Source organism: Papio anubis, chromosome 6 (genome assembly GCF_008728515.1).
Source record: "Papio anubis isolate 15944 chromosome 6, Panubis1.0, whole genome shotgun sequence".
NCBI classification, from domain to species: Eukaryota; Metazoa; Chordata; class Mammalia; order Primates; family Cercopithecidae; genus Papio; species Papio anubis.
In genome coordinates this window covers 70,385,374-70,662,627 of record NC_044981.1, presented here as the reverse complement: position 1 = coordinate 70,662,627, position 277,254 = coordinate 70,385,374, and the positions used below count along the sequence as shown (strand labels likewise).

Here is a 277,254-nt window from a genome sequence, read left to right as displayed (position 1 = left end):
ACCCAGGAGGCGGAGCTTGCAGTGAGCTGAGATCCGGCCACTGCACTCCAGCCTGGGCGACAGAGCGAGACTCCGTCTCAAAAAAAAAAAAAACAATTACAATAGCCTCTCCTGAGCAAAGTGCTATGTAGAAAGTTTTAAAAGTTAAAAAAAAAAAAAACTTAAAAAAAATTACCCTGACATGCTTTTGACACTTTCATCAGCACCACTGGGATATGTCACCAAACTTTCACGTTTTAGATAAGAATTCACTAAGAGACCTTTGACTCTCACTTAATTTTCACACCACTTTATGTTTTAAAATACTTTTTCATGGAATCAGTTATACTTGAGTGCTTAAATCTTTTTTTTTTTTTTTTTTTTCTGTCAACGTTTTATCTTAGCTCAACACTCTGACCACCAGTGCACACGCCGTGGGCACTCTCTGACAGACACTTTATTCTAAATTAAACATCCCTAGTAGGACCTGATTGATAACTTAAGTTGGCATCTCTGAATTTCTCTGCGTTCTGAGGCGTCCACCGTGACTTGCTTGCCAAGTTCCCGGGGCAGCGAAGTCTGGGATTTTTCAAAGGTCAAGCCTGGGATTCCTGCTACCCTTTGGAAACTGCCCCGCTAAATCTGCTTTGGGTTAAATCCTCTTTTTGAAGTAAGCGGTCATAATTAGATCTACTTATGAGAGCTGGCAGGAGGCTGACCCCGAGACTTTCTTTCCCGCGGGCCAAGTTGCCGGGGAGCCCCTCCCCAGCGCGTACCACGGACCACGGACCTCGCTCGGCCGGGTTGCCGCATCCCTGGGGCTCTGCCAGAGAGCCTCTCCAGGAGGCTCCCGCCGAGGCGCAACGCGGCCACAGCACCTGCAGGGGAAGCTGGACTGCAGCTAATAAGGAAACGGCATTTCTGAGAACAAGTGGGAGTCCTCGTGTCCTGTAGACTGTTCCAAGTCCTTTATTTGCTTTTTGTTTTGCACTCCCTTCCCCTTTTCCCGAAAAGTCCCTGTGAGCAAAAAGCAGAGCCAAGAACTTTGCTTCGGAAACACTTCCCTTTGTTTCTACAGTGAACATGAGTAAGGGAAGAAAGTGAAGTTTGAGATAAGCCTGAGTGGTTTTCTCCTAATAATCACTCACTCAGCTTCTCCCGCCGGTGGTGAGACTCTGCAGGCTGCCTCCATCCCAGGCGGCTTATTGATTTGGTGGTGGAGGGGTGAGGTTGGGGGCGGGGCAGAGCAGAGACTCTCCGGGTACCAGAACCTTTTCAGCTCCATTCTCCACATTTGTCCTGCTCTGTAAGGGTTTCTCACCTCTTCCAGAAAAATGGTTAAAGACAACAAAAAGGAACTCAGGCTCACAAGATCAGTAGTAGCTGTTGATAAGCCATCCAGATTCAGATGTTTGATGAAGCCAGGAGTCTGAGGCCCTGAATATTGCAAAAGATTTTGAGATCAGCCCTTTCAAATCCCTCATTGAGGCACTGAGGCCTAGAACAATTATGTAACTAAACCAAGATCACACAGTGCAGGCCACCACTCTAGCACTTGTGGGCAAGTGGATGCTTTGTGCAAAAAGTTTCATTTTTGTGTGTAGGTTCCCCACCCCCACCCTCTTTATCCAAACTGTGACACAAAATTTTAAAAGGCAGAATGACTGTTACCGTGAAGATATAAGCACAGAGATATTAGGACCAGGGTGTCTCTAGAATGTCAAGATAGAAGCTTTGGCACAGTGGTCTCTTGGGAGGAGCAGCCTGGGACTTGTTTTGAAGTTGAGTCTGAATAGCACACACAGTGTTTTACTTAGCTTACATTCTATTGGGGTAGTTATCATGGAAAGTTAATGAGGTTTATGGGGGCGCTTAATAAAGCCCTCCTCCAAATTAACTCCCTTGTTTTGCCACTGACCTATACCCTATACGTGTGAAAACTATACAAATTATTTTTCACTTTTCAGGAATTGTTTAATTCATCTTATATAAAAATTGCACAAATTAAGTACCTAAAATGGGCAATATATTGTTCTGGGCTTCCTTTATTCTAAGTCAACAAACTGTGATCATAATTTGTTGCCATCATTTACTGCATATTTGTTTTTACAAATTAAAATTAGAGTCCCAAATTAAAAAGAGAAAACACCATTTTAAAATGTTTTGGCTTAATTAGCACTGTTAATAAAGACAAAATACTTTTTATTGTATTAATTCAGGCTGCGTAAAGAAAGCCCCCTTGTCTAAATGCTATATTTAGTTTGGTCCATATTTCAAGTCAACTTGACTTTTAAAGGCATAATTCTGAGCACATGAGATCACCTTCAGAGTCTGTACTTTATTCTCTGCCTGAACTGTAAGACTTGTGATTTTAATCTTAAGCTTCACTAGGGCTGCTCCAAGAATGTCAAAATAGAGAGAACACAGTTACATTAAAAAGTGGTCTGGGACTTAAAGAAATATTTGAGGGAAATATATGTGTGTGTGTGTGTGTATAAATGATATGGAGGAGTGCTGTCTAGATCTATCACTGCAGATACAGATTTTAAAACTTTTGGATTTTATAGGCTCAGCTGGAACTACATAAATAATTACATCATCATATAATATTGCAGCAAGCCTTCCAAGTGTAAGTTAAGTTTTTTAAAGTACAAATCAGCATCTCAAGAGAAATCCCTTAACCTGTGAAGGAGAGTAAGAGCAGGGGCTTGAATGGAAGGGAAGCTTTCAAGCCCCATTTTGGTATTCTTCCTTTAAGTCAATGTGAACAGGGGGTTGGTCATGTATCTGGTGGATGATGGGACAGTCTGCACTCTTATACTTTCCTATGTGGGGGAATGACCAGTCAAAATCAACTGTTTTTGAAAACTTGCTCTAGTGGACTGGGATCTTTGGAAATATTCTTGATCCACTTTATAGAAAAAGATTCATGTCTGGTTCCCTGGAACATTATTCTTAAGTTTCTTAGGTTTAGTGGCCATATCTTAAAAGCATGTTAACAAAATGGACTTTTCTCACTGGTAGCTCAGAGAATCTAAATAAAGCACTATGTAGAAAAAGGTTGCTTATGCTTTGTAAATGCTCAAGTCTTAACAAGCAGAAAGTAATCCATATGTGTAACATAACAGCAGAAAACAACTGAGCCTTCTTCTTTGTGATTAGCACTCTGCTAGAAGCCGTTCAAAAGCAAAGTTAACTTTTATTGACCCCCGGATAAGCTAGACACATGTACCAACTTGTTTAATCCTTACAAAACTATAAGATGTGTAATTATTAGCCCCTTTTAGCAGATGAGGAAGCAGAGAAGTTAAATTCCTTCCCCCAAGGACACTTGCCAATAATTAATTGGCAGAATCAGGGTTTGAATTGAGTTTTTTTCAGTAAGAAAAAAATAACTTTTCCCACTCCTAACTTCTTACCTTCTGATAAAAGTGAAAGCCTTATTTCTTCAATGCACACAGGGAGAAAGGTGACTTGGAAAGTGGACCAGTGACTTGAACTGCATACCTATTCTGTTGCCTGTTTAGGATTCAAATTCACAGACCTTCTCTTGGTCATAAGACATACCGCCTAATATCAGTATCCCACCGATGAAGGAAATTGTTGGGAATAGACAGTTTTCAAGAAAGAAGAGGAATTAGAATTCAGAGGCCCAATGACCCAGCTGGAGTATGTTCTATAGTTTCTGAAATAATGCAGAATCAAACACCACCTTCCATTTCCTCTTACCCTTAAAATATGCAAATCCCACTTTCTACTGGAAAAATGTAATTAAAGTAAAGGAGGCTGAGGTGACGAGGTGTTACCCCAGGGCATAGCTAGAGTGTCTGTTTTGGGTGATAAGGTGGGTGCGAGGTGGTATAAAGAAAGTGAAGATACATCTTACTTGAAGGGACCAGGAAAGTAACTTAAAAAGGTAGCTTCCCAGGGTTGGAAAGTTTGGGGTTAGAAGAGTCACTTCTTTTAAAAGACCCAGGATAGTAACATACCTACTATCAGTGCTGTGGAACTAGTAGCATGTTGCTGATCTACCAGGCACACCCCTGGATTAAATATGAAGGAGCCCATTAAAAATGCTTTTGAGGTTCATTTCACCAGATTCCACCTATACAAAGATGCTGGGTCTTGGATGGATGTGAGCTTTTTCCCAAGCTTCATAGCACTGTCATTCTCAAAGTTAATGAGCTAACAGCCTCTGATTAAAGACTCTTTAAAGTCTTAGTATTATAATGTTAACAAGGATGCCTACGAAAATGGGTTATCTGACTCACAGAAATTTCTAATTAATCAAGGTTATGCCATGAATTAATTTACTTTTACTGCTATAGAAGATATTTCTCAAATACATTTTACTTTCTTTTAAAAAATTTAAAATATACCACAAAATCCAATTAAGTCATATTTGATGATTCAGGATCTTATAGTGCTACTACCTGGATGACTCTGTACCTTATAAACTCAGAGCCTATTAGATTATATTTAAATCTAAATATCTGTTCTGATCACGTTTTACTACAGATAAAAATGGTGAGGATTTTTTCTAGATTTTAGGGCTTAACTTGGTTTAACTGAGAATTTTAGTTAATTAGATTCAATATATTTAGGCTTTTATAACCACCACCACCACCACGATCATAGCAATAGAACTTGGACCAGAAAGAACCCTAATGACATTGTGGAGTGGCATTGCTGTCTGGTGTAAATATCCAGGGTTCCTCATCTTGCACCAAGTGGTTTAAGGACACGGACACATGTGAGTGGGTTAAGGAGTGGAAAGTTTAATAGGCAGAAGAAAGGAGAGAGGAGAGCAGCTGTCTCTCTCTTGTGAGAGAGAGGTGCCCAAAAAGGAAAAGACGGCTGACCACAGCAGATTTTATAGGCAGGCTTCAGGAGGCAGTGTCTGATTTACATAGGGCTCACAGATTGGTTTGACCAGGTGTGACGTTTACACACCCTAATCTTATTATGCAAATGTTTTTCCACTTGGCCAGCACCAGCTTGTCTGCTCCTTACTGTACATGAGGCTGGCAAAAAGATGACACTGCCATTTTGAACAGGCCTAGTCACAGGTAGTATATTCCTATGGGCACAACTGGGGACATTCACCTGTGCGAGCTTCCAGCTTGCTTGTTTATGTCTGCAGCTCGATTTTATGGGCTGCTCTTGGTTAGAAAAAAAAGAGCTGGGGGCTGTTTTTCATTAAAAAGAAAACCTTACCAAGGACTTCCGTACTCTCACTATCTGCCTAAGTAATTTCTTTGTAACTCCTATGTCAATTGTACAAAAGGATGAGATAATAATCAAAGAAAACTGACTACAAGAAAAAAAGTGTTGAAAGGGAGGGCTTGAGCGAAAATGGGCAAGAAATGTACTTTACTGTAAATGATTTCAACAAGCTGTGTAAGAATGCCTTAGTCCTGGTGTTTGATATGCCTTATTTTAGAAAAGTCCTAAGAAAAGCAACAGTGGAGGACAGTATTTGGCATTTAAATATGAGAAATAGTGGGAACCCAGTAAGGGTAGATGTTCGTGTTAGCAGACTTTCTCTAGATCTGAACCAGTCATTGAGAGAGTTTATCTTTTTAAATACATTTTTAAATTTTTTTATGTTTTAGAGTTGGTGTCTTGCTCTTTTGCTCAGGCTGCATTGCAGTGGTGTGATCAAAGCTCACTGCAACGTCCAGAGAGTTGATCTCTTTCAAAAAGTTTTCAGGATATCACCAGATAGTCCCTGAAACTCTTAAGTTCCTGATTTGCTGAAAAGGCCTCTACTGAGAGAAATGGAGGCAGCTCCTTTCACATTGCTGTCATTCTTTTTGTCATGTGGCCCTGTAAATTCTGGTCACAACCAGTTAGAGAAGTTGACAACTGTCCTGGACAAAGGTCACAGAGGTCTCCAATGCAAGTGCCTCCAGAGCCAGCTGACCCAACTCTTCAGCATACATGGCATGAGTGGTTGAAACTGCTAGACTGAAGAGACCATTCTCTGATTACTAGAGAAAGGTAAAGTTTCGCTCAGACTAATTGACCCCATTTTACTTTGTAGACCCAGTGTTGTCAATTCTTAAGTTTCAGAAAATGATAGAACTCTGATTTTAGTAAGATATTCCAGTTTTTCAATGTTGACTCAAATTGATAAAATAATGTGTGGTGAACAAAGCCGTCTCCTGGCCACTTTGTCTTTAAAGTGGCTGGTTTACAACCTTTGATGGCCTAGGCATTAGAGAGACTAAGGTGGATGAGGTGGCAGGGCATGTGCTGTCTGATGGTGGTCAGTTAATCCATTGAGACCCTCATGAGGCATACAAAACAGAAAGAAGAAAGGACAACAGTAGCCTAGAAAACCACCCAAAACCAAGCAACAAACAAACAGAAAACCACTCCAGAACATAGAAATTCTCAGAGTGAAGAAAGCCACGTCATATCTGGGGTTACAATGGATGCCTATTTCTGAAGGGATGACAAGCATTGGGCCATAAGCATTGCTGTTGGGTTATTGGAACTGCAGGTGTATGTTAAACAATGATGAACAATATTACAGTTCTCTTTGGGCCTGTTTGACTGTGGAGACAGTTTTCTGTATTTATTCACTTTTTAGGATGTTCTTTCTAAGAACTCCCATCATCTTAAGTAACCTGGGTGGCTCTGCTCTTACAACCTCAGAGACCAAGGGTTACAATAATGAAATTGTTATAGCTTTCACATTATCATTTGCTTATGCTCAATTATAAAAAATGTACTATAGCATGATAGTAATTGGATGTTTTCACCTAGTATTTTCTATTTCCTTGTGACCTGTGCCCATTTGAGTAGTCACCCAAGAGCAACCACTGCCTCAAGAGAAATTTGTCGCGACTAAAGGGGAGAACAGAAATCAATATCTGGTATATAGGATCAGAAGCAAGGTTCCAGGTATAGCATTAGACAGAATATGTAATCAAGTGGATCCAATTTTTATCACCCCTCTTCTTTCCCATTTAGATAAGATATTCTCTGAGAGGATAGAAACAAGGAAGCAAGAGAAGTTTATGCTGTAGGAAGGGGTAGTCCAAAATAAGAGGCTCTGTTTGGTGCTTTTTTGTGGAGAGTGGGTGGGGGACAAAGATGGACAGTAATATAAAACCCAAAGAGGGTTAGTGTGGAGAATTCTAGACTGAGGGGATTACCAGGTGGAATCCAAGAGAATCTTAGTTTGCTTGGTCTGCCATAACAAAATACTATAGACTGTAGCTTAAGCAATAGAAATGTATTTTCTCACAGTTCCAGAGGCTGAAAGTACAGGATGCCAGAATTGTTGGGTTCTGGTGAGACCTCTTCTGTTGGCTTGTAGATGGCTGCCTTCTCCCTTTGTGCTCACGTGGGCTTTTTCCAGTTCACATGTATGTAGAGAAAGCTCACTCTCTTCCAACTCTTATAAGGCCACCAATCCTATCAGATTAGAACTCCAACCTTATGACCTCATTTGACCTGAATCACCTCCTTAAAGTCCTGTCTCTAAATTAGAGCACATTGGGGATTAGGGGTTCAGCATATGAATTTTGAGAGGCACAAATTAGTCTTTGGTCCCTCCATGAATTCAGGAGAAAAAGAGTAAAAATGGTGTCCAATATGTTTAGTTGGAGAAATCTTGATACAGCCTCAGTTTCCTGCCACTCTAAAAGAATATCTAGATTTTTCCCTATGCCTTTGAAAGGCCATGGAAGTAGCTGAGGCAGGGCTTGTCAAGAGCGTGGAACTGCGACTGACTTGGATCAGCAACTTGGACAGATTGGCAACTGAGATCAGAGACCACAGTGTGCATTTAGAGGATGCCTGTGTGGAAGAATGATGAGCAGATGACCTCTCAGCCACCTTCCTGATGGTTCCAGAAGTTAGTCACACTCCAGAAATGAGGACTTGAAGCCCTAGAATGAACTCAGGAGATCATGACTTGACTGAAGTCTGAATTTACTAAAGGAAACTAGGCTTGGGTGAGCATACCCAGAATTAACTAAGATGAAGTTTCTGTCACCTGTGGAATGGGACCCCAAATAGAAATTATAAAAGATATAGAAAAATGAAGATCGTTGTATTTCTCGCACACATGAGTATGAGGCCTGCAATTAGTACCACTTCATGGGTAAAATAATCTGTATGTGTGCTGAGGAGAAATAATGCAGTATTGAGGCATTTCAGATTAGATATGATGTGCTTCTAAATATCTTGTGACCTTCAGAGGATCATCTGAACTAAGTTTTACCTCTTCAACTGCAGTCAATTTCTTCTCTAGGTTACTCTAGCTACACAGTGTGAGACCCTCATGAAATCTGTCACCTAGAGACAGTTATTTTCTTAGTCTCCTGCATTTCATTTAGAGACAGATAACTCTGAATTCAGTTACTAAGTCTATCACTTATGGTCTATGACTTTGGATAGGTTATTTAACCTCTCTGATTTTTGGTTTCCTCTTAAATAGAATGGGGATAACTAAGTACCTATCTCATAGCATTTTATGTTCATGAGATAATGAATATATAGCCCCATTCATAAGGCATAGCATGTAATACCTAAAGGGATAATTTCTTTTACTTATCTGTGTATTAAACTCTTGCAGGAAAACAATACAAATTTCACTAACTCATGATTTACAGTTTATCAAACTAAGACATTTTGAGAACAATGCAATGCGTAGCAAAAGTAAACTCTTCTATTGTTTGAGGGTAGTTGTTTTTGTATTTAATTACATGTAGACTCAGGAAAACTGAAAACCTACTGCAGTTAGAGACTTCAGTAAAGGGAAGTAGCAAAGTACAAAATTACATGGAATCAATAAGCAAAAAATCAATAGTTTTCATATTTCCAAATGACAAAATAATATAAACTATATTACATATAAACTATATTAAATATAAAACAAGACCTACATAAAGAAGAATCTTAAATGCTACATAGAGACATGAAAAAGACTGAGACCAATGGAAAGGATCATATTCTAGGACTGGAGGACTCAACATCATAAAGATGTCAAAGACCTGGCACAGTGGCTCACTCCTGTAATTCCAGCACTTTGGGAGTCTGAGGCAGGCAGATCACTTGATCCCAGGAGTTCAAGACCAGCCTGGGCAACATAGTGAAACCTCATCTTAAAAAAAAAAAAAAAAAGTAGCCAGGTGTTATGGCACACACCTGTAGTGCCAGCTGCTTGGGAGGCTGAAATGGGAGGATCACTTGAGCCTGGGAGGCAGAGGTTGCAGTGAACCAAGATTACACCACTGCACTCCAGCTTGGGTGACAGATTGAGACCTTGTCTCAAAAACAACAACAACAACAACAAAAAAACACAAAACAAAACCCCTCAAGTCTCCCAATATTAATTCACAAATTTAATGTAATCCTAATATCAAATTTTTAATGTAATTCTAAAAATACCTTTTTTTAAAGTATGGGAACTAAATTAAGGGATTCTAAAGTTCATATGAAAAATACATAAGCGGCTGGGTGGGCATGGTGGCTCATGCCTGTAATCCCAGTACTTTGGGAAGCCGGGGTGGGTGGATCACTTGAAGTCAAGAGTTCGAGATCAGCCTGGCCAACATGGCGAAATGCCATCTCTCCAAAAAAAAAAAAAAAAAATTTCCTGGGCATTGTGGTGTGTGCCTATAATCCCAGCTACTAGGAAGGCTGAGGTAGGAGAATCACTTGAACCCAGGAGGCAGAGGTTGCAGTGGGCCAAGATCATGCCACCACATTCCTGCCTGGGCGACAAAGTGAGACTCCACCTCGAAACAAACAAACAAACAAACAAAAAAACAAAAACCCATAAGGAAAAATAGTCAAATTTTGAAACCAAAAACAAGTAGAAACAAAAAATTTTCCAGCAAAAACAAAAACTCATTTTAAAGCTACAGTTCATAAAATAGCATGGTATTGGTACATGGACAGACCATTAGAGCTGATGGAACTTCTGGAGATAAGATTATATAGATATAAAAATGTAATATATTTTAAAGATGGCATTCCAAATCAGTTGGCACAAGTTGGGTCCCTTAGTAATGACCATTATTATAGTCATCTTTTTGTATGGCTCCTATACTTTATTTGTAAACATGGGGAACAACTGATCGTATTTTAGTGAGAGTATTTTCCCCTGACCTAATCTAATGTCTACCATTTCAGGAGAACCATCCATATAACAGTTGTGGTTTGTGTCAGAAGAAACTTTAGCATTTACATTTTAAGTTTCCAAAGAACAGATAAATTCTTTATAATAAAAAATTATATTTGAGGAATAAAATAAAACTATGAAATATATAGCTGGAAAATCATGGCTTACTTTCCATTTTAAAAAGCAATATTATGATTTTTAGCCATATAAAATCTTATGAGAAATAAAATATGTGGTAACTAGAAGCATCATTTGGAAGAGGAAGTGCTGGAGTTATTTTGCTAAGGTCATAAGTTTATTGCTGTATTTCTATAAATTTGTATATTTAAAAAATAAAAAGAAGTGACAGGACACACTTTGTGTGTGTGTATATGTGTGTGTGTATATATATGTGTGTGTATATATGTGTGTGTGTGTGTGTGTGTGTGTGTATATATTTATTTTTTAAGACAGACTCTTGCTCTGTCACCCAGGCTGGAGTGCAGTGGTGTGATCTCAGCTCACTGCAACCTCTGCCTCCCAAGTTCAAGCGATTATCCTGCCTCAGTCTCCTGAGTAGCTGGAACTACAGGCGCCCACCACTGTGCCTGGCTAAATTTTGTATTTTTAGTAGAGACTGGGTTTCGCCCTGTTGGCCAGGCTGGTCTCGAACTCCTGACCTCAAGTGATCCACCTGCCTTACACCTGCCTTGACCTTCCAAGTGTTGGGATTACAGGTGTGAGCCACTGCGCCTGGCCTCCTCACACTTTATATCTTGAAAGGATTAAACACAGCTTAAACTTACTTATTAGAATAATCTGTAGAATATTAATTTTCTTTTCCCAACAGCTGCATAAAACAAATTGCTTTAAATGAGAAAAAAAAGCGAATATGAAGAGCTGTGCCTAATAGTCTACCAAACTGAAGGATTTAAAAGCATGCATTTTTTTTTTTACAGAAGTTGTTGTGTGTTATTTAGCATCTACCAAACTGAAGGATTTAAAAGCATGCATTTTTTTTTAACAGAAGTTGTTGTGTGTTATTTAGCAGAGTCCAGATACAAATTTACTTATTTTGAAAGTCTAGCACAGATTTACCCTATAATTTCTAGATGAAAGTAGATTGTGAGTGATTCAGTTTATGTATATAGATGAAAATTCATGCCTATTTTTCAGAGAGATAAATAAGCATTAATTAATCAGATAGTCCTCAGGAACCAGAGTAGATGAGACATTTTAAGAAACACACAATGAAAATCATCAGGAAATAACAAACAATCCAGTCAGAACGGGACTTTAACAGACAAATTTTCCATCAGTAGTTACAGCCTCAGAGTCTAGCCACGTGACAAACATTTAGACAGTGAACAACTACTGCTTTGTCGTAACAGATTTTAAAAATGCTTTCTGACCTATCAATACACTGAAACTATCACTAATCCAGGCAACTGTAACGATTAACTGTAGATCAATTCTAACTTTAACAGACGTTCTTTAAGTCAGAAATGCAAAATCGAAGTCTCCTATGGATTTTTTTTCATGAATTGAAGCATCAGTGAGATGCATACATTTCAGAGAAAATAAATTAATCCAGGTTATAGAAGCAACTGTATTAAAAGTGAACACTTCCAACAACTGAGGGGAGTTTTTGTTCCCCGCATTCCAGACTGGTTGGTTTGAGTTTTTAATTGATCTAATCGCTTATTTCAGCCTCATGGACAAAATCGGGTATGGAAAAGTGATGTGAGATTATTCTTCTATAATAAAAAAACTCTGGGAATTCTGCTCTAAATTGGCAGAGATTTGTCATCACAATAAATAACAAGTAAATATTGTTTTTGCATAAACTTATACATCAAGAAAAAGTTAAGAAAGGAAAGTGCTGGAAAAATGTGTTGTCTTGTATCACTATAGTGAATAACTACATTGTTTTTGTATTTTTACTTCTTTTCTAGAGTGGAAGAAGGTAGTCAGATTAGCATTAGAAATCTGGGACTCCAGAGAGGAGGTTGAAACTTGGGAAGGTGGTGTTTTCAATGTTTGAAGATTGCTCCTCTTCTGGCTCTTTGACTGTGTGTGCACGCTTTTTCCAAGAATGCTTGTGTTTGGAAAGTGCTTCATGGTGGTGAAAAGTTTGAACAAAAAAGATTAATCAAAGTTTGGGTCTTTCATGCTCAGTGCATAACATATTCAGCTCTTGGATGTGAACTCTTAGCCAAGAAACTATTCAAATATTATTCAGGGGCTGAATGTGAGCTTTAACTGAAAAGAAGAGGTCAACTTTACTTAGTCTTAACTCATTCCTCTTAAGTTCAGAAATGCTGTGCCTTAAGGATTTTAAAAAATATTTTCTGCATAGCTCCTAATATCATATAAGAGGTCACTGAGAGTTCCTTTTATTTATTTTATTCTTAAATGCTTAAGGAAGCACATTCATTTGACCTGAAGTATGAAGGAAACAGGAAATGGTGGACTATGACTGCACTACATCCAGCATGCTCTTAGAGGGGAGGAATGCTCTAGTCTACCTAGTCTTTGTCATTTAGTACATTGTGACTAAATAACACACAACAACTTCTGTAAAAATCCTGTATTCAAATCAGGAAAGTGTTCTTATCTACACTACCATTCCTCCATCCAGTACTTTCTGATTTACTCAGCTTTCCAGTGCTCTCAGATTTTTCTCACTTCTCCTTGAATCTGTAACATACTGTAAGTTTTGGATTATGTTACTCCCAAGGAAGAAGGCGTAATTGTGGGAAGAACTGTTGTCCAGACTTGATACACCATTTCCAAGCTTCCAAGGTGGCATCCTGGAAGAATGCACCTCTGCCCCAACTGAGGAAGGCAAGTGCAGCGCTTCTATATATCCTATGATGTTCTTCTTCCTGCCTGCTCACTCCAGCCCTGCAGTGCCTCCATTTCTTGAAATTCTGGAGCACACCCTGCTCTGCTACAAAAAAAAAAAAAAAAGGTTCGTGAGATGAAAGCATATTGCATTGGCAAGCCCAGTGATTGCCCAAACACATTGAGAAACTTCCAACTTGCCATATGCTAAACTAGATCTTTTTCATAATTCAGGAATCATGTCCTCTTTACATCTCTTTTCTTTATCAATTTGAAAAAGAAGCAACTGAAAGAAGACTTGTTTTAAAGAGTCACTCGGTCAGGTCATAATGCTTAATGGCAACCAGTTACTTAAAGGATGATAGGAGCCTGGATACTCTATCTCTAGGATCCAGTGCTTTAAAAAGTTGTAATTGTTTTTAGAAGATTCCCACTCATAACTGGACTTAGGACTCGACCTAGGGAACAATAATCACAATAATACTTTCCACATGCACTATATTACATTGTAGTGTACATTTCAGTTAATAAGGAGTTGAAGAAAGGTTGTATATGATTCATAGAAAAACAATTAGGTACCAGTGTCTAAGACAATGTCTGGTCCTTGGTGGGCAACCAATTAAGTGTTTGTTGAATGAGTGAATACAAGATACTTCCTGAAAACAGAAAGACACAGAAAGAACCCTGCCCTTCAGAAGCTAATAGTGGGACGTTTCTTGTTACTGTAACTCTAGGGAGGGTTACAACACCATTTAAACGTCTCTGGGTTCCAAGAGGCTTCTAATAAACAATGTTATTTAGCCAAGGGAGTGTTAATTAATTTATAATAAATATAGCCATTTTGAGTGAATCTTTTAAATTAACTTTGAATATAATCACTTAGTGGTATTAAACAGGGAGGGAAAAAAACCTGTCTGTGATTAACGTTTGTGGTATTTTTTAAAAAGGTTTTTTAAAGGTAATAAAACATTTCCCCTTGCTATTATCATTTGTCTCTAAATATTGATTTAATATGGCTTGAACATGAGCAATACCTCCCCAGGACTATAATTCAAGTTTGAATCACTAGAAGCAAACTGAGTACAAGATGCCACTTGACTATATAATCAGTCCTGATCCCTTGATTCCCATTTTTTTTTTCACATGGGTTTATGTTGCTTGTCAAAATTAGACCACAAGATTATATTTTCACAAACTGCCTACCATGATCAAAATTAAACTGTGCAGAAACATATTATATATTGTGGGTCCACTACGCATCAGATTCTGTGGCCTTGACTTACATTACTATATTTAATTCTTATAACAACCCTGTAAGTTAAAACCCATATCCCTGTTATACAGCTGAGTTAACTGAAGCCACAGAGTTATAAAATATACCCCTTGGTTATCTTCCAAGTAGTTGCCAAGCCCAGATTAAGTCTATCAATCAATTGCCAAGATGCCTCTTCCCCCAGCACTAGTGCAGCCTTGCCAGGCAGTGGCAATAGTTTCTTGTTTTCTTCTTCAATGTCAGTTTCCCCACCCATATTAAAAAATAGCTAAAAAAACAAAACAATAACTAATTGGTTAGTATCTGTAATTTTACCTTAACAATGAACATTGCTTTATGTAACTTTTACAGAAAGCTACATTATTTGATTATAACTCTGTAATGAAAACACATTTATTTAGTACTACAACCTTTAAACATGCAATAATTATTATATTCAGTTCAGGCTATTAAGAAGTTAGACATATTCTTAAAGAAAAGGGCATGACTGAACATTAGGGATGTAAGAAAGCAACGATCTTGATGTTATTTTTTTCGTATTCTGTCATATGCCATATGCCATAACATAATGGCTTATACTTATGTAGTATAAAAGATATCTGAAGACTTAAAAATGCTCTGCAAACATTTAATTCTATTAACTTAAAGTTAATTTGACTAATTTATCTGGTATTGTGCTTTTATTCTGTAATTGAAGTGAAATTTCATAACATAAATGACATACATTTCTATGCATATGGCTTAGAAAAAATTATACTGGAATTTTTAATTTGCCTAATGGCTTTTTGACTAGATTTATCACTCATACACTCTCTCAGGAAGAAGGAAAAAAGGAATGAGGGGAAGGAGGGAGGGAGGAAGGAAGGGAGGAAAGAAACAATGGGAAAAAAAGAAAAGAAAAAACAGAGAAGAGGGACAACTGATTTGAAGATGATAGAAGCTTTTGAAAACATTTTATATAAATGATGATACAGATATTCTTCTAACTTTAGCTGCATGTATTCACCTACTTTTGTTTGTGCGGGTAGCAGTTTTTGCCATTTAAAAACACTTAGGGAAAAAAATTCAAGTAAAAATATTTTGTAAAGACAAAATGATTTTTAAAATGAAAAGTACTTGGCATTCTGTAGCCCATACTGTAGTGTTTTCATTTAGATACCATGTACATTAACTGGCATTTTAGTTGAAACATGAATTTTCTCCTGTTGGCTGAATCATAGATTAGGCTCTAGTGGGATCCCTATTTAAATTCCAATATGTGCTGAATAGAACTGTATAGAGTTTAGCTCGTTTGAAAAATCAGGAGTGAGGCCCATTTGACATTTTCTGCATATCTTTTCTTTATTTCATTCTTCCTCCCCAGCTGTATCCCTCTCCCAATGCATTTCCCTTAGCGTGGAGTGTAATTCCCGTTCACTTGCTTTGCTTCTTAAGAGCTGCCTTCCCTTCCAGTCTTGGGCAGCTCCACCCCTTCTCACAGACCAAAGTAAATCTGCACAATAATGAGCCATATAAGGGAGGAATGACATCATCAGTTAGTGGTCCCAAGCTGTTTTGCACAACATTCACCTTTCATTGTTCTGATGACAGGGCTGGAATGTGACGGTTAATTCCCTGTGGAGTAGGGGGCTGAGCAAGGCCTGCAGCTGTTGAACAAACTTCAGTACCCCCTTATAAAAAAACAAAAACAAAAACAAAGCTACTATGCTTCCTAGTATTAAGGTAAGGAAGTCAAGATCTGTTTTGATTTAAGCAATGTTAGTTACTCTTGTCCATGCGCATTTCATTTGTTAATAGGCTTACTTGGCAGTAAACTCATTTCTAAGTGTTACTGCAAAGAGCATCTTGGAAGCTGGGTTTGGATATTTGTAGAGCCCTGACTAATCTGACAAGGGCTGTAAGAACTCGACAACCTTTCAGTTTGCAGCTACAGGTTTTACTGAGTGTGGATGGTGACAAGCCTTGAAAATCACCAGCTTTTTGTGACTTTCCTTGATGCCTCAGAATCCTTGATTGGAACTGTCCAAGATGCACCTTGTTATGGTATGAAGAGTGCTCCTGGTTTTCTATGGTGGGGGAAGTAATCTCATCCTACAGAAACCTTGGGGAGTTTGTATCAGAACTGAAAAATCTCTTGTCTTACTACCAGCAGTCCTACTAATGTGTTCTGAAGGCTTTTAACAGGCAGCCTTTCTATATACTGTAAATGTATCTTCTAATGTATGATTTCTTGATGAGCAAGCAACTAATTTCAAGTAAAATATTCTTCCCAAAGGTTTGTTGTTATTGTTGTTGTTGTCATGTGGATTTTCTACAGCTCTCTCTTTGCATGTGTGGAAAAGGCTTGTAAAAGTTGGCAATGAATTAGAATGCACAGCGATCCAAAGAAAGCCGTGTTTGTTCTGAAACACTCAGTGTGGCAGTGATAACAAGAATAATAAAGTAAATAGGAGGTTTGATTTCAAAGTGGGAATGAGATTAAAGTTTGGATTATGTTGAACAAATGTGTAAAAAGTTGAACTTTAGTAATTTTTCAAAATGCCAAAAAACATTGTCTAAGTTCAGCAGAGTGTATAAAAATAAATAGCTTGATTTAGTGCTCAGTAGGGCTGAAAGATCTGTGAGTCTTTCACAAAAGAACTTCATTTGGCCAAAACCAAATTTTTATAGTGTGATTTTAGATTCACATGACCCGTTTTATAGAAATTTGAAATAGGGGCAGATGGTATGGTTTTCATTTGTGTAGATTTAATTTGTGTGACATTGGTTGTTAATACTGTTTTGTCTCTGTGTTTAAAGTGATGAATATCTTGAGTTCAACTATGATGAAAATCTTGGGTTCACTACATTGATCTTCCTGGATTCTTAATTCCATGTGACTAGATGAACTTCTGTTTACTTGTAAAATTAAGTATCCTTTCCACAACAGAATGATGCTCACATTTGTTTTTTTTCTAGATTAACGATAGTCAAGATCAATACAAAATTGAGTCTGAGGTTTTGGAGTTTTGTTTATTGTTTTGACATTTTATTTTTTGAATTAGTTTTAAAGTTGTTCCAAAACTGGGTGAGATAATTATTAAATAAATGTTAACGTAATACTTCAAAAACTTTAGCAAAATTTTACATAAGCTTATATTTAAAACTTTTTAAAAGACCTTTAAATGTCATGGCAATAAATTCAACTGCCATTTTAGAAAGAGACAGGTTTACTTTTCTGAGTAAGTAAATGAAAACACACCAATAAGTGATGTATATACTTAAATTAATTTGCTACCTAAGTACGACCATGTTATTTTAAACAATCTTATTTGTGAAAATGGATTTACCTGAGACAGATTAGTAGTATCTTAATTAAAAGTTTTACAATAAAATGTTTTTATGTTGTGAGGTCCCACACTATATAAGCTTAAAACCATGACTTTTGCCCAGCACTGTATAAATGTTTGTGTGGAGTAAAATGAGATGTATGGTAGCTTTATGGATTGTCTCCAACTTGTTTGACTAGTCTCAGAAAACCTCATTCATGCTGCCAGCTCCTCCTGTTATGTTCTGTGTGACCACAAGTGCATCCCATGGGGGAAAGGCTCCTCACACTGTGGGAGGTGTATGTGGGAGGAGACCCTCACACATTGGAGACCTTCATACTGCGAATTCAGGGACTGAAAAACCTACCTGCTTCTAATATCCTCCCTGCCCTCTGGCTTTCCCTAGGGAATCCCTCCATTTAACCTATTTCTGAGGGAGAGAATTTCCTATGGCAATACGCATTTCCTAAATATAGCATCCCATAATTGGGTGTGATGAACCTGGGCAACACATTCCTTAAGAATGGGATATGGAAGGCCTCTTTGAGTTGGGGAGAGAAGGTGAAGGGGCCACCTGGAAGGGAGAGCCCAAGGTCACACATTTAAGTGACAAACTTGTATGGTTCATGGCTTTGCCTGTTCCTAGTGAAAATTACTAGTTAAATTCATTCACCTAGCTGATTCTTTATACACATTATCAAAAATAAAGAATACTACCTGCTTTTTCTTGTTTTGAAAGTATTTCATCTGACCAATCTGAGTGGGTGTTTGAAAAGTACTTTGAACAACATAGAAAATAGGAAAGCACCATAAAAGGCATATTGTTGTCCTCTTTGGGGAAAGGACATAAGAACAGAAATCTGAAGGTTGAGAAAGAAGAGCCCATGAGACTACGGTGAACTGCTGTCTTGGTTCGTTCAGGCTGCTCTAACAAAGTACCATAGACTGGGTGGCTGATAAACAACAAAATTTTTTTTTCTCACAATTCTGGAGGCTGAAAGTTCGAGATCAGGGTGCCAGCACAGTCACGTTCTGGTGAGGGTCCCCTTCCTGGTTGCAGACTTCTGTCTTTTCCTTATATCCTCATGTGTGAGAGCTCTCTGGGTTCCCTTTTCTAAAGGTAGTGATCCCATTCATGAGGGCTCCACCCTTCTGACCTAATCACCTCTCCAAGGCCACATCTCCTAATACCATCACATTGGGGGTTAGGGTTTTAATATACAAATTTTGGAATGTGAGAGGATGTAAACCTTTAATTCATTGCAGTCGTGCAGGTTATAGCTTACAAGGGCGCCCGACCAGTGAAGGAATAGGAGCTGAAATAGAGTTGCAGCATGGCACTGATTCCACAGAGAGGAAGGAGATCTTTCCAGTTCTGACAAATGTGCCATATGAGTTATACCCCTGAGAGCAGGAGAAGGGTATTGGGAAGGCCGACAACTGCAAAAGCTCTGAACAACTACTTCCTCCATCCATGTCCCCATCCATGGAGTAGCCTATATTTAAAGGATAACTGGCATTTAACATAGCCTTGCAATATATATATATTTATTCCTATCCCCTAATGCACTGACAATGGAGAGGAGACATTCTGCCCATCTTTGTTGAATTATTGAGTTAATTAATGAATCATGGTTATATTCTATATGAGACAAGGAGCTTCATACTAGAGTGTGTGATCAGAGAGTTTCCTCTCAGTGATTCTCAAATATGGGCCTCCAGGATGGTCAGAAATTATCAGAAAATACCAGCCATTTCTATGGCTCATAGGAGCAAACAACTAACAATTCCCTAGACTTTAATTTTTATTATGACTAAGTGTTATTTACTAGTTACATATTGAGCAATTTATTTTACAACATATATAGCATTTATAAATTTAAATTACCATGTTACCAGATTTTCTTGAAGACTAAATCAGTATTTTACAATGCAGTCTAGCTGCCACCCAGTTTGCAAATACCTACAAGTTTCTGCTTACCTAGTAGTAGGAAATGTAATCATCTCCGAGATGTATAATTTGTTATTAGCCATCAACCTTTCATGGTTTTCAGTTCTCGCCATCTATGCATTTTAAAGGTAAATTACTATGGATTAAACGTCACAGTTTAGTTTGTTGTGGGTTGTTGGGCTAACCCACAGAGAGTCCATAATGCAGATTCTCAGTTTATAATTTTCAACAACTAGTTCCAAGGACCATCATCAATATGCCTATTCTAGAGCAGAATTATACATAATTCCCTCAAAATCTGATGAAAAATAAAACTTTATTTGTGATAATTTGCCTGAGCTTTGTGTGTTTGCTATGTAAATTACTTGAATTATACTAGCAAAGTAAATGTAATTAAATTACTGGATTTAAAAAAAAAATTATAGGATATATAATAGTTTTATAGCTTAAAATCGTAAATATAACTACAGGATCTTCTCTTATGAAGCAAAAGCAGTTCACAAAAGCTGCTAGCAACAGGTCTACTGATTTTTTTCTCTTCTCTTCCAATTTTTTATCACCAAGTTCTTTTTTAGAGTGGGACTATGTGAAATAGGCCTTCCTGCACTGGGCTAGGTCAAAAATTTGAGATCACATGCTCCAAAATGTTGCTGGTCTTTATAAGACAAGAGGAGAAAACAAGTGTACAAGGGCTTTTGTAAACTCATCTTCACTACTAAGAAATACAAAACAAAAACAAAGCTCAAAAGTTTTTGTCCTGATGGGAAGGATTCACTATTTCTTTATAAAAAATGATTCTCTAGCACTCAGAAATCAAAGCTGGAACCAGGGTGAGGCAAGTGAGGCTCTCGCTTTGGGTGCAAAATTTAAGGTGATGCCAAAAAACTCAGTAATCGAGATATATTATATTTTAATGAACTATTTTAAAAGTATCAAAATTAATGCAAAAAATTTACGATGAAGAAAATATCAAAATTTCAAGTGAAGACAGGCTCTGACTCTGCAGTTGTACAACCCAACCCTCATCCACTTCTCTCTCATCCCAGCCCTGCGTAGTATATGAAGGACACTGATTAATTTTGGATAACTATAATAATAATCACCATATTGAGGAACTGAGGTAATTTATTCAGAAGTAACATTCTATAATTGGATCATTTGTAACACAAAGGATATGCTTGAGGTTTTGGATACCTCATGTACCCTGATGTGATTACTACACATTGTATGACTGTATCAAAATATCCCATATACCCCATAAGTACATATACCTATTATGTACCCACAAAAATTAAAGATTAAAAATTTAAAAAATTAAAAGGTAATGCTCTTTCTGAGTTATTTGGTAAAACCATGCCGTATTATGTTAACAAGATGCTTAGCTCTGTACTGTACTCTAGCTGGGAAAAAACGCATTGTGACTAAAGACTTCAAACTACATGCAAGCTTGACTCTTTTGAGGTTCATTCATCTTTAATTACTATCATGCCCTTATGAGTTTTAACCTGCCCTCTGTCTTGGAAGACAGAGAAGCATACACAAGGGGAGAGTTGAAGAAAAGCAAAAATAGTGCTCTGAGAAGGAAATTAACATGGTCTGCCTAAGAAACAAGCTTAGGATGACTTTTTGGTGATATTTGTGTTGCAAAACAGAGTCCGATGGATTAAGATGGGGACAAGTGACAAAATCTTAAGGAATCAAAGAGACAATTGATGCTCTGGAGCTAATGCTGATAAATTTGGAAATGTGGTTGAAAAGTGGGAGTGTCAAGAATGTTGGTCAAAAGGAGCCCTGAAATCTTACACCACCTTGTTCCAAGGAAGAGAAGTAAGAATGAATACAGGCAGAATGTCCCCTTAAATATTTAGTAGCACAGATTGACAAGTGTTCCAAGGATGGTGGTTATCACAAGAATGGGTAATCAGGATAAGCTTTAAAAAAATTCTCACTTCCCATTTCCTTCTCCCAAACAGTTTGTCCTTAGACCATAAGAAGAAAGATAAATTAACAAGTATCTGTGGAGTAGGACAGAGTGAGAATACTTTCTCTAGCATAAGTTTGACTAAGTATCAGAAGGATTTCAATAAGGAAGAAAAGTAAAAGTCTCCAACAAACTAAATTACATAAACATGGAAGGGAATAAGAGAATCACCCACAGTCACAGACAAATGTGAAAGTTCCATGGCACTGTGAGGAAAGTAAAAATACAACCAAAGACCAAAGGAGCTGAGACTGGAGGTGAGAGAGGGGAGCTAAAGATTACAAAGGAGATTTTAAAAAAATGTTATTAACTGGGCATGGTGGCTCATGCCTGTAATCCCAGTACTTTGGGAGGCTGAGGTGGGCGGCTCGCTTGAGGCCAGAAGTTTGAGACCAGCCTGGCAAACATGTGAAACCCCGTCTCTACTAAAAATACAAAAATTAGCCAGGCATGGTGGCGCGTGCCTGTAATCCCAGGTATTTGGGAGTTGAGGCAGGAGAATTGCTTAAACCTGGGAGGCCGAAGTTACAGTAAGATCATGTCACTGCACTCCAGCCTGGGTGACAGAGTGAGACTCCATCTCAAAAGAAACAAACAAACAAACAAACAAAAACAATAATTTCTGTAAATTATTACAGAAAATTTCAAACATTTACAATGTAAAGAGAATAGTATAATGGACACCCATGTACCTATCACTAATCTTTAACAATTAATTAACTATGACCAGTCTGGTTTCATCTATTTTTCACTCCCCTGAATTATTTTGATATAAATTTCAGATATATAATTTCATTCACAAATATTTCAATGTGTACTTCTAAAAAATAAGGACTCCTAAAAATAAAGGACTCTTGCCATAATCCATTATCTAACCTAAACTTAATAATCATTTCTCAATAATACAATTTTTCCAATTATCTGATTTTAAAAAGTAGTTTGAATAAGAATCCAAAAGGTTACAATTGGTTGATATGTCTTCTAAATTTTTAAAAAATCCATAGGTTTCCCTTTCTGCTCCCATTTTATCTTGCAATTTATTGATTGAAGAAACTAGTTTGTTTATCCTATATAGTTGCCCACATTTTGGATTTTTCTGATTGCATCATCATGAGGTCATGTAGCAGTTTCTTGCTCCTATCTTTCCTTTAAACTAGTAATTAGTGGTTATAGGACCTTGATTTGATTCAGGTTCAGGGTTTTTTTGTTAAAAGAATCTTTCATGGGTGGAGGTTTGTATACAATGTCTGGCTGCCTCTTTTTGAGAAACACTGATGAGCATTACCTACATCCATTATTTCAAAATGGTGGTATTCCAGAGTTACCTCTTTATTTATGCCAATAGTGGCATATTTTCATTTATTAATTTATAAATAATAAGGAAAAACAAAGAGTTTTAAATTAAGAAGAAACATGTTAATATAGCTCTTTTAATGTTTATATAGGAAAAACAAACTAGTTTCTTATCTCATATATATATGAGGGAGGTCTGGAGAGTGTTTTGAAAGGCTCTGTGCATTGACCTTTTTATTTTATATTATTATATAATATATTTTATTATATATTATTATATAATATTTTATATATATACACACATATATGTGTATCTATATCTGTATATATATTCACACACAAAAAACCCTTACTGATCCTGCCCTACCTGTTTCCTGTGTTCACTTTCCTGTTTCTCCTTCCTTTTACAAGCAGAGTGACATGTTCTGATTTACCCTCTTTTAGGATCATTCCAGCTTCTGGGAAGAGAACAGACTGTGGGTGGACAAGAGTGGAAGCTGGGAGTCAGATTAGGTGGCTCTTGCAATAATCCAGATAAGAGATGATGGTGGCTTGCGCCAGGGGGATAGCAATGGAGGAAGTGAGAAGTAATTGGATTCAGGATATATTTTGAAGGTAGAATTGACAAGATTTGCTGAAGAATTGAATGTAGGGATGTGACTCAAGACGGCTCTAAATTTCAGTCCTAAGCATCTGGAAGAAGTGGTTGTAGGTGATTGATTTGAGGAAGATGTGGTTTGAACAGATTCATGGGGAAGATTGGGAGCTCAGAAGAGATAAAGAATGAACAGTTCAGTGGGCCCAGAGCTAATTGAATGACAATGTCCACGCCACTGAATGGATTGATGTCAGCAGGAGGGAGATCTGGAGAGTGCTTTGAAAGGTTCTGTGCATTGACCTGCCTATTTAATTAATAATTGGGGTCATCTCGCCATCGACACAATGCTAGGTATAAGCTGATATTCTGGGTGACAAAATAGAGTCCAAGGGGCATCTTGACAATTCTAAGATAAACTGAATCAAGCAAGATGAAGTTAACCTAAACAGAGTCTTGCAAACCTGAGCTGTCCAGGCAATATCCATTTGAGCAATAGCATTGTTATTAAAGCACAGTGTTTGTGCAAGCAGATCTGATTCAAAATCCCAACCTGCCTCTTCTTAGTCATGTTCTCTTGATTAAGTTAAACAATAATTTACTTTATTTAAAAAATGGTACAGTATTGCCTTGCTCAAAGGGAATGAAGATTCAATAATAAAGCTCTCACACTACCTAAGAGACCTTTCCTTTTATTTCATGTTTTCAAAATTAGGTATTAGCAAATATTGGAGTTGGGATGGGCTTTATTTAAACTTTATTTTATTTCAATAGTTTTTGGGGAACAGATGTTTTCTGGTTCAGGGATAAGTTCTTCAGGGATAGCTCTTTAGTGGTGATTTCTGAGATTTTGGTGCACCGATCACCCGAGCAGTGTACGCTGAACCCAGTGTGTAGTCTTTTATCTTTTACCCTCCTACCCTACTTCCCCGAGTCCCCAAAGTCCATTATATCATTCTTATGCCTTTGTATCCTCATAGCTTAGATCACACTTGTAAGTGAGAACATATATTTGCTTTTCTATTCCTGAGTTACTTCACTTAGAATAATGGTCTCCAACTCCATCCAGGTTGCTGCGAATGCCATTATTTTGTTCCTTTTTATGACTGAGTAGTATTTCATGGTGTGTGGGTCGGTCGGTCTGTCTATCTATCTATCTATCTATCTATCTATCTATCTATCTATCTATCTATCTGTATCTCAACTTTTCTTTATCCAGTCGTTGGTTAATGGGCATTTAGGCTGGTTTCATATTTTTGCAGTTGTGAGTTACACTGCTAAAATATGCATGTGCAAGTGTCTTTTTCATATAATGACTTCTTTTACTCTGGGTAGATACCCAATAGTGGAATTGCTGGATCAAATGGTGGTTCTACTTTTAGTTTTTTAAGGAATCTTCATAATGTTTTCCATAGTGGTTGTAACCAGTTTACATTCCCACCAGCAGTGTAAAAAAGTGTTTACACATGATGTGATCCCTTTTCACCACATCCATGCCAACATCTATTTTTTTTTATTTTTAAATTATGGTTATTCTTGCAGGAGCAAGATGGTATCTCATTGTGGTTTTGATTTTGCATTTTCCTGATAATTATGTTGAGCATTTTTCCCAAATGTTTGGAAATGTTGGCTGTTTGTATATCTTCTTTTGATAATTGTGTATTCATGTCCTTTGCACATTTTTTGATGGGATTATTTATTTATTTATTTGCTGATTTAAGTTCCTTTTAAATTCTGGATATTAGTCCTTTGTCAGATGCATAGTTTGCAAATATTTTCTCCCACTCTGTGGGCTGTCTGTTTACTCTGCTGTTTGTTTTGTTTTGTTTTGTTTTTTGAGAGTGCAGTGGCGCAATCTCAGCTTACTACAGCCTCCGCCTCCCGGGTTCAAGCAATTCTCCTGTCTCAGCTTCCAAAGTAGCTGGGGCTTACAGGTGTGCGCCACCAAACCCAGATAATTTTTATATTTTTAGTAGAGATAGGGCTTTACCATGTTGCCCGGGCTGGTCTCGAACTCCTGACCTCAGATGATCCAACTGCCTTGGCCTCGGCCTCAGCCTCCCAAAGTACTGGGATTACAGGCGTGTGCCACCGTGCCCAGTCTGATTATTTCTTTTGCTGTACAGAAGCTTTTTAGTTTAGTTAGGTTCCATCTATTTATCTTTGTTTTTATTGCATTTGCTGTTGGGTTCTTGATTATAAACTCTTTGCCTAAGCCAATGTCTAGAAGAGTTTTTCCGATGTTTCTTATAGAGGTTTTATGGTTTCAGGTCTTACATTTAAGTCGTTGATCCATCTTGAGTTGACTTTTGTATAAGGTGCAATGAGGATCCAGTTTCATTCTTCGACATGTGGCTTGCCAGTTATCCCAGCACTGTTTGTTGAATAGGGTATCCTTTCCCCACTTTATGTTTTTGTTCGCCTTGTCGAAGATCAGTTGACTGTAAGTACCTGGCTTTATTTCCAGGTTCTCTATTCTGTTCCATTGGTCTACGTGCTGATTTTTATACCAGTACCATGCTGTTTTGGTGAATATGGTCTTCTAGCATAGTTTGAAATCAGGTAATTGATGCCTCCAGATTTGTTCTTTTTGCTTAGTCTTGCTTTGGCTATATGGGCTCTTTTTTGGTTCCATATAAATTTTATGATTGTTTTTTCTAGTTCTGTGAAGAATGATGATGGTATTTTGATGGGAATTGCATTGAATCTGTAGGTTGCCTTTGGCAGTATGGTCATTTTCACAATATTGATTCTACCCATCCCTGAGCATGGGGTGTGCTTCCATTTGTTTGTACCATCTGTGATTTCTTTCAGCAGTGTTTTGTAGTTTTCCTTGTAGAGATCTTTTACCTCCTTGGTTAGGTGTATTTCTTTTTTTTGTTGTTGTTAGGTATATTTCTAAGTGCTTTATTATTATTATTATTTTTGCAGTTGTTATAAAAGGGATTGAGTTCTGATTTGATTCTCAGTTTGGTCATTGTTGGTGTATAGCAGTGCTACTGATTTGTGTATAGTGATTTTATATCCTGAGACTTTACTGAATTCATTAATCAGATCTAGAAGCTTTTTGGACGAGTCTTTACGATTTTCTAGGTATAGGATCATATCATTGGCAAACATTGACAGTTTGACTTCCTGTATTAGTCCATTTTCACACTGCTACAAAGACACTACCTAAGACTGAGTGATTTATAAATAAAAGAGGTTTAATTTATTCACAGTTCTGCAGGCTTGGGGAAGCCTCCGAAAACTTACAATCATGGTAAAAGGCAAAGGAGAAGTTAAGTACCTTCTTCACAAGGCAGCAGGAAAGAGAGTGCAGAGGAAACTGCCACTTTTAAAACCATCAGATCTCATGAAAACTCCCTCACTATTATGAGAACAGCATGGGGGGAACCACCCCTATCCAATCACCTATCAACAGGTCCCTCTCTTGACACATGGGGATTATAATTTGAGATGAGATTTGGGTGGGGACACAGAGCCAAACCATGTCTCTTCCTCTTTACCGGTTTGCATGCCCCTTATTTCTTTTTTTTGACTGATTGCTCTGGCAGGGTGGGCTTTTAAGAGCCTCTTGAAATAATATTAGGACTAGAAATTGTGTGAAGTAATGTCTGAAACATTACTTCCCCAGAAAAAGTTTTCTTGTCAGCCCTTCTAACACCACCTGAAATGTCAGCTCTCTTCTCTTTATCTTCTCCACCTGTGCTTCCACCTCTTTCTGCCTTAAGATTAATAACCAATTTTATGTTTTCTATCATATTTTAAGTCACTTGCTAGTAATATTTGTTTACAATCTTTCTCCCTTTATCTGACGCCTCGGAACCCTTTAAAATTTTTTTTTTCTGGTTTTTGAGACATAATTTATATACAATAAAATTCACCAATTTTAATTATACAATTTGATGAATCTTGACAAATGTATGCACCATCAACAATCATAGAACATTTGGGAATATAAAGTTGAGCTATTAAATTCTAAATTCACATTTGAAGCTCATAATGGAACTACTATGCCATTCATTTACCTGAGTTTTTATTCCAATTGCCATTATTTAATTAAATGTAAAAAACAATCACAAAGTGGGAGGCCGAGACAGGCAGATCACGAGGTCAGGAGATTGAGACCATCCTGGCTAATATGGTGAAACCCCATCTCTACTAAAAATACAAAAAAATTAGCCGGGTGTAGTTGCGGACGCCTGTAGTGCAGCTATTGGGGAGGCTGAGGCAGGAGAATGGCATGAACCCGGGAGGCGGAGCTTGCAGTGAGCTGAGATCCGGCCACTGCACTCCAGCCTGGGCAACACAGCCAGACTCCATCTCAAAAAAAAAAAAAAACAAAAAAACAAAAATAACCCACACACACAATCACATTAATAAACACTTTTCTAAATGGCAAAAAGAGAGAGAAAAACACCAAATTCTACACACTTCTAAAGTCTTCTAGTTGAAAATAATTAAATTTCTGAACATGCTAAGTGACCAATTGGCATGTTAAAAAGTGTAATTTTGGCTGGCCATGGTGGCTTATGTCTGTAGTCCCAGCACTTTGGGAGGCCGAGGTTGGTGGATCATCTGAGGTCAGGAGTTTTAGACCATCCTGGCCGAGATGGTAAAACCTGGCTCTCTACTGAAAAATACAGGCACCAGCCAGTATGTAGAAAGTACATGCCTGTAGTCCCAACTACTCCCCTCAGGAGGCTGAGGTGAGAGAATCACTTTAACTTGTGAGGCTGAGGTTACAGTGAGCCAAGATGGCACCACTGCACTTCAGCCTGAGTGACAGAGTGAGACTGTCTCAAGAAAAAGTTTAATTTTATTCGGTATGAAATAAGAAATTAAGAATATGTTTAAGAATAGTTATTAAGAAAGGCAATAAAAAATTTAAAATCTCTATTAATTCATTTAGCTGTCTTTGTTTTCTAAAGAGGACTAAATGCTTGCAGAAAATTTAAAATTTGACAAGAATAGGTTTGATTTTAGGATACTTAGGGCTCTACCTGTGACTGCTGATGGGAATCAGGGTACTAATTTATTATTTTAGTCTTAGTCTTCTGGTTTGTTTCCTTTTCATGCTAATATGTTTAGAATCAAGGCATAGTTGAAGAATGGGAAGGTGAGCAGAGAAGAGAATGGAGAGGAGGTGGTAAGACTAGTTGGCACAAGCAACACTTAAATCTCTTATTCTGCTTCTTAAATAGCGTAATTACATGGAAATGGTGCCCAGTAATGTAGAGCAACTTAGTTGTTTGAAGTGCAAAATGAAATTATAACTATTAGGAAATTGTTGGAAAAAAGAGATGTAATATGCCATAGGCATTATGTTTTGTGAATACATGCTATATTTCTGAATGCTGAATGCTTGTTTAATGTAAAATGAGGATTTCTAAATAGGAGGGAAGAGAAAAAAACATCTGCAAGTAGAATGCTGAATTGACTGGGGAAGTGGATAAAGTGAAACACAAGCCTGTTCCTGCCTTCCCAAAACCCTCTTCCTTGGGTCCTCCTGTGTTGCTCCATGGCTCCCTCTTTCTCTGTATCTCCTTTTCCTCTTCCCTCTCTGCACAGGCCTTCCATAGGTCCTCCTTATTCTTTTTATCTCTCATTTTTGGACATTTCCCAAAGTTTTTTCTCCATCCTGTCCTTTTTCTCTCTTTAGATATGTTCTACTTTGGAGATCACATTCATTTCTATGTCTAAGGAAATATCACCTCCATTATGGAAATAAAAATCTAACAATTACCAAGCGTTTTAGCACTGTGAAAATTTCTATGTAGGGTGGGATGGCTGACAAAATGGCCCCATGTTTCGCTCTGATTTTCTTTCCTCCTAGGAGTTCCCTCACCTTAATTATCACTGTTCTTCCCAATAGACCCAAGGGTGTACTGCTCCAACATTAGATTTTTGATCCAACTGTGTATGAAAATCCCTTTCCTTAAAAAAAAAAAAAAAAAAAAAAAAGAACTATAACAGACTGGGCACAATGACTCACATTTGTAATCCCAACACTTTCGGAGGCCAAGATGGGAGGATTGCTTGAGGTCAGGAGTTTGAGACCAGCCTGAACAACATAGTAAGATGCCACCTTGAAGAAGAAGAAGAAGAAGGAGAAGAAGAAGGAGGAAGTAGAAGAGGAAGAGGAGGAGAACGAGGAGGAGGAAAAAGAAGAACTAAGACAAACCAGTGACACAAAAACCTATGAGAGAAAAAAAAGCCTTAATTCAGCCTGTTCTAATAGTCCCATAGCTGTATTATAGGTTAAATAGAGGTTGTTCAGCCTCCAGTGCTACATACAGGTAGACAGATCGTAAGGGATGTCTTGCTCAGTCCATATAGAGAAAGCTCCCTCCCTCATCTGAGGCTTATCAGTTGAGAGACACATTTCTTTTCTAATAGGCTGACAACTAAAATGGACAGATTCTTCAAGGGAGGCCACTGCTCATTAGACAGAGACACTCATCTAATAGCCACTATTAATATAAAATTGCTGGCCTAATAACAACTGTGATATCTGTTTAACAAAAATGTATACTCACTCAGCATTGTGAAGAACTTTTGTTAATGCATTTCTATATAGGTAATTTCCAGATATATATTTCTTTTCTTTATTTTCTTTTTTTTGAGATAGGGTCTTGTTCTTTTACCCCGGATGGAGTGGAGTGACATGATCTCAGCTCACTGCAACTTCTGCCTCCCTGGCTCAAGTGATCCTCCTATCTCAACCTCCTGAGTAGCTGGAATTATAGGCACACGCCACCCATACCCAGCTAATTTTTTTTTTGTAGAGATGAGGTTTTGCCATGTTGCCCAGGCTGGTTTCTTAACTCCTGGACTCAAGCAATCTGCACGTCTCAGCCTCCCAAAGTGCTGGGATTACAGGCTTGAGCCACCGCTCCAAGCCTACAGATTTATATTTCTAATTCAAGTTTGTATCTTCATTCTTTCTCTTGTTTATACATTCAGTCAATATTTCTTGAGCACATCCTATGTGTCAGGCATTACACTAGGGGCCAAACAAGACAAACATGACAGCTACCGTCATGGAATTTGCATTAACAGAAGTAGGCAGACATTAAAAAAATTGTAAGTTGGGATAGTCATTGCAGTAATTGAGCTCCATAGAGACAGCGCCTGGGCAAGTGAGAGCCAGATGAGCACTGGGCGACTCTGCCTTGCTGAGGAAAAATAACTAAACATGGGGAAAGGAGATCCTAAGAAGCTGAGAGGCAAAATGTCATGATATGCATTTTTTTGTGCAAACTTGTCTGGAGGAGCATAAGATGAAACACCCAGATGCTTCAGTCAACTTCTCAATTTTTTTTTTTTTTTTTTGGAGATGGAGTCTGGTTCTATGGCCTAGGCTGGAGTGCAGTGGTGTGATCTTGGCTCACTGCAAGCTCCGCCTCCCGGGTTCACGCCATTCTCCTGCCTCAGCCTCCCGAGTAGCTGGGACTACAGGTGCCTGCCACCACGCCCGGCTAATTTTTTGTATTTTTAGTAGAGACGGGTTTTCACCGTGTTAGCCAGGATGGTCCTGATCTCCTGTCCTTGTGATCCGCCCGCCTCGGCCTCCCAAAGTGCTGGGATTACAGGCATGAGCCATCGAGCCGGCCTCAGAGTTTTCTAAGAAGTGTCCAGAGAGGTAGAAGACCATGCCTGCTAAAGATAAAGGAAAATTTGAAGATATGGGGGCAAAGGCGGACAAGGCCCATTATGAAAGAGAAATGAAAACCTATATCCCTCCTAAAGGGGAGACAAAAAAAGAAGTTCAAGGACTCCAATGCACCCAAGAGCTCTCCTTCGGCCTTTTTCTTGTTCTGCTTTGAGTATCGCCGGAAAATCAAAGGAGAACATCCTGGCCTGCCCATTGGTGATGTTGGAAGAAACTGGGAGAGATGTGGAATAACACTGCTGCAGATGACAAGCAGCCTTATGAAAAGAAGGCTGCGGTTCTGGGGTCGTGGCCTTGCTCCCGCTGTGCGGGAAAAGAATCCAGGCCCTTCCACGCGCGTGTGGGCGCGGGGGCCCCGAAATGCTCCTGGTTCCGCGCTAGGTCTCCGCTGGGGCAGGAACCGGAGCCATGGGTGGGACCACCAGCACCCACTGGGTCACCTTCGAGGGGGACGAGAATGAGAACATCACCGTGGTGAAGGGCATCCGGCTTTCGGAAAATGTGATTGATGGAATGAAGGAATCCTCTCCATCTGGTTCGAAGCCTCAGCGGTATTCTGGTGCTTATGGTGCCTCAGTTTCTGATGAAGAATTGAAAAGAAGAGTAGCTGAGGAGCGGGCATTGGAGCAAGCTGAGAAAGAATCTGAAGCTCAGAAACGACTAAAGCAAGCCAAAGAGCTGGACGGAGAGAGGGCTGCTGCCAATGAGCAGTTAACCAGAGCCATCCTTCAGGAGAGGATATCAAACGAGGAGGAAGGCGCTAAGGCAAAGCACCTGGCTAGGCAGCTGGAAGAGAAAGACCGAGTGCTAAAGAAGCAGGATGCATTCTACAAAGAACAGCTGGCTAGACTGGAGGAGAGGAGCTCAGAGTTCTACAAAGTCACCACTGAACAATATCAGAAAGCTGCTGAAGAGGTAGAAGCAAAGTTCAAGCGGTATGAGTCTCATCCAGTCTGTGCTGATCTACAGGCCAAAATTCTTCAGCGTTACTGTGAGAACATCCACCAGACCCTCAAATGCTCCTCTCTGGCCACCCAGTATATGCACTGTGTCAATCATGCCAAACAGAGCATGCTTGAGAAGGGAGGATAAAAACTTTCAGAACGAGCAAAACAGCAATAACGTTAATTCCAGAGATGGAACATTTTTTTTTTCCTAGTAAGAAAATAACCCATTTGAAGAGAAGACCACTAATGAGAAGACCTACTAAAGAGAGACATCAAGAATGGATTCAACAGAGTCATTTCACATTTTGAACAGCAGCAATTTGAAGGGCCAAAGCCTTGATCAGGGATCAGTCATTAAAGGACACACTTCAGTATTAGTAAACCCTCTTATGATGATTAAAAGAGAAAGGCAGCCCTCTCCACCGTTTGGTACTTTCTATTCAACTTCCACTGAACATAAAATGTTTTTCTTCAGAGCAAGCCCCATCATTTGGTGAACCTCCACCCTAACAAAGTAGGATGGGGTGGGGGGCTAAATTAATTGGAGTGGGGTGAGGAGAGAGCCAGAAAACACAGATCTGGGGCAGCAGTGCTGGGTGGAATTGTCTAGGCTATGGCATGCTGGCTTTCTCTTTCTTTCTTTTCTCCTTTGATTATGTAAGAGCTGTTTCATTTTAACTTATTATGGTGATTACACAGGCAAGAAGACAAAACGGAGAGAAAATGTACCTCTTCTACTGGAATAATGTTTATGATTACAAGTGAGAGACTGTATTTTTATCAATATGAAGGCAACCTTGGCTGATATAACCTCTATACTGAATACTCACATCTTTACTTCCCTCACTATCAATAATAAATATATTTTCTGACAAAAAAAAAAAAGAAAAGAAAAGAAGGCTGCGACGCTGAAGGAAAAATACGAAAAGGATATTGCTGCATATTGAGCTAAAGGAAAGCCTGATGCAGCAAAAAAGGAGTTGTCAAGGCTGAAGACAGCAAGAAAAAGAAGGAAGAGGAGGAAGATGAAGAGGATGAAGAGGAGGAAGGTGAAGAAGATGAAGATGAGGAAGAAGAAGAAGATGATGAATAAGTTGGTTCTAGCACGGTTTTTTTTCTTATCCATAAAGCATTTAATCCCCCGTACACAACTCACTCCTTTTAAAGCAAAAAAATTGAAATGTAAAGCATGTAAGATTTGTTTTTAAACTGTACAGTGTCTTTTCTTTTTGTATAGTTAACACACTACAGAGTGTGTTTTTAGATAGTCCTGTCCTGGTAGTATTTTCAATAGCCACTAACCTTGCCTGGGACAGTATGGAGGTTGTAAATTGGCATGGATTTAAAGCAGATTCTTGTTGGTGCACAGCACAAATTAATTATATATGGGGATGGTAGTTTTTTCTTCTTCAGTTGTCTCTGATGCAGCTTATATGAAATAATTGTTCTGTTAACTGAATACCGCTCTGTAATTGCAAAGAAAAAAGTCGCAGGTGTTTTGTTGACATTCTGAATGCTTCTAAGGAAATACAAGAAAAAATATATAAGTTGATTAAGTGTCATAAAAGAAAACTGGGCCAGGCATGATGGCTCCCACCTGTAATTCCAGCGTTTTGGGAGACTGAGGCAGGAGGATCACTTGACCCCAGTAGTTCAAGACCAGCCTAGGTGACATAGGGGCAACTCTGTCTCTACAAAAAAATAAAAATTTTAGCCAGGCATGGTGCTATGTGCCTGTAATCCCAGCCACCAGCCATTTGGGAGGCTGAGGTCGAAGGATAGTTCGAGCACAAAAGGTTGAGGCTGCAGTGAACTATAATCGTGCCACAGCACTTCAACTTGGGTGACAGAACAAGACCTTGTCTCTAAGAAAAAAAAAGACTGTAGGATATTGATATTACAGGAGTCTATAAGAAGTTCTGACTTAATTGGGTTTGAAGAAGTGACATTGAAGTGAAAGTTAGAGGATGAAAAACTAGCCAGGAACATTCAGGTGAGTGTGACAGAATGAAAAAAAGGAGCAGGGAGGAAATACTAAGCAGAGGACACAGCATTTGCAAGGAATGTTAGATAACAGGAGAGACTGACTGGAGATGAACTTATCAAGGAGGTCAGGTATTGAGTCCCATCATTCCCATCCCCAACGTCTTGCCTGTAAGAAGTTTGATTGCAGGTCTATTTGCACAGAAGGCTATTGGCAGGCCTTCCAAAATGAGCTGAGCAACTTTACCTTGATCCTGGATCTGACCCTCAGCTGTACCAACTGGGAAACTGGGTTTTGGGAGCACACAAAATGTAATACCAGAATGAGCCTGGTATTGCTGTTAGAGCCACTTTAACTATAAGATGGGCATGGTTTAAGATGTGGTGAAAGAGAACTGGAGGGAGACTAAGCTAATGGGATTAGAAAAACAGAAATAATCACAGCTAGGAGAACGTGAAAAATGTGGTTTCCTGGAAGCCAAATTCCTGCCGAGATCACAGTCTAGCTCATGGAATTTCCTACTGATCGGAATGCCTTCTGCTTTTCTCTGGCTGAAACATTAGTGCCCCAAGTTTTACTATCAAAGACAGGATAATGACAAAAATATTTATTGATTAAACACAGAAAGCACTGACAGTCTTTCCAGATGAAGCCAATAGCATATACTATAATTCTTATCTTTTTATGCTTTATTACATTCATGTATTGAGTCTATGTATCTGTCACTTTACTTCTACTATTTCAATTAATCTTCAGAACAATTCTATATGGTTGGTATTAGTGTTCCATTATTGGAACGCTAAGCTTGTGGGAGTTTTTATATCCTGCTGCTCAAGGTCATCACCGAGGTCTGATTTTTCACACAAAAAAATTTGCAACCTCCAGCATAAATGGGTTAATATCCCTCCCTCTTTCCTCCATTGGTGAAAAAATTGAGAATCAGAGAGTTTCAGTGATTGGTCAGAGATTACACAGTTAGAAAGTGAGAGTCAGAATTCAGATTTGGTTATGTCTGACTCCAAAACCTATGTTGTAGTCACTCCAACCCACTGCCTCTAACAGTATAGAGGCATAGTATTCCTAGAAATATATTTTTAGAAGTTTTCACATGTTAAGCTTAGAATTGGAAGCAGTGACGTTTTCAATAAATTAATCTCTAACAGTCCAGTTAAGGGCAAGGAATTTAAAAATGGCATTTTATGTTGAAAATATCCTGAAAAGTTTTCCCTAATCTATGGTTCTATGACATTATTTCAGTTGTTTCAATTTTTAGTAAAAGAGAGAACATGGTCAATAAAAATGCTCTTTACTACATGTAAGGACCACATTTAGTGATGCTGTTACAGTATCACTTGTGCAAATCAGTAGGACTTAAAGATCATATTTTCCTCCTATTTTAGGGATAAAGTCATAATGATTTTTGGAGGCTATGCATTAGTTTAGAGATGCTAAGACACAATCATGCTTTATAAAAGTTAATTCTGTGAAAAAATCTTAATGACATGATCAGAGCCATTTCTGTAATACTTATCTCACACTGTATTTAATTATTCATAGCTTCTGTTGTGCTTTACTAATGTATGTTTAAATATTTCTTATACACTAACTTTCAGTCAGTGACAAGTTAAAAAACCACACAAATATTTCTTGCACAATGCAATGTGAGATTATTAAATTCTATTTACTTTGCTAATAGCTAATCTAGTCATAAGTATGAAATTAATCAGTCAGAATAGTAAAGGAGCAAAATACACTGGAAAAAATAAAATCTATTATACTTAAATAAGTACATGTCATTGGTTGTTTATAACTTACTTCCTTTATAAACCTATTAATTACTAAAATGCATTCTTACAATAACATGGCAAATATGATTATAAATTTAATTGTTTTTATGGGTAAATAAAAAAACTATTATAATTAGTACAAGTTAACTGACCAACCCAAGAATGGTAAATAGTTACTTCAGCATGTTTATATTCCTACTTTTTACAGAGACGCATAAACACCGTAGAGAAAATGTATTTCACACATGTGAAACATAATAATTCCTGTGGCTGCCACATTTTCGTATTGATAGTAATACAGATTTCCTTCCTACCTAGTTCTTGAATTTAAAAAAATATTTAAATAAAAAACTCCTGTGCCAGTTCTGGTGTGAACTAAAAATCAATTTTTGTAAATCAGCTTTTGTATCAGAAAGCCAGTCCTACTTTGTCCCTTCCAGGAGACAGTTACATAGTTTATGTCAAGGGTTTAAAATAAGAAAACCCAAAGCTGCTTCTTTTCTGAACCTTTACTATCATTTAAAGTAAATTTATTTCCTGAAATCATATGATGTAGAGATGGAGAGCAAGAATTTTGGAGGCTTCCTGGCCAAGTTTGAAATCCAGGCCTACCACTTACTGACTCTGGGATCTGTGACAGGTTACAGAATTCCCCTGTATCTCATGTTTTTTCATGGTGATGATAGTAGCAATACATATCTCATAGAGTTACTCTGAGAATAAAGTAAATATTAACACCAAGGATACAGAAGACATAGTCATTATTATTGCACAACCTAAGTTTTACTTAATGGCCACTATATTAAAGTATAGTACACATGCAGAAAGATACTCAGAAGTGTTCAGCTTACTGAAATTTCATAAGATAAGCTAAACAATCCTGTATAGCAAGCACGCAAATTACAAAAAAGAAACTAGTTACACTCAAAGCCCTCCTCATGCCCCCTTCTAGCCACTACTCCTAAGGGTAACTAATATTTTGACTTCACATTAGTTTCATTAATGGCTATTTTTTAAACCTTGATATTATAACAATTGATAAGGGATTTATTGTAGTAGCATTTTGTTTTTTATTTAATATCAATGCTTAAATCTGTTTGCTGATTACTCTTTTAACATATAGGCATATTTTATTTTCTAGGTTAAAAAAGCTCCTTGAACAAGAAAAGGCTTATCAAGCCCGCAAAGAAAAGGAAAATACTAAACGGCTCAATAAACTAAGAGATGAACTTGTCAAACTCAAGTCCTTTGCACTCATGCTGGTGGATGAAAGACAAATGCACATTGAACAACTTGGCCTGCAAAGCCAGAAAGTACAGGATCTTACTCAGAAGCTGAGGGAAGAAGAAGAAAAGCTCAAAGCCATTACTTCCAAATCCAAAGAAGACAGACAGAAATTGCTCAAGTTAGAAGTAGACTTTGAACACAAGGCTTCAAGGTTTTCTCAAGAGCATGAAGAGATGAATGCTAAACTGGCTAATCAAGAGTCTCACAATAGGCAACTTAGACTCAAACTGGTTGGCTTAACCCAAAGAATCGAGGAGCTAGAAGAGACCAACAAAAATCTGCAGAAGGCAGAGGAAGAACTTCAGGAATTAAGAGATAAAATTGCCAAAGGAGAATGTGGAAATTCTAGCCTCATGGCAGAAGTGGAAAATCTTCGAAAGCGTGTGCTTGAAATGGAAGGTAAAGATGAGGAGATCACTAAAACTGAATCCCAGTGTAGGGAACTGAGGAAGAAGTTGCAAGAGGAAGAACACCATAGTAAGGAGCTCAAACTTGAAGTTGAGAAGCTACAGAAGAGAATGTCTGAACTGGAGAAATTGGAAGAGGCATTCAGCAAGAGTAAATCTGAGTGCACCCAGCTACATTTAAATCTGGAGAAAGAAAAGAACTTAACCAAAGACCTGCTAAATGAATTGGAGGTGGTCAAGAGTCGAGTTAAAGAATTGGAATGTTCTGAAAGTAGATTGGAAAAGGCTGAATTAAGCCTAAAAGATGATCTTACGAAGTTGAAGTCATTTACCGTGATGCTGGTTGATGAAAGGAAAAATATGATGGAAAAAATAAAGCAAGAAGAGAGAAAAGTGGATGGACTCAATAAAAATTTTAAGGTGGAACAAGGAAAAGTTATGGATGTAACTGAAAAACTAATTGAAGAAAGTAAGAAGCTTTTAAAATTAAAATCTGAAATGGAGGAAAAAGTATACAACTTGACAAGAGAAAGAGATGAGTTGATAGGCAAATTGAAAAGTGAAGAAGAAAAATCCTCTGAATTAAGCTGCAGTGTTGACTTACTAAAGAAGAGACTTGATGGTATAGAGGAAGTGGAAAGAGAAATAACAAGAGGAAGGTCACGAAAAGGGTCTGAGCTCACCTGCCCGGATGATAATAAGATTAAGGAACTAACACTTGAAATTGAGAGACTGAAGAAACGTCTCCAACAATTGGAAGTGGTTGAAGGGGATTTGATGAAGACAGAAGATGAGTATGATCAGCTGGAACAGAAATTTAGAACTGAGCAGGATAAGGCGAACTTCCTCTCTCAACAACTAGAGGAGATCAAGCACCAAATTGCCAAGAATAAAGCAATCGAGAAGGGTGAGGTTGTGAGCCAGGAAGCTGAACTGAGACACAGATTTCGGTTGGAAGAAGCTAAAAGTCGCGACTTAAAAGCTGAAGTACAAGCTCTTAAAGAGAAGATTCACGAATTAATGAACAAAGAAGATCAGCTTTCTCAGCTCCAGGTAGATTATTCTGTACTTCAACAAAGATTTATGGAAGAAGAAAATAAGAACAAAAACATGGGGCAGGAGGTCCTCAATCTGACTAAAGAGTTGGAGCTTTCCAAGCGCTACAGCAGAGCTCTTAGGCCCAGTGTGAATGGAAGAAGAATGGTGGATGTTCCTGTGACATCAACTGGAGTCCAGACTGATGCAGTCAGCAGTGAAGCAACAGAGGAAGAAACACCAGCTGTATTCATACGGAAATCCTTCCAGGAAGAAAATCATATTATGAGTAATCTTCGGCAGGTGGGATTGAAGAAACCCATGGAAAGATCCTCTGTTCTAGACAGGTATCCTCCAGCAGCAAATGAGCTCACTATGAGAAAGTCTTGGATTCCATGGATGAGAAAGAGGGAAAATGGCCCCTCAATCACTCAGGAGAAAGGGCCCCGAACAAATTCCAATCCAGGGCACCCAGGAGAGGTAGTCCTTTCACCAAAGCAGGGCCAGCCCCTGCATATTCGAGTGACACCAGACCACGAGAACAGTACTGCGACTTTGGAGATAACAAGCCCGACATCTGAAGAATTTTTTTCTAGTACCACTGTCATTCCTACCTTAGGGAATCAGAAACCAAGAATAACCATTATTCCATCACCAAATGTTATGCCTCAAAAACAAAAAAGTGGAGATACAACTCTTGGCCCAGAACGAGCCATGTCCCCAGTCACAATTACTACATTTTCCAGAGAGAAGACTCCAGAAAGTGGAAGAGGTGCATTTGCAGACAGGCCCACATCCCCTATTCAGATAATGACGGTGTCTACATCAGCAGCACCAGCTGAGATTGCAGTTTCTCCCGAATCCCAGGAAATGCCCATGGGACGGACAATCCTCAAAGTCACCCCAGAAAAACAGACTGTTCCAACTCCAGTACGGAAATACAACTCCAATGCCAATATCATAACCACAGAGGACAATAAAATTCACATTCACTTAGGGTCTCAGTTTAAACGGTCCCCTGGGACTTCAGGTGAAGGAGTCAGTCCAGTTATTACTGTCCGACCAGTAAACGTGACAGCCGAAAAGGAGGTTTCCACCGGCACTGTCCTTCGCTCTCCCAGGAACCACCTCTCCTCACGGCCTGGTGCGAGCAAGGTGACGAGCACTATCACCATAACACCAGTCACAACGTCATCTGCTCGAGGAACCCAGTCAGTGGTGAGTAGAAGAGGCTCCAAAGGGCAGGCCTGTGGAGGGAGGGAGATGTGAGTAGTGAGACTACCCCAGCACCCGCAGTAAAACCCAGCCACATGCTTCTCATGCTGCCTGAATCCAGATGCTTCACAGAGGACTATCCACACAGAACTGAATGTAAAAAGTGACCTAATAGTTTAATAAATTAGGCCAACTTTGAGGGAAAACTTCGCCTATTCATGTAAATTATGGACAGTGCCATAAAACACTTGCAAAGGTAGCCTCTTTGAAATGGTAGCATATAGTAATCAGAAGGTTTAACATTTGATTTTAATGTTTAAGATAGTTTTTAAAATGGAGATGGGGAAAATGGTCTATATGGAAGAAGAATTAAAATTGTTCCTAGGTTATGTTTCTATAAATTAAAGTATTCAATATGTGGTTATATATGGCCACAGGCATATTTTATTCCAAAATAAGATGAGAAGATTTTAATATCAAAAAGTTTTTTAAAAGTAAAAGAGAAGTGCGTTTACATGTATAAAAACTGTATTTTATTTAATCATATCTTGCAGAGAGCAGGTGCTTCAAAATATTTATTTAATAAATAGCTGGGGTTGGGTGCAGTGGCTCATGCCAGTAATCCCAGCACTTTGGGAGGCTGAGGCAGGTGGATTACCTGAGGTCGGAGTTCAAGACCAGCCTGGCCAATATGGTGAAACCCCATCTGTACTAAAAATACAAAAATTAGCCCAGCGTGGTGGCGGATACCTGTAATCCCAGCTACTCGGGAGGCTGAGGCAGGAGAATCGCTTGAGCCTGGGAGGCAGAGGTTGTGGTGAGCCGAGATTGCACCATTGCACTGCAGCCTGGGTGACAGAGCAAGACTCCATCACAAACAAACAAACAAAACTAGCTGGAAGGCTAAATGAATGATTATTGAAAAGCATGTGCAAAGCACAAAAGCCAGAACTTAAAAATAAATTCTACCAGCCTGGCCAACAGGGCAAAACATCTTCTCTACTAAAAATACAAAGGAAAAAAAAAATAAAAAAGTAGCTGGGCGTGGTGGCACACATCTGTAATCCCAGCTACTCTGGAGGCTGAGGCACAAGAATCACTTGAACCCAGGAGATGGAGGTTGCAGTGAGCCAGTATCATGCCACTGCACTGCAGCCTGGGTGACAGAGTGAGACCCTGTCTCAAAAAAGTAAATAAATAAATAAATTATAAATTATATTTTTCAAAATACTTCCAGTGATTGTCTTCATTTATTGGTGGCAACCTGGCAAATGTAATTATAGAAGAGCTTGTACTGTTTAGATGTTACCTTAAGCTAATAAACTAGAAATCATGATTTCTAGACTCTGAACAAGTTCTACAGCATAAATTGAAATCTCCTAAGAAAGACAGGAAGTTCATAATTTAAACAGAAACTGTGACTTATTTTCCTTTAATACTTCAATTAAAGTATGATTTACTTTAATTTTCTATGCACAAACATAGACTCAAGGCAGGCTCCAAAGTGTGAATTACTAATTGCTTTGCCAGTAAAGCTTTTACTGGTTGGCTCCTCATCAGCCAAATAGGATTCAGAATTATTCACTGTCCTCAGGTGATCCAATACTGCTTTTTAGGTAACGTGGAGCACAGCTTGGTTGTGTAGGGTCTTGCTTCTTTCTGCTGCATTTTATAAAAAGATATTTGAGGTATAAATCATTGTAACTTAGAGCACATTTTCTGCCATAACATTTTCTTACCATTTTTAAGGGTCAGATCAAGGTAGCCCTACCCTCTGTATCGACATTTTTGACTACTGATTAAACCTCACACATGAGTGGCATTTCAAAGCAACTGTCTACGATTTCTAAGTTCTCAATGGTCCACCTATTTTAAGTACATCAGATCTCATAAAATCAAGGACAACAAAAGGTTTGGAATACTCTTCTTAGAATTTGAACAGTGAGAGTAGTTCATTTGTACATTTATTCAGTCAACATTTGTTGAGTGTCAACTATACTTTAGGCATGGGCTAGGTGCTGGGATGCCAGGAAGACTGTAGAAGTTCTTGACTTAGTGGAATAGACAGGTTTGGAACCTACTTAGTGGTTCTATGATAGAGATATGTACACAGGAGTCAATGGAGAAGGCTTCACAGAAGTGGAGGTTTCACAGTTAAAGAGGGATTTTCAAGAAGGAAAAGGGAAGGAGTATGTAGACAGAACAGCATGTGCAAAGGCACGGCAGTGGGAAGGAGCCTGGCATGCTTGGGGATTTGTGAGCGTCCCATTGTGCTGCTACCAGTTGTGCATGGGGCAAAAAATGGAAGGGCAGAAAATAGGGAAGCAAACTGGGGTTGGATATTGAAGGGAGGCATATACATGTCTTATTATGAAATTGATATTAGGGAACCACTGAAAGGGTAATGATCATGAGAAAAACATTGTTTGTGTTTTAGAAAGATGTGTGTGGAAAACAGTTTAAAGGATAACTTGGAGGGACAGGGATGCTGTTGCAATTCTCTATCTTAATGATGGAGCAGGCTTGAACTAAGATAGTGAAAATGAGGACAGAGATATAGTGAAGATGATCAAAACTATTTCATGACAAATTGAGTAGAGAGTGTGGCTCTTGGGTTTATGATTTGGCTGTCTGGGAGAATAAGATGAGAAACTTTAGAGGGACTAGCTGTTTAGGAGAGAGGATAAGTAATGTTTGGGGCATGTTATATTTGAGATGTCTGGGGAACATCAGAAATGTCCAGTGAGTAGCTGGGAATAAGGATCTGCATTTCTAGAGGGCATCGAAGCCTAGGGGTCCCAGGGTTTGAATACATGAGGTAATAACTAAGGCAATTCTCAGGGTGAATGTTAAACATTAAAAGGAGGCTGAGAATGGAACATGGTGACACATTTAGAAGGCAGGCAAAGTAGAGAACAAGGAGCCAGCAAGAGATTGAAAAGGAGTCATCAGATATGAGAGGTGAATTGATGAGACTGTCCTAAGAAATCACAGCACTTTAAAAAGGAGGATGTGGTCAGCAGCGACAATAACATGTGAAGATTTTGAGGTCTTTAGGAGGTGAAAAGAGAGTAGCTTCATCTGAAATGGAAGAAAGGAGGGAGTGTAGAGGTAATTTAGGGAGCAGTAGGAGTAAAGTTGCCTGAGTTTTTGCCTGGTGGTCTATATTTCCTCTGTGAAACTGGAGTTAACGCCATCTTCAGTAAGGGCAGAGGAAGTGAGTTAGTGCTTCAGAAGAGAAGGAAGTTTCAAGCAAAGTTGTTTTAAGAGAAGGGAAGGAGAGATAATCAGAGTGGATTAGATACCAACTCCAAGTTTCTCACAATTATTTTATCTGGGGAAGGGTCATCTGTGGGTGTTCCTGTGTGGCAAGAGTCCCACTAATGTTCAGATTGATGGCATATCCAGAGGAAACTCACCAACATCTCCCTTGTATCTACGTATTTTCTCTCTTACAGTCAGGACAAGACGGGTCATCTCAGCGGCCTACACCCACCCGCATTCCTATGTCAAAAGGTATGAAAGCAGGAAAGCCAGTAGTGGCAGCCCCAGGAGCAGGAAATCTGACCAAATTCGAGCCTCGAGCTGAGACTCAGTCTATGAAAATAGAGCTGAAGAAATCTGCAGCCAGCAGCACCACCTCTCTCGGAGGGGGGAAGGGCTGAGGGCAGTGGCTAAGGGGGTATGTTGTGCAGATGCTACTGCTGCCGTGAAAGTGAACCTTCATCTGTTTGTGCCAGTTCTTTACATGTACTAATTTAAGTTTTAAATATTGTGTTTATAAAATAACCAACTAATAACCATGTGTCTTTCCTATTTTGTGCATTTGCTTTGATGCTGGGGAACAAAATTAGCAAAACTATTGCTTGCTGCCTAGAAGCCAGGGCTAGTTCCTGCGGTTTCTAGTTCCAGTTTTGCTTCTAGCAAGTGGACCCATCAGTAGACCCCTCTGAGCCTGTTTCCTCATCAGTTAGATGTGGGGACTCAGCCACATGCTCTTCAAGGCTGGCTCCCATATTTCCTAATTGCAAGCCAAATTTAATGTACCTTGTCCCACAATAATTTTTTATTAAAAAAATTCTATTATGAAATAAGACATACTTTAACAATTGTCATTTGCCTCTTTCACATCATGAATTTGCTTTATGTGCTGGAAAAAAACATCACATAGCTATCACAGGGCCTGGACCTCTAAAATTTTGCAAAAACAAAAGGTTCTAAGATGATTTCAGGAAATAATATGAATGTGTAATAAAATGGAAATGAAATATGGAATCCTAAGAACAGAGTTTTACTTATTTGTGTGTCTGTGTGTACTGTAGAAGTTTTAGCCCCTCCATAAGATTCCCACAATTTCTTAGGCAATAATTTTAAAATCATTAATGTCAGACTCGTGCTCTATTCAAGTGTGCAATTGATTTAAATTGTGGAATAGTTTGAAAAGAGCTGCCAAATGGCCTTTTATAGCTCAAAAGTGATTGTGATGGATAGAAACTAGCAGAAAGTAAATTCTGATACATTAATGCCAAGGGAAAAAATGACATCATACATATCTTAATTGAATTCAAATATTTTTCTCAATTAAGTATAGATTTGCAAGTGTAAAACCAGTTCATGATTTGGGTGTGTATGTGCGTGTGTGTGGTGTGGAGAAGTGGATTATTTCTCTCAGTTTTACTCTTGTTTGAATCAGTTTCTTTCATTTTTAGGCATGTTTTAATAAGCATGAAGCAGAGTGTGAATGCAAAATGCCAGGTGTATTTGTAGATTAACCATGTTAAGGTGGGCTTTGTGCTTCATAGCCACATAACCACAAATGAGTTCAAAGCTAGTAACCTACAGCTTAGCACACAAGATCTCATGTAGGCTGCACCTTTCCTGACAGTTTTGAGCCAACTGAGTGAACTTTACAAAAATACAATAGCAAAATGTCACAGATTTTTAGTTTTCCATTTTTGTATGTGAGTGTTCCAAAATTATATGGATAGCACCTGTTCTTGATATTTGGGAAAAAGCGTAATTCTTTATAAAAAAAGATGTATGATTAGATTTTTATCTCATGATTCAACATGTGTCATGATAATGAAGCTCTTCTCTGAGTTCCTTTCCACACCAGATTTTCTATCGCTTGCAGAACTTGGGCTTGAATTGTGTATAGTGGTGGTAGATGTAGATGCCTCATAGTATTCACATTCACTTTAATCAGATCGCTGTTGCCTACTGCTCATCAGTTCTCCACATTGTATTACAAAATGTTGAGTAGCCAGGCATGGTGGTTCACACCTGTAATCCCAGCACTTTGGGAGGCTGAGGTGGGTGGATCACTTGAGGCCAGGAGTTCGAGACCAGCCTGGCCAACATGGCAAAACCCCGTCTCTACTAAAAATACAAAAATTAGCCAAGTGTGGTGGTGGGCGCCTGTAATCCCAGCTACTCAGGAGGCTGAGGCAGGAGAATTACTTGATCCTGGGAGGCAGAGGTTGCAGTGAGCCAAGATGATGCCACTGCACTCCAGCCTGGGCGACAGAGCGAGACTCTGTCTCAAAAAATAAAATAGGAAAAAAAAGAAAATTGAGGAGCCATGTTAAAGACCTGCCATAGTAATGGGATTTCAAGGTCAAAGGAGAGAGAGAGAGAGACTGAGAAAGAACGCTTTATGATTTTGGATAAATTTGAACAAGAGAGATTGCCATTTGGAATACTGACTACATTTTTTTTAAAGATTTTTCCTCTTTCATAAAGTGAACATTCAACCCTTTCAAAAATGAAGACATTCACTGTTTTTACTAATGTGTACCTGACATTTGTGAAGTATTTAGTGTTACTGTACCATAACATATTGTATTTGAGCAAATAAGGGTGTCAGAAGAACAAAACACCACATTCCTTTTGACTCCACCTGCCATTCTTCAGTGACTTTTATCATAATCTTATTGCCACTTGCTGCTGTTTTTGCTTTTACCTTCTCACATCATGCTTATGGTGTTTCTTCCAGGAAGTCCATACCATCTACAGGAGAGTGCTCTGAAGGCTTAACAGTGCGTGTACAGGATGTTTATACATCTAGATATTGGAATAGAGCCACCCACAAAGTACAACTGCTACACAGATTTGCTTTTCAGAAATGATAAAGAACAACCACCATGACAGTTTTTCTTTGTAATTTTAGAGCCCACTCTATATTTATTGGATAGCTTTGCTTTAAGCCACACATTAGAAATAAAATCCACTGGGGATAGGAGGTGGAGGACTAAATGTATTACAAATCCAACTTCCATTTGTGAAGACAGTACTTTTAAGATGCAATTTAATGTGCTTTTGTAGGGGTGAATGGGATTAAAAGTTTGCAATATTTTCTCTGTCCTGAAACGTACCACATAGTAAAGTAAAAGGGGTCTCACTGTGGCTGATGTGTACAGCTGTTGCTCAGGCCCCACCCTGAAATCTTGGGATGGTGGGTGACTTGGGGGTGGGAAGGGTGGGTCATTTCCACAGACTTCAGTGCATTGGTACCCTCTAGGGATGTGCAGGACACGACCTACACAGCTACAGAGGAGACCCTGGTCTTCACTGCCTGAGAATAATTGTAAGGTGCTGACTATTTCAGCACACTATGGTGGTGTCCACCTTACATGCACGATTCCAGAAATGTTTCGATATGGGACATAGCCCCAAGAGTGTTTATTATTTTTTTTGCATGTGAGCTATATATCTAGGTCATCTGCTTAAGTTATTCAGTTTCTACTGGTGTTTCAATTGTATTTCCAGTGAGGACTGGTTGATGGGCGGCAATCGTGCTCTCTCTAGAGATTTTAGGGTATTCATTAAGGGTGTACCCAGAGCTCTTACTCAAATGTCTTCAAGAAAGAAGTGAAAAATAGCTTTCATGTGTAGTGTGGGAAGAGTATAATTTCGGAGACATGAAAACAAGTTTAAGAATATGAAATGTAAAAATATTTAAATTTCTTATTCCCCAGATTCAGAATACTGGGGGAAGGGTGAGACTTTCCTCGTTGGGAAAAACACAGGGTTATAGATATGAAGAGCACATTTATACTGGAGGCTGGAGGCAGAGAGAGAGAACGAGTAATGAAGAGATGGGCATAGAGAGGATTTCCCAAGAAATAGGAAGATATGATTCCAAAATTTCCCCAACCTAGATAATGTTTCCTTTCTGTCTCTTTTAGGGTCTCATCGTTGGTTATTTCTTTGTTCTCTGGTCTTTCCACTTCTCGTTTTCACTTGCTATCCTCTGACCTCTCTCATTTTAGCAAAATTCCTCCTTCATCTATGCAGTCCTCTATAGCTACTGCCCAGTCTCCTTCCATGCCCAGATGAGCTATTGAGAGAACACTCAACATTTCCTGCCTCCAGTCTCGCACTTCCCATTTATCATTAATCACTTTGTATTTTTAATAAAAAAATTCATATACATAGTTCAAATATAAGCCAGAGCTAAAAGACAATGAAAACAGATGTTCCTTACCATTTCCCTGAGGCCTCAGTTTTGTCCCCCGGAGAAAATCACTTCCAATTCTTAGCTGTTTCTTCTGGCATTTATCTCCATATTTCTAACTAAGGTGCTTATACTGTTACTTTTTATTTCTAGATTTTAGATCTCTTTTGTCTTCACATTATTGTTTTGATGGTTGAAGGTTTAACCTTCTCACTTATCCCTTCTCTTTCCTTTTTCTCATTTTCCCAATATGATTACATCCTCAACTTTTTGATAAATCAGCAGCCAACATTTATATATTTATGTGTTTTGCAGTGCAAATTTAAATTTAAATATAGCACGGTAGCTCACGCCTGTAATCCCAGCACTCTGGGAGGCTGAGGCAGCTGAATAACTTGAGCTCAGGAGTTTTGGACCAGCCTGGATGACATGGCAAAACTTAGACTGCAGCCTCAAAAATACAAAAAGTTAGCCAGGCATGTTGGTGCGTCCCTTTAATCTCAGCTACTCGGGAAGCCGAGGTGGGAGGATTGCTTGAGCTTGAGAGGCAGAGGTTGCAGTGAGAGATAGTGCCACTGCACTCCAACTTGGGTGACAAAGTAAGACCCTGTCTCAAAATAAATAAATAAAAATAAATATTACTATCTGCTGAGCCAAGTAGTATACTATGATTTTGCTCTCTTCCTGTTACCACATTTCCCCCTTCAAAAGAATAATTGTTTTAATTTTTCATCTGCTTGGTTTTCCATGTATGTATATATATATGTTTTCAAATGCTCCATTAGACTTGCCGAACACCTATCAGTAATTTTTCCAAACACTTAAACACAGCAGTTTCATATTTTTCCCTGGAAGCCTTCCTATTCAGCCTTCTGCTTCCATATTCAGTCTGGACTGGTTGTTTTCTAGGCCTGCTGCACAGTTGTTGCCCTTTTGCCTATGTTGAGTTATCTGTTTCCCTGATTTCTTATATTCAACTTCTTTTATCTATTGATCTATCGATCTGCCTATCATCTGTCTAATCTATCATCTATCTAATATATCTCTCTATCTATCTATCAGTCATCTATCTATCCTCTCTCTCTCTCACTCTCTCGCTTTCTCTCTCTTCCTCTTTACATCTTCTAATAGTTTTTAAAGGGAAAAGTCCTCCAGTAACCTTTCTGGGGCAGACTATCTGAATTCTGGGAACAGGTTAGGGGAGGTAAGATGAGAATCTCACAGCTCAAGGTATAAACTTTTTACTCCCCTGCAATCCGTCTGCTGCCCATTCTTGTGTCTGGGTCCAGAACTTCTTAGGTCAGTTTTTCCAGAAAACAAACCTCTGGTCTCTAGTAAGGGCAAGGCAGAGTTAGGCTGTGCTCTTTTCCCTCAATGACCAAGATATCTAATTTGCTTTGCTGCTTTTTTCACCTCTTTGCTCTGCTTCAGTTTCCCTTGTTGGCTCCTTATTTTATATATACACAATAAGGATTGATGTTTCCCACATCTCTATCAAAAGCCATGTTCTTGCTCTACAAGCTGGCTCTGGTTATTTCATCTACACCCAGATGCTGATGACTCCCAAACTTCTATCACCAACTGTGTATCCATCTTTATAGTGTGTATTTCCAAATCAGCTTGTCCAAAAACCATTTTCAATACTGCCCCGTCTTCCTCCAAATCTTCTCCTTCTCTTATTATTCTCCATCTCAACAGGGATATCCTGACCCATTCAATCTCTCAAGCTAGAAACCTGGTAGCCATCTATGCTTCTCCTTCTCCTTCTGCCCTCATTCAGCAAGTCCTGCTTATTCACTAACATCTCTAGCAGCTGATTCCTCCTCTCCATTTCCCCTACCATGGCCTAAATTGAGGGTTTTAACTACTTTTCATCTGGGTTACTCTGATACCCTCCTAATTGGTCTTGTAATCTCCAGTCTCAAAACTCTAGGATTCATTTTTCATTCTTGCAGTTTTCCAAAGTGCAAGTTGATCATATCATATCATATCAAATCATATCATATCATAATCATCTCTATTTGAAAACCCCCCAAAAGTTCCTCATTACTCACAGAATACAATGCTATGTACTTGAGGCACTCTGTGACTGGGCTCTACTTCTCCATTCTTCTGAGCACCTTTCCCTTCCCTTGGCAGGACCCCCACACTCCAGGCTTAAATAATTGCTTGACTGTCAGGCCATGCCACCCTTCCTTGACTTGCTCAATTTGTTCCTTCTCCCTGAATTGCCCTTTCTCCTATTTTTCTTTTGGCAGATGTGTCCTCTGTTCAAAGACTATTTTATGAACATTACCTCTTCTAGGAAGATAAACAATTATTTCAGAATCTATCCTGGGGTTTAAAGGCCTGTCCACTGCTGTAGAAAGCTTGGCACTCACTGTAGATAAACAAAACTAGCAGCTGAAAAATGGCAGAAAGTTGGGCAAGCAAGAGCTATTTCTGATTCCTCTCTTTGCAACACAAACCAGTGAGAATGACATGGAAGCAGCTAACAAGTCCTGTGTGAGAACATGCAGGTAATGAGGTGGCAGAATTACGGGAAGTCCAGGTACTGTCATTTTTGGGTGGTGAAAGTTACTTCTATTTCCCTCCAAAGGCACAACAGCAGGTGATGGATGCAAAACAGCCAGGAGTCCTGGACTGGGGAGTTCTCACCTCAGAAGCCACCATGCCTGCGAAGAAAGGGGCCTGAGAGCTTTCTGTGAAGTATAAACACACAGTACATGCATGAGTTACAAATGGCCCTTTCCTCACCCTTTCCGACTCCCCCAGCTGAACACAAAGGCACTTCAAGAACGAGGAGGTTTCAGGGGTTTGTCTCATGCTCTTCAAGTTCATGAAGGACCCTCAAAATAGGATTAGAGGCTCTCATTTTAAAGGACCAACCACCACCAAAAAGCAGGATTTAGATTTAGGATAGATATTAGGGTGAATATCCAGAGAAGAAGGGCTGCTGAAAAATGGACTCGATACCTGAGAGAACTGAAAACCATGAGACTGGAGCCACACTCTTTTCTACCACCAAAAGGTTGTGTAACCTTTGGCATATCACCCTACCTTGGCCTATGATTTAGCATGGAGCTATAATTTTTTATGGTTCTGGCATTCTCCCTTAGAGTCGTAATATAATATGCTTCACTATTGTTTAGCAAGCACCTTACAAGATCCTGCTACAATGCTTTTCCTAAGATCTAATGATTAATTACTTATCCGGTAAAAGTACTTTTGGCCTCTCTACTTCTGCTAATGCTACATATATGCAAAATCACAGAACTGGTTAGAACTGAAGTAGACCTTAGAGATCAAGAGGATAATTATCTATTACTAAAGAAGGCAAACAGCAACAAACCCTTTTAAAAAAAGCCCTGAGGCATACAGATGTCTAACCATCTTATTAATGATAAGACCAGGACCAAAAAATCAGTTCTTCAGTTTCTCCTAGTACGTTATTCATTATTTCATATGATGAAACTACTTCAAGTGAGTAAAGTGTACATGCATACATAGATTGAAACACTCATACTCGCTGGGTCAAAATAATACTGCTAAATGATTTTGAGCTACTAAGATATTTATATAGAAACTATGTGAAAAAGTTCTCATAATAATATTTTGAATATTGTTGTCCTCATTTAAAAAGTGCAGTGACCTCAGTTTTCACACATAATGTTATTTTGCATGCTATTCTGTGACTAGCCATAGACTTAGAACAACCTAGGTATTTACCATCTGTGTTTAAAAGAGTAGAACCCACTTACGGCATAGCCACGGCGGCTAACGCTACTACCAACCCATCACAGCTGCTGTCATTAGAGCTTATGGACAAATGTATAGGATCAAGAATTCACATTGTGATGAAGAGTGATAAGGAAATTGTTGGTACTCTTCTAGGATTTGATGACTTTGTCAATATGGTACTGGAAGATGTCACTGAGTTTGAAATCACACCATAAGGAAGAAGGATTACTAAATTAGACCAGATTTTGCTAAATGGAAATAATATAACAATGCTGGTTCCTGGAGGAGAAGGACCTGAAGTGTGAATGAGTTTCCTTGACTTATGCTAGATTCTGTTTTGTCTCTTAATGACAAGAAAATGGAATTTTTTTCCCCCCACCTTCTAATGTTTAAATCCCATAAAGCTAAGTTTCCCGTTAAAGGGAAGTGCTTTGAAGGTGTGTACCCATTTTTGTAAGTTAATCATGATTATCCTGGAAAAAGAAGAAAAGAGCTTCTTCTTTGAAGACAAGAATAAAGGTGTTTTTGGTAAAAAAAAAAAAAAAAAAAAAAAAAAGTAGAACCTCCGCATGCTTTGCTCAAATACTTTCCTATTTTTCCATTACTTAGTGTTTATTTATAGTTAACGTTACATATGGGAACTAATTCAAATTCGCTTGTATCTGTAAAACAGCAATCTATGCTGGAGATAAGAAATTAGCTTGCCAAAAAAGAATTTATCAGTTATGACTGTGATTATTGGTGACTTCTGCATCCTGGGGAGGTAAGGGGATAATTTGGGCTGATGGTAGAGTGGGAAATCTGCTGGAAGGAAGCAAACAAACTATTAGGTGGTTGAGAACTCCCAAGAGAGTTTGTATCATCTGGTTCAAAAGTTTCCTAGAGCAAATGACAGAACCTATTAGCGGAAGTATTTTTAATTAGCTGATCTGAATCCAAAAGAGGAATACAAGTCCAAATCAAGAGAGGAAGTTTCTTGAACTTCCTATTTAAAACAGATGTTTTAACAGAACTCTGATTAATTTCTGAATGTGATAATAACAGGATTGAACCCTGAAGCAGTTTATGAAAATGAGAAACTTAAGAGTAAATCATATCTAAGTACTTCTAAATGGTATATAGAATGCAGGGCATTTTTGCACTGGACAAGTTGTTCTGAGGCCAGTAGGTTCAAAGCTGATGTTTGGTAGTTGGTCGGGGGAGGGGAAGAATAGCAAGCCCTAACCTGGTACCTCTAGGCAGAGCCCCTGGTGGGTAGGGGGCCACAGAACATGGGAAGCAGGCTATATATAGGCAAACTGATGCAAAATCCAAGAGGACATGTTTTTGTTCTGTAACTTGGTGTACAGCTTCCTATGGATAAAGCAGTCCTCCTTTGCTGATGTAACATCTTGTTATAAGTTGAATTTCTGGTATGTTTTGTCTTTAGTATGTGAACTTAGAGGCTAGTTATTAAAGTGATGTGGCCTTATTTGCTAGAGAAGAATGTTTTGTTTGTTTGTTTTTAATTTAGAGCTCAAGTGTTCCTTTGCAGTGTTTGGCAGTGTATAAACATGAATTACTTGGGAGGGAGGTATTGGTTTTTTAGGGAATACATCTTTCCCACTCTACAGCCAAGGAGACCTCCTGGGAGGAAACAGAATTCTAATTTGTTGTGAGGTTGCCTCACTCTGCACTCAGGAGACATCCTCCCCCAAATGCCTCCCCAAATCCTCTCTCATGCATACAGCTTTGGATCTCAAGTCATATGACTGGCTAGTAGTTTTGGGATACCACCCAAGGAGGATAAATATTTAGTAAGCTCAGAAATCAAGTGTAATTAGGAATTGATAACATGTTGAACTTCCTTTCCAGGAAGTTATCCAATAGCTAGTGTACTAAAAGACTTAATAAAAACTATACCATTTCACAATAATGTCGTAATAACAAATAATGTATTTAATGTGTTACCTGAAGTTTTCTTAAAGAAAAAAACATCAGGGTAACACTAGAGAGAAACATATACGGGAAATTGTCTCTAAGTACACTTTATAAGCCACTAATGTCAAAAATATATAAAAACTCAGTGTCTCATATGTATATGTTCATTGAAATTTAGAGTTTTTTAAACTTTCAATTAGGAAAAAAAGGAAATTATGTTACTAAACATCTTCATATCAGAGGGCCCCAAATTTAAGTGCTTTGTTATTTTGAGTTTGCTGACAGAGGTGGTAAATACCTATGGTCTTTGGTTCCAATCTGCCTATAAAGTGCTCTCCAAATCACTATTGTCAGAAAAGTGGTATCTGTAAGAAGAAAAATTATGATACTTGTGCAAAATTATGATCTGTAAGAAGAAAAGTTATGAAAAATTATACCTGATTTTACTGAGGTTATTTTAGAGGCCCCAAATGACCTATATTTGAATCTTGTTCTGGGATGAAATGAAGACAGTAGGAGATGGAATAAAATTTGCTCATTGAATCTGTAACTTCATAAGATTTACAACATTATTTTATTGTACTATATATAAAAAGACAGGAAGAGACTTGGGAAATCAAGTGTCTCTTTTTTTTACATAAAGAATGGCATTAATCCCCAAAGCACTAATTTTTAAAAATGTATTTAATTTTTTTTTTTTGCTGGCAACATGGACTGCATGTACCTCAGACAATTTTACTGTATAATGAGTTACTTCAAAATGTAATGGCTGAAAGCAATATATTTTTTTTGAGACTGAGTCTTGCTCTGTCCCCTAGGCTGGAGTGCAGTGGTGCCATCTCGGCTCACTGCAACTTCTGCCTCCTGGATTCAAGCTATTCTCCCGCCGCAGCCTCCAGAGTAACTGGGATTACAGGTGCATGCCACCGTGCCCAACTAATTTCTTGTATTTTTAGTAGAGATGGGGTTTCACCATGTTGGCCAGTACTGGTCAGTTGAGACTGGGGAAAACATAGCTAATAAGCAACTATAGATTTAGTAAATCTGTTTAATAAGTTTCAATTAATACAGCCAATATCATATAGATTTTATTTCACTATCTCTAGAAATAAAATGAAGTATATCTCCATATAAACAACATAATTTGGGGCTTACTTTTATTAAAGTACAATTTATATAAGATAAACTCTTATTTAGCATTATCAAATATTTCTGAGATTTGATTTAATAACACAATCTGATTAATAGCATTAGCATACATAACATGCAAGGATTATGAGTTTGCTAATTTAAATACAGTAATTAAATGTTTTGGTCCACCAAGACATTGTTTCTTCTGTGTACGGACCCTTATTACTATGATGGAGATTTCGGAACGCTAGGATTAAGACAAGGCAACTAGCCGGGCGCGGTGGCTCACGCCTGTAATCCCAGCACTTTGGGAGGCCGAGGCGGGCGGATCACAAGGTCGGGAGATCGAGACCACGGTGAAACCCCGTCTCTACTAAAAATACAAAAAATTAGCCGGGCGCGGTGGCGGGCGCCTGTAGTCCCAGCTACTCAGGAGGCTGAGGCAGGAGAATGGCGTGAACCCGAGATCGCGCCACTGCACTCCAGCCTGGGCGACAGAGCGAGACTCCACTTCAAAAAAAAAAAAAAAAAAAAAAAAGACAAGGCAACTAAGTTGTGCAAAATGCTAGGATTAAGACAAGACAACTCTAAATTGCCTTAATCCTAGTATTTTGTAAATTTCCACTGCTGCACACTGAAGGAGAAAGAAGGTATTGTAGTAATACAAAATGTTAACCCTTAAAGGGATTTTTGAGATGCTCTCTAATACCCTTATTTTGTACCGTGGAAGCAAAGGCAAAAGATTTCTGAATTACATCCACAATAAGAACAATTCTGATTTCACTCTTTATCTATGCTTTCTTAAGGGAAGGAAATTGGAGATACTTTAATTTTACCAGGGAGATTTGAGACCTGGGTCTTTTTACTATTTGGAATCTACTGCAGAACTTTTTTTTTTTTTTTTAAAGTAGTGAGAAACATCATTTTTATTTTGGATGCTAATTTTTAACTACATATTATTTAATTAGTATTTAAATTTTTTTGCCTGAAGATTTTGATATATTTTTAGGCATTTAAAGAGGTTGAAGCTGGAACATTTTTTCAATGAAAAAAATGAGACGGTTTATTAGGGCTTCTGGCATAGTACAATATAGTATGTATGTCTTAAGAGCTTCAGAAAACCTTCATAGCTAAATATTCTTAGGTATATAAGACATTCTATATTTCATCCTACTTGGCTTTCTTATCTACCTCAAATTCAAGCCAAAAGGCTGAGGGACAAAATGGAAATAGCTCCACCTATTGGTCATCATGAGGTAAAGTTAACGACACCAAATTAAGAAAACATTTTCTTTTTGGCAGATAATCATGCACTGTGTGTAATTACTATGAACCTGCAAGTCTATGGCATAATATGATTTAATTAATGTTTACTTATATACTAACTACATAAGTAAAAATAAAACTTAAATACTAGGTACTTGAGATTAATGTGAAAATAATAGGTAGAAATTTCTTCATGTTATTGATAAACCCTGACATAAGTTTCTGTACTCACAACATATACCATATGTTGACAAGGAGGTATTAATAATAAATTTTTCAGGTGAAGAAACTATTTGAGGTTTGAAAATTTTCTTTCCTCTGCTGTGTATAATCTCAGTGATGTTAGGAATCTGTCTCATTTGGTCATACATGTAGTTCCATGCCTACCTAGCACCGTATACAGCCTCAATAAATGAATGAAGTGAGTCATACTGATACATGTTCATGAAGGCATAAAGGTTACTATAAAAGAAAAACCAGCTGAATATAAATATTAATTATCCATAATGTGCTGGACTATTGTAATTACTATCTCAATCTAGTTTAAATTTATTTTTATAAGAATAAATTTATATTTTAAAACATATAGGGGGGCCGAGGCAGGCAGATCACGAAGTCAGGAGATTAAGACCATCCTGACTAACACGGTGAAACCCCGTCTCTACTCTAATACAAAAAATTAGCTGGGCATGGTAGCGGACGCCTGTAGTCCCAGCTACTAGAGAGGCTGAGGCAGGAGAATGGTGTGAACCTGGGAGGCAGAGCTTGCAGAGAACCGAGACTGCGCCACTGCACTCCAGCCTGGGTGACAGAGCGAGACTCAATCTCAAAAAATAATAATAATAATAATAAACATATAGTTATGCAAAAAAGAAGCAGTCAGAGACAAAAGTAAGTCACCTATATTTATTGACTTCTTAGAAATAATATCTCCTTATTAAAACTCTAATTCCCCCCCCCACACACACACACAAAGAAATTGAAGGGCTATAAACATTGTTAAGAACAGAAAGTTTGGCTGGAAGATTAGTTACTTCTAGGAAATAGTCTGGTTTCTCATTATGGGGTTTGTATATAGTAATTACTATCTTTGTTTTCAGTTCTTACCTTGATTAAAACTGATCTACTATTGTCAGAACATTAGACGTAGTTTCTAAAGGGCTTTAAGAAATTTCGAGGTAAAGTACATATGCCAATATAAAGACATTGCCCAAGAACAGTAATGCAGGAGCGTCTATTAGCCTCATGTACCAGTTTTTGTTGGTTTTGTTATTTAACATTTATGATCTTTTAGTGAAATGATATAGCTTGATTCTCAGTTTCAGTTTAATTGAAAATGCCATGTCTTTTTTCTCTTTATAGAAAGCATCATCATTCACCAGTTACGAATGAACTCCAGATGAAATGGTAAACCAAGCACATACTGGGTGTGTGTATGACCTCTGAATCCCTATTGAATGGACAGCCCTCATTCATGACTAAGGTCCTCCATGCTACTGATCACTACTGGAAATATTTTACTACTTCCAGTGATTTTTTTTTTTTAAGGATATAATGTGAAAGCTGAAAATGGCCTTGCTGATAGTATGACAATATGTAGCAAGAAAGCAATTCAATCTATGTGCCAAAAGAAATTTCTTTTTGCAAAGCTTTCAGGTCTATGGGCACATGATGTATAACTTATTTTTTATAATACATTTTGTAATGTATTTTTTTTCCTAAAATGTTTCCCTTTTTCATAGTCTCTGGCACATATATCTACAGAATACACTGTCAGTTCTTCGAAGTGTTGGTATTGTTGCATTCAAAATAGTAACCTATAATTATTTTCTTTTTATCAATTTGTTAATTCTGAAAAAAAGAAAGTACAACTATATTTCCTGAGGTAAATTCAAGAGGTAAAACTTAGAAGCAGGAGATTCTGGAAGAGGTTTTACTATTGCTTGTACAATGCTATGGTTCTGATCATGGTTCAATACTAACAAATAATGCTCTGACTTAAAAGCTTAATTTTAAATACTAAAAATCAGTTTCTATAGTTGCTCTTTCTGGTGTTCTGGGCCAAAAACCTTGGATGAATTGATTTTTATATAGAACAAATTCATAAAAGGAGATGTACCAGTTTAACCAGTGAGGGTAATAAGAACAGCTTTGACTGACAGTTCAATTACACTTCTGATTGAATTATTTACTTGTATGTATACGACTTATAATAAGGACTGTGAAATAAAGCTAGTTCTCACAATCTAATCCAACCAAAACTTGAATATAAAAACAGACCTAAAATGTCAGTATCTTTTTAAAAAATAAGACTGGGCATGGTGGGTCATGCCTGTAATCCCAGCACTTTGGGAGGCCAAGGCGGGAGAATCGCTTAAGCCCAGGAGTTCAGGATCAGCCTGGGCAACACAGTGAGAGTTACTTAAAAAAAAAAAAAAAAAAAAGGGTAGCTGGGCCTGGTTGCTCCTGCCTGTAGTCCTAGCTATTTGGGAGGCTGAGGTGGGAGGATCACTTGAGCCCAGGAAATGGAGGCTGCAGTGAGCCATGATTGTGTCCCTGCACTCCAGCCTGGGTGACAAAGTGAGACTCTCAAAACAAAGACAAACCCATACACACACAAAAAAAAACTCCCAAATCCAGAAAGAAAAAGTAGTACAAGAAATCTCAGGATCGATAACTTTTTTCCCCTTGATTCTGAAAGACTTTCATAACTACAGGTAGGTTAGAGAATATATTCTTTGAAGATAAAAAGCACAACATGCATTACTGAAATCTCAATGTCAGAGCTACTGTTGAATTTAGGTTTATGTGAAAATGTGCATCTAAAGTCCCAACTTGAAACCCTGGTAATATACTTTTTTTTTTTAAAGACTGTTAATATGGACATGTTTTTATTAAGGTCTTTAAAGATAACTTTAAAGATAAATTAGAGTTGACACATCAGTTTCTGAATGTGGAAATCATTTATCATGTAACTTTACTGAAATTAAAGACAGCATGCTTCCGAGTGTCACAAGGATAACTAAAAGCCACACAAGGAGGACTGCTGGCCCATTTCTCTAGTCCACACGTTGTGCTCAGCTTTAGAAGCCCACACACGGGCATCCAAACTGAGTCTCTGGAATAGAAAAATTAATGCTGGATTTCCTCCCCTATCTAACCCTGGAAGGTTTTAAGGTACACCTTGGGAAATTGGCAAATCATTTTCAACATGTAAATTATATGACATGTTAAAATTATGTTTAATTTTTAAAAGTAAAAGAAATGTTACAGTAGGCTTGCCCTAGCTTGAATGATTGTGAAAACATCACATAATCTTCCAGAATTTTGGTTACTAAGAAAACTGGAGTGTGTATGTGTGAAGATTTTTAGAATTGTTACTGGGTTTTGTTTTCTGAAAATGTTGACTGTAATGACATTTTCAGTTAGAAAAGTGTTTTAGTTAGACTGTTATATTTTTTGACTCACAGTTAAGTATCCTATTTGCCAATGTTTGTACCTCTGATGGCAAAATTATTCTGATATATTAGATTCGTATTTGAAGCAAATAACTTTCTCAACTTGTGGGAATTTTATTATACTAATAGTGAAAATGTTAGAGGATAAGATTTTAAATACTTCTTGATTTAAATTAAAATACTATAAGAAATGTATGTATATTTGGATTTGAAGGGTTTTTTCCTCCCTGGATTTATAATGAACTTGGAACTTACAAGAACAATGAGGATGATGGTGCAATTAGAGTCATTTAGATAGATGCTGAGCTTTTTCTGTCCATGCTATGATTAAGTCCTCTGTTTAAACCCAAAAGCAATCTGGGCGACACACAAATAAAATTAATCAGATTAATTTTGAAATAAGAGAATATGCAAAATTAACAACAAAAAAACCCAGAAAACACTGATCATCTCCTTATCTAATGAATAAGAAAATAAGATCATAAATAGTCACATCTCAACATGCATATCCATTTGAAAAAACTGCCGTCACATGCAATCCTGGCACAATCCTAGGCTCATAAAATTTCTCTATCTTTCCTTGTAAATAAGTCTCCAATCATCAATCTAAATGAGAATCATTTTTAATGAAATAATTGTAACTGTTTTCTGAAATATAATCATAATCAGTGTTTCTAGTTCAATTGAAGTAATCCGTAATTTTACCCTTTTCTTTCTGATAAGAGAGTGTTTCATGAGGATATCTTTGGTAGAGAGCTTTTCTCAAGTATTTTATAAAATATTCGAGTTTGATGAAGATAGTAGATAAATACACCAGCTGTCAGATGCCTATGATTTTCACAAAATGTGAAGAATTCATTGTATCTTAGGATGACCATAAAAAAATTTATGGTGTGTAATCTCTAAGCATTAATAGAGACAACAACACTACTTCAGTAATACACAGCTACTAAAAATCAGTGGCAGAGCAAGAAAAAATGGTGTATCAGGCAATGTAAAGTTTTTGCCTTTTCTCCTAATGCTGTGGTTGAGTTTTCCTGGAAATGAATTTAAAAAAAAAAAAAAAAAAAAAAAGCAAAAGTAGGGTGTGTTCATGAATCTGATAAGCAACAAGTCTAAAAATAGCAAAAGTGCAAAATGGTAGTTAAAAAAACACAACTGGCACCTGAGGCATATTTCCTCTTCTTTATCTCCAGTGCTATGCCTCTGCTAAAAATATGAATCACAAAGCAAAGCAAAAAAAGAAAAAAAATGTTGTAATACAATAAAAATCACTATAATAAAAGTTTATAAAAATTGAGAGTTTTTTGGAATTGACTTTGGCCTAGTGACCATTAGTATTTTTTTCTTAATTTTTCAGCATTTATTTCATAATAATGTGATAACAACTGTGTGTGTTACCTAGGGAAAATGCTGTAGATCCATACATTTGAACAGAAATGTTTAAAGATGCCATAACATGATACATTTATTTTCTGGTGTCGTTTTTTGTTTATATTATTTAGGGAAATTTTACCTTACCATCATAGATTTTGTTATTTTAATAATGAAGAACTATATTTATTTAATCTAGATTTTGTTTTAAAATTATCAACTGTTTGCTTCTACAAATAAGGGGTTTATAATGTGGCCTGATATTCTTAGAATTCTTTTAGGTCTAAGGGTTTTCAAAAGCAAAAGTACACTGAAAACTTTAAGAAATACATTCTATTTTTGCACCATTAAAAATTTTGTTTCCTTTAAGTTTTATCAAGTACATGAGTTTATTTTTCATTGAATCCAAGTGAATTTATGGATATATACTTATCTTTTATATGAATGTAATAGCTTGCTTTCAGTTCCTCACAGGTCATTGAAATTATTTAACCAATGAAAACATTCTCTGTTACTTCCAAAGTCAATTATGTTTATCAAAATCTCACTAGTGTGAGAAAAATAACAAGTGTAATATTAAAGCATTGTGCAATATCTTGAGTTGGAACATAATATTCAGAAAATTAAAATCATTTAAAATGAGTACGCAACCTTCTTTTTATTTAAAATCATTTGCTCTAAAATAGTTTTCATCTCTGTATTTCATATTTTCTTAAAAATATGGTTTCTTTCACTATGGATAAGCAGATGTGGTATAGCAGGGCTGCCAGGATGAGGGATGCTCTTCCTCTGGATTATACCATGGTTTGATTCTTTAGTAAGATGAACACTTCAAGACACCAAGAAATGGAAACTGGTTAAAGGGTTTCCCTCCCTGCTTTATTCCCACAAACTGCATTGTCAATCAACATTCAGATGTTACTCCGCAGCTGCTGCTGTCAATCTAAAGGTAGATCACTCAGTAGAGCAAAGGCTCCTGAGGCTTCGCCTGCAGTCCACAGCCCAGTATCTACAGAGGCAGTTGGGTCATGGTTTTTGCAAAGTGGGATATGGGTGAGAGTGGGGTTGTGTTCTGACCTCCTTTATTTTTATCAGCCTGTGCCAGAAATAGTGATCTATAGCTACATCCAATCCTAACTTATCTTTGCCTTATTTGAAACAAGGGAATGGGTTTCTCTTATTAAATAATAAAAACATTAGTTTATTAATTCCTGCTAGGAAGTAGCCTTTTCCTATCCTTCCTTCAACTGCCCTGTCTCCCTTTCCCTGTTATTCAAGGACCTTTTCCATGACCACAGCCGCATTCTTTTTTGGCCGTTCTGGTTTTCAGTGCACAGTTCTTTTTTCTCCTTGATAGCAAAGCAGGTTTAGTCAAAATAACAGGGTGTTTTGTAGGCACCTAACGATTGACTCCTAACCCCAGAGAATTGCTCCTTTGGGAGCAATACCTCAGTCAGGGTATTCTGTGCCAAATCTGCCTCACCAAATTATTCTGGCTGCTGATGCTTTCCTTGCAGAAATTTCTGTGCCCATGGAAGGTTTCAGAGGCAGATCATCTGGATTACATAAGAAAAGACCTTCAGTAATCACTGATTCTAAGGGAAGGTATGCCTTTGAAAAGACAAGAGTTTTATCAGGCCTCAAGATGGTTTATACTGCTTTATTGAGAGAAATGCGCTCATTTTTGCTTCACAAAGGGGCATGTATTGGTGCCCACGTGGAGCATTGACATAAGCAGGTGGTTATCTCCCACCTGATTATCTCCCAGAAATGGAGGGCACCAGAGATGTCTGTTTGCATGGTCACCATAATCTGCTGAGATCCTGCTTCAGGAAAAGAACATGATCACCCAGAGTACACAGTCTTGCTTAGTATTTATAGTACATGTAATATTAGCATAAGGCTCTCTTTTCTCTATTCTCCTACGTGGAGAACCACAATGTAACTCTGACCTTATTTCCAATTTCCTCACAGTTTTTGACATTGTAAGGGGGACAACATGTGGTACCTCCTCAATGCTCCTATAACCCCTTGAACACACATCTTGTGTGGCACTGACTTCATTATATAATATTTCAGTTGTCAGCAAGTTGTCTCTCCTACTAAAATGTGGGTTCATTGAGAGTAGGTCAGGTCAGTTCAACAAGATTTATCAAGTACCTTTTATGGCCTAGGCACTTTGCCAGGTGTTGGAGATACAGAAATGCATAAAAACAGTCTCTGACCTTGAGGAACTCATTTATATCTGGTAACAAAGACAGATGTAAACAGATATTTTTCAATACTACACAGTAAGTGCAAGGACAGACGTCATATATACATTACCTTGAGCTCTGAAAGCAGCTCTTAACTCCACCAAAGGGGTCAAAGAAGTATTCCTCAAATTGGCTACTGACCTGAATCTTGAAGGATGAGTGGGGATTAGCTAGCAAAGCAGTTTCAGTGGAGGTGAGGTGTGAAGTCAGGGAGCAGTGGGTTGCTGAGTGACTGGGTTAAGGAAGCAAAGACAGCGAGTGCAGATTTCTCCTCCCAGAAGATTCAGTGACAATACAAATGATGTTGTGAAACAGTCTGTTGAACCTATCTTGTGCCTCATGGTGTGCTGGTCAGAGGGAAACCCTTGGTCTTCGCCTTTGTTGTCATAAATATTTAGTGCTATTGACAAAATATCCTTCCTGCCTGCCTGCCTTTGTTGTCATAAATATTTAGTGCTGACAAAATATCCTTTCCCCTTCCTTCCTCCCTCCCTCCTTTTTTTTGAGTGCAGGCTGGAGTGCAGTGGCGCGATCTCGGCTCACTGCAACCTCCGTCTCCTGGGTTCAAGTGATTCTCCTGCCTCAGCTTCCTGAGTAGCTGGGACTACAGGCGCCCGCCACCACACCCGGCTAATTTTTTGTATTTTTAGTAGAGACGGGGTTTCATCATTTTAGCCAGGATGGTCTCGATCTCCTGACCTCATGATCTGCCTGCCTCAGCCTCCCAAAATGTTGGGATGGATTACTGGCGTGAGCCACCAGGCCTGGCCCAATGTTTGATTTCTGAGGCTCAACAAAAGCCGACTTTCACATTTAAGTCCATTTTGTGAAGATACTTCATGAATATGTTGGACTTATTTTAATGACTCAAGTGTTTAAAAAAAAAAATCATGATGAAATGAAATCCCTCTCACGCTGGCTTTCTAAAACTTGGAGAAATAGAAAAGTATAAATTTAAATCAAGTCTAAAAATGATCCAAACATATAATTATAAAGAATTAACATTTTTAGGCTGGGTGCGGTGGCTCACGCCTGTAATTCCAGCACTTTGGAAGGCTGAGGTAGGCGGATCACCTGAGGTCAGGGGTTCGAGAGCAGCCTGGACAACATAGGGAAACCCCGTCTCTACTAAAAATACAAAAATTAGCTGGGCATGGTAGTGGGCACCTGTAATCCCAGCTACTTGGGAGGCTGAGGCAGGAGAATTGCTTGAACCCAGGAGGCAGAGGTAGCAATGAGCCGAGATCGTGCCATTGTACTCCAACCTGGGCGACAGAGCAAGACTCCGTCTCAAAAAAAAAAAAAAAAAGAATTAACATTTTAAAAATATCTACTTTGCTATATCTCTTGACGATTCTCTTGGCGTAAACTAAGCCTCTTTCCTCCTCTGTTCCCCTTTTTAAAGAAATTAACTGCTATACATGTAACAGATATCAGTTGGCTGTTAATCTAGAGATGGCAACATCATATTTGAAAAAAAGACCTTATCTATAATTGATGGCACCTAATGAAAAAATAGGTGCCATGGGGATGTAATCAACTGAGAGATTCTATGCAGTGGAAGTCATGAAGTCTGAAGTCTTGTGAGAATTACATTCTTTAATTTAAAGTATGTAATCGGCTGGGCACGCCTGTAATCCCAGCACTTTGGGAAGCCAAGGCGGGTGGAGCGCCTGAGCTCAGGAGTTCGAGACCAGCTTGGGCAACATGGCAAAACCATGTCTCTACCAAAAATACAAAAAATTAGTTGGCTGTGGTGCCACACACCTGTGGTCCCAGGTACTTGGCAGGCTGAGGTTGGAGAATCGCTTGAGCCTGGGAGGTGGAGGTTGCAGTGAGCCACTGCAGTCCCACCTGGGTGATAGAGTAAGACAGCGCCTCAAGAAAACAAAAAACCGGCCGGGCGCGGTGGCTCACGCCTGTAATCCCAGCACTTTGGGAGGCCGAGGCGGGCGGATCACAAGGTCAGGAGATCGAGACCACGGTGAAACCCCGTCTCTACTAAAAATACAAAAAATTAGCCGGGCGCGGTTGTGGGCGCCTGTAGTCCCAGCTACTCGGGAGGCTGAGGCAGGAGAATGGCGTGAACCCGGGAGGCGGAGCTTGCAGTGAGCCGAGATCGCGCCACTGCACTCCAGCCTGGGCGACAGAGCGAGACTCCGTCTCAAAAAAAAAAAAAAAAAAAAAAAAAAAAGAAAACAAAAAACCAAAATCAAAAAGTATGGAATTATGAGAAATGAAGCCTTATTTCCATCCAAAACAAAGTTCTTAGGCTGTCTACTAAAGTATTTTGGTGTAATTGCTCTTTCCTTTAATGACACTAATCGTTAAAATATCTCGTTTGACTCGTATTTCTGATTACTGACTGGCTATTCAAGAACTTGCAAAATTTTCTATCACAACACCAATGACCTCAGGCTAATCAGTCAATCTCTCAGTGTGAGAACAAAGGGAGTTTCTTAAATATCTAACTGAAAGTATTCCATAAGTACACTACATAAAAATCAGGAAAAGGTCAATTTTAAAAAGTAATTTTTAAAACCCAGTTTGAATCAATATCTGATGCAATAAATACAGGAAATGAAGTTTATTATACAATTTCTACATCACTCTTTCTCCTAAAAGTCCTCTGAGATAATTAAAAATGAACATTTTGCAGTTCCACTAAGCTGCCATGGTCAACTGAAAAGGAAAAGATATTTTTGTTGTTGTTGTTCCTGCAAAAATATGACCCAGCCACTGAAAATAATTCAAACCATTTCCAGTCACTAAGAACTTTCTCTGAAACTCATGATGGTAAAAACTATGACACATTTCTCTGCCCTCTTCAACTTTTTAAAATATCCTTGTTACAGATGTGAATGAAATGGTTGAATATGGTTAGAAGCTAGAGAGCTACAGTAGCACCAAACATAAAAGGAACCCAACAATCAAATTTGTGTGGCAAATCTACTTTGGTTAGGCAGTGAAAAGACCAGCTGCAGTTTCCTCTTCCTTGTTCCCAGAGATACCCAATAGTTACTCTTCTGTATTTTTTTCTTTTTTTTTTTTTTTTTTTTTTTGAGACGGAGTCTCACTCTGCTGCCCAGGCTGGAGTGCAGTGGCCGGATCTCAGCTCACTGCAAGCTCTGCCTCCCGGGTTCATGCCATTCTCCTGCCTCAGCCTCCCGAGTAGCTGGGACTACAGGCGCCCGCCACCTCGCCCGGCTAGTTTTTTGTATTTTTTAGTAGAGACGGGGTTTCACCGTGTCAGCCAGGATGGTCTCGATCTCCTGACCTTGTGATCCACCCGTCTCGGCCTCCCAAAGTGCTGGGATTACAGGCTTGAGCCACCGCGCCCGGCCTTCTGTATTTTTTTCTTAGCTGTTTCTGGTTACTGAATTCAGTGGCACAACACAGCAATTGAACTAAAAAATGAAAATTGTATAAAACTTCCCATCCAAAGGCTAAATATATCCACCTTTTCAGATTGTTGGGCTTGCATCTGTTCTATCATTTTGGATTCACTTTTGTATTGGGGCTCGTGCATTGACTGCATACTTAGAATGTTAATCTGATAGCATTAATAAATGTCATTTAGCCATACAAATTCCACTTTTACCAAGAATCAGCACATGAACAATCATTTGAACAATATAAGTGTAATCTAAATGTATCAACATACATACACACAAACACACACCAGTCGCTCCTAGCAATCAGTTTGAAAATGTGTAAATGGTAAACCATTGTGAGAACTATTCTCTTCTGTTGCCCTAGAAATGCTGAATGATGCTTTTTGAAAATTCCTACTTCAGCAGATTAAATGAAAAACCACCTAGTAAGGACTATCATAAAATAATGTGACCAAGAAAATCACAAAATTGTGAGTCCCCTGAGATAATAACGTGGAGCTGAAAAAAATGTTTCAGCTGGGTAAAGATGCATATTGTGGTGGCAGAATACAGTAGTAAAAAATGAAATGGAGGGATATCAAGACATCTGGAAAAGCAATTTCATCCATCTGGACCTCATCTGAAAATGTTAAGTTTTAGAGAAGAATCTCAGGAGGTTTCAGTTCTATAAATGTTTCAGTCAAAATGGAATTTCTAATAAAAAAAGAGACAAGGGATTAACTCATTTTCCTATGAACAAACAAAAATAAAGAAAAAGGAAGCAGATAAATACATCATAATCACTCAGCTCACTAGAACAAAACCAAAAAATGAAGGTAAAATGACCATTTATACAGAGTGCTGGAATAGCAAAATATTAAAAAATGATCAAATTTAGTGGGCATGATGATATAGGCAGAAATGGGGAGGAAAAACCTGCCTTATATGTACTTTTGCAATATGCCCATATTTTGGCATACATTTTTACTAACAGAACTTAGCAAAATAAAAGGATTCCATGCCTTCTCCATTAACTGTGATAGATTGTTTCCTATTTGAGCCTGGGGTTGAAGGTAAACTTAACAGATCAAAACAAAATATAGACCTAAGTATGTCAGCAGTGCAAAGAATTTGAGCATGAATGTCATGTAAGAGCAAACCCAAGCAAGTCGGTTATTAGAGGGCAACAAGTATTGTATCACTCTAAACTCTGCCTAGTAAATATGTGATTGGCTTACATTTTTTAGACTTGTGGTCATTTTGAAAAAAATTTAACTGTAAATTTTTTTTTTTTTGAGATGGCGTTTCACTCTTGTTGCCCAGGCTGGAGTGCAACGGCGGATCTTGGGCTCACTGCAACCTTCGCCTCCCGGGTTCAAGTGATTCTCCTGCCTCAGCCTCCCGAGTAGCTGGGATTACAGGCCCGGCCACCGCACCCAGCTAATTTTGTATTTTTAGTAAAGACGGGGTTTCATCATGTTGGCCAGGCTAGTCTCGAACTCCTGACCTCAGGTGATCCACCCGCCTCGGCCTTCCAAAGTGTTGGAATTACAGGCGTGACCCACGGTGCCCGGCCTAACTGTAAATTATGAGGACCAAGCACTCCTTATTTTCTCTTTCCTCAGTTTAACTTATTTAAGGCATTACTGCAGACTAAGCCTAAAAGTAATTTGTTTTCAAATGATGCGACTTACTCTCTGGCCTAGATTTCAAAGATGTCAGTATAATGTGGATTGTATATAATTGTTTAAATTTTACAAATAACATACGCCTATTATAGAAATTTTGGAAAATACAGAAAAGTGCAAAGAAACAGGAAAAAAAAAAAATCCTCCATCCGGTCAACAGAGTTACCATTATTCACTTTTTAGTTCCGCTCTATATTATACTTCTACAGTCGCTACACTACTCTAATATCCTGACTTAGTCACCTTTTACATCACGAGTATTTCCTTGGGTCATTAAATATCTGGCACTTTTAAAGTGTTTACGGGGTATCTTATTTTGTAGTACTGCTATATGTCCTGGTTTTTACAACAGTAAGAGAAAAAGCTACAGCCTATTACAAAACACTTCCTATATCAATGCGCAAAAGAGAAAGGTGGACATAGAAAAGGGGAAAAGTAACGTGAGAATCAGCAATAGAGAAAAAATAAGTGAGAATCGCTTAATTAGAGGCAAGATAATAGGGCTAAGTCACATTATTGATTCTTGACTTTAGGACAAAAGGGGTACATGTTACGCACCTGTGTTCCAAGTTTATACTTGCACCTTGAATAACGATTTATTTAATTAAACTCACGGTTTTACAACCTAAACAAATACTGCTAATTCTCCCCCGACTCAATCCCCCTTGAGGCCGCCTTTTAAATGCTCCGACTCCCTTCAGACTCCCTCCCTTCTTTTACCTCGAGGTAAAAAGAAAAACCTGTCTGGCAATCCAGACCTGCAGTCGCCACTATAACCAGAGTAGCAGGCAGGTGTGTGCTAACTAAAGCCACGGCCAACAGAGCAAAGATACGCCTACAGCGCAGGCGCGGAATCCCCTAGCTCTAGGGCCGCGCATGCGCCAACGTAGCTTCGCGATCGGGTGGTTGAGTCCGTCACAGGACAGATGATCAGGGTGCGTCCGCCTTTTCCTTCCCCCTTCTATCCTCCTCCCCTTTCCCCTCCCCTTGTCCCTCCTTCTTCTCCCTCCTCCCTCTCTCCCTCCCTCTGGCGTCTCCAGCCGACTTACGCTTCCTGTCCGCGGCCTTTGGCGGAAGAGTGTCCCGCCTCTTCCGCTCTACAGCGGAGGCGGCTGTGGCGGTGGCCCTGGTGGCGGCGGCGGCGGCGGCGGCAGCGGCGCTCGAGCGGTTCCTGTCAGGGTCAGCCGGCGGGCCCCCTGGGTGGTCCACCTGCAAGTGGCGGAGCGGTGCCCCGGGGATCGATGGCGATGAACTATAACGCGAAGGATGAAGTGGACGGTGGGCCCCCTTGTGCTCCGGGGGGCACCGCGAAGACTCGGAGACCGGATAACACGGCCTTCAAACAGCAACGGCTGCCAGCTTGGCAGCCCATCCTTACGGCTGGCACGGTGCTACCTATTTTCTTCATCATCGGCCTCATCTTCATTCCCATTGGCATTGGCATCTTTGTCACCTCCAACAACATCCGCGAGATCGAGGTGAGGGGAGGGAGCTGTGGTGGGAGTTGGCGTTGCTTGGGAGGACGGTCCTACGCGCCCGCCCCACTTTTTTCCCAGCGCCCTGAAGCCAGTTGACAGGCGGACCCCGCGCCGCCCCCCACCCGCTTCCCTCTGTTTTTTCTTTCTCTTTCTGCGGGTTTCCTGAATTTGCAGCTTTGTCCTAGCTTTGTCTTGCGATTTACGAAAGAGCAAATCGACGGGATGAGCTGAGACGGAATGAATGTTTAATGCAGAAGATGGGTCAGGTGGAGAACGCTTCTTCAGTAGGCGGTTTGTGTAGTTCCATGGGGGATTAGCGGGGGTTGTTCACGGAGGTAAAAAGAGAAGTGGGGGCGGGGGGCAATTGTAGCTAGGTAGATGCAACCCTGAGTGAATTGACAGAGTCAAAAGTGTCATTACCTTTGTGGGCGTTATCCGAAGACACAGAGATGAACACCTTGGCCATTGTTGGGAAAAGAACCAGAGTCGTAGAGGTATTGACGATTCTAATGTAAAGAAGCTGTCGCATGTTATCAGGTCACGTATGAGGACTTACGACAAATGTGCATAGTACTTTTCATTTTGAGCTAATTCGATATTTTCAGTTGTAGGGCAAGATACATAGGAAAGATAACCTGAAACTTCAATTCTGGTTTTGCTTTTAGGCTACGTTTATTAATGGGCCCTACATTTGCTGGTCTTTTTTTTTTTTTTTTTTTTTTTTTTTACAAAAAGAGCCAGTGACCACATTCAGGGAGTAAGTTGTCCACTGTCTACCAAACATTTTACTGATACTAACTTTGCTGAATATGTAAGACATGACAGGAAAACTTGGGGAAACATTTCTTTGTCAGAAGCACAGTATCTTTATCTGTAGGGGTGAAGATGGTTGATAGTACACTGTATTAATATATGCTGTATAGGTGTCCAGTATTAAGCATCTCTCATCTTTTCTTGCATATCTGAGAATGTTGTTGTTTTCTAAATCTATTTGAAAGGGCAGGAACTACTAAGAAGTTCTCTTGATTCCTTCTGTTCTATTTATACACACACACACACATTTTAATAAATATACTTACCTATGTGATATAATGGGACTTTGAGAGTAATTTTATTTTTAACTACTGAAATAGGGATGGGGTTCCAGTTTAATTTGCAGTGTTATCTCTAAAAGCAAGATTGATGTGTTTTGTAATTCTACAGTGCTTACTTCAGTGTTGATGACAGTAATAAGAATAGTATCTATAGCATAACTAGTTTTAAAATTTTTTACTAAAAATTTATTCTCAATTTAATAACTAAAGAGTTACAGTATTTTTTTTCAGCATGTATTTTAGTTTGTTTTATCACCTTAATCTCCCTAATAATCCTGCAAATGTAGTACTTCTTGTTCTAACCATACTAGGATCACACATTATATTAGTATATGGGCAAAGTGGTGTCATGCAAGGAACATGGGCATTGGCTGGGGTCAGGCAGAGCTGGTTTTAAATTCTAGCTCAGCTACTAACCAGCTCAGTTTCTTGGAAAATTTCCTTAATCTCTCTGAGCTTCAGTTTCCTGCAAAATAGGTAGAATAATTCATATCTTCTAAGGTGTGAGAATTAGAAGCAATGTAAATAAGATGTCTGGCAGTAGGGATCTGTCTCCTGATCCTTAATCAGGAGATGAGAAAGAGAGAGTTCGAGATTTGACAGTAAACTAGTTAAGAGTATTATAAAAAATGAGACAGAAACTCAGGTGTCTTGATTCCCAGCTTTAAGCTTTCACCCTACACTAAGATCCTTACTGCAATGTTAATAAAGTAGAAGAAAATAATTTAACATCTGAAATTTGAATGATTTTATTTAAACTTCTTAAGATAATAAGATGAAAATAGCAATAATTTGGAATTGTATATAAGTTAGTATTTTCAGAGCTCAACTTCCATTAATATTTACCATAGTAGAAAAATAAATGTTTAACTTTTCTTAAAATCTTTGGGTTTTGGAGTAAAATAAGGTTCTTCACACTAAGTAGTAGACAAAATAGAAATTTTTCAAATAGCTCTCATGTGTAATTCTGATTTCAAGTTGCCTGAAGAATCTGCTGCAGCTTAGCCTGGTTAAAAGGGCACTGAAGAGTCAGGGAATTAGGGTTGAAATCCCACCTCTGTCACTCTGTACTTTGTGATCTTAGGTATAATTTTGAGTCCAGTTTCTTTACTTGAAGAACCAAAAAATTCAGATTAAACTGCCTCTAAGAGGCTGTTCAACTCTAAAATTCTATGATTTCCAATTCAAATGTGATTTTTAAAAAACTGGATGTGTTTAAATTGTATTGCCTTTGGAGCAAGAGGAAATGAAAACTAATAATAATTGAGAATTTTTTACTGACAATGAACATACAGTTGTGCAGACAGAATCCACATATGTATTTTTAACGTTTGGATGCTGGATATATAGAGAAATGCTTCTGAATTGTGTCTGGAGTTATTAGAAAAACCTACGGAGATTCCCCAAACACACATACTTGTTTCCTTCTTGTTCTTTACTCTGTTAGCCACTAGTTGTAATTGGGTAATGAGAAGTTCTTACCAACATTCACTTTCATACTGTAAGTTACTCACACTTTATTTTTTATTTGAGAAAATCTTCATTGCTATATTAGTTCAAATTACTAGGGCAAAGGAGACTTGTCAAATCCAAATGCTTTTGTAATGTAGTTTAAAGTGCCAAAATCAAAAATTCAAACTTTTTCAAGTATAAAATCACTGGATTTTTCTCATTCCTGCAGAAATATTACACTAAAAATTACTACTTTTGAAAAGTGTCTTGGATACCCCTGGAAAAAGATATTTTCACATTTTAATGCTTACATTTGGTAGCAGATTTCCTCTACTTGTTAGATTTATGTATCTTATTTAGTTGGTTTTTAGATTTTCAATAATCTAAATAAAATGAGGCTAATAGAAAATCATAATTCATCATTCATGAGAAAATATTTTAAATATTTAATATCTTCATTTATTATTAGGAGCAAGGAATGAGGATTTCCTTTAATTTGGCCGTTGTGAGTCAGGCACATCTTTCAAAGGCATTGATTTTCTAGTCTAGGGCCCTTGTTGGTGAGACTGAGATGCAGAGGTTACTTGAAAAATAGTGAGGTTATTCTTAACTTTTGTAAAAGTATTTATCAGTGTGAAGTTACATAGTTTTAAATTTATGGTTAAAGTCAGATTAGGTTGTTATTCAGATGAAATTTAAAAACTAAACATTTACTTCAAGTTAGTGTTGCTAAAAGCATTCAAGGTACATTTTCATGAAACCTTAGGGAATTAACTCCCCATTCCCCACGTTTAATAAACTCAACTTTCTTCTCCACCTTATTATTTTATTTATTGCCCTTGATTATTTAATCCTGATTATTTGCTGTTGTCCTAGTTTCTGATAAAAATTTTTATGTATGTTCTTACTCCTAAATTGAATTATTAGGTTATAAGATTTTTAAGGAGATTAAATTTCTCATCTGTATTTAGTAATGTTTGTTATACTTAGCCTTTAGCTAAGAGGGAAGAATAAGTTTCTTTGTATAAATGATTGTTAAAGATTAGGCACTTTTATGTTAAAAAGTTTGAAGTTTTAATATTCAAGTTGATTTTAGTTACTTAGAAGCCAACTTTTGGAAATTAAGGTTTGTGGTGTTAGTGTTAACTTGTTTCTCAAGTAATGTTAGTACTAAGAGCAAGGAATGTGAAAGTAAATATGGCCAGCTGGAATATTTTACATGGCCCAGGAGCATTTTACAGATGAACATTTGTAATCGATTTGATGATAGGAGAGCACTAACTTTGAATCTCAATTATGAGAAATGTTTCCTCCAAAATTTCCATTCTTCGCATTAGTATTAGTAGACATATGTTACCAAAAAATTGTACATATTATTGATGCATTTTGAATTTTATCAATAAAAATTGTTGCAAATTTGTTTTCTCTCTTGTTGCATAAGAACCTACATACCTAATATCCTGGTCCATGCTTCTGGGTCCGCAAAGCCTGATGTATTTACTTTCTGGCCTCTTACGGAAAAAAATTGCCTGCCCCTGACTTGGAGTTTTAATAAATCATATCACCAAAGTTAGCATTTGCTACACAAATAGCTGTGTTTAATTTATGTGTTCTAGTCCTCAAAAATTGTTCAAGGTAGGTGTAATGATCCCTGGCAATTGCTTAGGTTCTGTCTTTGTACAGATTTAGTAGATATAAAATTTACCATTAATCTTGGCTTAGGAACATCATTCTTCATTTCTTTGTCACAGATAAAAATCAGGCAGCCTAAAGAAAGTTGCTTTTGAAAGTTTTATTTTAGTTACCTTTTGTGTTCATTAAGATCTCTCAAAAAGACTTCAGATGAATTTTTTAGTGTGGAATAATCAGTTCAAGGGGGAGTACTTAAAATACGATTTTTAACTTAATTTGACTAATACTTAAAATGATGTACCTTATTACTCAGCATTTTGTTGAATGACCTTTTTAGGTCTTATATTGATTTCTTTTTCCACAAATTTACATTCAAAATGGAAGTTTTCCAGTCCTTTTCCTAGATAGTGTGAAAAATGCACATCCTTCAAATTCTTCCTTTCCCACTGCATTAAATTCTGAGTCTGTTTCTTAGGAATAGGATGTATTTTTAGAATTACCAAGACGAAATGCCAGTTTGATTTGGGTGAACAATTACAGTGATAGCAAAACAAAGCTGAGAAATGTGATATCTCCTATCTGCTCATCTACATCTGTTCTATTTTGCCTCTGGTTCTTTGTCTTGGATTTTAGCTAATGGGCCAGTCTCCAGCTTATCATTGTATTTTGCACTGTGCCTTGTATGCTCTTGACATTAGTAAGCATTACTTTTTCAAAATGAGGGAACTGTAGCCCCTCTTCCACTTGGTAGCCTCTTTTGTTTCTAAAGATAGGAACTATGTGCTTTAGTGTGAACTTTATTTTTTGAATAAAGTTGTTACTCATAGTAACAACTTTTTTCAAAAAATAAAGGATTGTTAGGCCCAGAAGATTTTGTTAGGGTTTGGACATTATGTCTGGCTACCCTTGAATTTTAGCTGATAAAGGGTGTTGTGGTTTTATTTGATGGTGAAAACTCATAAGCTGAGTGAAATTTACAAAGGATTTTAATCAACACTGGACATTTTCTTCATACATTTTCTTCAAAGTGCGTGTCTGGGAATAGTAGGAGATAGGGAGAGTTTGGGAACAGGACTTCCCTCCCCCACCGCCATCTTTTTGGAGGAGAGGGCCTTCTTAAGGAGCTTGGCATCTTTTGGGGAAGATGAGACACAATAACAAGAAAACTACGCGTTGCTAGGTGAATGGTACAGTCAGAATATCCTTTGGTAGTTCAGAGGAGGATGCAATCACATCTATTTCTAATGACCATGGAGAGCTGTGTGGGAAGTGAGCTTTGAGCTGGTACTTGATAAATACCACTTCTTTAGGTGAGGTTCAGATGCATTCCAAGAAAGGTGATTAATATGAACAATGATCTAGTGGCAGGAAATCAAAAAGTGTATAGATAAAATAGGAGTAAGGGCAAATTAGCTGGTGCTAGATTGTGGATAGTCTTGAGTATTTGATAACGAATATATTAAACCGGGGAAGTGACATGATTGCTACACTATCAGGAGTGGGTTCAGCAATGAGTAATTTACGATTTTCATTCTCATGTAAAATGCCTTAGGAACATAGTATGAGGCAGCCGTGTAGGTTCTGTTTTACTGAGTCTTCACTTGATGGAATCATTTACTACCCAGCCATTCTTAGGAATTGGCTCTCATGTTCACAGTTTGGCATGGAGGCTAGGGTTCTTTTTTTTTTTTTTTTTTTTTTTTTTGAGACGGAGTCTCGCTCTGTCACCCAGGCTGGAGTGCAGTGGCCGGATCTCAGCTCACTGCAAGCTCCGCCTCCCGGGTTTACGCCATTCTCCTGCCTCAGCCTCCCGAGTAGCTGGGACTACAGGCGCCCGCCACCTCCCTGGCTAAGTTTTTGTATTTTTAGTAGAGACGGGGTTTCACTGTGTTAGCCAGGATGGTCTCGATCTCCTGACCTCGTGATCCGCCCGTCTCGGCCTCCCAAAGTGCTGGGATTACAGGCTTGAGCCACCGCGCCCGGCCGAGGCTAGGGTTCTAATTGCCTTTTCATGGAAGCATTATGGAAGAAGGGGTGAACAAAGGGATAAAGGCCTTTTAAAGAAGGTTCTTGAAAACTGCCATGTACCACCTCCACTTAGTAATAAGGCCACACAAGCTACAAGGGAGGCTGGAAAATGTTTTCATGCGGATAACAAGGTTCTCAGTAAGTGAGAGTTTTGTAGTGTGGAAGAAGGATAGCATAGAAATTGCGGTGAGGGGTTGCTGTTAGCAGTCTCTGCAACACAGGGTTAGAGGAAGATTTATCTGGTGGTGAAATGGTATGTCATCAGGATGAGAGCTCAAGCTCATATAGATGTGAGAGTAGTTTAGACGCTGGAATTAATGTTTGCGTTTTTATATTGATTATAATAATATTGAATCAAACTTGATTTCATAGTAAAAGGCATTAATGTGTTTTTTTATGTGAAAAGTGAGTTAGGCATGTGGCTTTGCTGATACTTAAAAAAAAAGTTACAGGAATATTGAATATCATCTTCCTTTTGTTTTCTTCAACCTCTTTTTTCCATCTCTGTTCAGCATACAAATGTGTTTTGGTTTCTCCGTAAAAAACAAAAATATCCTATCTTATTTTTTTAATTTTTAATTTTTATTTTATTTTTCTTTTTGAGAGACGAGGTCTTACTGTGTTGCCCAGGCTTCATTGCAGTGGTACAGTCATAGCACACTGCAACCTCGAACTGCTAGGCTTAAGCAGCCCTTCCACCTCAGCCTCTTGAGTAACTAGGACTATAGGCTCATGCCACCAGGACTGGCCAATTTTTAAACTTTTGGTAGAGATGGGGGTCTCGCTTGGTTGCCCAGGCTGGTGTTGACCTCCTGGCCTCAAGCAGTCCTCTTGCCATGTCCTCCCAGAGTTTTGGGATTACAGGCATTGCTAGCCATTGCACCCGGCTTTCTTTTAAAAAAAATAGGAGATGGGGTCTTGCTTTCGCCCAGGCTGGAGTGCAGTGGCATATTCATAGCTTACTGTAGCCTCAGACTCCTGTACTCAAGTGATCTTCTTGCCTTGGCCTCCTGGGTAGCTGGGATTACAGGCTCAAGCCACTGTTTCTGGCTTATCTTAATTGTATTTCATAATAAACTATTATTAATGACTAACATTTTTTTGAGAGTTTGCTAAGAGTTTTTACATACATCATATTGGTTGATATAGTGACACTTAGCAAGGGTAACATTATTCTCTCCGTGTTTTTTTTTTTTTTTTTGGATAAGGACATTGAATCTGAGATTAAGTCTTCTGTTTAGTCACACAGGTGGGATTCATACTTTAGCCATCTGACCTCTTGTTAATTTCCTGTATTCTCTTTCCACACAATCTGTTTAAAAAGAAGAGTCTGTGCTTATTGATAATGTCCATTCCCATCTCCCTTCAACTCCTTAATTTGCTGCATTTGAAGTATGTTGAATGGTAAAAAGTCCTATGAAGAAAAATGAAGGAAGGGTTGATGGTTTATAATTTTAAATAGGGAAGCCAGGGGAGGCTTCAGTAAAATGACATTTGAATAAAGAACCAAAAGAGGGAAGAGAGTGAACCATATTGATATGTGAGGGAAGAATGTTCCAAGCAGAAGAAATAGTAAGAGCATAGGTCCTGAGGAATGTGCTTAGTTAGGTGTTTGAGGAACGACAAAGAGGCCAGTATGGCTGAAGTAGAGTGGGGAGAATAGTAGAAGATGAGGGTATTGGGAAGTATTGGGGGGAATATCACATGAACCACTATAAGAACTTTTTCTTCTCTGCTCAGTTTAGTGGGAAGACATTGAAAAGTTTTGCACAGGTAGGTGATATTATTTCACTTATGGTTAAAAAGAGTCACTCTGGCCTTGATGTGGAGAATACTGCCTGGCGAATAAGAGTAAAGTAGGGTATTTCTGATAGGAAAAAACCAAAGCATATTTCCTAGTCTCACACACCATTCAACACATCTGATACCGTGTGTGTGGAGATTTTTCCCTACACACCATCCAGTTCTGACACCAGATTCTCCACCACACACTGTCATGCGCGTCCATGTGAAGAGACCACCAAACAGGCTTTGTGTGAGCAGTAAAGCTTTTTAATCACCTGGGTGCAGGCGGGCTGAGTCCGAAAGAGTCAGCGAAGGGAGATAAGGGTGGGGCCGTTTTATAGGATTTGGGTAGGTAAAGGAAAATTCCAGTCAAAGGGGTTGTTCTCTGGCAGGCAGGAGTGGGAGTCACAAGGTGCTCAGTGGGGGAGCATTTTGAGCCAGGATGAGCCAGGAAAAGGACTTTCACAAGGTAATGTCATCACTTAAGGCAAGGACTGGCCATTTTCACTTCTTTTGTGGTGGAATGTCATCAGTTAAGGCGGGGCAGGGCATTTTCACTTTTTTGTGATTCTTCAGTTACTTCAGACCATCTGGGCATATACATGCAAGTCACAGGAGATGCGATGGCTTGGCTTGGGCTCAGAGGCCTGACACACACCAACTGGGTGTCCTATAATTTCATTAAATTCTGGCACTATCTACTAGGAGATAGTATCAGATCCCACAGGGTAAGGGCTTAGTCCCACAAGACTGCCCTTCACTTCAGATGCCAATTGCAAGTCCCAGGCTGCAACCTGTACTTCTGGACAAATTGCTATAAACTGGTGTTCCCATGACCCCCTCCTTGAGTTTGCTTTATTTGCTAGAGCGGCTCATAGAACTCAGGTAAACACTTTACTTACGTTTACCCATTTATTATAAAGGATATTACACAAGATACAGAGTAAAAACCAGGTGGAAGAGATGTAAAGGGAGATGTTTGGAGAAGGGGGTCAGAGCTTCCGTGTGCTCACTTGTGTGCCACACTTCAGGCACCTGCATGTGTTCAACTCTCTGGAAGCTCTCTGAACCCTGTCTTTTTGAGTTTTCATGAAGGCTTTATTATGTATGCATGATTGATTCAATCATTGACCACTGGTGATCAACTCAAGTCTTCAGTCACTCTGCCCCCAGGGACTCAACCTTCAGTCCCTTTCTCCTTCCCACAAGTTCTATTCATGCCTTGGTCTTTCTAGTGACCAGCTTCCATCCTGAAGCTGTTTACGGGGCCCCAACCACCAACTGTCTCATTAGCATATGAAAGACACTGTTATCACTCAGAGACTGTAAGAGTTTTTTTTAGGAGCTCTGTACCAGGAAACTGGGAGCAAAGATTAAATATGTATTTCTTACTGTAAATCACAATATCACACAGGAAAACCAGTGAAGAGGCTGTTGGAAGTAATTCAAGCAGGAGATGATGATGGTCACAGTAGAACGGTTGCAGTGACAAGCAGTTAGATTTAGAATATATTTATAAAAGTAGAGCTAGTAAAATTTTCTTATGCAATTGATATATGGGGTGTAAGAGAAAGTAAAGAATCAAAGATGACCAAGATATTTTGGTTTGTAACTGAAGGGATCGAGTTGTCACTAGACTGCAGGAAAATGAGGTTTTAAGTAAGAGGATGTGGTGGGGGAAGTAGAATAAACAGTTCAATATTTGACTTGTTAGGATGAGATGCCATTAGACATCCAAGTTGGGAATAATGAGTAGGCAAACAAATATATGAATTTAGAGTTCAAGGGGAATGTTGAGACTAGAGTTACACATTTTGAGGGCTAATCAGCATAGATGATGTATAAAGGCCTAGTTAGCATAGATGATGTATAAAGGCCTAAGATAGGATGAAATCGTAAGAGTGATTTATAGGTCAAAGAAAAATGAGAAGATCCCTGAGTCACTCCAGTGTTTAGAGGTTGGGGAGATAAGGAGGAACTAGCAAAGGAGACTGAAAAGGAGCAGCCAGTGAGGTAGGACAAAAACATGGACACTGGTATCCTGGAATCAAAGGAAGAGCATGTGAACAACATGCCAAATGTTGTTGCTCATGGTTCACAGAAGAGCAGGACTGAGAACTGACTTTTGATTTAGTGACGTGAAAAGCAGTGGTGAACCTTACAGAGAGTGGCATCACCATCCACAGGGTTTTTCATGCCAGAAACCCTGGAAATCAACCTAAGGGTATTTGCCCTCATCCCATCTCTAGGCACTAAGTTCTGTAGATTCTGCCTTCTCTTTCTTTTGTGAAATCTGTCTTTTCTGTTCCTGCTGCCACTTTATTAGTTTAAGTTCTCAACATTTCTCACCTGGATTATTGCAGTGGCATTCTGTCTGGCATTTTCTTTAATCTCTCAGCACATTGCTGCCACAGTGATTCTTTTTAAGAGACTAGTCTTAATGTTTCCTTTTTTTTATTTAAAATTTCTCCTATGGCTCTTTCTGTCTAGCATTCAGGATACTGTTCAAACCCCTTTACATAGAGTGTAATTTTCTTCACAATAGACTACTTTCTTTTTTTCTAGTCTCATCTCCTACCACTCCCCTACTTTATGCTCTAGTCATGGCAAACTACTATAGTTTCTGGAATGTGGCATGCTAATAGTTTATCTGAAATGACCTTCCTTTTCTTATTCTATCACATTTTTAAATGTAGTTCCTATTAACATGGAAAGTCTTCCTTGATTCTCCTTTCTCCACCTGGTATATATGCTTCTCTCAGTTTCCAGAAGTACTAGCTTACAGCCTGCCTTAAAATTGTTATCCTGTAATTATTCATAAATGTGACTTTCTGTCCCATTTGTAAATTCTTTTGTAGCATGAACAATGTATTTTTCCATTTTGTATTCTCATCCTGTAGACAATGCCTAGCACCTAATAGGGACTCAGCTTTGAATGAGTGATGGAAACTCAGTACCATCAAAACATCTTAACACAGTTTGTTGAGAGTTTTTTGGTCATCTGAATGGTATTACGGGTCTGAAGGAGTTCTCGAAATTACCCAAGGAAAATATTATATACTATAAGTCAAACTTCTGTAACTGTGATATCCATCCATATCTAAAAGCAAAACAAATTTGCCTATTGAAGAGTAATCCAGGGAATGCTGAAAATTTAACAAACGGGTTAATTGGCAAATGTTGCAGCAAAGAGAGACAAATATCGAAACTATATCATGTTCCAAGCACCCAGTCAGGGATGTAGTCTTTCTTTGTACTGTCTCCCTGTAGAAAACATCTGCTCAGCAGCTCTCATGGAGAAATTTGCTGACTACTAGACTAGGTTGTATTTCCATACCACCTGTACTTTTTTTTTTTTTTTTAATCAAAATATCTATTCTACTTTAATATTGTTTTCTGTGTTAGATACTGAACTCCAGGAGGTCAGGTGCTAGGCTGAATCATCATTGCTGGGACCATAGAGGTACTCATAAATGTTAGGTGAATGAATGATTACATCATGATGGGCAGGCAGAAAGAAATTAAGGTCCCACTTCCTTTCTGTTTATATGCAAATATTTGATTATGTTATTCTCCTCAAAACTCTTCAGTTCCTTATTTCCTGCTGGACATTTTAACACGAAGGGTTACTTAGCTTTCTGAGGCTTTATTGTCAGCAGCAGTAACCAGCTCTGGCTAGCTTAGACAGGAAAACAAGTATTAAAGGAGGATTGGGTAACTCACACACAAAATGCATGGGACATATAGAGAATCAGGTTTGGAGACAAGTGGGAAGTAAGGGAGTTTTGAAAGTATAAACAGTCTGATCCAGATGCCACAGCTGCTGTTGAATTTTTCTTGCTGGACTACTGCTGTGACTGCTCATTTAATCACACCCACTCTTTGTTTCCCAGGATTCACTGCTTTATGTGGGAGTATCTGATTGCTGAGTGTAGCTCTTGTACCTTTACCCTGGCTACCATGGGTTTATGGAGAGGAAAAACCCATCTCTGCCTTTGGTTTCTGAAGTGGGAGGTGGAACCCTGCATCCTTCCAAAACTCACAGTGGACAATTCCACAAAACTTGGAAACAATTCCAATGACTGCCAGGGTAATTGTATTTTTAAAATGAGATGATTTGTGTTAGAAATAGATAATCGGTGCCATGAAGAGAAGTCAGCACAGCGACAGAGGACCTCTCAGCAATTCAGTCTTTACTTTCTGCAGAAAGGGTGCTACTGACAGATGGAACAGTGGCGAGAGCACACTTGAACAAGGGAAAAGCAACATATTTATCCCTTACGCATTTGGGTCGTCCTCACTGCTGTGTCCTGCATCCATTGACTGGAGCTGGACCTCACAGTCTTAAACTGGTACCCGATTTGCTAACAACCTAAAACTTTCCTAAGTAGGTAAGTGCAAGGGAGAACAAAGAAGGAGAGGAAGTTGCTTATGAAAGGTTTAATGAAGCAATAACAAATCCAAATAAGGAAGGGGCATAAGCTATGAGCTAGGACTTGCCTGGGCCTTTCCATTCATGCCTGAGTAAGCCAAAGCAACTAACTGGGCTAAAGTGTAAGAACTAATAGTTGATAGGAGGCTTTAGAGTAAGAAGCTATTATTTTTAGTGTCTATTATTTTGTTTTTAAACCAAGACAAGCTTTGAAGAGGAACTTTTCTACTTTCTGCATATGTATTAAGTACTTAAAATGCCTGGCACTTAGTATACATTCAATAAGCAGTAGTCAGTGAAATACAGTATATAGTTTTGGGTCCAGTTTACATTCTTAGCCGCCTCATTTCCTTCCAACATGAAAACGCTATAAATCCAAAATGTTTATGCTATTGTCCTTAAATATACCTTGTGCTTTCCACCTCTGTCTTCTCCGTATGCCACCTCTTTCTCTCTTTTCCGTCTTTCTTTTATGGCTCTGTTCAAATCTTTGCTGATTCTCAGTAAGAAAGAAGTACTGGCCCATCTATTTATTATTTCTCTATGCCATCCACTTTGGCACTTAGCATTTTATGATAGTTTTCTTGGTATTTATGTTATCTTTGATAAAGTAGTCTGCTAGGGGGCAAAGGGGACTGATTATTTCTGGGGGAAAAACAGTTTAGTAGAAGGAACGTGAAGCTTGGAGTCAGAAATCCTTGGTTCCAGCTTAGCAGTAGCTATTACTACGTATGTGACCTTGGACAAGTTTCTGAATGTGTTCTTTTTATATAAAATGGAGATAATGCTATAGGATTTTGGTGAGGGTCAGATGAAATATGTATGAGAAGGAAAAGGCTGTGTAAACTGTACACCGTATGATTGCTTTTGTATGTATCTTGTACCTAATGTCATGCCTTACATATAGGCTTAATATATTAATGATAATGATTTTTTTAAATAGTCGTATCAGATTTTCATGGCATCAAAAGACATGTAATTTTTTTTTTTGAGACGAAGTCTTGCTCTATCGCCCAGACTGGAGTGCAGTGATGTGATCTCGGCTCACTGCAAACTCCGCCTCCTGGGTTCACGCCATTCTCCTGCCTCAGCCTCCCTTGTAGGTGGGACTGCAGGCACCCGGCACCATGCTCGGCTAATTTTTTTTTTGTATTTTTAGTAAGACGGTTTTACCATGTTCGCCAGGATGGTCTCGATCTCCTGACCTCATGATCCGCCTGCCTCGGCCTCTCAAAAGTGCTGGGATTACAGGCGTGAGTCACCGCGCCCGGCAAGACATGTACTTGTAGATACATTTACAAAATTGTAATCAGATTGTGATGAAAATGTTATAGCTATCTTTTATTTTGTTCATGTATAATTTAATATTCAGTAATTACTCTTGGTTCCAATAAAATGTTATATTGTTATATTTTATACTGCAGCATAATTTATTAGATTTCAAATTCCATCAGATTATTTTTGTTCAGTTAAATAAAGAATATGATTTCTCTTGCAGATTTTGCCCCTAGAAACTAATTCTAGAGAGAGTGATTTGAGACGGTTCTGTTCAAAAGCGTACAATATGGGAATAAGTCCAGCTGGCAACTTTTTTTTTTAATGCTTAGATTAATCTTAAGAGGGAGAAAATGTACAGAGATTTTAAAATATAGTTTGTTTTTCTGAATGGTCTTTTCTTTCCTCTCTCCAACATCATAAAACTTGGTATTTAAATGGAATATTGTGCATGAAAAGGCCCCAGGTGCAAAGCTGTGGCCCAATAGGTCTAGTGAAAGATTACATAGGCTTTGCTTCTCTTCATTTAGGAGGCCTGTGTTTTTAGTTTGTTTTAGTTATATGACTAGCTCTTAGAGTTTTCAGTGAAAGAAAATTTTCTCTAAACAATTTCATCAGTAAACAAATAAGCTTTGATAGAAACCGTTTCTATAGGAGGTTATACTGGAATTTGACAAAACCAAGTTTTGTTAAGCAAATGTATGATTTTTTAAATGCAGCTAAATGTTACACCTTACCAAGGAGGACTACAGTGTCTTAATCAGCTGGGTGATACCTTCCAATGGGTGGGTTAAACAACCAACGTTTATATCTTGTAGGTCTGGAGGCTAGGAAGTCCAAGGTCAAGGTACTGGTAGATTCAGCTCCTAGTGAGGTCTCTTTACTGGGTTGTAGATAGCTGCCTTCTTTCTTTGTCCTCAGATAATGGAGATTGAGAGAGCTGTGGACTTTTTTCCCCGTCTTATAAGGACGCTAATCCCATCATAGGAGCTCCACCCTCATGACCTCACCTAAATCTGATTACCTCCCAAAGGTCCCTTCTCCAAATACCATCATACTGGGGGTTAGAGCTTCAACATAGGACATTTAGGGGGACACAAACATTAAGTTCATAACATTCAGGTGGCAAGTGAGCATATAAAAATGCTCAACATCATATGTCAATAGGGAATTACAAATTGCAACAACAATGACATATTACCACATACCTAGTAGGATGGTGAAAATCCAAAACTGACACCACCAAATGCTAAGGGAGAATGTGGAGCAACAGGAATTACGATGGAATGCAAAATGGTACAGCTCCTTTGGAAGTTAGTTTGGCAGTTTCTTATAAAAGTAAACATACTCGACTGGGCGCAGTGGCTCATGCCTGTAATCCCAGCACTTTGGGAGGCCAAGGCGGGCGGATCATGAGGTCAAGAGATAGACACCATCCTAGCCAGCATGGCGAAACCCTGTCTCTACTAAAAAATACAAAAATTAGCTGGGCATGGTGGTGCACTCCTGTAGTTTGGCTACTCGGGAGGCTGAGGCAGGAGAATCGCTTGAACCCAGGAGGCAGAGGTTGCAGTGAGCCGAGATTGCGCCACTGCACTCTGCCTGGCGACAGAGCGAGACTCTGTCTCAAAAAAAAAAAAAAAAAAAAAAAAAAAAGTAAGCATACTCTTACTGTATGACCCAGCAATTGCATACCTTGTATTTACCCAAGTGGGTTGAAAACTTAGGCCCACACAAAAACTTGCACGTGGATGTTTAACAGCTTTATTCGTAATTTCAATAACTTGGAAGCAACCAAGATGTCCTTCAGTAGGTGAACAAATCAATAAACTGTGGCACATCCAGACAGTGGATATTATTTATTGCTAAAAATAAATGAACTATGAACCCATGAAAAGACATATAAAATCTTAAATGAGTATAAGTGAAAGAAACCAATCTGAAAAGGGTACATAAGGTATGATTTCATATTCTGGAAAATACAAAGCTATGGAGACAGTAAAAAGATGAGTCCTTTCCAGGGATTAGCAGAGAGAGGGATCAATCGAGTACAGAGGTTTTTTAGGGCAGAGAGACTATTCCATATGATAACATAATGGTGGATACACATTATACGTTTGTCAAAACCCATAGAATATACACCAAGTGTGAACCCTAATGTGAACGGTGGGCTTTGGGTGATGGTAATGTGTCAATGTAGGTTCGTCGATTGTAGCGAATGTACCACTGTGATGTGAGATGTTGATAGTGGGGGAAGTTGTGTGTGTGTCAGAGGCAGAGGGTATATGGGAACTCTGTACTTTGTTCAGTTTTGCTGTGAACCTTAAACTATAAAAAATAGTCTATTTTTATGGCAGGAAAAAAAAAAGCTTTCAATTTAGCTATCAGGCCAGATCTTCTGACATCAACCAGTATACTGCAGTTCAATTCTGGAACTAACCACCCTGAATTAGTGTCAGACTCCACAAGTTTCAAGAGCATGGTCCCCAACAAGACTGCCCCCGCTTCAGACACCAGCTGCAAGTCAAGTTCTCCGGCCACTCATACTTGTCAACTGGCTACAAATCCAGGGGGTTCCCAAGACCCTTCTCACTACCTGGCCATAAGATTTCCCTGAATTCAGAAGCCATTTGCAAGTTCAGGGATCTCCAGGTCACCCATATTTCTGACCAACTGTCTATATATTCAGAGGGGATCCTAGAAGACACATATAGCAAGATCTCGAAGAGTCCTGAATGCAGAGCTTTTATGCCCTCTCCCTGTATACTTAGAACGTAGTTCCCTCCCGGCACATTAGTGGATTCACCAACCAGAAAACTGTTCTTCACTTCAGTGTCTAGAGTTTCTATTGGACTTCATGATGAAGACTTGATTGATTGAACACTAATTGATTGAACTAAATTTTTAGCTCCACTTTCCTCCTAAGAGGTTGGACTGGGCCAAAGGCCCCTAATCACACAATTAGTCTTTCTGGTGACTAGCTGCTATCGTGAGCCATCTTGTTAACATAAACCCTGGTGTGAATCAAGGGGCTTATGAATAACAAAGATACTTTTATCACCTGGGAAATTCCAAGCATAAAGCTCCTTGCCGGGAACCCAAAACAAAGACAAATTCAGCACCAGGTGTTGAAAAAACAGTAGCTCTTGATAACCTAATTTTTTTCAAAAGTATGTAATGGAAAGCTGGACTGAAAAGTATTTAAGATTGTAAGATTTAAGAGGATCTCTGTTAATCTAGTATTTTAATAGTTAGATGTTTTAGCTATGTAAATCTTTATCATGCAGTTTTGAATTTTGTATATATGATTTTATGCATAAATACATTTCTTTGATAAAAAGAAGAGAGGACTTTACTTGGAAAGATCAGCCAGTAGAACAACAGAGGACCCTTTCCAGTTTTTACCACTTCACACTGTCAAACAGATGACCTTAAAAACAGTTTTTGTCTGGGCTCTAGTTCATTTCATTGGACTTAATTTTCCTTTTATTAGCAAGTTATTTCAGAGTGTTTTAGGTATCCACTTTCTCTAAGGAAGTGCTTAGTTATATTTTTCTCTTGCAGATTGATTATACCGGAACAGAGCCTTCCAGTCCCTGCAATAAATGTTTATCTCCGGATGTGACACCTTGCATTTGTACCGTTAACTTCACACTAGAAAAGTCATTTGAGGTCTGTGTTTCCAAGTAATGTGCTAGAAAAGCCATGCTTTAAAAAATACTGATATTGTACTAAATGTCTTTTACTAGGTATTTTCCTTTTATAGAGAAGTCACTTAAATTTACTGGAATTTATAGGCTTTTGAGGAAGATCATTTTGTGTTTGGCTGTGGATTTTGCTGTCTGGTAATTAAATACATTTATTTGAATGGTTTATTTTAGTTCTTTGTAGACAAAATTTAAGACATTGTATTTTATCCTTTCACTAGATAATTTTATGACTGTACAAATCAATTTTTTATAAAGGTATATATACTTGTATTTTTAAAATTATTGCTCAAATTATTTTGCATACTTACAATACTAAAGCAAGCTTTACTTTAGAAAATAATAATTCTCCCATCACTTAATTGAATTATTTTTAAGACATATGAAGCATTGTAAAAAATGCAAACACTTATTAAAACCTTACTGATCATTTATGTTTTTTATAAGTAGTTAGAAATCCATCTGTTTGCATTTACACTGCCATTCTGAGCACATGCTAACGGACATAAAGATTCAGATAGGCATGTAAAGACCACTTTGTATTCTCCTGTGCCTGAAAATTGAGCTTAAAATAATTATTCTTAAGGGAGCAAAACTGCATTAATACATGCCAACTTTTTAGATTTTCTGCACTTAAGATTTTCTAAAGGTAGTGATGACTTTAATAGTCCCTAATAGTTGGTTGCCATCTAGTGGTTATAGATGCTCTTGCACTGAGATAAAGGACAGGATAGTGCTGTCTTTGAATAAAACATGAAAACAAATTTTGTAGAAGACAAATGTAATTATTTAACTTTGTTTCAGCAAAAACAAAATATACATTTAAAGCATCTTTATAAGTCCATGATTTTTCAATGCGATGAGCAGGCAATAAAGATGCAATAAGTTCTGCTTTTGTCAGAACAGGCACAATTGAAGAAATGAGAGACTAGTAGTGATACAGAAGCTCCATTATTTTTCTCTCCCATTCCAAAAATACTTCCGAACTTGTTGTTTGCAAAGGCAGTCAACCTCAGATTCATTCTCTTGTGGATTCTGTGTTTCTTCACAAGCTCAAACTTTGAATTGGACTAAACTCTTTTCAGGGAACTTCAAGTAGGTTATTTTGTCTCAGTGTTTATTCAAAGAATCTCTCAGTTTGCAAATTGAATTTACTGTACCGAATCTTGAGGTAATACTTCCTTTTAAAAAAGAATATTCATTGTCTTAATTTCTGTGATGCAATTTTGATATTCCCCCTCTTCCACAAGAAAGTTTCCATGTAAACATTTTCTTTATATAGAATGGGAAAATTTGCATGGTTTGACATTTGAAAGTCAAGCATTAAATAATTGATAGTGTATATGAAGATAGCAAATCAAGTGATGTATGCTTATAATGTTACTGAATTACTTTTAATTAAGGATAAGAATATAGAAAATAGAAGTAGCATCCAGAAATGAGAAAATAGCTTAATGTTTGCTACTTACAAAAATAATCATTTAAATGGCTTCTTAGCATCTTCTAAATAATTGTAATGTTTATAGGTTACCCTTCTTTCCCAGGTTATTTCAAAGTTTGCTCTATTAAATATATTAAAGTACTTTTCTTGATTATTATAAAGTGGCTTATTATCATAGAGACTCTAATTAGTAGTTTATTAACTCATATAGTATCCTCTTGAGGAATTTATTACATCCCAATTGAAGTTCAGAATTCACTTGGACAAGAAAAAAATGAATGTTTCAGCTGGACCTGGTGCTACAAACCTGTGGTGCATACCTCCCAGCATCTAGGGACAGAGGTGTGAGAATAGCTTGGGCCTAGGAATTAAGGGCCAGCCTGGGCAACATAGCAAGTCTGTAGTCTCTGGGATTAAAAAAAAGAAACAAGTTTGACCATTATCCCTGTGAAACGTTGATGCTAACTGGGTGAAGACCAGTTTGAATTAGAGAAAATTTTAAATTGAAAGTAGCTCAGAGTAGGCTAATAGATTCCTTGAAGATTCTTTTTTAATGTAAATAGTACTTCTTTGATGTCTTTAAGTATAGTTTTAAAGTTTACTTGTGCAATTTTGTAACGTACTTTCTTTAACCTTATTTACAGTTGCGCCATTTTAGATTGCTAAGTACTGGTGGAATTTACCCCACTACCTATTACAAATTGTAACCTAGTAAAGTCCAAATTACGTAGCTTTTATGTACACATGAAATAAGTTTATACAGAATAGTTTTTGTACGAAAATTTTTCCCTCTCTGTTTCTCTAGGGCAATGTGTTTATGTATTATGGACTGTCTAATTTCTATCAAAACCATCGTCGTTACGTGAAATCTCGAGATGATAGTCAACTAAATGGAGATTCTAGTGCTTTGCTTGTAAGTAAAATGATAAATATGAAAATATGATATCTGTAAAATAAGAATATGTGGTAACTGTTCAGTTAGAATTGTTAGGATGAAATTAAAGTGTTGTCATTTATAGTTTGTATAGTGAGGATTTTTTTTTTTCCCCCTGAGATGGAGTTTCACTTTGTCGCCCAGGCTGGAGTACAGTGGCACAGTATCGGCTAACTGCAACCTCTACCTCCCAGGTTCAAGCAATTCTGCCTTAGCCTCCCGAGTAGCTGGAATTACAGGCGCATATCACCACGCCCAGCTAATTTTTGTATTTTTAGTAGAGAGAGGGTTTTAACATGTTGGCCAGGCTGGTCTTGAACTCCTGACCTCATGATCCGCCCACCTCGGCCTCCTACAGTGCTGGGATTACAGGCATGAGCCACTGTGCCTGGCCTGTATCATAAAGATTTTTAGTTAAAATATTTTTTCCTCAAATTTGCACAAATGCATTGATGCCCAGACTGGTTTGGAAATCTGTGTGGACTAGAGGATCTTAGTTTGTTTACTGTGGTTCAGTTTTTTAGTTTTCCATAGTAGTGGCTAGTGCCTAAGTATTTTTTCTTTTTTTTTTTTTGAAACAGAGTCTCACTCTGTCACCCAGACTGGAGTGCAGTGGCCTGACCTCGGCTCACTGCAACCTCCACCTCCTGAGTTCAAGTGATTCTCCTGCCTCAGCCTCCCGAGTATCTGGGATTACAGGTGTGCACCACCAAGCCCGGCTAATTTTTGTATTTTTAGTAGGGACAGGGTTTCACCATGCTGACCAGGCTGGTCTCAAACTCTGGACCTCAGGTGATCCGCCCGCCTCGGCCTTCCAAAGTGCTGGGATTACATGGGTGAGCCATCGCCCGGCCCTAAGTATTTTATGTTACTGTTGCCAATGCAACAAACATTCAGAGGCCCTGAGCAATTTAGGATTTCTTAGAATTGACGAATCTCTTAGAATACAATTTAGGACTATGTTGTGAGCAGCAGGGGCCTCCTAAACATAAACTGTAACTGCTCTAGGTTGCTCTGATTGGTTTTATTGCTGATCATCAGTTCCTGATGTGTGGGATTTTAAGCAATACAAGTCTACTTAAAGATTCCTTGGTATACACAGGGTTCTGGTTAGGCCTATGATAGTCTGAATCTATGTGGGGTTTATTCCATAGGATCCAATCTTTAGCACTCAAATCCAGAGAAGATGATGTACTGTGAGATACACCAAGTTTCTAGACCTTTCTGAATGTGTTTTTTTGGGAGTATAGATTGTGTGTGTTCCAAAACCCCAAAAATGGTGGCTGGTTTACAATTATTTTATTTACATATCTGCTCTGTTCATTGAGCGTAAAGAAAACTGAAACTGATTCTTATAAACTGCAAGCAAAGATTTCAGGCCAGACCAGGAATTGATCAATTTTTTCTGTAAAGGGCCACATATTATGTGTAAGGCCCTTTACAATCTGGCATCAGCCTCATTATCTTATATACTATCTTTAATACATTAAACAAGGCCTGGCTGCCCTGGGCCTTGTTTGCTGCTCCATAACCATGCATTGTGACACAAGTCATCTGCTCGTCTTGCCATTTAGCATTTCATTTATTTAGAATGCCATTTTTACTCTTCCCTGGAGGTCTTCTCATCTCAAGGCCTGCTATTTTTCTAAGTGTCCTTCCATGCAAAAATGTGCTTCTTTACATGTTTTATTTATTTTTTTGTTCCAAGTCACTACCACTTTTTGCTTTGATAAACAAATTGTGTCTCACATCATCCAAGCCTGCTCCTTTCCAGGCCATTCTCATAGCAGCTATAGAGATGTTTTTAAAAAGTATAAATATCACTTCACTACCTAAAATCTTTTAGTGGTCATATTAGCACTTGTAGTAAAATCTCAGGATGATCTGAGCTATGCGTAATCCTCTTATCACATATCATCCTCCCTCTTGGCATGCTCCAGCTACATTCACCATTACCTTCACAGAAATAAGTTCTTTAGTGGCATGTGGTGTTCTCTTCATCCTGGCTCTTATTTCTTATGACAGTTGGTTTGTAAGGGTCTGCTTCCTTTGTTACATTTTGAGTTGCTTAAAAATAGGGATCGTATTCTTTTCATTTTTCTGTTTTTAGCACCTAGTATGGTACATGCTACATATTAGGTACTCATCAAATAGCTTTGTTTTTTTGTTTTTTTTTTTTTGAGATGGAGTCTCACCACTCTGTCACCCGGGCTGGAATGCAGTGGTGTGATCTCAGCTCACTGCAAACCCTGCCTCCTGGGTTCAAGCAATTCTCTGCCTCAGCCTCCTGAGTAGCTGGGATTACATGCGTGCGCCACCACACCCGGCTAATTTTTGTATTTTTAGTAGAGATGTGGTTTCACCATATTGTCCAGGCTGGTCTTGAACTCCTAACCTCGTGATCCACCAACCTCGGCCTCCCAAAGTGCTGAGATTACAGGCGTGAGCCACTGTGCCCAGCTTGTTTTTGTTTTTTTTTTTGAGACAGGGTTGACTTTGTCACCCAGACTGGAGTGCAGTGGCATGACCTCCGCCCACTGCAACCTTTGCTTCCCGGACTCAAGCAAACCACCCACCTCAGCCTCTCAAGTAGTTGGGACTAACGGCGCACGCCACCATGCCTGGCTAATTTTTTGTATTTTTGTAGAGATGGGGTTTCCCCATGTTGCCCAGGCTTATCTTGAACACCTGGACTCAAGGGATCCTCCCGCCTTGGCTTCCCAAAGTGCTGAAATTAGAGGCGTGAGCCACCGTGCCCGACCCTCGTCAAATAGCTTTTGTAAGCCAGTTAATGCAAAGTACCTAGCATTGCTTAGTTTAGTACCTGACACATAGGTAGTAAATAATATTTTGCTTTCTTTTAAAACTTCCTTAAGAATTTAGTGGCTAGCAGATATATTTGCCCTAATGTTAATAGCTTTATCAATACAGATGGTGTAGGGACCAAATAGCTGAGAAGTCAAATATTGAAGAGACTTTATGAGATACCTGCCACAGGCTTCCTTAGCCTTCTCTTATCTTTTCCATTCACACAAGTGCTTTTTTCCAGTCTAGACATGGAGAATATAGATACAAGTCAAGGTTAGCTGGTAATGAAATAATCCTAAGAGGTCTAATTAGGGTCTTCTTAATTTCTAATTGAGATTATCTTGGTATGTTTATGTGTTTTGAGACATAGCTTAATGTGGCGGGAGGGTCCCAGCTCAGACATACACCTAACCTCAGACTTGATACAATTTCTAGTTGAATCCCATAACTGCCACACCTCTTTAAGATCCTCAGTAGGGACTAAGTCAAAACCAAATCTGGACCACAGGCAAATGTTCTGCCTTGTCAGCATTTTTGTTTTTCTTGTACCTGGGTGCACAGTTTAAAGATTGATATATTCTAGGAATCTGCACTAAACTCCTTCCTTCCTTTCTTAGATATAGGATTTAACCCCAAATCACAAAATTTGAGATTGTATAGTTGGACGTGTTTATTTTGTGAAGCCCAGTTAAATTAAAGGAATTGCCCAAGGAACTAGAACCTCTAGCGTCTTTAGTTCCAGTTTAAGATTTTCTTGTATCACAACTGGATTGGCAATAGACCATTTCTTAATTTTTCTTGGGCAGAAAACCCTTTGTGGTAATGTTTCTGTGATCAGAAAATCAAAAGGATGTTTATTGGATATATGCATATATGACAAAACATATGCAAGTAAAGGTTATGTTACAAAGGTAAGACAGTAATGTTCAAAATACATTTTGAATATTTAAATGTGGTATTATTTATAGCCTACTTACATTACAGACATATGTATTACAAGTGAGGAAAATATAGGTGTTGAATTCTTAATCAGTAATTTAGGGATAGCTCATAATTTAGGGATAGCTCATAGTTCTCCCAAAGGCCTGGATAATAATTTCTCTTTTCTTTTCCTTCTAAAAATCAGAACCCCAGTAAGGAATGTGAGCCTTATCGAAGAAATGAAGACAAACCAATTGCTCCTTGTGGAGCTATTGCCAACAGCATGTTTAATGGTATGATATAGATACAAATATAGACATATATAATTAGGACAATTTGCATAATTTCATTACAGATTTGATTAGTAAACATGAATGAAATTGAGAAACTCCAACATTTAAGACTAAATCGAGTATTGAATGGGGTATTATAATGCTTTGTGATTTTCTTTTGAGCATACTTAAATTTTAGAATGGATTTCTGTCTCTGAGAAGAAAGAAGCAGAAACATTCTGCTAATCTTCGTATTTCATATAACTTAAAATAAAAGTCAGGCTGACCTTCCCACTCACTTTATTTTTGTCGTTGAAAAGGAGCTATAATTGATCATTTAGAGCAGCACTATCTGATAGAAAGATAATGTGAGCTGTAAATACAAGTCTTGTAGGTAATTTTACATTTTCTTTCTTTCTTTTTTTTTTCTTTTTCTTTTTTTGAGACAGAGTCTCGTTCTGTCGCCCAGGCTAGAGTGCAGTGGCGTGATCTTGCTTACTGCAACCTCTGCTTCCTGGGTTCAAGCATTTCTCTTGCCTCAACCTCCCCAGTAGCTGGGATTACAGGCGCGTGCTACCACACCTGGCTATATTTTTTGTATTTTTAGTAGAGATGGGGTTTCACCATATTGGTCAGACTGGTCTTGTACTCCTGACCTTGTGATCCACCCACCTTGGCCTTCCAATATGCTGGGATTACAGGCGTGATCCGCTGCGCCTGGCCTGGTAATTTTAAATTTTCTAATAGTCCTATTTGAAACTGTGAAAAGAAACAAGTGAAATTAATTTTAGTAATACATTTTATGTAACACAGTATATCCAAGATACTATTACTTCAGCATGTAATGCTATATAAAAGTTGAGATACTTCATATTCTAATTTTTTATACTAAGTCTTTGATATCTGATGTGTATTGTACACTTACAGAACATACTCATTTGGACCAACCACATTTCAAAAGACTCAGTAGCCCTGTGTGCCTAGTGGCTGTTGTATTAGACAGCGCAGACGGATAAATGGATAAGCAAGAAGCAATTAGGGATGCATTATTGGAAGGAAGGAAGGAAAGGTAGATTTACCTTGCAATTATAGTTGGGTTAATGTTAAAACATTTGATCTTAGTTCATGTCAGCTAGCCTATGGGTAAATGAATTAGAACTCTGTTAAGGGAAGAGAAGTCCATCTAGCGTTATAAAGTTACCATACTTAATCCACATAGGAATAAAGAACAAATGTGAATCATATGCCTACTCTGTCACAACCACTTTTGGAAGCAAATATCAGGTCCTTATTTCTCACAGAGTTAAGCAGTTGCTATGAGTTTTCAAGAGATATTTAGTAATGTCTTCCTTTTCTTGTGTTTAGATACATTAGAATTGTTTCTTATTGGCAATGATTCTTATCCTGTACCTATCGCTTTGAAAAAGAAAGGTATTGCTTGGTGGACAGATAAAAATGTGAAATTCAGAAATCCCCCTGGAGGAGACAGCCTGGAAGAACGATTTAAAGGTAAAACATTACTAATATCCCTTAAAAAATTAAACTAGGAGTTTTAATGAAGTATTTAAAATTTTCTGTCTTTAGAATCTTAAAGTTTATGCTTTGAAAAACACAGTTTTTCTTTCCTCACCTTCATACCAAGTTAGGTAAATGTTCTAATGTACTAAAATTCTAAAGGAAATGTATACTTTTAATTATGAATTCAGTTTCTGTGGTGTCTTATAAGCATTTCAGCTATAATATTTTAAAATTGCAGCAAAGCTTCTTTTGAATAAACCCCTATTTATTATCCAAATTTATTTGTTTCTCTGCCACTTTAATTTCACAATGTAATATTTTGTCTCCTCATCCCTTCCCCACTCCTTTTAAGGTACAACAAAGCCTGTAAACTGGCTTAAACCAGTTTACATGCTGGATTCTGACCCAGATAATAATGGATTCATAAATGAGGATTTTATTGTTTGGATGCGTACTGCAGCATTACCTACTTTTCGCAAATTGTATCGTCTTATAGAAAGGAAAAGTGATTTACACCCAACATTACCAGCTGGACGATACTCTTTGAATATCACATACAGTATCCTTTTTTGGCTGGGTATACAGATTCATAGAGATTGAAAGGAGTCTACTCCAACCTTATATGTGTTATGTGGCATGTTACCTTGGGCTTTAGTTTTGGGATCTGCATTTTTACAAAAGTATGTGTGGTATATGCGAGAATGTATTTTAAAATTTATATCTTCTAGTAATGTTTTCAATTTGCATATACTTGGTACTGGGGTTTGAAGCATATTGTTTGGTAAATTACTTAAAATGTAGGTGATTGATTTATTAACAAGCTAGGTATTTTTAAAAGGGAGATTGTAATTGGGCCTAATGTAAAGGCCAATGAGAGTACCTAAAATTGGGAGTTGAGTGGTACTGGGATGTTTTAATATATATATTTTTAGATATTAAAAATCAATGGATGTGTTAATTTGTATCAATATAATTGTTCATAATTTTGATCTATTGGTAGTAACAAAACTCAAAACATTTTATTATTAGCTGTTCCACATTAATAAGTTCACATTCGGTGCTGATAAATAACATTTATTCCACTCTATGTGTTAACACTGTGCTGAGTGTTTTCTGCTCATTATTTAATTCAGGCAGCAGCATATCTCCCTATTATAGACCAGAATACAGGAATATCGAGCACTTAAGTAACTTACCTGACTTTACACAGGTAATAACAATGAGTTGGGGTTCATAACCAGGCTGTTGACTCCAAAGGCCATAATTTTACTCTCAGCTACCAACATAGGCTGCATCTCCGCTAGTTCACTCAGTTACACCAACCCATATCTGCATAGATGCAGTCTTTATTAGGAGGGAAATAGTAATTTCTTTTATTCTAACCAAAGTCTTTACATCTTTTAATCTGGAGCCTATATTTTACATACACTGTGAGTGAAGAGATCTCCCAATGCTAGAATCTTAAATGTTTGCTGATCTTTGCATTTTTTATTTTCATAATCCAAATGAGTCATAATCCAAGTGGGTTTTGGTTTTAAAATGGATTAGTAAATGGTTAAATTAATAGACCCAATTTCAAAATAAGGTTTTTTTTGGATTCTAGTCTCTTGATATTGCACCTGAATACACAAGTAAATATGGCCTGCTATGGCAAGCTAAAAGTGACCAAGTTTTTGAAACTAAATCCACATTGGAGCAGTTTTGGACAGACAGACCCAGTTCAAGTGCTGATTTCTAGAACATTATCCTGAGGAGATAGTCAAACTAGAGAGCAGCTCTGTTAAAATTAGCATCCAGAAAATCTCTAGAGAGTAAGGGCACATTTAGCAACCTGTAGCCTAGGGCACAATGAAGGGAAGTCTGTGAAGCACTGAGGAATTCTTAGTTGATAGATGATTGCCACACAGGAATTCTGCAGCAGGGTCCCAACTTCGAAAGAACTATCTAAAGGAATGCATGATATATATGGCAGATTGAGAAGACTTGGTAAGACAGGAATTTGGACCTGCAAAACATCAAGGGTTAATTTTCAAAATTGGGCATACGGTGGGAACTGAAGACTTCTAGAATGAAGGCAGAAGCCTGTTTCTTTAGGGTTGGGATGCTAGAGAGAGACTAGCATGGGCAATTTGATACTGTATCCCACAGAATGTTGGGTTAGCTAGAGGTCTTAAAATCATTCCTGCCTTAGTTTAGGGTTGATTTAAGAAGTTAGCAGAACCAAACCTGCCATTGGGAGTTAGGGACCCATAGGGACCCATCTGTGGGGATGGAGAGTTGAAGAAACCAGAGAAACAGATAGGGCCTAACCCTAGATTCAAAAGATGCTTTTGAAAAAGTTGTAAACTTTTTGCATGGAGACTTGGTTCTGGCTTCTTCGCTACCTTACCTCTTGCAAAATTCTACAACTGGTCCATGTAGATAATTCATCTAGTATACTGGTGCCCTATTTCCTAAATCTCCTTAACAGCCCACCCTTCACTTCCACTGTTAGCTATCAGCTGTGTCACAGAGTGAGTTTTGCCATTGCTCTAAATCGGCAAGTTAAAACTTTGTTATGCTCTTTGACCTTTTGCTCAGAGCCTTTTCATAGTCTCATAACTACACTCTTGCTACATGTGTTCTTTGAGCCCACAGAGACTTCTAGTCCCTGATTTTTCCATTTTCTCCTGGTCTGTCAGTCTCTTTGTGTGGGCTTCATTGTTCACTTGAATTATTTTTTTCACGTTGCATTCCTTTGAGGTCTTTTGCCCCTTCCATGTAATGAGACCAAAAGCACCTGAGAAACTGCGTAACCTTTACATTTTGTTTGTTTTGGTAAAATATTTTGGCTTTTACTACTGACATTTAATTTGCTAAATCAGTCTTTCAAGATAATATTTTGTGTGTGTGTGTGATTTAGAACATAGGAGTAAGGTACCTGTGTATCCTAGAATTACACAAATGAATTACCAACAATTAAATGGCAACTTTTAAAATTATATTTTAAACATCAAGTAACCAGAGATGGAAAAATCTTCCTATACCCTCTTCAGATTACCCTGTACATTATTTTGATGGACGAAAACGGATGATCTTGAGCACTATTTCGTGGATGGGAGGAAAAAATCCATTTTTGGGGATTGCTTACATCGCTGTTGGATCCATCTCCTTCCTTCTGGGAGTTGTACTGCTAGTAATTAATCATAAATATAGAAACAGTAGTAATACAGCTGACATTACCATTTAATTTTATATTATGAAAGCAAATCATCTGCATGTGCATCAAGGCCAGTCCTATTCAACCTAGCTTTCGAATGCTGATGTCTGGTTAGTATGTCATTTTGAAGTTGGCACATAACTTTTCTAAAAAAAAAAAGCAGTCTTTGTTGTTTGCTTCTTCCCTATGGATGACTTCTGAAAATATATGACGGGTATAAAAAAATTAGCTATATTGATCATATCAACACTGTAATTGCTGAAATGGCATTCTAATGTTTGCTTTTTATTGGGACAGGCCACATGATGCATAGAGCCTCTTTCATGTGACTTGTGTCTACTGCTTAAATCTTTATGCTGTGTTGATGATATTATATTGACATATGATGCTATATATGTGTATGTATTTTGTGGAGAAAGGGATTACAAGATGTATGAGTATAACGACTTGCTAACCTTTCAGGATTCAGAGAAAGATGAAGAAAGACCATATCTAAATAATATACTTCATCGTTTTCATGTGTATAAATGCTTAAAATACCGTATTTGTTGAGGTGGTTCATGTATCCAGTTTATCCAGTACAGTTATTTGTCAAGCTTAGCTTTGATTTCAAAGGACATGCTTACCTTATCTAGCATAAGAATTAATGCTCCTGTCTGCAGTGGTTGGGTAGTAGGTCCTGCTTAGGAGAATTAAAAAATTCCTCTTTCCATTTGGTTAAATGTTGCAGTCAGGAACCCCAACTCACTTGGAATGTTTTTATATGTAATCATTTCCCTTGAAGCTTATGCTTTATAAGGGAAGAAAGAATTCAGGTGATAATGGGAAAACTGCTTGGCAGAGCTTCATCTTCTGCCTCAACTGTAAACCACATGTAAATGCTTAATGGAGACTGTTTTCATTCTTGTGATATTTAACATTCAGAAAATTACTTCAGCTTTGGAAATACCTCAGGCTGTTTTTATTTTGCAGGTAAGTGTTTTGACTTAAGTACTAATATTCCAGAAATTTTTCAAAGCAGTAACCTTAATTTCCTATGTATTTCATTCCACTTTTGCATATAGGTCAAATGGCAATGTGTATGCACATTCTCTTTAGTTAATGCACCAATTGTTTTGGTTGGTTTTCCTAAGACATACTTTAAAAAGATGTTCTGTAAATTTCCTAATTAAATTATGGGGATTTTGGAGTATGTACATGATAAATTATAATATGTATATGGTTGAAGTTATTTTATTTTTTACTAACTGGAATTATTTTAATATTCCTTATTGAATAAATGCTGTAACTTGTTTGCTATGGAACTTATTCTTAAAGTTCTAGTTAAAAATAATTTTTCCACATGCATGAAAATGTATGTATTAATCAGAGGTGGCTTGATTACATTGAAATTGCTTTATTGTTGTTGTTGTTTTTTTTTTTACTGAAATAACTCATGTTTGTGTAGAAGAATGCCTGTTTATTCAGAGTTTATATTTTCCTTCAGTTATATTTTAAATCAAAAGACCTGGGTAATGTATACTTTTGATTAATATATACTTTTTTAAAAAAACAAAAAGCAATGTAATGGTTAATAGTAGAAATGTGCCACACTTTTCAAGTTTTATATAACATATGAAATTCAGTTAAAAGAATGTGTATTTCATAATGACTTTTAACTGGTAAAAATATTACTTGCACGAAGTACTTGATGTATGGTTATCCTGAAATTTTGGAGTATTTGGTGTGTTCTTTGTCTAAAAATAGTCTTTGTTTTGTCAGTCCTTCAGAATGTTATTTATTCTGAAAATTGTCCCTCTTGCACTTGGCAGTTTATTTTCTGGGATACATTGTTGGGGGAGAGGGGTTTCGCCAGTCTTTCCAGATTGAGTCTGTGCTGTTTAAGGAGGACTACCATCCTGCAACTCTTTTTCTAATTGGGGCACAGAGAGGATGTCAGTAAAGAAAAGTTGAAGAGCCCTTTCAGCACTTTCTCATCTGTGGAGAAGATAGAATCTTAAAATACATTTGGAGTTTTATCTGTTTTACAAGTGCATTGATGGCCTAAGTTCCTCCTATTTTCTGCTGTTTGATCTCTAAGGAACTCCTGTTGCTAAATATGAAGAGTATGGAACATTCATATGGTCTCTGTGAAGCATAGGGGGAGGGAAGACATTTCTTTTTCTTATAGGCTTTATGCTCAAATGTCATAGTCACCTTTCAAAGAATCATGTTGCATTTTAAATGCACCCAGCTTAAGTAGAAGGCATTGAAGGATGCATTAATTTTCAGGAACCATTTTGAATTATGAAAATATTCCCAGTTGAAGAAATTATTCAATAAGTAAAAGCTAAGAAATTTCATTGAAATCATAAGGCAGTTTAAGCATAAATTGATAAAAATAGCTGTGTACTACTAATTAATAGAAAATCATTCAACCAAGAGAAGAGTCAAATGAATATCATTTGTTTATTGGCTAGTGAGTTTCTTTGTAACCTTGATTTTATTAAGTAATATTCGGTTAGTATGTCCTATGTTAATAAAAATGAACAAAATTAATTTTGCTATGTTCAGGTGTCTTGATAAAATAACAACGCCCCAGTGTTGTTGCTTATGTTTAGCACTAAATTTTAACACAGGGTCAGTGAGTCCAGGTTTTAACTTCTTCATGCCTGGATGGGATGAAATGTAATTCATTGTTAAATTAATGCATATTTGTATTTATTAATCACTGTGACAACATTAACCATCTGTTCTTACCAGGAAGTGGTCAGATTATCATCTGAGTTACAGTTAGACTGGCTAAGTTTGGTGTTAGATCAAGGGGAATGTCCAGTAAACAGAGAGGTAAGGATGATGAAAATAATGAAGTGGGGTACACAGGAAAAACCTGACTGCTGAGGAAGAGCAGCTGAGAGATAGGGTCAGTGAATGTGGTTCAGCCTGCTACCTCTCCTGTCTTCATAGAAACATTGCCTTAGAATTATTGTATGACACTTTTTTTGTTGGTTAAGCTGTAAAGTTTTGTTCTTTGTGAACATGGGTATTTTGAGGGGAGGGTGGAAGGAGTAAGGAAGTGCTCCTTTTACAAGAATTTCGATGCATGAGTGTCTGTTGTAGGGTTTGGATGATCTAGTAAAGTGTTTTAGAACCCCTTTTTATCCCATGCACCATTCGGTAAACATAAAAGTCACAATTCTGCTAATGTCATTTGGAACTTCAAAATAAATATCTTGTCTAAAAACAAATCAGACAATGGTGGCCTTATTTCCTTTTATATATCTATAAAATGTGTCAAAGTAACATGTGTACACAGTTTTAAAAAATAAAATAATAAGTTCTAAAGGCTTTATGATAAAAAATAGTAGTACCTGCCTGAACTTTCCTTCCCTCCCAGAGGCAATCACTTTGACTTCAAAAGTTGTTTCTTCTGTTATTTATCTTAGTGTATCTAAATAGTATGGCTATTATGTTGCTTGATGTAACAATTTTAGACATTATTGTCTTCTTAGTAATGTTACATGATGATGTAGCTCTCTAACACACATACTTTGCCTTCTGTTATATAGTTACATCATATTTAGTAAACATATTAGCTGTTATTTAATTATGACTGTATAAATATTGTATACTCTAGGGCAAATGTAACATGATTTTCTTTTGCATAATTTTATTTTTCCTGTAATTAATAATTGCCTCATTTTAAACATTTACATAACTTTCTACAAATTTACCTTAAAAATTATCCAACTTCTCTGTCAGGTCTGCCATGTTCCCATCACTAGTTTGAAGGGTTTTTGTACCCAAATATCAGATAATGTCCCTGTTTTTACCAGAGATCTCTGCTGCAGTTGTCCTTCTATGCCAGTCTGTATGGTTGCTCTCTTGGCCTACTATACAGTGATGATCCCATGACCTCCCTTTGTCATCCTGTGTTGGACTTCCCATTTCCTAGTTTACTTTGTTTACTAGAGCACTTCCTAAACACTTACAGCTTCCTAAGAAATAGTATATGAAAGTTAAATTTTTTGAGGTCTTAAATGTCTAAAACACCCTTTTTCCATCCTCATATTTCATTGATAGTTTGACTACACATACAACTTTAAATTAAAAATAAGCTCTCTCAGCGTCTTGAAGGCATTGCTCCACTCTTGTCTAGCTTCCATCGTTACTAATGAGAAATCTGAACATATCTTAGTCAGATGTTGGACTTCTCCTAGATTGGTGCTTAATTTTCTTCTCTTTTTCTCCAGTTGTTTCGATGCTATTATCTCTGTTCTTTCTAGGAAAAGTACTTAATTTGATCTTGCAACATTATCTTCCTTGTATTGAATTTGTAGCACATTTCTAAAAATATTTTAATTTCTAGAACTTCTTTCATTTCTATTGTGTTTCCAAAATATCCTACTTAGTTCATAAATAAAATATTTTTCTGAGGATATAGATATATGAATATGTATTACTACTTTTGTTTACTGCTCAATTAACACCAAGGTTTTTTTGTTACTATCTGTAATTTGTAATTTGTTTTTTTTTCTTGTTCATATAGGTGAATTTCCTGTTATTTCTGGCTAGTCTTGGCAATATATGAGGAGACCCAAAACACTATTTGAAAGCTTTTTGTTTGTGGGCAATACTTGAAGGGGTCTAGGGAGGTTCTATTTCTTACTGCTTTTAGCTCTGCTTCTTCCTTGTCCTCCATCTCACCTCCTGATTTCCACTTCACACATACTTCCTTGTATCTGTCCCTCTCCATATTTCTTCCACTTAGTTGTCTTCCATTTATTTCTCCAGATAAAAATTCTCTGGTCTTCCACCTGTGAGAGACAGTGGTGGAAGTGAGAGATCATATTTTTATGGCTAAGAGGAGTAGGGCAGAGAACTTTGGGGATCAGGCCATTCTGTTGTATATGCTTTCAACTAGACATTTTCAGGCCTGTCCCTGCCTCCACTCTTTGCTGTAACTTTTACCTCCAAATCTGAGCTGCTCAGGGACTGTGGAATCAGTCAGCATGCTTCTCACTGGTATCCACCTTGTAGTCCCTCTAGATTGCAGCTTTCTCTGTTCAGCTCAGTCATATTCCATCTGCTTTCAGTTTTCCAGAAGTTTGTTGAAATCATTTGTCTGTTGCTGCCTCCTCTCTATTCAAATTTTGGGCTCATGTCTTTTTAAAATTGTTTTCCAGATTATCGTATGGTAAATTTTACTTCTGTTCTGGTAGCATAGTTTTTTGAGTTTTAATACCAGAGATAAAGTACCATCACTCCCCAAAAAACTCCTCGTACTATTCCTTTGTAATCATTCACCCCTCCCCCCACTCATAACCCCCAATTTGTTTTCTATCCCCATAGTTTTTTCTTCTAGAAAGTTCTAAATAGGAGCAATGCCATATGTAACCTTTGAAACAGCCTTCTTTTCTTTAGTGTAATGGCCCTGAGATTCATCCAAGATAATGTGTCTTATCAATAATTTTTCTCATATTTTTCAAATTTATTTCATTTTACTATAGTGGGATGGAGGAGAGATAAACTCGGGGGGCCAATCTACTATCTTAAATCAGAAACACCTTGAAGCAAATATACCCTTCACTTTTTGTTGATTTTATAATGTTTTTAAAAAAAATCTTAAAAGATAAACTTGTTATTTAAGTGGTAGTAATAGGAGCTTGTCTGTGTATTACAAGCTTTTCTATACAGGGTAATGTGGAAAAAGATTGAACTCCCCTTACATCCCTTTCAAGCTTATTATGCCACTTTGTTTCAAGCACAGAATTGCAGACAATAGCTTTACAAATATTTGTCAAATTGCAGTATCAGTGGTGTAAAGTAACCCCAGGGCATGTTGTCATGCCTTTTCACAACAAACTTTGTGAAACAGTATGTCCTTTATATTTTCTTGTCATCTTCAACTTCAATCAGGGTCAGGCTTTCACCTCAAGATTATACTGTTTGTACTTAGTAAGTGTCACCTGTGTCTGAAAGATTCAGTAGAAAGAGTATGGGTTTGAGACGTAGGCTGATACGGCTCCTATACTTACAAACTGTACCTTGCAACTGCTTAAATCTTCTAAGCCATTTACCTTTCCTTGTCTGTAAAATAGGGATTTCAATACCCATTTGACAGATTTTGTTTTGAGCAATGAGTGACAGATAAAAAGCATTTAACACAAAGCATAGAAAAATAGATATTCAATGAACAATTCCCATTCTTTTCTGTCAAATCAAGTGAACTCGCCCTTATTTTTTTTTTGCTCCATTATATCTTTTTGCTCCATTTGATAGGCATTTTCCTTTCCTCTCCTTTAGCATGTGGCTTCTGTGAATGACTCTCCTGATTTTTTTCCCCTTATCTGTTCCTTAGTCTCCTTTGTATATTCCTTAATTATACTAACCATATAAAATGTTGGGAGTTCTTTGAGATTGTGTTCTGTGCCTTTAAGTTACACATTCTCCCTGAACAATCTTAAGTACCTTATTATTTCTGTTGTCATTACACTGACTGACCTATCTTTTCTTGTGCCTTGACATCTGTCTTGAGCTCTAGATTTTTCATTATTAATCACTGGAGACATGAAGGTGAATAATGAATTAACCTAAGTTAATAAGGCCCAAGCAGCAATCATACCACACAAGCCTGGGTTTAATAAGGTCAAAACAGGAATAATCTCACACCAGAGATTTACATTCCTCGTTATTGTGAATGGTACAGCCAACCACCTTGAGGTAAGCCAGAAACCCTAGCTCTCTTCTCCAGCTGCCCAATCTAATATAAATCACTGTATTGTGTTGAGTTTTGAATGTTCTTCCTTTTAGTTGGGTCTCTCATCCCTCCCCTTATCTACATCTCTCTTGATTATTTAGTTTAGGTTTTCCTTCCTCCTTGGATTACAGACTCTCTGACCCTAATAACTCATGTCCAATCCAGCCTTTCATTACTAGAATGATCTTGAAATAGAGCTCTGATTTTAACAGTTTGCTATTTGAACCTGTAAGTAGCCCTTCAGGTTGTTTAATTCATCCCTGAAATCAGCCTTCCACTATTACCTCAATTCTTCATTTGTTCTGCAAACCAAACCATTTGCAATTCCCCAAGACACCTGGCCACCCTGTCTTGGCCTTTGCAAATGTTACAGCTTTTGCCTAGATTTTTCTTCTTACCCAACCTTTCCTCCCATAATAGTTTTTGAGTTATTTTAACAGCCACCCAATGATGATGAATACTATTATCTCCATTTTAAAGATAAGAGAAACTGAGGTATAAATAGATTATGTATCTTGCCTTCAGTCATGTCATTACCACTAAATGGCAGATTCAGGATCTGTCTGACTTTCAAGTTCTTAACAACTATTTTTTTTTCTCTTTTCACTCCATCTAGGCCTCTGTTTTTACAGTTCCTGCAGCGCATCAACGCTTGATTCCAAATTCAGATTGTTAATCATGTTCTTGTCCTAAGTCTGGAATGACTTAATTTCTGCTCCATTTATTCTACCAGACCTTGCCAAAATTGTCTTTTTTTTTTTTTTTTTTTTGAGACAGAGTCTCACTGTGTCACTAGGCCAGAGTGCAGTGGCGCGATCTCGGCTCACTGCAACCTCCACCTCCCGAGTTCAAGCGATTCTTCTGCCTCAGCCTCCCGAGTATCTGCGACTACAGGCTAATTTTTGTATTTTTAGTAGAGATGGGGTTTCACCATGTTGGCCAGGATGGTCTCGATCTCTTGACTTGTGATCCGCCCGCCTCAGCCTCCCAAAGTGCTGGGATTACGGGGGTGAGGCTGTAATCCGCGCCCGGCCCCAAATTCTGCCTTTTTACAACCTTAGCCCACTACTTTCTTTGAATTTCCCATACAGCTTTTGTTGTACCAGTTACTTGGAGAGTCATTTATGTCTGCATCAAATTTACTGTTATGTATGATATTCCTAATTAGATTATATTCTCCAGAAGGTCAGAGACTTTAAAACAATATTCCCTTGAGTGTATTACAAAGCGTTACATTTATAGTAGGTAGCTGGTAGATTATTGTTCAATGGAGAGTGACTCATGTTCTTGTTGATGAAAATAGTCAAACTCTATAAAATATTTTAAGAGATTTATTCTGAGCCAAATATGAGCGATCATGGCCTGTGACACAGCCCTCAGGAGATCCTGGGAACATGTGCCCAGGGTGGTTGGGATACAGCTTGGTTTTATATATTTTTGGGAGGCAAGAGACATCAATCAAATACATTTAAGAAATACATTGGTTTGGTTCAGGAAGGCGAGGCAACTCAAAACGGTGGGGAGGGGGGACTTCCAGGCTATAGGTAGATTTAAACATTTTCTGGTTGGCAACTGGTTGAGTTTATCTGGAATCAATAGAAATGTTTAGGTTAAGATAAAGGATTAAGTTTTATTGTGCAAACGAAACTCTCAGATAGCAGACTGCAGAGAGAGCAGGTTATAAAATGTGTCTTACCAGACTTAAAAGAATGCCTGGCTCTTAGTTGATTATCTCCTGGATCTGGAAAGGCAGGAAAGAAAACAAAGGGGAAAGGGGATTCTCTATAGAATGTGGATTTTTCCCACAAGAAACTTTGCAGGGCAATTTCAAGATTTGGCAGAGAAACATGTTTTGGGGTAAAACATTTTGATTTTCTTCCTCGTTATGCCAGTCAGATGGTAAAGTAAGTCATAATATACAGGGTTAAATAAAACCCATCTGATAAGAATTTGTGGTTTGTAGGGTAGGACTCCCCAGACCCCTTAGATAGGAATTTGGGCAAGATAAAAAGAAAATCAGAGCTTAGTCCTCATTTATGAAATTGTTTATCATAAGGACTTCAGAGTTAGAGAAAAAGATCATTAGGAGTTAGTCCAACTACTTAAGTTTAATGATGAAAAGACTGAGGCTTGCAATTAGATGAAGTATTTAATAATAAACTAAATACAGCAACCAAGACAGCAACTGTTTCCTGATTTCCAAAGGTGACTCAGAATGTGATAAAGTATGGAATTATATTGAAATTTATCTTTTACCTAACCAGTAGTTTGTAACATTAAAGTTCACATGAAACTGTTCTATATTTTTATAAAATTGGAAGTGGATTAAGCATGGTTCTAGAATTAACAGATGTGTGTACGCACACACATCCAAATCACAGAAAACTATTCTGGCTTCCCTCTGTTTTTGTTATTTATAGATTCTATAGGCAGGATCATAGTCAGGGTTATCTTGTCTGCTTTTTAAAGGATAAAAAAAAATGATTGGGTAACTGTGCTTTGGTAACTGCATCAGTAATTATGAGATATTTTAACTTAGTACTTTTGCATCTGATGTCCATCTTACTGACAAGACTTAAATCATGACCTACCTCAGGTTTCCCACATATTCCCCCTGCCAATTCTGTCATACTGTTACAAAACCCTCTGGAGTAAGTATGTTCCAAAAGAACCATTTTCTAATTTTCTAACATTACAAAAGAGCAAGGATAAAAGAACCCCAAACTGATGTTTTGGAAGCAATCTATTTTGAAAGTAACTTCTGGTTCAGAGGATGAATTTCAAAAAGTGGTAATGTTTCTAGTGTGCCTGGGAAGATCCAGTAAAGTTTGTTAGGTACCCAGGCAAATTTCAGTCATTTGTATGTCAGGATAATCACAACTTACAGAAAAGGAGCAAGGCGATAATGAATGAGGAACCCTGGGACTGAAAACATTTGGAGGGAGTACAAGTACTAAGACATGTTTTGAATTTTTACACTCAATAATCCATTCTTTTGTGCAGGATACAGTTCATTCATTTAACCAATGTATATTGAGCATTTTCTGTGTGCCAATTACTATTCTAGATGCCAGGGATACATGAGTAAACACAACCGAGTTTAGAGCAGAGTCATATGATCCCACTTAAGTTCTTAAAAGAATCATTGCTGTGTGGAAGATAGTGGAAGAGTGGAAACAGGGAAACCCGTTAAAAAGGCTTTTGACATAATCTGAACAAGAGATGACGATGGCTTGGCCAGTAGTAGCAGTAGTGTTGGAGATAATGAGAAGTGGTTCAATTCAGATTATATTTTGAAGGTGCAGCCAATGGAAATTTTAAATAAATTGATTTATAGAGTATGACAGAAAACAAAGTTTAAGGCTTGAAGTAAGGAAAATTGCAGAGGACAAAGTTTGGGAATAAGGAGTGGAAAGTAGAATTCAGTTTTGTTTGTAAGTTTGAGATGCACGTTAGCCATCTAGGTGAAGATGTCTTAAGTTAATGGGAAAGGCCAAGCAGGAGATAGGTGAGTTGTCAGCACATGAATAGTTTTTCTTTCCTAAAAAAATTCTTTTTCTTCATACAATCTACAGGAAGTGGGAGTAGTAGTTCAATGTTAGATGAAATCACAAAAGGGATGAATGTAGAAAAAAGGTGAGAAACTGAAATTTTAGAGGTTAAGAGGACAAGGATCCAGGAAGAAACTAAAAGGGGCAGCCGCTAAAACAGGAGAACGGCTGAAGGAGTACTATGGAAGCCACTTTACAACCATGCTTCAAACTATCATATTCTTTCTTACATGTATGCTTTACCTCCAAATTAAAAAGTAAAAGTATATGGTGAGGGACGGATTAGCTATGTTAAATGCTGCTAATAGATGGAGAAGGTGAAAATTGAGTCTCACAATTTATTTAGCAACCTGGAAGCTATTGGTGATTCTAAACAAAAGCAGTAAAAGCCTGCCCAAAATGGTACCAAAAAAAGCTTAGGAGGAGGAGGAGAGACAAATGTAAAGAAGTCTATAGGATGGTAATGGAAATCAAAGGAGTTTTTTTGTTTTTAATTTGGGAACGTGTTAATAGATGGAATGATCCAGTAAAGGGGGAAATTGTACTGAATAACATGAATATAAGAATCTGTGTCTAGGATCTATTTAATGTGAATTCATGACTTTTTGGACAGAGTCATAAGCTTCTTAGATCTGTCACCCAATGTAATTAATTCATGTGTTGGTTAGTGAATACTCCCTTTAAGCAGTGCTTGCGGATTGGTAAGAAATCCACATAATCTCTGCGCTTGAGAAATTTACAATCTAGAGTTGGCTAACTGGAGAAAACATAAGAGAGTACATACAACTAACAAATTAAGGTTATGGACAATGTACTTAAACCCCCACGCCCTAGCTATTGGCACGTGGTAATTTTGTCCAGAGTTTTGGTTACATGCATAATCCAGAGGGTTGTAGAAAATCAGGTCCTTTCCGTCGCAATCTAAGAAGACATGAATTGGGGTGTTTAAAAGCCTTGGTGAGGAAGAGAATTTTAACTGGGACTGGTAACTTGGTGGGCCCATTGACATACAGTAGATTGTGAAGAAGAAAACCCCAAGGATTACAAGAAATAGTTTTAATATTACTAATTTTTATCATTTGCTGAGCCTATGGGTTTCTTATTTGAAATGGCAATCAAATAATTTGTAAGAGTTTGTAGAAAGGTGGAAAGATTATTGTAATACAGGGCAGATATTTGCGTTTGTACACACTTGAGGGTAAGCACAAGAAATAAACACAATGGGGATTACTTAAGCGAAATGGATGACACCGACAGCCTTTCTGTACAACAAATAATTGCTGTGCTTAACTCCAGTAATGAATGTAGGGCCCTGCTGGATCTGGGACAGCAACACTTTTGAGTCCAGATGCGCCATCTCATTTCTTGTCCCCCAACGTTTCCTCAGAAGCAAGCGAGCGAGCCGCTTCCACAACATGGGGACACTGTGGAAGAGCTTCTTGCTTAGGGAGTTCTGCAGCAGTCGAAGGTACAAGAAGATAAAAATTGTTACCTTGACATAGCTCTTACAGCATATTCTCAACACAAGGAACAGTAATGTCCCGCAGCAATTCCTTCGGTGGAAAAAACTAATCCGTGTTTTGTATTTTATGAGGCCTCACAGCTGTATTTCGGCCAACCCAGTCTTTGTTCACTTTCTAGCGGCTTAAAGGTTGCCCAGTTTTACGCCTTCTCGCTCAAAACAGACACTAGCTTTCTTTGATACCCTGGTCCCACACTGACTTCATCTAAGCTTATTACATTCATCTCACAAATCGTTTGCCTTTTCCCCAGCCTTAGCTCCAGCGACCAGCCGACTGAACTTCCTCGAAAACGTCAGGAACGAGCTCACCAGATTGAGACGGCGAGCCGGCTAGAGCGGATAGGGCCGTACTGCCGCTCTAGTTTTTCTTTTGCTCTCTATGGTTAGGAGCGCAGGCCTCTCTTCGGCCCCGCGAGATTTACGTTCCTGAATGCTTACGCAAGTCTCGGAGGTAGTTCCGGTTCCGGCGTGGCCATTTTCGTTGCTGGTGTTAAGTTGCGGCGGTTGCTGGTCAGTAACAGCCAAGATGCTGCGGAATCTGCTGGTGAGGAGCTTCTCGTCTTGCATTCATGATAGGGGCGAGGGAGTGGAGAGGAGGCTGAGGCACCATGACAGAAAACCCTCACCTGGGAAGGTTGCAGAAGGCGGCTAATGAAGTCACCTTGATTTATGTCCTTTTCCCCTGACCTTACTTTTCCTTCCGTCTATTCCTCTCGCCCCAGGCAGTTGCTGGGTAGATGTAAGGAGTGTAGAGGCTGGGGAAGTGACCAGAGACTTGCGGGTTAGACCCGTCTTGGGTTCTTAGGCACCACCCCTAACCCTGTCGGTCATTGATGAGGTTAGTAGCTCGGATCTGAGTAAAACCAAGGACCAGGTGAGGAATGTCTGACACCCGGAAGCATCAAGCAGAAAGGTGTTCTTCTGGTAATGAAAGGCTTTAAGTTTCAATGGTTTTGAGCTTTGCGAACTTTCTGAGAAGGCAGTTTAAAAACCAAGACATGAAATATTTCCCCAAATTTTGAAAAAGAAAAGAAAAAAATGCGACAATGATTATTTTATCTTTTAAATTATTTAATGAAGTTTTGCTTCATTAAAATCCTCAATGTAATTTATTTTAAAAAATGGAGAGCACATTTGTTTCATTATTTAATTCAACTGGATATTTAATGCAAGTCTCTTTAAAAGATGTATACCCTATTTAAAATTTTTTAGGAAAAATGTAATGGGAGAAGCATTTTAATTGAGAAGGAATCATGCCAGTCTATTTGCTGTCAAGTAATAGGTTTTTTTTTTTTTTTGAGACATACTCTATTGCCCAGGCTGGAGTGCGGTGGCACGATCTCGCATCTCCCAGGTTCGAGCGATTCTCCTGCCTCAGCTTCCCAACTAGCTGGGATTACAGGCGCTCGCCACCAAGCCCGACTAATTTTTGTATTATTAATAGAGACGGGGTTTCACCATGTTGGCCAGGCTGGTCTCGAATCCTTGACCTCAAGTGATCCGCTCACCTCAGCCTCCCAAAGCGCTGGGATTACAGGCATGAGCCACCGCCCCCGGCCCTTTTTTTTTTTTTTTTTTTTTTTTTTTTTTGAGCGGAGTTCGTTCTTGTGGCCCAGGCTGGAGTGCAGTGGCGTAGTTTGGGCTCACTGCAACTTGCGCCTCCCGGGTTCAAGCCATTCTCCTGCCTCAGCCTCCTTAGTAGCTAGAATTACAGACGCACACCACCACGCCCAGCTCATTTTTGTATTTTTAGTAGAGATGAGGTTTCACCATTTTGGCCAGCCGAGTCTCAAACTCCTTACCTCAGGTGATCCACCCACCTCGGACTCCCAAAGTGCAGGGATTACAGGCGTGAGCCTCCGCGCCTGGCCAAGTAACAGATTTTTTCTTTTCTTTTTTTTTTTTAAGATGGAGTTTCACTCCTTTTGCCCAGGCTATAGTGCAATGGGGCGATTTTGGCTCACCGCAACCTCTGCCTCCCGGGTTCAAGCGATTCTCCTGCCTCAGCCTCCTGAGTAGCTGGGATTAGAGGCATTTGCCACCGTGCCCGGCTAATTTTGTGTTTTTCGTAGAGACAGGGTTTCTCCATGTTGGTCAGGCTGCTCTTGGACTCTCAGGTGATCCGCCCGCCTAGTAATAGATTTTTTTTTGTTTTTTGAAACGGAGTTTCAGTCTTGTTGCCCAAGCTGGAGTGCAATGGCCTGATATCGGCTCACCGCAACCTCTGCCTCCCAGGTTCAAGCGAGTCTCCTGCCTCAGCCTCCCAAGTACCTGGGATTACAGGCTTGTGCCACCACGCCCCACTAATTTTGTATTTTTAGTAGAGACAGGGTTTCTGATGTTGATCAGGCTGGTCTTGAACTCCTGATCTCAGGTGATCCGCCCGCCCCGGCCTCCCAAAGTACTGGGATTACAGGCGTGAGCCACCACGCCCAGCAGATTTTTGATAATATGGTAGTATATTATGAAAATATTTGAGCTTAGTGTATCTTGGTTAAGCACTATTTTTGTAATATGTGTATGTCAATATTTTTGCATCAAGGATTATAAAATGTTACTGGTTCTGTTCAGGTAAAGATCATGATTTTATATTTTGGTTAGAATCTGTATGAATTGCTTCTTGAGTATGTTGTTTGGAGACTGCAGAATGTAATTCAAAGGCCAGAGGATGGATGACAAATTGAAAAGCCTGGATGCTCTTCCATGACTTTGCTACTGACAAATCAGATATGCTTCAAGTCTCAATTTACCTTTTTTATAATATGAAGGACTGAAAATGGTTTTGAAGGTTTCTTTAGGCTCTAAGTCTGTTTAATAATATTTTCATTTTAGGCTCTCCGTCAGATTGGACAGAGAACCATAAGCACTACTTCCCGCAGACATTTAAAAAATAAAGTTCCAGAGAAACAAAAACTGTTCCAGGTACTGAAGTATTTTATAGGAGATTGTTACTTGTAATAATTAGATTACCAAAAGGTAGAGTTAGGATAAACAAGTATGTGTATAAATTAGATCATATGACAATATAAACATTACAAAATAAGTCAAGAACATGTGCCATACTGCTAATAGTGGTTGTCTCTTGGGGAAAGACCTGGTGGAGCAGAGCAATTTACCTCTATAAGTAGTTTGATTATGAGTGATTTTTGTTTTATTATGGTTTCTAGCTTTTCCCAAATAAAACTTCAAGTGATTAAAAATAGTTGTATCATATATACATACAAATAAATACTTTACTGGACAGATGTACTAAATAGCTACTTTATGCTGGATTAGATGCTAGGGATATAATTTAGGGTTATAAACCAAAATCCCTTCCCCACTTTTTAGGGAAAAAAAGGTTCCTATGACTAAATCTAATGTGTGGCAATTATTGATTCTTTTATATTTCAGTTATATTAAAGTTGTTGAGATCAGTGTGTATGTTTTATAGCTTTAATGTTTATGTATTCTTTGGAAAGACCATCATTAATGGATCTCAAATTAACAGTAAAAGAAAAATGCTGACTTTTAGGAGTTCTTATTTTAAAAGTAGTAGGAATAGAGACAGAATAAAGAAAATTGTAGGTCTTTTAAATTTTAATACTTAAATACTTTAATTATAGGGATTTAAGGAGCTATATCATTTTATATGCCTGTTCTTTTGAAACTTAGTTGGAAATGAGTGAGGCATCTATTATTGTCTTTTTTTTCTTTTTTTAATCTAGGAGGATGATGGAATTCCACTGTATGTAAAGGGTGGGATAGCTGATGTCCTCCTGTATAGAGCCACCATGGTTCTTACAGTTGGTGGTAAGGCCTTTGGAATGTTTGAAGGTTTATAGAAAAGTAATAGTAATGATAACTGATAACTTTATTGCTTTTGCTATGCCAGTATTTTAATGCAGGCAGTCTGTCTCCAGAATTTGATATCTTACCATGTCTCATAATGATTCAAGAGGATGACTGATACATACTGTATAAGAGCATTTTGATGTTTTTTTTTTTTAAATGGAGTTTTGCTCTTGTTACCCAGGCTGGATTGCAATGATGTGATCTCAGCTCACTGTGACCTCTGCTTTCCAGGTTCAAGCGATTCTCCTGCCTCAGCCTCCTGAGTAGCTGGGATTACAGGCATGCGCCACCCCGCCTGGCTAATTTTGTAGTTTTAGTAGAGATGAAGTTTTTCCATGTTGGTCAGGTTGGTCTGGAACTCCCGACCTCAGGTGATCTGCCCGCTATGGCCTCCCAAAGTGCTGGGATTACAGGCATGAGCCACTGCACCTGGCCTTAATAAAAAAATAACACCAATAAGATTTGATGATTATCTTGTGATAGAGTTGGCTTTCTGAGTACCATTGATGGTAGTGAAGGCTATAGTTCAGTTAAAAACATCCATTATATCCTACCTCTTATAGCAAGGGCTTTAAAACATTTTGACTGTGATGCAAAATAAAAGCGCACTTTACATCTAAACTCTACAGACATATTTATGACAAACAAAATTTGTATGGAACAATACTTTTACTGGAAGGTAAAGAGAAGGGAATCTATATTTGAGTGATTATTTTGTGCCCATCATATTCATAGGAATGCCACATACTTGGATTTCTGTAAATCTTGCATGAAGTCTATAATATGTCTTCATTTTAAAGATGAGGAAACTATGTTAATTACCTGTTTGGGAAACTCTGCTCTCACATCACAACAATCAACATGGAAGACCTCTGTTGCCAAATGTGTGGGGGTTTTTCCCTACACACCATGTAATGGACACCAGCTAGGTGTCCTCCAATTCAGTTTCCACACTCTCTACTGGGAGATAGCATCAGATTTCACAGGTTGATGGCAGAAGACTGTCTCCTCCTTCCCACCAGTTACAAGTTTGGGTCTCTGGAACTTCTGACTGACTGGCTTTAAGTTGGGGTTCCCACAATCTCCTCACTAGGGGAACACATTTACCAGTTTATTATAAAAGGTATTATAGGCCGGGTGTGGTGGCTCATGCCTGTAATCCCAGCACTTTGGGAGGCTGAGGCTGACAGATCACGTGAGGTCAGGAGTTCAGGACTAGCCAGGCCCACATGGTGAAGCCCTGTCTCTACTAAAAACACAAAAATGAGCCGGGTGTGGTGGCACACACTTGTAATTCCAGCTACTCGTGAAGCTGAGGCAGGAAGATTGCTTTAACTGGTAGGCGGAGGTTGCAGTGAGCTGAGATTGTGCCGCTGTACTCCAGCCTGGGCAACAGAGGGAGACTCTGTCTCAAAAAAAAAAAAAAAAGTCCTGAATTCCTTTTGGCCAATGTGACCATTTCTTTGACATTCTGGTAAATAGTTTTTAAAATGAAATTCCAGTTATCAGCTATTTTTTACATTACATTTGATTACTGTAAAATTATATCACTCTTCCTTTTTTTACATTCACTTTAGGGAAAGCTTGCATATTTTGAAGTCATTTTTTTCTTTGGCATTTGAATCATGCTTAATCATCCTTAGCATTTCTCAGGCAATCTTGGGTTAATATGGAAATAACGTTTGTATATGTTCTTATTTTTAAAAATTTTTGTATTTTATGTTGACAAATATATTATTGTGCCATACTTTGTTAAAACTACATTAAATATATTTTACATATATTTATTTAAAATTTTGCCAACACCTATCAAAATACTTTTTTGTGTTCTAATTAAGGTAGTCTTAATGCAAACTTACAACTTTTAAACTGGAATATTAAATTTATACACTTAGATCTCAGAATTTCTGGTTAGGTTCTTTTTTGTTTTTTATTTTTAGGAACAGCATATGCCTTCTATCAGCTGGCTGTGGCTGCGTTTCCCAAGAAGCAGGAGTGACTTCAATCATCCCAGCAATCACTTGGTTCAGTTTCATTCCGCTCTCTATGGACCAGTAATCTGATAACCGAGCTCTTCTCTGGGGATCAATATTTATTGACTTGTAGTAACTGCCGCCAATAAAGCAGCCTTTACCATGCTTTGTCTGATTTTATCACTTTTATGCCAATAATTTCAACTTTTGGTCAGCCTTGTAAATCTTAGGTAAGGATCAAGGAAATGATTCTTCTGCCACAAAACTTGTATAAAGCAACATTATTGTGATATTATTTTAGTGAAATTTTACTTTTAACAGCTCAAAATTAGAGTCTCAATTTCTGTCTCAACTTGATATTTGAATGCATATTGCTTTTTCCCCCTACCCACTCCAGTATATCTTGGAATATGCTAGAACCTGGGGGTAGTGGAAGCAGGTTATCTTTGGCTCCTGGGGTCTACATTTCTTTCTTTCTTTCTTTTTTTTCTCTCAGCTATGTGAGAGTATGCTTAAATACTGGATATATCCCACAGCTTAGAATTAGGGTTTAGTAGAATGACTTTGTAAAATATTTCAGTATTTGTTTTTTTCTACACTCAGAGTGGGTTCAGGTAGGTTTCTGTCATCAGGAACCAACCAAAGCAGGATAGTTACTGGGCTCCCCAGCTATCATACCATCTAATGGACCCACAACTCTTATTTACCCTAAACAGTAGTTAGGTGCTTAATAAATGGTAGCCATTATTGGCTTCTCATAATAGGAATGGTTCAAAAAGGTCTACTTCGAGAACACAAAATGCAAATAGATACAGAGAGTGTAAGAATCATAAAAAGAATTACAATGCTGCTCTAGGCAGTTTGCTTCAGGGTTTGCAGAACCCTTCCTGCTTTGAGAGAACTATGCATGAAGTTGGAAATTTCATAGACTTCAAGTTTGGGACTCTCCTTTCCTGGATTCTGGTGTGCATCCATGTGGAGAGTAGCATCTTGTGAACCACTTCAGGACTTTCCTTCTATATATATGGAGATTGGTGGCTCACGCCTGTAATCCCAGAACTTTGGGAGGCCGAGGCGGGTGGATCACGAGGTCAGGAGATCGAGACCATCCTGGCTAACACGGTGAAACCCCGTCTCTACTAAAAATTAGCCGGGCGCAGTGGAGGGCACCTGTAGTCCCAGCTACTTAGGAGGCTGAGGCAGGAGAATGGCGTGAACCAGGGAGGCGGAGCTTGCAGTGAGCCAGATTGCGCCCCTGCACTCCAACCTGGGTGATACACCGAGACCGCGTTTCAAAAAAAAAAAAAAAAAAAAGATACAGAGTGCCTACTGTGTACTACCGTTTACGGTTTTAGGTGCCTAGGAATCATTGGTGAACAAAGGCAGATTCCTCCTCTCATGGAGTTTATGTTGTAGAAAGGGGTGGTAGGAAAGACAGTTTAAAAATAAATTGCACTGTTGGTTAAAAGATAAGTTCTATGGAAAAAGACCAAAGGGGAGAACTGACATGGGTGTGGATGGTTGGTTACAGTATTAAAGTTAGGGTAGTCTTCAACAGGAAGGTCAGATTATTTTGAGACATCCGAAAGTGAACTGGTCAGAAACAGTCATCCCGCTGTGTCAGAAATTGGTTCTGGGACCTCCCACGGATATGAAAATTTGTGAATGCCCAAGCCTTTTACATAAAATGGTGTAGTGTTTGCATATAACCTATGCACATCCTCCTGTATACTTTAAATATCCTAGGTTTGTTATAATACCTGATGCAGGATAAATGCTATGTAAATATACTGTATTGTTTTGGGGATAAGGACCAATAAGAAAGTCTGTATGTGTTCAATACAAATTCAGCCATTTATTTTTTGCCAAATATTTTCAAGCTGTTGGTTGAATCCACAGATGTGCAACCCATGGATATGGTGGGCCAACTGTATATGGGCAAAAGGCACTCTAGGAAAAGGAAACAGCTTAGAGCAAATGTCCTAAGGTGCCTGGCATGTTCAAAGAACAGAAAGGCAAGAGTAGATACCACTCGGTGGGTGAGGGAGAGGAAGTTAGTAGGGTGTGGGCCACATCAAGTAGGGTCTTGTAGGTTATTTTAAGGACTTTGGCTTTTGAGTGACATGGAGAGCCCTCATAGGATTTCTCAATGAAGAGTAGACTTACATGTTTTAAAGAGGACTAGCCTGGTTGTTGTGATAAAATAGACCATAGGGGGCAGTAGTAGAAACAGGCAGATCCTTTAAGATGCTTACTGCAGCAACTTAGATGAGAGGTGATGAAGGCTAAGAGCAGCTGTTAGCCATGAAAATGATGGAAAGTGTTCAAATTATGAGCAGAGGAGGATCTTTATCATCCACTTAAACCTTACCTTTCCTCATCCATCCATCCCACAATTTCTTATTGAGTATGAGAGTCTACTTTGTATTAAAGCACTGTTGTAGGCTCAGAGAATACAGCTGTGAAATAGATGAGCAAGCTCCTTCATGGGGCTTACATTCTAGTCGCTGGAGATAGAAAACAAATAATTCATAAGGCTGATACTGTCCTATAGTGGGAACTGCAGATCAACAGGGTAGTCTATTGGGAGGAATAGTGCAGTGGAAGCTAGAAAAGGGCTGAGTAAAGTTACATTTGAACTGAGACCAGAAGAAAAGAAGGAGCCAGCTAACAGTGAGAAGAAAAGCATTCCAAGGAATGGGAAGAGGAAATTGCTTTGCAGGGACGAATTGCAGAAAGAGGACAAGTGTTGTGGAGCATAGGGAGCTGGAGAAAGCAGCAGTTGTTCTCTCTTCCACAGTGACTAACACAACAAATGGTCATGCCACTACGCACAGGGTCTAGATAGATTTGTTTTCTGGTTTCATAATATGCAACACGATCTCATAACCATAATATTGATTTAGCAAGAATCCCAAATATAAATTAATGTAGGCAATCTATCTCAGGCAGTTATCGTTACTATTATTAGTAAGAACTGGAAGCTGAGAACATACAGAGATCAAATACACAATTACATTTGAACTAGAACTCAAACCTAGATATGTCTTATTCTGAAGTCTGTTGTTTATCTGTTATGTACCATGTTACTTCCTAAATGCAGAAAAAAAGAAAAAAAATACTTAGGATCATTTTACTTGTTGCTTTCCCCACAAACTTTATTCCTTTTGAATATTGTTGTATTCGTGGTTATGTTTGATGAATTAGCATCATAAGAATTGGCAATTTTTAAATTTTGCTCTTCTCTCAGACTCCTGTGAGTCTGGCTTTGTATCTACTCCAGTTGCCTATTTCTATTGAAATTATAGTTTTATAGCTGCTATTTACTATCTGAAAAAAAACAAAAAACAAACCCCACCAGCTTCTACAAGTCAAGGATATATTGAAAGACTCATCTTATTAATGAGGAAAACCAATAAAAACCCAAGACATTTTCTACATTTTTATCTCAGTATAATATACTGGATGGAAAAAAGGATTAAATGTTCACAATTACATTGCTTGGAAACTAGAAAACTGCCTACTGAAATGGTAATTGTATGCCAGGCACGGTGGCACGTGCCTGTAATCCCAGCTACTTGGCAGCTGAGAAGGGAGAATGGCTTGAGCCCAATAGTTGGAATCCAGCCTGGGCAACATAATGAGACTCTCTCTCTCAAAAAAAGAAAGAAACGGTAATTTTAAGGCATACATGAAGTCAGTTAAAGGAAGGGAAATTCATAACATTAGATATTGCAGACTTAGTGCCAGAATATATGCATGTATGTATGTATGTAAATTTGGATTTGAGTGTTGATTTCTAATTATCAATCTTCCATTAGTATAATGTAAGATGGGCTATTTCTTGAATTCTGAAATTATGCCAGATCTTTATTGAGCTCTTGGAGGAGGCCATCATCTTCCCTCTGGGAGCTGCTAAAAATATTCTCTAGCATTATTCTGGTGGCTAAAAGCTGGTATCCTTGTTTGGCCTTGTTTTTTCTCTTTCCAGTCCATTTTACCCCAGTGAATGCACTTAGCTAGAACAGCCTATGACCGTTAACATTTGGATGCTCTCCCTACAGTGCTTTTTCCTAAAATAGTACCTGCTCTGGGAAATCAGTATGCAGTGAACCATCTTGACTGTTTTGGTCACAAAGACGTATCTTTACAATTGATCATTTCCCCATCTTAATTCTATCCTAATGATCATTAAAATGATTTCAAAAAGTTTTCTTTCCACTTTAGTTGGACCGTACAACAAAGGAACTGACCAGGAAGTTCCAGTCAAGGATGTGGAGCCTGGAGTCTCTTTTTTGTTCACCTCTATTACAATAAACGAAGCAAGATTTCAGACTATTGAGCAAAGTGAGTTGTCAGCTTGGATGAAAGTAAGGGTGGCAGGATGTGCTAGTAAGGATGTTAAAGGTAACCTAATGTCTTATAAGTTATGTTTTGTGTGAGACACAGAATAACTGCCACAAAGAAAGCAAAATGAATAGAAAATTAATAGGAAAATGGGTTAATTTGTAAAGAGGATAGGCTACATTATTCTTAGATTTCTGCCTTCTATAACCAGAGGAAAACAGGAAAGAAGATAATGGAGATGATCTAAGGATTGCAGTTATAATTTACAGTTGCAGCATCTTCCTTACAAAGGAACACAACCTCCAAGACACTTGAAGGTAAGAACATGGGAATGGTAGAACTGAAAAGGCACTGTTCAGGAGACATGAGGCAGTTAATTCTGTGTGATGCTGAAGCCACCGGGCTTGGGAGTCAGCCGAGGTTACATCTACACTAGTTCCCAAATAACCATTATTCTGAGCCTCCACCTGTCCATTCAGGAACATTGCTACTCTTTAAAGTTAATTTTTTTTTTTGAGTCATTGACACATCACATGCCCAGGAACATGATTTTCCATATCCCTGCCCACCTCTTCTTGTCCACTCCAGGAGAAAAAGTCAACCCATCCAGGTGCTCCTCTGCCCAAAGCTCTGTCTTCACATGCTCCCAAAGCTACCCATCCTTGGGTCCTGGGCCAGAGCTGGTTTGTATGGAGAAATGTGTAGTTTTCCTTCATGTATTCAGTCAACAAATATTGAAAAGTCTACTCTGAACCTGACAAAGTTCTAGGCCCTGGAATATACACCCATGAACTAGACAGAAAATGTCCCCGCTCTTCGGGAGTTACATACCGAGCCATGCTTCCACAGCGTGGCCCTGAAGCAGCAATTCTGGAGGCCACAGTACAGCCAGTTCTCCCTGTCTGCAGGTTCAGCATCCACGGATTCAAACAATCCCTGTTTTAAAATGCAGCATTTGAGGAATGAAGAACCCGAGGATATGACGCCTGCGTTTCGTAGCCGTGGGTTCCACAGGGCCAACTACAGGACTTGAGCATCTGCAGATTTTGGTATCCCTGAGGGTCCTGGAACCAATCCTCTGCAGATACTGAAAGACAGCTGTATTGCAAAGTTTCCGGTAAAGATGACTGTTTCAGCTTTGGGCTTTTATTAGCACCTCTCTAATAAAACTCGCATGTGCCACAGAAAGAAGAAAGCATTTTTAGGCACACAATGCCTCAACACATACTTAGAGAACAATCCACATTTTTCTTTTGTTAGTCGAACAAAAGTATTCAAAGATATGCCTGTCGCATTGACAAACTTTCAAGGGATTCTAGAGCCTCAGTTTTTGCCTGGGAACAGGGAAACTGGCTTTTTCATGAAAGTAACGGAAGGTCTATTTTTTCTTTTGATATCTTGTTTTTCAGGGATTACTGCTTTTTTTCCAGTGCATCTTATGATAAAGGCTGGGCCCTGTAACATGATACTTTTATGGTAGGACAATTTTCTGACTGAGGACAAGAGTTCTCTCTAAGAGAAACAAGGGTTCCATTTGAAATGGCTCAACTCAAAACTAATGTTCACAAATCAATTCAGATTTGATAGTGATTTGTTGATGGAGTCAAATTTCCCATTCCACTTTGTCTTTCCGGCTGAGGAGTTGGGCTGTATTGTAAAGGAGCCATGGCGCCACTAGGGGGAAGTATTGGATAGGGAGGAAAAGAAAACTTAACATTCCTTCTGTTACCGTGGAATTACAGAGTATTTCAGTAAATCTAAATTTAAAATATCAAGATCTTGCCAGTCAGAAGTCATTTGCTTCTCTGAACTCCGATAACACTGCTTACACATACAAGTAATAGGAAGCATGCTTTGCGTTCATTATTTCTCGCATTCAATTTTAAGTTCCTTGAAGTATAAGGGCTGTCTTATAATTCCTTAGTCTGCTACATAATATCTGTTGAAGACATGAATATTTTATGAGAATCCTCTGAATACATACTGAGTTCTTAATGTTTGGAAATACTTTTATAATAATGCAATTTTTGAATATTTTTAAATTGACAAGTAAAAACTGCGGCTATTTATGGTGTACAACATGATGTTTTATTATGTAACTCCCACAAGGTGTATATATATAAATATAAATAAATATAAATAAATATGTCTATTTATATTTATATATACCTTGTGGTGTATAAATATAAATATATATTTTATTTATATATAAATAAATATATAAATATATTTATATAGAAATTTAAATTTATTAAGTATAATATATAAATATTTATATATTATATGTAAATATGTATAAATTTATCTATAAATAAAATATATATTTTTATTATAAATATAAATATAAATATAAAATTTATGTATAAATAAAATATATAAATATATATTTATAGAGAAATAAATATATATTTATATATTTTTATATAAAATAATATATAAATATACATTTATATACCACAAGGTATATATAAATATAAATATATTTATTTATTTGTATTTATATACCACAAGGTATATATAAATATAAATACATAAATTTATTTATATTTATATACCACAAGGTATATATAAATATGTATTATATATCTATACACACACACACACACACACACACACCCCCCTTGTGGAAGGGCTAAATAAAACTACATAACATGTGTTTCCTCATATACTTATTTTTCAACTAGTCCTAAGTGAGAACACTTAAAATCTGCTCTCTTAGTAGTTTTCAAGTATACAATATATTATTATTAACTGTAGTTACTATGATGTACAATAGATATCTTGAACTTATTGCTGTCTAATTGAAATTTTGTGTCCTTTGACCAACATTGACCTGCTCTCCTAAACCCCAGCTTTTGTTAACCACCATTTTACTCTTTGCTCCTATGAGTTTGACTTTTTAACACTCCACATAAAAGTGAGATCATGTGGTATTTTTCTTTCTGTGCCTGTCTTATTTCACTTAATATAATGTCCTCCAGGTTCACCCATGTTGTCGCAAATGACAGAATTTCCTTCTTTTCAAAGGCTGATTAGTATTCCATTACATGTACATGCCACATTTTCTTTGTCCATTCTGGACACTTAGGTTGATTCCATATCTTGGCAATTGTGAATAATGCTACAATGCACATGTAGATATCTCTTTGGCTGATTGACTTTGTTTCCTCTGGATATATACCTAATAGTGGGATTGCTGGATCATACAGTAGTTCTATTTTTAATTTTTTGAGGAAGCTTCCTGTTGATTTCCATAATGGCTGTACTAATTTACATTCCCATCAATAACATGTAGGGGTTTTCTTTTTCTCCATATTCTCATCTACAGTAGTTATTTTTCATCTTTTTTATAATAGTCTTTCTAGCAGGTATGAGATGATATCTCACTGTGGTCTTAATTTGCATTTCCCTAATTATTAGTGATTTGAACTTTTTGTTTTTGTTTTTGAGACAGGCTCTCACTCTGTTGCTGAGGCTGAAGTGCAATGGCATGATCTTGGTTCACTGCAACTTCTGCCTCCTGGACTCAAGCCATCCTCCCATCTTGGCCTCCCTAGTAACTGGGAATATAGACACATGCCACCATGTCTGGCTAATTTTTGTATGTTTTGTAGAGATGGGATTTCACCATGTTGTCCAGGCTGGTCTTGTACTCCTGAGCTCAAGTGATCCACCTGCTTCGGCCTCTCAAAATGCTGGGATTATAGGTGTGAGCCACTGCGCCCAGCCAAGTCTTCTTTTGAGAAATGTTTATTCAGGTCCTTTGCCCATTTTATTTTTTGAGTGTTACATAACTATTAGAAAGTTTGACAAGTTAATCAGATAAACAAATTGATAGCATTCATGGCACGTAAACAAAACATACACATTATTTTCAAATACCAGAGAAAAGTATTTAGAAGGACACCTTTTAGGCTGAAAATGACATTAACTTCGTGAAAGTAGAAATCCAACAGGTCACATTTTAAAAACACTGTGAAATGATCATAGAAATATCAATAAAAGTGAAATCAACAAGTAATATTTTGCCACATATAAATTTTATTTAAGATCAATATAAATATTGGATGAATTAACAAGTTCAAACTAAGAATATTGTACAAAATCAAGGAAGTATTTAAGGAGAATTCTTGTGACTGGAATCAAAGGACTTGAATTCATCTAACTACTTCTACCAATACTAGTAAGTTTAAGATGTTACAGAAAAACATAAATTATGGCCTTTTCCACTGCTATTCACCAATGTGGAAGTTAAGATTTCAGAAATGTATTCAAAATGTAAAAATGCTTTCCCTTATTAATAGAATGATTACATTCTGAAAACAATTGTACCATATATCATATTGGAGGAGGTGGTGGTGTCTGAAATTAAGAAAAAATTCTGGGATTTGCTGTTGTAGGATAGAAATTATCTAAGTGAAATATTTCACTAATGTGTCATTGGCCCATTTTAAAATTGTGTTATTTTTCTTTAATTGAGTTGTCTGAATTCCTTATTATATTTTGGATATTAACTTGTCAGATGTATGGCTTGCAAATATATTCTCCCATAACATGGGTTGTCTCTTCACTCTATTGATCGTTTGTTTCCCTTTCTGGGCAGATGCTTCTTAGTTTGACGTAATCCCATTTGTCTAGTTTTGTTTTTATTGCCTGTGCTTTTGGGGTCATATTAAAAAAATCTTTACCCAGACCAATTATCATGGGACCCCTTATGCTTTCTTCTAGTAGTTACATAGTTTCAGGTCTTAATGTGTAAGTTTTTGATACATTTTGAGTTGATTTTCGTATGTGGTATGAGATGAAGGTTTAATTTTATTCTTGTGCAGATGGATAAACAGTTGTCTTTTCCACAATATGTGTTCGTGGCATCTTTGTTGAAGATCAACTGATTGTAAATGCATGGATTTATGTCTGGGCTCTCTATTCTGTTCTGTTGATCTATGTGACTGTTTCTATGCTAGCACCATGCTGTTTTGATTATATTAGCTTTGTAGTAGATTTTAAATCAGGTAGTGTTGATGCCTCCAGCTTTGTTCTTTTTGCTCAAGATTGCTTTGGCTGTTGGCGATCTTTTGTAGTTCTATATGAATTTTAGGATTATTTTTTCTATCTCTGCGGAAAATGTCATTGGAATTCTGATAGGGATTACATTGAATGTATAGATTGCTTTAGTTAGTATAAACATGTTTACAATACTAATTCTTCTAATCCATGAGCATGAGCTGTCTTTCCCATTTCTTTGTGTCTTCTTTAATTTCTTTCATCAATGTTTTATAGTCTTCAGTGTACAGATCTTTCACCTCCTTGGTTTAATTTATTCTGAATTACTTTATTACTATTATTTTTAGCTATTCTAACTGGGTTTGTTTTACTGATTTCTTTTTTGCACAGTTCATTGTGAGTGTACAGAAATGCGATTCATTTTTGTATGTTGATTTAGTTGCCTGCAACTTTCCTGAATTAGTTTATTAGTTCTAATAGTCTTTTTTCATGAAATCTTTAGGGTTTTCTAAGTATAAGATCATGTATGGCTGGGCATGGTGGCTCACGCCTGTAATCCCAGCACTTTGGGAAGCTGAGGTGGGTGAATTACCTGAGGTCAGGAGTTCCAGACCAGCCTGGCCAACATGGTGAAACCCCTTCTCTACTAAAAATACAAAAGTTAGCCGGGCGTGGTGGCAGGTGCCTATAATCCCAGCTGCTGAGGCATGAGAATCGCTTGAACCCGGGGGATGCAGGTTGCAGTGAGCCAAGATCGTGCCAATTTAGCCTAGGCGAAAGAGCGAAACTCCATCTCAAAAAAAAAGAAAAAAAAGATCATGTAACCAGTACTATGTTGAATAAAAGTGGTGAGAGTTGGTATCCTTGTCTTGTTCCCGATCTTTTAAAAAATGATTTCAACTTTTCACCATTAAGTATGTTAGCTATGCGGTTTCCAAAACAAATATTTGTAACATCAAGATTAAAAATAGAAATCCTAAAGCTAGTAAGACAGACTTACAAAGTTTAGAGGAAAAAATCTAAACTTAGTCGCAGAATTAGACAGAAACTCAATGTTGTGATGACAAAATGCAGAATAAGTATAGATTTTACTTATATTTTGTAGCTAGTAAGTATAACTTCTCAGGTCTATTGTATTGAAACAAGGTAGCTGTAAATTTTATGCTTTGCATTCTCAAAAGTACAACTTCCTGTTTCTCTCAACATTCCTGCTTAAAACAAACCAAACCAAACGAACAAACAAAATAATGTTAACAGAACTTAAGGCTGAATCAAAGATACTCAGGATTTGAATGATTTGTTTACACATAGTGTATTATATGTCTTTGATTAAACTACATTGAAGTCCTTTTCTTTCCTTCTTCTGATATGTGTACAATATGTTTCATTTTCTTTCTAAATGGTTAAGCCATCCCTAAGAATTTTTCTTTAATTTTTCTCTGTGAAATTGTCTTGAGGAATACTCATATCTCCGGACTCTCAGTCCAATCTTTCATTCAAGAAAAAAATCAGTGTGCTTAACTGATACTAAGCAGAGAAATATTCAAGAATAAATGAGATAAGATTGCAGATGCTCACTGTGTTTTGTTTGCTGTTTTTTGTCTTTTGTTCTGTTTTGAGATAGGTTCTCGCTCTGTTACTCACGTTGGAGTGTAGTGGTGCAATCACGGCTCACGGTAGCCCCGACCTCCCAGGCTCAAGCATTCCTCCCACTTCAGCCTCCTAAGTAGCTGGAACTACTGCTTATATTTAATTAGTATTTATATTTAAGTAATTTTTAAATTTATTTTATGTAGAGATGAGGTGTTTCTTTTTTTTTCTTTTTCTTTTTTTTTTTTTTTTTTTTTTGAGATAGAGTCTCACACTGTCGCCTGCTGCAACCTCTGCCTCCTGGTTCAAGCGATTCTCCTTGCCTCAATCTCCCAAGTAGCTAGGGTTACAGGCACCTGCCACCACGCCCAGCTAATTTTTTTTGTTTTTGTTTTTTGTTTTTTGTATTTTTAGTAGACACGGGACTTCACTATGTTGGCCAGGCTGGGCTCAAACTCTTGACCTCGTGATCTGCCTGCCTCGGCCTCCCAAAGTGCTGGGATTATAGGTGTGAGCCACTGTGCCCAGCTGAGATGAGGTCTTTCTATGTTGCCCAAGCTGGTCATTGTTTTTACTAGGTAGACAAAGCAGTATAAAACCAGTCCTTCACCTTCAGAGGGGCAGGAGCATAGGTGGGCTCAGAATGGCCTGCCAAGGAAAAAAATTCCTCCTGCACTGGCCCTCCTGCTTTTTACTTTTCTTCTCATGTCCTTTCACGGGATGGACAAACCTGTAGCCAGATAGTCTTGGGCCTTATTGGTGTAGGACAACCTTCCACATTGCTATTTGGATATTTTTGTGCTTTACTTCTCCTTTGGAGACCAAAAAGTATGAGAGAAAATAAGGCCTATAACTTTACTAGTTGGAAACACTGGTTTTGAAAGTCTTTGTCTTAGTAGCATTGATTTTGGCTTTATTGAAATAACTAAGGATGAACTAGACGTTCTGGTCTGTTTTCACAAAGACCATGATCTCTGCCTGCAAAACAGTCCATCGCTGGAGATCTGTGAAGTGAATGTGAAAATAATCCACAGGGAGAATGCTGAGAGATGAGGGACTGGAAGTCCCGGTGGCCATAGAAAGCAGGTTCAGTGGAGTCACAGGTGCATTAAGAGGTGGTTCAGCTAAATAGTTAACAGTGGGGGCAATCTCTAAGGAGTATGTGGTGGTATTAAAATGTCAACTAATTCTTTGAAACTTCTCTTATCAAGAGGTGGAGTTGATGTTCCCTTCTCTTGAACCTGGGTGGTTTTGTAGCTGTCATGATGAATAAATGTAGCAAAAGTGATGCTGTGTGACTTCCACGGCTAGGTTAGAGAAGGGGAGGCAGCTTCTGACAGTTTTTCATGGGACACCTGTTAAGGGAGCTTCAGTCAACATGTGAAAACTTCACCTGCCCTGAAGTCAGCATGTGGAAAGACCTCCTAGACAGAAAGAGACAAGTTCAAGGAGCCCTAGCTGTTCTAGCCTGCAGCTATTGGGCTCTTTCCAGCCTGGGTGAGGTGCCAGGCATGTGAGTGAAGAAGCCTTCAAGATGATCCCAGCCCCAGCCACTGCCTGACTGCAACTGCGTAGAGACCCCATGTGAGAACTGCCTAGCAGAGTCCATTCAGCCAAGATCAATGAGAGAGAGAAATGATGAACTGCTTTAAGCTATGTTTGGGACTGACTTTTTATGGAGCAACAGATTACTGGAACAAGGCATGAAAACACTGCATAATACACTGGAAGCATGATGCTGATAATCTGAGGTTCTCTCACGAAAGTTCTGGTGAAATGTAAATTGAGTGCATTCCAGCGGAAGTGGATGGTGCCCTTGTGAGGAAATTAGTTAAAAAGCACTTCTTTACAGCATGTGTTGATCTTGTCTATGTGCGTGAAAAGCAACGGAATAAATTTCATTTCTCTTGACCAGAAGTGGCCTAGGAGAGAACCGGGCCATGAAATATAAGGGGCGGTCTTTGGGAAGTTTTCCTCCTTGATATTAAAAACAAAACAAAACAAAAGATTTGAGAGGATAAAGGCTTCCTTTCCAGTCTCTGGGTGCACTTGTGTGAGAAGGGGACGCCTGACATCCACCTTTTAACCAGAAGGTGACAGAAACCAATGCCTGACATGACAGAGGGGAGAAATGAGAAACCACTGGATCCATCTTCATTGTCCTTCAGAATTAACCAGTTTGGATCTGCTGCCACTGGGCTTGTTGTTATCTAATAAACGTCCTTATTGTTTAAATCCCTGTTAGGAAAATCTCCTATTATTTGTAGTCCAAAATGCAGCGGATACACTCGATATAATGCTGTTTCTACGGAACGAGTGATTTTTAAAACTTAATTTTCTTAATTTTAAATCTGTCAGTGCATTTTCCATGAATTTATCTGGTTCACAAAAAACAGCTTAAGAGAGAAGTAGCCCTTAATTCAAAGCAGGGACTAATTTGCTGGGTTTTTTGTTTGTTTTGGCCTCTTAGGACACTGCCTCTACTTTAGCAAGGAGATGTTAATTAGTAAATGAATTGGCTTTTGTTTCTTCTGTTGTTGCAAATTTTCTTGTGCAGAAAATGATTCAGAGTCCAAAAACGAAGTATGAAACGCCATGGTGGACAGTTATGTTTTGATTAGAAAAGCTATCAGAGGTTGAAACAAGGTCTTCCCTTGTCTAAGTTTAATATTCTGTGGTGGCCAGCCATTAGGGGCTGAACTGTATCCCTCCAAGATTCATATGTGGAAAATCCTAACTCCCAGTACCTCAGAATATGACTATTTTGAGATAGGACCTTAAAGAAGTAATTATGTTAAATGTAATCATTAGGTCATTAGGCCCTACTCCAATATGACTGGTGTTTTATTAACAAGAGGAAATTAGGACACAGAGAGAGACAGCAGACATGTGCACTTGCAGAGGGATGGCCAGATGAGGGCGAGTGAGAAAGGAGCCATCTGCAAGTCAGGGAGAGAGGCACCAGAAGAAACCAAACCTGCTGACACCTCGCCGTTGGGCTTCGAGTCTCCAGAATTATGAGAAAGTAAATTTCTGTTGTTTCTGGCAGTTTTGTTATGGCAGCCCTTGAAAACTAACACATGAGGTATATGACATTTTAAGCTACATCCCATGAGGGGATGAGAAAACTGTAACTTGAGACATTTCCAGATAAGTTAAAATGCTATGTTATATCCAGTGCCATTTTTTTTTTTTGAAAGAGTATACCGTTTTAAAACATTTATTCAGCATACAATGCTGGTGGATAATTAATTGCACTCCATCAGCGTTATGTGCTGGATAAATGTTTGAAGATTATAGTGGCATTACATTATTGTGCTGCCAAACTTGCCCACAGTTCTCAATGTAATCTTGGAAAAAATAAGGGTTTTGGAAAAGTGGAGATTGTGGCGAGAGAAGGATTTTTCACGGAAGGAGATCTTCGGGCCCTTCTTGTGTGATAATGGGATCCACATGAAGGAGATAGAATACAATTTGAAAGTCATTGCTTTTTGAATGTTCATAACTGTGAGACAAAGACATTGGAAACACTGTTAACACTTGAACCTTATTAGTGGATAAGGGAACACCTGAAAGATTTTAGTTTTGCCCAGAGTTCCCTAAACAGTAACTAGTTTCCTAAACAGTATTATTCACAATCTGTTGGATCAACTATTTTTAAGGTTGTTTGGAGGCAAATTTGTTCCCTTTGTGTAATAATTCATGACTTGATAAGCCTTTTGGCCTAATTCTAAATTCAGTTCTCAAAACAGTTTGTCCCTAAGTAAACTGCAATGCTGTTTTCTATTTAATTTCCTAAAAAAAGAAAACCCACTGGAAATATCCTTGTATTAGTGTTTATTTATTATTACATTTCAGTTAATGGAAATATGTAGTTATTCATCTTTTACTGGGAATCATTTTGATACTATGGAAATTACCCAGAATACTTTCTAATAAAATAAAAAGAATAGATCAACAATCTTATCTAGGTTTTCTCAGGTCTGCCTTACAATATTAGCCATCAGGAAATAGCTACCAAAATAGAACACTAGTATCTACAACACGATGGTATTTCTTAAACTGTATTTCACATTAAAAGCTATACAGAAAGCAGATTATTTTTAGTGTTTTCTTGCCCAGTTTTCAGTGACATTCTTGGAAATAAGATTGATTTTATAAAAGAAAGCCAGTTGCCTTTGACGTACTGATGTGTGAATTTGAAATGGCCACCGTTGAAAACTGGAAAAGGCACGTGTAATTTTGTTTTGTTACCAAGAATGCAGGCAATTTGTTAGAAAACTTGCCTGATTAAAATAAATTGATTAAAGATTAGACAAATAAGCATATAAAATAGAACTTCCTCTTTGGAAAGCTTGGGAACGATCATTTATATGAACACCAATTTTTATCTCTTTTTGGCAAATGAGAAAAAAATGTACATAAAATGTTGCAGTATTTAGAGGCAGAACTAACTAAGCATATTGACAAGCTATTTGCCACAGAAACTTTAAGGCCTAAAAAAATAGAATTTAGTGGAATAAATACTATTTTTAAAAGAAAACACATACGCACAAAAATATTTTCTTATTTTGTAAGCATTTTATTAAATGCTATTTGCTTTCGTATAGAACTGTTCTATAAAATTCACCTTTTTTCCCCACTACGTTACCAGTACTATAAATGATTATCTGTGTGGGGGAGGTGGAGGATGGGGGAGAAGATTAGATTAAATTATATCCTTTGTAGATATAAGATTCTATACGTTCATTACAAACAGATCCTGACATTTACAGCTAATTTTTATCTAACACTTACTCAGTGTCAGGTGCTGTCCTTAGTGCTTTGTAATTTTTGTGGCTCCAGAGTTGTACTGAGTAAAAAATAGTCAGTGGCAGGGGCACATACTTGTAATCCCAGCAATTTGGGAGGCCGAGCTGGGAGGATTGCTTGAGGCCAGAAGTTCAAGACCAGCCTGGGTGACATAGCAAGACCTTGTTTTAAAAAAGTAAAAAAAAAAAAAAAAAAATGAACTAGCTATGGTGCTTATGTCTGTAGCCTCAGCTACTCTTCAGGCTGAGGTGGGAAGATCCTTTGAGCTGAAGAGTTTGAGGCTGCAGTAAGCTATGAGCCTGCCACTGCACTCCAGTCTGGGCAACAGAGTGAGATCCTGTCTTTAAATAAACAAAAGTTAATATATATATATTTTTTTTGTTAAAAAGAATCAGCTTCAAATCAGGGAGAAATTTTGACAATTAAATTCTAAGTTCATGTTTTACTAGAAAATGCATTATCTCCATTACCCCAGTATTCTGAGCAATAAGAGACCTCCTGCTTTTGTTGTCTCTTTGGGAATGGACTTTTGTACCAGGAAGTAACATATCCTGCTCAATGATGTCTGTATGTGCCAGGATGATACATACAACATGGCAGACAACCAAATTTTTAGGTTTTTGTGTGCTTTTTTTTTTTTTAAACATGGAAAACAATAGAGAGAAGAAAGTTTGAGTTAAACCATGTAATCAACAAATTGAAGTAAACAGGACATGAAGTAGCAAAGTAGTAGATATTAGAAATGGAACAGATCAGTGAAGTCTGCGTTCATCCTTGAGTCATTGAAGAATAGGTCATCATGCTAAAGCAAGAAATGCTTATTCTTAGTATGTAATAGTCCTGTTCATTTATAAACTTGGTTTTCAGGATTCTCAGGCTCATCAGTCAGTTCTGTGGAAAGAAGAACTCACATTTTAATATGTCTCACTGCCATAGAATGTAATTTCTGTCATGTGGTGTATATTTTCTCATTTAAATTCATTACATTATTCATTTTGGCAATTTTCAAAACTAGAGCTGATCCATGATTTCTATCTTTATCTCTGTTGTAATTTTTACTTCCTTAGCTAAGGATGTCCTTCTCTTATCTGGCTGACTGACTCCTGTGGAAGCATGGCTCAGCTGAAGCACCTTCATTTCGGGAATCTGTCAGTTTCAGAAATCTGACTTAGGTATCCCACTGTGTGCCTACAGCCTGCTGGGTATACCTCTACATGCACTTATTACTCAAGATTGTGGCTTTTGTTTGTTCCGCTCTCTTCTCCCCTGGATTATAAACTCCTTGAAGTCATGAATTATGTCCCTCATTTTTATATTCCTGGAGTGTCTGTTTTACAGCAAATATGCAATAAATTCCTCTTTTTCTTTTTTAAACATTTTTTCTCAGAACTGAGATTCAAAAAATCTCAAACATTTTTTCCTTAATACACTTTTAAAGTTACATTTTTGAGGGACAATTCATATACAATAAAACTAGCCCTTTTAAATTGTACAACTTAATGACTTGACAAATGTATATAGTCCTGTAACTATGCCACGTTTATCATATGGAACATTTTCATCAGTGCCAACGGTTGCATTTGCTGCTTTGCAGTCAATCTCCTACCCCATCTCCAGCCCCTAAAAATCGCTGCTCTGATTTCTTTCTTTATAGTTTTGCCAGTACTATGCTGTCATAAATGAAATCATCTGTAGCATGCATTCCTTTGTGTCTGACTTTTTCACATGGCATAATGTGTTTGAAACCCATCCATGTTGCACATATCAGTAGCTTATTCCTTTTCATATTCCTGTTCATGTCTAGGTAGTACCCAGCGTTTGCATGGTCTCAATGTGTTCATTTCTAGGTAGTACCCAGCGTTTGCATGGTCTCAATGTGTTCATCTATTTGGTGGACATTAGAGTTGTTTTTAGTTTGTGACTGTTATGGATAATGCTGCTATAAACATTCACATACAGGTCTTTATTATTTATTTATGTTTTTAGAGACAGGATCTTGTTCTGTCCCCCAGGCTGGAGTGCAGTGGCATGATCATAGTTCACTGCAGCCTCTAACTCCTGGACCCAAGTGATTCTTCCACCTCAGCCTCCTGAAGAGCTTGGATTACAGGCTCATACCACCATGCCCATCTACTCTTTTTTGTTTGTTTGTTTGTTTTTCTTTTTTTAAGACAGGGTTTTGCTACATTGCCCAGGAGTCTCTGACTCCTGGCCTCAAGCGATCTTCATGCCTTGGCCTCCCAAAGTTCTGGGATTATAGGCGTGAGCCAACACACCTGACTCCACATATAGGTCTTTATATATGCATACATTTTCATTTATCTTGGGTAAATATATAAGGTTGGAATTTCTGGGTTCAATAGCATGTGTTTAACTTGATAGTAAGATGCTAAACTTTTCCAAAGTGATTGTAATTTACAGATATGTACACAGTATCTGTAGTTTCCAGTTCATAAGTATTTTTAAAATGAATATAAATATAATCACACTTGATTTTTGGTTTTATATTTGTCAGCTATAATTATTTTTTAAATATGTAAAAATAAATGGATAGATGTGCTAAGGCCTAGCTTTTTCTGGTTGCCAGAGTAGAAAGATGTTGAATAGGATTTATTCTTTTTCAAGCAACTCCTCTGCTTTTTAGTTAGTGATACTTCGAATTCCTTCATTACAGTGTCTTTCTTTTTTCAGGTAACGTTTTCTCAAGATGCTTGTTAGAATTCAAAGTCCCTACCAAGATGCTCTGGTAGGATTACTTCATCAGAGTTTATCAGGATGATTTTTCAATGGCCTTGCTAAGAGTCGTGTGAAAACAGCCATTCAGAGTATGGGGAGTCTGAGTTCAGGGGCAGCAGGCTGGAGGGGTTCCTGAGTGGGAGCCAAAGATGGGAAGAGCAGAGTGACATGGTGAGGGAGGGATACAGCAAATGACGAACAACCAATCTGGAAGGACACCAGAACCAGAAGCCTGCTTTGGTCTTCTGCCAGCTATGGCAGTAGATCTGGGTTTGAGAGCTAGCTGTGCCACTTTCTAGTTACGTGGCTTTAAGAAAATCATGTAACCTCCACTTGAAACATCAGATTAAAAAAATCTGGAATGCTTAGGAAATAACATTAGTTCCATCTGCATTAAAGGACTATTGTGGGCATTGCCTCGAGAAGTACTCAAGTGCAATATATGTATTTCACGAGTGTCTTCTTTTATTTGGTCAATTAAAAAACTGCTTTCCCTCCCTTTAATTCTCTTCTGTTTAACCCTCTTCTGACTGTTACTCTGTATATAACACATCAATGGCATGCTTCTCTCAGATTCTAATCTCCTTTTCTGCCCCCTTAAACCATCCTACACACTTTGGAGTAGATCATCTGTGGCACCTTCATAAATTCCTTTCTCTGGCCATCCGTCTCAGACCCAGAGGACAAAACTGTGAAGCCTGAGATGTGAGTAGGATGTGTCCTTCAGTTTCAGATTCTGGGATATGTCAAAGAATTCTTACAATACATTTCAATGAACTTGAAGTTCTAGAAGGAGCCTTCTTAATTTTTGAGATGATATGGGAGTCCTTCTGTGATTTATTTGTTGTCTACAAGATAAGCACAAGCATGTTTTCATGAGAGCATTTCAGTCATAGTCATTTATAAGACGCCTACATTTTCCTGGAAGCCTATATTCCCTTTCTATTTATTGCTGTATTTGTTTTGCCTTCTTTGCTTTTCAGCATAGTACTTGTTTATAAAAAAGATACCATGTAATCCTTTCAACGCCCTGTATGATAGGAAAGAGGAAATGAGGTTTGTTATGAATTTTTTAATGGAGTAAATGATTCGCTAGGGAAAACACACGTCTATGCAGTGATGTCATCAATGATGATTCCATGGCCCCATTGTCCTCTGGGGACCTTCTCTTTTCATAGGCCACCCAGCTCACAGGATGGTTTTTCTTTTAAGTAAAGGCTATCCCCAAATTATGCTAAGCATGAGGACCAGGAGTTGACGAATTTCTGAAGACCATAGTGCAAAGGAGATTGCCTTGTGCTTGCAGCTTGTTTTTCAGACTAAGTGCAATGAGTCCAAATTCCAATTAAAATCTTGTTAAAACTGATGTCAGAGAGCAGGAGTATTCAACACCTTGAATAGGACATGGCTTAGCTTGCTTTTTAGCTGCCAAGTGCCCAGTACAGCAGTCCACAAAAGGTGACCAATCACTATCTGCTGAAGAAAGGGATCCACGAAAAAAAGTCCCAATCAATCAAACTGGTAGTATAAACATAAAATATTTACTTTCTTAAAGGAAACATGTTCCTGCGATGTGTTGAATGTTTGTGTCCTTCATCTTCCAAATTCATATGTTGAAATCCCCAATGTGATGGTATTTGGAGACGGGTCTTTAGGAGATAATTAGGTTATGAGGGCAGAGCCCTCATGAATGGGATTAGTGCATTTAAGAGACATGATGGCTGTTGTGCACTATGATCGTGACTCTGAACAGCCACTGCACTTCAGCCTGGGCAACATAGCAAGATCCTATATCTAAAAAATAAAAAGATGAAAAAATAAAAGTAGAAGATATGGGAGAGCTTGCTTCCTTTCTCTCTCTCTGTCTCTGCCATGTGAGGATATAAGAAGATGGCCATTTGCATCCCCTCACCTGAACCTGCCAGCACCATGATCTTGGATGCCACCAGTCTGTGGTATTTTTGTTATAGAAGCCTAAACTGACTAGACAGTGTCTAAGTGCTTTATAGAGATTTATTGAGGTATCAGCAATGTAAGCTGAGCTTGTATTCTATATACATATCGGGAGTAATTCTTTACATTGGTGCCTCTACTACACAACATTTGTTAGCATCATTTTGAATTCTGGTATGCATTTAAAATAAATAAAGTGGCATTCCTCTCATTATATTGTATAATTTACATTTAATCTGTCAGAATATCTTTTCGTCAGTCACTATGAATTAGTATCATTTTATCTGTCCCCTGCCCCAGCACTTCGAACGTTTCGCTTTGTGTAAGAGAATACAGATGTTTACCATTGGATTTCTATCTATTAGCAGTAGAGTCATTGTTCTTTTCTCCTTATTCCATAGTAACAGAACCTCAGATGTTTAGATGGACACATGGGTGGCCAGAAATTTCCACACTTCTCCCTAGCAGTTAGATGTGTCCATGTGACTCAGTTCTGGCCAAAGAGATACAATTGCAATTGTCAAAGAGCAGCTTGTGAGAACCTTCCTCAAAAGACAGCAAAGACCACCATTTGAAACTCTCCCCCTGTCTTTTTTTGTCCTTTGCTTCTTCTGGCTGAAATTCATACATCATCTCTGAAGTGGGTACAGCCATTTTGGACCATGCGGTACCCTGAAATGAGGCTTCATGTGTGGAATAGTAGGATAGAAGGAACCTGGGTGTCTGAGGACTTCAGAAAACTGGATCAGCTTTGGACTACCTACCTCTTGATTTTCATGAGAATTTTAGTCCCTGTTATTTCTGTTTTCCATTACTAGTAGCAGAAACCTCTGATGAAGAAGAGTGCCAGTTGTGGACACTCTTAGGAGAGGGGCAATTAAAAATGAGTGAGGGAATGTTCTCTTAGATGCAAAGGTGGGCTTGGGAAGTAAGCAGACATTGCCTGTCACACAACACAAGTCCACTGTACTGGGTCTGCCCTTTCACCTGCACTCACTGCCCTGTGGACACAGGTCTGATGCTACTAAGTACTGGGCACGGTTGCAACCTTCCCCTCTTCCTCCCTCTGAAGCAGAAACTAATGATGTTGAGGCATCTGGTCTTAGCAGCTCTGTCAGTTGTACTGGGAGTGCTGGGTGGGCCAGGCACATGTAGTGGCATATGTCCTCATGTATTGTGGCAAGTTTTGTTTTGCTTTGACTTTGAAAGACTGCAGATGCAGATATGTTGTGATAGGTGGCAGCCTTCCATGGCTGTATTCTAACCTCAGTCTTGAGACAGGGAGGCAGTGAGTTCTAACATGTTTTACAAAATTCATGACATGCCCAGGAATAGGGTGTCTGGAATAGTGGAAGGAAGATGAGCCAGGCAGCTGGCATCTAGATTGTACTCCTGTCACTATTCAGGTTTTGCAAATGTGAAACAAGGGAGTGGGTTGCAGGAAGTCTAAGGTCCTTTTAAGTTCCGTCACTGTGATAATTTCTATAATCATTAGATCAGGTGTATCACAATTTCATTGCTTTCTTTATAAGTATGCAACTAATCTGTTGAGTATAAAGACAGTAAGAAAATATTACCTGTATTTCCTGAGAAGAAATAAAGCAAAACGTTCTCATATTTGGATATATATTTTAGCATCAATGTTAGTAAGAACAAGAAATAAATAGCATATTGAGTGTCCTTTGGGAAATGAAACTGTACCATGTTTCTGTCTGATTTAAACTTTAAAGTCAGGTCAGGTGTGGTGCCTCACGCCTGTCATCCCAGCACTTTGGGAGGCTGAGGCGGGAGGATCACTTGAGGTCAGGTGTTCGAGACCAGTCTGGTCAACTTGGTGAAAGCCCGTCTCTACTAAAAATACAAAAATTAGCCAGGCATGGTAGTGCACACCTGTAGTCCCAGCTACTTGGGAGGCTGAGGCAGGAGAATCGCTTGAACCCGGGAGGCAGAGGTTGCAGTGAGCCAAGATCATACTACTGTACTCCAGCTTGGGCGACACAGCCAGACTCCATCTCAAATAAATAAATAAACAAACCTTAAAGTCAATGACAATAATGAACTAGATTCCTCCCAGGTGTAACATGGAAGTGGGGAGGGTGGAGGTTTGGGAAGCAGACAGGCCTGAGTTTCACACTGGCTCTATTACCCGGCCCATCAACTTTTCCTCTCAGTTTGCAAGTTTCCTCAAAATAATTTTCCTAACTACTATTGGCTAGTAGTTAGGCTGAACCAATAAACACCCACTTGAACCACTGATTTGGGGACCTGTGTGTCCTACAGGTGATTGATTAGTCCTTCTTATCTGCCAGTTCTATTAATAGATGACTCCTCTGGCTCTTCTGGGTGACAAGGCTTAGACTAATGTTTGTCAGCCCTCACTGAGCATCAGAATTACCCAGCCAGCTTAAAAAATATACAGATGCCCAGGCCCCATCCTGAGAGTTAGATTTAATTGTCTGAGGCTGGCCCTCAGATATTATTAGTTCAGATGTTCTCAGTCTCCCCTAGTGATTTTTGTTCGTGCAGTCTGGCTTGAGACCTGTCAGCACCACCCCAAGCCACATGGTGGCCTCACAGTGGGTGCGGCAGAGGTGGAAGGAGTATTACTGAGGCATCGCAAGGCCCACACAACAGCCATATGGGGAAAAATCCATTATTTGTCTGTCAAGACCCTCACTTTAGTTCCAGGGTAAAAATCTGAATGAGTATTCGCCACTGCTAGAAAGTACAAGATGAGTCATTTCAACTTCATTTTCATCAATAGTGATAAAAATCACAAAGGCACAAGACTTCATTTCAAAAAAGTGTTAATTAAAACAAACTCAATCCTCAATACTTGGTTTTCTAACTCTACTTCCCTGATGTGAACATGGTCTTATGTGTTCCTAACATCAGAGATCAGGAACTTGTATTTTGAGGGCAATTAGTGGTTTTCTTTTAAAGCTATTGCTACCAAGAAAGAAACAAAAATACATGAAAATAAGCTTCAATAAGTAAAACTACAAACTACCTTTTTTTTTTTTTTAAGTAGACCTTGTGTGAGAGTTTGAAATAATTTTCTCAGTTTAAACAATGAGTGAGGACTTTATGTCCCATAGTCTTGATGAGTCTAATGCTTGAGCAGCAGATAGACGGAGGTTGGAGAAAATTTTTTAAGCATTTCCCAGCTGCTTTTTGCATCACATGCAGTGTTATGCATTCAGCCACCCAAGAACAAGCTTGCTGGAGAGCCAAGAAATAACAATGCCATTGTTTTCCCTTTGAATAACTCTGCCTGTTGCACAGAGTGCAAATATGTCTTTTTAGTAGTTTTCTGTGGTTTGCAATTTCCAGAAAAAAAGAGTATATCACTCTAAAAAAATCTGTATTTGAACCTGAGACACTATTCATATTGTATTAATATAACAGAGTGTGTCCAATAAACTTTACTAGGAAAAATATCCAAGGATTTTGATCACATATAAGACACATGTAAAGCCATTTTTCATGTTCCCCTACAACTGACTCACCTGCCTCACTTCTCTAATTTTTTTGGCGCCATCATCATTCTTTCAGTCACCCGGCTTTGCTCCATCATCTTTAGATACTGTCTCGTCTTTACTTCCTAAAGCCAGCCATTTTTCTCTTTGCATGCTGCTGCTGTGAGCATCATACAGAGACTCTTAGTGTCTCTTCCTTGGATTCTGGTACCCCCTGCCCCAGTCTCCTTGCTTGCAGGTTGTCTTCCTAGCAAGTTACCCTGAGCCCTGTTGCCAGATTGGACTTGCCTCATGAGATTCTTTATCTATAGTATAGGGATAAAAAATAAATTTCATGGACTGGCATATATACAATGCTTTGTGTAGTATCTGAAATACAGTGGGTGCTCTGTAAATTATAGTTATTTCTATATTCAGAGGAATAAAGTCCAGGCTCTCAGCCACTTTTAAGCCCCATTACTATTCCAGTTTTATTGAAAAACACTCTGCTAAAACCACTGTAGTTTATTTATTGCCCAACACATTTCCTGCTTTTTGCTATGTTTTCAAGTTCTCATTTTGAATTTTGTGCTTAGAATGCTTACTCCTAGTCCTTTGAAGTCTTCCTTCCCTAGAAATTCTTCAGGGACCACTTCAACATATAGTGCTTTCTCCTGCCCATGAACTTTTAACAATTCTTATTGTTGGGAGATATTTCTCCACAAGTCTCTCATGTTTCTGCATGTCTGTTGGCAGAGGCTCTGACTGCCAGCACTTTAGATGATCTCTTCAAGGGTGTTTGCATACTAACGGCTTTGGAAGACAGTGATCATTTCTGTCTCCAGAGCGAAGGGCAAGTTTGTTTACTGTCCAGTGTAACAAAAATAATGCGTCTCTCCAGGGCAAAAGCCACGCAGCCTTTTTGCCCTCATAAAAGATCTCAAGCTCAGATTCCATTCCTATAATGCAACCCACTGCATTTGCAAGGGTCACCTAGCTCTTCTTGTATCGCCCTGTTGGAACTGGGGCTTGAGAAACTGGTGTGAATTACTGTGAGCCATACAGTCCTTTGTTTTTGATTCCTTGTGTGTTCTGTCAGTACCCATGAAACTACAACAGGTTAACTTGTTAGGTTTCACGTAGGATAAAATCTCAGATCCTTCATATTTATTGATAACTATTATTATTATTTGGTTGTTATAGCTCCTATTTTTTTCATAGCAATCTATTTTTTTCTCCTTTTTCTTGTCATTGATTTGTGGAGGAACTGGTTCAGGATAAATCTTGTAGATTATCCCTCGGAAGTTTGCACGTCCTGCGTTGAACTGATTGCTTCCTGTGATGTCATTTATCTTGTTCCTATAACCATCTATTTTTCCCCAAATCATTTTTCACATTGATCTTTCAGCTTTCAATTATCCTCTGTCTCCAAACTTCTCTTGAGTCATATTTGGCTTTCACGTATGTTTATTTCTGGTCTTCATTACTATAAGTTTCTTATGGGCAGGACTTCTTTTGGTTTGCCTTTACAAAAAAAATCTCCCACTATTCCTAGTGAATATTATGACTAGAGTAACAGCATTTGCAGAATGAGTGTTTAGAATAAAAATGATTCAGTCTGATCAGATAACATCCTTTTGCTATTCTCCACCAGAGGGCGCAACCACATTAGATTTAGGAGCATTTCAAAATCTGGGTTCTTGTCTACTTTAAATATATCGATGTCAGTATTGTATACATGTAGCTGAATGAATTAGTAAATATATATAAATGAGTTATCAGGCCGGGTACGGTGGCTCACACTTTTAATCCCAGCACTTTGGGAGGCCGAGGCAGGCGGATCACTGGAGGTCAGGAGTTCCAGACCAAACATGGTGGCAAACATGGTGAAACTCCCTCTCTACTAAAAATACAAAAATTAGCCAGGCATGATGGCACGCACCTGTAATCCCAGATACTCAGGAGGATGAGGCATGAGCATTGCTTGAACCTGGGAGGCAGAGGTTGCAGTGCGCTGAAATCGCGACCCTGCATTCCAGTCTGAGCAACAGAGCCAGACTCCGTCTCAGAAAAACAAAACAAAACAAAACAAAACAAAACAAAAACGAGTTATCACATGGAGACCTGGTCAGGTTACATGTCACCCTACACAGGGGCTCCTACTGAGAGTAAATAAACATCTTCTGACTATGATTTCATTATTACCGCATTTCAATCGACTTGGTAATTAGTTTAAAAGCCAAGACCAAATCTTGAAAAATGGATTCCTGTGATTCTTCATATTTTCCATCAGTCTGAAAGTGTATTTAAGTATACACATACTGACTGCTGACACACAGAACAGTGGCCTGACTGGAAATTCTCCACCTTATGCTACTTTGATAGTTCCAAAGCAAATAGATTGCAAGATGCCTGTAGTGGTGTGATTTAAACAGTACTGAATTTTACGGAAACAAAGGAAGAAGTGGCAGTGGTTTGTTTTCTTAGCTCTTAAATTAATTAATTTCCTTTTATCTTCTACTTTTTGCTCAAGGAGGTCAGAGCTAACTGGAAAATCAACTCCCAGTGGCACTTGACTCTTGTTAAATCTAAATGATTTATGCTGAGATGTTATTTTATGTGGATACAGTGTTTTTTGAAATGTCATAGTTTCCCGTGCAATCACAGCTTTATTTTTTGTTTACAATCAGCTTTTTTAGGTTGAAGCAATTATACTTTTTTGAGGTCATATGAGGTTTGAGCTACCACTTTCCATAGTAAGCGAAATATGATGCAGTTTCTGCTTTCTGCTCCAAAGTTGCTCATTCGCTAGTAGGGGAGGTTATTTCAGTACAGGTGAGATGGTCTGGGTGAAGTACTTGCAAAGTCCTTTGTAAAGAAGCAGAACTTGTCAAAGAGGCAAGAATGCAGCACGTCCCCTTCCTTCCTTCCTTTCAGGATGGTTTGGTCTCAGGATTCCTAAGCTTTGCTAGTGCAGAGAGGGTGGTTGTCTATGGCTTCTCATTTTTAATGTTACAACATTCTGAGCCCATGATCTTGGGAGATTTAAATAGGCCACATACATGAAGTTGCTTCAGGTGTCCCAGCTGTTACTTGACAGAGTTTTGATGGCAAGGCCTTGTCTTACTTGTCTTTGTGTCAGCTGCTCTGAGCTTGGCACTGTAAATAGATGGTGCTCATTAAATGTATGTTGATCTGACTTGCACACAGGGATGGAAAGAAGAGGATTCAGACACACAGTTTTTGACTCTTGCTGGTCAGGCTGTCTCTCTGCTTCTGAGAATCAGAGCAGGTGGTGTACTACCTCCTCTCCTCACCCTTTTATTCCAAGGGGCTTGTGAGAGCTTTCTTCACTCAAGACCCTCACAACTCACGCTGGGGCCAGCCTTAAGAGATAGGCAAACAGTTCACGTTCAGACGATGTTTCCCCTTCTTTCTGCACAAATCAGCCAGAACCTGCAACGGAAGTGTTCTAGAAACTGTCTCACCTGTTGCCAGGAATGCCGGCTAGGTTGACCTCAAACAAATCAGTGAAGAGGCCCCCAATGCCTCTGAAGAAGTTAAGATTACAGAAGTTAAGGGCGCTCTGTAATATTAACTTCTTCCTGAAATCAGTATCTCTTCCCTTGTAAACTCACCCTTTCTTTGAAGAAACTTGAGCAGAGCTTAGAAGCCTTGGGGCAAGAATTTCTGTAGGCAGTTAATTAAACAGCATGAAGAAAGTTGATGCCCCTCTCCCCACTCGTTCTCCCAACCTGCCGCCTCTCAGTCCTGAGAATCAAATACATGAATGAGACTTTTTATAAAAACTCACCCCAAGACTTGTAAGCCTGTCAACAACTTCCCAGCTCCCCGCTCTCTGTAACTTTAACCTCCCACGCCAGGGTGAGCGCTGACCACTAGATCGCGCTGTCGGACAAGAAATCTGAGTGTCGGAACCGCCGGGAGCCCAGGACTCAGAGGGTGAAGAGGTGGGAGCTGAACAGAGGAAGCGCGAAGGAGGCAGATCCCGTGATATCGCCAGAGGAATAAAAGCCACAGAGAGCAACCAAACGGAATAAATCCAACCGGCTATTCCCCAGTCAATAAATATCACCAACGGATTCCAAAGGGTATTAGGATCTGGATGCACCATTGAAAGGGGAAGGATGGAAGAAGGTTACCTGTTCTTTACCGTTTATCATACTGGGAGTCTAGCGTAAAGGCCCCAGGGGACCAACACGCCAACGTCACGCGGGGAGGACCCCGGAGTGCCTCTTTGTACATATTTGAATTGCACTCGTGTCCCTGGGGAATGAGTGTATTTGAATTAGTTTCTGGAGGAATCTGTGTGGTCCCCAACCCGGAGTCCTCTCCTTCCTGTTCCTCTCATCCTATTCTGGAAGTTTTGCGTAAGGATCCTTTTTGTTGAGCTAGAGAGGACGTTTGCAGGTGGTGGTTTGTGTTATCTACACTCCTTTGCAGCAACTATTTTCAGATACGTTAAATCCAAGTGTGTGAACAAGAATGCCTCGAGCAAGAGAAGATGCCCACGCGGGTCCCCAGTAAGCTGCTCTTGGCTGGAGAGGGCAATGTGCGCGCCCTCGGGGACAGATGCCTTTTCCACCCAGTCTGCGGCCTCCAGCTGCAGGAAAGGGAAGCCCGTGACTGTATTTGGATCCCCGGAGGGTGACTGCGAAACTCCGGGGTTGAGAGATGCATTAGCAGCTCGGAGCCAAATCAACAAAAGTTCCCTTTTAAACAACAACAAAAAAATCAACATTCAGAGTTACATGCTCCTCAGTCAACAACACCGCCATCTCTCTCTCTCTCTCTCTCTTTCTCTCTCACACACACACACACACACACACACACACACACACACACACACAGAGAGAGAGAGAGAGAGAGAGAGAGAGAGAGAGAGAGAGAGAGAGAAAGAGAACAAACATCTGGGCCAAAATGCAAACACCAGCCAGCTTGGGCTGGCGTGCAAAGTAGCAGTTTTCCTTTTTCCTTTCTGGACGGGGTGTCGTTGTCTGGGGGGCTTCCCTGGCGGTTTTAGGCCGCGGAGCAGGCCAAGGGCGCAGTCCTACTGGGTGCCCGCTTGGCGGCCTGAGGGACTTCTCTGCTCCCGGGCTCCGTCTTTGCGGCTGCCACTAGTCCACGCGCGGTCTGTAAGCCTGGTTGGACTGGGATCCCTGCTCTTTGAGTGTTGGGTGGGGAGGCAAGTGAAGGGCTAGCTTGGGTGCAGACGCCGGCTGTCGACAAATTCGGGGCTTAGTGATACCAGGGCAATGTGGCTGCAAGCCTGACTGGGCGCAGCGTTGAGAAAGTCGGGTGTTCCCTCCCTGGGACGCGCTCACGCACTAGGGGTTTGTCAGACATCCTGGTTGTGAGGCTTTGAAGGGGGAAAAGCTTGTGCACTGTGTAGGCTCTTTGTGCGAGCTGCCCAGCTGGACTTCGAGTGGGCTGTGTGCTTGGGGAATGTGCAGAGGCGGCGATTCCTATTTGTCTTCATTGTCTCCCTCTTGTCTTCTCTGTTGCTTTCGCCGGCTCCTGCGGAGGGCAGCCTGTGTGTGGGGAGATGTGCAGAAAGGGGAGCTCCCTACAAGTTCTTATCATTCGAAAGGCAAGTTTGGAGGCTATTGCACCCAGTGGAGTGGGAAGGCCAAATTTGCAGACGTCAGAGCCAAAAGGGAAGAGAGGTTTACATTGGGGCCATGCCCTCAGATTCTACTATGGCGGGCGGTCAGTTCCAGAGAAGCAGCTCCTCTGTTCCCTTGCGCCCCACCCCGTTCCTTTGTTGTTCAAAGCTCCCCCAGCCCCCTCTCCCCACCAGCCACGGGAGTAACCCTTGGGCTTCAAGAGGCCAAAACGGTGCAGGGCCAGTACTGAGGTCAGACGTTATAATCGGAATCTCTCCAGTAGCATTTTTCTGATTTCTTGGTGTGAGTGCTTGAAGCTTCCTCCCGTGCGCCTTGTACAAACTGGCAACCCTAGTACCAGACTCCTGCCCAGGAACAAGGGGTAGGATGCCAGGATGGAGGAGGCTGTTAAGAAGAGGCGACGGTGTTGGCAGAATATCAGCCGCCTATTTGGCTTCTCCAGTATTGTGTGTGGAGGGGTGCTTTGGGGTTTCAAATTTACTCCTCTTCGCCCCTTTGACCCCGCGAGGTTTTAAGGGCAGAGCTTTCAGTCCGAAGCCTCCGCTCGGGGCCAGGTTTCGCTCTGGTCCGGGTGAGAAGTTTCTGCAGTGGATGGAACTTGTTACTGAGCGGCTTCCTATTCTGAGGACCCCTGGATTTCATAGCTTTCCTCTCCCTCTCTTTTGGCTCAACGTAAGCCTCCCAGTTCCGTCCTGAAGCACCAGGCGAGTGAAAGAGGACTGGGAAAGCCATCCCATCACTGAGCCCCGCGCGGGCGGCTGTCCGGGTTTCCAATCGCGCTCGGAGATTGAAAAAGACAGAAGGCGCGCCGCGTGTACAGACAGTTAGTTAATGGAAATCCTGTAAATCGGTTTTAAGTGCACCCAGGACAGAGGGGGAGGAAGGTGGAGGTGGTGATGATGAAGGATGGAGATCGGCAGGAGCGGGGGTGAATGGGTTACGCCTCCTTGCATTTCTGAAAATGGGAGTCGCTCCCCTTCCCATTGTTCTTAATTTAGAAAAATTCATTAAAGAAATCGCAGGGATAGGGAAACCCGAGCTTCCCAGTCCGCCCCAAGTGGCAGAGTACGCAGCTTCCCTTGGCAGGGAACCCGGTTGCGGCTGTCCCCCTCTCTGCTCCCTCCCTTCTCCCCGCCCCCCGGCGGGGTACTGCTACTACGGCGATCGCCACCTCACGCCGAAGGAATGCTCAAAGTATGCACACGTTCCCAAAAGTAGACCTCCTTCACCGCCGGAGGAGCATACATCACCCCGTGGCAGCCGTCCACCTTCTCAGGCGTTTCGTAACCGAGTAAATTGAGAGCTGGGAACAGCCCTCTATTAAGTAGCCCGCGGCGCAGAGTCTCTTCCCACTTGGCGAAGGCGAACCGCCCCAGACGCGTCCGCGCGCCGGCAGCTGCAGGCTCCGGCGGTCTCCACTCGTCCTGCAGCGCCCGCCTCTCCTCCTGGGATTCTCCTCCTCCTACTGGACTTCCCCGCCGCTGCCCACGCCTCGGCGGCCGCTAGGTGCTCCTGGAGCGCAGCGCCTATCGCCGGGGCGTGTGGGGGCCACACCGAGCACCAGCTTCTCCGACGCCAGGAAGCCGCCGTCGCCGCCTCTACCTCACCCTGTCGCCGCCGTCTCAGGTCAGCCTGGTTTCTGTCCCCTTTCCCCTACCCCATCATTCCTACAGACAACTCGGAAAACGGCGTCTAGCTTGCACCTTGCCTGGAGCGGTGAAGAATCCTGGGCGAGGACAGTTTGGACTTGTAATAGTGTACATGGGCTTGAGCTTCTCCTTGTATACTGGGATTTTGTGATTTTTGGGGGGTTTTTGAGGGAGAGGGGAATGTTGCTTTTCTTAAGAGCTGAGCACGGTTTTGTGCGCGCAAAGCATCCCGTTCAGTGTTTCCGTTTCTAGAGGAGTTTCATCTGTGGATGCTGTCGATTTCAATGGAGGGCGCACCGGGTTCTGGGGCGGCAGGGGCCTGGTTATCTCGCGGCTGTGGCTTTGTCGGGGAGGGCAGGCTTGCGGCGGGGGCGCTGGGAAGGTATTTTGATGACGCACGGTGCGGAATTCTTTGGAGGGCCCGCTGAGTGCTCTGCAGCTCGTCGAGGCTGCACGGGTGTGTGTGGCATCTCGAGACAGATTCCAGGTGGAGTGTTCTGGCTCCTTTCCTCCCCTACCTTTCAGCGCATCCGAGATGGAGGGTTAGGCCCGCACTAGGGTACTCATTCTTGGCGGACTTTCCCCAGCTCCAGGAGAAAGCCCCTCTCCGACTCCCTCCCGGTGCATTGGTGGAGGCCCTATTCCGGGTCTGTGAGATCTCTGCTGCGTTTTCCCACTCAAATATTAAACTTGTGGGGATCAGAGAGCGTGGGGCGCCCGACTGGTTCACCGAGCGGAACAGGTACCTCCAAGAGGGCGTCCTCGGGAGCCCTCCAGTGACCAGTTCAGGGTTCCCTGGGATTCTGAGCCAGGGAGACTCTCGACCCGGACTCGGTAGTCTTCTAATGAATGCTGGGGAAGGATGGGACAGGAAAGGAAATAAACGCTAAGCTCTCCTTTGGCTAATGCCAAGGTGGTGGTGGGTGGGAGAGGAGGTAGGCGACGCGCAGCGGTGTGTGTGTGTGTGTGTGTGTGTGTGTGTGTGTGAGAGAGAGAGATTTTCTTTTTAACTTGACGCGGGAGTTAAGGAATTGGGTTCTTCCAGCGGGGAATTGGGAGGGGACGAGTTGGCAGAAGGGGCGAGTCCACTTAGCCCCAACTCCCACCCCAATGGACTTATTTTTATTCATGACGGTGAAGTGAGGGAATCCTCGCTGCCACGTAGGGGCGGCCGCTTTCAGATATTTATGTCTGAGAATGCTCAATGAATTGTTGCTAAGCATTGAAATGAATGTTTTGGCTAAAAAGGAGAGAAAGCATTTTCTTTTTTAAAACATATGGACGAGATGCTTGGCTGGCTGGCTGAGCTCTAACTGCGTTTCGGTATCCCGGCGCGAGATGATTCATTCTTGCCGCTAAGTCGGGAAACCGACAGGAGGCGATCGAGACCCAGCAAAAGTGTTTCTACTCAGATTTTTGTTGAGTTCAGCTGTTAAAAAAAAAAAAATCTGCTCACAGCTTTTCGGTGGGTCGATTGTTCGCCTTTAACTTTTCGCAATCACGACTGCCAACTGAGTTGGAAATTATTATACCAAAGTTAAGGCCAGAAGATTGGAACAACGGCCCAGTCTCACCTCTTGCTTTTCACTGATGTCGAAGAGGGTTAGAAATGTCAAACAGTTGTTAATTAGGAAGAAAGAAATTGCTAGACCCCTTAGATACCTAGGGCAGTGCCAAAATTTTAATCTTGGCTTCATAAAAAGGAGCTCTAGGCAATTTGGCACGCCTGCTCATCAGACATTTAAAATGCAATTTACACACAGGCTGAGGAAAGCTGCCCTCATGCTTTGTGCCAATAATTTGGAAAGTCATCGTTGGAGATTGTCAGTTTCTTTTCTCAAAGAGGCCTCAACCTTTGGCTCATTTTTGTATTCCCACTGCAGGACAGTCTCCTATCCCCCTCCATTTTTCCTGAGGCCTAGGCTGTTGGTTTACAATAATTTATGTACCTCAGACTCAACTCTTTTTATGTTTTGCCACTGGCAGCTTCCCAGTTCAGTTCCTTGCTAGTAGCTTTTGTCTTTGGGTTGAACCTTAGACTATTTTAGGAGATTCCATTCTGTAGACATGGGTTAAGTACCTACTGTGTCCTGGGAAACCACAAAGATGAATAAGATTCTTTGTCTTTAAGGAATTAATAATGTAATTACAAAATTAGAAAAAATCAGAACAGAACATATTCTCCTCTGGGGCATATATACTTATAATCTTCCAGCTTAAACAAACAGGTAAATACAAAGATTATTATTGATAATTTCTATTTAAAAACACCTTGGAAAAACAGACAAAAGTGTCTTGCTTCTTCCATTTTGCTGCCTTTTTTGTTATTATGTATTTTGGAGTTGTTTTTCCCTCATCTCAGGTAAAGGATTTATCAGATGTGAAAACAACACAGTTAGCAGGAGGGTCAGGTTTCAGCTGGGCCTTACATTTTTCTGTATAATCCATTTCAGATCTTAAAGAGCTGCATATTTGAAAGCAGAACAACATGAAGAAAAAAGAGAATTAAAAAGGTTTATTATACTTTTCCAAATTACCCTGAGACCACTAAAATACAGTTACCTAGAAAGTTCAGCAGCTAGGAAAAAGCAGCCAAATAAAATCCCCAGCTGGAAGAGATATTTAGTTGAGTGAAGGATAAAATAACCTCTGAATTAGCCATTACCCAGGCAGGATGAAATCATGTGGGGGCTGGTAAGGCCTTCACCCGGGATGCTAAGCAGGACCAGTCTCCAGGAGAACAGGACCCTTTTTAAACTTGAACTTCCTCCTAGGGCCATGATTAAACTTCTGTAGACGAACTTGACTTCCACTGCTTCACAATAGGCCCATTATGTGCTGGAGTAGGCCCTGTGGTTATTAAGGCAGATCTGGTCGGGTTCTGGACTAGGTCCAGGCTCCAGTTCTAACCTGGTTCAAGGCCTGCCCAGACCCAGTTCTGATGCGGTTACTGCTTCCTCCCGCAGAGCTCTTCATGCCGCTGTAAGCTCGGAGGCCGAGGATGCGGACCAGGCTTCCCCCAGTGCTTGCCGCCCTGGGCGCGGCCCTGCTCCTGTCTTCCATTGAGGCAGAAGGTAAAAGGCTCCCTTCCCCTTCTCCGAGTGACAATGCAAAATTCGAGAAAGGAAAAAACACATCTTTCTTGCTTCTATTGCTTGCTCTGTTTTCCCTGCGCTTCGTGCTCTCTCCGGTGGTTTCTCTCCTCCAGAGAAACGCCCCTTTCTCCTGAGGTTTGTCCATTTCCCAGCTCTCAGGTCCAGCTCTTTTGTATTCTGCTTAATGCATTCCATACAGTGCTGTGTGGTCTTCTTGAGCTTGTCTCTGCGGTGTGCTGTCCACACTGCCACCTGCATTGCTGCCTAATGAGAGGACCAGCCACCCGAGAGGGGGCGACGGCTCTAATCATCTCAACCAACAGGACACCTCCGGGTGGCACCCAGGAGCCCCGAAGAGCGGGCGCACTCGCTCGCTTGGCTAGTAACGAACCACCTGGCTCGGGGCTGCGACCTCGGTGACAGAACACAATAAAAGACTCCAACAGCGCTGGCTCTGCGCCTCTGTGTGCTTTGTGGGGAGCTCAGTCGGCGGGGCGGATGGTGCGGGCAGATGAGCCAGCAGCCAAGCACCCTAGGGGATGATGGCTGGCAAGCGGAGATCCGGCACCCCGGGTGTTCGCCTGACCTAGGGTCGCGGCTGTCCCTGTTTGGTTCGCAGGGCTCCAAGGCGCGTGGCCTGGACTGGCCCAGCTCAGACAGGTTGAGCCTGGGCCAAGGTTTCCAGCCTGGGAAGCGAGCGCGCACCGGAGTTGCTGGGCACCACCTCCAGTGTCCTGCCCTTGCTCCCTTCTGCCTCCCTCTGGGAGAGCCCGGTGCGTCTGACCTCCCCGCGGAGGCGGTGGAGCGCTCTGAGATGGGTTTCCAAAACGGCGCCCTGTGGTTCCTCCTCTAGGAAGTGGAGGGCTTTTGTTAGATGTCCCACCCAATTATGTTGGTTGTATGCGCTTGATGTCTTAATTTCTCAGTGTTCATTAAACAAGCCAGGTCTATATGTCAACCCCATGGCGACTTCTGTGGTCCCTCAGTTGTCATTGGAGACCTGAAAAATTAGTTTTCTTATTCTGCAAGGTAAATGAGGTAATGTCATGAAAGATACCTTTTTTTTTTTCAATAAAGAAATACCCTTGATGAAGTTAAGGGAGGAAAAAAAAAAACACTTCTGCAAGTGACAGCTGTGTAGGTTCTGGGTTGAGTTGTGCTTTTTTAGAGGCTGTGAGAAAGTAAAGTTGTTTGCATGATTATGCCGAGGTTTTCAAGGTTTCTATAGTGTTTGATTTTCTACTTCGAGACTACAGGTTAAAAAAAAGAGATTAGGGGAAGCAGAGTATTTCCAAAATGTATGGCATGTTTAGTAAAGTGACAGAAAGGTGCTGACTTTTCTTAGCTGATAAATATTTTATGAATGTAGAGTCTTTTCAGAGTGAACTCTGTGAAGTAATATTAAGATGAGGTTGCTTTTAATGTTCCTTTCTATGTCGTTGTTAGGAAGGAATTTTATTTGAGGAACTTCTGGAGGCCCTACTACAGATATTTTTAGATAATTCACTGAAGTGGCCCATTTATTGCTCATTAAGAAAATAGTTATTTGAAAATCAGAAAGAGTTGAGAATTCTTAGAAAAAGAATTAGGCTGGAAATGATGTAAGTGGAAAAAATTGATTCGGAATTAGATATTGGCTGGTTAGCAAAGTGCAGTTAAAAAGAACAGCTTACTATCTACATTTCTGATTATTCCCATATTATATTTTATCTTTTAAATTTGTATTTATTTCCATATGGTACAGCTCTTTTTTTGCTTTCTTAAATTGTGTCTTTTCTTGTATCCCATCTCCTTAAGTTAGTATTTAATAATTATATTTTAATAGGATTCATTTTTTGACCTTATTCTCTAGTTTGGCATGGTCAAATAGAAATACAGTATGAGCCACAAATATAAGCCACATATGTAACCTACATTTTTTTTTTCTGGTAGCCACATTCAAAATGGAAAAAGAAACAGGATAAATTAAATTTTATAATGTATTTTATTTAACCTAAATTATTTCATCATGGAGCCCATATGAAAATTATTAGTGAGATATTTGACTTTTTTTGTACTATGTCTTTGACAATTGGGTGTGTATTTTATACTTGCAGTGCAGTTTATTCTTTAAATTATTTTTATTTTTCCTGAAACAGAGTCTCGCTCTGTTGCCCAGGCTGGAGTGTAGTGGCTTAATCTTGGCTCACTGCAGACTTTGCCTCCTGGGTTCAAGTGATTCCCATGCCTTAACCTCCTGAGTAGCTGGTACTACAGGGGTTTGCCACCATGCTTGGCTAATTTTTGTATTTTTAGTAGAGATGGGGTTTCACCATGTTGGCCAGGCTGGTCTTGAACCTCTGGCCTCAATCAATCCACCTGCCTCAGCCTCCCAAAGTCTGGGATTACAGGTAGCACTGTTTATTTTGTACTGGCCACATTTCAAGAGCTTGATAGCCACACATGTCTGGTTGCCCCCGTGTTGGACAGCACAGCCCTGGTGTTGACTCCTAAGTGGTGCTAGGAGCCTTTGAAGGGCTAACAAAATTTGTGGCCAAAGCCTTTCTGGGGACACTGGGCTGGGACCAGAATTTCTTTGAAATATTTCTGTTGGGGGCATTTCAAAATTTCAACTTGGGACTCTATTTGGTACCATGCTATTTCAATCTGAATCCTAAAGTAGCCACAGTTACGTTTCTTTTCCTTTCATGACTCACACTTGCACTCTTACATTCATACTATTTTATCACCATTTTCTATGACCTTAATGTTTTGTATATTAAAAACCCAATACCTTTTTGAAAACATTAATTAAAATGTTTTGGCATTCACTTTTTGCATTTCTTCCTTTTTATAGTGGCAATATTTTTGTTTTGTTTTTCTTCTGCTTATTTGTATTAGGAGCTATATTTTTCATACTATGTTATCTTGTCCTATAGAAATAAGAGTGGAAATGATTTTTTTTCACTTCAGTATTTATAATTTTTAGCCACTGTATAGACTTTATCAACTGTATCACTGCATAGACTTTATCAGCCATATCTGAGTGGCCTAGAATGTATGAATTATTTTTGGTTCATGTATCATACAGTGTGTTAATTATCCTGTAGAAAATTTAACACTTTGCATTTAAAGGTTAATGGCCAGTATTCCCTGAGAGTTGGACACTTTTCTAATTAATCTAGGATTAGAGATGAACACAGGTTTTGTGAAAAACAGAGTGTTAATTTTGGTTAGTCTGATTTATAGTTTATAATATATAATAAACAATTGAATATTATCAATTCGTCTGTGAGTTGTGGCTATAGCTTTGTCTTGTGTCTAGGTTAAGAGACTACTTTGTATATATTTCTATAATCCTATGTCTAATTTGTGTTATAACAGAAATTTCAAACTAGAGGCTAACATAGAGATCATCTATTCTACTCTCATTTTCCAAATGAGAAAATGAGGCCCAGAGAGGCTGAATCACTTGGTCAACTAATGCACCTACTTAGATATGAAAAACAGACAAGACCCCAGTCTTCTAGTCCTAGGTTAGTGCTGGTTTGGTCACACTGTGCTTTCTTTGTGCTTAACAACTGGTTGTTCCAGAAAGTTTAATGAGAGGACACATTTTATAATGTGTATAAAATAATCTGTAGCTTATTCTAAAACATTATCTTTTCAACTGATTATTTATGGTACCTTGAAAACTCAAATGAAGTGAATTTCTATATCATGGCAAAGATCATTAAATTTATACTAACTTTGCTTGGCAAACATAAATTAATGCCTATAGAATATGGTTAACTCATCACATATTGCACACTTGTCAAGGTTTCTACTATTAAGGTAGTATCCTTTCCAGTGTTGTTATCACAGATATCAAACTAAAGATCTTACTAGTTCATCAAGATATTTTAGTAGTGTATTATTAGCTTTGATTTATCTATAGCACATTGTATATACTTACCAATACTTATTAGACTCCTCTACTCCCGCTCATCCATTTTCCCACCTGTCTATCCATCCTTCTCTTCATTCATCTCTGCAGTGGCTGGTAATTTCTTGGACATAGCCCCTTTTTGGGTGCCCTATTAAAAATGTTTCAGAAAGTTATATATCAAGATGGACACTTTAGTTTTAAATGCTTGAACAAGTGTATAAAGTTAATATACCAAATTCCATCTATATCTGAATTGGAGATAACTGAATACCACATATTTATGTATATATGTATAATAATACATAATATGTATAATATATACACATATAATTATTCATGTATATATATAAATCAGCTCCATATAAATATTGTTTATATTTACAAATATATGTATATATTAAAAATATGCATATATTAAACCCATTTATGTCTAGTGTTCCATTATTGGAATGCTAAGCATGTGGGAGTTATTTATATCCTACTGCTCAAGGTCATTGCCAAGGTCTGATTACAAAAATTCAAAAAATTGCAACCTCAGGCATAAATGGTTTAAAAGCAACTACTTATAAATATTGTTTTCTAAAGTTAATTTTTGATGGAAATATTTCTTCTACTTTGCATCTAATCTAGTACAGTAGAAAACTGTATGTTTTTGTAGTCAGACCATGGAATCCAAGTGTTGTTGCCTATTGGCTGTGTTATCTCTCTGAATTTCACTGATTTATCTGTAAAGCAGGGATAACAAGGCCCATCACTGGGTTCTTACAAGGAAAAAAGCGGCAACACAGTAACCAGCTCTCTGCCTGTTATAGAGGACAGTCAGTAAGTGTCAGCTATTATTATCATTCCCAAAATGTCCTAAATCCTGTTTATGTAACAGGATTTATGTAGCAAAAGTTTATGTAACAAGAATCTCATCAGAATGAGCCTTTTGTAGCATAGTATTTTGATAACAAAAAACATTATTTTGTAAATATGAAATTAAACTATGAGAGTAAAAATACTTAAAATTGTAGTCTCTTCACTATCAGTATTCAGGTTTTATGAATATATGTAAGATTGTTATTTATTTATAATTTTCATTCTGTTTCTCTTGGTTCGGATTCTCATCCTATGCATCTATGGCTCTTTGTAATTATAATCCATATGCAGCTAGTACATAATTGAAAATTTCTGGGCTGGGAATGGTGGCTCATGCCTATAATCCCAGCACTGTGGGAGGCTAAGGCGGGCGGATTACCTGAGGTCGAGACTTCAAGAGCAGCCTGACCAACATGGAGAAACCCCATCTCTAGTAAAAATACAAAATTAGCCAGACATAGTAGAGCTCGCCTGTAATCCCAGCTACTCAGGAGGCTGAGGCAGGAGAATCGCTTGAACCCGGGAGGCTGAGGGTGTGGTGAGCCAAGGTTGTACCACTGCACTCCTCCAGCCTGGGCAACAAGAGCAAAACCCCGTCTCAAAACAAACAAACAAACAAAAAAACCCAGAAAATTTCCAGCATCAGCATTATGAGCATTGTCTTAGGGAACACTTAGACTCTGTGATATGTGATGGTGTTTATGAATTATTTTTATGTAAAAGAAAATATTTCAAAATTAATAACGTACATTTTTTAGCATTGATTTATGTTAACATGGGTCATACGCTCACATCTGCTTTATTATTATTTTTTCATGAAACAAAACAAACAAATGTACAAATAGAATGGCAAGCCTGAAAAGCTGTATATGCAATAAAATTGGCCAGAAGAAAAGTGAAGCAGGCTCTCTGTTGTACCCATGCGGGTTGGCCATTCTTTCCTACTTTGATTCCCACATACCGCAGTTTCTATGAACACCTCAAGATCCTCTGAAATGTTAAAGACTTTTCCCCACAGTCAATTTTTCAGTTTATCTGGAATCCTGGTCATTTGGATATCAACAAGGGGGGCCGCTGCTGCCCTTCAGCAGTTTTAACCTAGTGTCTGCTGCTTCAGGTCATTTTCCTTCCAAGGTTGGTGGTACTGTTTTTCCATGTACTGATTTTTTTTTAAAAGCATGCTCAGGCCAGTTGTGTCTGCCTTTGCATTAAATTTGTCCTGAGCCATTGCTATTGGAACAATATTTTATAATGATATTCTTAATGCCCGTTGTCCTATTAACATCTGTTGCATGCATGCTATACTAAGTGATGAGTACAGCTAAACCTCAAAATATGATTAAAGACCGAAGAATGTTGAGTAATTAAACTATGCATGTTGATTAATAGTCTAATCTCACTGCCTGTGTATGGATAGTAAGAATATAACATTCATTCCAATACTAGTGTATCCAATAAAAATAAAAAGCCATTTCCTATAGTTGGAGGCAGCAGTCCACTAAAGCAAATGTTTGCTTAATTATTTCCATTAAAACATGTTATTAATATTACATAAATCTTTAACCCCAGTTAAATTCTGTGACTCATGTCTCAAGCCTACTAGTGTATTTTAATTGACCTTTGGAAAAACCTAAAAGGAAATTGTAATCTCTCAAAACAGATGCAAAAATTCTGACTCACAAGGAATACTTTCAGACTAAAACATTTTAAGAAGAGTGTGGCTGAAAGTCATCTTAATTCGTTGACCTGTTTCAAGAGTAATACTTTTTAATTCATCAACCATGCACTGACAGTGAGTCAGTACAATGCTGCATGATGAGGCATGAACATTGTAGAGAGAATATCATTATAAAATATTTAGGAAACGTCTTTGTGTAATGACTACTGTACATGGAGGCTTTTGTTCATTGTGGGAAACTAAAAACAAGTCAACATTTCATTGACACATGCATGATACTGTACAGTTTTGTATGTAAACTATTTCTTTCTGTACTTTTCAGTTATTCCTGTCATTGACTTTTCCAAGTTTTTATGCGCAGTCATGTCTTTAGATCACTGATCCTTCTTCACTGTTTTCTTTAAGTTCTGTAAATAAATGTCCATAAATATACATTGATGTTGTCTTTTCATAATTAACCATTGTTTTGTAAAGGACCATACTGGCATTTTAATCTAAAATGCCTTTTCTAGTATGGAGTATACCTGCTGCAAAGGAAATAATAGTGTTGGTTTACACCCTGGAACATTCAGCAAGCTGGTGTAAACAGGCAGAATATTAGTTTTATAAACTTTTGAATATCACTATTTATATACCTACAAATTATTAACATCACTTGTTTTTGAATACTTGCCTATGAATATGAATATACATTTAAATGTATATTTCCTTGTCAGATATAACTGTTTCCCATGATTCCTCATTTTCATTAAAATATATTTTTCATCTCTGCTACATATTGAGATTTATCAAATAACAATGAATAATTACAAGGCAAATAATGCAGAGAATGAACCAAAATCATCATTGATTCTTGTCCATATTATGGGAAAAAACGTATTATGTCAATGTTTTGAATTAACTTCTCTGGTTGTAAGCAGGTTGTGATTTAGCATGCTTGTTCAAAATGCACTCAGCATGTATCGAAATTCCTTTAATTGTTATGTGAATTGTTTGCATATGTGGTTATTATATGTGATTTCATTGTACTTGTATGTACTTGTATCCAAATATGTTTCTATTATGCTTGATTTTGCTGGCCATTCTTGAATGACCTAGCAACTCAAGAATCAAAAGTGTTTCGTGCTGTCTTCTGTAATATGTATACTCTCTGATGTTTTGTCAGCTTTTAGTTTTATTCTTATCCAACAACATATCTTTTATATTTGTTGGAAACAAATTTATGCAAAGACAATTTTAGAAAGCTTTGCTTAACACAATTCTTTGTTAATTAAATTGACCATTTTGTGACATTGAAAACCTTAATAATATAAACTCTCTCTTTTGCAGTTGACCCACCTTCAGACTTGAATTTTAAAATTATAGATGAAAATACTGTTCATATGTCATGGGCAAAACCAGTTGATCCAATTGTGGGTTACAGAATAACGGTGGACCCTACAACAGGTAAGTTTTGAGACTGGAGTTTTAGGACAGAAGCATCAAGATGATATAATTCAATCTCCACCTCTTCTCCCATTTCATCATGAAGAAGCTGAGCTTTAGGAAGCCTGAGGGATTTGATCCATGTCACCAGCCATTTGCTGAACTCAGGTTTCAGATTTCCAGCCTAGTATCCACTATTATATTTTAATGTTATTGAGTATAACATGTTTTTCTGTGGTAGGCTGTTCTTATTAAAATTTTACTCTATTTTTACCTGATCAAAATATTGTTAGTAATCTTTGATCTTATAAAATCAAATCCTTGTTCCTTGGCATTCTTCTTGAATTACTTAATCTTTTCAGCATTTAAAGTATCAGCTGATGAAGTACGTTGTTACACCTTACCCAGTGTCCTACACATTTCAGTATCCAGGAAACATCATTCTGTGATAATGGTAAATAACCATGATGACAGATAAGAATTTACTTTGGCTAGGTGGATTCTGTAGACACTAGGCTGAATCCTTGGAAAACAAAACTTGTTTTGCTTGTTCTCAAGCATTGTCTTTAGTGTTAATAATGTTGCCAAAATGTGGAGAACCAAACTCTATTGATTAATTTTTAGTTCTACAATGGAATGAGAAAATGACCATTTCTACTAACATTGGCTGAATGGTAAGAAGAAGTCTTGACTGGCTGACAGTAGAGATGGAAGATGTCAATACAGATTATTACTAGAACTGTGTTTATTTATCTTTTAGCCTTTAAAAATATTAATCATTTTACATATCGATTTACCAGGAAATATAGCTTTTTTAAAAAAGATGATTTAAAAACTTAAAAAGGAGTCAAAAATTTACTTTTTTCTCTTTGAATCTTTCTCCCCAAATATATTTGCAGTTACCTTATTCATTCCAAAGCAGAAAATCAGTTCTAACAGGGTCCATCCAGTTTCCAGATGTTGGGAATAACTGACACCCAGCAATTCCAAAACTGGCACTGGGACTACCCAACCTGGCAAAGTCTGAGTGTCTCGATGTCCTCTGGGGATCTTGGTTGGTTTTGCATATTCCACCTGCAAACCAAGAGCATTTTTCAGTGGTCTATTGCACCTGTTATCTTTTCTAATTATTTATATTTTGACAAAAACAATATAATTAAAAATATCATCAGGCACGTCATTCCCAGGAACCACCATGTTTCCTGATTGAATTGAGAATTAACAGAATCTAGAAGGGAGTACATAATTGCCAAAATATAAGTAAACACCTAGTATACTGGACCTTGAAATATTTGATACCTGCTTAAGTCAATGCAGAGGTCAATGTTACCCATTAAGGCATGTGGCCATTTGAGAATGGAATATGCACTGCTTCTACACAGATTTCCTACTAGAGATTGGTCTTAACCTCTGGGGTTTGTTTTCCTTCAGTTTATTTTCATTTCTTATTTCTCTCTCTCTGCTGTCCTCCAATGCATAATTTAAAATTAAATTCTTTTTCTTTGCATTTATAAAACTCTTATCTCCCATTAGTCTCCAAAACCAATGATAGATTTTTAGTTTGATATTCTGGTATACCTTTAAACTAGAAAAGTCTTGAATTCTCAAACAAGTATTAAATATGATTGTAACAAAAGAAATACCAGTCCATTTATTAAATTTCTAAAATTCAAAATTTTAGTTTTGGAAGGCAGTAAAAAAAATAATGTTTGAGTGTCCTGAAAAAAATGTATATATTGAACTTTTCAGATTTTGAGTACTTCTGGGAATTACAGTATATTGTGTTGTGTTATATGTGAAAAATGTTTTCTTGCATTCATATTTTTCCTTTTTATATTTCCAGATGGGCCTACTAAAGAATTTACCCTTGCAGCTAGTACCACTGAAACTTTATTGTCAGAACTTGTACCTGAAACAGAGTATGTGGTGACAATAACTTCATATGATGAAGTAGAAGAAAGTGTACCAGTTATAGGACAACTAACAAGTAAGCATACATATAAATTAAAATACTTGTGTCCTTTTTATTTTGCAGAAAGGTTTTCCTACTTCAGATTTAATCTCTTGTGATACAGAGTTAATTTATACCAGTACTAACTATTTTTTCTGTTATCCTAGTTATTAGTGGACATGAATAATTCATTCCTGATTTATAACTCTGGTCTCTGGAAACAGCAGGAATGTTATAAATGAAGACCATTAAAAATGTTAAACTTTGCTGGACAACAATGTGAATATCTTTTTGAAATATCTCAAAGATATCACTAAAATAACTTACTTGCAAGGGAATGATTATCTGGCAGTATTCTCTGACCAGCTGGGCAGGGCCATACTTTTAAGAGACAATAGCAAAAACTAACATAATATATTTATTCTATTTTAAAGAGAATGTCTGCTTGGGTTCATTTCCTTTTGTAATAATAAAGTTTTAACTTAGTTCAAACAGGTAGTTCGACAAAGCCAGTGGAGAAGAAACCTGGAAAAACCGAGATACAAAGTGAGTGTTTCTCGTACTATTTTTGCTTAGATTCATGGAAGTAATAAATGTAGGATAGAACAAATGTTCCAGTTATATACATAGATTGATCTTATTCCTATATTAATTTCTATAAGCTTTATCTAGAAGGAGCACAGACAATATAAGAATAATGTATAACTAAGCCATTATAACCTAAGTTCTGACATTCTAGCCAGTTTTTCATTCTATTTACTAGATATTCTTTTCAATGGGAGAGTTTGAAATTGTGTGTGTTCAACCTTTCCTGCAGGATTTTGGCAATAGGTGAAAACAAAGCATATTTCAGGACTCAGCTCGTTTCTCAAAGACAAACTGATAGCAGTAGGTGGTACTTAGGAATATATGAGAAATACAAGGCTGGAACATGAGAGAGATGCCCTCAGCTAGTGTTCAAAGCAATACAATTGTCATGAAAATACTTTTCTAAGTCTATGTGTATGTTATGCTCCTCTCTAGGTTATTTACATGGCCTTAGTTGAAAAAGTTGTAACCTTTTTCAGAGTCTCTATAACACACCTCTTATAAATTGGTGCATTTGTAATCAGATGAAAGCAATTTTATTTAGTCTGGCTCTTGCAGTTATTAGCCTCCTTTTGTCTTATATTGCTTTGTCTGACTTATGGGGATAGATCCTTAAGGGGTTTCTTGGACTTCTAATTTTGTCACCTTCTAAAACTTGGATTTATGACCTAGAATGACAATAAAAAGATTATAAACATAAAGGTCTCTTTATCTGGAAATATTCCCTCCAGACCACTGTTTATCATTATTTCAGATGCTAATATTTTTAACAATTAGTACTGATTTTAAATTGAAGTATTATGCCAAGTATTGACTTTTTAATAGGCTTGAACTGACCTATTAAATAGTGTGCAAAACTTATTTAAGAATACAACTTGTATTTGGCTTGCAAAATTTTCCAGCACCCTCTCCTTCTCTTCCTAGCCAAATACTTCTTTTATTACCTACCAACTGACTGCAAGGACAAAGTCATCTTCAGAAAATTCACTTGGTATTGCATTACAAATACAGATTTTCATAAAACCAACTTGACCTCTACCATAGAAAGAAGGAAAGATAACATATTCAGTTATAAAAGCTGATCATTGTATTCTGATAATTTCAGAATACCACATGGATTTTTAACTTTTGAATAAAAATAATTGTTTACCCTCTTTGTTCATTAAAAGTAGGTTTTAATTGTCGAATTTAAATATATTGATAATTAGGACTAGATATTTTGGCTATTTTGCATAATTTTATGCTTGTTTTTACTTCTGTTAGGCTCCCTTAGCCCTCTAGACTAACCCTAATACAAACTTTAGATAATTATATTGAAAAGTGCAATAGAATATTAACAAATTAGGTCTTCAACTCAACTGCACTTCCTTGAATGGTGCAGCAATTATTTTGTATTTATTTGTTGATAAATACCAAGGAATAAAAACCCTTTGGTTGTATTTCTTTTGTGTGACTTCTAAATGTTTTATAAAATTTGGACTTGTAAAGAAGAGTGAGGGTATAGTTTATAAAAATGGATAGGTTGATAGCACGAATACTTGGACTTTATGCCCCTGGAGAGCAGGTTACAGATCTGTTTGTCTCTTTTTGTATAATGTCTTATATAGCAATTTAAAGACATCTAGTTCCATGAATTCATCTTGATAAAGGCATTGAAAATGCTTCTATGTGTTGTTAGTAAAACTGTATATTCATTTGTGCATGTGGGTGAAGAACAATCGGTGAATATGTTCTAATGAACAGAATGATTTAAGGAGCTGACATTCTTGCGATGTTAGTGTGTATTGATGAGCTGGTTTAATAAAGCATCATTTAAAAAGATATCAAATGTATTACAGAATGCTCTGTCAGTGCCTGGACTGATCTGATTTTCCTTGTGGATGGCTCTTGGAGTGTGGGAAGAAATAATTTCAAGTACATTTTAGACTTTATTGCTGCTCTTGTGTCTGCTTTTGATATTGGGGAAGAGAAGACAAGAGTTGGAGTTGTTCAGTACAGCTCTGATACCAGGACTGAATTTAACTTAAATCAGTACTACCAAAGGGATGAGCTTCTTGCTGCAATAAAAAAAATTCCATATAAAGGTGGCAACACAATGACAGGTATGTTCTACAGATTTCTTTAAAATTAAAAATAAATGAAATGTCTGTTTCAGAAAGAAATGACGCATTGCCTATTACATATTAAATATTTTTGACATTATTCGCATAGTTTTTGACTTTGGAAAAATTGTGTAGTACAGAGTAAATGAACATGTTTCTTTTCCCTTTAGGGGATGCCATTGATTATTTAGTTAAAAATACTTTCACGGAATCTGCTGGGGCAAGAGTTGGCTTTCCTAAAGTGGCAATTATTATTACGGATGGAAAATCCCAGGATGAAGTGGAGATTCCAGCAAGAGAGCTTCGTAATGTTGGAGTTGAAGTTTTCTCCTTGGGTAGGTTAAGTTCAGTTAATTATTTCCATTTTACAACTCCTGCAGTATGCTTAATGTTTAGGAAGATGAAATATTGATTCCTTAAGGAAGGATGCTATTAGAAGTGTTTACTGCATTTTTATAGTGTAATATTAAAGACTTAAATTGTCTTTAAGTAAAAATTCTCCCTTATATAACTCCCTTAGCATATGTATTTAGGAAGGTGGTATTCACATTCTTTGCCAGCTCTCTACTTTTCAAAGAACGCTGGACCAATGATTCTAATAAAGATCCTCCTTGTATTATCATTAAGTGTTTTTTATGTGTTTCCTATATTATGTAATACTTGAAGAATTCAGAGGGCTCCAGCTTATTCAGGACTCTGGAAGAAAAAAGTATTATCTTTACAGATGGCAAAGACATATGATGGTATGGTTGGGATGAAAGCCCACTCTGTTTAACTAACCAAGTTTTTTCCTCTTTGGCTGGCCACTCTATGTCAAATTACAAAATGTTTTTGTCATCTGCACAGTTGCACATTCGTTATGAAGCAAAGCAATCTGGATTACGACTTAATAATGATTTGAATATGTCTTCAGTTGTGAAAGACAGAGAAAACGAAGAACTCCTCCAAGTCAATTGGCACATTTCCCATTTCAATATGTCCTTATCCTTTTGTTTCAAAGGCATTAAAGCTGCAGATGCAAAAGAACTCAAACAAATTGCCTCCACACCTTCACTGAACCATGTTTTCAATGTGGCCAACTTTGATGCAATCGTGGATATTCAGAATGAGATCATCTCCCAGGTGTGCTCAGGTGTTGATGAACAACTTGGCGAATTGGTTAGTGGAGAAGAAGGTGAGTAGACTGTGTAGTATTCCCCATGTGTTAGTCTTTTCCATTGTTTGAGTATTTATAGTTTTATAGTTATCTTAGAAGTAGACATACTTAAATATTTCTTCCAGTGATTCTCCAATTGTATATTCCATTCGCATTGTTTTTTAGCAACTCAACTTGTTGATACCATTTGCATTGTTTTTCCTTCCAGTGGAACATTCAATAAAATGTATCATTGCAAAGTTCTTAAAATTTTTTTTGGGAGTGACAAGTTATGATTTACTCTTTTGTTTAAGACTCTTTTGTGTATGTTGAATGTCTGTCTGATTATGCTATTATGGTACTTGCTTTAATTATCTTGCACTCTGATTTAAACGTTGATGGGCTGGAAAGACATTTGCAACTTAAAATAATAAAAATGTTTCTGTTAACTGGCTAAGGACAAGGGTTTTCTATCATTATACTCTGTGTAATGTTTTGAAAGCTTTTAAGAATATTTCAAAGGTCAGTCAATGTGATCCTTCCATTAGAAAATTCTCTCATTTCTATTAGTTATTACTTCTAAATACATGGGAGAAAGAAGAGACATTTCAAAAGCATCCTTTTGAACATTAAAAATAACAACCTTAAGCCTTTATATTTTTCCATCATTGTTCTCCTCTCAGCCTGAGAATCATTAAGTGATTAAACATAAATTCTAAATAGCGACATCTTCAATCATACAAACTCTTTAATCTTCAATCTCAACATTTTGTCAAAATGTTCATTAGTCCTAATTCTGTCTCAGAACCTCTCATTACTTCATGGGCTCTCAATCTGTTCCTTTGTTTTACTGTCTAATGTCCATCCTTTTTGCTTTGTATTATTATAAAATCCATCTCATTCACCTCTACTTTTCTCTGATTATTTCTCTCTACTCAATCTTTTAAACAGTTTAATTCTTCCTGGGGTGCAGTTGCATGTATGCAAGGGTAGGCCAAACTTTTTTGCTGCCACTGTTGGAACTTTCCCTGTGTAGGAGGGGGCTGGGGCTGCATCACAGGTGTTCACATTTCTCTTTAGTGTCTTTTATCTTCTGCTGGACTAACCTGAGGCTTCTCTTCTGCTGGACTAGCCTGTACTGCCTCTGTATCCCTCAGGTTTGGCCAAATTTCCATGTGGCATCTCTGTGGCTTCCCTCCTACTACTTTTTACGGAAACATAATTTTTAAATAGATATATATTTTAAAAATTATTTTCATTTTTTAAACTTTTAAGTTCAGGGGTACATGTACAGGTTTGTTACATAGATAAACTTGTTTCGGGGGGGTTGTTGTACAGATCATTTCGTTATCCAGGTATTAAGCCTAGTACCTATTAGTTATTTTTCCTGATACTTTCCCTCCTTCTACCTTCAACCCTCCAATAGGCCCCAATGTGTGTGGTGTTTCTCTCTATGTATCCATGTGTTCTCATCATTTAGCCCCCAGTTATAAGCAAGAACATGTGGTATTTGGTTTTCTGTTCCTGTGTTAGTTTGCTAAGGATAATGGCCTCTAGTTCTATCCATGTCCCTGCAAAGGACATGGTCTTATTCTTTTTCATAGCTGTATAGTATTCCATGGCATACATGTCCCACATTTTCCTTATCTAGTCTATCATTGATGGGTTTTTTTTGTTAATTCCAAGTCTTTGATATTGTGAATAGTGCTGCAGTGGATATACGTGTGCATGTATCTTTATAATAGGATGATTTATATTCCTTGGGTATATACCCAGTAATGGGATTGCTGGGTCAAATGGTGTTTCTGTTCTTAGTTCTTTGAGGAATTGTTGCACTGTCTTCCACAATGGTTGAACTAATTTACACTCCTACCAACAGTATATAGGCGTTCCTTTTTCTCCAGTACCTCACCAGCATTTGTTATTTCTTGACTTTTTAATAGTAGCCATTCTGACTGGTGTGAGATGGTGTCTCATTGTGGTTTTGATTTGCGTTTCTCTAATAATCAGTGATGTTGAACTTTTTTTTGTATTATTGTTGACCACATGGATGTCTTCTTTTGAAAAGTGTCTGTTTACGTCCTTTGCCCACTTTTTAATGGGGCTGTGTGTTGTTTTCTTGTAAATTTGTTTATGTTCCTTATATATGCTGGATATTAGACCTTTGTTGGATGCATAGTTTGCAAAAATTTTCTCCCATTTTGTATGTTGTCTGTTTACTCTGTTGGTAGTTTCTTTTGAGTTTCTTTTGCTGTGTAGAAACTCTTTAGTTTAATTAGATCCCATTTGTCAATTTTTATTTTCGTTGCAATTGCTTTTGGCATCTTTGTCATGAAATCTATGTCCTGAATGGTATTGCCTAGTTGTTTTCCAGGATTTTGACAGTTTTGGGTCTTACATTTAAGTCTTTAGTCCATCTTGAGTTAATTTTTTTTATATGGTCTAAGGAAGGGGTCCAGATTCAATCTTCTGCATATGGCTAGCCAGTTATCTGGGCACAATTTATTGAATAGGGAGTCCTTTCCCCATTGCTTGTTTTTGTCAGGGTTGTTGAAGATCAGATGGTTGTAGGTGTTCAGTCTTACTTCTGGATTCTCTATTCTGTACCATTGGTCTAGATGTCTGTTTTTGTACCAGTACTATGCTGTTTTGGTTACCACAGCCCTGTAATATAGTTTGAAGTCAGATAGCGTGACACCTCCAGCTTTGTTCTTTCTGCTTAGGATTGCCTCATATATTCGGATTCTTTTTTGTTCCATATGAAATTTAAAATACTTGTTTCTAGTTCTGTGAAGAATCTCAATGGTAGTTTATTAGGAATAGCGGTCAATCTATAGATTGCTTTTGGCAGTATGGCCATTTTAATGATATTGATTCTTTCTATTTATGAGCATGGAATGTTTTCCATTGTCATCTCTGATTTCTTTGAGCAGTGGTTTGTAGTTCCTCTTGTAGAGATCTTTCACCTAACTAGATGGCTGTATTCCTAGGTATTTTATTCTATTATTCACAACTCCCATTGTGAATGGGAGTTCGTTCCTGATTTGGCTCTCAACTTGACTGTTGTTGTGTATAGGAATGCTAGCAATTTTTGCACATTGATTTTATATCCTGAGACTTTGCTAAAGTTGTTTATCAACTTAATAAGCTTTTTGGCTGAGACTATGCAGTTTTCTAGAGGGATTATGTCATCTGCAAACAGGGGTAGTTTGACTTCCTTTCTTTATATTCGGATGCTTTTTATTTCTTTTTCTTGCTTGATTGCTCTGGCCAGAACATCCAATCCTATGTTGAACAGGAGTGTTGAGAGAGGGCAACCTCATCTTGTGCTAGTTTTCAAGAGAAATGCTTCCAGCTTTTGCCTGTTCAGTATAAACATCATTTTTATGTGCTACATCTGATTTTTTTTTGAGGAGGTGATGTGTAAATTTGGGCCTTTTTACACACACTTTTTGCAGGTTGATTTGTAAAAACTTAGAACTATATCTTCTGGGAAGTTGATTCCATTGACAAATCCAGAATTTTGATATCGTCTGAAATATCTTAAAATACTTTATATTAACAGTCAAATGCATGACTATGTTCTATGTTGAGTAAGGATCACCATTTTTTAGAGGATTGATATATGTGTGTCAATATGCATGTTATAAGTCATTGTTTCCCCTCTGTTTGGTGGCACTGTGAACATAGTTGAACTTTTTTTCTTACCCTGAAACTAGTGAAAATAAAATTGTTTAAAATTATAAGAACTTGTCATTTAAGAACTACTAAATGCTTTATCTTTCTTGGCATATTATAAAGTATCTTTTAAAGATTCCACTTTTATGATGTCATTAGGAGAGAAAAATTCCGTAAAGAATTGAATGAAGCATTGATTTAACAAATATTTATCAAGTGCCTACTTTGGTACTTGAGAATGAAGACAATGAGTGAATACTAAAACCAGAATGGAAATCTTGGTTTCAGAGAAGAATTAGGCCTGAGGTGTCCCAACATTAATTTCTTCCAAATACTTTCTTATTCCATTAACTTCTCAGCAATTTGACTAAAAGCCAAGTGTTGAGCCACTTTTGGTTTGATAGGGACATGTGAAATTGGAGACTGAGGAGGGTATTGGGCAACTCTTTTCAATGTATTCAGGATTAATTTGAATAAGGAGATTTGAAGGTCCAAACCTAAAGACCAAATTAATAAGGTTACATTTCACTGTTATTAATCACTGTCTGCTTGTAACTTTTTAGTTGTTGAGCCTCCTTCAAATTTGATTGCCGTGGAAGTCTCTTCAAAATATGTTAAGCTAAGTTGGAATCCATCTGCTAGTCCAGTGACTGGCTACAAAGTCATCCTCACACCAATGACAGCAGGAAGCCGACAGCACGCTCTGAGTGTGGGGCCTCAGACAACCACGCTCAGTGTTCGTGACCTCTCAGCAGACACAGAATACCAGATCAGTGTTTCTGCCATGAAGGGAATGACATCCAGTGAACCCATCTCAATAATGGAGAAGACTCAGCCAATGAAAGTACAAGTGGGTGAGTTAATGTGTGCATCATGTGTTTGGAATATGTGAAGGTCTGTTTGACAGAATGCCTTACTTGTTAGGACTTAGTTTTGAATGAAATATTTGCAGTAGTTTTTTTTTTTTTTTTTTTTTTTAAGAAGCATGCTTACTAAGCAAGCTAGATATGTATATTTTAATGATGAATATGTATTGAAGTTTAATGTACTTTTTTTCTCTTTACAGAATGCTCACGTGGTGTGGATATAAAAGCCGATATTGTGTTTTTGGTTGATGGCTCCTATAGCATTGGGATTGCAAACTTTGTTAAAGTTAGAGCCTTTTTGGAAGTTCTTGTAAAAAGTTTTGAAATTTCACCAAATAGGGTCCAGATTAGTCTTGTCCAATACAGCCGGGATCCTCATACTGAGTTCACTTTGAAAAAATTCACCAAAGTGGAAGATATAATTGAAGCAATAAACACCTTCCCTTACAGAGGAGGATCTACAAATACTGGCAAAGCAATGACTTATGTCAGAGAGAAAATATTTGTGCCTAGCAAGGGATCAAGAAGCAATGTGCCAAAGGTCATGATTCTTATCACGGATGGGAAATCATCAGATGCTTTCAGAGATCCTGCGATAAAACTAAGGAATTCAGATGTTGAAATCTTCGCAGTTGGTGTGAAAGATGCTGTTCGCTCAGAATTAGAAGCTATTGCCTCTCCTCCCGCAGAGACCCATGTGTTCACAGTGGAAGATTTTGATGCTTTTCAGAGGATATCTTTTGAACTCACACAGTCTATCTGCCTTAGAATTGAGCAAGAATTGGCAGCTATAAAGAAGAAAGGTTAGTAGACTTTGAGAGTAAAAGTTATTTCTTCATGAACAAAGCATTTTGGTTTCTAAAATTGTGAATTATGTGCTTCTTCAATTCTTTTTATAGACAAGAAAAAGTAACTTTTCTACGTTATTGAAAACTATTGAACTTAGTTTACTTAGCTCTGAGATATGACTTTCTCCTGGGTATGGTTCATATTTTGGTTGGTGAAAAAGCTGTTTACTCATAAGAGTCATGAGATGTTTCTGTTCCTAGATCCTCAAGCAGGTTTAGGAACAAGTTTTATCATATGTATGTGTCATTTAGAATCCAAGTCCCAAGTATGGGGTGTTCACTATGTGCTGGATACTGAGCTGGGTCCTTCAACTCAAAGGTGATGAGAATATAGTCCTGCACCTTTGGATTCTTTTTATGCATTTCCTGGATCATTTTGGGCATCGTTTGTCACATCTGGAATTTTCTTCATTTGCCTGATCTACTTTTCGATGTTTAATTAAAAGTCCCATCCCTTGAGTTTAATGTCCTTTTCAGGGACGTGGATGAAGCTGGAAACCATCATTCTCAGCAAACTAACACAAGAACAGAAAACCGAACACTGCATGTTCTCACTCATATGTGGGAGTTGAACAATGAGAACACATGGACACAGGGGTGGGGGCATCACACACCGGGACCTGTTGGGAGGGCTGGGGGAGGGATGGCATTAGAAGAAATACCTAATGTAGATGACCAGTTGATGGGTGCAGCAAACCACCATGGCACGTTTATACCTATGTAACAAACCTGCATGTTCTGCACATGTACCCCAGAACTCAAAGTATAATAATAATAAAAAAGTCCCATCCTTTTCATGAAGCCTTCCTCAACTGTAACTGTCTTAGCACTATCATGCTATCACTTTCATCAGTTGGCTTTCCTATGTACTGCTTTTTTTTTTTTTTTTTTTTGAGACAGGGTCTCACTCTGTCATCCAGGCTGGAGTGCAGTGGTGCAACCTATGCTCGTTGCAATATCTGCCTCCCCAGTTCAAGCAATTCTTGCACCTCAGCCTCCCCAGTAGCTGGAACTACAGGAGTATGCCACCATGCCTAGCTAATTTTTCTATTTTTTTTTTTTTTTGGTAAAGACGGAGTTTCATCATGTTGGCCAATCTGGTCTTGAACTCCTGACCTCAGGTGATCCACCCACCTCATTCTCCCAAAGTGCTGAGATTATAGGCTTTAGCCCCCACAACCTTCCTTTTTTTTTTTTTTTTTTTTTTTTTTTTATGGTTGTTAATAATGTTGCATTGTCTCGTTTCTCCATTTTGATTGTGTGCCCCCTAAGGATATACTGTATGTGTTAAATATTGTCTCTTTCTATGATTTGGTTTAATAACTGCTTAGTTTAATAAACATTTTGTTGTTGGGAAAAATTCCTTAATTTTTACTTTGAAATATTTGTCTAAAACCACCAAAGGTTAATATCCAAGTACCAGGGATGAATGGGAAAATGTGGATGGTTCATTTTTCGTCTGCTATGGTTTAAATATTCCAGTTGTGGGCAAGGCCATTCTATTGCTACTGCTTTAAGAATCTCAAAATTCACATTCAAATTTCGTCACTCATTTAAATAGCAGAAGTTAGTATTATGGATAGTCAAGGTGAATAATCAAGATCTCTTGTTGGGTTGTAAGTTGGGGGGTGGGCTTTCTCTCAATGGTCAAATGTAGATGAGGTACTCAGTACAGTGGTCTCAATGAGCACCATTCTCCCAAATTAATATAACCCATTTTATAAACATTTAAATATTGGTTACGGTTTTGTTTTATAGATTCAAACATTTTTAACTTTTTTTTTTTTTTTTAAATAGCTTACGTCCCTCCAAAGGATCTTAGTTTTTCAGAAGTGACTTCTTATGGTTTCAAAACCAACTGGTCTCCAGCTGGAGAAAATGTTTTTTCATATCACATCACCTACAAGGAAGCGACTGGGGATGACGAGGTCACTGTGGTGGAGCCAGCATCGAGCACCAGTGTTGTTCTCAGCAACCTGAAGCCAGAGACCCTGTATTTGGTCAATGTGACTGCGGAGTATGAGGATGGCTTCAGCATTCCCTTAGCTGGAGAGGAGACCACCGAAGAAGGTGTGATGGGGGTTTCTGCCACTGTTTTTCAAAAATGAATAATTTATTGCAGTACAAAGTTAATAACCATCTGCTTTATAGTTCAGAATTGCCAATGCCTTTGTAAGATTTGGCATCTTTTAAAGACAGCTTTTCATAAATCTTTTTAGAAAGAGAAAAATAACTTTTAAGTAAAAAACCTTAGAATTCTTTTGATGAATTTGAAGTTAAGAGACCTAGAGAACTATTGATAATTATGGAATTAACTTTTGAAATACTGCTTATCCATCATTTTTGGTCCCACATTTCAGGAATGTCATGTCTTAAATCTTTCTGAAATTGTTTACTGTACTTACGGAGTTATGGCAAATATATATATATACACACACACACGTATATATGTTGGTAGTAAGTATATTATCAATTAATTATATTCTTTTAAAAAGTTGTACTAAAGTATACATAACGTATTTACCATTTTAACCATTTTTTGAGTGCACATTTTAGTGGCATTAAGTACATTCACCTTGTTGTGCTACCATCGCCACCATCCATCTTTAGAACTTGTGAAACTGAAATTCTGTACTCATTAAGGAATAACTCCCCATTCCCTCCTTCCCTCTACTCCTGGAAACCACCATTCTATTTTCTGTCTCTAGGAATTAGAGACAGAATTCCTTCTGATTAACTACCTTACTTGAGAGGACTCTTTCAGTGCTTGTCTTGTGCCTGGATTATTTCACACCGTAAATGTCCTCAAGGTTGATCCATGTTGTAGCGTGGGTCAGAATGCCCTCTCTACTTATGATTGAATAATATTCCACTGTATGTATGCACCACATATCTTTTAAGATGGGGTTCTTACTATGTTACCCAGGTTGGCCTCATAATCCTAGGCTCAAATGATCCTCTTGCCTCAGCCTCCTGAGTAGCTGGGACTACAGGCATATGCCATGGCGCCCTGCTTCACATTTTGTTTATCTCCCTTCATCAGTGGACATTTGGGCTGCATCTACTTTTTGTGAATATTGCTGCTATGAACATGGTGTGCAAATTTTGCCAAATGTTTTAAGCAGTATTTGTTTACATATGTACTCCTTACTGGATGGAGTTGAATATATTTGGACACACTTTGTTACGTTTGACATTTAAGGGCACCAATTTAAGTTGGTTAGCGGCAGACTAAGGCAAGGCAATTATTCTTTAACATTAGCATAGCAAAGTATCACAATAGATGTCAATTGTTGTTTCCTCTTTTGACTGGGAATAGGAGGTAAAGACCCTGGGAGAATAGTGTGAGGAATTTAAGATAGTTATAAAGAAGTATTTGCTGATAGGGATGGTACATATTGGCATACTATACTGATAAAAGCTAGAGAATCTTTTTTCTCTGAAACATTTTTTCAGATAAGATTGCTATTTTTCTTTTTTTTTTCATGGTTTACGTATATTTCTTCCTGAAGGCCACCACATAAACTAAATGGCCTAAGAAGTCCTTTCATCTTATGACTTTTGTGGTCATATAAGCGAGAAGGCCATACTCAGATATTTCTGACTTTCTGATGCTTTTCCTGTAATGCCCACACTGCTACTCAATGACCCTGACCCTTTCTCTTCAGCATTTTGGGAGGGGAATGGGAAATCTGTCTCAAGAGAGGACTTGTCTCAGGGTTTTTGAGTAGAAGTCACTCCATTCATACACACTCTAGTTTTTGGTCATTGGGCTACTACAATGGAGTTGGGTAATGTCTTTTCAGTTATATTGTCTGTAATGGAATCTGGGATTTAAATTTTTTTTAGTTGATAAGAAAGTTTCCAATGTAATACTTTCATTAAGCTAACAATTATAGAGCTTCTGCTTGTGTCAGATGCTCTGCTAAATGTTTTCCATAGATTATCTCATTTAACCACTTAAATAATCCTATAAATAGTCATGTTTTGCTGCTAGGATAATCTACGGCTCAGAATTACATATCTATTAAGCTTCAGAGCTAGGATTCCAACCCATCAGTCTATCTGCTGATTTGTTCTGACTTGTTTAATCTTTTTCCTTCCAATACAAAATGAATCATGGGTGTAAGTTGGCCAAGTACCATTTCTTTCCTTCCTGGAGAGATATACTTCCTTCCTTTCTTTCTCCCTGGAGTGATCTATTGATGTGTTGAATATTTAAGTAAACTTCTAAATGTCTGTGTGATACATGCCAGAATGTATCACATTCTCAGTGGAATGTGATACTTCTCAGTCCACCCCAGTGGACTGAGAAGAAAAAGACCTTTAGTTCATCTTTCCTGAATATATTGTCTATAGAGACAGTTGGCCCCACTGAGCAAGAGGGTCATTTAAACATATTTACTGAACACAAAACCAAATGATGTTCTCATTTGGGCTTAATGAAAAATGCATTTAAAATTATGAGTCTGTGGGTGTTACCCATAGTGCACCTTAGCTTCAAGATGTAGATCTAATTCTCTGCTTGTTCCATCCTGTGTATGGTCCAATTATTCTCCAAGTCAAGTGACTATACAGATAAAAAGTTAGTGTGGGACTGACTGGATAAGACAATTTGGTTGGGTGGGTAGACATGGTAGAGCCGGGTGTTAGGTGTTATTTTCCTAGTTTCGTGAGAAAATGTAGTAAGAGTGAAAGTCTTGGCTGCTTATATTCAAAGAAATGAATTGTTTTTATTCTTGAAGTTTATAGCAGTATAAATTTAGCATTTGATAGAATATTATTTTAAAAGTTTACTATTATATACATCTTTATGTAATTAAAAAATTAACAGTACTTAGTTTCTTTCTGGATATTGTAGAATTCATATTTGCTATTTCAGAATTTAGTTAATCTCTGGCTAAATGAATGCAGAAACCAGGATGTTTGCAAATAAATTGCTCATGGATTTCTTTAGAGAAATGGTATAATTTAGTAATAAAAAAGTAATTTTTGTATTTTTCATATAAAGTCAATTTATGTTTTAACATCTGTTTTTCTTTTTTTATTTCAGTAAAAGGAGCACCTCGAAACCTAAAGGTGACAGATGAGACTACCGATAGTTTTAAAATTACTTGGACTCAAGCTCCAGGGAGAGTTTTAAGATATCGAATTATATATAGACCAGTTGCTGGTGGAGAAAGCAGAGAAGTTACCACCCCACCCAATCAGAGGAGGAGAACGCTGGAGAACTTGATTCCAGACACAAAATATGAAGTAACTGTAATTCCTGAATATTTCTCGGGACCTGGTTCTCCATTAACTGGAAACGCAGCCACTGAAGAAGGTAGAGGAAATATGCTTATCATATGGTGACAACCAAACTCTTAGACTAGAGGGGAAAATTGAGACAACTATCCAGATAAAAAACTCATGAGACACTTTGTTTCAATTATTTGAGTATGTTAGACCATAGTCCTTTTAGACTTAAGTTTAATTTTTTTTTTTTTTACTTAATCATGACATTATTTACTTGTGTTGATAAATTTAGTTAATTAATTTATTAATTTTTTGGAGACAGAGTCTCCCTCTGTCATCCAAGCTGGAGTGCAGTGGCTCGGCTCACTGCAACCTCCGCCTCCCGGGTTCAAGCGATTCTCCTGACTCAGCCTCCCAAGTAGCTGGGATTACAGGCGCGTGCAACTACACCCAGCTAATTTTTGTATTTTTAGTAGAAACAGGGTTTCACCATGTTGGCCAGGCTGGTCTGAGACTCCTGACCTCAGGGGATCTGCCTGCCTTGGCCTCCTGGTGTGTTGGGATTACAGGCATGAGCCACCATGCACGTCAATAGAATTTAAATGCTAGGATATAGTCTCAATATTCTTTTAAAAATAATATTATTAAATGTTTCAATGTGAATTGAAGGGTGGCTAAGAATTAAAAATCAAACTTCTATGCACCATTGAAATAGATTGTATTTTAGTTCTTAAGAAAGATTTTTAAACATTAACTTGTTTTTCTTTAGATGGGATGATTAGGATCCTAGGATATATTCTGATGTTTGTTTGTTGAAATTATTAATGTTTAATATGTGATTTCATTGGGGGCAAAATGAGACATTCATAATTTTTTATTTTATTTCCTAGCTCTAATGTTTTTAAAATAGCAATAATAATGCCAAGAACACATTAGCAATAATGAAAGTTACTGAGTACCTGTCTGGTGTCAGGTTCTTCATTCCTTCCTCCTTCATCCGGGCTCCCTTCCATCATTAAAATCCGTTTATTCCATTATCCATTCCGTCCACCCTTCCACCTTCCCCTCCATTCCTCCATCCATGTCCTCCCTTCCACCTCCTTCCATCCACTCCTTCCACCTTCCTCCTCCACTCCCTCTTCCATCCACTCCCACCTTCCCTCCTGTATCCTCTCCCTCTTCCATTGATATCGCATCACGCTGGATCATCATCATTCGCCGGTTCATGTTTCATCGCCCGCCGTTTCATCATCTTTAACGATCATCACATCATCATCTGCTTTCGTCGGTGTCACCGCCTTAACGTCATCGCAGTATCTGCCTGTCCTGTCCATCATCATCGTCACGCGTCTCATCATCATCGTAAGTCGTCATCATCGCCGTCTTGCATCATCATGGATGTCATCCGTCCGCAGGTATTCTCATCATAACAGTCATCATGCAAATCATCATCATAAGTCATCGCCCGGTCGGCAGTCATGTCATCATCGCCAGGTCATCATCGGTGGATCATCATCATCGTTTGGTCATCATCATGGTCATCATCATCGCCAGGCAGGTGTCACGTCATGCCAGGTCATCATCATCGGCAGGTCATATCCATCGTCCGCCAGTCATCATCATCACGCGCTGTCATCATCATCACTTTCGGATCCTCATCATCGCTTGGTCCCTCCCTCCTCCCACTGCATCTCTCCCCCACTGAATCTCTCTCCCTCCCTCCCACTTCATCACTCTCCCTCCTCCCACAGCATCCCCCTCCCTCCTCCCTTTGCATCTCTCTCCCTCCATCCCACTGCATCTCTCTCCCTCCTCCCACTGCATCTCTTTCCCTCCTTTCACTGCTTCACTCTCCTCTCTTCCCCCTGCAACCTAGCTCAATAGTCTGTTCTGCTACAGAGGCTTTGTCTTTTACCTGCTTTCTTCCTCCTGTCTTCCATTGGTGAAGTGTGACTACTTCATTGTTTTTCTCTCTTGCTGAGAGTCTAGGGCTCTTTGTGCTGGGCACCATAATGTGACCCAATACCTCTTCATCTTTCTATTTTCTGGAGTAAAACTGGCTGGCTTTTATATGCTCAGTGGAGAGTGACATAGGACTCGGTTCCTTAGGAACCTTCAAAGAGGACATGACCAATCTACAAGGAAAGTCATGAAATAGCAAACATCACAGCTACAAAAAGATGGGGTGGTCCCTGGGGATTTGTACCCAAGGCTGGGTCTCACTGAGCTGTTTTTTTTCTCTTACTTTTTTTCCCTCTAGGGACAGCATTATGTTTATAATTTATCATTTTTATTATATCAGAATTAGTTCCTGGGTGTTACCTTTAGATGTTCATAGCATTACACTGATTAACTGTTTTTACTGAAGATTTCTTAAAGGAATTAAAGTCTGCATTGTAATACTAATCAACATGTATACATTTTATAATGCTTTCTTCCACTTTTAAGGAAATACAGGGAAACTATCTTATAGGAAATATTCTAACATGAAATATTTTACTTGGAAGATTTTAACCTTTGTAAAAACAGAAAAGGGACTGGATATCTTTCCCCTTGTTTCTACTAACATATAGGGTCTGATTTAGCTTTGTTGGCTAGTAAACAGTAAAAATTGTCATAGTCTCACCCAGGGTATAAATTTGTTGTAGTGCACATGCGTATGTAAAGTAACGAAATGTTTTTCAAGTCATTTTATTAAATAATGGGTTTTGATGATGTTGTCATTTTTTAATGAAGTTAGAGGGAATCCAAGAGACTTAAGAGTTTCTGACCCTACGACGTCTACTATGAAATTATCTTGGAGTGGGGCACCAGGAAAAGTGAAACAGTATCTCATCACATATACCCCAGTGGCAGGGGGTGAAACTCAAGAGGTCACTGTGAGGGGAGATACAACCAACACGGTGCTGCGGGGATTGAAGGAAGGGACACAATACGCCTTATCTGTGACAGCCTTGTATGCGTCTGGGGCTGGAGATGCCCTCTTTGGTGAAGGAACAACACTTGAAGGTAATTACCATCATATTTTCTGAAAATCTAGGAACTTGTTTGTGGTGCTGCCTCTAGGAAGCTTAAAATGTTTTCAGAGAATGAATCTAGAAGTGTGCAATCCTTTCTCTTAAAAAGAATGTATATTGAAAAATAAATAACCATAAAGCTGTCTGTTATTCAGAGATGTAGAATGTAAGCAGCTGAAAAAATTAAACTTGATTAAGAAGTGCCTTGGGGAGCTGGATGCATAATAAGGCCAAAGAAATGTGTTTATAATTCCATGGGTTGGTTGAAAGGAGAATAGGTGTATGACATTCAGAGGGGGAAGGGACCTTGGGAAACATCTATGTAAAAAGGTTTGGATTGCCCAAGTTTATGCAGCTAGTTCTATCTTTCTGGTCCAGATAGGAACCATTTTCTGACTTCCATTCAAGTGCTCTTTTCATTCACCATGCATAAAAGCTCAAGAAATATAAGAACCCAAGTTTCTATTTGTTTTCTACGTAATTTCTGAAATTCCGTTCTGTATTAAATGTTCAAAGTGATTGTGATAAAGTACTTAGTAAGAAACATCAGCAATACTGGAGCGGTTTCCTTGGCTCTTTAGAGTTAATTGTCAGAGACCTTTACATTTTTTAGGATCTTTTGAGATATAATCACAGCTCAGGTTTAACTTAACACAGCTACTACATGAATACTGTAAGGGAGAGAAAATACACATCTAATTAAACCACAATGAGAATGGATTGTAATGCTAAAAATCCCATGATGTTGACTCAGTCCTGTAGTTGGGGGCCTACATGGACTGTCAGCAATAGCTTTCCTTCTCTTTATCATTATATTTTATATGGCTTATTTTAAATGATTATAGGAAGAAGAGGAATCTGAAGTATCTTCTAATATGAAATCACAGTGACTAAGCAAAATATCCATCAAAGCTGTTGGATCCAGGAGCTTGGAAGGTTGTAGATATTGTAATTAGTGAGACAGGACATACAATAGGCAGTTCTTAGAAACTTCAAGACTTAAGAATGAAAAACAAATAATTTAAAAATACTAATCAAAATAGTAGTGATCGGCCAGGCATGGTGACTCACGCCTGTAATCCCAGGACTTTGGGAGGCCGAGGCGGGTGGATCACCTGAGGTCAGGAGTTTGAAACCAGCCTGGCCAACATGGTAAAACCCTGTCTCTACTAAATACAAACATCAGCTGTGCATGGTGGCGCATGCCTGTAATCCCAGCCACTTGGGAAGCTGAGGCAGGAGAATGGCTTGAACTCGAGAGGAGGAGGTTGCAGTGAGCTGAGATTGTACCATTGCACTCCAGGCTGGGCAACAAGAATGAAACTCCATCTCAAAAAAAAAAAAAAAAAATAATAATAATAATAATGATAGTGATCAAGAGTTAAATTTCCATAGTCCATGAAATCTGTTTCTAGAAAACGATTTAAATGAAAGATTAGGTACCAGTGTGTAAATTACTTACAACTAGAAGAGACCTGGTTGTACTACTTAGCTGTGTGACCTGGAGTAAACCTTTAACCCCTCTGGGCCTTAGTTTATTCATCTATAAAGAAGGGATGATTATCCTCCTTCTTTCCTCCCAGAGTTATTGTTGAGATCAAACAGGAGAATGTAAGTGAAACCCATTGGAAACTGTGAAATACTATATGTCTACAAAATTCATCAAGAGGACATAGCTTATTAACTTTAGATCTGATATCTAAAAGCCTCTTGGTATACTCAGGGTTGGAGGGGTTGGATTGGTTCCAAGACCCCTGCATATACCAATATCCGCTGCATATACCAAAGTCCTCTCATACTCAAGTCCTGTAGTCGGGCCTAGGGAACCTGTATATATGAAAAGTCGGCCTCTGCATATAGATGGGTTTTGCATCCTGTGAATACTGTATTTTTTGTCTGCATTTGCTTGAAATAAATCTGCATGTAAGTGGACCCTCACAGTGCAAACCCATGTTGTCAACTGTATAGCTTTAGTATTTCAAATATAATCGGTGACACAAAAGTTTTGGAAAAAATAGTAGAAACAGAAATTGCCTTAAATACACAGACATAATCCAAACAACAAAAGCATGTGATCTTTACAATCTGGGGCAACATCCAGAATTTTGGAGAAATTTGTCCTTTTCTTTGGACCTTTTGAAGTTCTGTTTCTCCATATGCTTTCCACGAGCTTTTAGCATAGGTTGCTCATAAGATATTTTTGGAGGACAAACTTTCACTCTTTATTTTTTACAGGATAGATATAGATTGTATTTGTGAACATTTCTTCTTTATAAGGAGTATCTTGGAAATAATTTAATAGTTTTTCTTCTGGTTGTGCCTTTTAACCTTCTCATATTCATTTGTGCTTTCTTGCTTAAAAAAAAAAATATATATATATATTTATGCCCAGTAAAATTCTTCCCAATTCTAAAAATTAAGGCATTTTTTGCCAAGAATAATATATTAAAAATTGCATTTAACAAAATGTACTTTTTAATTTTACAGGAAGCACATTCTACTAGGCTGTGATTTTTGTAAGCCAGATGTATAATTTGTTTATAATATTATATCTCTTCACAAGTGGTATCGAAAATCTATCAACTTGTACGCATGTGCAAGTGTACACACACGCGCGTGTCTTTGATCAGAAACAATCTCTAAGGGAAATACATAGATAGTAAAATAAATTTTAAAAGCTATTGTTTTCTATTTCCTGAGAAGAAGGAAAGCTAGATAATTTGTCAGCTTGCTTAAAAAATACAGTTAATTCCTAACTAAATTGTAATAATTTACAACGGACATATTGTTCATTTATGCTAAAGTGCTTTACTGCAGTGAAGGATTAACAAAAGGGCCTCCAGCCTGATTTTGTTAACATATTTATCCCATTGCATTATGTGTGGTAAACTTGACAAATATGTGAAAGCATAGTTGTGACTAAATGAAAATAGTAGAAGATTTTTGCCCCTGGTTATTCCATTTCATTTTATTGTATTAACTCAGCCAAATCCACATACCATATACAGGAATAGGATATGATGGTAAATGCAGGGAGTGGAAAGCCCAGAAACAGAGCCAGGCAACTGCTTTTGAGGGCTGCTGTTTTTCTAATCTGTTTTTCTCTTGGGAGAGGAGGTGGTAAGAGCAGAACTTGAAGGAATGTTTCCTTTATCCAGAGGCATGGTGTCAGCCGGCAAGAGCATTCTGTAGGTTGGACATCTTATAGATTACTTCAAATGCGTTATGACTCTCAATTCAAAAGGAAAGAAAGTTGTTGTTGTTTTGTATTTAAAAAAATATGTAGTGTGGTCTACAACCATCCCTAACTTGAATCTGTTTCCTACTACTTTTTTTGAAACGCAGCCAATGATCAGAAAATTCCCCTGTTGCTGGAAGAGAGATTTATTAGCATTGGCGTTGGGGAAGTTCATGGTTGGCTGTAGTAGTGTAGGCAATAGAGTCACAAAGGCAGAGTTTATTACTATTTCAGATCCAAACTTCAGAGGAATGTGAGCACACATCATTAGGTTTGATTTACATTGTTTTTTCCCCCCGTTGTTGTTGTTGTTAGAGCAGTTAGACAATATAATTACAAAAACACTACTGTATATGTAATCGCACTTCAAGTCTTGAAAGAACCTTTAATTGCCGCTGTTAGTGCTTGGAGGAAAATCTGTTTTTATAAATCTCTCAATAAATAATGCCCATTTTAATTCAGAGATTTACCACAAATGAATGAGAATTTCAGTTTGATAATAATATGTTTTCTTGTTAAATTTTTGAGTGTTTTTTTTTGGCTACGGAAAATATGACTTTTTAGAATTTCCTTTGTTTCAGTTGCTGTAGCAACCTGCCAACGTCCTAGATATGAATGGCTTCCTACAGATCAAACCAAGTGTATTCAGTTGACATTTTGTTACAATGAGGTTTTTAGCACATCTCAGGAATTCTGCATGATGTTGAGTAACATGAGGCCCTTAAAGATGGACTAAACAAGGCCTCTGTGTTTTCACTGATTTACTGCTGTCTCATAATTTGAAAAATCATACATTCTGGGTATAATAACGCTGACGTTGCCAGGGAACTTTAGCACAGTCACCAAACAGTAATTTCTATTTCCTTTTCCTGTGAATTAATTGCTTGTCAGATAAAAATTGAAATCAATGTGGAGAGGTAATAATTATGGAAGAAACACTTTTTTGCTCAAGCCAACTTTGAAGTTGAATGGTGATTTAATTGCTAAGATGTTTTTAAAAACTGTGTATAGCTTAAAGTAGCTGAGTTAACTTATCAATAGTGAACTTTGTCCTTTGGAATGGTGGCTCTGATTCATTGGTTGTAAATCAAATGTATTTCCACATGAACATTATCCAGAAGCAGATCTTCTGTATTGCTGTGGAAAGTTGGATGACTTTTGAGCTGAGCTCTAACGGAAAAGACAAATTGATTTAGAAGAGAGTTTACATTACATTTTCAATTTAACTTCTATTTTTGAAAGTGGTATATGAAACTCAATGAAAGCTGGCTGGAACAATCTATAAGATGAAATACAGTTTTATTTCATGATGATTAATTTTTCATGTATCATTGGCTAATTTGTGTTATAATTATATTTGAATTGGATGATAATTTGCTTTTCAGAAAGAAAATGGAAAAGGGGTAAGGAAACATAGGAAAGTTACTTAAATGAGGCATTATTTCTTTGGCTTGGTATGTGGAAAAAAGCAGTGTAGGAATCAACTCCTTCAGGATGTTCAGATCATAAGAAGTAGACCTGTCTGAATGACTTACCACAGCAGCAGCACAGAGACACATGCAAGCACACACTAGAAAAATGACTTTTGAATAGATGTAACTAAGCTTTATAATGACAGAAATGCTGAGTAGCCAAATTTCAAAACCTGATAGAGTTTTATACCTTTAAACTTATGACATTTATACCTATACTGGTACTATGCTAGGAAGAATAAAGTGTAAGGGAAACTGTCAAGATAGAATCAAAGGAATGGGAATAAAGGAATATCATCATTGTAGATGATGACTTGTTTGAAATGATTGCCAGAATTTCTATTACCAGAGAAAAAATTAATAGAGAGAGCACAGGCATATATCCAGAACAGAAGAGAGCAAGTAGTATGAGACTAAATATTATTCAAAAAAACCCTAAACAAATCCCAGCACCATACCACACATATTTGTAAACCCTGGGGCACAGAAGAAAGAGGAGGACCTCAGAAGGGAGGGAGCCTCTGCTAGAGCAAAAGTAGATCTCGGTTCAGGGAAAGGTAGTGACTACATGGCAAAACGTCTACTAGGGTTGCTTTCTGTTCACTGCCACTGTTTCTATGCTTTCTCCTTTTGAGGAGCAGTAACCTCTCCCAGAGATGGCCTACAGACTAGTCTTCTCACATCTTTACTTCTTACTCTCTCTTTCCTATTCCCTCTTAGGTACTCTAAAAAGGGACTCTTGCCTAAACCCAATATAACCAAACTAAACCAAAACAAGTCAGATAATTTCTTCCTGTAGTTACTGATGTCTGGAGCTCCTTAGATTCAGGACAAAAATGACAATGTATTGAACCAAGTAAATGCCTTGCTAGGTAACACTTAGAACTTCATTCATGTGAAAATGTGCTCAGCTCTTCAACAAGAGGCCATTTCCTGTTTCAGAGCCATTTCCTGTGTGTTCAGAGCCATTTCCTTTTGAGAGAAGATGGAGGGGAGAAGAGAGCAGTGAATATCCCACATGTGTCCATGGAGATGTGATAAAAAGCTTAGATCATCTCCTCTGTTCTCTGAGGGTCAGCCTTGAGATTATTTTTCCACCTAAAGCAGTGATTTTCTGTACATGGCAATATAACCACACAAAATACAAACCACCCAGCAGTCCTACAGAGCATCATGTGTGTAATGATTTTGACCAGTTTACTTTCACCATACCTGTCTTTATTTTGAAGGAGCACTGCTTCTATGTGAAAGCAGATTTGAGGTTCCTTCCCACACTGACCCAGCACACCTCCCTAATAAATGCTTCTCTAGACCTCAGAGAGGAGAAGTAGAAAGAAGAGCAAAAAGGGGGAAGGAATAAAGAATTGTAGAGGTTTTGGAATCACAGGGCAGATTTAAAAGATGTTTAGAAAGCACCAGTACTTAGGTGCATCCCCAAGTATTCCAATCTAATTGATTTGGGTAGGGTCCAGCCTTTGGTTTTTCAGGCAATTCTGTTTATTGATTCAAGTCCAGTCCAGTTATTTTGCTGCTGTGGGCCCCAAGGCCCCAGGAGGTGACATAGGCTGTTGATGACCTGCTCAGATGGTTGCACACCTGGCCCCAAGACAAGTTCGGCCACTTGCCAGTTTCCATCCTGCCAACTGTACCACAGGGCGCAATCCACTTGCTTCATTTTTTGGTAATATAATGTTTGGCCAAACCAAGATCTCATGTTTTAAAAATTCAAGGGCTATACATTTACTTGTCATGAGTACAACTTATTCTCAAAATTCCTGGTTGTAACGTAACAGAATAGTCAGCCCTCCTCCCTAAAAAAAATTATCAATGTGTTTGGGGAGCAGTATAGACTTAATATTTAGGAATATTCTTATCAAACTGACTGATTGACATGTAAGAAACCCATATGAAGCAGCTTATCTTCTCAATTGTGGTGTCTGGATTGAACTATCTTTCTCCTTTCTTTGGAGTCTATGTTGCTGTGTCACTAACATGGAATGTTGTAGTGACAGTGCCTGCCTTTATATACCACAGAGAGAAACTACAATTTTTAGTGAGTTTTTTCTGAGACTGAGAACTTACTCAGTGTTCACTCAAAATAGTGTTGTCATGCCATTAATTAGAGCTTATAAATATTCTTTAGTTGATTTTTAATTTGCATCTTAAAAATTGCTGTTGTAGATTATTTTTAGAATATTGATAAACCTTGGGAAAGGTCTTCATTGCATTTTACTAATATTTTGTTCTAGCTTTATAGTCTTGAGAGTGTTAAAATAGTTGATTAAAATCCATAGGGAGACAAGTCTTGTGATCTTAGATCCTTTTGTTTTAAGCCCAGAAATATCTTTGTGAATGTATTTTTGCTTCAACCACAATTCTCTTCCTATTATTTTTCTCACAGTGAAATCATTAGCCTGTGTTTATGAGATTGATGTCTGTTGTCATGGAAATAAACAATGTCACAAATTTAGCGCTGTAGAAAGAAAAATAGGTTGAGAAGCAAAACCTTTGGGAAAAATAAAAGTTGAAATTGTTTTAAAATCACCCCAGTGTTAATTGGAAAGATAATTCCCACATTCTAGTTAACATTATTTGTCTGATACTTTTTTGAAACGTCATTAATGCAGCTCATTTAAATGCAAAATTGCTTTCAAACAAGGTCATTTCACAATAGCTGTTCCTGACTACAATTGAGGAAATTTAGAAGAAAAGGCACATATTGAAAATGGTGTATATCAAGCAAACAAAAAACCTGCTGTACATTTAAAACTTACAGACTAGTTGTTGGGATATCGATTATCAAAACAGATAAAAAACAAAACAAAGAAACCCACAACCAAACCAAATAAAACAAACAGTTTAAAATTGTACTTTTATATTCCAAGTAGAGAAGAAATAAAGGTGTATGACCATTTACATAGTAAAGACACCTAAAGAAGACTTTCAAATGGGAATTAGCCTCAAGAGCTGAGGGAAAAAATTCAATGTGCTCTTAAAAATAAGTATTCTTTGTTGCAGTGAAATATGTAACTAATTTCCTTCCAGGGATGAGATGTGCTGTCAGCAGTTAAAGTTATTTTTAATGGAGTTAGAATTTTCCATTTGGGCTTGGGGTCTGGTAGGCTGCCCAGCTTCTGTTTCATTTATTTTTTCCCCTCTAAATCCAAGCATATATGATATGATTTTGTCCACCTAGATTTCTTTTTCATTCATTGTTACCTTTACTTTTTGTGTTGAAATTTAATTGTTAAATTATGACTACTTTTAAGATATTCATTTTTACTCTTTGAGTTAAGTAAAATAATAGTTTTTAAAATTCTTTTAAGAGCAATATATATCATTTGCATGAACATACAACAATTACTGGTAAGACGTATGCTGGGAAGCAGAGAGTTTTGTATTTATGTCATACTGTGGCATAAAGCCTAGTAAAGGTAGCCAATATAAAGCAACCTGTATATTTATCTTACATCTAAAATGTGGAGAGTGAGGGTTTTATTGAAAGATATCTGTGCCTCCTATTAAGTTGAGGTTTCCATATTTTTCCACTTGGGTTGTATGTTTTTTGAATGAAAGAACCAAAATTTAGTAGCAGACATTTTTGATCAGCTAGAACAAGTGGTATGTTTTATTTTGGTGACTAATCACTTTTAAGTTTTCCAGAAGAATTGGTTGTTTTTAGTTTTGTTAGGGTTAAGCTATATTGAAAGTTTGCACTGCTACTTTATAAACTTCATGAGCAAATACAAGTTTCACCAAGAAAGAGTTGTTGGAATTAAGTTTTGTAAGTGATATGAGATTGCTGCAGTTGTTGTAAATCATGCATTGAAAATGAGTTTATTTAAATTAGATCAGAGAGGAAAAGATCATGGTAACAAAATAAAGATCTTTGTGAACAATGGGCCATGCCACAAGGCCAACTAAAATGTGATAAAATTCTGGGACTTAGATACAGTTTTTTTCCCTTGGAATTTTTTTTTTAAAGACAAATACTTCCTCAAATTTGGATGTCAAACTTGTCCTGAAGGATAAGATTATCTAAGTAGGCATATGGGGGCAAGGCTAAGAGGTAGAAATCAAATATAATTCTAAAGTTTTATTGCATCAATCTATTCCACTGACAGAATAGGATGGACAACTCAGAAAGAAGAAATGGGCAATTTTAGACAAACTGAGTTTGAGTCCAGCAAGTCAGAATCTCTACAGGATCAATGAATATTAATATGTAAATAACCACTAGACATTTTTAAAAAAGATTCCCTTTTAATTTCTGTTCTAGAACGTGGTTCTCCTCGAGATTTAGTTACTAAAGACATCACTGACACATCAATTGGGGCTTATTGGACATCTGCTCCAGGAATGGTTCGCGGTTACAGGGTCTCATGGAAATCACTTTATGATGATGTTGACACTGGAGAGAAAAATCTTCCTGAAGATGCAATCCATACTATGATAGAAAATCTGCAGCCAGAGACCAAATACAGAATTTCAATATTTGCCACTTACAGCAGTGGAGAAGGAGAACCTTTGACTGGAGATGCCACAACTGAATGTAGGTAACATTATGGGTGTGTTTGGGTGTGTGTTGGTGCTACCCAATAGTTATCAGCTTAAGTGACAATGCAGTTTAATCACTTGATTTTTTTTTCTTTACATGATAAATGAAGTCTGAGGAATTAGGATCTTTAAAGAATTTGGCTTTAATTCCGAGTAGGTATCTAAAAATATATCAAATCTGGAAATATCAAATCTCTTTCCACTACCTATATTTGTCTTTTTTCCTGGTGCAATGATTGACTAAGTAGAATACCCAACTACTAAAAAGACCAGAAGCTATGAATTGAAGAGAATTCAGCCACATTTGTAAAGCTGCATGATCTTTGTCAAGAACTTAACCTTCTTTGTGCCTCAGTTTCCTAATCTGTAGAATGCAGATAATGAATCTTGTCTCTTAGAGTTGTGAGGATTGTATAAAATAACAGTATACAAAGCAGTGAGCATAGTACCTAGCCACTTAGAGATGATTGATAAATGATGGGTGGCTATTGAAACTATGATTATCATACAACCAAGACTTAACTTAGTTCTCTTTCTTCTCTCTCTTTTCTTTCTTTCTTTCTTTCTTTCTTTCTTTCTTTCTTTCTTTCTTTCTTTCTTTCTTTCTTTCTTTCTTTCTTTCTTTCTTTCCTCCCTTCCTCCCTTCCTCCCTTCCTCCCTCCCTTCCTTCCTTCTTTCTTTCTCTCTCTCTCTTTCTTTCTCTCTTTCTTTCTTTCTTTCTTTCTTTCTTTCTTTCTTTCTTTCTTTCTTTCTTTTTTCTTTCTTTCTTTCTTTCTTTCTTTCTTTCTTTCTTTCTTTCTTTCTTTTCTTTCTTTTCTTTCTTTTCTTTCTTTCTTCTTTATTCCTATTATATTTGGTAAGGTCAAATCAAAAGTCCATTCAATTTTCTGGTGGCTCAGATTTACCTCAATCTCACTAATATTCTTTTTTTTTTTTTTTGGTAAATAATTATGAATGACCTATCATAATCACCTGGCTGGTGAAGGATGTGTCAGGATATCTTTTTTTTTTTTTTTTTGGAGATGGAGTCTGGCTCTGTTGCCCAGGCTGGAGTGCAGTGGCGAGATCTCGGCTGACTGCAAGCTCCGCCTCCCGGGTTCACGCCATTCTCCTGCCTCAGCCTCCAGAGTAGCTGGGGTTACAGGCGCCCGCCACCGCGCCCGACTAATTTTTTGTATTTTTAGTAGAGACGGGGTTTCACCGTGGTCTCCATCTCCTGACCTTGTGATCCGCCCGCCTCAGCCTCCCAAAGTGCTGGGATTACAGGCGTGAGCCACCGCGCCCGGCTTGTGTTAGGATATCTTAACTCACTTTCCTGAAAGCTTATTTGCTTGAGTGATAATGATGTGTCAGTGTAGGTTCAACAGTTGTAACAAATGTACCACTTTGGTGAAGGATGTTTATAATGGGGGAGGCTGTGCATGTGTGGAGGTGGGAAAGGGGACATGGGAAATCTCTGTACCTTCTGCTCAATCTCTGTACCAAAACTGCTCTAAAACAATATAAAATCTATTAAAAACAAGCAATTGAAACCAAACCAAACCAAACCAAATGTCATTTGTTAAGCATGGGCATTTCTAAGCATTTGTAGGAGAAAACTTTAATCCTTTTGTTTTGGGAAGGTTTTAGGAAAAGGAGAAAGAATGGGCATTCATGCATTTCCTTCTATAAAAAAGAAGTAGAGGAATTTGGTGATTTTTCTGGCAAAGGAAGAGAGAGGGAGAAGTGCCATGGGCAATTTCAGTTAAGTCCTATATCCTGATTTTAAGTTGTCCTTAAACTAAAATCTTTGTGTCTAAGTTCATTTTCTTTTTATCATTTGCGAGCTCAGTTGGATGTTCAAGTTTAAATTTGTATCTTAATTCACCAGATTTTAAAAAATCAACTTCTTTACAGGAAATTTAAATATGTGAGAAGACATAGTTCTCAGATATTCACATGATTGGTAGTAAATTAAATCTTGTGTCTGGAATATATTGGCTGATGTAGTTTAAGAACGTGGTAGAAATTCATTCTCTATTTTTGAGGAAATTCACTTGTAAAGAGAAGCTGTATTGTAAACTTAGGTCACATATGACACATAGAGCTAAATTTATTTGTAGGAGTAAAGATACAGTTCATGTGGCTGAGAAATTATAAAAGTATATGTATTTAGAGGGATTTTTTTTCTCCAAAAATTATCCTCCATTTTGTCTTTTTCCAAAAAGTTGGAGGCTTCAAATAATTGTTTGGAATTTAAAATATCTACAAGAGATGTGTTGTCACTGAAAGCAAATATGGTGGCAGAAACTAAATAAACCTCTATCTCAGAAGATGAGCATCTAAGAAATTTTCAATATTTCTTGGCTAATTGGTTGATTTAAACATTGATGAACAGAAAGGCCTATTTTTTTCCCAAGTTAACTTTTTTAAAATTATACTTTAAGTTCTGGGCTACACGTGCAGATCGTGCAGGTTTGTTACATAGGTATACATGTGCCATGGTGGTTTGTTGCACCCATCAACCCATCACCTACATTAGATATTTCTCCTAATGCTATCCCTCCCCTAACTCCCTACCCTACTACAGGCCCTGGTGTGTAATGTTCCCTTCCCTGTGTCCGTGTGTTCTCATTGTTCAAGTCCCACTTATGAGTGAGAATATGCGGTGTTTGGTTTTCTGTTCTTGCGTTAGTTTGCTGAGAATGATGGTTTTCAGCATGATCCGTGTCCTTGCAAAGGACATCCTTTTTTATGGCTATGTAGTATTCCATGATGTATATGTGCCACATTTTCTTTATCTAGTCTATCATTGATGGGCATTTGGGTTGGTTCCAAGTCTTTGCTATTGTGAACAGTGCCACAATAAACATACGTGTGCATGTGGATTTATAGTAGAATGATTTATAATCCTTTGGGTATATATCCAGTAATGGAATTGCTGGGTCAAATGGTATTTCTAGTTCTAGATCCTTGAGGAATTACCACACTGTCTTCCACATTGGTTGAACTAATTTACACTCCTACCAACAGTGTAAAAGCATTCCTACTTCCTCACATCCTCTCCAGCATCTGTTGTTTCCTGGCTTTATAATGATTGCCATTCTAACTCGTGTGACCTAGTATCTCATTGTGGTTTTGATTTGTATTTCTCTAGTGACCAGTGATGAAGAGCTTTTTTTCATATGTTTGTCGGCTGCATAAATGTCTTCTTTTAAGAAATGTCCATTCATATCCTTCGCCAAATTTTTTATGGGGTTGTTTGTTTTTTTCTTGTAAATCTGTTTAAGTTCTTTGTAGATTCTGGATATTAGCCCTTTGTCAGATGGATAGATTGCAAAAATTTTTTCCCATTCTGTAGGTTGCCTGTTCACTCTGATGATAGTTTCTTTTGCTGTGCAGAAGGTCTTTAGTTTAATTAGATCCCATTTGTCAATTTTGGCTTTTGTTGCCATTGCTTTTGGTGTTTTAGTCATGAAGCCTTTGCCCATTCCTATGTCCTAAATGATATTGCATAGGTTTTCTTCTAGGGTTTTTATGGTTTTAGGTCTTCCATTTAAGTGTTTAATCTATCTTGAGTTAATTTTTGTATAAGGTGTAAGGAAGGGATCCAGTCTCAGCTTTCTGCATATGGGTAGCCAGTTTTCCCAACACCATTTATTAAATAGGGAATCATTTCCCCATTTCTTGTTTTTGTCAATTTTGTCAAAGATCAGATGGTTATAGATGTGTGGTGTTATTTCTGAGGCCTCTGTTCTGTTCCATTGGTCTATTTATTATACTTTAAGTTTGTGGTACCAGTACTTTGCTGGTTTTGTTACTGTAGCCTTGTAGTATAGTTTGAATTCAGGTAGTGTGATGCCTCCAGCTTTGTTCTTTGTGAGTAGGATTGTCTTGGCTATACGGGCTCTTTTTTGGTTCCATATGAAATCTAAAGTTTTTTTCTAATTCTGTGAAGAAAGTCAATGATAACTTGATCAGGATAGAATTAAATCTATAAATTACTTTGGGCAGTATGGCCATTTTGACAATATTCATTCTTCCTATCTACAAGCATGGAATGTTTTTCCATTTGTTTGTGTTCTCTCTTATTTCCTTGAGCAGTGGTTTGTAGTTCTCCTTGAAGAGGTCCTTCACATCCCTTGTAAGTTGTATTCCTAGGTATTGTATTCTCTTTGTAGCAATTATGAATGGGAGTTCACTCATGATTTGGCTGTTTGTCTGTTATTGGTATAGAGGAATGCTTGTGATTTTTGCATATTGATTTTGTATCCTGAGACTGCTGAAGTTGCTTATCGGCTTAAGGAGATTTTGGGCTGAGACGATGGGTTTTTCTAAATATATAATCTTGTCATCTGCAAACAGAGACAATTTGACTTCCTCTTTTCCTAATTGAATACCCTTTATTTCTTTCTCTTGCCTTATTACCCTGGCCAAAACTTCCAATACTATGTTGAATAGGAGTGGTGAGAGAGGACATCCTTGCCTTGTGCCGGTTTTCAAAGGGAATGCTTCCAGTTTTTGCCCATTCAGTATGATACTGGCTGTGGGAAGCCTCTTTTGAAGAAGGAGCAGGCTTGGCAGGAATGAAGTGTTCATTTTTAGGTCACGGTTGTCCTTCCATATTCTCAGGTTCCACATGTGCAAAAGTAACCAACTGCTGATAGACAGTATTTTTTAAAAAGCATTAAGAAATAACAATACAACAATAAATAATAATGCTAATAAATATATAGTATAATCATTATATGACATTTACATTGTATTATAAGTAATCTAGAGATGATTTGAAGTTCAGCAGGTTCTTGAATAATATCATAACATTGATGAGAAAAAAGAATTGATTCCTGGTGTGGGTCACTATCTGTGTGGAGTTTGCACATCTTCTTCATGTCTATATGGGTTTCCTCCAGGTACTCTAGTTACCTCCCACATCACGTTAGGTGAACTGGCACGTCCACATGGTCTCAGTCTGAGTGAGTGTGTGTGTGTGTGTGTGTGTGTGGGTGCCTAGGATGGGGTTTTCCCTTTTGCCCTGAGCTACTTGGACAGGCTGTGTCCACTGTGATCCTTAACTGGAATAAATGGGTGAATAATTATGTTACTGGTTTTCATTTGTCTTTCTGAAATGTATATAGAGCTCACACATATGTCAGTGTTTTTTATTGAGAAGTTTGGTGATGTTTTTGTGATCAGAAATATGATGTAGGAACTTAACTCTTGTTTATATCAATTAACCTCTGGAAAATTGGTTTCCTTATGTCAGTTGTACAAAGTTGCAGTTTCCAAGAAATTATTTAACAACATTAGGTGAGGACTTACTGTATTAGGGAGGATGTGCATAGGTTTGTGTGAATACTACACCATTTTACATCAAGAACTTGAGCATGTGAGGATTTTAGTTTCTATGGGAGATCCTGAAACCAATCTCCCATGGATACCAAAGGGCAACTGTATGTGAAAACTGCTGAAATGTCTAAGTAAATAAGAAAGAAGTCATGGATTTTTCTTTGTTCTACCATCATTTTGTTGTTGTTAGAAAGTATTTTCAGAAATGTGAGTGAGATCTGCTGTTTAGGTGGTAGAGGAATCCTAAGGTGTGGATAACTCAGCAGAACTCCTAGCCTACGCTCCTAGAGTTTCGCATATGCTTCCAAGAGGGCATTCTGGGAACGTCTTTAAGATTGCTTTCACCTGAAACTCAGGGACATGGTATGCAGACTGTTGATACAATGAAATGAATACATTGATAAATGAAAATCATGAATTGGGGTTAGAAAGCCAGCAGAAGGGACACTTTCTAGTGCCCTTCTAATTTATGGCAGCTGGCTTAGCAGTGGTACAGTGGGTGTTTGAAAGTTTCTCATGATAGTTACTAACACATGAAAAGAACTTACAATGTGAGAGGGTGTAACAGCATTTAATGGCGTGTAGTATCCAATCAATGATGTAAAAATTCTTACTCTTTGGTTATGGGAAACCAACAAGGGTTTGTTTTTTTTTCTCCCTAAAATCCAGTTTACCATTAAAACTAGGACGAGATATGCTGTAGTGTATTTCATTTCCGTTTCTTCATTTTAAAGAGTTAATTAAAAGGCAGGAATATAAGTGAGGTCATTAAGGCATATCAAGGTATGACATGTCACTTTTGGCTGTTATTAATATGTTTAAATTTTGAAACATGTTAAAGCTTGGTATCCCATTTTTTTTGAAACTTAAGTTTCTTTTTAAATCAACATTCATAAAATTTAACTTTTTATTTTTCTAAATTCTGAGTTGTGTGAAATTGGTTTAAAAATTTTGTAAGAGAGACAATGTCTTGTTCCACTGAGTAAAAATTTAAGAGATGAAACAAAAGATGAGAAAACATACTGTAGCACAACCACTTCTAGAAAACTGTTAGACACCCATCAACTTATTTGATATTTGTGACAACTGGTAATGATAATAATCCAAATAGATTATTTTTCTATATACTATTCTTTCTTGTACTATTTTCAGAACTCCAGGTAAAGTCTTTAGATTTTTTTGTTTGGAAATACATATATATATGTTTATATCATATATATTTTTATATAATAATATATATTTTATATATATGTAAACTTTTTTCCTTTTAATAGTTCACTTACCTGGAGAATAATAACAGCGAATTGATGATTAATCTAAATAAATTTTAGTATTTCCAGAAAATAATGGACTTTGCTGAGAGTTCTCTTAGTTTCTTTAAATCTAAAAATAAAAATTGCAGCCAATATAATTTTGATTGAAATTATATTTTTTCATCACTCAGAAGCATAATTCATAAGCATCATAACCATATATTGAATTTACCTACTTTATCATTTTTATATTTGTCCTCTATACATATTATGTGTTTTAAAAAAAATATGGCTTCTTTAAAGATTTTATTTTTATTACTGATTTTTAAGCAATTTAATTATGATGTGTCTTGGTATAGTTTCTTTATGTTTCTTGTGTTTGGGGTTCACTAAACTTCTAGAATGTGTGAGTTTATGGTTTTTATAAAATTTGAACAAGTCCATCCCATTAGTTTTTCAAATATTTTATTTATTACACCCCCACTTTATTCAGGAACTCCAATTAACTACACATATATTAGTCTGCTTGAAGTTATCACACAGCTCACTGATGCTCTGTTCATTAAAAAATTGTTTTTCTTTCCTTGTGTTTCATGTTCTATTATCATGCCATCAAGTTCACTAATCATTTTTTAAATTTTCTAATCTGCTGTAAATATTATCTTGTGTGTTTTTCATTTTAGATATTATTTTTATCTCTAGAAATGTTTGAGTCTTTTTTATATGTTCTATATCTCTAGTTAAAATGCTTAATCTTTCTTCTACCATTATTACATATGAAATATAGTTATAATTGTTTTAACGTCCTTTTAAATTCTGTAATATATGTCATTTCTAGTTCTGTTTCTATTGATTGATTTTTCTTCTTATTATGTGTTGTCTTAGTTTGGACTGCAATAACAAAAGGTATTACTATTGACTGAGTGACTTTAACAACAAAAAGTTATTTTCTCACAGTTTTGGAGGCTGGAAAGTTCAAGATTAAGGTCTGACAGGGTTTGATTTCTGGTGAGGGCTCTCTTCCTTGTGGGTGGTTACCTTTCTTTATGTCCTCATATGGCCTTTTCTCAGGCTGTGAATGTGGAAAGAGAGAGACAGAACTCTGGTGTCTCGTTTTTTTCTTATAAAGTCACCAAGCCGATCAGATTAAGGCCTCACTCTGATGGCCTTATTGAACCCAAATTGCCTCTACAAAGGCCTCATGTTTAAATGTCATCACATTGAAGGTTAAGACTTCAACATGTGATTTTAGTGGTGGGAGACCTTCAATCCATGATACAGGTCATAAGTTTTTCCTTTTTGGCGTGCTTTGTAACTTTTATTAGATGTCAGATTTTGTGAATTTTATTTGCTTGGGTGCTAGATATTTTTATGTTCATATAAATATTCTTAAGTTTTATTCTGGAATACAGTTAAGTTACTTGGAAATAGTTTGATCTGACACTCGCTTTTAAACTGTTTCAGTTTAGGACTAATTTTGCCCCATTATTTTGAGACAATCACCTACTAAATACCCTACATGATGTCCCTAGAGTTGTGAGGTTTTCTCTTCTGGGTAGGGGGAACATTCTAACCCTGTGTGAGCTCAAGAAATTGTTCCCTGGGCTCCTTTGGGGTGGTTTTTTCCCTAGTTGTGGGTGGTTTTCTCACGCATACGCACTGATTATCCTTGGTTGAAGACTCAAGTATTTTCTCTGTGGCACTCTCTCATTCACAGTACTCTATTCTTCAAGTTCTGGTTGCTTTGGGCTCTCCAGACTTGCAACAACATCTTGACAATTAAGGGAGGCCACCAGGCTCCATCTGGATTCCCCTTTCTTTTACTGGGGACTGGAAATTCCAGGCAATAGCTGGGCAATCACAGAACCTATTCCCCTTTGTTCCTTATCTCTCTTAGGGATGAGTGTCCTGTGCCAACTGATATTGTGTCTGAAAATTATCGTGTTTTATTTTTCTTAGTTTTTTTTTTTCAGGCTTCTTAGTTGTTTCAAATGGCTCTTGACCACTTGAACATGAAATTTTCTCTTACAATCAGGAAGATTCTTTGCTGATTTTGAATTTTGTTTAGCTTAATCTTTTTCTGTAGAACATGTTTATGTTCTTTTGAACATTGATTATTGAACTGAATAAAATGGTCCTGCTTATGAACTCTAATTATGTATAAAAATAGGATGTTGTAGGTTATTTGTGGATGCTGGTTACTTATTTCATATAGAGTTATTAATAATTGTGAAATATTAGTAAAAGAGAATTTAATAAATAATTACATATTATTGATTACATATTAAGCAAACACTATTTACAGATAGTGCTTTCTGAAATACTCAGCACATACCAGTTTATCTTTAGAGCCCCTGAGATATTTTGAAGTGTTAGTTTCCTATTCTTTTGTGCTCATAGTCTGAGATGTGCATGGCAATCATAAGAATGGTGTTAACTACAGTCACTCTGGCTAGTCATTTACGGATTGCAACTTTTTCTGAAAAAGTTCAAGTAAAATGTTCAACTCTAAATTCATAATTTTTAGTATTCTCCACAGCATTATTACTGGATAAATTCTTTACAGATGGAAATATAATAAAAATTCTAAAACCTTATCTCCGGAAACGGATGTTTTCTTTGCCTTCTCTAGAAGGCAAATAGGTAATCTCTGCAATATGAACTTCCATTTTTTAGTATTAGCTAGATAAAACGAAAACATCTTGCTGAGCTCTCAATGAGATTAGGCTCACACGCCATCATGAATTTATGAGAGGTTACAGTGCTAAGCAATGGAACAGTGTACATATTTAAGAAGCCACAGAGAGTTTCTTTTCACATAAATGGAGAGGTGAACATACATTTTTTTTCAACATGGTATACAGTTGAATCTTCCTTTTATCTCACAGTATCTCAAGATTCCAAAACTCTGAAAGTAGATGAAGAAACAGAAAGCACAATGAGAGTTACGTGGAAACCAGCTCCAGGGAAAGTCGTCAACTACCGTGTTGTCTATCGCCCCCATGGGGGAGGGAGGCAAATGGTTGCTAAGGTGCCCCCCACAGTCACTTCAACAGTGTTAAAGCGACTTCAGCCACAGACCACATATGACATCACAGTTCTTCCGATTTACAAGACAGGAGAAGGAAAGCTTAGGCAAGGATCAGGAACAACAGGTACGAAATAACAGTTATGTTTTGAGGGGGAGAGAAGGTAATGTTTTAAAAGATGACTTTGTGTGTCCACTTCATTTGTAAATGTTTAAAACTGATTCTGTAATAAGTTAAATTATAATGATTAGACAATGTCTAATTAACATGTTATTTTTACCAATCTAGTTCCTGGTTAAATGATTCTACATGTTATATGTTCTCATGCAAATCTAATCTGAATTGTGAGAATTATTTACACTTCTACTTAGCTAGCATTCTGTTATCAGGACTTCTATGGAACATGCTCTTTTGTGGTACCAGACTTAAACCCTTTTTATGGATATGCATTTTTGTGGGGCTAATAAAAAAGAAACCCCAAAGCCTAGTCTTATAGATAATATTTTAAAAATATTTTTGTCTTTACAGCTTCTCGATTTAAGTCTCCCAGAAACCTCAAAACATCTGACCCAACCATGTCAAGCTTCCGAGTGACTTGGGAGCCTGCCCCTGGGGAAGTGAAGGGTTATAAAGTCACATTCCACCCTACGGGGGATGACAGAAGACTGGGGGAGTTAGTGGTTGGACCCTATGACAACACGGTTGTTTTGGAGGAACTTAGGTAGGAATTAACTAGGTTTGTCTCAAAGGATGAAATTAATTTGTTTAAAAGGTTGAATAGCTTATGTAAATTAGTAGGCTTTACACAAATACCACTTACATGTCTGTTTGCCAGCAAAGTATTTAAAATCAGCTAAAGCTGTTTTCTTATGCTTGGTGCTGTTGGAGTTGAAGTTAGGATTCAGGGGTCAGCAACAGAATTTAGGCCTGAGCAGGATTTTTTGTAATGTTTAATAATTTTTGTTTGTTATTAAGTGACCAGAATTGGGGTTTTCAATAACACCCTGCTTTTAAAAAATTAACATTCTTATTACACAATGTCACCGAAATTGTAGCCATGTGGAAGTGTGGGGGTTGCTGTACCTTTTGGCAAGGTTTGAGGGACTCATGCTGAAATTTTGAGTGTGAATCCCCCTCCAGTATGCCATACAGGAGAAAGAAGGCAGGACCTCGTGGGTGCCAGCTGGCAGGAGAGGGCAAGGCTGGGCTCGTGAAAGGTCCAGCTCCAGGCTGTGCAGTGAGAAACAAGGAAGTTTCAGTTTGAACAGCACCCTACATTCATTACAGTAAAAAGGATGAACTACTGTGTGTAGTCTTTTGGAAAGTTTGTTTTTCAATCATTCATTCAAGACTATAGAAATCTATATAAAATGCTCGTGATTTACTTTTACCGGAGTAGGGAGGATAAAATTTATTGAGCTTCCTATGTGTCAGGCATTGTGTGAGGCATTGTCTTATGTTACCTTGCAAGGTACAGCACTTCAATTATTTTCTTAAAGCCCATTGCTTAGAAACAGTAAGAATGAAGAGTCTGACCCTTCCCTGACATGCTGAAAGACAGGGTAGAGACTCTGCATCTGCTAGAAAGGCAAGACAGAAACCAGTGCTGTGAATTCCTAGTGTTCTCTGGAATGCTTGCTGTCTAGTTTCTCTTGACACCTCCCTCACAGGGTAAGCTAAGTGAGAAAGTGGTGGAAATTATTTTTCTTCTTTTATAATGTTGTACCCTATAAACTCTTCATAGTGAAAGCTTAGAAATCAAGATCAATGTCTTTAACAAAGCAAAACAAAAGTGCTACCACTTGAGCCTATGGTTCTCACAGGCTGTATACTTTAACATTTTAGGGCTGGTACCACCTATAAAGTAAATGTTTTTGGAATGTTTGATGGAGGAGAAAGCTCACCACTTGTTGGACAAGAAATGACAACCCTTTCCGACACAACTGTAATGCCAATTTTATCTTCTGGTAAGAAATTGAGTTACATTCCTCCAGGAAAACAACATTAGGAAACTATTTCAAATGTGAACTGTTAGGGTATCATACAATGGAAAACAGTGATACAAATTTTACACTAGAATTTATTTCAATAATTTACATACTTAGTAAAAAAACTTCTTCAAACATCCAGTCAAGCATGCTTTTTGACAGTATTTTTTTATACTTCTTTTATCAGCATTGCATTATTTCATACTTAAATTATTACATAAATCTATTTTTAAAAGAGTACTATGTGTAATTATTAATGTATTAATTATGTGAGTAATGTAATTATTAATGTAGTAATTTTAAATTATGTAATAATGCATAAGTTAAAATTACACATTAAATTTATTAATGCATTTAAATATCAATTTTAAAATTATGCATTATTACATAATTAAGCTCTATTATTTAAAGATGAGTTTTTACTAAATGTAGATATTGTACCTTTTTCTCTTTTTAGTGACTAAGATGCAGTTTTCTTTTGTAAAAGTCATTGCAGAAATGATTTATTTGGGCTGGGTAAGCAGTGTAAGGTTACATAAATAGGTGGGCAACTACGACTTGGGAAACAAAATGGTAACATAAGCCCCTTAGATTTTCTGTCCCTGCCGCAATTACAGCCTTTATGAACATAAAGCTAGTTTTTAACATTCTTAGAGAGGGAGGTGGTGGACAGAGTTTACTTCTGATATTTTTCACTATTGCTAAAAAAGAGTAGATCTGGGTAGAGCAGGAGCAGGCTTGTAAGGGCCTATTTCCTTGGGATAGTATTTGGGAATCCTTAATCCTGATACAGTATATAATATGTGAGTGACACATTTGTATTTTATAGTGTGATGAGCATTATTTAATTTTTTTCCAATGATTTCTTTTGTAATATAAAGACCAAATGCTACCCTTGTAATAAATTGGAAAATTTATAGTGGTAATACAAGCTTTTGGAAAGGAGAACAGTAAAAAAATGGATATGGACAAAATCAAGTGTCAATTCTTGCTGTTTTGCATTAATGTTCTATTGTTTCTCTTATGATGATATTAACTGACTTATATTTTTATTTTGTAGCTTGTACACTGAGGATGTTGGGATTATTTTCTCTTTCCAAAGCTTTTCCTTTGTATCAATGTTTGTGCTTGTCTCTATAGCTCTCAATTTGTATATTTGTTTGCATACTTTTCTAAATTATCTTCCTTCTTCCTTGATTCTTTAAATGTGCAAACTTCACCTTCTATATTTACCTGATTTTTATTCATAGTAGACCATAAACTCAAATGATTAATAGCTAAATAATAATATATCAGGGTTTAAAACATATATCTTTACTTCAAAAAGGTACAATTTTAAAAGTTATGTGTCTAACCCTTCATATACATGAGGTAGTTACCTAACAGCTTAGCTATTTGAAAAGCTAATTTTTGGCTCACAAAAACCTTTTTTTAGTTTACATGTTTTATCAGTCCATCTCATTCTTGTCTGCTATGACCATTAAATATTGCAGAAGAATGCAACATCTAATGGTTTGACCACATTACAATTTTACTAAAGTTATTAGTACTTCATAGTTAGACAGCTATACATTCCCATTTATTTATTTCAGCCTTTGAGTTTGTGAGCCCATCAAATTTTCAACAATGGCTTAATTCAAGTCTCCAGGTTCTATGAAAGAGGGCAGGAAATCAAGTCAAAGATAAAGGAAAGATTGGCCATTGAAATAATCTTTGGAGGAACTGCTGATTCTTAAGACTGTTAATTGAGGTTAATAAATCAGATGGACATATTTTCAGAGTCTCGTACTCCACATCACTGAGCTAGACTATAGTACTAAGACAGGCAACACTGAGGATCCAGGGAGTGGCAGAGGTGTGACAAGGAAGTACCCTTGCCAACAATTTGCTTCTTACTGTCTTGTCTCATGATTGCCATGTCAGGGATGGAGTGTCTCACCAGAGCTGAGGCAGACATTGTGTTGCTGGTGGATGGATCATGGAGCATCGGCCGGGCAAATTTTAGAACCGTGAGGAGCTTTATTTCTCGTATTGTGGAAGTCTTTGACATTGGCCCCAAAAGAGTACAAATTGGTAGGTTCTGACAACATTGGAGCCATTTAGACATTTTTATCTTGCTCTTTCACATGCACTAATGCCAGTGCTGTCATTTTAGCTCTTGCTCAGTATAGTGGGGATCCCAGAACAGAGTGGCAGTTAAATGCTCACAGAGACAAGAAGAGCTTGTTGCAAGCTGTGGCAAACTTACCATACAAAGGAGGCAATACTCTCACAGGTGAGTCTCTTTCAGCTTATGCTTCTGGTCAAGGTTTGTGGCTGAATGGTGATGTGACTGATTCTCTTTTAAAAATCCCACTAGGCATGGCTTTGAATTTCATTCGCCAACAGAGCTTCAGGACCCAAGCTGGCATGAGACCTCGAGCTCGAAAAATTGGTGTGCTCATTACTGATGGAAAATCACAAGATGATGTTGAGGCACCTTCAAAGAAACTCAAGGATGAGGGAGTGGAGCTGTTTGCTATTGGTATGCACTGAAAAGGACAGTGATGCCCCTGGGGTTACAAACGTGCTGAGGGTATTTTTCGTAGTTAAAAGTTGTATCTGAAGCATGAAAAGAAAAACATTTTTTTCTATCACATAATTTATCAAAATAATGTTCCAGAAAGTTAATTCATTTTTTTTCCTCCTTATATTGGGCCAAAACTACATGATTTCTTAAAAGAAAATTAATAGATCAGGAAGAAAAATGTGCTATTAATAGGATTCAGAAAAACTCCTACTTGGTTTTCCACAGAACCATGTTTATTTTTGATATCCATTATTTTACATTCCAGAAAAGACACTGAAGAGACACTTTTTGGTGGGAAATTGGTGCTACATGCATCTGGAAGAAGCCAATTTAAAAGAGCTTTCAGTTTGTATTATCCTTTGTTTCTGTTTTATTACTAAGAAAAATAATATGTATATTTTAGTTAGCTAATTATTAAACCTTCATAGTTGACCGAAAGAAGCCATGAATTAAGAAAGCCGTAAATCATTTGCTTTGTTCCATTAATTTTTTTCTGAGAAGTGCTTTTAATTTGTATATATCCGTTTTTGAAGGTATTAAAAATGCTGATGAAGTCGAATTAAAGATGATTGCAACTGATCCTGATGATACCCATGCATACAATGTGGCAGATTTTGAGTCACTCTCCAGGATAGTGGATGATCTCACCATTAATTTGTGTAACAGTGTCAAAGGTCCAGGTAAGTTTAGCCCAGAGTTTCTTGCCCTCAGCACTGCTGATATTTTGGGCCAAATAATTATTCTTTTGGGTGAAGGGGAGGGAACTATTTTGTGCATTATAAAATGTTTAGCAGTGTGAAGGGCCTCTGCAGGTTGGATGTCAGTAGCATCCCCTAAATTGTGGCAACTATAAAGATCTTCAGTTGTTGCCAAATGTCTGCTGCAGAAAAAAAACTGTTCCCAGTTGAGAATCACTGCTTTAGTCCGAGATTTTTTTTCCTGATTTGTTTCTTGTGATGGCACCTCAATGACTTCTAGTTTATTTGAGGATACATTTAGTTTATATCCCGCATACTTGCACCCTCCCCCACACAACATATATATATAAATTGGAAGGGGGTAGGAAGAGACAGAAAGAGAGATGCTTTCTTTTCTGGGATATACCTGTTGTCTTGTAAAGCATCTTCACTCCATTTAGTTGCTACATTGCTATTAGATGGTTGTTCCCAGACTCTTGGTTTCCTCAGTTTTGGTACCTTTTTTTGATTTCCTAATGTGAGCAGGAATAAAAGAGCAGTCTTTATATCTGATTTGCTTTGCCTCAATTATAGATGATCAGATTTGAAACTTTACACTTATAATCCCTAAATATAAAGAGAAGCTACAATTTTACAGTTTAGACATTTAGAAATTATATAACTTCTTTTTACCAGTGAAGAAACTGAGATCTGGAGAAAAATTACTTAGTCTGGGTCAAATGTTTAAAGACGTTTTTAGGGGTATTTAAAAAAAGTAGATATAGCTAAGGAATTAGGATATTGAGATAAAATTATAGAGCTGGATTTATACTAACAAAGGATGATGCATAATGATTACTCTCTGTGTAAATCATGGGACAAAACATGGTAATCACCAAATTTAAAGGTTTTTAAAAAAAATTACTGATAGGCCGGGCGCGGTGGCTCAAGCCTGTAATCCCAGCACTTTGGGAGGCCGAGACGGGCGGATCACGAGGTCAGAAGATCGAGACCATCCTGGCTAATACGGTGAAACCCCGTCTCTACTAAAAAATGCAAAAAACTAGCCGGGCGAGGTGGCGGGCGCCTGTAGTCCCAGCTACTCGGGAGGCTGAGGCAGGAGAATGGCGTGAACCCGGGAGGCGGAGCTTGCAGTGAGCCGAGATCCGGCCACCGCACTCCAGCCCGGGCGACAGAGCGAGACTCTGTCCTGGCCAACATGGTGAAACCCCATCTTCACTAAAAATACAAAAAAATTGGGCCGGGCGCGGTGGCTTAAGCCTGTAATCCCAGGACCTTGGGAGGTTGAGGCAGGAGAATTGCTTGAACCTGGGAGGCAGAGCATCCTGGCTAACACGGTGAAACCCCGTCTCTACTAAAAAAAATACAAAAAACTAGCCGGGCGAGGTGGCGGGCGCCTGTAGTCCCAGCTACTCGGGAGGCTGAGGCAGGAGAATGGCGTAAGCCCGGGAGGCGGAGCTTGCAGTGAGCTGAGATCCGGCCATTGCACTCCAGCCTGGGTGACAGAGCGAGACTCCGTCTAAAAAAAAAAAAAAAAAAAAAAAAATTACTGATAAAAATTATGGCTCTTATTATGTAAGAAAAATTTTATTTAAGTACATGTAGATTATGGTAAAATTGTCCTTCATTAATTTAATTTGGTTTTGGAAAAGTTGGAATAAGTTTAAGAAATAAAGTGATAGAAATGGTTCACTTGCTCTGGATGCTAGGGGTATGTTTATTTGAATGTTCCCTCTTGGGTTTCTTTCTCCTAACTTTTGCAGATTTTCTTTTTTGAATTTTGAACAACAGATTGACCTTTTCCCTGGAGAAATAGACCAGCCTGGCAGCCAGAATTTGTAGGCTTCTGGCTCTTGATTAGCTGAGAGAGTTGTAGTTTTATTCCATTGGACAGAACTTTGAGTGGGGATGAAAACATCCTTTATCTGTTTTGCTTTTTTTTTTTTTTTAAATGAACTATGTAATAGTTGCATTCATTCTAGTTTTCCAGACAGTAAAATTGCTTGATAATTTTGTAGGTTTGACTCTTACCCAAGTACAATAAAAGTGAAGATACTAAGAATGGAAAGGCTTTCCCCAGTTTTGGCTTGCACAAAAAGTAGAAAGAGTTTATATGAGAATGATTTGCTATGCTTATGGAGTTATTGAATTAATCCTTTTCTCTTTTAATTTTTATTTGGGCCACTTTCCTGTTAGACATACTGAGCTTAATATTTCTATTTTCATCAGCATTTATTCAAGATACTGTTATGTATTAGTCATTTCACCTATGTCCACCCACAGGGAGTACAATCACAGGCGGTAGGATATTCCCAGATTGAAAAACACGTGTTTGTTTGCATTCTCTCCAGTGATACAGTTATCAGTTTCCTTTATTATACAACTAGATCCTGTTAGAGAATAGAATGAATGAAAAATCAATTCTGTCCTCACAGAGCATAACCTTTAGTTAAGGAGAGAAGACGTGAGTATATAGAAACAAAATGATAATGCGGGTAGGGAAGTTGTGTGGTGCCAATAGTGATAGGGACAATGGAGAAGCTAAATTGTCAGGACCTAAATTCTTATTTACTGATTATATGTACAGGGGTAGAGAGAGGAGAAACTATCAAAAGGTGATTCAGAGATCTCGTATTAGTCTGTTCTCATGCTGCTAATAAAGATGTACCCAAGACTGGGTAATTTATAAAGGAAAGAGGTTTGATTGACTCCCAATTCCATGTGGCCGGGGAGGCCTCACAATCATGGAAGAAGAACATGGGAGGTCTTACATGGTGGCAGGCAAGAGAGAGAATGAGAGCCAAGGGGAAGAGGAAACCCCTTATAAAAGCATTAGATCTCGTGGGACATTCACTACCACTAGAGCAGTATGGGGGAAACCACCCCCATGATCCAATTGTCTCCCTCTGGGTCCCTACCACAGCACTTGGGACTTATGGGAGCTACAATTCAAGATGAGATTCAAGTGGGGACACAGCCAGACCATATCGGGTCTTCAGTCTCAGTGACCTGTAAATTGGTAAAGTTTGTAAGAAACAGGAGGATCAGGTTTTAAGGAAAGACAACGAGCTCATGTTTTAATCTTCTAAGGATAAAAAACCTTTTAGTTACCTATGCATAGAGGTCTTACAGGTGATTTATTGTAGCTACTTAGTATGTGAAAAGAAGTATGTGAAAGCTTAGAATATGGAGCGTAATATTGTTTCAATGTAATTTCAAATATTGTCACCTTTCTACAATAATGAGAAAAGTGTATACCCTTTATTTCCATGTGTAGGTGATTTGGAAGCACCTTCTAACTTAGTTATTTCTGAGCGAACCCATCGTTCTTTTAGAGTGAGCTGGACACCACCTTCTGACAGTGTGGATCGATACAAGGTGGAATACTATCCAGTTTCTGGAGGGAAACGTCAAGAAGTGAGTAGGAACACCTACAGCTTCTTCCTTATGTTGAGATTGGGTCCTCCTCATTAGGGCTCTGAGAATAATGTTAGGTGAGGGGCAAGAGGGATGAAGAGGGGCCAGAAATGAGTCAAGAATAGTGCTTTCTATTCTTGACTTTGCTAGACAGGCACTTCCATCTGGCTTTAATTAAAGGGAAAGAGCTTTGCTTAAATTCTTACGGTTTTTAAGAACTGTAGAATATCACTATGTTGTTTTCATTAAAATTTAATTAGAAGATGCTTGATTTATTTATGAATTTGTAGTAGAATCAGAGAGTTGGCAAGGAACATTAAAGATGATCTATTTTTACCCATTAATTTTACAAATAAAGAACAGCTGGGAGAAAAATTATATGAATTGTCCAAGATCTCATTGTAATCTGATAGCTTCCAAATACAAAAGACAATGGCCTAATTAAAATATAGTTTCTAAGCTCACTGAAGTTAACTACTTTGTAAGTATTGTAGGAAAAAGGGAACTGATTATACATACGTTGTTGATCTGTTTAATTTTTCCCCCTAGTTTTATGTGAGTCGAATGGAAACCAGCACAGTGCTGAAAGATCTGAAGCCTGAAACTGAGTATGTTGTCAATGTGTATTCTGTGGTAGAAGATGAATATAGTGAGCCTCTGAAGGGCACAGAAAAAACCTGTAAGTCAGATTAGAAAATTGTTTCTCATTGCTTTCTTTCCCAAGATAAAGCATGATGGCCCATTTTTGCCTACCTTCCAAATAATTTCTTTATTCAGCATTCATTCTATAAATATTTACTGAGTGCCATCTTTGTGCAGGTGCCCAGAAAATGCTCAGTGGTTTTCTACTCCTACTGGCTGCTCCTGCCATTGCGGAGCCCCACTGTGGAATAAATATTCTTTCCTTCTTCTTGCTTCTTGGTTGGGCTCTAGGGGGAAGAAGGAAAGCCATTTTTAAGAAGAAAGAGTAAGCATCACTCTCTAGAGCAAGAAATGACTTTATGTACTGCTCAAGTTTTAGATCCTTGTCTCTTCTCTTATATCCCTTTATATTAGACTATAGGAGGTGAGAAATAATGGATTTTATAACTGGCAGGATTAATATAATAATTTCTTAAAACTTTGAACTCAATCTTTGAATAAAAAATAATTGGAAGCAATATGGGTGTTATAGGGAGACTGTAAACTTTTTTCTCTGCTTCATGGGTATATCTTCAAGAAGCCTATAAATCTCTGGTGTTCCAGTTATTAATGTATAATGTTCTTATTTTACACTTATTTTTTGAAGAAATATAAAAAATAGTGTTGATTACATATATATAAAGTTCTGTGATTGAAGAATAGAAATAGTCAACTTAGTGATGTTCCAGAAAAAGAGAGTAATGTATCAGGAAGTTGGTATCCATTGTATAGACTCACTGGAATGTTATTTGAAGCCTGAACTTTAACATTTTTCCTCTATAAAATAGTGGTAACATGTAGTCTTGAATATGAAGTGCAATGAGCAATGCAAGTTGGATTTTTTTGGGGCAATGGGAAGGATTATATTAACTCTTGTTGATTTCTCACAGTAACCCACTGTCTAGTATATACAAATATCAATAATAGAGTAGGAAACAATGGTTAAAAATGAAAGTGGAATGAAAGGAACTAGACTGATGGTCTGCTTTTCTGTTTTGGAAGTGCCAGTGCCTGTAGTCAGCCTGAATATTTATGATGTTGGCCCTACCACCATGCATGTGCAGTGGCAGCCTGTGGGAGGAGCTACTGGCTACATCTTGTCATACAAACCTGTTAAGGACACAGAGCCAACAACACCCAAAGAGGTAAAAGATGTTTGTTTCTTTAACATTGGGTCTTCCCAAGACTTTATAGCTTTATAGTGCCTATTATACTGCAGTTACTTATGAACTCATTTATAACTTTACATACACAATGGAAAAATAGAAAAGTAGGTTTGTGGTCTGCAACACGTTTTAGAAAACATTGGCGTGGACTGACCACAGTGACTGATGCCTATAATCTCAGCACTTTGGGAGGCTGAAGTGGGCGGATCACCTGAGGTCAGGAATTCAAGACTAGCCTGACTAATATGGTGAAACACCATCTCTACTAAAAATACAAAAATTAGTCGGGTGTGGTGGCATGCACCTGTAGTCCCAGCTACTCAGGAGGCTGAGACAGGAGAATTGCTTGAACCTGGGAGGTGGAGGTTGCAGTGAGCTGAGAGTGAGCCATTGCACTCCAGCCTGGGTGACAGAGCGAGACTTTGAAAAAAAAGAAAAAAAGGAAAAAATCATCGTGGAAAAGGAAATGTAATCTTATAAATGAAAAATACAAGCTGTATTATAATCTAGTACAAATAGACTTCAATTGACTATCCCAAAGATAAATGGAAAAGTTTGATTTGAACATCTTATTTCTGCTCTGCATATCCATGTGCAGATGCGTTTGGGGCCAACAGTGAACGACATGCAGCTGACTGACCTTGTTCCCAACACGGAGTATGCAGTCACAGTCCAGGCTGTCCTGCACGACCTCACTAGTGAACCCGTCACTGTTCGGGAAGTCACCTGTAAGCTATTGCTAGTTTTGTTTCCCTTCTTATTGCTGTGAACCTAATGTTCATTAGAATTTATTTCATGTGATGCTAACAATAATTTGATACTTTATATATAAAGTTACAGAGTTATTACTTTTGGCAATCAAATTTGAGAATAAATATCTCAATTCTAGATTTATGGAGGCATCTCAAATTGACTCTAGGATGTGTATTTTTTTCACATTTAACATGCCTGAAATTAAGGTGTTTTACAATCAATGGTATCTTACTATTATTGCTCTTGGCTAGGTGCCAGTTAGGATGTACAATGTAAGACAATGGTGTATCTTATGAATGATGTTGTCCTAGATCCATGAAATATGACATATAGCATTGATGAGAATGGGAATGTTGAGTGAGTGTTATTTTGGAGGAAGACATCGGGTTTAATATCAAGGTGCTCCAAGTTCTTGTTGATGTAGAAACTCTATGGCACATATGAATAAGTCTGTTTCCGTTAAGTGAATTAATCTATTTACCCAATGCAAAGACATATTGATCCCCTATTATATGCCAGTCACTGGGCTGGATGTTGGGAATGCCATTATGAAATAATACAATGCAGCATAGACCATATGGACTCCTTCCTGGTTTGCATTTCTCTTGTGTGTGTTGGTCAGCCTTTTGTGTACTTCTGTCTTGTTTCACTAAGCATTTAGGTGCTTTTTTCTTGAAGAGTGATAATGATTACACTTAGGCTTCTTGCCTTACCCAGCTGGTATTTTGCTTCATGCCTGGGGAGATTGACATGCTGGGATAGATAAGTTGGCTTAAATTTAATGAGTCTTGGCCCACACTTCTGAGAAAATGAAGAGTTTTGAAGGAACTTCAAGGAGGAAAAAGGGACTAAGGAAACAGAGCATGATGGGGCAGAGAAGAGAAAGATCCTCTACAGGATGGGTCATTGTAAATTAATTGACAACAAACAAATACTTATTAATCCTCCTTTATATGTTAGATCCTGTCTGGGGCTGGTGGTTTTGTGAAAATGGGATACTGGCAGACGGAAGGAATGGGGAGTCAGCCAGGGATAGACGCATGTTCTGAAAGTGCTGAGAGAGGAGACCCAAAGTCACAGTGAGATTAAAAACAAATATGGTCACAAACTTGGGTGTGGTGCTGGATTGGAACAGTAGTGGAAGGGAGGGCAGAGAGAGATGCACAAGACAAAAACGTTGAAGAGATGGAGGCGCAGAAATGTGGAAGTGGAGCTAGAGAGTTAGGAAGACAGACGTAGAGTCAGAGTGAGAGCCAGAAAGAGTCTCTACAAGTTAAACTAGTCAAATGGGCAGCTGGAAAGAGCAAAATACATCTCATATTTCCGGAGAAAAATCTCCTCATTCCTTATTCTCCTTCCCCCTTTTTTAATGGAAAGTTATGTTAGATTTGGTAAGCATTTATCATTTGGATTTTCTTCTAACAATTTAGGTGTCTGGGTTTTCATATAAGCTTATTGGATGCTTAATGTTGGCTCATCTTCATTCTTCACTCTGTAACATTTTTTTCTGTCACATTCTTAAGGGTGCATAACTCTATTGATTTAGTTTTCTGTCTTAATTGAGTTAAATATCTGAAAAAGAAACATGAGCTGTATATTTATGATGAATTATGATTTATTATGGGATTGAGCAGCAAGAGATTGTTTAAATAGTGTGGAAGAAGAGTAATATATAATTACTCTTATAATAACCTTGTGATAACAGAAAATTAAGTATATTCTATTTTTGGAAAACCTTCTTAAGAAGAATTCAGTCTATCTGATAGAATCATGGTACTTTTATCATCATAGCTATTTGTTTCAGTTATTTTGCCAAACACCTTTAAATTTTCCCAAACAACTTCTTGAAAGCTTATGTGGATGCTTTAGAGCTTTGTGGTTGAGAAGCACATCTGGATTTAATATCTCGTGCCTCTCTAGTGCCTTTACCCAGACCTCAGGATCTGAAACTCAGAGATGTGACTCACAGCACTATGAATGTCTTTTGGGAACCTGTGCCTGGAAAAGTGCGTAAATATATTGTTCGATACAAAACACCAGAAGAGGATGTCAAAGAGGTAGGTTGAAGATGATAGTAGATATGACAATATTTGTTTTCCTAGTAGGTTTTTAAAAAGAGATTTATCAAGTATGGATGATAGCATGTTTTGAATACTTGTCACTTTGTTAGCACAGTGTTGAAAACTTGTGATATTAATAAAGCAGTTTTTGAAAATCAATAATATATTGGACTGTCTTGTCAAAACAGAAATGTTTTGCTGTGTGATATTAATCTCAAAAACATCATCCCTTGGTAGATACAAAGTTATCAAATCTAAATGGTATTTCCTCCTCATCCAGATTCCTTATATGGCTCCCTATTCTAAGAATTACTAGAAAATGTCACAATGTTTCTAAAAATAAGAGGTAGCAAGAGGATGCAGCAATGAAGAGGAGGAGTTTGTCAGATAACAGGAAGATAGGACACTAGAGAAGGGAGGAGTATACACAGAGACACAGAGAAAGGAGGAGTATATTGTTAGAGGGGTGTCCTTTTGGGAGTATTCTTTTGGGAGTTCCATGATGACTGGATTCAAAGTTACGCAAATTAGAAGGGCTTCACGAACCAGCAAAACTTGTGTGTGCTTGAGGGAGTGTTAATGTCAGAATCTCAGAGGCATTTTTGGAACATAGGAGTCATTTCTCTAAGCACTCAGTTACTGGTTCTGCTGGTCATGTGTGGATTATACAAAAGGTACTTTATACAGGTGCACACATTTATTTCATTCTGCATTTTCATTTAAAAGGGGTACAATGGCAAGTGGATCTCACAAGGTTCTGTGCATAGCAAATGAAATAATGCAGTGCATAAGAGACCACTGCTGAAACAAATAATGCAGTGATATAAAGGGAAACAGGTGGAAAAATGGTTAGGTTGTTTGAATACATAGGCAGTCATTATTTTCTAGACAATCATGTGCAGTATGGTCTAGTACATACATTTTTTTTTCCAGTTTGGAAATATTTAAACTGTGTCCAGTTTCTGGAGTCTCATGTAAATTGGAAAACACTACTCTTTTCTGATCACAGATTTTATATTCTTATGCTGACAGGTACATAAACAACAGAGAGATATCAAAAGTAAACCCTTTGTAAAAGTAGTTCCACTGCTCTGTTACTGTTATAGGTAGAGGTGGACAGATCAGAGACCAGCACTTCCCTCAAAGACCTCTTCTCACAGACCCTGTACACAGTCAGCGTTTCTGCAGTACATGATGAGGGGGAGTCTCCTCCAGTGACTGCTCAAGAAACTACCCGTGAGTTGTGCTCCTGCTCCATTGATAATGGGAAATAACACTTTACATGCATGTGTAACTCAATTTACTGGGTCATTTTGTTTCTTAATGCTACTACCTTTGCTGACATTTAATAATACTTGGATTCATAGATTGTTTTTCACTTACTTTCTTTGGAACAAGGTGTCCCATCTTCTATCTTTGCATCCATTCCTTTTATGATACTTTCCATCAGCCACTGTCATTAATTTATCTTCGAACTACAACTACTTGATGTGCACCTGTGTATGTGTGTGCATGTATGTGTAGTGGGGTGGGCAAGTTTTCTTGACATATGTTGCACATTTGCTTTGGAAAAGATGCTTTATTTATAAAATTTTTTGGAGCATCTTACTATACGTGAAGTGTTATCAAGGGTAACAAAATATAAGCGTCTTTGCCCTCACTGGTTCATGATTTAGTTGTGGAGATAAGAAAAAAATTAATCGAGAATACATGAGATCATGGAAAGAAGATCAGGTGGCACTGAGATTGTGTGCTGTCAGATTTCAGAGGAAGGGGTGACTGCACTGTGAGTGGAGTGCGGGGGGAGACAGGCAGCCTACCCAGACCCTGCTTCCTGCAGCTCCTGGAGATGTCCGTTCCTCTCCCTCTTGTGGTGTCTCCATAGTATTTAATGCAATCATTATTGCCTGTTGGTCTTTTGCTATGGATTCTACTTCCCCCTTGCTCTCTCCTAACGAAGGAAGAGACATTTTGCTCAACTTTGTATCTCCAGTGCCTGGCACATAATAACTTAATCCAGTGCTCAGCCCATTACATAATGCAAATAGCAGTAAAGAAACATTAAGGCCTAGAGCCAGCAGTGTTCCAAACAAAAATAATGGGAGCTGTATATGTAGTTTTAAATTTTCTGGTGTCCACATGAAATAAGGCAAAAATAGATGGATGAAATTAATTTTGATAATGTTTTATTTAACCCAGTAGATCCAAATATATCCATTATAATTTCATTAGCTATAATTATATGGTACAATAATTATTAATGAGGCATTTTACCTTTTTTCTGTAACAGGTCTTCAAAATCCAGTGTGTATTTTACACTTAGAGCACATCTCAATTCAGACTAGCCACATTTTAAGTGCTCAATAGCCAACTACATGTGGCTAGTGGTCTCCATAGTGGACAGCACAGGTCTAGAGAATTTAAGCAACTTGCCCAGCCACATCCTGCAATCTATTGATGGGACTGATACTATAGTCTGGAACCTTTTCCTCCTTTCCAGAAAATTCCTCATTAAAGGCTCAATAGCATGTTTTTTAGTGCCTAGCTGCCTATACCTAATTAGGGCATCTTGTCAAATGTTATAACCTGCTTTTTTTTTTTTTGAGACAGAGTCTCACTCTGTTGCCCCAGGCTGGAAGTGCAAAGTACCTCGATTTAGGCTCACTGTGAGCTCCACCTCCCAGGTTCACGACATTCTCCTGCCTCAGCCTCCCGAGTAGCTGGGACTACAGGCACCCGCCACCGCACCTGCCCGGCTAATTTTTTGTATTTTTAGTAGAGATGGGGTTTCACCGTGTTAGCCAGGATGGTCTCGATCTCCTGACCTTGTGATCTGCCTGCCTCAGCCTCCCAAAGTGCTGGGATTACAGGCTTGAGCCACTGCGCCCGACCATAACCTGCTTCTTAACTTCAGACATATCTACTTCTCCCTTTTTGACTCTGCTATTTTCTTACCATTTTAGATCTCTTAGCAATTTCATTTGTTTTCTTGGCTTAAGTTCTTACCTGGTAAGGTCATAGCTGGAGCTGAGAATTGATGCATATGCATCAGTAGACTGACAGCTTTGCATAAAAATAACATAACAGGTGTAGTGAACAGAAAAGGAAGTCAGGAAGAAAGGCTAGTGAGACAGGTAATTTAGTATAGTAGATTAATATTTTTAATATATATTTTCAAACCTTAAGATTTCCAAATAATTTTCAGATACATTTAAAGTACATTCTTAATAGCGGCTTTGTTTTGCAGTTGTGCTGGTGGAAATAGTACCACTCTCTTTATCTCAATGGGCCTTTTCATTGTAATTATTAGAATAAATTTTTAATGGCTCTAGGTTTTGTGTAATTAGCTTTGATTACCAAATAAAGAGAGAAATAAGTGACAATGAAAGCTCAGGAATGGTGGCAGACATAAAAAATGCGTGTGCTGCAAAACAGCCAGAGGACCTGGTCAATGGAGGGGCTGTGAAAGGGGATTTCAGCAGTCATTTGGGTCTCCAGGTGTTCAGTTGTCTGAACAGGGTCAGCATGTTCTGTTTCATATCATGTTTAAGGTTGGTGATCTATAGGAAGAAGCTACGTGTGTGTGTTACCTGGATCGTAACATGCTCAGAGTTCCTTTCCTGTGACAATACTCCTAGATTGGAATTCACTGTATGTGTAGCAGTATGTATGTATGTTCTAATCAATTGTCAGAGTGCAATACTTTAGTGTTGTTTACAGCTAGACAGACATTCTCATTTTTAAACTGCAGTGGTATGTGTGGTTTTTAAAAATAAAAATGTGCTGACGAGTTGATGGGTGCAGCACACCAACATGGCACAAGTATACATATGTAACAAACTTGCACATTATGCACATGTACCCTAGAACTTAAAGTATAATAATAATAAATAAATTTAAAAAAAAATAAATAAAAATAAATAAAAATGAAACTATTTCCTTTGGGTATCAGAACAACAAATTATGAACAATAAATGAATAACTATTTCCTTGAGAATCATCTTTAATGTATAATATGTTAGCATACCTAGTTTATGACATTCTTAGTTAAGAAGGACTTCTTAACCTGGAGTCTATGTATGTCTCTGGGGTTATTGATAGACTGGAGAAGGTCCATTAACTCTGATATGTAGGCCGAGTTTGTGCTTTGTGTATTGTGTATTGCTGTGTAAAAGAGTCCATGGTGTTGATTTGATTCTTAAAAAGTTGGAGAAAGGTACTAAATGGTATCTTAAAAAAATCATCATTTAAATAGAATATCCTTAATAACATATTATATCCACAGAATGCTTGCAGTTTTCAGAGCTCTAGGAATTGGTAAAATATTTGGTTCTAAGCAATGTGTTCAATCAGTTTTCAGATGTCCATTAATATAAAACAAGGAAGTTTTATTATATTAAATTGCATTTGTAGCTCACATTCAAAAACTTAGTCTGCTTGCCTTTTCTCATGATAGGACCCGTGCCGGCCCCAACAAACCTAAGGATTACTGAAGTAACATCAGAGGGTTTCAGAGGGACCTGGGATCATGGAGCTTCAGATGTGTCTCTCTACAGAATAACTTGGGCACCTTTTGGAAGCTCAGATAAGATGGAGGTAGTTAACTCTCTTTATCTTTCTCTTTGTCTTTCATGTCCCATTTAATTTGTAAGGAAGCTTACTTTAAAGAAGTATGACTTTTGTTGTCAATAAGCATTTATTGACATTTGAGCTCATGACATGCATCAGAGCAGGAGGAACATCTGGCTAAATAATGTAAACAAACTGACATTGAGTGTGTATGATGTAAGTGGAGACTTATTTTTGCGTGGATATGTTTTTGTCCTCTTTCTCCAAGACCATCTTAAATGGAGATGAAAATACTTTGATGTTTGAAAACCTGAATCCCAACACCGTCTATGAAGTTTCCATTACTGCCATCTATCCTGATGAGTCAGAAAGTGATGACCTGATTGGCAGTGAGCGCACATGTAGGTGTTTAGCTTTCAAATAGGACATTGATATTTTAAAGTTAATTTTTAAAAAATAGGGCTACAGCTATATTAGTAATGTGTCCCCAAATTCTGTTTTCTTTTAGTGCCTATCTTAACAACACAAGGTAAGAATTTAATTTGCTGAATTGTTTGAATGAACAAATAATGAATGAATGAATGTATGAATGAAAAGTACCATAAAATACATTATAAATAGGTTATCTGCTTTTAAATCCTAAGATGTTCATTGAGAACTCTTTTAAGTAGGCTTTTCTTGAAAAACTTTGCTTTGCTACTACTTGTTTTGGAGTGTATTGATCAGCTTGGGGTGCCATCACAAAAGATTAGACTGGATGGCATAAATAACAGAAATTTATATTCTCACAATTCTGGAGGCTGAGAAGTCCAAGACCAAGGTGCTATTCAATTCGTTTCTGGATGATGGCTTTCCTCCCGGCTTATAGCTAGCCAGCCCTTTCTCAGTCTCTCTCACTTTCTCACTCTCTCACATGGTGGAGAGAGAGAGAATAAGCTCTCTCATGTCTCTTCTTACACAGACTAATTCCATTATGGCAGCCCCACCCTCATGACCTAATCTAACCCTAATTATCACCCAAGGGCCCCATCTTTAAATACCATCATATTGGAAGTTGGAACTTCTACATGTCATGTTTGTGGGGACAGAAACAAAATGAAAGTCCATACTAAGGAGTCATTTAAGAATCAATAACCATTTTTATTAGGGGGTCAAATTTAATTATAAACCCAGAGGCATAGAATTCTCTGGTTGCCTTGGGAGCTGTATATATTTTAGGGGGAGGCATTGTTCTGTCTGCTTACTTTGTTTTTCAACAACCTTCTTTCAGCTCCCAAAAGTGGCCCACGAAACCTTCAAGTGTACAATGCTACATCTAACAGCTTGACTGTTAAGTGGGATCCTGCTAGTGGTCGTGTGCAGAAATATAGGATCACTTATCAGCCTTCCACAGGGGAAGGCAATGAGCAAACGGTAATTTTTACATAAAAATTATAACTTGGATAAATTCTACCCATTTCTTTTCAAACTCTTTTTCCCCCTCAGTGTTTAGTTAGTCATACTTACTTTTTAAGGGATATTAAGATTTATTGCATTGGATGGATCATCTGACTCTTTAGCTGGCACTCCACGTGGAGTGCCATCATGGAGACTCAATGGATGTTCTCATGAGAGATGATAGTTGCTCTTCTTCATAGCCCCAAAGCAAGAGGCATGTGCCTCAATGCATCCATAGTTCCTTTAAAAACTATTAGTGCTAGATTATCCATGAAGATATCCAGATAGTTTTTGTATCTGTGTCGACCTTCCATTCCTCTCTCTAACTTAATCAAGTGCTGAAAGTTTGCTAAACTTACCTATAATGTTTAGTTTCTATTTATCTGATTTTTTCCCTGTTTTTTTTTTTGCATGTCATAGACTATCTTCTAGATCTGGTGTTTCTAGGTATGGAAGCCTGTTAACCTAATTTACACTGTTTTTCATTTTTCTGTTATCCAAATGGAGGTCCCCAAGAAAGATGATAGGACTGTAAACTCAGTCTTCATCCTCTTTCTCTTCCGAGTCTTTCATTATTTAATAGAACCTTTTTCCATTTTACCTCCCTTACTTTAGTTCTGTGGTTTGGTGCTTTCTACAACTTTGCCTTTTGTAAACTATGTAATTAGAACTGCATGTATTATCCTAGGTCAGGAAGCCCCATGATTTTTACATAGGTATGATTATGTTTTCTGATTTATTTCAAAATAAATCTCCAGTTTTGATGAGGTACAGAGTTTTATTGACTTTTTTGGCTATAATATTTTTATATATAGCCTTAGAGACGCATGTGTTATTAACCTTTAATCATCTGACTTGCCAAGCTCAAGCAAATGGGTCATATCTCTTATCAGTTTAGAGGTATTAGCCAAGGTAGAGGTTGGCATTAATCTAAGGTTTGTGGTTAAAGATCTCTGATAGTACCCAGTTAGTAAGCTTAGCCGAATCAGAAACCTTCCCATCTCTAGTGTGACTTTGAGTTGGTCTTTTGAGGCTTTTATAGCTCCAGTCTTAGGTAGTATGATGCATTTGGACTGAGTATTTGTTTGTTTTAGGTAAATAGATTATCATTAATAAACTTAATATCAACTGTAATCAATAGATTTTTATATGAAAATAAGATAAGACAAATTAGATGGACTGATATATTAATTTCAGAAACGGAACTTCTTTTTTTTCTATGGCATGCCAGATTTTGGTAAAACTACAAGTCAGGAGAAGTTTGTTCTTAGCATTTCCTATCTTGGGAACATTGATGTTCCAGCTGCTTCTCCTGAGTCTCTTTTACTGTCTTCCAGCTGTTTGTTATCATAAAGAGTCTCATAAACTTATCCTCTCGAAAGTATGAAGCCCTTAAGCTTTGTTAGTCTTTGGGGTACTTGGATTTTAATGCTAGTCCATGAAATCATGACAATGATGAATAACTGATGCTAGAATTATTTTGGGGAGCTGGATGGGAGAGGTAGGTAGATGCCCCTCTGCTTACTCATAAGGGCAGTTCTCCTAAGTAGGCTTTCAGATTTGTTATGCATCAGGTTTTTATCAAAATGGCTTATAATGTTATTGATACTTTTCTCTCATAACCTCAAATATGAAATTTGTTAAAATTAGCCATGGTAGTTCAGTTTGTCCATATTGAGGATGATGACCGTGATTCACTGGGTTTTTCTCTGGAATTCAGACTACTTGAGTGGATAGGTGCTAAGTTGGAAACATCTGGTTTCTTCTAGCACATCCAGCCATCTACATGTGCACTCATTTTGGGCAGTGTGCCATTTTCATGCGATTTTAATTAGTATGACATAAACATCTGAATTCGGTAGACTGTTAATAAATTGTACAAATTTTCTTTCAACAAGATAGCTAGATGGCCTTAAGTAACGAATAAAAACTTTAAGCTTCATAATTAGAGTAAATTGAAAAGCTTCATACCACAGGGCTGGTATGATGGAGACAACTGGAAACCCCTGATCGAGTGTGGCCTGGCAAAAGGTCTGGTCATGTTGTTAACACAACTAAGGCTGTTAGAGTGACAGTGTTCTTGGGGGAAACACCAAGAGCTTTATACTGTATGCTGAATCATTTTAATGTGTTTGTAAAGCAAATAAAAACATCTGTTAAAAAAGTAAGAATAATATTAAGTGGTGTGGAGCCTCTAAAATTATGCAATTCTTTGGTATCTTAAAGTCTCTTTGTAGCTCATTTATGATTAATGCCTTTTTTTTTTTTGAAGTTCTGTGAAATGTGTTTTGGATGAAATTTTGCAGTGCTGGTGGCTAGCAAGTTGAAATATCTTTTTGGGGTCACCAGTTTAAAGCTTGGAATTCTTTTTATGATTTGAGGTGCATATTTTACATTTAAAATTATACCATAAGATGTATTTTAAACCTTTGCTGTGGTTCGTAATTCTAGAACTGGACAAGGGTCTCAAACAGCTTCCCTGTAGAAAGAGCTTTTTCTAACAGATTAGTGAGATGGAGAGAGCAAGGCTAACACTTACCAAGACCGTTTTTACTCAAGACCACAATAGGAGGACGGCAGAACAGTGTGGTCCTGCAGAAACTGAAGCCAGACACTCCTTACACTATCACCGTATCCTCTCTGTATCCTGATGGTGAAGGAGGTCGGATGACGGGAAGAGGCAAGACCAGTAAGTGAAACCTGAGTTCCTATAGCTTCTTTAATAGCTACTATTAGAATGGAATCATCTCTTTATCTGGAAACACTGGGGTGACACAAAGTTTTACTAATATTTAAAAATTCATGTACAAAGAATATTAATAGTTTATTTATTTATTTTTTTTGAGACGGAGTCTCGCTGTGTTGCCCAGGCTGGAGTGCAGTGGCATGATCTTGGCTAACTGCAACCTCCGCCTCCCGGGTTCAAGCGATTCTCCTGTCTCAGGCTCCCGAATAGCTGGGATTACAGGCGCCCACCACCACACCTGGCTAATTTTTTATATTTTTGATAGAGATGGAGTTTCACCATGTTGGTCAAGCTGGTCTCGAACTCCTGACCTCAAGTGATCTGCCTGCCCCGGCCTCCCAAAGTGCTGGGATTACAGGCATGAGCCACTGTGCCTGGCCATATTAATAGTTTTTAACATCCTTGCTTGGAATTATTTGTCTCTATTTGTGGAGAAAGATGTTACTTTCTAGGATAGAAAGGTGCTCTAAGACAAAACTGTCATGTGGATAGATGAGACATATGCATCAGACCGACACAGACACAGTAAGTGTCATTTATTCACTACTTCAACAAATGTTTGTGTGGTGCCTGCTATGTTCTAGGGTGCCTGGGAGATATCAGTGAATCTGTGTTCATGTGTGCTTGATTGTTAGCACTATACTGTGATGGGATTTCTGTGCATTTCAGAACCTCTAAACACTGTAAGGAACCTAAGAGTGTATGACCCTTCTACCAGCACCTTGAATGTCCGCTGGGACCATGCAGAGGGAAATCCTCGTCAGTACAAGCTCTTCTATGCACCAGCAGCAGATGGTCCAGAGGAACTGGTAATTATTTCTTGTAGTAAAAAATGCTAATTTGTTTAAATGGTAGCTGAGTGATTTAAAAGTGGAACTGAAGGAGTTAACCAGTTTACTTTAGAGTGAAGAATTTCATATTCATTTACTAAGACTTGATAGAGGGTAAATAGTTGATGCCTCAGAGCCTGGGTAACAGGGATTGGGACCAGGATTCTTCCCCCTGGTCAGGGGAAGAAGTAGCCATTCTGGGAAGTTCTAAATGGGGAGTATTGGGTGGTTGGAGGGGTATAGGGAAATATGTAACCTCTTGTAACAGGTCACGTGGGGGCACATTATTACATCCTAATATTACAGAACCTGCTTCTTGACTTGGTCTTGAGTTGGTATTGTATTATTTGAATTATTATTTCTTTCACAGATTTTTCAAGTCAGTGCTTTATGTTTTATTAAAATATTTAGGTTCCAATCCCCGGGAATACCAATTATGCCATTCTTAGGAATCTCCAGCCAGATACTTCGTACACTGTGACGGTAGTTCCCGTTTATACTGAAGGTGATGGGGGACGCACATCAGATACTGGAAGGACATGTAAGTAATAAGGCCAAAAAATTAATTTTTCATCATAAATGTTGCTTTTCATTATAAAGGCCATAAAGGCCCATTAAAGAGGATTAGGAAAATTTGGTGTGATAGAATTAAAAACATAAAAATTAGCCATAGTTTACCTTCCTAACACCAAATGTTAACATTTTGTGAAATAACAAATCTATAATAGCATCTTCTTTTGAAATGATAATTTTAGGATTTGTAAAAGTGCATATAATCATCAGTATACTACTTTGCTTAATCTCTTTCATTGACAAAAATTCATCGAGCTTTGCTTTATGCTTTATAAATTGTTGTGAAGGACTGTTTATAATTGGCTTTCATAGTGCAAATTGTTGACATCTGTTCGGCACATTACTTAATTTCATATGTCTTTGGTTTGTTTGTTGAAGTGCTTTTTTGATTTTAAAATCTGTATGCTTTCATTTAGAAAGCCGTTTATAGTGGTTTTACTGTGTTTTTTTTTTTTTTTTTTTTTTTTTTTTTTTTTTTTTTTTTTTTTTAGTATTGCTTAAAGGCTTTTGTGCAGATTTAGAAATACTTCTTTGGCTTTAAAAATATACTTGCTGATGGTTAAAAGGAACCAAGCATGGATGTCTTCTTTTGGTAAAAGATTAGTGGTCTAGGAAGATGATGTTATGGGTTAAATTAGAGTTTGGAATTAGTACATCAATTTAATTGGTAGGTTTTTCTAAGTTCCTATTGGGGCACTTAATTGAGAACTGGGTATATCTTATTTTTCTCTCCTTTTACCTTTTCTGTTAATCACAAAGATATTGAGTAGCAATTGTTAAATGAAGAAGTAATGAATGGTTATAACTAGCTGACCGAATCAGATGAGCTTAATGGCTGTTGTCAGATTTTACTTAGAAGGCAGACTCTTAAAAAATGTCTCTTCTTCCTCTCTCCATTACCTATATTGGAAAACTGAAACTACTTTTCCTATTTCTTTTCTCTATCCCATGACCCTTTATGGCCAATCCAGTTCCACTACTTTTATTAACTTGTTTTTAATTGAATACAATGTTGCTTCCTTATAGACAAAGGCCATGCTTGCTAACTTTAACTAAATTTGGATTGGGAGAGTTTTAATCTGCCTTTGTGTGTAGGTAATTAGAAATATAAAGAAGATAGCATTTTGTCCTGTTACAGAATGTAGGTTCTGGAAAAGTGATACAAAAACTTGAGATAAATAAACAGACGTAAGAAATAGATGTTGGCCTTCATTTCCTCAGTGATGAGAGGACTGGCAAGAAATGTCCAAGTATACAATCCTACACCTAACAGCCTCGATGTTCGCTGGGACCCTGCACCAGGACCTGTGCTGCAGTATCGCATTGTGTATTCCCCTGTGGATGGCACAAGACCCTCAGAATCTGTAAGTAATTTTGTCATGGAAACTCCATTTCCTGATGAATGTAGTCACATGTTTGTGTCATGTTTGATAACCTGGGAGAACACAAACCACAAACATGCCGGTGTATAATACTTAAATTATTGTTTTTGATGACTTGAGGTAGGTGTATTAATTATAGGATTAGTAAGAATAAAAAGAATTTTGGGAAAATGTGAATTAGTTGGATGGGTTAAAAACCCAGTAATAAATGTAAATAATTGCTAGACCTTGTCAATATGTCTTTGTTATGAAAATATTTTAAAATTTACCTTCACTAGTTCTTACAAATTGCCCAATCTATCTTTAATTCATAACATTATTCAGTTTTGTAAGTAGGCTAACAATTTAGAAATCAGAAATTGCTAATTTCAATAAGCATAGTATCAGAATACCTATGGGAAAGTAAATGTATAAACTAATTTAACTTATAAGTCTTTGCAAAAATAAACAATGTTGATGAAGATAAACAAATGATAAATAATATATGCATTTGATAAGAACATTGATTTTCATGTCCATGTATGGTAGAACATATTAAGACAACTTTACCTGTATGCATTGCAGGGAGTCTCTATTTCAACACAAAATCTCCCCCACCACAAGTAAGAGTCCCCATTCTTGTGTGTATTTAACATGCAGGATGTTTTTTGAGGAAATATCATGAGCCTTGCATGTTATATTTGAGAATCTTTATAATAAATATAAATGGAGATAACTGAAGCTACTAAGGGTCAAGGATGAGGTCACTTTTTTTGGAAAGGGAGTTTCTGAGGACAAATTTTGTTTAGTGATATCGTCTGGGTGGATCTCATGGAGAAGCACAGTTGGCTTCTGATGTGGCTGGGCTCAACATTTTATTGTAAATACTATTGTGATGACTAACTGAAGACTTGGTAAGCATTTGAGTTGTCAGGCAGAATTTGGCATTTCCTTCCCTGCAGATAGTGGTGCCAGGAAACACACGCATGGTGCATCTGGAGCGGCTGATTCCGGACACACTCTATTCCGTGAACCTTGTGGCTCTATACTCAGATGGAGAGGGAAATCCCAGCCCTGCCCAGGGCCGAACGCGTGAGGCAGAAATCCTTTCTCCATTCCATTCCCTTGCAGCTAGATAGGCAGGGCTTCTCTGATTGAGTGACAGGTGGGAGCGGGGTGGTGAGAGATGGGTGCTTTCTGCCTGGGATCCCCTACCTTCACATTCCAGGCGAAAACACTGGGTCTGTGACTGTTGTTTATGTGACGTGAACTTCATCTGTTCGTGTTCTCATTTGGGACATGAGTGAAGGAGGGGTTTTTCCCCTTTTTCTCCTCTTCTACCCTGCATCTTCCTTTTTTCCCTCTTTCTAGTCTGCAGTGAGTCTTCTTACCAAATGGGGACTTTGGAAAAGTGAGGGTTTAGTCGTTATGTTTTATCGAATAGATATGGTTATAGTGGTTAAAATAATTCTCCTTTTTCCTAGTCTACCTTTCTTTTTCTTTTTTCTTTTTTTTTTTTGATACGGAGCCTGTATCTGTCGCCCAGGCTGGAGTGCAGTGGTGCGATCTCGACTCACTGCAACCTCCGCCTCCCGGGTTCACTCCATTCTCCTGCCAAGTAGCTGGGACTACAGATGCCTGCCACAACGCCCGGCTGATTTTTTGTGTTTTTGGTAGAGACGGGGTTTCACCGGGTTAGCCAGGATGGTCTCGATCTCCTGATCTCGTGATCCACCCGCCTCGTCCTCCAAAAGTGCTGGGATTACAGGCGTGAGCCACTGCGCCTGGCCTAGTCTACCTTTCAGAGCTAGCTCTAGGTCACTGAAAGTTCAGCATGTAACCATAGCTCTGAAATACACTGTTTATGATTTCACGTTAAAACCATAAATGTGTATTTTATTATATGGGAGGAAACATCCGAGTGAATGGTGAATGAAACACATGCAAGCAACCTCCTTAATCTGGCCTAGGTAATGCTCACAGGCAGACAACAAACTCTATTGTATTTTATTTATTTAGTACCACGGAGTGGACCAAGGAACCTGAGAGTGTTTGGTGAAACAACCAATAGCCTTTCGGTAGCCTGGGATCATGCTGACGGGCCAGTTCAGCAGTACAGGATCATCTATTCTCCCACTGTTGGTGATCCAATTGATGAATATGTAAGTCTAATACTCATTTATTGGCACATTTTATCATCTTAGCTGAATGGACGGTGAAGTTAAACTTCTTTAGAGGTATGCTGTGAGTACAGTTGAGTCCTTGATAGTCACACTTTATGATTTTTCTCTGACATGACTTTGGGATCACTCAAAGGTGCTTAGTCTTTCTGGCCTCCCATACCACAGAGAAGCACTGTCTTTGGGTTCATTTTTATTCTAAAGACAGATAGGAAAACTATCTTATTGCATGATTAACTGAACATTTCTAACCACCTAATGACACCACAGGAACCAAGTTTAGTGAAATATGATACCTATCATTCTGGAATGTCTAAGTTAATATTCAAATAGTGTATTTATCCAAATCTTACCCTTTTCTCAAATCTAATTCCTCTACAAGGTCTCCCTTAAATATTTCAGTGTTAATTGATCTCTCTTTTCTTTAAGCTTAACATTTTGTGGTACACATTAGTTTTGTAATATACATACTCTCCTATTAGCTTCAAACTTTTTGAGTGTCATAGTTTGTCTTTCCAGAACCAGATTCAAGTTTCTGGCAGCTTCCTCACAGCCCTCACTATGCACATCTATTTGTTATGAGTGGAAAAATGGAAAAACTACTTTATTTGAAATTTAGTGATTAATTGCTGCGATACGCTTGCAGAATATTGCACAAGATGTTGATTGTAAATTAGGTCTGTGGCTTGCCATCTTTTTACCACATAGATTGTCTTAGATAATTTTCCTTCCCTGAGCCCCATGTGATGAAATATTTCATCTACTGGAACTTGATATAGTAACCTTTAATTCAAGTCCCTACTTTTATTAATAAGAAACACATGTAACTACCATTTATAGTTTCTGATCAAAATGTGATAAACAGTACTACTATAGTTAGTTTGCCAAAGCAGAGAAACTCATGGTTAGTGTTTGTGCAACCTTGCCATGGGCAAATAAGTAATTTCCCTTTACTTTCTGAAAACATTAAGAATACAATTTATCATTTGTAGTTATAGGACTCCAGGCCAGGATTCACTGGCATACCTTATCCATGTTGTTTGTAGAAACAAAACATAGGCTTAGAAAGATTGAGATGTCTGGTTCATTTCTTCTTTGAAGAGGTAGTTGAATGTATTCCCATCTTTTTCAGCTAACTAGTATCAGCCAAACTGATATTTTTGAGGCCAGAAACTTCGTCAATTTTTGCTCACCAGTGGATTCTCAGTAGCTAATACCTGTCCCACTGTGCCTGGCCCGCAGTGGGTACTGGGTACATATTTGTACATGAAAGCAGAACATGTGATGATGAGATCTGAAGGAAACAAACTTACTACTGAGTGCTGGAGTACTCAGTAAGGTGTTCTGAAGTGCTGTACATGGCACTGCTTTTAATACAGTTTTCTTCAGAGATGTTAAGTCACATGGCTGTTAAGTGGCTGATCTGGGGTTTGAACCCAGATCTGTCTGACTCTAAAACCACTCTCCTATGCTGCAGAGAAGAAGTGAAGATAGTTTTTCTTGTCATGAGCATTGTGCAGCAAAAATAAAATGTGAAAAAAACTACTATTACTGTTTATGGGAATACATAAAACAATATTGTCTTTTGATCTGGAAGTCTTCTAGATGGTAGTACATTTATAATTTAACTTCCTTTATAGACCACAGTCCCAGGCAGAAGAAATAATGTAATACTGCAGCCCCTGCAACCTGACACTCCATATAAAATTACTGTTATTGCTGTTTATGAAGATGGAGATGGTGGCCATCTAACAGGAAATGGAAGAACTGGTAAGTGTTTTGTACTCCCCCTTTTTGTTTCTGCTTTGAAATTGTTAAGATCTTAATGTTGCTTTTTTACCTTTTAAAACCTCAAAATTTTATCTTTACCAGTATATCTCAAATACCACACTAATATGGTATTATTTGTATTAGACATTAAATTTTGTCAAAATGATGACATGTGAAAGGAATTTGTTTTTAACTTTTTAATGGTTCACTAAGTGAAGAAAAAGAAGACCATCTGCATATTTTTATTTGCTTAAGATAGTTCTAGTTCTTCTTTGGAAAACCACTGCATATTCTCTGAATAATGTTGCAATTGGTATGGTGTCAGTTAAGGTTATAATTGTTAAGTCAATATAGTATCAGTAAGAAATATTCCATTGTGATTGAATCTTAAGTCATAAATACAGAAGTGAGATGATCAGCAATCATTTTCTGTGTACAAATTTAGCTTTTTCTAAAAAGAAAAATGTATTTTTTATTGTACTAAGCAATTTACATAGAATTATCAACATTCAGACCCATTTTTACACTATACTGGTGGTAATTTCTTAGGGTTTAAAAATTCTCTAAGGTGGTTGCTTGCTACAGTTACCTGAGGAGCTTTAAAAATACTTATGCCTGGGTTCCACTCCCAGAGATACTGATGTAACTGTGTGAGGTGTGGGCTGGACCTGCTGATGTTCTCATTAATGTGCAGCAATGGCTGAGAGTCACTAGTTTAGCACAAAGGTAGGATGAACTCCAGATCTGAGTTTTGTTACTGGTAGATACTGGCATTGCTCTTTTATACTTCATTCACCAAAAATCTACTTAAGTAACATGACTTCAGGTTTCTTTCTGCAGTCACTGCCAAAAGTCTTTTTGAGCTTAAATGATCTTGACAATATTACAGAATTTAAAGAGGTGACATTTGAAAGCTCCTAAGGGAAAAGCAGGGCTAGAGTTGACTCAGCTCAGTCTCTCAAGGTCAAGAATCTCTATTTATTGATATTGTTGTCTACAGGACTGAGTCAATGGAGACTCACATGACTCAAGATGATTTTAACAACCTCACTTTTTAAATTTTTTCAGATTTTTAGACTGTATTTTGGGACTTTCCTGGGGAAAATGGCATATTTCAGAATTTCATGCTTATCAAAATGGATTTTTAAAAACTAGATCTTGTATTTTCCAGGAAGGGCCAAAGTCATGTTTTGTTTCTCTTATGAAAAAAATGTTTTTCAAGTTGGATTCGTTATTTGCGTAATGCTGTGAATAGTAAACTCAGCAACTACTTAACATGTTACCTGAACAGTATTGATTTTATAAGTTGTGGGCTTGGAGGCAGTATCTCTGGAAGCATTCTAGGTAATGCTGGTGGAGGATAGAGAGGTATAGGGAAAAAGCATTATTAGGTAGCTGTGTGGTTTTGGGCAAATAATATCTTATATATTTGATGAAGTGGTTGGACTAGATAGTCTCTAAATTGCTTTCTGTTTCTAACAATCTGTAATCTATGACATTCTAAAAATGGTTTGAGATCTCTTTTATTTTCTATAATCCTGAGTCATAGAACGTTTCAGCTCTGGATACTGCTTCCTTCTGAGAAGGCTGTTCTGGAAATCACTAGTTCTTGAGTCTATTTCAGTTGCTGTTTAAATTTGGAAAACTATTCAGCAGTTTTTGAATACTTCAATGCCTTTTATTTGTTTTCTGGATAAAGACATTATGGAATATTATGAAATTGCTCCCACTGGGCTTTCCTACCAATACTTTTAAAGTTCTGTGCTCTCCCTGTGTGCCAATGAAAGGTCAGTAATGTGTGCCAATGTTTGTTTTCAGTGGGACTCCTTCCTCCTCAGAACATACACATCTCTGACGAATGGTATACAAGATTCAGGGTGTCCTGGGACCCTTCACCCTCTCCAGTTCTTGGATATAAAATTGTATATAAGCCAGTGGGTAAGGAAGTGCCTTTGTCATCATAGAAATGCTTTGGAGGGTTATTTGCATATCAGGGTATTTTCTCTTTCATCCCCCACTATTAGGTTCCCCTGAGAGTTCAGGTATCACACCAAGTTTCCTGTCACCAAAGGCAATGTTTTTGGCAATAACATTTTAAGCCAATTATCTTAAATACCATTGTTATTCTAGGTATAGATGAGATTCTAGTTAAATGTCATGATTAAAATGTTTGACTTGGTTCATAAAGTTGCACAAATCAAAGATGCCTGTCTTCAGACATCCTATATGATCATGAAATAATGAATATTCCATCATTATACCTCTGTATTTTCCCCACTGTACCCAGGTATTATTTTATTTTGGACATAGATTCCATGCAGTTTATTCATGACAGTCTTGCCTTCAAATCCCCTCTGAAATTTTCACCTAAATTAATATCACCTTGATTAAACTATTTGTTATTTTTGTTTTAATATTCTGTCTATATGCTTAGCGAAACTGGAAGAAAAATGCTCTTCGTACCAAATTTGTTAGGGCATCTTCTATATATCCAGGAAGAGTATGAACTAGAAAAAACATGAAGGAGAGAAGGCGAGAGAAAGGAAATAAAATTTGAATCTATGTAAGAAATAGAAAAAGTACTTCAAAAAGAAAGTGGGGTTGGTAACTAAGGACTTTAGCAGCCAAAGTATGTGGAATGAGGTCCAAGAAAGAAGTTCTTAGATCGTCTCTACAATAAATGAAAAAGTGTCAATTGAACACCTACTATATGCAAAACACTATGTTGGCAAAATAGGGCTTGAGAAAGAAGCTTGAGAATTCATTCACTAAAGAAACATTGATTATATACCTACTATATTCCAAATGCTGTGCTGTGCTTTGAAAATAGGAGGGTGAAGAAATCAGTGTCTGCTTATAGTTTCATATTTGCCATATAATGTAGCTTGTGCTCCAGTGAGTAAGTGCATGAGGACTATGGAATTAATGGTGTTCATGATTCCCTTTGACTGTAGGATCTTTAATTTTACGCAGAATTTCATACTAGTGATGGCATGTTTCTGTGTATTTTTGTGGTTGTTAATAAAGGTTCCAATGAGCCCATGGAAGCCTTTGTTGGAGAGATGACATCATATACCTTACACAATCTCAATCCCAGCACCACCTACGATGTGAATGTTTATGCTCAATATGATTCTGGACTCAGTGTCCCCTTGACAGATCAAGGCACTACATGTGAGTCATGGATATTTTCATGGTTGTAAGAAAAAGTGTAGTAGAAATTACGAGGTCAGCCTATTCTAATTTTACTGTAATTATACATGTATAATGTAATTATACATGTTTCCTCAGCATTATGTAGGCAGGCTATTTTGTGTCTGGGTAGACAAAATACCTATCCAAATACATAAATATTATAATTGAGTATATAAAAATGTATACGATGAGAAATTTGTGTATTTCACATAAAATATTATATTTTGAATTTTAAAAGATAAAAATTATAGAAATTATCATTTTATCCATGAATGACCTGTAAAATTAGATCTGTGATGCTACTTAGTTCTTCTTTACATTTGATATTAAGATATATATTACCTAAATCCATTGATTTAATTTGACTTAATTATTGAATCATGACTAGTGATTCAGTCCACAGATTTTAATGACACCATTGCTTTGATAACTATTTAACGACTTAGCAGATAGCCTTTTAGAAACTGTTTTCATTATTTTCCATGAGAAGTTTTTTAAATTCTTAGTTGTGAGAGGGACTATACGGAATTTCCTTTCCTTGAAAATCAGTGATAGAAAGGGGGGTCTATTTTGGCAGTACCACATTTTGAAATACGATTCATGTATGTTTCTTCTAAGGAAACATATTACGATTTTGAACTTTTTTTCAGCCACAGTGAAAGTTTGAAAATTGTGTTATGATTAAAAGTATATTTTTTTGCTTTAATTTACAAAGTGAATCTCTTTCTTTCTTTCTTTATTTTATAGTATATTTAAATGTAACAGATCTGAAAACTCACCAGATTGGGTGGGATACATTCTGTGTCAAATGGTCAGCTCACCGGGCAGCCACCTCCTACAGGCTAAAACTAAGCCCTGCAGATGGTATGTGTGTAAAAAAGAAAAAAATGATCTGTAGCATGTAGTGGAAACATTTTAAATTTCAGTAAAGAAGATACCGTTTTGTTTATAACAATGATATATAAAATTGTCTTGAAATATAATTGATGATGACACTGGCATTTTCCTTTGTTGTCATAATCAGGAACCAGGGGACAAGAAATTACAGTGCGTGGATCAGAAACCAGTCACTGCTTCACTGGCCTTTCACCAGACACTGATTATGGTGTCACTGTTTTTGTGCAGACACCAAATCTCGAGGGACCAGGAGTCTCTGTTAAAGAACATACCAGTAAGTTTTTGAGAAATCTGGAAAGCCTTCATAAGGCTTTAGAATAGAATGCTCTAGGTAAGGAAGACTTAAGTGAATCCTGTGCAGGTACCTCTCCCCAAGGGTAGCAATAATGATAGGATGATGGTGAGTTCCTGAATGTGGAGTCTAAAGCTGGTTCAGGACCTTTTTCTGTAGCAATTGCAAGTTGTCCCTGTTATCGAGTTGGGGCTACTTTGAGGAAGGGCTAAAGGAGGGAGAGATGGCTCTCGCTGACAGTGAGAAGGTGAATTCATATTAGTGACTTTTGCTCATTTGACCCTATCTGAAGGCCTTACATTTTCCCTTTAGATCTTTTTTTTTCTGTAGCTGTAGTGGATGTTGAATGACTACCAGTGACACCAAATTTGGATGGAATAAAATCCCTAGTATGTTAGTACTGATGACGGTGGTGTCTCATTTTGTATGACTTGATTTGGTATCCAGGATTTAAATCGCTCTTAAAATTTACTTTCTGGGATATAAAATGTGCACATGGTGTGTTTTTATAATTATTATTTTTAAATTCTAGCTGTGAAACCAACAGAAGCCCCTACAGAGCCACCCACCCCTCCTCCCCCTCCCACCATTCCACCAGCCCGGGATGGTAAGTACAGCTAAATAGGCAATACATTCAGCTGATAGGGAGCTACAGACTTCTTATTTATGCTGCATATGCATCATTTACAATTAATATAGAACATTTCTGATTTATTATTGCTGCTGAAGAGTTTTTAGACTGAAAGAGAAGATTACCAGTAATTTGTTTCTCTCCATCTCTGGGCACATTTTGATGTAAATAAAATCAGTCATAAATTATTCCGGCTCTTCAGTTAGAAGTCTGTTTCCTCAGTTTTACAGATTTAGGTCTTCCATGATGCATGGTTACATGGTGGACATTTCTTTCTGCTAACTGCTGGCATTAGTAAGCACTGTGAACCCTTTTGGCTATATTTACAACCTAAGCCTTGAGGCTGTTGGCTTTAAAATTCCTGGTGTCCAACCTGAGAAGTTCCCTGGATTACACAAAGCTAAAAAATTTTCCATTCACCAAAATGTGAAAATAATTGTAACTTGCAGTGAACTGGTAAAACGACATACTGATTTATTAAGGTTGGTCTCTCAGCATTTGAGGGCAATTCTTTAGCACTTTATCAAGCTAAATTTTAGTTAAATAACTACTGGATTATTCTTTTCTCATATGCTGTTTCCAGCATTTAATAGAAAATATTTCAGATTTTAAATATATTTTTATTTTATCTTAGAAGGATGTAGAATGTTACAACTTTATTAAACCTATTATATAAGTAAAATTAAAAATTAAAAGTGTAATATTGTAGGGTAAAATAATAATGGGTTCCTTTAAATTAGATATAGAAAGAAATTCAGTAAATAATCTTGGTTTAAAAATAAGTTTTTTCTTTTTAAATAGACTTTATTTTCTAGAGTAGTTTTAGGTTCACAGCAACATTGCAGGCATGATGCAGAGATTTTTCATCTCCGAGACAGACTGCCTCTCCCCACCACATGCCCAGCCTCCTCGACTATTAACATCCCGCATCTGAGTGGTACATTTGTTACAACCGATGAACCTACATTGACACATCATCACCACCCAAAGTCCATAGTTTACATTAGGGTTCACTCTCAGTGTTAAACTTCTCTATGTTAAGTTTTTATAAATTAAAATTTTGTTAATTGTTTTTAGATTTTCTTAGCCTCCAAGTCTAGATATTCAAATAAAAATCTTCTTTCCTACATATGATTCTAGTGGCTTAATTTAAATTTTACAAAGGACTTGGCCAGGTGCGATGGCTCACTCCTGTAATCCCAGCACTTTGGGAGGCCGAGACAGGTGGATCAAGACCATCCTGGCCAACACGGTGAAACCCCATCTCTACTAAAAATACAAAAATTAGCTGGGTGTGGTGGCACGTGCCTGTTGTCCCAGCTACTCAGGAGGCTCAGGCAGGAGAATCGCTTGAACCTGGTAGGCGGAGGTTGCAGTGAGCTGAGACCGCCAATGCACTCCAGCCTGAAGGCAGAGTGAGACCCTGTCTCAAAAAAGAAAAAAAAAAAGGACCTATTTGCATAAAGTCAATCTTTAATAATTATATTCCAAATCTCCAAACTTTTTATTTGATTTCTCCTCTCCTCTCATTTATTGTTCAAAACTACTTGAAGAGTTCCGTGAGGTAAGATCGTATCTTTGCATAATGGATCTAAACAAATGGAGTAATTCCAGAGCAGGTATTGTGGATCTGTTAGTCCAATGCTTCTTAAATTTATTGTGCATATGAGTCATCTTATTACTGGCTGGTACTGATTCAGGAAGTCTGGGGTAGGACCCAACATTCTGCATTTCTAACAAGCTCCCAGGCAGTGCTGTTGCTGCAGAACCATACTTTGCGTAGCAAGGTGTTTTACTACATTTTCAATTATGTGATTTCATTTAAATGAAAGAATTTATGAGATTTGGGGCTTCTTATGCTTTCTTTTTTTTGTAGTATGCAAAGGGGCCAAGGCAGATATTGTGTTCTTGACTGATGCCTCTTGGAGCATCGGGGATGATAATTTTAACAAAGTTGTAAAATTCATCTTCAATACTGTGGGAGGCTTTGATGAAATCAGTCCTGCTGGGATTCAGGTGAGTGTCATTCCACCAGTGGCCACTCATTTGTGATGTCTTGCCTTTCCTTTGAACTTCTCTTTTTAAGTAAAAAGTCTTTTCAATTCAAACTCAATTTTGACTTTCTCTTATTCACTATTTCCTTTATTCATGTATTTTTGGGAGGGAATTGGGTGTAAATGATAAATAAATAGAAAAATAAATGTTTTTTTCTATTAGTTTATTAGTTTTTATCTTTGATTAGATGATATTCCTGTTGGAGAACTTAGGGGATTCTGACTCTTAACTTCCTGCTTCCAACCATGACACATTTCTATAGAAGTTCATCCAAAGTTCTGGATATTAAATTCTTTGTGATTTTCATGCTCTGTGAAGTTAGAAGAATCAGTGATAAACAGTGACTGGAGTGAGTGTGCGGAACTTGCTGCCTCTATCATTACTTTGCAGATAATTACCTTGACCAGAAGAATGTCCGTTGTTGAGCTAAAGCATATTTCATTTGCTTTTTTAAAATGATAACTACCAATTATCTTGCTCTGAAATCACTCCAAATATATTTGTTATACTGAAGTACTTAGAGAAGTTTGTATTTCCAAGAGAGGCCTCAAAGAATAAATCATCATGTAACCCTAACCCAATTAAAAGACCCAATTAAAATTCCACCCCCTCTGGTAAGGCGCCATGATGGTTTTACCCATTCCATGCTTCTGAAGTATTTTGTCTATATTGCTGCATTACAACAAATATCACTTCATATTGTCATTAATTGTGTGCTGTCTTCTGTCTACTCTTCTATCTAAATCATTGACTCCTTAAAGCAAGAGACTATCTTTTTAAAAAACAATTCTCTCCTCCTTTGCTTTCCCATTTCTTTGCTGAATTTTCTTTATTTTGGCAGTTTGATCATCACTGTGGCATCATGAAAATAAGATATTTTGAAATAAACCACAAACAATTTCGTCAGCAAAACATGTCGTCTTTTATGGAATAGTAGTATACTCAATTTCAAATCCTCAAGTAATTCTCTGGACCATAATCCAACCCAAGAAGAGTAAAAATTCACCCTAGTTATATTCTAAATTTAATGTGGTTATATTCTTAATTTAACCACATTAATTCAACAAGCAAGCTTTTTTTCATCCTTTTAGGAATTTGTATTTCTAACAAAAAATAGTTACCATATTTTATTAACTCCTATGTACCAGTTACTTTGTATACAGGATTATTAGTCTTTAAAACAATCCTAGAAGGTAAGTATAGTTATCCTCATTTTACTGATAAAAAAATCCATTGTCACATAGCTATTAAATGCCAGAGCTAGAAGTTGAACCCAGTGAATCCTGAGTACAAAACCTGTACTTTTTCCACTAAATCCCATTTTCGATGAGTTTGTGGTGGGGGATGATTACAATCACACACGTGACATTTTTATATTGCCGTAAAGAACCGATATAGTCAGTGAGAAGCAGCAGTGGGCTGAGTCAACTGTTTAACCAACATTTGGATTCAAGATGGTATGTTCTCATGTCTAATCCTGGGACCTCACCACTCCCCAGCTTTATTCATCCCTGTCTATGTCCTAGAGAAAGGCACAACATGAATATAGTATATTTTCATTATTATCGTCAGTTATGACAATTTCATTGAAGATTGAAAAATAAAGAATTTAATGAGACAAGTGCAGTAGGTGTTATAATATTAGCTATAAAGAGCTTACAATATTCTATCAGATCTGAGATACTTTTTACAACCCCCCACCCCCCACTTTATTCTGCAGCTAGAGAATCATTTGAAGATTGAAATATAAAATGAGATGACTTATGCTTACTGCTAAACCACATTTTCCTTCAGGTTTCATTTGTGCAATACAGCGATGAGGTCAAGTCTGAGTTCAAGCTGAACACATACAATGACAAGGCCCTAGCCCTTGGGGCCCTCCAGAATATTAGGTACAGAGGAGGAAACACAAGAACAGGTACGTGTATATGTAGACCTTTACTCTCCAAGCATTTGTAGTGGCAGAACTGAGTGTATTATCTCACGCTAATGTCTAGATTCTTATCAGTTGGATGTGACTAATGGCATTGGGGTAGTTTTCACGGAGTTGACACTAAAATGTTCCACGCCTCATTCTGTAGGCAAGGCCCTCACATTTATCAAGGAGAAAATCTTGACTTGGGAGAGTGGCATGAGGAAGAATGTCCCTAAGGTGTTGGTTGTGGTCACAGATGGTCGGTCCCAGGATGAGGTCAAGAAGGTGGCTTTGGTCATCCAGCAGTCAGGCAAGCACATACATAAATTTGAATGCACTTGCAATTTTAACATTTTTAAATGTCCACAAATGATTGCAAAAGACTAAATTTGCTGATGTTACTTTATTGTTTCTGTTTCACTCTGCACTGTATACCTTTGTAATGCTGATTTACATTTAATTATGGAATGGTTTGCAACTGCTCAAAATGATATGGTGTATTCTTTGTATAAGGTGTGGTTCAGGATCGACAAGGGGCAAACCACATTTTCCCATAGTGGCTGGAAGGCTACAGAAAGCAATGATAATGAGATGATGCTAGAGCAGGCTTCCTGCCATAGCAGAAATGAATCTTGATACTGCGTCCTGTGCAAGGAGAGAAAAAAGGAAGCCTTTAGCTTTAGCATATCTTTGCAGATGTAGACTTAATGATTGCTAAAAGATATGTTGCAAGGAATAGAGGTCTTAGGGAGTCATCTCTGGGATAGATCTTGGCAGTCAAATATACTGAGAGCCTCCTGGTAACACTGTCCTTTGGATTAGTTATTTAAGATCATTAGAGGTGAAAGTAGATATTTCCAGTACTTGCATTAACAGCCCCCCTACGCACTGCTGTCCCAAGCAAGGTCTGAGGTGGATATATTTTTAGAGAGAATCTTATGCATAATTTGTTGTAGTAAATTATAAAGTACTTAATTACATGGAACTTGTCATCTGTACATGCAAGATTCTTTGGCTAAAATTATGAGTTGTGATTAGTGCTAAGTCATATTGCCTTTTTTCAATAGAGGTTGTTCCTGCTGATCTTTTATAAAATGTATTGCCATTGTGTTATACACTTTACACAGATTTCTGCATGTTTGTGACTCCTGGTAGATTTAATTTTGGGCTTATAAATATTTGCTTCTTATGTTACCTTATTTATATCTAAATATATTTCTAATTCCTTATATAGCTTTTTTCCCCCCGATGTCAAATTTAGCTTTCGGAGTGAAAAATATGCTTATTTGTCACCGCCTAAATTTGCTTATTTGTCATAGCCTGTTTGTTGCCAGTGAGAGTTGTAGATTCCATTTTCAAAATGGCCAAAGTTCTGCCTTTGAGCCTGAGTTTCCTGAGAAAATCAGTTTCAAGAACCCAGATTTTAAAATGAGCCCATTCTTAACTTCTGAGTCACATAAGCTTAAAATATTAATGGCTGCAGAACTCATGTGTGTATCAGGACTGTGGATCTGTGGAAGGCAGTGTGCACTACATGAAGTCTTTCTGCTATTAAAATCTTCATATTTAAATTGTTGGGATTTTATCTTAGGAAATCAAATTAAATGAATTATTTAAGCCAGAAAATAGAAAGACCTGGAAAAAGTACGTATTTATTAAAGAGAGTTCATGTCAAATAAAAGGACTTGCGTACAGTAAGAAAATACAGCATCATTTCTGATAAGAATTTTTTTGCATTGTTCTAACAACAAGGACAGAAAAAGAGATATGTGATTCATTCTATAAATTCTACTTTGCAGGGTTCAGTGTCTTTGTAGTTGGTGTGGCTGATGTCGACTACAATGAGCTTGCCAACATTGCCAGCAAACCAAGTGAACGGCACGTGTTCATTGTGGACGACTTTGAATCTTTTGAGAAGATCGAAGACAATCTTATTACATTTGTTTGTGAAACTGCCACTTCAAGTAAGTCACAGTCAACATGGATCTATAACCTCACTTACTCTGAAAAATAATTACTTAGTAGACAATTCTATATCATTTGTAGGATCAAGTCTGTGCATAAATAGATCCTGGGAAATCACTTGAGAACCTGATGAATCACTGTTCCTATTGCGATCATGCTAAATGTGTGCTTGTCAGAAGTTCATTTTTAGCCTTGAATATGTAATTTCCTTGTATGGAATATGTAATTTCCTTGTATGGAAAAGCGTTTTACTATATCCTTTTCCCACCACCCTAATGCCTATGACATTTGGTTAAATTAATCTCAGCCTCAAATTGCATACATAGGGCATTTCTGTGAGATGAAGGTTTTCCCCATTAGTAATCAATTGGTATTTGTTTTGTCAACATCCATGCTTCAAGAGAGCAATGAAAAAAAATGGTTCCTCAGAAATTTAGTGGATTCCCATTTGTTTGTTTGGGTTTGTATTTTCAAGTTCAGCTTTTGAACTATAGTGAAGAACCAAAGATTGATTATTTAAGTCAATTTATTATCATCATCCATTAACACCAATTCTTGGTGTATAGGTTATGGAGGCAATTAATCTTTCATAATACCAGGAGGCAATTTATCCTACATAATTGATCAGTGGCTAGGTCAGACCCCTGATCCTAGACAGGGCTATGCTTTACAAATATAATAATCCTCTCCATTAAACATTCTATTAAAAACAGAACTGGTTAAACAAACTTTCTTGGTTTACTATGAAAATTTATGCTGAAGTTCGGAGCACAGCTGCGCTGGTGAAAGTGAGTAGGGGGCTTGAGTGGTTTCTCTTCTGTTCCAAGTGGTCCTCTATGCAGCCATCTGGTACCCTCAGCTCTGAGGGGTCCAGAGCAAAAACTACTGCACACTTGTTACTGTTACATGGTGTTTGGTAGCCAGGGTGAGGCTTGGAGACTTGGCAGAGAAGAGGGTTGGGGATGGACAAGCTCCTCCTACCTTTGCAGAAATCTAAAATTCCCTGGGAGGGAAGTTCTTTAAATCCATTGAAAAATGTGAAAAATTCCTCCTTTAATTCTATTTTATTATTTTTAAGAGTACTATAAAATTCCAATTGGATTAGAGAATGTTAGGGAAATATGTGTTACACTGGTTAATAGTATAATTTCTCCTACACATAGGAAGTGTACAAGAAATAATGTATAAAGGATTAAATAGAGAAGTTATTTTAGTAAATGAACAATGTCATTTATTACTTGAAATATGTTCATTGCTACTTTCTGTGCATATATAATTTGTATATCGTGTTGGTGAATCATACTTAAAGAACACTGTACATTGCAGGTTGTCCTCTCATTTATTTGGATGGCTACACCTCACCAGGTAAGCATTTATACTTTTGGGCTAATTAATTTCCAGATTTAAGCAATAAAATAATTAAAATGTACTTCATTTAATATTTTCTTTTTTGATGTAAAGGTTTTAAGATGCTTGAAGCGTACAACCTGACAGAAAAGAATTTTGCTTCTGTACAAGGAGTATCTTTGGAGTCAGGGTCTTTCCCCAGCTACTCAGCTTACAGGATTCAGAAGAATGCATTTGTGAATCAGCCTACAGCGTAAGTGTGACAACAGGAGGTTCTCCTTTTCTTAAGACCTGCAGAAAGTTCTTGGAATATTTGCTGACTTCCCAGAATCCTGGAACTTTAGAATTGTTGGAAGACTGCTTATGGATGACCCTGATTGGTTTTCTTAAATACAGTTGGGTTAATTGTTTCCAGGTTACATTGTTGTTTGCACACAGGAGACTAAGACTCAGGCCTCGTTCTTCCCAGATCCAAGAAGCTCATGCTGGTAACATATTACTGACCCTTTTGAATTTAAGGCTAGAAAAGCTGTTAAAACAGGAAGGCAACTTAATATTTTGAACATCTCTCCCTGTGGTGCAGAGGACTGGATGGAATAAGTGCAGAATGAGAGCAAACATTGTTTTTAGTGTTTCAGACCTCTAGAAAATGAAAGGTAGTTTTTCTCGTCCATGATCAGACAGTTGGCATTTAGTTTTTATTGGCTGATGCTCTAGCAATCTGTTGTGTAGCTGTAGGTGTTATTTTACTTCATGAATGTTTGCACCTGAGTATGATAACTGAAATCTGTATTTCTTATTCATTAAAATGAAAACTTTTTATGTTGAAAAATGTGTTTGCCAATTTATGGAGAGAAAAGAACAATGAGAAATAAAGGTATTGTAAGCTCAGGACAGGGTCAGAAATGATGTCTGAAATATGAAATGCTCTGAGAAAGCTGATGGAAAATTCAGACTAAAACCAAAGCTAATTTACTTTAAGAGGCACAGATCGTATTGTTGTAGTTTGACCACATTGTAAGTCTCTAACTCCTTAATGGTTAACCATGTTGGCTTGGAGTTCTAGGTTTTTCAGTGAACCATAATACCCGGTGTTTAACTCTTCCAGTCAGCTCAACATATGATTTCTACATTTTAACTTATGACAGCCTATTGTTTTCTCAAGCATCAGAACTTTTGACTGAAAGGAAAGAAACATAAATACAATTACATAATTTTTTCACAAGCACTAATTAACTAAGGAAGGAGAAAAATGGGCTAGGTGAGAGATGAGTTGATGTGGAGAAAATATTATTTGTAACATAGAATATTATAAAGATAGTTCTTGAACATATAAAAGACATCATGTCAGCTTACCCAGAGCATATGTTTTAAAAGCAAGATGGCATTAGTGGTGTGGTATTAGGACATGAAAGCTCTGTGTCCTCTATCAAAATTCATGGAAGAATAGCTTCTTTTCTATGAGTTTATTATCTGGTTCTTTTTCTTACCTTCAGGGAGAAAGTGTTATTAAATGGTCTCAGATAGAAAACCATTAATTCTGCTTCAAAGATTCCCCCAGAACAATGATTGACTAAAGTCTGGAGGGACACATGGGACCAATTTTTTGTTTTTTGTTTTGCCTTACAGCTTAGAGCCAAGAAACATTTCCTTTCAATTAATTCATATCCTTTTATCATCACTAAATGTTTGCACATGTATATGGCCTTCACATTTAAAATGGATTTTGTTTTTGGGAATATATGAGCTCTGGGGGTGATTTATTTGATTTCAGGGGAGAAATTTGGAAGTGTAAAAACTATTACTGACAGGGAGGGAGAGAGAAATTAAAACCTTAAGCCATTTTTATGATCTCATACAGCTGACATTTGAAATTAAGTATATTTAGGAAGATTCATTCTCTTTAAATGATATCCGTAGTCATAATGTTTATCATTCTAAAATTATCATATAATTTTATAATACTCTGTGTCTCAAAAAATTAGTTATTACTAGTAGGATAAAAGACTATTTTGTAATTTCCCAGACTTTTGTGACTTTATCAATTTAGAAATAATCGATTACAATTTACATAATGGATCTTTAGTTCTTGTTCTTTTGATGTGCTTCCTAAATTCTTCTCCTTCTAAGGAGAAGTCAGAAGGAGCCAGATTATTATAAATAGCCTCTAATACTACCCATATGAGATTCTGGTGCAGAGATTTAAAAGAGTATCTGTTCTTGATGTTAAAGCAATCAATCTTTCTTCCTTTCATTTTTTTCTTTCCTCTCCTTTTTCTTTCATTTTATCCAACAGAGACCTACACCCAAATGGACTCCCTCCTTCATACACGATTATATTATTATTCAGACTTCTCCCAGAAACTCCCAGTGACCCTTTTGCAATTTGGCAAATCACAGACAGAGACTACAAACCACAAGTTGGAGTGATTGCAGACCGTAAGAATTTTTATCTTAAGGCGCATGCATACTTAGTTTTGATTATGTTTTTCTTTTCTCTTTTAAAAAACTTTCTGAATATACATTATATATATATTTATTTGATATATACTTTTATGTTTGAACTTTTCCAAGTATAACACATCAGTAAACATCCTAATTACATTTTATCACAACTGAAATTATTTTATTTTTAAAGAAATCTCTCGAAGAATCATTTGCTAATACTTTAAATAAAAAGTATACAATGCATGTGATTTAATAACACTTTATGTTGATTACAGCTTCTAGCAAGACGTTATCATTCTTTAACAAGGATATAAGAGGCGAGGTACAAACTGTTACATTTGACACAGATGAAGTAAAGACATTATTTTATGGAAGTTTTCATAAGGTAAAAACAGATTATTTGAGTCTTATTTCTAGAAAAAATATAAAACAAATTTATTATTTATTAAAATGTCATGTTAAATTGGTAGAATTATAACTATGTCTTTTAAAAATAAAATCTTAAAAAAAATCGTATTTTAGAGAATTTGGTTAATTCAAATAATATTTAAAATAAAACAATATACTAATCAAGAGATAACTACTAACATTTTGATATATTTTTAATGCTTATTTCTTTTTAAAATTTGAATCATATAGTATATATAATATTATTCACCTACTTTTCTGGTTACCATTTTGTTATGAATCTTTGTGTCATTTAGTCTACAAAGCTTAATTTTAGTGGATCTTTTAATTGATAATATTTCTTCTGCTTACTTTTTATTGAAAAGTACAAACATGCCAGTGAAATGCAAAAATTGATAATATATCTTCTGCTTGTATTTTATTGAAAAGTACAAACATGCCAGTGAAATACATAATAATTATTTTTATCAATCCAAAAGCTATCAGTATCTACCAAAATAATTAAGATAAATGTTTATGATATTAATTTTTATGTGAACACACATTCTTTAAAAACAGAATTCTCTAGAAAATCTTATTAAAAGTTCTAAGATGCATTCTAGGGATTGTCTGTTCTTGATTATCTTAATCAATTTTCAGTATGTCAACATCCAGCAGATAGTAGAAGCTTTTTTTTCAGGTTTCTGAAGGACAATTCATTGACAAATAAGCACTTCTTACTTAGAAAATACTGAAGTTGGAAGCGTTAGAAATAAAAAGAATGATCTAGGTTAGGAATGGAGGTTAGGAATGGACTTTTTAAAAAAACTTCTGTTTTAAGTTCAGGGATATGTGTGCAAGATGTGCAGGTTTGTTACATGGGTAAACATGAGTCATGGGGGTTTATCATACAGATTATTTTGTACCCAGGTATTAAGCATAGTACCCATTAGTTATTTTTTCTGATCCTCTCCTTCCTTTCACCTGATACCCTCTGATAGGCCACAGTATGTGTTTTTACCCTTTATGTGTAGGAATTCACTTTTTAATGGTATTTTTTCATCCATTGGATTATGTTAGCAGGAATACCAGTTGTTGCACAAATGCTTTAAAATTTCTTCAGTGTGGCATGTAGAAAGATTAGCCTTTATACATAAAAGACAGATGTTTCCAGTTCAAGCTGATTCTCAAGTGAAAATTGAAGAAATTTCTTCTACCTGAGTAGATTTAGCAGTATTTCTTACTGTTTCTACTCCTGAGGAATCTTGCTTTCTTTCCAGATTGTTGTTCTTATTCATTAATCAGAGTTTTGATAAGGATGCTAAAGGACTGTCTTCATCAAGCTCAAGGAAGCTTCAATGTACATATTAGTGATACAAAAAAAAAAAAAAAAAAAAAAGGAAAAACAAAAATCTCTGAGTACAATGGTATATCTGCTTAAAGGTTTACAGACCTCCATAGTGAAGTGAAGTAAAATAAATGCCTCATCGGAAAAGCAAATTCTAGTTTGGCAAGTGTTACTGGCTTCAACTGATCCTTATCTGATCTTAGATGTTGAATCTGGCAAAGTTCTTATGAACTTTTTTGGCTCAGTGAAACTTACATTTGAGTAACTTGCTAAAAAGGACTATTTTTATTTTTCCTTTCATAACCACTGAAGATATTGAGAATCTGATCATCTGCTAAACCACTGATAACCATTTGGTAACTGTTATTTTAAAATTTCCAACTGTCATGGAATGCTTCATTTTATCTGAATTTTTTAAAAGGCAATATTTTTTAGAGATCTGTAGTGATAGTCATTAATGATTACAAATCAAGACAATTTTTTTTGACATTCTCTTCTTTATACCATTTGCCTCCCCAAGAAAGATATTTGCATTCTTGGGTTTTATATAATGCCTATTTTTTTCTCCTCAAAAGCTCTGCCTTTTCTTTCCAAACTGTCTACCTTCTTCTTTGTTTTTTATTTTAATAATCTCTCTTTTAGTTTCTCCTTTTTTCCCACTGTGCTCTCTTTTGTCCTCCATTCCTTAAACCCATTCTTTCTTTTTAAACAGCTTTATTGAGATGTCATATAGAAAAATTGCATATACTTAAGGTATACAATGAGGTGTTCTGATATACACACACATTGTGAAATAATCTCCACAATCAAGCTAATTAACATATCTATTACCTCTACAGTTACCATTGTGTGTGTGTGTATGTGCCGAACCAATTTAATCTAAGAGCTAGCATCTTGCAAATTGCCAGGTATAAAATACCCCCACCCCATTGGCCCACTCTCATTTATCCCATCAATTCAAGTACCACCTTCAGTCACTCTCAGCTGTTCACATTTTTTTACTGAGCCAAGGATTCAAGCACTCTTCTTTCACTTTCCATCTAATTCCTGAATTGAAGTTTTTCAAACCTGGGATGAGAATGAGCAATATTTCAAGAACAGGAAATCAGTGACAGTGACGGGGAGAGGGACCTTTGAGGAGAGGGATCAACTAAAATAGTTTAATTAAGGAATGACGGACAGTTATCCCTTCTTGGGGATTCTCTTGAAAAGCTTTTGTTGTGTCTCCCTTCTATGGTTAAAAGATGACATGGATTCACGTGAGACATTTATAATAAGAAAGAAAACTAGAATGGCAGAGTCTGGGAAGGGAGACGAGTGACAAGAGGCTCCCTATTTTTTTCTACTGGTCTGGGATCAACAACACATCATTTAGGAAATAGGTTGGTTACTCTACATACTTGGCACAATGATCTACAGGTAAAGGGCCAAATCTGAAATGCATTTAAACTGCAGTAAAACACACTGAATAAATTATAGCAAAATGTACTTCTAGAATGTGTTTCTCTATGGCTAGCATTCAATGAGTGTTACTGAAATAATTTTGTCATGAATTAAAAATGTTGAAATAATTTTTCTGGATATTGCGGTTTTTCACATGCCTTTTCAATGTTTGCATCTGTGGTTGTTCATATATGAGCCAAAAAGTTTTAGTTCTTATTAGATAAAAAAATATCCTAGTATAGTGTTCTTCTTGAGTTCAGTATTAGTTGATTGTCCTGGGGGCATTTAAACTTTATTTTTAGTAACCTATGTATTACTTTTATATAAAAGCAATATGTAATTTATATTTATCACAGATGCAGTAAACTTATGTTTTGGTGCTGATTCCATGTGGGAAAAATATTTAGTTTAAAAAATACTTTAGAAATTATTCTTATGCTTATCGACTGAGAACATTTAAGGGAATTTCTGTTCCTTTTAATTTGCTGCCAAACTTTTCAAAGTCATCATCAAGGGCTTACTTGAGTATTTGTGCTGTGATAAGTAGAAACTCTGAGCATAACTATACAGACAGGGATTACCCAGGACCATTCTTTACATTGTTGAAATACAAACATTTTGTTAATTATACTAATAGAGTTTTTAACATTCTGTGTGTCTTCAGTAGCAAACGAAAAATAAATCAATATAAACTTCTTTCCTTAAAAGGAAATTGAATCCTTAATTCTGTTGATGTCCAGAGTTGAATCCCTATAGAAGACATGTGATACTTCTTTACTGTATGAGATATCTGTATGGTATGCAGATTATTTCTGCCTGAGATTGGGGAACAACAAACTGAAAGATGAATTTAGCAAAATTAGTGGAAGACATCTGAAATTTCCTTGTAGTGAATATAATAATATATACATGATTTATTAACCTCTATTTGAATAGCTCTTTATAGCTTACAAAGTCATTTCATCTACTACATCCTCTCTGGTCATCTCAGTAAGAGTAGATAATGAGAAAACAAGAAATTATGCATGTATATGCGCATGTAGGAAACTGAGACCAGAGGTTAAGTGGCTTGTCTAGTTTCATATTATCAGTGAATGATTTCATTGACATTGCCAACTGTTCTTGGATTTTTAGAGTAAGACTTTTGAATTAGGATGAAAATAGCTTAAAAAACTTTAAAAAAATCTGATCTGAACTATGCAGAGTCAGCTAATTTTTTAGTGTAGAAATTTTATAATGGAAACAAATTATCTTTTTAGGTTCATATTGTGGTGACCCCAAAAAGTGTTAAGATTTACATTGACTGCTATGAAATTATAGAAAAAGACATCAAGGAAGCTGGAAATATAACAACTGATGGTTATGAAATTCTTGGAAAACTCCTTAAAGGGGAAAGGAAATCAGCCGCAGTGAGTAACACATTTTTACTTTTCTTGGTACCTTGTGTTGAGATTGAAATGGCATTTTCTAAACAACTCCATGAGTTTTATTTTATTCTGTTTTTCTCAGTGAGTTTTAAGTTGTCAAATTTCTTGGTCAGATCAAAACATTGGAAGAAGTACATTGAGAAAATATGTCCACAGAACATAATAATGTGCTTTAACTACTTACTAGAAACAAAATAAGATGTCAAGGCACTAGGAAACACCATGCAGTCATCTTGAAACAGGATCAAATTGGAGAATACCACACAAAGAGTTGCCAGCATAGCCAGTGAAATAGAAAATCATTCCTATTTTGTTCTTCAGCAATAATTGTTAATATAGATTTGTGCAGTCAGGATATTAAGCATTTGGGGACACTAGTTGCAACTTTCACCAGAGCCCGCATTTGCTCACAGAGGAGCCATTCGGCTGTCTGTCTCAAAAGGATCAGTGGAATAGGGCAGCCAGCTGACCCCATTACTCACAACTTTCACCATCTCAGGTTTGAGGCAGAGCGTGACAACCCCATTTATAATGCTATCTAGTAGGGAAAATTTAAATCTAAAGTTGTCATCATACCAAGCTAATTAAATTCATATTAAATGTCATTCAAAGCCAGGCACCATTGCTCATGCCTATAATCCCAGCATTTTCAGAGGCCAAGGAAGGAGAATCACTTAAGGCCAGGAGTTCAAGATTAGCCTAGGCAACATAGTGAGACCCTGTCTCTATAAAAAGGAAAAAAAAAATCAGCTGAATGTGGTGGCATGTGCCTGTATTCCTAGCAACTTGGGAGGCTGAGGTGGGAAGATTGCTAGAGCCCAGGAATTTGCAGCTGCAGAGAACTATGATGGCATCACTACACTCCAGCCTGGGTGACAGACCGAGACCCTGTCTCAATCAATCAATCAATCAATCAATCAATGTCAGTCAATAGACCTATTGTCCTAAAAGCAAAGCTAACCTGTTTGGCTTCTATAATTATTATTTTTAAAATGGCTTTATTTATTTAATTTAGCTTTCTTTCATGGACAGGATTTTCTTCTAGATTCAAAAGGAAAATTTTTATTCCACAATATAGAAACAATTAGTTCAAATGTAATATAATTTTGATTAAAATCCAAACCTTCTGTTGAATATTGAATCTGACATTTAAGTATAACAATTACATCACGTTTTTAAAAGAATAACATTGTCTAAACAACTTTTTACTTTTTATCAAAAGTAGTTTATTTTTCAACTATAGAAAGATATAAGATATATGCTATCTTGAAATAGTTGAGGATATCAGAAAAGTTATTGGTCAACCCCTTGGTAATAATTTCTAAAAAGAAGAGCATCAATTGTAGAATAAGTGAAGAATTGTTTCTTTAATTTACTTTAATGTTACTTTTCTATAAGGGTGGGCTCTTAAAGCTTGATTTAGGCTGGGCGTGGTGGCTCATGCCTGTAGTCCCAGCACTTTGGGAGGCCGAGGGGGGTGGATCATTTGAGGTCAGGAGTTTGAGACTAGCTTGGCCAACATGGTAAGACCCCATCTCTACTAAATAAACAAAAATTAGCCAGGCGTGGTGGTGGGAGCTATATGTAATGCCAGCTAATTGGGAGGCTGAGGCAGGAGAATCTCTTGAACCCAGGAGGCAGAGGTTGCAGTGAGCCAAGATCACACCACTGTACTCCAACCTGGGCAACAGTGAGACTCCACCTCAAAACAAAACAAAACAAAAAACAAAAAACAAATTTGATTTAAATGTGTGTAGGCTTGAAATTCATTTAATTATAGAAATTAATATTCTCTTAAAAAATAACACAAGACTGGGCACCGTGGCTCACGCCTGTAGTCCTAGCACTTTGGGGGGATCACTTGAGTCTGGCAATTCAAGACAAGCCTGGCCAACATGGTAAAACCCCGCCTCTATTAAAAAATACAAAAAAATTAGCTGGGCATGGTGGTACACACCTGTAATCCCAGCTACTCAGGAGGCTGAGGCGCGAAAAGCATTTGAGCCTGGGGGGCAGATGTTGCAGTGAGCCAGGATCCCACCACTGTACTCCAGCCAATGAGGTGAATCAAGAGTGGGAATCTCACATACACATTTCACTTTTCTATCTCTTTCTCATAGGCATATGTTCAAACATTGCATTTTGGCTAAAGTAGTGAATCAGGAGTGGGAATCTACATACATGTTTCACTTTTCTATCTCTTTCTCATAGGCATATGTTTTTATGTTCTTTCCTCATGATGTAAGGATCACATTGCTCTCAATGGCTCACACCCTTGACAGAGTCTGTGTGAGACGTTGGCAATGGTTACAATGTGGAAATGCCAATATAAAATGTTTTTCATGCATCTTTAGCTGATGTTGCTGTTGGTTGTTTGCAGTTCCAAATCCAGAGTTTTGACATTGTCTGCAGCCCAGTGTGGACCAGTAGAGACAGATGCTGTGATATTCCCTCTAGGGTAAGTAAAACAGAATTGAATTCTGTCATGGCTTTAACAGTTTCCCAGGAATGAACCCTTGTGCCTGGGAGAGGAAGTAGCACTCCACAGTTGCATCTTCAGGACGGAGCTAAAAGACACGCAACGTGTGGGTGCTCACCAGCTACTACAGAAAAGCCAGTGCCTGTGTGAACCCTCCCTCACAAGCTGGGAATGCACAGACTGTATCTGGAAATTCTCTCTAACAGAAAAGTCCTGCTGAGTTAATGTGTTTGATAAGCCCATTTACTGTAAAGCCCTCTTATTGCTTGTAAATTATCAGCATTTTACAGAACAAGCCAGCACCTTTCTGGATAACTAAGGTTTTTTAGATGGTAGAAATAACCATAGTATTTCTTTTTGAGATGATGGCCTTTCTTTAATAGTATCTATGTAGGTGGTAATGGTTACAATGTTGAATGTTGGTGATGGATTTGAAACTTTTGACCAGCAAAGACCCACATACATCCACAGGAAGGGTGTGCATTGTTTATTCAGCAAATATTGATTGAGCACCTATTATAAGCTGGGCACCAATCTGTGTGCTTGTTTTAAGCCAGTAAAAAGTGAGTATTCCAGTGAAAGGCACTGGAAGAGAACGAATTAACAATGACATATATACTATATTATTGAGTGAAAGTCCTAGGATGCATAACAAATCAGGGCAAAGGGATAGACATGATGGTAGCCCTCAGTGATAAGGGGAGATTTAAGCAGAGACCTGAATGAAGTGAGGGACAAAACAATGTGGCTAATGGAGAAAGAGGACAGAATTCTGGATTTTTTTTTTTTTTTCCAAATGGGAATTGATATTTGAGATACACAACAAGTCTCTAACACCGGATTAGAGGAAATTGGATTAAATTACCAGAGGTCTCAGTGGTCACGTAAACATTTCTTTGTCAGTGAGGTTTCCTAATGTAATGCCTAAAATAAAGACATAAAGGAGCACAGCAAGTTTCAACATAAGGCTATTCATAATGATAAGTAAAATTATTTCTTTAAGTTGGGAAACAGACTTCCTTGTGCATGTAAGTGGGGGTGGGGATGGGAAGGCATTTTTTTCCTCTACATTTAAAGGTAAATATTTTTTTCAAAATTGCAGAGAGATGAGGCAAAATGCCCTGCTTTTCCAAATTCTTGCACATGTACACAGGACAGCGTTGGACCTCCAGGACCTCCAGGCCCTGCAGTAAGGAAATTGAAATAGTTCCTCTGGTTTTTCCTTTGAAATCTTTAGAGTGATTATCTATTTGCTGGTATAGAGTCAATAAAATGCTTCAGTTCATCCAGGTTTTCTAGGATAGAGCAAGCTAAATTGCAGACCATCTTTTTAGTATATTTAGACATCTGAAATGGAGTAAATCAGGAAGAATATTTGATTCTGGCATTTGACATATTTCTTCAGCCATGCAAGAATGATAATATTGGCTAGTCTTCAGGACCTTTTTTCTTAAAGATGTGAAGCTGGATTTCCATCTGTAATTACATGACTGAAAATTCCTTACGTCTCTTGAAAGCTTCTTAAGTGTTTGGTACAAAGCCATAGTTGAGGGGCTGACTCAAGAACAACTTGTTGAGAACCTAGAACATGTGCACCTTATGTAGCAGATGTATCATGAGAATTACATAGAGAGAGGGTAATTAACACATGTGATATAATAAACTCTGGGTTTGGAATAACTTGAGTGAGAAGACTGTGACCAGATTTATTCGTTGGTTGGGAGGGAAGGCCAAGAAAGTGCAAGGCAAAACATTGAAGACTGCAGTGATAGAGTTCATTGATCAATGTGAAACCCCTTGATTTAGTCAATCCAGTATCTGATCTGGGCCAATTTTGAGGATAGCTCTAATCTCCATTGGCTTCTTTTAAGAAAATATGTAATTAACATAGGAAGAGCTCGGGGATTCACAGAACACCAAAACTTACTATCCCTGGGTCCTAGCAAATAATGTAGACTGATTTTAGGTTAATTACAAAGCAGCTCCTCATATATAGAATCAAAATGTCACTGGAATTACCATTCTTTTTTCTAGTAACAGTGATTTATATTTATAATCATGAAATTATATCCTGGATGTGACTTAGATGTTTTTGAGATGTTGGGATTTTTTCCCCTGTCATTGTGAGGTAACATGCTTGGATGTCACTATGATATTTATTTCCTCTTTGTTCAGTTGTTTCTGAATTCCTGTTAAGTACATGTTCTAATATTCTGAGAGAGTGAAGATATTCTTCTTTTTGCCCATCATTTTCCCTGAGGAATGTAATTCATATAAATCCAAAGCTCATTTTTCTCTTTATTGTATACAAGTAGTATGTTTGCTTTTCCCAGCAAACCTCAGATTTTGAAATGAAAACTTGAAATATGAAATATAATTTAAAAAATAAGATGCTCAGAATGTACAAAGTTTTGAAATTCTCTTGCCTTGCATATTTGTATGACATGAAATATTTGCTTCAATATTTTGCAAGCAACTGTAGAATATTAATTGTCTGGAGATTGCACTTTTTCTTGAAGCACGTTTTATGTATCAACTTCTTCCTGCTTTCCTATGTTCACACTAATATGTGCTCTATGTATTTTAGGGAGGGCCTGGTGCTAAAGGTCCCAGAGGTGAAAGAGGTATCAGTGGGGCAGTTGTAAGTATATTTTAGAGTGCATTTAAATTTTCATCTATATGCTGAAATCTGATTGTTCAAATTTTCACAAAGCGGGGATGTGATCTTGAGCAAGTCAGCTCAGGTTTAGTGTGCCTCAGGTAATGTAATTACCTCTGTCTTATCTCTGGATATCATAACGATGGATTAGACAAGCCAGAGAAAGAAATGCATAGGATGCATGTCATAGGTGTAACATTTACACATGGGGAAGCTGCAGAAGATCTTTAAGGGCTTGGCCGGAACATGGGGAAGCAGATGGGGTAACCACACCCCACAGGGAGCAGAGACCCTTTAGAGAGCTGGAGCCTGCTGGGAGCAGTTCTGCTGCTTCTTTTTTCACCAGTCTCAGAAAAGAAAATGCTGAGTGCTCACAAGGGGTCACCTGCCCCTTCTGCCAGCTCCACACTGGTTTTCTGTAAGACAACTCAAGCTTCTCAGGGGAATATTTTATGAAGACAATATGTAATTTTTGGTCATAATATAATTAATAATAAAATAACCCCATTAGGAAAGGGCAAGATTAGAATGCTAACCCAGGCCTGACGCCAAGGTTGTGCCTTTTCCACCTAGACAGATCGCAAAAGAGCTCCAGCACAGGGCACCTCATCCATGGGCATCTTTTCTTTCCTGGCTTGATTTATATATCCTTTAGTCCCAGAAATAAGCTGAAGTCTAAGAGAAATGAGGACTAGCTTAAAATAAATCAAATCCAGTGAGACTTGAGCTTTTAATCTCATATAAGTCTATGAAAATTAATATATGAATGTTTTATATGCAATGTGTTTTATTTAAAAAATCTATTTCTAATAGGACTTTTATGGAAAGGAAGTGCTTTTGCGAATTTATTGCACTTTTCAATAGTAAAGGGAAGAAGGAAATTACATTAATAAATACATTCATAGATGTAGATTTCTGAAATGTTTACAAAGATTATATGATTGATGTCTTAGAGCTATGATGACAAGTGTCTGACTAAATGTCAGCACTGAAAAAGTATTACATTATTTGTGGTTGTCTCTCTCTTGTGTATTTTAGGGGCCCCCTGGTCCTCGTGGAGACATAGGTCCTCCAGGCCCCCAGGGTCCTCCAGGCCCTCAGGGACCCAATGGACTCTCTATTCCGGGAGAGCAAGTAAGCACAAAGCCTTTCTGCATTAAATAAGAATGGTGGATAAACATTTAGTTAAATGAATCTTTTCTACATTTTGCCAAATCAAATGTTTTCTCAGATAGTTCAACAAGGTTAGTCACCAAGATAGTAGTCACTATGATGACTGTTATTTTAGATATGTAAATAGACTATGTAATAATATAAAACTGTGTAGAAAAAATTACTGCTACTTATTTGACTTCATTAAACATTTTCTTATAAGTAATGTAGATATCCCCCATGTTAAACTGTATTCTTTTAAGGCAAGTATAATATCCCATAATTATATAAAATTATCCCATAACATTGTAAGTAGAAATTATAACATAGCATTTGTAGTTTAAAAAATGAGCACTAATTCAAAAAAGGTTTATTCATCTCCTTTCAAAAATACCCTTCTGTGCTCATTCTGGATTTATGAAGTGATGAAGATTTTGTAAGTGACTCATGTCTTCCTTTTTAACTTAATCTCTGTGAAATGCCTGAGAACTGTTTTCCCATTGCTCACTCTAGGGTCGCCAAGGGATGAAAGGTGATGCTGGAGAGCCAGGACTTCCAGGCCGAACAGTGAGTTGGTCTCTAAGTTGCCTTTTCTTCCCCCTGTCATGCGTTATTTGAAAATTTCCCTTTGTAGTGCCTCAAAAGGTGAACCCAGGTTAAGTAGCAAAGCGGAAGCCTGGATATGTGTTTCACCTCATTTCCATTTCATATCCTGGTCTTAGCCTTCAAGTTGGTGCTGTTCAATTCAGGTATCTGCTCGTTGACTGAGCATCTCCTGTATGCTTGGCAATGTGCTTTACTCTGTTCTTCAGTTTCTTTTCAGAGTCTCTGGAATTAAAAAAACATTTTGGAAAAGAGCAAGGATTCTCTCCCACACAGGAAGTATATTATAATGTTTCACTTGTTTGTTTCCTTCTGTGCAGGGAACTCCAGGGTTACCTGGCCCACCAGGACCAATGGGACCTCCAGGAGATAGAGTAAGTTTTCTTGGGCAGGCTATAATGATGTTGGAAATGATGTCACATGGTTGCCTATTAATTAAGAACCCTTCAAAATCCAGTTTGCAAGGCTGGTAATGAATCATGTATCTTGTGGAAAGCTGCAAAGCTAATGTCAGTGGACCACCCAACATCAGATCAATCTCAAGGTCTTTGAAATAAAATGGTGGGACTCTAGGGGAGTCTTTGAAATTTTAATTTTCAGAAAATTTCTGACTGTATCATATTCATAAAAAGAAGTCCAGAAAAGGAGTTTTAACTGATTAAAAAGAGATTTAAGAATCTCAGCAAATTGTTTTAAATCTTAAAATTAAAATCTTAGTTATGAGGCAGCTTTTCTGTAACCATGAGGGTAGCCTTGACTCCCGTAGCACTTTCTACAAACTCAAGACATCCTGTCTACACCTTTAGAACTCAAATACCACTTCTAGGCCTTGATGGTGGGGTAGACAGCTGGTATTTAGTAGGAACTTTTCCTATTGGTAGCAGCTTTCAGGTTTGGTTTTGACTTAGCACAAAAGCAGTACAGGAAGCCCAGTCTTCTCTAGGATAAGTTAATGAGAAGCATGGTGAACATGACCTCTATGCTCTATTCATCAATAATGTGAAACATTTGGTTCCACAGGAGACCACAAATGCTTTAATAAAAAGAACCCAGAAATTTTAAGAGTTTCGCAAAACAAAGGAACTAATGACTTTTCAGCATCTTATGGTTCCAAAAATAGTCTGAGAGTAGTTTGTATTTTGATTAATCAATCTAGTTAAAATATATGACTAGCAGCAGGATCTGAGGAAGCCAGTACTGTAACAGCTGTCACTAAACATAGATCTATTAGCCTTAACACCTCCAAGACGCCGCTGGGCAGAGGCAGGCCATTCAGAGGGAGCAAAGATTTGCCCTAAGATAATACAAAATGGTAGATGATATGCCAGTGAACTTTATTTGTTCCCATGCCTCCTTTTGAGTTTGGGGGAGAGATACGACAGAGGTCAAAGAGAAAACTATTTTCTGGGATATGGGATGTGGAGGTAGTTCTGACATATACATCTTCTGACTCTTTTGAGACTGGCACGTTAGGTTTTTTTAAAATTCTTATTTTACAATAAAGGACAACAGTGAGAGTACAAGGGTGACAAGTCAGTCTTCTTTATTAGAAAGTAAACCCCAGAATATTGCGGTTGAGAAGTGGTGATGGGCTGACTTGCTTGCTGCTGCTGTGACTGAAACTTTGTGCCCATCACATCCACCCCAATGTGGGCTTCATGCAGACACACGGCGGGGTCCCTAGCATACTTCCCAGCAGCACTGCCTTTCTGGACTGGTGCTCAGACAGACGTCACCATCAGGCAGCGTCACTGCATCCTTGAAAAGTAAGGGACTGGAAGGGACTGTGCTCTTCTGTTCTCAAATTCTAGTCTGTGTCCAGCTTTGTGGTGAGGCCACCCTGGGATGAGGGCAAGAGAACTTTTCAGGATACTGTTCTCCCTTTTCCTTCACAGCCTGTGTACCTCCCTACTGCTTAGTAAACGACCACTAATGCAAAAAGGAGGGTGCATAGCTGGTGGGGCATCAACAATTTTAGAAAGTTGGAGAGATAGGAATCTCAGCTGAAACAAAACAAAACTTGAACTCAGTAGTGGAAGTGAAGAGAAGGAAGCACAAGAGATCAAGGCCAAGAGTTGTGGTGAGGAATGAAGAATTTGTTAGCAGGATCAAGTAGGGAGAAACAAGATACAGAGATCGTCTTCCGCACAGACGATTTTTGAAATGAGGCACAGTATTGGGGGCTATTAGAAAGTAACCAAAGAACCACATATACAGGTATCTGTACATGTGTATCTATGAAAATGGTCATCGGTCTTCTCAGCCACCCTCACATGGGTAGAAGTGGAAATAACTGCTGCGGCTTGCACCAAAATTGAAGAATAAAATAAAATTGTGGTAGGAAGTTCTGCAGATGGCATAATGGGTAGCCTTTTTGAGTACTTCACAATAAATCTTCTTCACTCCAATTTAGGAATATGTTTCCTCTAAAAGGAAATGGTTGATCAGAAAGTTCTTAGACTGACTAAAGGGGGATTAATTATTTAGAAATATGATACCATAAAAAATGAAAAAGAGCATCCTATATAGTTGGAGAAACTTGGGTAGAAGAAATTTTATTCAAATTGTCCAAGTAATATTATAGGGAATTTTTTTCTTAAGTGGCCGTTAGAAGTGATACGGATGTTACATCAGATAGGGTTAGGATCTGTTTTTTGTTAGTCAGGCCTAGATCTTCCAGCAAACAGCTGAAATCTTATCTCTAAAAGTTTCTGAAAAAAGTCTTTTTTGGGGGGGGAAGTGGAATATTTCCAACAAAGTAAAAAGAATAATTTAAACTTCTATTGTAAAGTCAATGCACTAATAAAAAGTGTGGATACTTAATTCGGGAAGAGATCCAAATTGTTGACTTTTGTGAAAATCCAAGAATATGGATGAAACGATTACTTTCACACTCTGCAGAAAATGAGGCAAAAATCTCTGACAGAGGAATGCAACATCTCTAAAAAATGACCTGACTCAGAAATCCTCGGCTGGATTTCAGAGATCTGCTGTTGAGAGTGAATGCTAACTGGGTAGCAGGATGACTCATTCCAGGCGAAGGTCATTTGGCACTGTACAGAGAGAGAAAAAAATAACATATAAATGCGGGCGCACGAGCCAGAGATCAAGCCTGTGGGGAGATGTGCTCTATTCCTGCCTAGTGAACTGACGCTGAGGCAGTTCTGGCCTTTGTGTGTGATGAAGAGAGACAGACCACTGCAAAAATTAACTGCTTATTATCAGGATTGAGGATTTCCTCTCTTTTGAGTGGAGGGCAGTTAAGACAGCTTTGCCTCGGTTTTTTTTTTTTTTTTTTTTTTTTTTTTTTTTTTTTAACCAGGCTGGAGTGCAGTGGTGATCATGGCTCACTGCAGCCCTGACCTCTTGGGCTCAAGTGATCCTTCCACCTCAGCCTCCCAAGTAGCTGGGACCACAGGTGTGTGCCACCATGCTTGGCTATTTTTTTTTCTTTCACTTTTTTTTTAGTGACAGGGTCTCCTTATGTTGCTCAGGCTGGTCTTCAACTCCTGGGCTTAAGTAATCCTCCTGCCTTGGCCTCCCAGAGTGCTGCGATTGCAGGCATGAGCTATTGCACCCAGTCCAGCTTTGCCTCTTTTGAGAGAGGAAGAAAGAAATTCACCAGGAGTGGAGACATAAGTAGTCCTGCTCTGGCTGTCTGGCAATTGCTCAGGGAATAAGGAAGGGAGTTTTCTAATTGGGTGATCAGGATTTTCCATACAGACTTCTCTATGTCTGTATGCATGGCAGGGCATGAAGACTTGAGAGCATATGTTAAAATAATTTTATTATTTATGTTTAATATATATTCTTAGATAAGGGGGAGTTTAAATGTATAGTAAACATTCATGTTAAATATTTACTGCAGAGCTTAATATTTGCATATTTGGTAAAGGAATGTTTTATAAAGTTTGATGATTGCATCTTAAGGAAATTTTAGGCTTTAGAACATGATGTATTGACCAGTATATATTATAAATATTCTATTAAATATATGGCTAAAATATCCGGAAGCTGTGATAAAAGCAATAGGGAGGATTTCTTACTGTTTTGTTGAGGGTAAAGGGTGCTGATATGATGGAAGAGAATGAAGGCGTGGAGAATTCACCAAAAGGAAAAATGAATTTCTAAGTTGAGAGTCCAATTCCCAGCAGACAAAGGAAGACTCTGCCACCATAATATCATCTTTTATGATACCACTTGCTTTTCTCAGCAACTTTCCTTTCCTCTCACCTGCATCGTTCCTGGGCCAACCTGTGGACATTGATTTTTCCATAGAATGTATAAATCTTCCTTTAGACTTCTTTATGCTATTACAAAAGAAAAAAAAAATCTTCATGAAGGGAATCTGCCTTCCTGAGAGAAGATTAGTTTGGCTCTTAAAATTGTTTTATTTATAACTATACAAGTGAATGAGCATAGAAGTTAATTATTCAGTAAAAGGCATAAGTTAAATTGAAAATATTTTTTTTCTTTCTTTTTTTTTTCTTTTGCTTTTTGCCTTCATATTGAAAGCTCACCTGCCAAACAGCACGTTGGGCTAAATCCTTCTCTTCAGCCTTCAGCTTTAGCAACTTGTTTAGCATCTTTTCTTTTCACTTGCTCATGACCTCCCTAACTGTAATTACTTTCATTTTTACAATAGGGCTTCACTGGAAAAGATGGTGCAATGGGACCCAGGGGCCCACCGGGGCCACCGGTAAGAACTAAATGCGTTTCAGTTTTGTGCCCTTCACCCCGACCCTCTCACTCCATTTTGCTAGAGAAGAGCCAGGTAACCTGCTTTTGAAGCACATTCAATCTGTGCTGTGGAGTATATCATTGAGGGAAATGTGTTTTTATTTACCTACATCAAAATGTGCTAGAGAAAACAGATGTGTTAAAATATGGAATCTTTCTGTTTAATCAAGTTACACTTGAGAAAAAGAAAAAAAAATCCCTAACTAACTAGCTACTAGCTGGTTGGTGCCTCAGTTTCTTCATCCCTACATTGAGTGGTTGGGTTTTATAACCTCAGTGGTTCAGTTATTTCCTGTTACAGAATTTTAAGAATCTGTGGCTATAACATTTAAAATTTAAGAACATTTATTATTGAACAGCCATCAGTTGTTCTGAGGAAGTCAGTTTTATCTGCAACTAAAAAGGTCTTCAACTTAAGATATTGGGGAAAATACTTAAATTAATGATTTTGAAACTGCCATCTGTATACTTGCATCCAGGTGAGATCCCAGTAAAATTGTTTGAGGTGATGGATAGCCTCCATGTCTGTGTGGCAGGATATGAAGACTAAAGAGCATATGTTAAAATAATTGTATCATTTACGTTTCAAATATAGATCTTTAGGTAATGGGGGATTTAAATGCACAGCAAACTTTCACGTTAAGTGTTTACTGTAGAGATTAACACTTGCGTAATCAATGGAGTAAAGGATTGCTTGACAAAATCTGAACATTCCATGTTAAGAAAATTTTAGGCTTTAGAACATGACGTATTGGCCAGTACATATTATAAATATTCTATTAAATATAGGACCAAAATGTCTGGAAGCTGTGGTAAAAGCAACAGGGAGAAAATCTTATGATTTTGGTAGGGTTAAGGGTGCTGACATGATGGAAGGGAATGAAAGTGTGGAGAATGCTCCAAAGGGAAAAATGAATTTCTAAGCTGAGAGTGCAATTCTCAGCAGACAAGGGAAGACTCTACCGCCATGGTGCCCAACTTAGCACAAAACTGGCCACCTTCTTAATTCTTCTCCAGCCCAAATTTTCAACTTCTGTGTTTTGAAAGATTGTCTGGTCTTGTAGTAGGAAACTTTAAAAAAAAAGGAATTGCTTTCTGCAAATCCACTTTGTAACCAATTTACTAGGATCACAGTCTTAAATTGTGAAACTGATTGTATACGTATGCATGTATTTTTCAACTGGTCTCAAAATATATTTTAAAACTATATAGTCCATAAGGATTGCACTGTAATTGTCAAGAGTTTTTTATTTCATGTTATCTTAAAATTTGGTTTTATTCTTCCTGAATGTGTAATTATGAGTTGTTTCATTTAAACGCTTTTAAAACAAGCTGTATTCATTTTCTTTAGATGGGATTTTCTCTTTGTCATAACAGTCCCCTTCCCTCTCCATGTGTTGTAGGGAAGCCCAGGCTCCCCGGGAGTCACAGGACCAAGTGGGAAGCCGGGAAAACCTGGAGATCATGGCAGACCAGTAAGTGGACAGCTTGCATGTCTACTGACAGTCATTTCACTGTGGAAATAAATAATGAGAACTGCAAGCCTTTGTCATATTTAGGTTATCTCTGCTGTAATGTGTTTGAAGCATTTGTTGAAACCATGCTAAACTCATGGATTTTACTTGGTACCAGTTCTAAATTTTTCTCTCTGGGTTGTTATAATATTCTGGGATGAAAATTGTGGTCACTGGGTTTCTTTAAAAGGAGAATGGGATTATGAGCCAAGACACATATTTCTGCACTGTATAAACACTCAGAGCTGGGTCAGCAAAATGATTCTTTTTACTTAGGAGTGGTATGCTGCTTAAGATGGAAAAATACATGATGATGGTGTACAGCGCCTCCATCCCTAGCTTGCTAATATTAACCCTTTTGTGGCATTATCCAGCTTTCCGTTCTTTTCTATCTAATTGAGGAGGCTAGAACATCAGAACCAGAATTAAAGTTATTTATTAACTTTAATTGATCATTTTACTTTTTAAATACTGTCCTGCCCCAGTTTATACCCCATTTAACTTTCTCTTATGCAGATATTTTGGTTAAAATAGTAGTTGAGATAGTAGTACACATATTTGGTATTTCCAAATTAGTATCTCCAAAACTGAATTTGAAGTGTCTAAAATATCCACAATTATTTGTAATGACTGTTGGGCTGCATATTTTTTATGAACTTTTCCTTTTTTGTGTTTATGAAGTGTGAATTTATTTAAGCATTTTTTTTGTCTGAATAGCATCCTGAAATATAAAAATTTATCTTAAAGACAATTAAGTCCAACTATTAGCAGTGACAAAAATTTATCAGGGCTTTTCTCTGGACAGAATTTCTCCTTTTTAAAGTATTGTTCAAATTACACAAACCCAAGTTTAAAAAAAGTAATTTCAGACAGACTTCGTATTGGACATTTATGTGATAGGGCTTGCCTTGTATGGTTCATAAAATTAAGCAAGCAACATAAAGATAGAAGGACTCCTGGTATATTAGTTTAAAAAGAATGACAAAAACCGCAATTACGTTTGCACCAACCTAAATACTTTAAAATCTGTGTGTACTCTAGCATGTGACTTTATTACTCTCTTTTCCTCAATGGATCATGGTAGAAACTTTGCAAGAGCAATTGTAAGTATATGAAACTTTTCTACCCATTCAGCATTTCATTTTGTTTTACTATGACCTCAATAGTGTCTTATATAAGAATATTACTCATATAATTGATGGCTGTAGCTAGACGCCTAAAAGAAATGTCTACAGCTATTACTTGAAATATGATCTCTAAATATTGGAAATAAAGATGATGTCTACAAATCGTGAACAATAGGACAATCTCAGGGTGCCAATAAATTAAAAATCACATCTGAACAATCTCAAAATAGCAGTAAATGTAAAAAATCCTGCACTTGCAAAATGCTCCAAATACAATAATATTAGTGTTTCCACAAAAATCTAATACTTTTGGCAAGGAAATAGACAACTCCGGTTTTTCTTATGATAATTATAATTTGGTATACATTTATTTAGATCCCAGCACTTTCCCTTTTCTTCTTCATTTTCCTTGTCCTTCAAAAGTAGCAAATTTCCTCTCTTTTTCTTCTCTATTTTATCTTACCTTCCTCTTATTTATGAAACCAAACATAGCAGATAGGTATATATAGGTCTTAGCAGAGAGCTTGGCTTAATCATTGTTAGCTTATGTCATTAGCTATTATAATCAGTTGATATCTTCTTGCTAACTTATAATACTTGATATTCTATAGGAGATGTTTCCATGAGATGTTCATAGAATACTTCATTAATAAACACGTATTGGTTTAGTGCCTATAATATGCTAGCCAGTGTTCTAGGGTCAGGTGATATAACAGCAAACAAGACAAAGTTCTTGCCTTCATAGACATTCTGAGGGGGGGCGGATATAGACAAAACCATGTAAATATAGGTTCCCATGATAATAAGTATCATAAAGAAGCAAGAAACAGAGTAAAGGGTTAGAGAATGATTGTGGTGGTGGGAAGGCAGCTATTTCGGATACAGTCATCCAGGAACCTCTCTGACGAGGTGACATTGGGATGAAATGAGGGAGAAAGCTATTTGATCTATGGAAAGAGGGTTTCAGCCAGAGGAAACAGCATGAATGAAAGCCCTGGCTGAGGAATGGGTCTGACATATGAAAGGAACATCTAACAGGTCTGGGTACCAAAGTGAAGGGGGTTAAATGGAGAGGGATAAAATATCAGGTCAGATAGCTAGGCATAGATGATCATGTGGACCATGTAGCCCATGATAAGGAATTATTATTTTCCTCTAAGTGTGATGGGAATGGGATGGAAGGCTCTTAGAGTCAAAGGAGTGATATGATCTAATTTTTCTTTAAAAAATATCATTCTGGTTTTTGTGTGGAGAATAGACTATAAAGTAGCAAAATGGGGAGCAGGGAGAGCAGTTAGGAGGCTATTGGAGTAGTTTCAGGCAAGAGTCTTGGTTTGGACTGCGGTGGTTTCCATGGAGACGGTGAGAAGTGGTTTGGTATGGGATATTACCTGATTTGTCAATGATTTAGATGTTCCTTCGGTGATAGCAGTTGGCAGCCTGGAAATATATTACCGAAAGACAAAAACTTGCTGTATTCTAAGGAAAACTTTTCCAATATCTCTTATGGTGAGAGGCTTATGACAGTGTAGGGCTAAATATTCTATGCTTGTATTTAGATGTAGGATCATTTAGATTGAGTTATTCATTAAGAGAGAAACCCAGTTTCTTTTCTTTTTTATTGTAGAATTTTTTTGTTATTATACTTTAAGTTCTGGGGTACATGTGCAGAATGTGCAGGTTTGTTACATAGGTATACATGTGCCATGGTGGTTTGCTGCAGCCATCAACCCATCACCTACAATAGGTATGTCTCCTAATGTTATCCCTCCCGTAACCCCTGAATCCCTGACAGGCCCTGGTGTGTGATGTTCCCCTCCCTGTGTCCATGTGTTCTCATTGTTCAGCTCGCACTTATGAGTGAGAACATGCAGTGTTTGGTTTTCTGTTCTTGTGATAGTTTGCTGAGAATGATGGTTTCCAGCTTCAATCCAGTTTCTTTCATCTCAAATGTACAAAGAATCACTCAATGAAGTTAAGGGATATATATTGAGCTAAGTAGCTCACAAAAGCCTGCTGGTTCTTAGTGAGACTGAATGGAGACTAATCTCATGGACGTTCCACAATAACCAGCTGAGATAACCAACCATGATGATACAAAGCAAAGTATGGCAACACAAGGGCAATCTTCATATGTATTTTAGTTCCATATGTATCATGAATTGCATTGTAAAAAGTGTGCATGGTCCATAACTTTTACAATTGTGACCACAAAATTCACATCTGTCCACTGTTTTGGAGGTGCTTCAGAGACAGAGAGAGAGAGAGAGAGAGAGAGATTAGATTCCTTTTTATAGAAAAGCAGAATGTGAGTAACATGGATATAAATGTGATGTGTCATTTTGCTAATGCTTTAGAAAACAGAACTTGTTCTCTTTCATCATTATGTGCATTCATGCATCATTTTAGAGTATGTTTGTCAGTTTCTAATGTATGCAATTCATATTTTTCAGGGTCCATCTGGGTTGAAAGGAGAAAAAGGTGATAGGGTATGTATTTTTTTAAAAAATCTTACGTTTGTGTGTTAAACATTGAAGTCTAAAATTATAGAACTAATATGCTAATCATTCTCATTAATTTAACAAGGGAGACATTGCTTCCCAGAACATGATGCGAGCAGTTGCAAGACAAGTCTGTGAACAATTGATAAGTGGTAATGTTTCTTTTCTTTTTACTATGTGAATTGTTTGAAAATTAATTGCAGAAAATGCAGAGTTTGGGTCATAAAGTTTCTAAAGAGATAGATTTCTCTTTCATTTTGATAAGCTCTTGTTTTTATACATTGTCAGTTTTGCATCTGCTTAAAAGTGATATTTTAAAGATTGTCACTAAAATAAAATAATAAACCAAGGTACAATAATAGCAGCAAACTTAAGTTCTAAGACATTGGATATTTTAAGTTATGACCTTTAAGTCGTTTTATGACCTTAAGGAAGGGGCTCACGAAGATTAATTTGATCAGTGAAAGTTGTTTTTGGTAGGAAACTCTGGCCTCTCTGTTTTTGACAGGCTCTTCTTATTCTATAAGGCCTGTTAAGTAATGAAGCTCAGTACCTGCAGACTGGTGTGGGCCTTAAATCCAGAACTCGCTCTTTGAGAAGGCTTAATCAATGTTTTTCATTGTGTGGTACTGAGGAACACCTGCCTTGGAATCACCTATGTTGCTTGTTAGAAGTGAGAGTTCCTGCACCATGTCCTAAGCTAAGTGAATCATTGTCTTTGGAGATAAGGCCCAGAAATCCAGATTTTTCAAGTTGCCCCACAGGCAATTCCAGTTTGCACTGAAACCTGATTATCATTGCCTTAGATATACAGACAATTGTAGAATTATCTAATTATACAAAAGGTTTTCTTCTGAGTGATGTCACCTGGCAAACCTCAAGACTTTATTTCAGAGCCATATTAAACTTTAACAACTTTTTATATTTGTAGTAGTGTTTGTGGCTTATAGGTCAGCATTTTGTGGAAACAATTATTTATCAGGGACTATTTTGTCCTGGATGATTAGACTGTCTTAATTTTATTTTTAGGATTCTAATTAGATTGTTTCCTGGAAGGGGTGCAGAATGGAGATGGATTTCACTAGACACTAAAACAGTTTCACTCTCTCATCCCTCCTTTATTGCATTTCTTACTAACAAGCCTTATTTCTACTTGTAGGTCAGATGAACAGATTCAATCAGATGCTGAATCAGATTCCAAATGATTACCACTCCAGTCGCAACCAGCCAGGCCCGCCGGGTCCACCGGGACCTCCTGGCAGCGCAGGAGCCAGAGGAGAACCTGGACCTGGGGGGCGGCCAGGCTTCCCGGGCACACCAGGGATGCAGGGACCCCCTGGGGAACGAGGTAGGCATTTCTGGCTTCTGTATTGCGATAAAGGAAGGAATTTGCAAACGTAGGAGCTGGGACAGGTTGAAGGTGTCTGGAAGGTGACCTAGGCAAACTACTTTCACTAGTCTTGTTTGGACAGCCTCCGAAGAGCTGTCAGGCAACTCACAGGCCATAGGGATCCATGTCTTAGAAAAATGGCATGTCTTTATCAGATCTCAGTTAATGCTATCAGATCTCAGATAATGCTATTTTCTGACTTTCGTTGTTGTTAATGGGAAAACCTCTATCTTGGCAAACTAAATCAGCTACCCAAATCTTATTACTCTCTGTGACCGTGGCAAGAGTCGAGCAGCAACTGAATGTTCTTAGGCAGCCCTAGAGTTTTAGATCTAACTTATTTTGGTTCCTTTATTCAGGGTCTGGCATTGGTCTTGTATGTTTGTTTGACTCTAATTTCATGGTGTAGATAAGTGCAGTTGAAGGAAAAGCAGAAAAATAGGACTATTTGATTCCAGATATTTCAGGACTCTGGGTACCCACTTTTGTCAAAGGAGTACTTAATATTCTAGAGAAAACCTACGTGTTTCTATAATTCTGCTGGTTTGGCTGCTGTGCTAATAGGGCTGCTAAAGACAAAATACCTTTAATATGTTTTTCAATGAGATATTATAACTATTTCTTCAGGATGATTGGTCCTAGTTACTATTTAAAAATACATTAGACATGTTTGTTTACTTCAAATAATTTTTCCCCTGCTTTGTAGCCAAATTTTTTCTCAGCCATGAATCTAGAATTACACAAATGTCTAGAAAGAACTTGGCTTAAAGAGTGAACTTCTGTGAAAAATTAGGTTCTGCTTTCACTAAGGAAATGAATTACTTGAATCAAATATTATCAGTTAAGATGAAAATTACATGTTTCCAGATAATTTCTCCCCTGTGCTTTCTCTTTCTCTCCTTCCTTAGGTTTGCCAGGAGAGAAAGGTGAAAGGGGTACTGGATCTCCAGGACCTCGGGGGCTGCCTGGACCCCCAGGTAGGTTTGCTAGTACATTAAACAGGCAAAGAGTATCAACACTGAGAGGGCACACCGTCCCAAAGAGATTCACAACTTCATCCTGTTACTCTTTTTTTTTTTTGAAACGGAGTCTTGCTCTGTTGCCCAGGCTGGAGTGCAGGACTTGATCTCGGCTTACTGCAAGCTCTGCCTCCTGGGTTCACACTATTCTCCTGCCTCAGCCTCCTGAGTAGCTGATACTAGAGGTGCCCACCACCAAGCCCGCTAAATTTTTTGTATTTTTGGTAGAGTGTTAGCCAGGATGGTCTTGATCTCCCGACCTCGTGATCTGCCCGCCTCGGCCTCCCAAAGTGCTGGGATTACAGGCATGAGCCACCACTCCTGGCCAACTTCATCCTGTTACTAGAGCTTCAAGCATTCTTATTACCATGGCATATGTTTTAGCATGAAGTTCAACCTCCATAGCTTCATTTTCATGTTCCCTTTGTTAAAGAAATGAAAAGGTTATAATTAAAACCATTAACTATAACATAATATATGATAGAGTAGATTTTAAGCCTAAAGGGTTGCTATTGCCTCTCTCTCCTTCCCTCCTTCCTTCCCTCCTTCCCATGCTTTCCTCACCCTCCCTTCCTTTCCTTCCTTCCTTCCTTCCTTCCTTCCTTCCTTCCTTCCTTCCTTCCTTCCTTCCTTCCTTCCTTCCTTTTCTTTTCCTATTTTGACCTCATAGCCTTTAAAGATGGTTATATTTCCTGTTTTCTCCAGTAGTCTTCAATATGGGGCTATTAGACTGAGAAAACATAGCCTCACTAAAAAGCCTGAGATATTATTTCATTCACTGTTCTCCCAAAGCATTTTTATATTTTGGAAAGGAATACTGGTTGTCTGATGCATTTTGTTTACTAGGTTGTAAATGATTTCTTTTTTCATTATAAGGCACATGATACCCTTGCAACCAAGGACAGCCCTGTGGCTAAATCATTCCATTTATGTTAACTGTATTGATCCAGAAACAACATTGCTTCACATAGTCTGGAGGTGTGGAGCAGACACTGCCCTCTTTTGATGGCAGCTCAATGTGGCTGCCTAACAGAGCTGTTTCCTTCAGGTGCTCTTTTCTCTGTGAGGGTGGGAGCAAACTAAAGAACTCACTGATATCTCTGGTTTGGCTGAATTCTTATTAAAACAGATTTTCTGTGATAAAATACTTAAAGTAGTAGATTTTTGGCATTAACTCTGATGAGTCATTGGTAAGAAAGTTCCATTACACCTTGGTTCATATTGGGTATTTCTTAAGGAAACATTTTCTTACCATACAATAGTAAATTGTCTAATCTTGAGGTAGTAGAGGTACCACTTAAAGTACTGGTTGCTACCTCAGGAGTTGTATTTGACAAGAGGGGAAATACATTTGTTTTAACTCCACACTAGGTCCACAAGGAGAATCCAGAACAGGTCCACCAGGGTCCACAGGTTCAAGAGGTCCCCCTGGCCCCCCTGGCCGTCCTGGAAACTCAGGTATCCGAGGACCCCCGGGTCCTCCTGGATACTGTGATTCGTCTCAGTGCGCCAGCATCCCATACAATGGACAAGGCTATCCAGGTATGTTGTTGCCATTGTAGGAACTCCAATTCACCTGAAGTAAAGAACTTTATGGAAATGAAGTTCCTTAGGCTTGAAGGAAGGTTGATTTGAAGATGTCTTGAAGATAACAACTCTTTCAGTTCTGACTGTATATAGTAAGAGTGTTCGCTACCATAGCATACAACATTATTTCACTATTAGGATTGAATTATTTTCTTTTTTTCCCCATGTTTCTGCATTTACCAAATCACATCATAAACCTCCCCTTATTTCTCTTGGGACTTCAATTGACTTTTTTTTTTTTCTTTTCTCAAAGTTTGGGAACAGGGATTTGTTAAACACAACTGTAAAATGCCAAGAATATGTATTTAAAAATTGTTTTGGAAATCTAATTTATAGGCAAACTATGTGATAATATGGTGTAGACGACTGAACATAGTTAACTGTCCCATACTAGCCATAGAATTAATACTTATAAAATATGGGACTTAATAATTGTTTTAAAAGATTGTTAATGAAATTCTAGTGTTTGACAATTGTAGAGGGCAGAAGTCTCCTATACCTGATTTTGTGGGATGTGAGGACTGGGGAGATATGCCAATCTGGAAATAAGATAGTCATGCTGTGGTCGATGGCTACCATTTCATTAGTGCACCCTCAAGCATCTTGCAAATTTTAAAAATGATACTGCTGTTTGATATGATTTGCTACTTTCAAATAGTGCATGAGTAGTTGAATATCTAAATATCTAAATATCTATATATCTATATATTTAAATGCATAATTACATATGACCAAAAGTAATAAATCTTAATGTATATATCATGCAACCCATTCACAGAATTGCAATTTAATTCTTTATAAAATAAATTTAAATTACCACCTCCTTATGGGATGTGAGAATAACTAAAAATATATGGATATATATATATACTTTAACCATTACATACGTAGATGGATGTGTATTTATATTTTTTACTTAGTCATTCAACTTTTAAAAACTATCATCTTTGACCTGTTTCAGGTTCCGGCTAACACATTTTCTAAGTCGCCAGTGCTGCTTACAGTTTGAATACATGAAAATCCTGTTTCTGAGATGTTTGCGCACGTGCTTATTAGGAAATGAGTCTGTATGGAAATCTCACCACAGATAATGGTTAACGAACCGGGTCGACATCACAAAGGAGGGTGGAGACTCTTTTTACTAACTTGAATGAGACAAAAGCAGTGGTGTCAGTTTATAAGCCTGATGCATTTCAGTAATAATGTAGAAAAACATTATTTTAAAAAAGTTCCAACACACAGCCATGAGGAGCCTCAGTTGTGAAAGAGGTGCATAATAAAACTACTAACCAGAGGAGACTATGCCATTTTAAGAAAAACAATTAACCTGGTTAAAGAGAAATGTCTTATGTAAATAATAAACTAATTGTGGCTTGTAAATGATTTGTATGTGATCCTGTCGACTAAAATCACTTAACAATTCTACAAAAAGCTTCTGCATCAAAGCCTGCCGCTTGCTCTATGCCGGAATAACACCAAATGGAATCTCCTCATCTCTTGCTTGTTAGCGATGTGTCTGATTCAGGGCATCTGTCTCTGTTACTTTTTTGTCCGTGTCCTCTCATTTGGGTTTTGTAACTGCAGTTTTCAAACCAAAGTTTAAAATCACCTTTTCTTCCTGTTTTGCTGTAGTCACTGGTGTTCCTCACCCACCAGCTGTAACTCAGTTAGTGTGAGGTACAGCCACAGAAGATGTCATGTACTGTATATTACCTGGTGATAGTTGCTTTTCACCCCCCGAGTTCAGTTTCTAGGAGCCAATAAAACTTTCCCTCACCTCCTCATCTTTCCAAGTTGTTCTTTGAATTGAGGAGTTTGAAGGCATGAACAGTTACTTGGGGATTTGTGAAAATCCTACTTAGGTACTGCGTTTACAGTTTTTTGGTCCAGTCTCTGACCCTTCCCAGGTATTTGTGCAATGATTGTATTTACTGCTGGATTTTTGAAGGTTTTTTTTTTTTTTTAAGACAGTGCCATTTCATTATTTGATTATCACCAAATTCTCTGGAAGTAATTGGGACATTGTAACTTATTTATAGTTATGAGATTAAGACTGGAGTGCCATCACTGCGGGTGATGATTTAGCTTTTGCTGTGTGTGTGTGCCTTCCAAATCATGCCATAACTGTAATGTTGAATCGGACAGAGCCTTATGTGCCCGAGGGCGGGGCCTACCTGCCTGAGCGCGAGCCCTTCATCGTGCCGGTGGAGCCCGAGCGGACGGCGGAATATGAGGACTACGGCGCAGACGAGCCTGCAGAAGAGACTCCTGAGCCCCGCGGGCGCTGGCGGCGCGCCCTGTCCCACGGACCCGGGCAGTGAACCAGAGACCACGCGCCGCGCCGCGAGGCTGGGGGGAGGTGTTGAAATTCTCATTTACAGGTCAGATAGAGCAGTGTACGTCTTTTCTGCGGTGTTTCTTCCAGCGTTGCTCATCCTGGAGTACCCTTTCTGATTGTAGAGAACCTTGTTTCTGCAGGAAGCCTAGCTCCAAGCACGCAGTCTGTAGACATTTTTGCCTTTGCCCTTGAAATGCTTGCAAAATACTTTGTTCACAAAAGCTGCAAAGACAGAACATGCCGTGTGCCTTTACTTAGCACAGCGGGCAGCCTCAGTGAAACTCTTAGGTAAAGCAGTAAGTTCTGGAACCCAGAGCTACTGAGTATTTCGAGCGGGCAGTTTATCTTTTGCTATACTTATCTGCAATTCAATTACACCACTATTCAAATAATTCCCCTCCTAAAACCAAAAAGGAGGGAAACGTCAACTCCATTGCAATTATTTATCTTCCTCTTCTATCTCTGTTATACACCGGGGCATAGAATGCTCGTATACATCTCTTTAACAACCACCAACCTTAAGCCATGTAGATGAAGTTAGTGCATCAACGGGATACAGTTCCATATTGCCTTAAACCTCCTTGTTTTAGACACACTAACATTTATGCCCAATTGCAGATTATTCTGCAGAGATGTAATTGCATGTTTGTGTTGTATATTTAGTATGAACTTTTTTCAGAATATAATATTTCTTAGTTATCAAAAGCAGTTGGAAAACGTTTGCAAGACTATGAACATAGAATTGCTGCTTTTATATTTTAACTGCAGATTGTGAATTTCACTGCCTTATATTATTTATTTCTGAAACAAAAGAGGCATTTTTCAATAAAACTACTGAAAATTTGACATGGCATGTTTCTTTCTTTGAAGGGCCTTTTGGACTGCCTCAAGTGGTTGTTACAACAAACAAGTTCATATCCTTGGATACGGTTACAAATCTTGCTAATACTATTAAATTATGCTAAATAACTTTAGATTTTTAATGATACGGTGAAGTCATAGAAAGAGAGTGGTGAGAGCCTTAAAAAGCCCAACAGATTCCAAAGGCTTTATTAGGAATATAGAGGATGTGTGGGTTGGTGGAAAAACAACTACGTATCCTAGGAGACGCCAAACAACCAAATAATCTCTAATAACCCACATGATTTCATATGCATTTAATCACTTTTCTATACCATACTTAACCCAAAAGCGTGTTTAATTGCTAGAAGGAAAATTCCTTAACGGAAAATTTTACATTTAGCGATGCCTTCCTTTTCCGCTTACAAATGCAATAAAACCATTCTAAATATCAAGAAAAACAATGTAAATGTCGGTTTGAAAGAACCAATATCAATTGAAGAGAGAGGAGTAGTGATAGGAAGTTTTCCACAGAGCAAAACATCTGAATTAAATACCTCCTGGAGATGAGGATCAAAACGAACAGATGATACATGAATGCATTACATTTAGGAGGCATCAAGCAGGTTGCTAAACTCAATAGCATTCACTTGTAATTCCCAACACGTGCACTTTTAAAGCTAAAAGGTACTACCAAGACTATCCTAGTTCAACCCAGTTATTTTGCTTTGCTGGGAAGAAACAGACTGCTAATTAATATCAGAACAAGATTAAGACTCTGGGCCTTGTGATTCTTAATCTAGTTTATCACTAGATGGCCTCCCCCACTCCCATCTTACTCTCTGGGCAGGAGTTTTCAAACTTCCAAGTTCTATCAATTTATTTTGATTAGTTTCTGATTCACTGGGGATGCTGATGCTCCTTGATGAAGAACATGTGTATCAAGAGCCTGACGATGGGTGGGTCCTCAGCCGCTGACCCCATGGAGTCCCAGGGCCACGTGGATTCAAGGCATGAAGAAATTGTACTTTCTCTCATTGGCTAGATGTGGGTTTGAGTCTTCATATTGGCAATGCACTGATTAACCACTTTCTATTCTGTTCTGAGAACTCGGGGCTGAGGCAATCCAAACCAGGGACTAAGCACAAAATTAATAACTAGGTGAGATGCTTGTTGTGATGTTTATTTTCATAGTATATTTACTTCTTAATTGTGTTTGCTGGATTCTGTGTTAAAATTATTTTTATAATCCTTGATTGAGCACATACAGATTAAACAATGGGGAGAAGAGGACAGATAGTCTGTCTTTAAAAACTCACGGAAAAACTACAAGAAATCTAACACATAGGTGCTGGTTTATTTATCCAAACTTTTTTTGAGAAGAATACAGAACAACTTGAAACACTTTTTCTAGCCTTTTCCATTTGGAAGCATTATAAGAAATTCCTTGTGTGTAATGTATATTTGGAACTAGGGCTTTTATTTTTCAGAAATTTATTTCAACCTGAAATAAATGTGAAGTTGTAGCTTCTAATGAAGTCTACAGTGGGAATGATTTCAAAATTTACAAATAGCATTTATATGGAACCTAATTTCTGAGTGTTTTATAGACTATTGTACAATGACTTAGCAAGTGTAACAGAAATTTGCACATATATTTTCTTAAGTACATGAGCACCCATTTTTGAGTCTATACAGAATTTTGCTGCGTGGGCAGTTGCTCAAGCTTACATTTTATTTTTTGTGCAAAAAAGGTCAATATAATTGTCCCTAAATATTTGTTATTCATTATATCTATTGCACTGCATTTGGCACGTACAATTCTTCCTCATTTGGTTTTAATCATCATTTCTCCCTAACAAAAAGGCATTTGTGATTATACTATCCTCATGTGGTCTGCCTCATCAACACTAGCTAGTTGTATACAAAATTGCTGCAGTGACTTTTATTTTCCAAGGCAATATTTTAAATACAAAGTAATATTGATCCTTAAGTTATCTTACACATGTAGTGAGAAAATGGATTTAGATCTGAATATCTATTTATGTAAACATTTATTAGCTTTTCCACTCTTAGATCAGGCTGCCGAAGGCTATTGGGAAAAAAAATCATATGGACTAGCTTTTAGAGAATAACCTGTGTTTCCTGTCTCTAACCCTGATCTCTTGCCTAGTTCTATATCAGTATATTCAGCTGTACTGCCTACCCCTCATTGAGTTCCACAGACACCTCAAACTTAACACATCTGGTATTTATTAGGATTAAGTTCAGCTGTGAGTAACAGAAAGCTACAAAATTATAGTGGCTTAAAGAAGTAGAAATGTCTTTATTTCTCATGTTTGTGAAGTCAAGGAACCAGGCTCTTTCTATCTTGCTGCTCTGCTTTCTGTGATTTCCATGGCCAAGTTAGGCTTATGGTCCAAGGTGGTTAATAGAGCTGTAGCTGTTATATCCATATTCCCCGGCAGGAAGGAGAAAGAGGTGAAGAAAATGCTTTATCTTTTAAAGACACCTCCTGGAAGTTGCAAACACAATTTATATTACATACCATTTGCCTTAACTTAATCATTTGGCTACATTTAGCCATAAAGGAAATGGGAAATGTTATCTTTATTCTGGATGGCCATGTGCTCCCTGAAAATCAGCTACTCTGTTGCTATGTAAGAGGGGAAATGACAAGTGGAGGTAAACTCAAGGCTTTAGTGTTTCATGCGATGTCCAGATCTGAACATTTGTCTCCATAAATATAATTTTCCTCCATTGTCCCCACCAACCACCAAGTTACTCAGGCTAGAAATTTGAGAGCCCTTGGAAACTTCCTTCTTTCACTTCTCACATCCAATTAAGTCTAGCTGATTGAGCTCCTACATATCTTAATCATCTCATTACTACTCAGTTTCAAACCCTTGAGATTTCTTGTCATGACTATAATTCATAGTTTCTTGAATGGTCTCCCTTCCCATAGCCTTGAATCCCCTTAAAAAATGTCTTCTACACAGCTGTCAGGGTGATTTATCTAAAATGCAAGCCTGACTCAACAATGTCTCCTGCTCAACATTCTTCAGGTGGCATACAGATTTCCCTGCAGATCTTGACTCTGCCAATTTCCTATTCCTCCTCTCACCAACTTTCCCACTGGACCACCTAGAATTCCTATTCCATTATTATCAAACATCTCCAAATCCTCAGCCTCTACAGTGAACAATCCCAGCACCTCTTGGATTGACTCTGAAAATACTGTAGAGACTTTTTATGCCTCCCAAAGTTGGTAGGTGGGGACATGTCCTCCTCACTTCTCAGTGCTGTTTCCAGACCAGTAAGTCTTCCTCCTCCTACAAAAAGCCTTTATCATTGGAGGCTCACCGCTAACTTCACATCATTGTAACCTATTTACTTTGCAATGTAGTAGCTGATTTTCATGGGGTACATTGCCCTCCAGAGTAAAGCCTCCAGTAGCGGCTTTAGTACGTGACTCTCAGTGCTTTTCTCCATCCTCATATCTGCCGTCTTCTGGGGACACTTCAGCATCCATATTGGATGACAAATTCAGCGTCCTCAATATTTGACCTTCTTGTTTCAACAACTAATCTTTTTTTTTTTTTAATAACTCAGCCTCAGCTACTCAGTAACTCTAAGATCTTAACTTGGACTTGAATTCATTACAAACTGGCACAACTTTGAAATCACTAATTTAGACGCTGAGCTCTTCTGGGGCTTCCAGCTCATCTGCTCAAGTACCCCACTGCAGCTGTTCCTCAGCTTCATCATGACACCAATGTAGTGAATCTTCTATGTTCTTCCATCCATCAGTCCCTCCTTGTCTTCACTTCCTTTCTTATCCAGCTTGGAATCATGTCCTCATAAAACACTGTTTATTGAACAGCCTTAACTCTAAGGGGGTACAAAACCAGCTTTGTTTGTCTTTAGCCACTGCCTTCAGTTAGGTTCTATGAATATTATTTTTCTATCTTTTATCATACCTCAGATCCATTTCTTTTGGATGATTTTAAGCATGAGTACTGCAATTCAGTCTAGTCCAACTTAATCCAATTGAAACTTTTAATCTCAAACCTGGCTTAGTATTTATTTTCCTTTCTACCTTAAAGCCAGATCTTAGACTTAGGACTTGGACTGCAGAGTTGGATACGTCAGCTCTTTCACTACAGCTTCTCCAGGTTTAGGTAGGGGAAGCATATTGAACAAAGAGGAGTTAAGATTTCTTCCACGTAACCTGTGCCACTAGAATCCTCTTTTGGATGTGGCAGGTGCCTAAACACTGCCGTTCTCATGGGGTGTCTCAGGGAGCCTGCAGGAGCCCCATCTACTGCCCATTTATTTTCAAAATGACCTCTTCTAATGTACACTCAGCTTTTGTTTCCATGAAACGCCTCACAGCTACTTACTGCTAAGGTCCATTCCCCTTGCCTAAAGTTATTTTAGGAAGTATTCCAGCAGGATGGCTCATGTCTGGCTACCTTCCAAATGTTCATTTGACCACAGCAGACTAAAGCATCCTTGTTAAGCCAAATAAAAGGAGCCTTCCACTACAAATGCTGCTTCTCTTTGCTTGCCTTGTGCCATTCATGTTTCTCCCTTCAAGAACATAAGCCTGTAGGCTAGGTAATCAAGTCTACTGTGTAATAGATATCCACTTACAGAATAACATGCCTTTATAGGCACTCCTCAATCTCTATGACTGATTCCCTTAGAACCTCCTTCACACAGTTCACTTGGGTGAGGGTTTGAAGCACTCTTTCTACAATGGAGGGTAAAGGCCACAACTCTGTCATATAACAATGATTACCTGCTTCAGTGGATTCTTCTTGACTCTCAATCTTTTGCAAATATAGACTGCTTGGGTGTGGTGGAGTGAAAGTTTAGATGGAAGAGCCAGTTCTGCTAACTCTTAGAAATCCTGTGGGAATATGCTTTATGGTTTTCTTTAGAATGTGGGTGGAAAATTCTAAAGAATTTTCTTTAGAATAGCTAGAATCTTTATAGCTATTTGGCCAATTCTGAGTCAAAAGGAAAAATACCGTTTAGCATCTTGGTACCCAAATAAGCCAAATTCCCTTACTCTTTTATCCTGTCAAAAGTGTGTATTAAAACCCTAATTCTAGATGATCTCAGCTGGTTGTAATCTCCATGACTATACCCAGATGCTGAGCACAGTTGAGGAAAATCACCTGTTGGGTCGGATTGTTATGTCTATGAAAAAATCCATGATGACCAACCTCAACTTGCCTGCCAACACTCCTTAGTAATTTGACCAGCCTTGTTCTCAACTATTTCCAAAAAATTTTACACTAGAACTCTGTACCCCATTCTGATCAGGAAAGTTCATGCTACTTCTATAGAAGTGATTATTTCATATAGGAATATGAAGCTAAACTGGAGCATTCCCTTTCTACGGCAGGCTACAAAAACACCGGCATCTGCACATATCCTTTCCTTCTGCTTCATCAAAACAGCATCCCTATTCTTTGAACTCTGGATCCCTTTTTTGTTCTTCCTTCCACAAATACTGAATTAAGCATTTACTAAGTGATAGATATATTTCAAGTGGTGCTGGGGTTCTATAGTGAACACAGAAAATCCAAGACAAAGTCTCTTTTCTTATGGGGATCTCATTTTTATAGTCAGAAAAAGACAATACATAAATAGGCAAAGCATATAGTCAGAAGGCAATAAGTGCTATGAAGGAAATTAAAATAGGCGGGAGGATGGAAAATAATGGGTGTACATGGTATGTGTGCTAGTTCAGGTAGACTGATCAGGAAATGCTTCTTTGAGCAGCGACCTGAGGAGTGGGTGAGAGCATGAGACTCAGTTCTGTCTGATTATCGTGTAAACTGGATGCTTTCACAATTATGTAGATAGATTACCAACCATAGCCTTAGAGTGATAGTTCTCAACCTTGCCTCCAGCCAGGATGGGAAACTTTCTACTTCTTTCTGTAGCTTTGGGTATCATCTTTAAGCTGACTACTATATCTTTAGTTCAGTCCTCTCTTCTGAGGCCTGTATACCCAACTGCCTTGGAACATCTCCAGTTGGATGCTTTAGAGGTATTTCAAATTTGATCTGAACAAGGAAAAATCCTTTACTCTCCCCTCACTAGCCTTTCTGCAAGATTTTTTTTTTTTGTCTTTGTGAGTAGTGTATCTATTCTTTCAATTGTTTAACGCAGAGACCTAAGAATTAATGTGACCTCACCTCCCCCATGCTCCAGTCACTAACTCCTTTTAATCCTATCTCCTATCTGGACAGTTTACTTCCCTGTATCCTCCCCGCTGCCATTCTCTCCCTTGGCTCCATTGTCTTGTCTGGATTATGGAGGAGTCTGTATTTGATGTCTTCCATCCACTTTTACCTCCTGCCAATCCATTTTTCTAACAGCATAGCAGCCAAAATGATTATTAGGAATGCAGTTCTGGTCATATCATTGCATTCCTTAAACTCTTCTAGTGGTGTCTAGTCCAGAAACTTTATCAAGACTCAAATACCAGCGGGGATTTGGGCTCTTCCTATTTTTTTGACATTATCATACCTCACTTATCTCTTCAGTTGATTTTCTTCAACTATATTGAACATCCTGCCCAATCCTTCCTTAGTCTTGAGCCTTCACTATTTCTTTTACCTGGAACATTCTCTATCTTCATTTGGTCAAGCCCTACTATTACATTCTTTACATTGCTCCTGTAATACTACTTTCTTTGGGACACCTTTTCTATTGCTTCCAAAGTTCAAGATTCCTACAATGTATATTAATACTATGTACTTTCCCTTTGATACCTTTTATCATACCAGTACTTTATTCAGTGTTTGCCTTTCCTGCTGGATGGCAGGTTTTGATGAGGGCAGGCTTTGTGTGTCCAGCAGCCCCCACAATGCTGTTATGTAGGTAGTGCGCAATAAATATTTGTAGAATGATTTCAGGTGAAACAAACTCTTTTCTCCTGCTATACAACGCTCTATTTAAAACTCACCAGAATGCTGTATGTAAGTTGGATAATTCAAGTGTCATCGGACTTTGTGTCTGCTTTGTTGCAGTGCAGAGAAGGATGCCTCTGGGATTGTTTTACTCTGTATGGGAGCCATCAATGACAGAAGCCTTAATTATTGCTCACTTTGGAGCCATTAATGACAGAAGCCTTAATTATCCCTTACTTTGGACTATTATATAATTGGGCTTATTTTGATGATATTGTTCTATATTTGTAAATTCAAGGTAACCTGAGTGGGGGTAATTGGATAGACTATAGGAAAAATTTTACCTTCTGTTCTTTTAGGTGCATAACTGGAAAATAAAGTATAAAGATTGCTCCAAAGCCTCATTGAGCTATTAATAAAAAAAAGCCTCAGGTATTCAGGAAATACCACAAAGAAGAATGGATGTTTTATCTTCTTTTATAAAAAAGAGTTCCCCCCCCCCCCCAGTTTCACCTCAAATAGTCAACACCTGGCAGGATGGTTAGACACTACAATTGTTATAAAATTGGTGTTTTTTGGAGAGAGGTACTGTTGGGAACTGTTGTCACTCATTGCAGCTTTCGATTGTAGTTAAAGTTACTCCAATAGCATAAAACAAGCATGCCAAATGGAAAGTACCTTTAATCAGAACATTTTCTAGGGTTGCCAAATTAAAGCAGATGTGAGATATTTATCAGCTTCAATTTCTGGTGTTTAGATTACTCAAAGCAAATGCCACTGGGACATGCTGATTAAGGTCAATTTATCAAAGTGGAGCCCAACTAACAAACATAATTTACACATTTTTTCCTCTACATATACCTTCTAGCTTTAGATTTTTCTAATAAAAGAAAATGTATTTTTATTTTCAACCTTCTTAGTTTCTTGGTTATTGTATTTAGATGTATTTAGAACAGAATGCAAATTGTAATTGTTGCAAGAACATATAAATATTAAAAGAACTTCTAATGGAGTTATAAAATAGTTTCCATTTATATTTTCAAGACCGAAATAAAATAGACTTCTGAACTATTTTGTGCCTGGCATGGTGATAGGTGCCTTTAGGATAGCCAGGTGGGAAGGGGTTCTCAGAGAAACTCCAGCCGGCCTTTGCACTGGGAGGAGTGTGCAATGGGGTGGAACCACAGAAGTTCGTGCCTTTTGCAGTCGGGAGGATCCTGGCCCTTCCTCTTCCTGGGTGTTACCTGGAATTCAATCTGCCAAGTGGGAAGCATGTATTGCAAGACTCTCACGCTTCCTTTGTGGAGAGTCCCTGTTTCCTTTTCTTTTCCCTTTTAGCCCAATAAATTCCATTTTTCTCCCCTTTTAAATTATATGTGAGCCTAATTTTTCGTGATCATGTGACAAGGACTCCGTCTTGAGCTGAGCTATGGAGAGTCCTGCAACACCTTCATGTAGACATTCTTGTAAGTATTATTGTCCTCATTGTACAGATGAGAGAAAAAAACACAAAGAAAAATTAACCAGCTACCCAAGGCCGTGGTAGCTATAAAAGAGAGGCCTAATCTGTACTTTCTTACTACACTGCACTGTCCTCACTGTTTATCTGTGGTGATGTAGGCATAATCCTATTACTAATGCAAATAATAACATAGTTAGGAGTGCAAACTTTGCTCTCATACCTGAATTGGAACCTTGGTGCCAATGCTTTCTAACTGTGATCTGAAGAAGTATCTTAACATTTCAATTCCTGAGTCCTGAAAACTTGGGCCTCATGCTTCTAGAGTTATGGAGAGATTAACGCCAATATTAGCAATATTTTTTACCATATTAAAAAATTAATTTAGATACAAATCTTGTGAAAAGGCATTAGAGACACCCCGTAGTTGTTATTCTAGTTCATAAGGGTTGTTCTAGTTCCACTTGTTGAGAGGAAGTTTGCTTAATTTCTCTTCAGTTTTCATTCCATTATTTTAAATGTTAGCACCTGTTTCTCTTTTAGTAGTAGATTGTAGTCTTTTCACTCTTATCAACAGAGTTAGAGAATATAATATTTGAACATGTCTAGCATACTGGTCACTAAATAAATGCTGTCTTCTCTCCCCACTGTTGCTATCCAATAGTTCCATAAATTGGTTTCAATATAGCAATTGGGTTTCTAAATGCTTCCTGGGGATCATGGTGAAGACCTTTGTATAGGATCTGACACCAGAAGCATCTAATGTTGTTTGTCTTGATTTAGTCAGATGGAAGAATGTGGAGGAGGAAAATGAAGGGATATAGAAACAGGAAAACTCTGGGAATAGTTTTATTTTCTTAACCTCTGTCAGAAGTCGTTAATGAAGATAGTTTCACAATTTTTAAATCAATTGAAATTATGTATTTCTTTTTTTTTTTTACAGTGCATTGTCATTATTTTTCTTTTTTTTATTATTATACTTTAAGTTCTAGGGTACATGTACACAACATGCAAGTTTGTTACATATGTTATGTATACTTGTGCCATGTTGGTGTGCTGCACTCATCAACTCGTCAGCACCCATCAACTCGTCATTTACATCACATGTATCTCCCAATGCCATCTCTCCCCCATCCCCCGTCCCCATAATAAGCCCCAGTGTGTGATGTTCCCCTTCCCGAGTCCAAGTGATCTCATTGTTCAATTCCCACCTATGAGTGAGAACATGCGGTGTTTGGTTTTCTGTTCTTGCGATAGTTTGCTGAGAATGATGGTTTCCAGCTGCATCCATGTCCCTACAAAGGACACAAACTCATCCCTTTTTATGGCTGCATAGTATTCCATGGTGTATATGT

General features: G+C 37.8%; 4 protein-coding genes, 1 long non-coding RNA gene and 2 pseudogenes across 13 annotated transcripts; 6 read left to right on the top strand and 1 right to left on the bottom strand.

The window, feature by feature from the left end:
• The first annotated feature begins 31,329 nt into the window (after positions 1–31,329).
• On the top strand, positions 31,330–32,967 carry LOC116275313 (annotated as a pseudogene). Its single transcript, XR_004184331.1, has one exon. The product of XR_004184331.1 is annotated as an MICOS complex subunit MIC19 pseudogene (transcript).
• An 833-nt stretch (positions 32,968–33,800) lies between these two features.
• LOC116275312 (filamin-A-interacting protein 1) lies at positions 33,801–57,624 on the top strand. Of its 2 annotated transcripts, XM_031667222.1 has the most exons (3): positions 33,801–39,693; positions 43,149–43,372; positions 56,567–57,624. In XM_031667222.1, the coding sequence occupies exons 1-2, from the start codon at positions 37,003–37,005 to the stop codon at positions 43,353–43,355; spliced, it is 2,898 nt and encodes a 965-aa protein (XP_031523082.1). In that variant the 5' UTR covers positions 33,801–37,002; the 3' UTR covers positions 43,356–43,372; positions 56,567–57,624. The 2 variants fall into 2 exon arrangements, with proteins under 2 accessions (XP_031523082.1, XP_031523081.1); XM_031667221.1 differs by lacking the exon at positions 56,567–57,624 and having other exon boundaries at positions 33,802–39,693; positions 43,149–43,971.
• LOC103883799 lies at positions 50,842–51,311 on the top strand (annotated as a pseudogene).
• Positions 57,625–68,244: 10,620 nt separating the features above from the next.
• On the top strand, positions 68,245–100,556 carry TMEM30A (transmembrane protein 30A). Its single transcript, XM_003897814.4, has 7 exons — positions 68,245–68,831; positions 86,094–86,201; positions 88,483–88,590; positions 92,546–92,633; positions 93,978–94,121; positions 94,483–94,689; positions 97,166–100,556. Exons 1-7 carry the CDS (start codon positions 68,280–68,282, stop codon positions 97,357–97,359), a joined length of 1,401 nt encoding a protein of 466 aa, XP_003897863.1. The 5' UTR covers positions 68,245–68,279; the 3' UTR covers positions 97,360–100,556.
• Positions 100,557–101,852: 1,296 nt separating this feature from the next.
• LOC116275311 lies at positions 101,853–109,275 on the bottom strand. Its single transcript, XR_004184330.1, has 2 exons — positions 109,112–109,275; positions 101,853–102,125 (listed from the first exon to the last, which is right to left on the bottom strand). It is a non-coding gene; the product is annotated as an uncharacterized LOC116275311 (long non-coding RNA).
• A 119-nt stretch (positions 109,276–109,394) lies between these two features.
• Positions 109,395–115,113, top strand: LOC101019499 (cytochrome c oxidase subunit 7A2, mitochondrial). Of its 2 annotated transcripts, XM_003897813.2 has the most exons (4): positions 109,395–109,685; positions 111,974–112,063; positions 112,849–112,933; positions 114,916–115,113. In XM_003897813.2, the coding sequence occupies exons 1-4, from the start codon at positions 109,572–109,574 to the stop codon at positions 114,972–114,974; spliced, it is 348 nt and encodes a 115-aa protein (XP_003897862.1). In that variant the 5' UTR covers positions 109,395–109,571; the 3' UTR covers positions 114,975–115,113. The 2 variants fall into 2 exon arrangements, with proteins under 2 accessions (XP_003897862.1, XP_009203809.1); XM_009205545.3 differs by lacking the exon at positions 112,849–112,933 and having other exon boundaries at positions 109,553–109,685.
• Positions 115,114–145,668: 30,555 nt separating this feature from the next.
• COL12A1 (collagen type XII alpha 1 chain) lies at positions 145,669–267,514 on the top strand. 6 transcript variants are annotated; one of them, XM_031667218.1, is made up of 66 exons: positions 145,669–146,122; positions 149,112–149,219; positions 157,016–157,132; positions 158,955–159,098; positions 159,549–159,608; positions 161,489–161,752; positions 161,923–162,087; positions 162,753–162,926; positions 167,129–167,419; positions 167,632–168,234; positions 170,077–170,349; positions 173,333–173,605; positions 176,254–176,526; positions 185,524–185,796; positions 195,271–195,537; positions 195,940–196,132; positions 197,257–197,378; positions 199,323–199,472; positions 199,555–199,674; positions 199,759–199,923; positions 200,502–200,648; positions 203,944–204,083; positions 204,633–204,762; positions 205,767–205,909; positions 206,529–206,658; positions 208,604–208,740; positions 209,850–209,979; positions 213,200–213,339; positions 213,581–213,713; positions 213,821–213,841; positions 214,583–214,725; positions 217,309–217,438; positions 218,165–218,304; positions 218,737–218,866; positions 220,120–220,262; positions 221,222–221,351; positions 222,279–222,421; positions 224,080–224,209; positions 226,028–226,147; positions 227,237–227,383; positions 228,152–228,268; positions 228,429–228,575; positions 229,126–229,200; positions 231,101–231,240; positions 233,074–233,197; positions 233,361–233,504; positions 234,994–235,158; positions 236,486–236,524; positions 236,621–236,759; positions 238,803–238,945; positions 239,230–239,339; positions 243,392–243,541; positions 245,940–246,017; positions 247,141–247,227; positions 248,626–248,679; positions 249,736–249,831; positions 250,363–250,416; positions 250,773–250,826; positions 255,098–255,151; positions 256,596–256,667; positions 260,287–260,322; positions 260,420–260,486; positions 261,494–261,682; positions 262,633–262,701; positions 264,115–264,285; positions 266,476–267,514. In XM_031667218.1, the coding sequence occupies exons 2-66, from the start codon at positions 149,147–149,149 to the stop codon at positions 266,649–266,651; spliced, it is 9,357 nt and encodes a 3,118-aa protein (XP_031523078.1). In that variant the 5' UTR covers positions 145,669–146,122; positions 149,112–149,146; the 3' UTR covers positions 266,652–267,514. The 6 variants fall into 6 exon arrangements, with proteins under 6 accessions (XP_031523078.1, XP_021793161.2, XP_021793162.2 ...); XM_021937469.2 differs by having other exon boundaries at positions 145,670–146,122; positions 265,292–267,514; XM_031667219.1 differs by lacking the exon at positions 145,669–146,122 and adding an exon at positions 146,580–146,887.
• Positions 267,515–277,254: the final 9,740 nt, after the last annotated feature.

What these genes read in the sequence shown, in the direction of transcription:
- LOC101019499 (XM_003897813.2), top strand. Translation starts at nt 109,572, where the DNA reads ATGCTTACGCAAGTCTCGGAGGTAGTTCCGGTTCCGGCGTGGCCATTT. An exon ending in AGATGCTGCGGAATCTGCTG is followed by an intron (nt 109,686 to 111,973) that starts GTGAGGAGCTTC and finishes TTTTCATTTTAG; the next exon opens with GCTCTCCGTCAGATTGGACA. An exon ending in CATGGTTCTTACAGTTGGTG is followed by an intron (nt 112,934 to 114,915) that starts GTAAGGCCTTTG and finishes TTTTATTTTTAG; the next exon opens with GAACAGCATATGCCTTCTAT.
- LOC116275312 (XM_031667222.1), top strand. Translation starts at nt 37,003, where the DNA reads ATGCTGGTGGATGAAAGACAAATGCACATTGAACAACTTGGCCTGCAA. An exon ending in CTCGAGGAACCCAGTCAGTG is followed by an intron (nt 39,694 to 43,148) that starts GTGAGTAGAAGA and finishes TCTCTCTTACAG; the next exon opens with TCAGGACAAGACGGGTCATC.
- TMEM30A (XM_003897814.4), top strand. Translation starts at nt 68,280, where the DNA reads ATGATCAGGGTGCGTCCGCCTTTTCCTTCCCCCTTCTATCCTCCTCCC. An exon ending in GAGATTCTAGTGCTTTGCTT is followed by an intron (nt 88,591 to 92,545) that starts GTAAGTAAAATG and finishes TCTAAAAATCAG; the next exon opens with AACCCCAGTAAGGAATGTGA. An exon ending in CCTGGAAGAACGATTTAAAG is followed by an intron (nt 94,122 to 94,482) that starts GTAAAACATTAC and finishes ACTCCTTTTAAG; the next exon opens with GTACAACAAAGCCTGTAAAC.
- COL12A1 (XM_031667218.1), top strand. Translation starts at nt 149,147, where the DNA reads ATGCGGACCAGGCTTCCCCCAGTGCTTGCCGCCCTGGGCGCGGCCCTG. An exon ending in GCACAAGACCCTCAGAATCT is followed by an intron (nt 220,263 to 221,221) that starts GTAAGTAATTTT and finishes CCTTCCCTGCAG; the next exon opens with ATAGTGGTGCCAGGAAACAC. An exon ending in GTGATCCAATTGATGAATAT is followed by an intron (nt 222,422 to 224,079) that starts GTAAGTCTAATA and finishes CTTCCTTTATAG; the next exon opens with ACCACAGTCCCAGGCAGAAG.